The sequence below is a fragment of the Schistocerca cancellata genome, chromosome 1, assembly GCF_023864275.1.
Source record: "Schistocerca cancellata isolate TAMUIC-IGC-003103 chromosome 1, iqSchCanc2.1, whole genome shotgun sequence".
NCBI lineage: Eukaryota > Metazoa > Arthropoda > Insecta > Orthoptera > Acrididae > Schistocerca > Schistocerca cancellata.
Genome location: NC_064626.1, coordinates 156,798,213 through 157,086,570, shown reverse-complemented (window position 1 = coordinate 157,086,570; position 288,358 = coordinate 156,798,213). Strand labels below are relative to the sequence as shown.

At 42.4% G+C, this 288,358-nt stretch overlaps 1 protein-coding gene, 1 non-coding gene and 1 pseudogene across 3 annotated transcripts; 2 read left to right on the top strand and 1 right to left on the bottom strand.

The window, feature by feature from the left end:
- The first annotated feature begins 26,245 nt into the window (after positions 1-26,245).
- LOC126102574 (5S ribosomal RNA) lies at positions 26,246-26,363 on the top strand (annotated as a pseudogene).
- A 107,867-nt stretch (positions 26,364-134,230) lies between these two features.
- LOC126167576 (putative phospholipase B-like lamina ancestor) lies at positions 134,231-275,931 on the bottom strand. Of its 2 annotated transcripts, XM_049920487.1 has the most exons (10): positions 275,765-275,931; positions 211,577-211,746; positions 179,935-180,094; positions 177,167-177,316; positions 162,526-162,772; positions 151,046-151,146; positions 150,710-150,871; positions 144,717-144,969; positions 137,282-137,611; positions 134,231-134,861 (listed from the first exon to the last, which is right to left on the bottom strand). In XM_049920487.1, exons 3-10 carry the CDS (start codon positions 180,042-180,044, stop codon positions 134,334-134,336), a joined length of 1,881 nt encoding a protein of 626 aa, XP_049776444.1. In that variant the 5' UTR covers positions 180,045-180,094; positions 211,577-211,746; positions 275,765-275,931; the 3' UTR covers positions 134,231-134,333. The 2 variants fall into 2 exon arrangements, with proteins under 2 accessions (XP_049776444.1, XP_049776445.1); XM_049920488.1 differs by lacking the exons at positions 177,167-177,316; positions 179,935-180,094; positions 211,577-211,746; positions 275,765-275,931 and adding an exon at positions 171,913-172,019.
- An 8,128-nt stretch (positions 275,932-284,059) lies between these two features.
- LOC126095818 (U1 spliceosomal RNA) lies at positions 284,060-284,220 on the top strand. The gene has a single exon (XR_007521989.1). It is a non-coding gene; the product is annotated as a U1 spliceosomal RNA (small nuclear RNA).
- Positions 284,221-288,358: the final 4,138 nt, after the last annotated feature.

The following is a 288,358-nucleotide window of genomic DNA, read 5'->3' as shown; positions in this document are numbered from 1 at the left end:
CAAGTTTATATGCCAACTAGCTCTGAGAATGATGAAGAAATTGATGAAATGTATGATGAGATAAAATAAATTTTTCAGGTAGTGAGACGAAAATTTAATAGTCATGGGTGACTGGAATTCGAGAGTAGAAAAAGGGAGAGAAGGAAACATAGTAGGTGAATATGGATTGGGGCTAAGAAATGAAAGAGGAAGCCGTCTGGTAGAATTTTTCACAGAGCATAACTAAATCATAGCTAACACTTGGTTCAAGAATCATAAAAGAAGGTTGTATACATCGAAGAATCCTGGAGTTACTAGAAGGTATCAGATAGATTTTATATTGGTAAGACAGAGATTTAGGAACCTGCTTTTAAATTGTATGACATTTCCAGGGGCAGATGTGGACTCTGACCACAATCTATTGGTTATGAATTGTAGATTAAAACTGAAGAAACTGCAAAAAGGTGGGAATTTAAGGAGATGGGACCTGGATAAACTGACTAAACCAGAGGTTGTACAGAGTTTCAGGAAGAGCATAAGGGAACAACCGACAGGAATGGGGGAAAGAAATACAGAAGAAGAAGAATGGGTAGTTCTGAGGGATGAAGTAGTGAAGGCAGCGGAGGATAAAGTAGGTAAAAAGACGAGGGCTAGTAAAAATCCTTGGGTGACAGAAGAAATATTTAATTGATGAAAGGAGAAACTACAAAAACGCAGTAAATGAATCAGGCAAAAAGGAATACAAACGTCACAAAAATGAGCTCAAAAATGAGATCGACAGGAAGTGCAAAATGGCTAAGCAGGGATGGCTAGAGGACAAATGTAAGTATGTAGAGGCTTATCTCACGAGGGGTAAGATAGATACTGCCTACGGGAAAATTTAAGAGACCTTTGGAGAAAAGGGAGCCACTTGTATGAATGTCAAGAGCTCAGATGGAAACCCAGTTCTAAGCAAAGAAGGGGAAGCAGAAAGGTGGAAGGAGTATATAGAGGGTCTATACAAGGGCGATGTTCTTGAGGGCAATATTATGGACGTGGAAGAGGTCGTAGATGAAGATGAAATGGGAGATACGATACTGTGTGAAGAGTTTGACAGAGCACTGAAAGACCTAAGTCGAAACAAGACAACATTCCATTAGAACTACTGATAGCCTTGGGAGAGCCAGCCCTGACAAAACTCTTCCATCTGGTGAGCAAGATGTATGAGAATGGCGAAATACCCTCAGACTTCAAGAAGAATGTAATAATCCCAATCCCAAAGAAAGCAGGTGCTGACAGATGAGAAAATTACCGAACTATCAGTTTAATAAGTCACGGCTGCAAAATACTAACGCGAATTCTTTACAGATTAATGGAGAAACTGGTAGAAGCCGACCTCGGGGAAGATCAGTTTGGATTCCGTAGAAATATTGGAACACGTGAGGCAATACTGACCTTGCGGCATATCTTAGAAGAAAGATTAAGGAAAGGCAAACGTACGTTTCTAACATTTGTAGACTTAGAGAAAGCTTTTGACAATGTTGACTGGCATACTATCATTCAAATTCTAAAGGTGGCAGGGGTAAAATACAGGGACCTAAAGGCCATTTACAATTTGTACAGGAACCAGATGACAGTTATAAGAGTCGAGGGACATGAAAGGGAAGCAGTGGTTGGGAAGGGAGTGAGACAGGGTTGTAGCCTCTCCCCGATGTTATTTAGTCTGTATATTGAGCAAGCAATAAAGGAAACAAAAGAAAAATATAGAGTAGGTATTAAAATCCATGGAGAAGAAATAAAAACTTTGAGGTTCGCCGATGACATTGTAATTCTGTCAGAGACAGCAAAGGACTTTGAAGAGGAGCTGAACGGAATGGACAGTGTCTTGAAAGGAGGATATAAGATAAACGTCAACAAAAGCAAAACGAGGATAATGGAATGTAGTCGAATTAAGTCGGGTGATGTTGAGGGAATTAGATTAGGGAATGAGACACTTAAAGTAGTAAAGGAGTTTTGCTATTTGGTGTGCCAAATAACTGATGATGGTCGAAGTAGAGAGGATATAAAATGTAGATTGGCAATGGCAAGAAAAGCGTTTCTGAAGAAGAGAAATTTGTTAACGTCCAGTATAGATTTAAGTGTATTTGTATGGAGTGTAGCCATGTATGCAAGTAAAACATGGACGATAAATAGTTTGGACAAGAAGAGAATAGAAGCTTTCGAAATGTGGTGCTACAGAAGAATGCTGAAGATTAGATGGGTAGATCACATAACTAATGAGGAGGTATTGAATAGAATTGAGGAGAAGAGGAGTTTGTGGCACAACTTGACAAGAAGAAGGGACCGCTTGGCAGGACATGTTCTGAGGCATCAAGGGGTCACAAATTTAGCATTGGAGGGCAGCGTGGAGGGTTAAAATCGTAGAGGGAGACCAAGAGACGAATAGACTAAGCATATCCAGAAGGATGTAGGTTGTAGTAAGTACTGGGAGATGAAGAAGCTTGCACAGGATAGAGTAGCATGGAGAGCTGCATCAAACCAGTCTCAGGACTGAAGACCACAACAACAACAACAACATTTATAACCCTGTATTCACCTGTCCAGAAGTCTTGTTCCTCCTGCCACAGAACTTCACCAATTCTCCCACTATATCTAACTTTAACCTACCCATTCCCCTTTTTAAATTTTCTAACCTACGTGCCCGATTAAGGTATCTGACGTTCCACGCTCCGGTCCGAAGAACGCTAGTTTTGTTTCTTCTGATATCGACGTCTTCCTGAATAGTCCACGCCCAGAGATCGAATAGGAGACTATTTTACCTCTGGAATATTTTATCCATGAGGACGTCATCATCAATTATCTATACAGTAAAGCTGCATGCCCTCGGGAAAAATTACGTCTGTAGTTTCCCCTTGCTTTCAGACATTCGCAGTACCACAACAGCAATGCCGTTTTTGTTAATGTTCCAAAGCCAGATCAGTCAATCATCCAGACTGTTGCCCCTCTTCAGGAACCACATGTTTGTCTGGCCTCTCAACAGATACCCCTCCGATGTGGTTGCACCTATGGTACGGCTATCTGTATCGCTGAGGCACGCAAGCCTCCCCACCAACGGCAAGGCCCGTGGTTCATGAGGGGTTTTCTCAATATGTGGAAAGTATTTTCGAAATTGTAACAAGACTTTTTGTGAGTGGAATTTCGTTATTTACATAAAATCCATCAGCGATTCATCTTGGCCACTATATTACAACGCAGGTGAAGTACTGCAATATACTCTTTGTTGACGCAGTCATTCCAAAATAGAACTTTGTAATTAAACCGTTAAAATCCTGGTGTCAAAGAGTGAATTCTTCACATTTGTTGAATATATCGTCAAATAGGCTAACTGGCAAATCGACTCTTCAGATCGGATATCAGTTTTTTAAGGAAACATTTTATCACATTTTCACTTTAAAAAGACGCGTCATTAAGAGAGCACGTGATAATCAGCGTCCAAAAACAACTGAATGTGGGTAGCTGTCATCGCCTCCTACATTTTTTTGGAGAGACGGAAGTTCATTGCGGGTGCCTTTATTAAATTAACTACTTTTATAGCGCTGTTCAATGTTTCGTGTAAATCAGGAGTTATTTTTTTCTCTACCTGATTTTCTCTGTGTACTGTGCAATGTTACCAAATTAATTTAGTGTTAATTTCGCGAATACGAGGAATAAGACAGGTTTTTTCACCTGTCAGTATAGCAGCGCCTACGGTTGACAAACTTACACTCAAGTCTCACGATAAAATTTAAGTTAATCTTATAAAATTAGGCAAAACTTTAAACATATCCTCTCCCTTTCTATCTTCTGGTAATCGTTTGCGTCCAAGAATGTCAACAGCAATAGCATCTTCTTTAATGGCAGAACATGAAACATACCTACATTAGCCGCTCAGCATCATCAGGCGCACCCACCAATTTATCGTTGTGAATCGCAAATATTTTGTCCATTTTAATATTTTCTACTATTTGTTCAACAACATTTTCTTCGACATCGTGAATTCCACCCCCTAGGATAATGGAATGTAGTGGAATTAAGTCGGGTGATGCTGAGGGAATAAGATTAGGAAATGAGACACTTAAAGTAGTAAAGGAGTTTTGCTATTTGGGGAGCAAAATAACTGATGATGGTCGAAGTAGAGAGGATATAAAATGTAGACTGGCAATGGCAAGGAAAGCGTTTCTGTCTCGAAATGGCTCTGAGCACTATGGGACTTAACATCTTAGGTCATCACTCCCCCAGAACTTAGAACTACTTAAACCTAACTAACCTAAGGACATCACACAACACCCAGCCATCACGAGGCAGAGAAAATCCCTGACCCCGCCGGGAATCGAACCCGGGAACCCGGGCGTGGGAAGCGAGAACGCTACCGCACGACCACGAGATGCGGGCAAAGGCGTTTCTGAAGAAGAGAAGTTTGTTAACATCGAGTATAGATTTAAGTGTCAGGAAGTCGTTTCTGAAAGTATTTGTATGGAGTGTAGCCATGTATGGAAGTGAAACATGGACGATAAATAGTTTGGACAAGAAGAGAATAGAAGCTTTCGAAATGTGGTGCTACAGAAGAATGCTGAAGATTACATGGGTAGATCACATAACTAATGAGGAGGTATTGAATAGAATTGGGGAGAAGAGGAGTGTGTGGCACAACTTGACAAGAAGAAGGGACCGGTTGGTAGGACATATTCTGAGACATCAAGGGATCACAAATTTAGCATTGGAGGGCAGCATGGAGGGTAAAAATCGTAGAGGGAGACGGGTGAATTATTTAGTTTCACCTGAGTGCTTCGATAGCTAGGTTTTTGAATCTCTGTGTATTAATCTAATTTATTAGACACAGTTCCTGCATATTCGTCAGTGTACAGTAGAGTCTTTCTGTTTTTCATCGTCATACAGTTATCACTGCAGTGGTACTCACTGACAGTCCTTTTCCTCTCCCTCTCTCTCGCTCCGCTCCCTCAACCACAGACACACACACACGCACACACACACACACACACACGCACGCACGCACGCACGCATTCATTCTCCATCTCTCTATAAAACAGGTTCGTCTTCAGAATGACATTTCATGGCACAAAACAAGTCTCATAACATCCATATTATGCGGATACGCTAAGACGGCAGTTTCAGGTGGGGATATTGAACTACGAGTATTGTTGCGTAAGATACTGGTAGAGGCCGTGTCTGAATTACCTCGTTTTCGATACCGCCGACTTTAGAAAGGCATTGCGGGCTATCTACTACCGATTACTTTGCATACTCCTCTTTGCTTTCGATAATGCATAGCTCTTTGTTTTCATCTCTTGTTTTCAAATGACTAAGTAGACCAATCCAGATTCATCAGGGGGATAGAGTAAGACTCTAACAATACCAGAATGGATCAAAAATCCCTTTAACTACGTGTCAACTATACATTCACAGAAGTGCAGAACATCGGTGTGGCTGCCAGCCCTGCGAGAGGAAGTGGGGATTGTTGCTCCGAAGCTCACGGCCGATTGGCATGATATTTTGTCCGCACTTCTTCTTCTTCCTCATTAATCTTACGACTGGTTGTTAGCTCTCCACCTAGATCCATTACTAGTTAATTTCTTCATTTCTGCGTAATTAGAGACGTCTACATTCTGTACACCTTGTTTTAAAACTGACAGTCGTTATCGTCTTCTGTCTATCTTCCCTTGTAATGTTTCTTCAAAGCTCTTCGGGATCGTCCTCCTGACACTGTTCCCCCTGGAACATTTACAAGTAAACGGTTGTGTTAATTGCGTGACCGACCCACTCGTGTCTTCTCTGTTCTATTGTTCTTCTCAATGAACTTTTCTGCCATCTCTTTGCAGGACTTCTTGGTCGGTGGTTTTGTTTGTCCACTTTAACGCGCTTCAAGAGATTTCATTTCATTATTGCTGATTGTCCTTGATCCACAACCATACAGAGCTACGCTGCAAATTGTGATGTAATCAAGCTTGATATACAGTTTGAATCCTCCAATACGAAGAGTATCGACATTTTGGTTTGTAAGTGAAAAAGTTCATGTAAAACTATGTTTACAAAAAATGTCATATTTCATACATTGCTGTTTATGTTTTATGTAATTAGGACTATTTTTAAGTTTCAACATGAAAATATGTAAATTTATTGTCAGTAAGCCTTTTTAAATATATATCAGTTAATATCAATCATTTAAATTTCTTTGCCTGAAATGTAATCTTCATTGGTGCGAAGAGATTTGTAAGTAGTTAAGGTTTAAAAGTTGTTGGCTGCAAAATTTGTCAGCCAATCCACTGAAATGTTTCTAAATATGGAAGTTAAAATTATGAATACTTTTCATTTCGTAGTTAGCAATCCGACGAATATTTACAGTTCTTTCAAATTCTTCGTTCAGAAATTGTCCGAGGCCATCATACACCAGAAAAGAAGACACCAGGGCCAGCAACAGAATTAGCTAACTAATAAAGCATTAAATTGATTAATGCCTTTCATTATTAGTCAAAAATTACGAAATCCCAAGATGTGGATAAGTAACCACCTTCCTCTTCATTTTAATATTCATCTTCTTTCAACAAAGATTTTTCTTTTATTAATAACATTGCTTTTGTTACTCTAATTCTTTGTTTTATGCCTTCTTTCCTTCTTCTATCTTCAGTTATCTTCATTCCTAAATACACTACTGGCCATTAAAATTGCTACACCAAGAAGAAATGCAGATGATAAACCGGCATTCATTGGACAAATATATTACACAAGAACTGACATGTGATTACATTTTCACGCAATATTGGGTGCATAGATCCAGGGAAATCAGTACCCAGAACAACAATCTCTGGCCGTAAAAACGGCCATAGTGCGCCTGGACATTGAATCAATCAGAGCTTGGATGTCGTGTACAGGTACAGCTGCCCATGCAGCTTCAACACGATACCACAGTTCATCAAGAGTAGTGACTGGCGTATTGTGACGAACCAGCTTCTCGACCACCATTGACCAGACGTTTTCAATTGTTGATAGATCTGGAGAATGTGCTGGCCAGGGCAGCAATCGAACATTTTCTGTATCCAGAAAGACTCGTACACGACCTGTAACATGCGGTCGTGCATTATCCTGCTGAAATGTAGGGTTTCGCTCGGATCGAATGAAGGGTAGAGCCACGGGTCGTAACACATCTGAAATGTAATGTTGAAACGTCCCCTTTCAACAATTATACACGACTGTGCTTAAACTGACACACAATATTTTTTTAGCGCAACGCAATCTGACTTTCAAAAATCCCTACAAAAGAATGGCCCTGACTAACATTAAGCTATACCTTTCACAAATCACTTACCTCAGAAAAATCTTTGTCACTCGAACTACTGCAATACAGCGAGCGCCACTACTGCCAGCTAAATAAAAGATCCAAACTACTGAAGGCACTAACTACTGATAGGCATAGTTAGCAAACGAAAGATTTTTGTAGAGAACAAACATTGTATTTACCTTAATAGTCATAATATATATATCAGTTCATAACATCCATTCTTACAAATATCAAAACTCCGCCATTTCTCTCCCCACATCCACCACTGCTGGCGGCTCACCTCCAACTGCGCAACGCTACGCGCTGTTCACATCCAGCTGCCGCTGACCAACACTACAATGGCAGACAACAATGCAAACTAGCCACAGACTGCACGCACACAGCACAGCCAGTGATTTTCATACAGAGCGCTACGTAACATTGCCAATAAGAAAACATAAACAGCCTACTTACATAGCCCCCATGCTCCCCACAAAAAATTTTACAAATTGTTTTGGGCAGTGGCCAATAATGATTTGATAAAATTTTTCATAATTACAATAACAAAGATATCCAATGCACGCACTTATTAATACAATGTCGGTCAAAAGCTAAAATTTTCTCACAGTCCATAAAGACAGTCCAGATTGTTCATCACTGTAAAATTGCAGTGTTTTTCTCAAAGTCTGAGCAGTAAAAGACAATGCACACGGAAGTAGTGGATGTCCATGCAGTCTTGAAGAAGTAGTGTTGTCCTTCCAACGGAAAGACAGTGCTGACTCTTGACATGCTGACAGGTAATGGGCCACAACAGAGCAAACCCACAGCAGAGTCATTTGACGTTTTGAAGAATATTGGTAGGTAGGTCATCACAGAGCAGACCCACTGTAGTCCTGGTAGAGAATATGGTATTGGTGGCCCACCAGAGGCGCAGACCCACTGCAGTCCTTGTAGAAATAATGGTATTGGTAAGTCAGCTAAGGTGTAGACCCACTGTAGTCCTTGTAGAAATATGGTATAGGTGAGTCAGCAAAGGTGTAGACCCACTGTAGTCCTTGTAGAGATGGCCAGCAGCCATCTGTTGTGACTGTGCAGGTGCACAATCACCATTGAAGAGTCTTGCAGATAATATAGCAAGTCCATAACCACCACTTGTGCACTCACAAAGTTTTTGGAATTGTCCTTAGAACCAGCAATGCTGTTATCCAGTCCCTTGCTGAATAATTAACACACGTGCAAACACTAACAGTCCCAACTTCTCACATATTGTCCATATACTATGACCAACAGAAACGTGTGGAGTGAAATGTAACTTACAAGTTAATAATATGATAAACTGATCTCAATTACAATATTATAACATAAGAATACAATTACAAGGTACAAAACACATCATTAAAAACATAACAATACAGATAACATTTTTGGTACAGGCTTTACAAAAGAATCGAACTAACATATACATCAGTGTTACAGGAATTATGATAAAGTAAATACATAAAAGACCAGAATAACTTTTGAAACATCAACTTTACACATGAGCATTAAAACAAAACAGAATAAATAATGTCTAAACATCTTTACAAAGTAAATACCATATTATTAATGCCAATTATATTTGAGGATAACAGTATTCCTCATCATAGTGAATGTAACTTAGTATTAGAGGAAGAAAAAATTCTATGAAACTACACAGAGACAGGAAGAAAACAAATACACAAGGGTACACAAACACATAGTGGGATAACACAAAAGGAAAGGACAGGGTTTGTTTTCAGTGTAACATTTGGTACTGCAGTCCAACCCAAAACTTCATTCCATATATCGTCCCTCTTATTTCAACATTTGCTCCAGCCAAAAAAACATCCTATCCAAGTATGCTTTCTGTATTCTGTTCACATCCTCTTTCAAAAATAGTTTTTCTCCACTGTGCACTACTTTTTTGGCCAAACTATTTTCTTATAGTTTCTTAATGCATTTCTTCCCATTCATCATAGTTTCTTATATAGTCTACCCCCTCTTAAGCTAACTTAAATCTACTGAGCTCAGATATATATACTAAGGGACGAGGCAATGCAGCAGCATAAAACAATTAATACAAACAGCAATGACAAAAAATTCTAATTGGCAAAGCAAGCAGCAATATTACAACTAATATAAGGCAATGAGCAGCAAACAAGAAAAATAAATTAGTAGTAAAACTGGCTTAACAGCGTAATACAAAGTCAAATTCAGTAACATTATGCCTGGCAAATAGCAGCAGCAAATGCACTTATATCTAAATATGACAAAGCTCAAGCAGAAAAAATATTACAGTAAAAACAACAATGCAGATAAGGGAAATGTATATTCACATCTTAATGTCTATGTAATTAAAGTGGTGCACCACAAATTATTCTACAAAAGAAATTACCAAGTACTTGAAAAGAAAATTATATATGCAGTTATTGTTATCAGTCCCTTCTTATTGTTCTTTCCATTCCAAGAGCTCCTTTTTCGAAGAATGTGGATCATAAAATAATTATTTAATAGATCTGTTGACAGAAAGTGTTCACATTAGCAAATGCATCTAAGTTTATTTTATGAAACCAATGCTGCAACACAGCTGGAAAACAGATATCAAATGAAATAAGCAACTATGAAAGGCAAAGCATAAAAATATTATTCAATAGTCACGTGACATTTCATAAGTTTTCTCTCAACTCTCGTAGAAAGACACTTGTCATAATCAGGTGTGCAGATGTAAGTATCTTTCCAAGTAATGAGAGTGTCATATTTGCGATTCTTTCTCTAAAGGAATGTCAATGGCGAGGATAATGGCCTCTTTTTTTTTTCTCCACCTGCGCCTCTGAAAGGCACTAATGGCTTTTTTCCAGGAGTCTGTCGCGCAGCTGGGTGCCCACGACGCATTATGTGCAGGTTGTCACTTAACTTTCTTGTTGTTGTTGTGGTCTTCAGTCCTGAGACTGGTTTGATGCAGCTCTCCATGCTACTCTATCCTGTGCAAGCTTCTTCATCTCCCAGTACCTACTGCAACCTACATCCTTCTGAATCTGCTTAGTGTATTGATCTCTTGGTCTCCCTCTACGATTTTTACCCTCCACGCTGCCCTCCAATGCTAAATTTGTGATCCCTCGATGCCTCAGAATATGTCCTACCAACCGATCCCTTCTTCTAGTCAAGTTGTGCCACAAACTTCTCTTCTCCCCAATCCTATTCAATACCTCCTCATTAGTTACGTGATCTACCCACTTTATCTTCAGCATTCTTCTGTAGCACCACATTTCGAAAGCTTCTATTCTCTTCTTGTCCAAACTAGTTATCGTCCATGTCTCACTTCCATACATGGCTACACTCCATACAAATACTTTCAGAAACGACTTCCTGACACCTAAATCTATATTCGATGTTAACAAATTTCTCTTCTTCAGAAACGCTTTCCTTGCCATTGCCAGTCTACATTTTATATCCTCTCTACTTCGACCATCATCGGTTATTTTACTCCCTAAATAGCAAAACTCCTTTACTACTTTAAGTGTCTCATTTCCTAATCTAATTCCCTCAGCATCACCCGACTTAATTTGACTACATTCCATTATCCTCGTTTTGTTTTTGTTGATGTTCATCTTATATCCTCCTTTCAAGACACTGTCCATTCCGTTCAACTGCTCTTCCAAGTCCTTTGCTGTCTCTGACAGAATTACAATGTCATCGGCGAACCTCAAAGTTTTTACTTCTTCTCCATGAATTTTAATACCTACTCCGAATTTTTCTTTTGTTTCCTTTACTGCTTGCTCAATATACAGATTGAATAACATCGGGGAGAGGCTACAACCCTGTCTCACTCCTTTCCCAACCACTGCTTCCCTTTCATGCCCCTCGACTCTTATAACTGCCATCTGGTTTCTGTACAAATTGTAAATAGCCTTTCGCTCCCTGTATTTTACCCCTGCCACCTTCAGAATTTGAAAGAGAGTATTCCAGTCAACATTGTCAAAAGCTTTCTCTAAGTCTACAAATGCTAGAAATGTAGGTTTGCCTTTTCTTAATCTTTCTTCCAAGATAAGTCGTTAGGTCAGTATTGCCTCACGTGTTCCAACATTTCTACGGAATCCAAACTGATCTTCCCCGAGGTCAGCTTCTACCAGTTTTTCCATTCGTCTGTAAAGAATTCGCGTTAGTATTTTGCAGCTGTGACTTATTAAACTGATAGTTCGGTAACTTTCACATCTGTCAACACCTGCTTTCTTTGGGATTGGAATTATTATATTCTTCTTAAAGTCTGAGGGTATTTGGCCTGTCTCATACATCGTGCTCACCAGATGGTAGAGTTTTGTCATGACTGGCTCCCCCGAGGCCATCAGTAGTTCTAATGGAATGTTGTCTACTCCCGGGGCCTTGTTTTGTCTCAGGTCTTTCAGTGCTCTGTCAAACTCTTCACGCAGTATCTTATCTCCCATTTCATCTTCATCTACATCCTCTTCCATTTCCATAATATTGTCCTCAAGTACATCGCCCTTGTATAAACCCTCTATATACTCCTTCCACCTATCTGCTTTCCCTTCTTTGCTTAGAACTGGGTTGCCATCTGAGCTCTTGATATTCATACAAGTGGTTCTCTTCTCTCCAAAGGTCTCTTTAATTTTCCTGTAGGCAGTATCTATCTTACCCCTAGTGAGACAAGCCTCTACATCCTTACATTTGTCCTCTAGCCATCCCTGCTTAGCCATTTTGCACTTCCTGTCGATTTCATTTTTGAGACGTTTGTATTCCTTTTTGCCTGCTTCATTTACTGCATTTTTATATTTTCTCCTTTCATCAATTAAATTCAATATTTCTTCTGTTACCCAAGGATTTCTATTAGCCCGCGTCTTTTTACCTACTTGATCGTCTGCTGCCTTCACCACTTCATCCCTCAGAGCTACCCATTCTTCTTCTACTGTATTTCTTTCCCCCATTCCTGTCAATTGTTCCCTTATGCTCTCCCTGAAACTCTGTACAACCTCTGGTTCTTTCAGTTTATCCAGGTCCCATCTCCTTAAATTCCCACCTTTTTGCAGTTTCTTCAGTTTCAATCTGCAGTTCATAACCAATAGATTGTGGTCAGAATCTACATCTGCCCCTGGAAATGTCTTACAATTTAAAACCTGGTTCCTAAATCTCTGTCTTACCATTATATAATCTATCTGAAACCCGTCAGTATCTCCAGGCTTCTTCCATGTATACAGCCTCCTTTCATGGTTCTTGAACCAAGTGTTAGCTATGATTAAGTTATGCTCTGTGCAAAATTCTACCAGACGGCTTCCTCTTTCATTTCTTAGCCCCAATCCATATTCAGCTACTATGTTTCCTTCTCTCCCTTTTCCTACTGACGAATTCCAGTCACCCATCACTATTAAATTTTCGTCTCCCTTCACTACCTGAATAATTTCTTTTATCTCGTCATACATTTCATCTATTTCTTCATCATCTGCAGAGCTAGTTGGCATATAAACTTGTACTACTGTAGTAGGCATGGGCTTTGTGTCTATCTTGGCCACAATAATGCGTTCGCTATGCTGTTTGTAGTAGCTAACCCGCACTCCTATTTTTCTATTCATTATTAAACCTACTCCTGCATTACCCCTATTTGATTTTGTATTTATAACCCTGTAATCACCTGACCAAAAGTCTTGTTCCTCCTGCCACCGAACTTCACTAATTCCCACAATATCTAACTTTAACCTATCCATCTCCCTTTTTAAATTTTCTAACCTACCTGCCCGATTAAGTGATCTGACATTCCACGCTCCGATCCGTAGAACGCCAGTTTTCTTTCTCCTGATAACGACGTCCTCTTGAGTAGTCCCCGCCCGGAGATCCGAATGGGGGACTATTTTACCTCCGGAATATTTTACCCAAGAGGACGCCATCATCATTTAATCATACAGTAGAGCTGCATGTCCTCGGGAAAAATTACGGCTGTAGTTTCCCCTTGCTTTCAGCCGTTCGCAGTACCAGCACAGCAAGGCCGTTTTGGTTAATGTTACAAGGCCAGATCAGTCAATCATCCAGACTGTTGCCCCTGCAACTACTGAAAAGGCTGCTGCCCCTCTTCAGGAACCACATGTTTGTCTGGCCTCTCAACAGATACCCCTCCGTTGTGGTTGCACCTACGGTACGGCCATCTGTATCGCTGAGGCACGCAAGCCTCCCCACCAACGGCAAGGTCCATGGTTCATGGGGGGGTTAACTTTCTTACGGAAATATTTATGACAGCAGTTTCCACTACAGTGACAGTCTCATATAAAAATATTTCACTGGTCAAGAATTTGCGTTACAAATCTGTGGAAACAAAATCCTATTGATATAACAGTGTCCAAAAAATTTTCGTCTGCATTGTGATACATTCACGCATTTACATACATTTCATAACTCTTAAAGTTCGATTCTTGGTTTCCAACAACCTTATTCACAAACCAGAGTCCCTAACCACTACTCATTATTCCTTACCTTATTACACATATACATATTCATATTCATCAACACGTCTTCAATATTTCATCATAATAACTACATAGCATAATCAGATTCCTCATATAACATCAGCTTATTGATCATAAACGTACCTCAACAGCATAATACACATCGTCGTCGTAAAAATAACATCACAACACCTCAGTCAAATCTCGAAAACGTAGTAGCTTTCTGCAATAATTTCAAAACCTAGAGAAAATTCTCTGCTCAAGGCAAAAGTGTCATCTACCTCAAACGTACCTTAAAAATCCTTCTCCCTTACCAAATACATCATTCAAAGCTCTCATAGTATCACAATGGTTCCGAAAAATATGGAGGGTTCACACAGTACAGACAAAATACAGTTTCATAAGTGTGAAGTTATCCAGCTGCGTAATTGCGAAAACATGTGTCACTGATGTAGTAAAAAAAAAATGTTTATCTCTCAGTTAAATGATCAGATAGCTGTGTAATTCTGTTTTAGAGGAATATGGTAACGATGTGTAACGTTATATAAGCAAATACCATATTAGCTAGGGCTCCTTGTGCTTGCCAAACACATGGTACACAAAGTAGGCATGTACCCCCATGAGGATTAATGTAATTATACCCTCAGGTGTTACAGATTACAAGAATGGTATGAAATGTATTACGGAAAACCTTTGTATCATTGTACTTCAAATATCTTTAAAAATAAATGTTTTAAGTACAAAATTAATCACTCAAATACGTGTCCTGTAGCGCTAAATGTGCGTCTTGCTGTAAGATAATCTCTGTGGAAGTGTTGTAGTTATTGTCCTCCGAAAGCGAAGTTCTGCAGAAGTCAATGTACTTACCTCATGATACACAAAAGTGAAATGCTTTGCGTATAGATATCTTAGTTATTACGCTTATTGTTGTGATTAAGAAATTACTGTGCTGTAACGTATTGTTGTGTTACGGAAAAGGCTGTCTCATTGTAGCTATACCACAAAAGTTACTACTAAAACATGTTTTACTTTCCAGAATAATACAGAAAAACTGTGCAGATATGAAACAGATACACCGCAAAAGCAACATTGTAAATTGTCACACATTTGTAGCGTCGTGATATAATCTTGTAGCTGTCACATAAACTAGCCATTGTCTCATCTGGTATCTCACAGAAAGTACCTAAAATCCAGAATGTATTTTCAAGTAAACAAAAAGGTTGCATTAGAATCTCATTAGCAGTACTGGTAAATGTTCTAAGTATGTGAGCCTTATAGTCGTTACGTAATCGTGCAACTAACAAGCAAGAATGCACACACACAATAACACTGTGATGTCTGTTCACAATAGCAATGCATTCGTAATTTCTGTTTAAATAAGTTCTCTTGGTTCTTGAGTGGATATTTAACTTCAAAACATAGTTGCATGTTAACAGTTTCTAAGATTGAAAAAGAGTACTAGTAACGTGAAGTGAAAAATTTTATAGCAAAGATTAAGTTAAAAAGCAGATTATCTTTCAATAAACGGTTTTACATGTGAAATGTGGTTAAACCTTTACTCTTCCTAGTACGCAGAGGTTCAACTTGAACGGAATTATCATGCATCGGTGAGGAATGCTAAAATTTTTCTCAATGTTAGCGTCTATGTAATTTTTCCCTGAGCCAGCCGGCGCTGGTGGCTGCTTGCGGTGCGAGTCATTGTCTGCTATCTCTTTGTTGGCGTGCGTCGTTATTGGGATTAGGAGACCTAACTTACACAAATTCACGTTGTCGAAAGTGCCCTGCTCTGTTTGAGTCCCGCCAGTTCTGATGCAATTCAGGTCTGTCGTTACGATCATACCGTCTGTCGTCATGTCGGTAGATTCCATAGTTTCTTTCTTGTCGGTCACGTGGTGGAGAATTTCTCCCTGAATCGTAACTGCGCGCTGGACCGTTGCATGTAAAGTTATTCTGTCTCCCTTGATAATAATTATTTTGGTTCCCATATTGTCTGTTTCTGTGATTGTCTCTGTGATAGTCATTACCGCGGAGAGGTGATCTTTCCCTGTAATCATTACTACTCTGCCAACGGTTGTCATACGGGTGGTGTCTGTTTTGGTCACGATTTGTGTTGTGAGAATAGCCTTGTTGCGTCCAGTTATTATTTCTTTCATCGCGGAATTGCGACGGATGTGACCTGTAATTGTTGTGTTCCTTTTTTCGCGTTCCGCAATTGTCAGTGTCAATTTCTAATTCTTGTAACAGTCCCTGAAAAGCTTCAATGTCTTCTTTGCAACGTCCTGCAAAAATAATATGTCTCAAATGTTCAGGCAGTTTGATTAAGCAAATGCGGATGAGTTCTGAGGGGCTGTATGGGTTTGACAGGTACTGATTCTTGTGCAACATGTCTTCAAAATATTTCACAAGACTGGAAAATTCAGATTGTTCGAAATGTTTCATCATTATGATGCCATGTTTTACTCGGTCTTGTGTGGCTTGAGACCAATATGCTGAGAGGAAGGCATGGTAAAATTCTCCTTCACAGTGGCAATCGTGAATGACCGATCGCATTCTTACAGCTGGTTCATTCTCTAAGTAGCCACACATAAATTCTAATCTGTGCTCTAATGACCAGTTGGGAGGAAAACAATGAGAGAATTGCTGGAGCCACGCTTGTGGATGAATGTCGTTGGCATAATTCTTAAACGTTTTGAATTTACGTGTAGTAATGAACAGCTTATAGTCAAAATCATCATGTCGACGAGTCGCATATCGGTCATTGTTACGTCGTTTCGGCGGTTCCATTTCAAAATTCGGTGCGCCTTGCCAATTTCTTTCATAATTTCCGAAATGCGCTGTGTTATTATTTTGTGGCTGTTCCGTATTTCTATGTCCCTCTTCCCGTATTGGGGCGCGAGTGTCCTCTGAAATACGTAATTCTTGTATTACCTGTGTCAGCTGATCTTGTACTTCCCGGATTTCTCTTTGGTGTTGCGTATTTATTTGATTCTGATTTTGTTTGAATTTCCTAATTTGTTCGCACTCTTCTGTGTCATTAAAGACTACCGGTTTTGTGTCATTCAGATTATCATCTACCTTCGTAGATAAATTATTTAGCTGATCCGAAAGTTCAACTACTTTCTCTGATAATGAACTAATTTCCTCCATGTGTCTTTCTGAACCAATTTTCAGGGTATCCACTGTGTCCTTTAAGTTTTCCTGAGTTTTTGCAAGTTGCGTAACCGAATCGGTAGATGCAACTGAGTCAATTTTAGATCACCAGGTCTCATGATTTTCATGAACAATAGTTTGCAGATCTTTTATGGCTGCTTCGTGATTCTGTAATGCATTTTCATGCCGCGAAAAAATAGATTGGAAATGCTCACAAATTTGTGTTTTTACGTCATTACAGACCTTTTGACACTTCGATTCAATGTTATGTAACTCAGTAGTTAAATCTTCACGTGTTTGTTCAAGTGTGGTGTCTAACTTTTGAAGATTTTGTTCCATTGTGTCTAACTGTTGCTGTGTTTGTCTCTGGTGTTGTTCCATTGCGTCTAACTTTTGAAGATTTTTGTCCCATTTGTTTCTGATTTTGTTCAAGCGTTGTGTCTAACTTTTGTAGCCTTTGTCCCATTTGTTGCATTGTAATAACAGTGCACTGGTATCTGAAACATGTTCCTCAGTGCTTTTCGGCAGTGAATTTGCACCGGCAACATTCACATTTTGACAAGCGGAAAATGTGTCTTGACTCATTTGAGAAAACGGTGAGAACCCAAAACCTGAGTCTACAGTATTTGCAATATTGTGTTCTGTCATTCCCGATTCCTGAGGCGAGCTGTTGCCGACCGATTGATCGATAATGCTTCCCTGTTCACTACCTGTTTCACTGTCTACACCATTATTTGACGCCCGCTCCATTTCCCTATGCACAATTACCAAATTACTACTTTGAATATTTGTTAATTCATTACATGGTGGCGTTAACACACTGCTTTCGTCTTCACTGTTATTTCTCAGTTTACTTTGGAGCCTAGTATTACATTTTTCACACGCCATTATTGTCACAATATTTCACACGACAACACAGAAAAACACAATTTGAAGAGCAAAAATAAGAGAACACATTAACATAGAACTGAAAATAATATCTAGTTAATGGCAAGCGCAGCTGCGAAATACTTGGTGCAAATCTACATGCATGCCACAACTGTTTTACTGTGCAACAATGAAAAACCACTACTACCAAGGAAATTCTCTCTATAATTACGCGCTAGCAATAAACAAAATCTACACTAAATACACAAACTACAAGAAAAAATCAGAAGATTCCAGTGAGGTATCCTGGCAGGGTCGACATATGGAACATCCCCTTTCAACAATTATACACGACTGTGCTTAAACTGACACACAATATTTTTTTAGCGCAACGCAATCTGACTTTCAAAAATCCCTACAAAAGAATGGCCCTGACTAACATTAAGCTATACCTTTCACAAATCACTTACCTCAGAAAAATCTTTGTTACTCGAACTACTGCAATACAGCGAACGCCACTACTGCCAGCTAAATAAAAGATCCAAACTACTGAAGGCACTAACTACTGATAGGCATAGTTAGCAAACGAAAGATTTTTGTAGAGAACAAACATTGTATTTACCTTAATAGTCATAATATATATATCAGTTCATAACATCCATTCTTACAAATATCAAAACTCCGCCATTTCTCTCCCCACATCCACCACTGCTGGCGGCTCACCTCCAACTGCGCAACGCTACGCGCTGTTCACATCCAGCTGCCGCTGCCCAACACTACAATGGCAGACAACAATGCAAACTAGCCACAGACTGGACGCACACAGCACAGCAAGTGATTTTCATACAGAGCGCTACGTAACGTTGCCAATAAGAAAACATAAACAGCCTACTTACAACGTCCACTGTTCAAAGTGCCGTCAATGCGAACAAGAGGTGACCGAGACGTGTAACCAATGGCACCCCATACCATCACGCCGGGTGATACGCCAGTATGGCGATGATGAATACACGCTTCCAACGTGCGTTCACCCGATGTCGCCAAACACGGATGCGACCATCACGATGCTGTTAACAGAACTTGGATTCATCTGAAAAAATGACGTTTTGCCATTCGTGCACCCAGGTTCGTCGTTGAGTACACCATCGCAGGCGCTCCTGTCTGTGGTGCAGCGTCAAGGGTAACCGCAGCCATGCTCTCCGAGCTGATAGTCCATGCTGCTGCAAACGTCGTCGAACTGTTCGTGCAGATGGTTGTTGTCTTGCAAACGTCCCCACCTGTTGACTCAGGGGTCGAGACGTGGCTGCACGATCCGTTACAGCCATGCGGATAAGATGCCTGTCATCTCGACATCTAGTGATACGAGGCCGTTGGGATCCAGCACGGCGTTTGGTATTACCCTTCTGTACCCACCGATTCCATATTCTACTACCAGTCATTGGATCTCGATCAACCCCAGCAGCAATGTCGCGATACGATAAACCGCAATCGCGATAGGCTACAATCCGATCTTTATCAAAGTCGGAAACGTGGTGGTACACATTTCTCCTCCTTACACGAGTCATCACAACAACGTCTTACCAGGCAACACCGGTCAACTGCTGTTTGTGTATGAGAAATCGGTTGGAAACTTTTCTTATGTCAGCACGTTGTAGGTGTCGCCACCGGCGCCAACTTTGTATGAATGCTCTGAAAAGCTAATCGTTTGCGTATCACAGCATCTTCTTCCTGTCTGTTAAATTTTGCGTCTGTAGCATGTCATCTTCGTGGTGTAGCAATTTGAATGGCCAGTAGTGTACACTCCTGGAAATGGAAAAAAGAACACATTGACACCGGTGTGTCAGACCCACCATACTTGCTCCGGACACTGCGAGAGGTCTGTACAAGCAATGATCACACGCACGGCACAGCGGACACACCAGGAACCGCGGTGTTGGCCGTCGAATGGCGCTAGCTGCGCAGCATTTGTGCACCGCCGCCGTCAGTGTCAGCCAGTTTGCCGTGGCATACGGAGCTCCATCGCAATCTTTAACACTGGTAGCATGCCGCGACAGCGTGGACGTGAACCGTATGTGCAGTTGACGGACTTTGAGAGAGGGCGTATAGTGGGCATGCGGGAGGCCGGGTGGACGTACCGCCGAATTGCTCAACACGTGGGGCGTGAGGTCTCCACAGTACATCGATGTTGTCGCCAGTGGTCGGCGGAAGGTGCACGTGCCCGTCGACCTGGGACCGGACCGCAGCGACGCACGGATGCACGCCAAGACCGTAGGATCCTACGCAGTGCCGTAGGGGACCGCACCGCCACTTCCCAGCAAATTAGGGACACTGTTGCTCCTGGGGTATCGGCGAGGACCATTCGCAACCGTCTCCATGAAGCTGGGCTACGGTCCCGCACACCGTTAGGCCGTCTTCCGCTCACGCCCCAACATCGTGCAGCCCGCCTCCAGTGGTGTCGCGACAGGCGTGAATGGAGGGACGAATGGAGACGTGTCGTCTTCAGCGATGAGAGTCGCTTCTGCCTTGGTGCCAATGATGGTCGTATGCGTGTTTGGCGCCGTGCAGGTGAGCGCCACAATCAGGACTGCATACGACCGAGGCACACAGGGCCAACACCCGGCATCATGGTGTGGGGAGCGATCTCCTACACTGGCCGTACACCACTGTTGATCGTCGAGGGGACACTGAATAGTGCACGGTACATCCAAACCGTCATCGAACCCATCGTTCTACCATTCCTAGACCGGCAAGGGAACTTGCTGTTCCAACAGGACAATGCACGTCCGCACGTATCCCGTGCCACCCAACGTGCTCTAGAAGGTGTAAGTCAACTACCCTGGCCAGCAAGATCTCCGGATCTGTCCCCCATTGAGCATGTTTGGGACTGGATGAAGCGTCGTCTCACGCGGTCTGCACGTCCAGCACGAACGCTGGTCCAACTGAGGCGCCAGGTGGAAATGGCATGTCAAGCCGTTCCACAGGACTACATCCAGCATCTCTACGATCGTCTCCATGGGAGAATAGCAGCCTGCATTGCTGCGAAAGGTGGATATACACTGTACTAGTGCCGACATTGTGCATGCTCTGTTGCCTGCGTCTATGTGCCTGTGGTTCTGTCAGTGTGATCATGTGATGTATCTGACCCCAGGAATTGTCAATAAAGTTTCCCCTTCCTGGGACAATGAATTCACGGTGTTCTTATTTCAATTTCCAGGAGTGTATATTGCGGATAAACCACCTACATCTTCCAGGAAGTTTGGGTATGCAGACGATTGGGTCTTGGCAACATAACACAAGAACTTTGATGTCATGGAAACAACCTTGACATTTGACTTGAAGACGTTAAGTACATACTTTGGCAAATGGAGATTACAGCCAAATCCTACAAAAACGGAAACCACATGTTTCCATCTCAATAATAAATTAGCAAGCAAACAACTTGACGTTCTTCTCCGATCTAATGAGCATCCAAAGTACGATGGAGTCACTTTGGACAGAGCGCTCACTTATAAACTACATCTGGAAAATACTGCAGCCAAACTAAATATTAGGAATAATATTGTCCAGAAGCTGTGCGGCACTGCTTGGGGCTCCTCGGATGACACGCTACACTCGTGGGCACTCCGACTGGTCTATTCGGCCGCGGAGTACTTCGCTCCGGTCTGGATGAACAGTGTCCACACAAAAAGATCGACTTGCAGCTCAATAGCACAATGCGAATTGTCAGCGGAACCATGAGATCAACCTCAACACATTGGCTGCCAATTCTGAGCCACATGCCACCTACGGAGCTACGCCGGAAGAATGCTCTTCTCCGGGAAGATAACCGACAACGCCCAGCTCCTTATACACTGTGACATGCCTGACTTAGAAAGAAACAGACTTCGGTCTAGACCTCCTACAATGATAACAGCCAAGGAATTGCAAAGTATAAACTTTAATGCAATAAAGACCTGCAAGGAACAATGGCGAGAGGTGTGTCCTGGGTAGTCAAGCCCTCCCCTGCGTCACTGAGAGTCCGCCCGGATATGAACTGCCGCGTAAAATATGGTCATCCCTTAACAGAATACGCACAATTCACGGAAGATGTGCAAATACAAATGGGGAAAAACACCAACTCCCAACTGTCACTGCGGAGCCAATAGATAGACCATCCACCACTTCGTCCAAGAGTGCGACAGGAGAGCATACAATGGCAAGTTCAGTGATTTTCTGATGGCAGCAGACGCCGCAGAAGAGTCTATACATAATCTTGATGTTTGTATTTAATTGTATTGACCATATATAATCTTGATGTTTGTATTTAATTGTATTGCCCATTATCTGTATGTTTTATATTTGTTATATAGCATATTTTATTGTGTTTCTTATGCATGTCTTTGTTTAAACATTTGTAAGAAGCATAAAATGACGTGCACAGTAGTACGCTAAATAAATAAATCACGATAGTTTCCTTAAAGTCTTCTGGTATAATAGCAGTGATGGGTTTAGATTAGGGAATGAGACACTAAAAGCAATAGATGAGTTTTACTATTTGGCAGCAAAATAACTGATGGTGCCAAAAGCACACATAATAGAAAATGCAAGCACGCAAGAAAATATTTCTGAAAAACAGATGTGTTAACATCTAATATCGGTTTCAGTGTTATGAAGTCTTTTCTGAAGATATGTGTGTGAAAGTGAAATGTGGGTAACAAGCAGTTATGACAAGGAGAGAAGAGAAGCTTTTGAAATGTGGTGCTACAGAAATATGAAGATTAGATGGGTAGATGGAGTAACAAATGAGAAGGTAACGAATCGGACTGAAAGCAAAAGAATTAATGTACAATTTGATTAAAAGATGGGCTCAATTGACAGGATAAATGCTGAACTATAAAGGAATATATACTTTGGAAATAAGTATCGGGGGCTAAAATAGAAAAAGGAGACCGAGGTTTGAATACAGTATGCAGATTCAAATGGATGTAGGTTGCAATAATCATGCAGAGATCAAGAGGGTTGCACGAAACCGACTACCGTGGAGAGCCGCATCAAACCAATCTGCGGCCTGTAGACGACAACGACAACAACTTCTTATATATATATATATATATATATATATATATATATATATATATATATATATATTGGTTAAGACATGTATCAGGTGGTTTCTTTTTGGTCTAATGCTTTAACCATCTCATCTGGGATGTTACCAGTACTACTAACGCTCCTTTTTTCAGATCATTTAATGCGTTTTTGAATTCTTCTTTGTTAATTTCAGACCGTATTTTCGTTTGCCCTTTTTTGTTCTCCTTTTTTCTGTTTTCCTCAGCTGACCTGGCACGTAATATAACTCTTCAATATTTTGTTTTTAGCTGCTAGCTACCTGTTCCATGTCTCTTTTTTCTAGTTTCTATTAATGTCACCACATATAAATTTCAGCCATTCTCCTTGGTTTTTTTCTTCCCTATTAACTAAGTTCCTTAGTATACTGTATTCTAGTTCATTTTTTCCTTTACACTCTCTTGTACGTTCTTCTAGTTTCATCCTAATTTGATCAACTATAGGTTGCAGAGAATTTAAGGCTTCTCCTCTCTTTCACAACCTCATCAACCTTTCACTTCTTTTCTTCTCTATTCCTGGGAAATGTAATGTGTGGACCTCCTTTTTAGTGGTTTCTCTTCAAATGTTTTCATGATGTTGCCTTTGCTTCTGAATTACTTTTTGTTGTGGATCATCTCTTGTGTAATATCAGTTTCTTGTGCATCTCTTTTGATCTCTTCTTTGTTCTACTAATGCTATTGTTTGATCATTTATCCATGATTTCCTGGGCCCGTTTTGTAAGAGACCTGTTGTGAGCTTAACTGCTGCCTTAATTTCCTTTTTGTGAGTGTGTGTGCGTTTGTTGTTTAGCCTGCATTGTCTTTCAGTTATAATTTCTGTTGTTTTGTCTGGGACACAATATTTTCAATTTATCTTTTTCCCACCCCTTAGGTTTTACTTTAAATTTGAAAATTTATTTTTCGATTGTAGTTTGTATAGCATTTCAACTAAGTTATGGTCGCTGCATATAGCAGCTGCAGGATAAAGTTTTCTTTGTCTCATTTGGTTTTTCTTTGTTTGTTTCTGACCATAATGTAATCAGTTTTATAGTGTTCTGTGTCCCGTAGTTTTACCTACAAGCATACAACGATCCAAATCGATCATTTTCAGGCATCCGACGTCAAGTGGGGTCGCACTTTAACCTACCTCAAGTGTCGTTTAGCGTTGACAACAGAGATGTATAGGTTAGAAGTCGCTCGACCATCTTATTAACGCGCTACACTGTGCTAGATGAGCTGCTTTGGAACTCACAAATGATTCCTTCCGCTGATTTCATGTGGTATTTTTACAATTATCTCCGCAATGCCCGACGGTCTACACGAGGTCCACCTGGTCTTTGTCTAACTATGATTGTTCCTTCGCTTTTTCACCAAAATTATATTACCAGCAGACAACTTGGCCAGCTTTAGAAGGGGTGAAAATCGCTTATCGTTTAGCTGCACATGTGACATCCGATGACTGATACATATCTTAGGTCACTGAGGTCTCCTTAGCCACTCTTCCTGATGTTACTCCTTCTGTGATGACCACACAATACTCCTTGCCTCCTTTCATAAAGGTGGGTCGGCCTCTCGTGGCAGCTAGTAGTGAAGTGGACATTACAAAGTGCTGTCCGGATATTTTTGATCAGGCAGTGTACCTTCTGTCACACTTATAGCATCATCAGTAGGTTCTCATTTTACTGAAATTTGAAAATGGGAATGTTTTATTATAACATTTGTGCATTAAAATTAGGCTTAAGACATCATATTGTTAGCCAAGTAACGTTTGCTGAATTTTATACTGAGGGTAGACTTACGAAGTTTCACATGTTAAAGAATCATGAAGGTAAAACACGATTATTTCATCGCCCAGCCAAACATTTCCCATCACACACTACTACAAATTCTAGGACAAATTGTCATTCGCAACCGGCCGTTGTGGCCGAGCGGTTCCGGAACCGCGCTGCCGCTACGGTCGCAGGTTCGAATCCTGCCTCGGGCATGGATGTGTGTGATGTCCTTAGGTTAGTTAGGTTAAGTAGTTCTAAGTCTAGAGGACTGATGACCTCAGATGTTAAGTCCCGTAGTGCTTAGAGCCATTTGAACCATTTTGTCATTCGCAAAATTATCTTAAAACATCCTGTTTTCATATTTCAGTGAAGTAAGAAATCACTTATCATGTCACAAATGTGTTGAAACAGGTCTGAATGACGAAGTAACATACGAAGAATTTTGCATAACTGGGGCAACAGTAATTGGAAAAAAAGTAGAACTAGTTACGTAAAATCATTCGCTTCATTCGAAAAAATCTTACGTTTTGCGGAAATGAGATAAGTAGTCGACAGAGGATCCGAAAATTGAATTATGGCTTGTTGAGAATGCGACTGTAGCCGTGTTGGTCTTGGGTTCCTGAACCCGAGCAACATTCATTGCTGTCAAATTATTATAACGTTTTTCTCTCGCTCTCGGCCTAATGATGGCCTTCCGTGGCGCCTAGGGCCCTGGAGACGAGAACAGGAGGAGCCGCTTATAAATGATAATTCTCGCTAATGGCCGGCGCGCATTATGCCGCCGACGAAGAGCGTCCGAGAATTCCTCGAACACGGCACCGCGTCCTATTTACATTTCCACATATCGCTAACACGGAGATGGTCCGATAAAGTCGTCAGTGGAGGACCGGCAGTGTTCGCTTCATAAATATGCAAATCAGGGGCAGGGCTGGCGTCGGCGTTAACTTAACCGTTTCTACTACGTCTGGCTGGGGGGGGGGGGGGGGGGAAGGGGGATGGGTCATAATGGCACCTCGCCCCGGGCCCGGGAATCAATTTCGGCACTTTGTGTGGGGCGAGACCCAGGCAAGGCCGCGATGCGAGTCGTTGATACGGCGCCAGCTCCTGCCACCGAGACGAGACGGAAGTGAGGACAAAGCGGCAGTCACGATCGATGACACCAACTTTACCTGTGCGCTGCGTAGTTTGCCTCGGTAATCTGGGCGCCTACCAGAGTGCCGTGGCTAGTGATCGGAAGCTTGCAGTGGCACAAGGCTCGCATATGGCTCGAAACTTAAAACAGAACGCACACACAGTCTAATGGGCCGCGACAACCCGAATTACTCGACGTAACTGACTCGTCAGATAGGCCACGTCATTGCCAGATTAATTTGGCGCGCCGCATTTTTGCCGCGTGCCACGTCTGTGCTACTTACAGTTTACGGAAGGTTCTGGTTGTGCTATTGCCTGCCTGCCCAGGAAAATGATATACTAACCTGAGTTCGCTGTTCATTTTGTTAGCCTTGTGGGAAAATATCCATACTTACGATCACAGCAATGCTGAAGGCAGCAACATTGCAGCTCGAGATAAAGAGTGGCTAAGAACTGCACCTGAAAAATCAGACAGATACAGTAATTAAAATTATTTATTTGTGGAAGGGCAACGGCCTTGCCGCAGTGGATATACCGGTTCCCGTGAGATCACCGAAGTTAAGCGCTGTCGGGCGTGGTCGGCACTTGGATGGGTGACCATCCAGGACGCCATGCGCTGTTGCCATTTTTCGGAGTGCACTCAGCCTCGTGATGCCAATTGAAGAGCTACTCGACCGAATAGTAGCGGCTTCGGTCAAGAATACCATCTTACGACCGGGAGAGCAGTGTGCTGACCCCACGCTCCTCCTATCCGCATCCTCCACCGAGGATGACACGGCGGTCGGATGGTTCCGGTAGGCCACTCGTGGCCTAAAGACGGAGTGCTTTTTTTATTTGTGGAAGACACAAAAATGATAGGAATACACAATGTGCTTTCTTAATAGCAGATTTGCAAATCTTTTTACTGATTTAATGAATGTAATGTAATACCAGATCCTTGTTCTGCCAAAATAACGCTTCACCTGAGCTAACAAATAACTTTGTAGCATTGTTTGTATGTTTCTGGTGATTTCCTGAGTTCTCAATAACACGGTCTATACAGTGCTGCACAGATGTCTTAGAACTCCGGAGTTACCAACGGCGACCAACAGTTTATGTCCACATTTCTGGAGTTAGTGTTGGTAAATATTCACGCGACAAAGTTTTTAATTATGTATTAAATATTCCACTCTGTTTACCTTCTGCATAACTGCTAACCCATATTTACAGTCATTCATCCGTATAAAATTACCTAACACGCAAACAGCTTGAACAAGGACATTGATATTCTTCACGTCAAAATTTATTGAAGTATCTAACACCCGGAAGTTCGACACTAATGTACCAACGGAACATTTTATAAACCTTCTACTCCTAGATACTGTGTAATTAAATACGAGCCTTTCATAAGTTAATTGTCTCGAGGACTCTCTCTTATTATGTGTTTTTCGAAAAGAAAAGCTTCATACACAGCCAAATTTGACGTTTTTGTGTCGCAAAGGTGTAGGCCGCGGAAGCGGAACCTCGCCTCCAAACATTACTATACTGAAAGAACTTAACTTTTCATATTCTCTCATGACGGTTGCGCATAAGATAATCAATCTGCATCTGAAACAGGTATCAAGACAGTGAAAGGAAAACGTTCTGTAGTTATAAAATGCTGACCAGATTTAGATGGAGCTTAAACAGTGATGTGCTTTCCGTCGAAGCTACTAATGCAGTTCAGCATACTCCGGAGTTACCAATGGCGACCAGCAGTTTATGTCCACATTTCTTGAGTTAGTGTTGGTAAATATTCAGGCGACAAAGGTTTTAATTATGTATTAAATATTCCACTCTGTTTACCTTCTGTATAACTGTTAACCCATATTTAAAATTTTGTTGGCAATGTAAAAACACTCCTGCAGCTAGCAACATTTACTGTAATGTAAAATCTGTACTAGTAATATTTGTACTACAATACAATGTATCTCTTGCCAAAGCCCATGATATAGTTAACTGTAGCATGTATCGTATCCATATTCTTTGTACAAACATTCAGTATTTACTGTCTGTGAATCAGTGTAAAGCCAAGTGTAGCTAAATACTGTGTTTATTTATGTACGCAGCTTAATAATGTACGTCATAGGAAGAGATTTAATATGGATAACACAAGGCAGTGCACTGTAAGTACCTAAAACATAAAAAACTTTCGGCTTTGCAAGCGTTTCGTCACCGATTGCTAAATTTCCGTCATTTCCGCCAGCAACACTGATCTAGCTACACTTGGTCCACAACATAATGTTCTTGTAATACTTTCATCTGATGATGAGCCTGCAGTAGTTAGAAAATATGTTCATGGTTGAATAAATCGTAAAAAGCGACTGGTTGCATATTTATTTCCACATAAATCGCCGATTTTAAATCACAGTCGCGGTTCGTCATCCACAATGGATATACTGAAAAAAAGCTTCCAATTTTACTTTGATGTTTTAGTCACAATTCTCATAACAAATAAAAGGTGAGTGGTATACATATTCAACTTTTTAAACACCTGAAAAGCACCGCGTTCGTTGACATTAGTATGCTAGTAACAATGTACCCCATAATGACTTTTAGACTATTGTTGACTGATATAAAGCCATAACAGCTTCGTCGTCCGAAGAAGATATTTTGCCACATTACTAGCATCTAATCGCTCTATTGCCATCAAGCCAGTACACTACCACATAAAGGGTGTATAAAAACATGTGTCAGTAACTTTAGGGATTATTCTTCGAATTAAAGCATTATAACAATTTTTAAAACGGTCCGAAAATCCTTTGTTAGGAAGGTATGGCATAAAAACGACACATTGACGGAATACATTTACATGTGTGAAAGCATTTATTATTCACAGCACAAAATTATACATTTACCGAACACATTTACATTTACAAAAAATTGCTCGAAGCGACTGCCTCCTGCTTCCATACATCCCCTGAGCCTATGTTCCATACTTTTCCATATACTATGTAAAACTCCTGGCGTGTTCTGTGTTTGGTCAAAGCCATGACAATGGCTATGGGTTTTGAATACACCAAGGTTTTTAAATGTCGCCAAAGGAAAATGTATCTGAGATTCAAACCTGACGATTGGACAGGTCTTACACCACAGTTTATTCCCAAATTGTTCCGCAACCTGCTTTATAATACAGATCCTAATCGACTGTCAAGTAAAACCTCTAAATCCATGTGACTGCAAGCAGTATTCACTACTATCTGTAATTATTTCTATATCTCGTTTTCTCTGGTGCAATGAGAGAGTCTTGCAGTTAATAGCAACCTAGGGGTTTTAGCTGGCTCGCAAATCGGAAATTTCACTAAGGGGAACGGAATGGTCGTTGTTTTCTGTCAAAAGCCATTCTCTATGCTGATACAGAGCAGGAGACAGTCTGCTGTCACAGCTCAGAAAAGGGGTGAGTGAGGGCAGGCACTTGCTACAAAGCTGCAGCGTAAGACAAGTGAAAGGAATCATTTTTAGATAAGATAAGGATCTGAAAGACAGGAGAGAAAACGAAGCCACATAGTGCAGGAGCAGCCGTTAGGCCCAGTAGAGACAACTGGGATGTTTGTTCAAATTTTAGTTAGGGGTTCTTTGGCTGGCTTACAGTAATTATTTTGGTAATGGAGACGAGTTCCTGCGCATGCGTATGTAGTCATCTTTCGGTAGGCCATGATGGACAACACATCATACAGTGGGAGATATCTTCTGTCTTCTTCCCGGCACCAAGGGAGAAGTATACCTTATTGGTTAACGATGACAATATCCACAAGGGGAGGAAATTGTTATGCTCGTTTATTAAATTATCGTTGTTTGGAAATAGCAAGGTCCGCTACAGTTGGCTGTCAAGATTTCGACTCTAGCAGAAACAACCACATTTCGTCGAGAAAAGTTAGAGGACACCTACTTCAAGGAGACTGAAGAGGACACTTCTCCTTTGGCCGCAGCGGACGGTTCTTGTTCCAGAGCTCGAGGCAGTATGCTGGGTATTAGAGCCGCAGGGTGTGATTACTCTAATTTAGACCAGAATACAGAAGCTGAGCTCAACATAGAATTTTCAGCCAATACCGCATCCATCTTCCACCCTTGCACATCTCAAGACTGGTAACCATGGGCCATCATTGCAGCCACCGGCATAAGGCGAGTGGGAAGTCAGTTAGTTTACATCAGGGTTTCGTTTCACAGATCTAATTTTCACAGCCAGCTAGATGCAACCATCATGCAATTAGGCGAGACTATTGGTATACGTTAATGTTTCTCTGAAATTTTTCTTTAAATCATTATTTTTCTGCTGTCAATGGCCATTTTTGCGACACATTTTTATATCCCTGTTTTATATATCCATACACCTGTGCCAACCCATTGTCTACTTATCAAATATTTGTGGTCTTGATTCAGTGAGTAAATCATTTTTTATGTCTCATGACAATAAACCAGATTGTTATGGTGACCATTAGTTTCCTTTCATAGCCTGATGGATCATTAACAAAATGTCCAGGTGGGGGAGAGGGGGAGGTGCCCATGTTTTAGTGCTTAACTGAGCCACTCCCAGCAATATTCACTTAATAAGCTGACATTTGTTTTGTGACCTGGTTTCCTTTAAATTTACGTGATCTTAGAGACAGCTTTCCATCCCTCTAGGTCACCAGGGATAAGGCCTGTAGCATCTTACGGTACGCTAAATAGCTCAAGTGGGACCTCACATATCGTGCAATGAATCCCCCCTCGACCACTCTGCCTCTTTGGGAACTGGTTATCGAGATACTGCGAATTATCTCTGTAAAGAGTGGTGGAGCAACATCGTGGATAAACCATATTCATTGAATGATGTCTATAGGTACATCATCAAGTAAATGAAACAATTCACGACTAAGAAACTATAGATATCATCAGGTTACCTTCCATTCAGAAGGCTGTTGCACTCAGCGACTGTTCGTTAGTAGTACAGTAGTATTCAATGAATTGTGGATGAAGCCCGACCAACAGACGTTACATGCATTGATCAAAAATGATAGTGCATTGAGAATTGCTAGTTTCTAGCTGAAATCTAGATATGCCAACAAAATTTAAAAAGGACGACTGATAGCTGATATCTATTATTTACAACTGTAGATATGTTTGTCTAGTGACACGTTGCAGAAAGAAGTGTATGTCAGTGAGATGATCAAGAATTATTTCAACTGACTTTTTGAGGCCAAGCCTCTTTTTATGTCCATCTTGTCGCACGTGATGAGTGTTTTCATAAGCTCACACGCGACTGTTGTAATAATCGAAGACACCAGAACGAGAAAAGCCAGCTTCATCAGTGAATAAAGTACATAGTAAGAACTGCAGAAACACACCACATTCTTGTAACATGTTGACTAAAAATTATTCTTGGCTGAAAGTCTACATCATTTAATCCTTGCAGCCACTGAAGGTGATACTAGCATAGAAGATTTTCATGGATAATTTTCCAGATATTCAAACTTCTTTGTACTAGCTGATGGGGATTTTCAGCCATAGTTACCGACACTCCAAATTTGAGCACTGAGCTGTTGACCAATACTTGCACTACTGTAGCTGCCTATTAATTAGAGATTGCAATCATACCCACATATCTCAAAAAAGGGTCAATAATAGACAGCACATATCGATTTCTGGCTGGAATCTTGTTAAATGGCCCAAGGATGTCCAATAAATCATTTCAAAGGTTCTGTCACTTCTGGTAATCTCTACAAAAGTATTCACTTATGCATCATACCTGTCCATAGCACTAATTGTGCACTACTCCTCGCATATTTATCCGCATCTTCTTTTCTTGACTTCCACCAGTAGCATTTTCCTACTCACCTGTTCATTGTTCTGCAACCCACATTCCTGACAATACATGGTCATTCACTTCTTTCAGCACTTTACAGTCCGCCCCTGGTAGCTGAGTGGTCAGCGCGACGGAATGTCATTCCTAATGGCCCGGGTTTGATTCCCGACTGGGTCGGAGATTTTTCTCCGCTCAGGGACTGGGTCTTGTGTTGTCCTTATCATTATCACTTCATCCCCATCCCCAAAGTTGCGACTACTCGAACTTGCACCAGTCGAACGGTCTACCCGACGGAAGGCCCTAGTCACATGGTATTTCCATTTTTTAGCACTTTACAAATATTTTTTAGCTCCGCTTCCACTACTACCCACGGCCTCAACCTCATTGTCTTAGACAACAATCTGTCACACACAGTGAATTTCAGCTGCAACATATAGTGTTTAAATTCTGCATCATTCCACTGTGCTTCTTGCCACTGTGCAAATTGATGGCCTATTCTTTGTACCATTCTTACTTTCGTCTTGAACTATCTCCATTCCAATGTTTCTTAACAGGATTGAGTATGACCTCATACTCGAAATCGCTTAAACTTTCTGCCCAACCAGTCAGTCTATTAGAAAGTTCTTTAAGCCCCAACAACCAGTTAAGAGTTACATGATTAGTTATGTCTTTAAAATTCTTCACATACAAAAAATATTGGATGTACGTGATTCTGTGTATCACACTAACCATCTCTTTTTCTGTTGTGAAATAATTTCTCTCTGGTCTGCTCAACTGCCTAGAGGCATACACTATCGGATGTTCCTCTCTGTTTACTACTTGGCTGAGAACACACACTAAAGCTTGATTGGACATGTCAGTTGAGGAGATAAATTATTTCTCGTAGCCTGTAAAAATAAGTATTGGATTTGATGTCAACGCTCCCTTTAACTCCCTGAATACGTCTTGGCATTCCTTCCTCTTTTCCTTTTTCAACAGTTGTGTAAGTGGTCCCTCAACATCTATGAATCCTTTATGAATTATCTATAATAATTCCCTAACTGTAGGAAAGACTGTAACTCATTGGCTTCACTATGAATCAGAAACTCCCATGCTGCTTCAACCTCAGATCCATCTTAACCATTTCACTGCTAATAATAGGCCATAAATAAGTAACTTATTCCATTGAAATGTGACACTTTTCCATGCTTAACTTTAAATTTGTTACTCATAATCTTCTAAAAACTTCTTGCAGGTGTTATGTATGCTTTGTCATATCCTTAATACTGAACTTCATGTCAATGCTCTCTTCAATTCCTCGAATGTGTCTTTACATTCCTTCACCCATTTGAACTTTACAACTTTTTCAACAGTTGCATAAGTGTCCCACTACATCTGAGAATCCTTTTATGAGTTTTCTACACTAATTCCCTAGCCATAGGAGAGACTATAAGTCCTTGGCATTACCAGGAATTGGAAATTTCTGTACTGCCTGTATCAACATTGGATCTGCCTTAACCCCTTCACTGCTAATAAATGCCCAAAACTCATCAGCCGCGCGGAGTGGCCCCGCGGTTTGAGGCGCCATATCACGGATTGCGCAGCCCCTCCCGGCGGAGGTTCGAGTCCGCCCTCGGGCATGGGTGCGTATATTGTTCTTAGCATAAGTTAGTTTAAGTAGATTGTAAATCTAGGAACCGATGACCTCAGCAGTTTGGTCCCTTAGGAATTCACTCATACATTTAAAATACATCACATCTTCCTATGCAAAGTGAGATTTACCCTTGCTTAATGGTAAATTCACCGCTCGTAATCTTCTAAAAACTTTTCACAAACGTTGTGTATGCACTGCCATATACTTCGCAAAAACAGCTATATCATCTAGATGTACCATGCACTGGAGAGATGTCAGCCCCTTGGCACTCCATCCAGGAAACGCTGAAACGTTGCCAGAACGTTCTTTAACTCAAACAGCAGCGTCCAATATTGGTCCCAGGGAACAGAAAACGCTGTTTTGAGATTTTGTTCTAGACATACCTCTATCTGGTCATACCAGCTTCTCAGATCTAAGGTAAAGAAGTACTTGCGCTGCCCCAAATTGTCAGTAGTTTCAGTGATGTTCGGAATTGGATATGTATCATTGCAGTGGTACTGTTAAGATGTCTGTAGTCATAACATAATCTACATATTTTAATCCCATCCGGTGACTGCTGTGGTACAACCACCTTGGCTGCACTCCATGGACAACTGCTTCCCTCTATTACCCCTCAATGGATACTTCTAATATTGTTTATAAATATCATGGTATATCGTAAGGTCTATGATACACAGCGACTCGGTTCCTATAGGCATAAGATGCTGGGCTATATGTGTTGCTGGTAAAAGCCCTTGAGGAAAAAACAAATGCTCAAATTTCTCCATTTCCAATCTATTTGCTCCTCTAAGACTCTCCAACTTCCTACGCAATGCAGTTTTACCGGAAGTTTGCACATTGTGCTGGTGCACATCCCATCATCCAGGATTTCCAAATTAGCTACCAACGTTCCTTTTGTGAGCTCTACTCAATCGATACCAAAATTATCTGTATTCATGGGCACTACCTTTCCATCCAATTCCACCCACACGCATTAATCTTTCTCCTTACAAAGTAACATGATGTTTCTAATACATAATTTTCTGCTAGTGATTCTACGAAGCACAATGCATGAACAAGCCATACAGTTCCAACATTTACCAGACCAACTTCCCGGTGCCTTTCAGTACAATAACATGCAAATTAATCCGTAATGTTGTAGACTGCAGTTCAAGTGGTTTATCCTTTAAGACTAATGCTCCTTGCGTCCATACTTCACTGGCGTTCTGTCTCCCCTAGCTGGACTGTTGTCACTCTAAGTTCAATTATACGTTGCTAAGGTCCGCGACGTGTGCGTCAGATGCAGCTGCTGAAAACACATATTTAGATATGTAACTGAAGAGAACACGAATATAATCGGTACGGTGCCCCGGCTCTCGAGACTTTGGCCACATTGCTAACAGCTGCACGGCCTTCCCCAGCGTGGAAACCATGAGCTACGTCTGTACCATAGTACAGCTGTCTCTGAGTCCGTGGCAGAGCAGTGCGTCCGTGTGTAGCTGCGAGGAAATACTTACAAGGGAACCTCCCCATCGCACCCCCCTCAGATTTAGTTATAAGTTGGCACAGTGGAGAGGCCTTGAAAAACTGAACACACATCAATCGAGAAAACAGGAAGAAGTTGTGTGGAACTATGAAAAAAATAAGCAAAATATAGAAACTGATATGCAACATTAAGGATAGCGTGAGCTCAGGAGCACCGTGGTCCCGTGGTTAGCGTGAGCATCTGCGGAACGAGAGGTCCTTGGTTCAAGTCTTCCCTCGAGTGAAAAGTTTACTTTCTTTAATTTCGCAAAGCTATGATCTGTCCGTTCGTTCATTGACGTCTCTGTTCACTGTAATAAGTTTAGAGTCTGTGTTTTGCGACCGCACCGCAAAACCGTGCGATTAGTAGACGAAAGGACGTGCCTCTCCAATGGGAACCGAAAACATTTGATTGCAAGGTAATAGGTCAACCGATTCCTCCACAGGAAAACGCGTCTGATATATTCTATACGACACTGGTGACGGCATGTGCGTCACATTACAGGAATATGTTGTCGACCCACCTAACTTGTACACTTGGCGAACGGGGAAAAAGAATATTCTACCTTGCCCGATTTAGGTTTTCTTGTGGATGTGATAATCACTCGCAAAAAAGTGATGAAAACATAAGAGTTTGTCACATAAACTGCAACAAATGAATGCAAGTTTCACAGTAGCATAGTTTTCCCTGTGCTCTGTCAAAACATGTTTTCAACGTTTTAAAATTTTTCTGTGTGTATACCGTCAAATCCTGCATATGTCCAAGCAAATCTGAACATGTGCTGAAAATAAAAAATTAAATTTTTCACTCGAGGGAAGACTTGAACCAAGGACCTCTCGTTCCGCAGCTGCTCACGCTTACCATGAGATCACGGCGCTCCTGAGCTCGCACTATCCTTGATGTTGCATATCTTCCGCATGGACTACTCAGTTTGTATATTTTGCTTATTTTTTCCATAGTTCCTCACAACTTCTTCCTGTTTTCTTGGTTGATCTGTGTTCACTTTTTCAAGGCCTGTCCCTGTGCCAACTTATAACTAAATCTGAGGGGGGTGCGATGGGGAGGTTCCCTTGTTAGGTGACGCCAACGGTCGTAATTCGTGGCGCCTGCGGTGTGCAGAGGCGCCAGATGGTGGGCACAAAACAAGAGAGGAGGCTGTGGCCGTTATTCATGAGGACCAGCTCACAGCTCTCGGCTCCCGCGGTGTTGGTTGCCCTCTGGAGAACGACGCTAGTTTCCTCAGCTCGCCGCCCGTAGTAAAAACTTCATTATGGCCGACATGATGGGCGTGTATGTTGGAGGTGACCGCTAACAAGACTCCGAGTAAATGGCCGATTTTCCAGGCCGCCTTGTACACACGACAAGTAAACGACTGACTTGGTCGGCAAGTATTCTCATTGATTTTACTTTTAAATCTTTCAGTGTCTGTCTGCTAGTAAGTGAAACCGAGATAAGTACCATTATAGACCCAGGGAGCACGTATGTAGCCCTCCGCAGCTAAACAATGTGTGGCGCAGCGTACATAATGACCTCTCTCTCGTTTTCTCCTTTTTTTTCAAAAAGATTTTATTGATAGTAAGTGTACAATCTTTTACACAGTACAGACTTACTCACAGATAATTCGCAGATTAGGGTCTCTAGCGAAAACATATCCTAGAACAAAATTTAGCTGCATTAAATTTTCTACAAAAAGTTACTGTTTATTTTCTCTGTACGAATAATAGCTTGTGCATAAAGAGCGTCAGACTGTTAAAATCGTGCACATGGTATTTGAAGGCGTTGTGGGTTGCATAAAATACAGAGTTAGGGGCTGTGAATCATCCTCTGTAAGTTTTGTTATCACAGTTATTTTAGACATCTACTGTAAACTATGGTAAGAGACAGGATTGTTGTTTTGAAAAACGGCACAGTAGGGTTTCAATAAAATCTCTTAAATAAGACATTTCAAGTACAGGCAATGTAGTTTTTTTTTTTCTTCGTTTAAGTCAATGTCTTCAAATACATTTAGCCAGCCGCGGTGGCCGTGCGGTTCTAGGCACTACAGTCCGGAACCGTGACTGCTACGGTCGCAGGTACGAATCCTGCCTCGGGCATGTATGTGTGTGATGTCCTTAGGTTAGTTAGGTTTAAGTAGTTCTAAGTTCTAGGGGACTGATGACCTCAGATGTTGAGTCCCTTAGTGCTCAGAGCCATTTGACCCATTTTTTCAAATACATTTGTAGTAACGCCATATTTTTAAAATGCTAAATTCCATCTAGTATTTGATTCTTAAAAATTTGTCCGTGGATACTTAACAATGCTTACTTGCAAGCTGCCCGCCCCCGGTAGCTGAATGGTCAGCGTGACGGATTGTTAATCCTCTGGGCCCGGTGTCGATTCCCGGCTGGGTCGGGCAATTTTCCCCACCTAGGTACTGTCCTCACCATCATCCTATCATCCTCATCGACTGCAGGTCGCCGAAGAGGCGTCAAATTGGAAGACCGGCACCCGGCGAACGGCCTGCCCGACGGGAGGCCCTAGCCATACGATTAAATAAATAAACTTGCAAGCTGAGTGCACTTCACATGGGTTGGCGTTGACTTACTACTGTTTACTTGCTGCTAGAGTTAACGAAACGTTACTATGAAAGCTCCAAAAACACAAATTTAAAAGATCCGAATGGTTTCAGTGCCGGCCTGAGTGGCCGTGCGGTTCTAGGCGCTACTCTCTGGAACCGAGCGACCGCTACGGTCGCAGGTTCGAGTCCTGCCTCGGGCATGGATGTATGTGATGGACTTAGGTTAGTTAGGTTTAATTAGTTCTAAGTTCTAGGCGACTGATGACCTCAGAAGTTAAGTCGCATAGTGCTCAGAGCCATTTGAACCATTTTTGAGCCAATGGTTTCAGTTTTTTATACTACAATTTGCACTAACAGTATTTGCAGTATTAAAGTATAACAACCTCAAAAATTAATCTACTGTTCAGCGCAATATAACATTGATTTTAGCAAACGCATTACTACAGTGCGTTAACAATGTTACACATACTCCTTAAGAGCTCTGCCGTCACACTGTCACGTAAATTCACTATAACCATGGTAAGGGACACAACACCGTTTACTTATTTAAATAGACATCAGCAACAACTTTCGAAGCGTATTTCCGTTCAGTACGTATTCAGGATCCTTATCTGAGTCGTGGTCATCGACATCATTCTCAGATTCGTACTAATCGTCCTTGAAAATTACTTTCTTGGCACCAACAATGGTCACGTTACTACTACTGATGACAATGTTTTTTGCACTTACCACTTACCACTCTTTACATGCACACATCCTGCCAAGGTGCAATTAGCGAGAAGCTGAAAATAGAAGTAAAGCCATTTCTCGGTTTATTGTGGAACTATCAACTAATGTCAATGAAACACTTCGTTTTCCATGTTTTACACGCAATAACCCTTCTCTTCATAGGCTGTCCCTTACTGATTCCTCTTCTGTGCCAGCGTTTTCGTCTCAGAGTAGCACTTGCAAACTACATCCTCAATTATTTGCTAGATGTATTCCAATCCCTTTCTTTGACTACAGTTTTTGCCTCTCCTTCTAGTACCATGGAAGTCATTCCGTGAAGTCTTAACAGATGTCCTATCATCTTGCCCCTTCTTCTTGTCAGTGCTTCCCGTATATTCCTTTCTTCGCTGATTCTACGGAGAACCTGCTCATTCCTCACTTTATCGGAGCACATAATGTTCAACACACTTCTGTAACACCACATCGCAAATGCTTCGATTCTCTCCAGTTCCTGTTTTCCCACAGTCCACGTCTCATTACCGCACAATGCTGTGCTCCAAACGTACATTCTCAGGAATTTCTTTCTCAAATTAATACCGGCGTTTGATGTTATTACACTTCTTTGGCCAGGAATGCCTTTTTTGCCAGTGCTTTTGACGTCCTTCTTATTCCGTCCGTCATGAGTTATTTGTCTGTCTAGGTAGCAGAATTCCTTAACTTCGTCTACTTCGCGATCACCAATTTTGATGTTAAGTTTCTAGCTATTTTCATTTTTGCTACTTCTCATTACATTCGCCTTTCTTGAATTTACTCTCAGGATTATTATTATTATTATTATTCTACATCTACGTCTACATCTACATGGTTACTCTGCAATTCACATTTAAGTGCCTAGCAGAGGGTTCATCGAACCATTTTCATACTACTTCTCTACCATTCCACTCTCGAATGGCGCGTGGGAAAAAGGAACGCCTAAATCTTTCCGTTCGAGCTCTCTCTTATTATATTATAATGATCATTTCTCCCTACGTGGGTGGGTGTCAACAAAACATTTACGCATTCAGAAGAGTAAGTTGGTGATTGAAATTTCGTAAATATATCTCGCCGCAAAGAAAAACACGTTTGTTTCAGTGACTGCCACCCCAGCTCGCGTATCTTTTCAGTGACACTCTCACCCCTATTGCGCGATAACACGAAACCAGCTGCCCCTATCTGCACCTTCTCGATGTCCTCCATAAATCCCACCTGGTAAGGATCCCATACCGCGCAGCAATATTCCAGTAGAGGACAGACAAGTGTAACGTAGGCTGCCTCTTTAATGGGTTTGTCGCATCTTCTTTCTGCCAACAAAGCGAAGTCTTTGTTTCCCCTTCCCCACAATATTACGTAGGTGGTCTTTCCAATTTAAGTTGCTCGTAATTGTAATTCCTCTGTATTTAGTCGAATTGACAGCCCTTAGATTTGTGCGGTTTATCGTACACCCTAAATTTATCGGATTTCTTTTAGTACCCATGTGGATGACCTCGCACTTTTCTTTTAGTGCTAATTGCCACTTTTCGAACCATACAGAAATTCTCTCTAGATCATTTTTTAATTGGAATTGATCGTCTGATGATTTTACTAGACAGTAAATTACAGCGTCATCTGCAAACAATCTAAGGGGGCTGCTCACATTATCACCTAGATCATTTATATAAATCAGGAACAGCAGACGGCCTATGACACTACCGTCTATCACTACGAACTGTGACCTCTCTGAGAAGAAATCGCGAATCCAGTCACACCACAACTGAGACGATACTCCATATGCGCGCAATTTGATTAGTAGTCGCTTGTGAGGAACGGTATGAAAAGCCTTCTGGAAATCTAGGAATATGGAATCGATCTGAGATCCCTTGTCGACAGCACTCATTACTTCATGGGAATAAAGAGCTAGCTGTGTTGCACAAGAACGATATTTTCTGAATCCGTGTTGGTTATGTATCAATAAGTCATTTTCTTCAAGGTGATTCATAATGTTCGAGTACAGTATATGCTCCAAAATCCTACTGCAAATTGCAGTCAGTGATATGGGTCTGTAATTCAGTGGGTTACTCCTATTTCCTTTCTTGAATATTGGTGTGACCTGTGCTACTTTCCAGTCTTTAGGACTATTATTTATTATCATTGTTCGTGGGCTTACTTGTGAAGAAAGATTACTTGTAAATGTAATACATTTGTAAACACCTAGCGCAACTGCGCTATTGTCATGTATGCGTCTCTATCAGTTTCACGTGGGGTAGGTTTGGGCTAGGACCACGATAGTGCTGTAACGTCCGGGACAGGATTCGAAGACGTATTCATGACGGTCGGGACAGGGATCGAAAGTGGATCCACCACATCTCATAGCTGGGATAGCGTTTGCTGGGTGAATAGGGTTTGAGGTGAATCCACGTCCGGTACAGCGTCTGAAGGTGTATTCCGATAGGTCCAAGGTAGGCTCCGAAGTTGAATCCGCCTGCCATATGACTAGGGCGGCGCCTGAATATGGATTCACCAATGGTAGGTCCAGGGTAGAGTCTGGGGGCCACCCACGAAAAATCGACACGCATACGTACAGAAAAATAGCGCAGTTGCTCTAAGTATTTACACCTGCTCTATATCCACAAGCAAATTTAGAATACGTGGCCAGAAGTGACGTCATGATCACGTAGTAGAAGTGTCAGCATCTGGGATCTTTGGAGTAGCCTACACATAAAGGGAGCTTTGAAAGCAGGTCGCTGTGTAGCATAGTGGATGTCTCAGGGCGTTCGGGTGGTTTATCGGTAGGTTTAACTGTTTGCTTTGTCCGCCCCCGGTAGCTGAGTGATAGCCGGCACGGTAGCTCAGCGTGTTCGGTCAGAGGGCTGCCCTCTGTAATAAAAAAAAGAGTAAAGGAGTCAACGATTAACTTAAACGGATGTCTTGTGACGTCCGCCTAGACCAAACGAAACGAACAATACCGAAAAAAAGGTGGTCAGCGCAACAGAATGTCAATCCTAAGGGCCCGGGTTCGATTCCCGGCTGGGTCGGAGATTTTCTTCGCTGAGGAACTGGGTGTTGTGTTGTCCTAATCATCATCATTTCATCCCCATCGACGCGCAAGTCGCCGAAATGGCGTCAAATCGAAAGACTTGGCGAACGGTCTACCCGACGGAAGGCCCTAGTCACACGACAAGTTTTTATTTACTGTTTGTTTTCACGGTACTTGTATAATGTGGAGAATGGAGATACTCCCACATTCACCTCCTGAATCAGCATCGCTATGCAGTTCAACATGTGAAGTGTGGGAGATTAGGTTAGTCCACCCTAATTACAGAACATACAATGCAAGGCTGGCATCTTACAAAGGTTGGTCTGTAGCTATTAAGCAGAGTCCTGACAAAGTAAGTGAAGCTGAATTCTTTTGTACCTGTGACAGAAATGAAACCGTACGTTTTCCTTGTGGTGGAGGGCTGAAACATTGGGATGCAAAGAATAACCCATGGGCTGAACGTGCTGTGTGGTTTACCCAGTGATTGTTTGTGTTTCTTGCTATGGATAGGGATTTTGTGAATAATATCTGTCAGAAGAGAGATGCGGAAACTACTGCAAAGGTTGGAGCTAATATCAGACCTCCATCAAATCTTCTGAAAGTAGCAACACCATGTGGCTTTGAGAGTTTCTGGTAATGCTCACCTTTGTAAAATCTGCTTCCAGGAAGGAGTGGGAGTACTATTCTTTCACTGCAGATATACTGCGACTGGTATTAAATTTGGACCTGCCCTTTCCTCGCGTGCTGTTTCAGAGACCTGTTTTAGCTACAGCAAGAGCATTTTTAACGAAGGCAACAATGTTGTGAGACATACTATTATTTTATGATATACTTTTTATGCTTTGTTAATAAACATTATGAAGAATAAAGCATTATCGTTCAATTGAATCCTTTTCTTGTTTTTTCCTACATCAATCACACTTAGATCCGTTCTTAATGTGATAGCTATGATTGCACTGTGATCGTAACACCTCCTGATCTCTGTTGAAGAATCTTGACTTTTTTAGTGGAACTGACATACAATACTACCTTATGCAGTCTTCCACGGGGTCACAAAAATCATTTCCTCCACCAGAAGAGTACTGTTGTTAAGACCTGTAGTTCTAGAGTTCCATATGATGCGGTAACAAGTGCTTTGCGGTATGTACACCCCACTAAGCTGGTAGCTCCCAGATTCTGTACAGGGGCGTATTGCAGGGAGGAAAAGAAAATCTGAGTATTACCTGCAGCCATGCGTCAGATGTAATCAGAATTGCCAGTCGAAGGTGCTCGGTTTGCTGGGTGCAAGAACGATGTCATATATTAGTACTTTAATAGGAGGAAGCCCATGCATTCTAGAGATATTGTACCATATTCCATGGTGAGGAGCATTAGGAGAAACTGGCATGGTTGCAGTGGGAATGTAAAATATCCATCTAAAGCAGAGCTGGTTAACGTTAAAATGGACCATCAACCATTACTATTGCAATGACCTTCTGTAGCCTATGGAGTCTGATAATCAGAATGGATATGAGCGAGTACATAACGTACTTGGTTTTAAGCTCTGGTCTATAACTATGGAAATTGACTGTTCAAGTTTGATCCTGTCTAAATGCTAGCTATACGCAAGTAAATTTCGAAAATCAGTATGGGATCTAAATGCAATAGAAGACTGTGGTTTTAAGGTGACATTGGTTAATTATGGAAGGGAGTACCGCACACAGCATCACAGTATTTAAACAGTTTTGACAGTCGTTTGTAACATATCTTATATGCATCTCATTCCATTGCACAGCTAGATTACTGGGTATTTTTTTCTTCCGAAGCAAAATACGTTTCGAAATCATGAGGGGTTCTGTGTGGATGTACATGGCACAGAAAACTGTAGTTTTAATGGAACATTTTTTAATGATGGGAGGGAGTACAACACACAGCAGCGCTGTACTTAAACAGCCTTTACTTACGTTTGGAGACTATGCGAGAGTGTTTCGCAAATAATTGTTTTTGTGTGCTTTGAATTCTACATTTATTGAATTCAAAAGCTGTTTGGTTGGTATACCACACTGCATTGAACTTTCGTTGATCTTAGAGCGATTGAGTAACTGAAATGACTAAGGCGCTGCAGTCATGGACTGTGTGGCTGGTCCCGGCGGAGGTTCGAGTCCTCCCTCGGGCATGGGCGTGTGTGTTTGTCCTTTGGATAATTTAGGTTTAGTAGTGTGTAAGCTTAGGGACTGATGACCTTAGCAGTTAAGTCCCATACGATTTCACACACATTTGAACATTTTTGAACTGAAATCACAAACAGCACATCGCCATCTCAATGCACACGCTATCTTAAGCAAACAATACCACAGATCTACTCTCGCTCCACTGCAGTACATACCGCCTCCTGCAGACCACGAATGTGTATGACACTTTGATACTTTAGGAATACGATATATGATGCCTCTCGAGCCGTTGACTTTAACGTAGCAACACCAAGCACAATGGGTAATGATACACTAATACTGCTGCTGTCTGAGACGGGAATGTCAAGACGTAATGTATCGTACGTAACGGTGAACTACCCCTCGATATATATAAGTCAGTTTCTCCTACTGTATCTGAACGGGCCGCACCTTCGTACTTAACCATACATTCTCAACTTCCGCTATAACTTCGAGGTCATTGTCCATTGCTGTAGATCCGTTTGTGGTTAAATGATACATATTGGTGAACAGTGATGTCGATTCGACAACTCAGCCCTACACAATAGTAGTCCACCAGTCAAGTGAGCCCACATCTGTCTGCATTATGTGGCTGATCCGCAAATCAAAATCATCATGTGGATGCTGCTAGGATCGTATAGGTTGGCATACTCCATTCGAATATTTAACGGAAAAAAATCACTGGGAAAGATTATCTATTTCTCCTGGAAGCATAAGTGTGAATTAGGTTATGCACAGAAGTATATAGACTCATATTTTTTACTCTATCAGCGCGTGAGATTGGGATGGAAGGATAATCGACATTATACTGGTGCGATTTGTCCTCCACCATGCCCTGTACAGCTGATTGTGGCGTAATTGTTTTATATGTCGCATGTTCGCAGATGATGGAGTTGTCTGCAAGCAGACAGAAAGACCTGTGGTGGAGTTGGTGGTTGAACTGAACGTAGCTAAATCTCTCTCTTTCCAAGCATTTATCCCGACTTGCGGGGTCTGCTGTTATGGTTAACAGGATTTGGCGTGTTAATTTTAAGGGGTGGCCATATTCCCTTCCTGTCACCACCCCATACCTGCCCCCACCCCCTCCCAGGATGGAATGTGTGTACCCAAACTGTCTGCATGTAGAGTAAGCCATGAAATAGTGCGAACGTGTTTCAAATGTTTGCGAGTCTTGTAATTGAGGCGGAACGTGGGGACCAGCCCGATATTCACGTAGTGGGATGTGAAAAACCGCCTGAAAACCACATCCAGGCTGGCTGGCACACCGGCCCTTGTGGTTAGTCCGCCAGGCAGATTCGATCCGGGGCCAGCGCGCCTACCCGAGTCCAGGAAGCAGCGCGTTAGCGGTCTCGGTTACCCTGGCGGGTCTGAACGTAGCTAAATCTATTACACATTAATAGGACTACAAATCCCATACACTGTCATGATACCGATAACCGCAGAAAAATGCCTAGCAGTAAGCATCTGGAGAGAACTGAATAAGAATGCATTTGTTGGGGTCCGATTCATTTGCTGGAATCTTAAGAGAAGCAACCCAAACACTGAGGACTGGAAGGTCGGTGAGCTGCAGCAGAAGAGCACGTCAGGCTCAAATTCATTCTCATGGATTTTTAAGGCGGTGTAATCCACTCACTAAGAAGTGACAGTGTAGGAAGCGAGTGGCCAGAGTTCCTATCGGCATGCTGCCTGGAGACTGTGGCACTACACTTCGGATAGAGATGTGAGAGGTCCCAAGATAACTGTAGTTGCTGGAGGAAACATCGACATTGATTTTGTTTAGCTGGTACTTGTTGGTTCATTGGCTCTAGATATATAATAGTCGGATAAGCATGTAGGCACTGAGTTTGCATCGAAATAAATAATTACACCACTCATACGCGTACTAGATGCAGTGCTGTATCATGGTCAGTCCATTCCCGAAGAGCAAGTGGCGAAAAAATGAGCAATGCTATGATTAAACCCCAAATCTTTCCCTACTTTTCAGAGAATTGTGCGCGGAGGTAAGACGCTGTTACACCAATGTAAATTAGTCAGTGAACAGTGTGCGTGTTGGAAGCTTTGTATTACTGCTAGAATTTTATTGTGAAGGTATATCCTAATTGAAAACTGGTGATATACGAGGATTACCCAGAAAGTAATGCACCGCAATGTTTTTTTCAACAATTCTTTATTGAACATCATGAGAATTACACACACGAAGGAATGGTGTTTTATCTAAACACTCTATTCCACGTAATCCCCACCTGATCTACCGCCTTCCCTAGCGCGAAACAAGGGCGTGTACGCTCTGTCGGTACCAATCCTTGTTCTTGTGGGGGAGCCAGTGCTTCATTGTGTGAATCAAAATGTCTCCCACGAATGGCATCCTTTAATGGCCGAACCAAGTGAAGTCTGAAGGGGCTAGGTCAGGGCTGTAGGGTGGATGGGGCAACAGTGTCCAACCCAGCTTTGCGTTGTGTTCAGCAGTCAGACTGGTGTAGGGCCGACTGATATCATGTTGCTGCAAAACATCTCGTGGGCTGCTGTGGCGTCTAAGTCGCCGAAAGCGCGTATTGAGCTTCGTTAATGTGTTGACATATGCTTCTGAACTAATGGTACCGCCTCTTGGCATCACATCAATGAAGATCACACCTTCACAGTCTTAGAACACTGTGATCACGACCTTACCGGTGGAAGCAATTGCTGTGAATTTTTTCTTCTGTGTGGAGTGGGAATGGCGCCGTTCCATCGACTATCGTTTTGTTTCGGGCTCAAATGGTGAACCCAGGTTTCATCACCTGTGACAATCCGTGACATGAGGGCCTCCCCCTCATCTTCAAAACGTTACAGCAAATCAAGAAGAAAATATTTTTTCTGTGCGATTTGTGATCCACCGTTAGACACCGCAGGACCCATCTTGCACACACTTTTGAATATCCAAGAGTGCAGATAATTGCATCTACACCTCCTTTGATGATTGACAGATGTAGCGCCAAATGCCGAGTTGTAATGCGTCTGTCCTCGCGGATGACATCAGCTCGCTGCAACATTTCAGGTGTGACAGCCGTGGATGGTATTCCCGAGCCGCGCGGGGTAGCCGCACCGTCTCAGGCGCCTTGCAAGGCGGGAGGGGCCGCGCAATCCGTCACATGACGCCTCAAACCACGCGGCCACTCCGCGCGGCTTCTAGAAATCCAATCACGCTACGACAGCGCTGCTCCATTAGTTAGAAGGCTGTCTAACCCTTTGTCAGTCATTGACTTTGTAGAGATCTATCATAACGAGGAAAAAAATAGCACACTATCGTTCAGGGAGAAATTGACCACCATGCTGATGCTCACGACCAAATATTTTTTATGTTTGGTGCTGATTCTAGTCACTCTTGTCAATGACGCATAGAACGGTATCAGATATCGTCAGCTGTTTTGGATTCAATTGTTACATTTGTCTACATTCAGCACCAACGCCCACCAATCCTCAACCCTCTGGGAATCGCTATAGCTTACCGGGATCGCAACTCTGCTACAGTCACGAACCTTGATTCCGCAGCAGCATTATCGATTTCTTCGTTCCTTTTCCATTCATATGCATAATTATCGAGTAAAAATGAATATTTGAATGCCTCTGTATAATACCCTAATCACTTCAAGGGTCGCTATGCCAGATATATGTTTTTTAAGGACCAAGGAAGCTTTATGGCTGCACCTTCACTATACGAGTACTGCACCAAGAAAATAAGATACATCTGTAATTCATCATTATCGAATGATTGTCTATAAATATGACCCTGTGCGTGCCCTAGTCTCCTTCACCCTATTCCAATGGATATGAGACGGCATAATGGTGTCAGAGTCATCACTGACAGCATAATGTTTAATGAGAAATGCGAGGGTTGCCCAGAAAGTAATACACCGCAATTTTTTTTCTCAGCCGAAAACAATGCTACGAATGCGAAACGTTACGTATGCACGAGTTTAAATCTGCTGAGTGAGCGCGCCTAGTTTCCATCACTTGGGACAGATGGTGTAGCGGCACGACAGTTTCAAAATTGTGTCTGTAAGTGATGTACGTTTCAAGAACGTGCCGTCATTGAATTTCTCAAAAAAACGCTCGGAGCACTATGGGACTTAACATCGGAGGTCATCAGTCCCCTAGAACTTATAACTACTTAAACCTAACTAACCTAAGGAAATCACACACATCCATGCCCGAGGCAGGATTCGAACCTGCGACCGTAGCGGTCGCGCGGTTCCAGACTGAAGCGCCTAGAACCGCTAGGCCACACTGGCCGGCGAATTTCTCCATGCAGAGAAAGAAACTGTGGGGAATATTCACAAACGCTTGTGCAAAGTGTATGGAGCAGTTAGTCGCTGGGCACGGAGGCTGAGGCCGTCAGATGGCAGTTTGGCGGAGCTCCGCGATTTGCAGCGGTCGGAGAGAAACATTTTTGGAAATTTGTAGTAAGGTCTTATGGGACCAAACTGCTGAGGTCGTCGGTCCCTAAGCCTACACATACTTAAAACAACTTACGCTATGGACAACACACACACCCATGCCCGAGGGAGGACTCGAACGTCAGGCGGGGTGAGCCGAGCGAACCATGGCAATGCGCCTAGACTGCACGGCTACCCCACGCTGCGCAATTTGCAACATCTATACCTTCTTCTAACTGTATAGCGAAAAATTATGCTTCTTTCACGGCCTGCACCTCTTGATTTGTTATGTCTGCGGTCATATCATGGTTCAAATGGCTCTGAACACTATGGGGCTTAACATCTATGGTCATCAGTCCCCTATAACTTAGAACTACTAAAACCTAACTAAACTAAGGACATCACACAACACCCAGTCATCACGAGGCAGAGAAAATCCCTGACCCCGGGAATCGAACCCGGGAACGCGGGCGCGGGAAGCGAGAACGCTACTGCACGACCACGAGCTGCGGACAGGTCATATGATCAATTTGACGTTTCATAGTATTGTCAGAAAGCGAAAGTTTTTGTTTGCTTACTGGTCCACGGACAATACCAGCTGCTTTTAACAAACAGAGTTTGACAAGCGTTTCTCCGACAATATGACTCTTCTTAGCCCTTGCGACGAGTCGCGATAATTCACAGGAATCTATGATCGCTTTTTCAGAAGAATGAGCAATGGATTCAGTACTATCCAATTTCATACATTTGAAACTCGCACGTAGTGCAGCAGAAAAATCCATCGGCTTACCTTTTAAAGCGCTATCTTTAGTCCACAGACGCCGTTTGAAACGACAAGGGCCTATGGCATCATTGCTCAATACTTCATAAAAAATAACACATTATGGCTGGTCGATATCATTGTTTTGTACAGCAACAAAACTATATTTAATGTAAACATCTCTACATTTACGTTTCTTCGACAAACCTATGACAAAGTAAACAAAAAAAAAATTGCTTTACAAGTCAACAATTCACTTTCACATCACAAGTACGCACTACTAAACTGCTTGTTTGGTCGATAAGAAATGAACAACTCTGTTCAACTAAGACTCAAGCGCCAACGCTGCTTAGAAACAAAGCCACTACTGATAACAATTACTATCGAGGAACGTAGAATAAGATAGACATGCCAGATTGGGTGGGAAATTGAGGAGATGGGACCTGGATAAACTGAAAGAACCAGAGGTTGTAGAGAGGTTCAGGGCGATCATTAGGGAACGATTGACAAGAATGGGGGAAAGAAATACAGTAGAAGAAGAATGGGTAGCTTTGAGAGACGAAATAGTGAAGGTAGCAGAGGATCAAGTAGGTAAAAACACGAGCGCTAATAGAAATCCTTGGGTAACAGAAGAGATATAGAATTTAATTGATGAAGGGAGAAAATATAAAAATGCAGTAAATGAAGCAGGCAAAAAGGAATAGAAGCGTCTCAAAAACGAGATCGACAGGAAGTGCAAAATGGCTAATCCGGGATGACTGGAGGACAAATGAAAGGATGTAGAGGCGCATATCACTAGGGGTAAGATAGATACTGCCTACAGGAAAATTAAAGAGACCTTTGGAGAAAAGAGAACGACTTGCACGAATATCAATAGCTCAGATGGAAACAAAGTACTGAGCAAAGAAGGTAAAGCAGAAAGGTGGAAGGAGTATACAGAGGGTCTATACAAGGGCGATGTTCTTAAGGACAAAATTATAGAAACGGAAGAGAATGTAGATGAAGATGAAATAGGAGATATGATACTGCGTGAAGAGTTTGACAGAGCACTGAAAGACCTAAGTCGAAACAAGGCCCCGGGAGTAGACAACATCCCATTAGAACTAATGATAGCCTTGGGAGAGCCAGGCCTAACAAAACTCTATCATCTAGTGAGTAAGATGTATGAGACAGGCGAAATCCCCTCAGACTTCAAGAAGAATATAATAATTCCAATCCCAAGGAAAGCAGGTGTTGACAGATGTGAAAATTACCGAACAATCAGTTTAATAAGTCACGGCTGCAAAATACTAACAAGAATTCTTTACAAACGAATGGAAAAACTGGTAGAGGCCGACCTTGGGAAAGATCAGTTTGGATTCCGCAGAAATATGGGGACACGTGAGGCAATACTGACCCTACGACTTATCTTAGAAAATAGATTAAGGAAAGGCAAACCTACGTTTCTAGCATTTGTAGACTTAGAGAAAGCTTTTGACAATGTTGACTGGAATACTCTCTTTCAAATTCTGAAGGTGGCAGGGGTAAAATACAGGGAGCGAAAGGCTATTTACAATTTGTAAAGAAACCAGATGGCAGTTATAAGAGTCGAGGGGCATGAAAGGGAAGCAGTGGTTCTGAAGGGAGTGAGACAGGGTTGTAGCCTCTCCCCGATGTTATTCAATCTGTTTATTGAGCAAGCAGTAAAGGAAACAAAAGAAAAATTCGGAGTTGGTATTAAAATCCATGGAGAAGAAATAAAAACTTTGAGGTTCGCCGATGACATTGTAATTCTGTCAGAGACAGCAAAGGATCTGGAAGAGCAGTTGAACGGAATGGGCAGTGTCTTGAAAGGAGGATATAAGTTGAACATCAACAAAAGCAAAACGAGGATAATGGAATGTAGTCGAATTAAGTCGGGTAATGCTGAGAGAATTAGATTAGGAAATGAGACACTTAAAGTAGTAAAGGAATTTAGCTATTTGTCTAGCAAAATAACTGATGATGGTCGAAGTAGAGAGGATATAAAATGTAGACTGGCAATGGCAAGGAAAGCGTTTATGAAGAAGAGAAATTTGTTAACATCGAGTATAGATTTAAGTGTCAGGAAGTCGTTTCTGAAAGTATTTGTAAGGAGTGTAGCCATGTATGGAAGTGAAAAATGCACGATAAATAGTGTGGATAAGAAGAGAACAGAAGCTTTCGAAATGTGGTGCTACAGAAGAATGCTGAAGATTAGATGGGTAGATCACATTACTAATGAGGAGGTATTGAATTGAACTGGAGAGAAGAGAAATTGGTGGCCCAACTTGACTAGAAGAAGAGATCGGTTGGTCGGGCATATTATGAGGCATCAAGGGATCATCAATTTAGTATTGGAGGGCAGCGTGGAGGGTAAAAATCGTAGAGGGAGACCAAGAGATGAATACACTAAATAGATTCAGAAGGCTGTAGGTTGCAGTAGATACTGGGAGATGAAGAAGCTTGCACAGGATAGAGTAGCATGGAGAGCTACATCAATCCAGTCTCTGCACTGAAGACCACAACAACAACAAATCTTTCAGCAAATACGGAGCATAAAGAAGCCAGACGTTTCTGTTATTATCAACAGGGCTCGACCAAAATGTCTTGGATGTGGACACACCAAGTTGTTTACACACGTTCAGATTTTTTGTTCCCATGTCACATGCAACTGCTACGAAGTGGATTCCTGCTCTTCCAACTTCTTTTATGATATTTTGCATCAAATCACTAGGAATTGCAATATCAAAGTCATAAGACATCGGCTGCTTCCACTTTGAAAACAAGCTGCGAACCATGCCGAGTTGGACATTGTTGTACGGTCCGAGTACCACATCGTCGGATGAATCGTGACACGACCGTCAATGTTCATTTCGGTAAAGCCTAGGACACCAGTTGCCACTAATGACGCGAACAATTCTGACTTACTTTAATTAACTCCAAAACTGTTTTCAAAATACCTGGTTGGCATTTTAACTGTTTTGTACATTTGCGGAGTGTTGAGCTGCAAGGAAAAGTATAGTTCTTTCTCCTCAGATACATATATGCTTTAGGAGACAAAGCTCTCACAGTAAGAGCATTTGCAATGTCCTCTGAGCTCCACTTTACTTGCCTCCTCTTCTGTAACAAACAGTGAATTTGTCTTGGTGTGAAACACTGAAAAAGTATAGTTCTCACATTTGACGATACGTATTTATGCTTCTTAGTGTGAGACACATTACGTTTTATAGATGCAGCGTGCTTTTTAAGTTTTTCCCACAAACTAACCAATTCTTTCTTTAGTTCTTTGCTGGTCTTTAAGTGAAATTATCGGGCCAGAACAAAATTCTGTGTTGTTGATCTGACCAGCTTACTTTTCTTCGGAGACAGAATTTTCAACGTTGAGAGAGCTATTTTTTTCTACAGTTCTAGCATCACTTGTCTGGCAGTTGTCGTCATTTCCATAAGCTTTCGATACGCACCATAGAAACTAAAGTGAATAACCACAATGTTCTCTCTCTGTTACAACGCTATCGGTAACATTCGAGGTACTAGAACCTGCAACTTCAAATGTATTTCCGTGCCAGTTTGGTATTTTTTGAGATGGAACAGTATTATCCTCCAGCAGTTACCGTGAGGGTAAATCAAACAATTCATTCTGCAAGTCTCGTTTGTGATCACTTTCGCAAAAATGTTCAGAAAAAATTCTTGCATTTTTAACATTAATTTTGTCCTTTCGTTTATAAAAAGCAATCCAATTATGCTGTAGTTCAACATTTTTTGGAAAACGATGATAAATTACGCCTTCAGTCCTAACGTCCGCTATGGCTACATTCAGCAACTGCTCAATAATACATATTTGTAGACATTATTCCAAAAAATTCGCAAAACAAGCTGTTCCCGAGGACAGCGTCACTGCGGGCATGTCACGTGGTCCCATCCACTGTCACAACAGTGTCCTTAAATATTGGGACCGTGCACTTGTCCAGCAGTTGTCGTCATTTCCATAAGCTTTCGATACGTACAGTCGTGGACAAAACGAGCGAGACCCCTCGCCTTTTCGTTATGCTGATCCGCACGGCTTTAAAGTCTGCTACACAGCATAACCGGCAAGGCGACGAAGTGCTACCAACATACTATGCACAGGCGTGAAATTGACAAACTATCTGAACTTTTTTAGGCTGTTTTCAATAACTTGTAAGACTATATTAATGCTGATTAGTGTGTTAAATACAACACGTAAAAATAAGACAGAATGAAGGAAGAAACGCTAATTGGTATGAACTGTACCAATAATTATGAATTTCAACTTATCGAGATAACATAACTGTTTTAGTAAGACAAAGAACGCCGGATCGTTACGAATTAGCAAAATATTATCCGCTTTCGGCCGCGAAACGGTCTGTGTCAACGTTCAGACCAGTCATACTGGATTACCGTTGCTGACCTACCATGAAAGTGTGCAAATTTAGCAATGCGTGAAGATTCATAACAAAATTCAGTTAAAAATCATTCAGTGCCACACTTAAGTCAAATCCATTATTGACAGAAGCGGAAAAAGTAGGCAGTAACATGTATGAAATTCTACAATAGTGTCATATTGACATGCACAGGGCGGCAGTACAGAATAAAGGTAGCGATAAAACGTATTGGGGCCGCGAGAATGTCTTAAAATTGCTTTACTGATATTCTACCTGCCTCCATCGAGATTAGAACCGAAAACAAACCAGACCTTCCTTTCACTACGCTAGCAGACAACCCATGCAAACCTCTATTATTACCCCAGACATGAATAAGCCGGCAATTTCGCAATGAAAATGGTAAAATGAACTACTGATTCTGTTCCATAGAGCTTTCTGGGCTCAAAAACATGAATTTTCTTCCTTTATGTCACCGCTTATGTGATAATCATTCGGGATGTTTATCAAATTAACAAAATACTCTTATTAGAGGGTAAATTTAGTGGGATAATTCTGCACCACCTCAGGAAATAAACGGCTACATAGCTGCCAAACATATTCTACACTGTTTCTAATTCTCCACTAGACTCGCCACAGCCAGAAAACGTTCATTAGCTAAGTTTTTCTTAAGCTAGCTAGCAATGGGAATGTTGGCACTTCTAAAACGCGGTAGCATTAATACTGGGATGTGAACTACCACGTGTATAGGCAAATGGATTCTATTTGCATTCCTGTAAACATGATTTGGATCGAAAGCGTAGCTACGATTAATATGCTGATGTATCGACTGCAACTAGAACATTTCGAATAAAGATTAGTGGGTGTTATTTATGCAGCCCTCATCTTCAGTATCTGTCGTAGCTGTTTTCGTTGTTAGGATTTCGTCACCTAAACCGGTAAAAACGGAACCCTACAAGTCTCACTTTCTTGACCGTCTATCGGTCTACCCAAACATTAAAACCCGTTTACCTCCAGAACGGGTAGACATAATAAGCGGAAATGTATCGCAATTCTTGTGGTAACCGGTCCCTTGGTGGTGTAAAAAAGTGAGCTTCTATGTCAACGCAATCTAAAGATACGGCCGTTTATGAAAAAAAAATTTACGTGAAAGGTCAAAAAATGGCTCCAAGAACTATGCGACCAAACTGCTTACGTCATCAGTCCCTAGCCCTATAACTACTTAAACCAACCTAACTTAACACACATCCATGCCCGGGGAAGGATTCGAACTGACGGCGCAAGCAGACGTGCGATCCGCGATATGACGCCGTTGAAAGCACGGCTAACCCGCGCCGGAAATCTGTTAATATCATCTGATGTTGCTAACAAGTTATTTACTTCTGGTGAATGATTTTCTGCGCAGTTCATTTAAGATAGAATAACTAAAATATATTTGATGTTACGGAAGACGAAGGACGCCTAATTCATTTCCCTCTCTTTACTTATTATGTTACATTCGCAATCTGAGCATACGTATTATCCATAACCACACTTTAGCGCCACACAGATACGTGAATGAAACACATTGGAGTACAGTTTTAGACATAAAAACTGACCGCCGGCCGCCTGCCACAGAGACTAAGTCCGAGTCTATTCACTTAACGTAGCCAATAAAACTGACTGGCCATCTGCACAATCTGGCAACACTGTAAGATGCGGAAGCGTTAGGAGGAAGTGTTGTCTACTTCCGAGATGTTCTCGGATTGTGTGAGCCCGTGGTCTAGTGCTAGCCGGCACGGTAGCTCAGCGTGTTCGGTCAGAGAGCCGGTTGGCCTCTGTAATAAAAAAACTGAGTGGAAGGATCAACCACCGAACTTGAACAGGATGTCCTGCGACGTCCGCAACGACCAAACACAACGATCAATAATGAACAATAAGAAAAAAAAAGAAAAGAAAAAATGGTAATCGTCATGCATTCTAAGCTTATGGTCGCCTGTTCGTGTCCAACTATTTTTTTTACCACATTTCGGTCTAAAGTTATGATTCTGATTGAGCATCGAAGATAATTCGCTTAACATTCTACCCACCAGCAACGACAAGTATTCCAGAAACAATTCCGCAGGACAGCTCGTGGCTGCGCCGCGATCATAACAGCTTCCGTTCGAGCGTTTCCTCACACTGCAGCGGCTACCGGCCACCGGCCAGACGCCACCCGCCGCCTGAAATCCGGCGCCGCCCATGTGAACGCGGCGCCGCGTTGTCAGTGTATGTATCAACCGTCATTTTCGAATTTGAAGTTCTAGTTATCATCTTGCAGTTAAGCACTGGATTTTGCATACTTGAAAATCATGAACTACAGTTAAGCATTGTAAAATTGAGTCGCAAGTGGAAAAAGGTGTAACACCTGAAACACAACGTTTACTTTTGGTATAACAGAGGGGTGAATGCAGAGGAGGCAGCTAGAAAGATTTGAACTGTGTTTGGAGCGAGTGCTTTTGGTAAAAATACGCCAGAAAAAGATATTCGTGTTTCAACAAAGATCGTTCTGGCATGAATGATTTTCTACATTAAGGAAGTCTCGACTACTGATAGATGTGATAGATTACTATTTAACCATCATGCGATGTTTGCATTCAACAGGCAAAGTTCAGAAGTCTGGTGTAGGAGTACTGCATGCTCTAATTCGAAACAACAAAAATCAATGGAGTGACTATTATTGAACGCCATCAGGTCACTCATCGACCTTTCCTATGCAGTACTGTTACTGGTGACGTATTTTGTTGCCTTTATTGTCAACTTCCTAAGAAGAAATAAAGGCTGTGCCCCACCAAAAGACGTAAACTCGAGGAAAGAGTAACGTGAACATGATATTTTACATCTGATAATTCCAAAAGTGTGTTTTGGTCTACGAATTCTGCCCCCAGGGTGTGTGCAACACAGCTGGCATTTGTTGCCACAACTGAGACACCTTTCTTTCGCAGTGTAAGAAAATCGAGCAACAAAACTACATCACCTGTGCTACTGTATGATAAAGCACTATGTTGATTTGAGAAAGAAAACAATCCAGGAGATTGATAGAAAAGTCGTCTGTCAGGCACTTGTATTGATAGGGAAGTCCTCTCTCAAGCACTTCTCCCTCTCGTCATATATTTGTAAAATTTTACCTTTCCCGCTCTTGATCGATCAACCGTCAAGGCAATTCATTTCTAGACGGAAATACTCTTAAAACTACTCTGGTTTAATGACATCGTTAGAACCAGTATGTTTCTACAGGCGTAGAATTTGTAAACAACTTTAGCATTGTCAGATCGTTTTAGATATCGTGAAAGAAAATTCTGCTGCTGATTAATTTCTCTTTGATAATTACTGTTGCGTTTAGTAAACTAATGGAAAATGCAATTAAAATATTCACTGTACTAATACAAATTAAATTCAGCTTCCTACAGAAACATCACGACGGCAGTCTATCTTAATAAAGCTTTAAGTGTCTGTGAGACGATCGAACCTATTTTAACACGAATTAGTAGGATATTACCAACTTTTGACTTCGAAAAGATCTGTATTTATTTCATTTCCTGTACCATTCGCAAGTATTATGAAAATGTGACATTTCATAGGTAAAATTATGTATTCACAACAACAAAAAATATGTCGGCAGAAAACAAAAGTGGCATTACGAATTTGGCAGTACCGTAAGGTTTTCGCTCTGACACTAAGAGTTACTGAAAGTAGCAAGACGAATTTTGCTCGAGCGTTGTCTTACGATTCCCTTATTGAGTTTTTATCAGCCTGCTTGTAGCTGTGCTACAAAAGAATTAAAAATCTGGCTTTCAGCGAGTCGCGAATGGCGAACGAAAGCAGCTTGCACCTGTTAGCTAAGCATGTTACCTGGGAACTGGTTTTTTCCTAAACTGGGAAGACGTCCTTTTGTGGTTGAATTGTTGGCAAATGTCAGTCAGACGTGTGCCGTTGGTCTAAGTGTTACGGTGTGTTGAATTTGTGCCAATGATTTTTCTACAGGTTTCTTCTGTCCCAAATAGAGAGTTGAAGTATCCCACTAGTATTTTCACGTCATCCTGGTGAATTTTGCTCATAGTATTTTCGAGTGTGTTCCAAAATTTTTCGACATTTTCGGAGTTTTTCTTATTTTCGATGTTGGTGGGGACACGTGCATTGATGAGTGTATATTTTTTACTGTGGCTCTGAATGAGCATAGTCATAAGTCGCTTGTTGATGGGCCGGCCACGGTGGCCGAGCGGTTCTAGGCGCTTCAGTTCGGAACCGCGCGACTGCTACGGTCGATGGTTCGAATCCTGCCTCGGGCATGGAAGTGTGTGATGTCCTTAGGTTAAGTTAGGTTTAATTAGATCTAAGTTCCAGGGGACTGATGACTTCCGGTGTTATGTCCCATAGTGCTCAGAGTCATTTGAACCTTTTCATTGTTGATGGGTGTGATTTCTTTGACAGAGTTGATGATAGATCTGTGTTCGAGAAATGCAATGCCGAAGATTGGTACGCCTTTCGCTACCTTTTGTTGTATTTTGCTTTTGAAGACGCAATGGTTTCCCTAATGCAAGGTTTCATTGTCAGTTAGTCGTGGTTCTTGAAGAGCAAGGATGAGAATTTTTTGTCGGTGGATTTCTTTTGTGAGATTATTTAGTTTTCGTGTTTGGATCATTGTATCGATGTTTACTTTTAAATGTATGTTTCTTCCTTGTAGGCAAATTTACCAGAAATCTTCGATATTCTCTGCCGTGCTAACCTGGACTCCCCAGAATCCGAAAATCCAACTGCCGCCTGTCGACAGCCGGGTTGTGTACCACCTGGGGTAAAGTTGACTTTGCTTGCATAGTTCATGTTTGCTTGTGTTTCATTGGTTTGGCTTGGGTGATACGTGGACCGGACAGGACCAGAGGGTGTTGAAGCCTTTGAAAGCAAATATTTTCAGCCAAGCTCATTGAGCTAAGAGACGGTGACCAGAGTAGCGGTGAATTTCACTCAGACGTGTCTGGATTTTGGGTTCAACGGATTTGGTAGCCGTTCAGGATTGTGTTAGTATTTGGTTCACCCCTAGTATTTGATTTCCTCGGTACCACCCATATGGGGGAGGGTTTCCCCTATCCGCCACACGCGATTATTATTATTATTATTATTGTCATTATGTCATCAGCAAATCCGATATGGTGTATCTTCCCACCACTGAAATAGATGTGTATTGTTCGATTCAGTATTTCCATCACATAAATGTGGGTTATAATTACGTTACATTGCTGCTAGAAGACATATTTCTCACTTTTTCTTAGCCAGTTGCTACCTGTTACTCCATCATAGGAATTTATGTGCGCAGCATTGTTGCAATACAGACGTTCAAATTATCCGATTTCTGTAATTTCGTTTCGATACCAGATAGTTCTAATCGGATTCAGCTAGGCAGTCTTAATGTGGATATCTGACTACGACTCTCATCATGTGATAGACTGGGCAAATCACATTCTTAATCGGACTGTTGAATATAGATCACTTATCTCTGACAGGGCCTGAATTCTTAAACACTGTGGAAAATAATAATCCAATGTGCTTATTACAAATACGTTATTTAAATATAAATACATGGACTAACGAGATAATAGTTTATTTACAGGAGCAGAGCCCCATCCATCATAGCAGAGCAGTGCGTGATTGGTTTCAGGCCCAAGAGAGGATAAAGCTGTTGCCGTTTGTTCCACGATCACCAAACATCAACCAGATAGAGAATATGTGGGCAGAGGTAACAAGGCCATTGCCACGTGGATCTACAAAAGCAAGCGACCTTTGGACAAATATAGAAAACATATGTTGGGAAGTAAACCATCACGCTACACTGTCGACGACTTAATGAAATCAATTCCCTAAGCCTTCCAGAAATCTTACGTAATGATCGTGGGTGGGTTGGTTACTAAAAGTATAAAAAAATGTTCAAATGTGTGTGAAGTCTTATGGGACTCAACTGCTAAGGTCATCGGTACCTAAGCTTACACACTACTTAACCTAAATTATCCTAAGGACAAACACACACACTCATGCCCGAGGGAGGACTCGAACCTCCGCCGGGATCAGCCACGCAGCCCATGACTGCAGCACCCTAGACCGCTCGGCTAATCCCGCGCGGCTACTTAAAGTATACTCGTCCACAAAACCCATGTGGACAATTATCTGATAATCGGTCAAGATTTGCTTTGTAGCAGCTCTTTACCATACAAGACCATTTACTTTCAGGCTCCTCCTTACAATTCTTGCACTGCAAGGTAATTGAAAAAACTCATACACTCGACGCCAACTGAGGAACTGACTGGTGCATGTGTTGTTCAACACACAGTAGTTGTCAGCCTCACTAGAATCAATGACTGTGTGTCTGTGTGTGTGTGTGTGTGTGTGTGTGTGTGTGTGTGTGTTTTCGTGTTCATGCACAATCTGAATCAATACTATTAACATTAGAGAGACAACCAACAATAAATAATTCATCAAATATGACTGTAAAGTATTTTAATGCGATGGGAAGTTACTAACTGAATTTTCACCCAACCCACATCCTGCATATTACGTTAAGTAAGATGTATTAACTCCATAGTATCGTTAGCAGAGACAGTGCGCTCTTGTTGTCGAGGCTCGCGACAAGCGCAGCGATCAGCAGTGCCCAATGCCGCCGCGATTTGTTTATGTTGGCTGAGCGTGGACACTGCAGCAGACGCTTCGCCATAAACAGAAAGAAATCACCTTGTCTCTGACCGCAGTGAGCGGATATCACTGCCTGCGTGTTCTTATAGTAACCAACGTGAGACTCTACTCACAGGAGCCTTGGAGCAATTGCAATGGGTATCATGTCATTAGTCATCAGAATATTAACCAGTGATGAAATGTCCACTCTATATGAATCCCAAGAAAATAGGAACCTTCTCACAAAGGAATGTGAGGTGATATCAAAATTTATCCAACATACAAAAATTAACTGCAGGGCTTTCATGTATGCAGTAGTAGCACACAAGGAAATATTATGTCTTGGAAGCGTATATTTCATTTCCTCTTCTCATTTTAACGCCCTTCTTTTAGTATGAAGTGGGAAAATAAACACGAAAAGCTCAATTTCCTGAGAAGCATATAAGTCATTTCCTCTTCTCATATCATAACTTTTGTTTTAGTATGAGGTAAAAAAATAAACAGTTTAGGGTTCTGAAACATAATATGACACCAGATTCTTATCGTAGGCGCTATCGGAAACGCAAAAAGCAGGGAGCTGTCCATTGTTTTGTCCAAAAGTTGTTTCCTTTCATGCATTACTCACGTTAGGAGATTCTGATTTAAGGACTTGTGGGCATCAAGTTCTTCAGCAGAACAAGCCTTATGTTATTGTGCTAATTACGGTATGGGAAAAATGCAACAAAGACGAGTCCCCTGGAGCACATGTCTGTATTCAGCAATGACCGCCAGCTGCCACAACACTTCACAGAATCCTTGCGGCGGGCAACACAACTGTGCGTGCACTTCAGACTTCATTCAGTAAGACGTCAGGAGATGGATGGAAACGTCAAATTAACGTTTCTTTCCGAGTCGTATTCAACCCAGAATGAGGTGTTATTAAGGTAGTTGAACGTTCTAGCAATTACAATTATATAATTCCAATATGAGTATTCAGATAGCCAAAAGAACCCGTTAGTGCGAAACCATCTGGAACTGCATTAACATCAAACTGCAAGAACTTGAAACAATACGTGGACTCTTCTCTTCGCTAGGTGACCTATTACTGATATTTAGGATTCTCACCTGCCTAGGCGTAATGGAAACGGAACTTCAGAGGCGCTTTCCGCTGTTCTTGACAAACATGGGAAACTTGTAATCACTGCGAGTTACAACTGCGTGATGTTAATGGTTCAGGTTGTCAGTAGTTGTGGTGGTGTTATGCTGTCAAACTGCTTACGGCAACGTTAATGGTGGCGCACATAATTTAGCGCTGACTACCTACCTAAGTAAAGATAGTGTTGTGGCGTCGTCGCTTGTCTTTATTTGGCCTCAGCTTGAGTAATCCGATTTAACGAACACAGTACTACATTCGCGGGCTGCTAATGATACAGTATGACTACAGAGATCATCGTGCGGGTATTACATTAATTCTGCAATGAATTGCTTAAAAAATGTTACCCTCAGCTATGCAGCTGGAATGACTCATTACACAGGTACTCTATGTTGCACTTGGTTAAGTGATCAGTTCGCTGCAATCCTGCTTCTTCTATTTGTAAATGCTTGTATACGTCAAAAATGGTTCAAATGGTTCTGAGTGCTGTGGGACTTAACATCTGAGGTGGTCAGTCCGCTAGAACTTAGAACTACTTAAACCTAACTAACCTAAGGACATCAGACACATCCATATCGGAGACTGGAGTCAAACCTGAGACCGTAGCTCTCGCGCGGTTCCAGACTGTAGCGCCTAGAACCGCTCGGCCACCCTGGCCGGCATACTTGTATACTGACCATTCGTTATTTGACTAAATATGAACTACAATCTAATTCGCATGTATATGGCATGGGTTAGCTCCGGCACGAAGGTATGACTAAGGATTGGTTTCCGTTGGAGTCCCGTTATTTTGATGGCAAGACTAATGTTCGCAAATCACCTCTATTGCCTCAAAAACAATTGCATCTTAAATATCGAAGGACCGACGTCCGCACTGTCACAGCGCGTTGAAATACAGCAACGACAGCAGATGAAAATTTGTGACCGACTGAGCTTCGAACCTAGACCTGCTGCTTACTAGACAGACGTTCTGACCACTGCACTATTACTTTTTTTTAAAGTTTGAGAAGAATTTCAGCACCAGGTAGGCGGAGGCAAAGAGGGCAGGGGTCGAAAATCCGAGGCCTGGCCACAGTGCCTCCCCCATACCTGTCACTGAGCAGCTGCATTATTCGCATGTATTCCATGTTTGCACTCATATATTCCTTTAAATTGTTGAACAAAATTGAAGTAGTAATTAAGGTAAAATAAATTACAGATTGTCGCCTCCAATCGTGTGCGATCCTTGTGGAACATAACTTATAACAGTGAACAGGGTGACGGAAAAATAAATAACAAACATTCATTCAGAAATATATTCACAATTTAAGTTATTATGCACTGGGTGCATATGAAGTCTGTAAGGAAGCCATATATTTTTCAACAAATGGAAGAAGTTTCGGAGCCGGAGGGGGTTTGCCAAATTAGAACAGTTGTGATTTAAGAACCGACGTAAAAGAATATTCCAGGAATAAAAAAAAGTGAAAGAATAGTATTCTGCTTCTAATCAATAAAACTGTCCATCTCTTTGTAGCCCACATAAAGCAATAGATAAAAAATTTTTTAAAACATTCCTTATATTTGTTATTCTTCTTCAGCTTAAAATGTTCTTCTGCAATATAAAACATGCACTCTTCTAAGTTCTAAGTTTTGTTTATTACAACGTACAACACAAACTGTCCCAGAAGCCATGAATAACTGTTATTCTTTGCGGACGGGTAACATTTCCAGTCAGGTTTAAAGCTTCAGTTATCGGTACATGACTTTCTGCGGTTCTGTGGATAGTGCTAATTTCTTCCTAGAATAGAAAACTTTAGTTGAGCTGCGCTGACCCAAATAATTATACAGGAAGTTTCAGGAGGAATAATAAATATTGTAGGAGGTGGTAGTATAGACAAGTTGCAGAAAAAATGCCATATTACATGTGTCCAATTTTTATTTCGTACATACAGCTGGGTTCAATGCATTTATGTTTCGTATGTTGGTCCTTACAGGACCCAGTTGTCTACATTTCCTTGAAAATGACTTCCAGCGTTATTGGAAGAGGTTTATTTGGCTACAGGAATGCTTATGTTCCTCCAGCATGACGGGGCTCCTGCAAATTCTAGGCGTCAGGTGACACATTATCCAAACCTAACATTTTCTGGAAGATGGATCATTAGATATGGGTACTTTTCTTGGCCTTCAAGGTCCCTGGACGTTCTCTCTTTGGATTTTTGCCTGTGGGGATGGTTAAAGGCGAAGTCTACAAAGAAAAAGTAAACCCAAGAGCCGATTTGATCGTTCGGATTATGAATAGTGCAGCCCTCATAAAAGAACGCAAAGATGACCTCAGAAGATCTAGACGTGGTGTTATCAAGAGAAGTCAAATGTGCATTGAAGTTGGTGGGGAAATTTTTGAAAATCAACTGTGAACGTCCTCATTTGCCTTTGATTTGAGTTTGTTAGGGTTACGTACACTCTTTGCCATAAAACTCGACCGGCGGCCGGCCGCTTCAGAGGCTAAGTCCGCGCCGATCGCGACATGGGACAAAAAAACTGGCCAACTCGCTAATTCTCTAAGTCCGGTTATCTGCACAATCTGGCAACACTGTAGACTGCGGCACTTCCTGGAGGAAAACTTGTCCCAAGATAGAGAGACTCTTGGCTGATTACGGCTGTGGTCTAGCGGTAGCGTGCGTTGTTTCTGTTCATAATGTCAGTGGATCGAGAGCAGCTGGCATAAAATATTTTTATAGCATCTTCTGTCTGAATGCTGAAGACGTGAATGTAATGGTAGCGCAGATTCAATCTATTTCGCTTTATGACACACCGATATCAAAATTTTATCTAGTAACGATTTTGCGGCAGATTTCCTGCAGACTGTCCTCCTCTGGACGCCGTATGCGGCAAAGCTCCGGGATCCATTTGCTGGCTACTGGCAGCGGCCGTGGCGACAGCAGCGGCGCTGCACTCCCCCGTTCTTTATCGAAAGCGCCTGCTACCGCTCATCGCTTTTGATGATTTAAAACGCTTTATTATTAAATGTTGCTCCACAGAAAATTTCTACAATTTCCATTCACGCTCAAAAGCAACGGAGACAGACGCCCTGATTAGTAGGCGGGTAATCGGCAAGAGCTGAGTATGGCCCGAAATTAATTTTATAGACTGGGACGAAATTAAACCACCTCACTACATTCGATGCATTTATAAATGCTTCATACCTCGTTTCTTTTCCTTTCAAACTTAATTATTTGTGCAACTTTTGGTCAATGTTTGGATGTTTTCGTCAAGCCAGAGTGAGCGTCTGTGGTGTAAAGCGTATTACAGCTCTTGTTTCATTCCTTATGGTAAGTCTATGCGATAAACTGTGTGAATACCTTGCAATGCATGCTCTGTAGCAGTGCAGGCACACTGCACATTTGGAGTTCCATGTACGGGTTCATGAAGTATTTATTGTTGATCGGAAGTGATAGTTAAGGTCATCAGATTTCAACCAGAAAAATTTGTCGTTTTGAAGGTTTCAGAGAACGGAAAGGAATTGCTAACGCCGGTGTTAGAAAACGTCTACAGTTAAATGCTATTGCAAAAATTTAGAAGATGGGAACTATATTAATGAACAGGTGCACTTCATAAACAACCTTCCGACATGTTAGACCTATATGACGAACAAAGCTCAAATTTATATCGTTGACAGTCGGTTTGAATCTTTTCAGGGCCTATTTTACAGTGAAGCACCTTAGAATTTGCAAAGCAGAAATCCATGATATTAACTTAATTTACTAAGTCGAAATCGGACGAAGATTGATGTTTAAAGGCATTCTTCAGATTTCGCATAAGAAATTTTTACTAGCAGTTTGCAACTCCATTAATTAAAATGGAAAATAAAAGGTTGTAGTCAGCGGCTTCTACCGTGATTCGAACTTATAGTACAAGCACTGCAACGCACAAGGGAACCTCTGAGCTAACGACACACTGGCGGCCAGAGGCGGACTATAGTCACTGCGATGTTGCCTGAGCCTCAAAACGCAACCTTAAACACACAAACAGAGGAGGTGGAGATTACTGTTTTAACATCCCGTCGACCACGATGTCATTAGAGACGGAGCACAAGCTCGGATTAGGGAAGGATGGGGAAGGAAATCGGCCGTGCCCTTCCTAAGGAACCATCCCGGCATTTTCCTGAAGCGATTTAGGGAAATCATTGAAAACCTAAATCAGGATGGCCGGGCGCGGGATTGCACCGTCGTCCTCCCGAATGCACACACAAACAGGTGTTACTTATGTGAAGAACGCCGTTCTTGGAGTCCAGAAATTAAATATACTTTCTAATTGTGTCATCTTGCAGTGGATTATATCGTACGAGTCTTCGATGTGGAAAACGAATGTCAAGTGAATTTAGCGAGGTAACGCCGACCTACACCCGGAAGTAAATGCACTATCAGAGTGTTGACAAATACTTGCTACGACGCTGCCATTTCTCGGCTCTCTGACGAGGCAGCTCTTCAGCGAAATGCTTGCCGTGATTCTCCGATACGGTTCTTCAGAGTGGAGACGCGCGCGCACGTTTGGTTTTTATGCGGCGTTCTCCCCTGATGGTTTCTGACGTCGCCTTGTGGGCTATGTATACATATGAGACATTCAATTATCATTAATCCAGAATGATACAAGTTTCAGCTTCCGGCGTGGAAGAAGGCTGTTGACGCCGACATTATATCATTTCAACGTAGGGAAAGCAAAACGGATCATTCAATGTTTCTCATTCAACATAAAGCATGTGAGATAAATTTCCGTAACGTTCATAATCATCTAAAAATACAAACGAAGTAAAAATACACCGGAAGCTTATTCGAATTGAATATAATGTAAGATACCAAACGCTTTGCACCTCGATGTCGAATTTGTCCACTTGCAATCGTTTGCAGCATGCACATAGAATGTCATGATTACCACGAGAATGAAGAAATATGTTGGTAAGGATGGAAGCAAGAAGAGACGCAGTCAACAAATATTCTATTCCTCATGGCATTCATTTCATTTGACACGTAAGAAGAGGTAAAGCGGGAATTTACTTTCGTTAACACGAAAGATATGCCGCACATATTGATAACGAGGAAGTCTACGTCTTCATACGTTTCCTCCTTGAAATCTGTATGCTCTATTATATACTAAGTAGCCCGATCATTGTTTCAGTAATGTTACCCTCTTGTTTGACCCCGTAACGATGAACAGATTCCAAATGCATGTCTCTGCGTGAAAGTAGCTGTTCGAACCCTTCCTGGGTTGTTTTTTGTGTTTTATTGCTTGGAATTCCTGAAGCAGACCACTGTGCCTTCCCCCCTCCTGGGTTAGGTCTCAAAACTAAACCGCTTTGTATCCAATGGCATAATTTATTCATACAGCATCAGCATAAGACTCTTCCGAGTGAGAGAATGACAATAACAATCGTAACAAGAACAAGCAAATAATGAATGATGTTTATTCCAACGCAGAACGAGAATGGCTTTAAATATAAAAATCTATATCTATATCCATATCTATTGATCTTTGAGTTGGCACAATGCAAATATATTCTTAGCATTTAGTTACTGAATTTAGTTCTGGATGTTTGCAGAGAAAAGGAAAAGTCGGTACTTCTCGCTAGTGTAATATAATGTGAACACGACTCAAGCAGGTCCTCAAGCAGGCACTGCTGCATTCTGTTCCCTGACATTGCTCTGATGACGGTTAATGCAGATAGTTCCGATTATGAAATACAAAACGTATTGTAGGTTAGTTCCTAGGATAGTAACATTGAATTTGCGTTGTAGATGGCACATGAACGTGATGACTATCCATATTACTCATCAATATAAAAAGACAATATTTTGGGAATTTAGTAGGATTACTCAAAATGAATTCTGAAATTGGGTGACTGACCGCACAGGTGCTAAACGTCGTCAAGAGTATACGATGTCCTAATCGCATTAGGAATATGAAGATCGTCTTCGACAGCTCGCCACTTTCACATTGCTATCTCCACCCTACTCCAGACAGCTCTCGGTGGAGTTGCACTACGTTGCCGATGTTATGGAAGGCCTTCAAACCGACAAGAGACCACATATTGAAAAATACAAGCGAATTCTCTTGCAGCGTAAGCTTATTGTAACTAATCTAAAAATTATTGGAGTGGAACATTGTCCTATTCAAAAAAAGTAAAATGTTACACACTGTTGACGTCAAACGGACATTATCTATGTCCTGTCTTGTGTCCTACTCATCTATAATATCAAGTGTACTATGAAAATGATTATATATAATGGATTATAAGGTAGTGCATTGATACCAGATGGTGGGGGCCGGCCGATGTGGCCGTGGGGTTCTAGGCGCTTCAGTCTGGAACCGCGTGACCGCTACGGTCGCAGGTTCGAATCCTGCCTCGGGCATGGATGTGTGTGATGTCCTTAGGTTAGTTAGGTTTAAGTAGTACTAAGTTGTAGGGGACTGATGACCTTAGAAGTTAAGTCCCATAGTGCTCAGAGTCATTTGAACCATTTGAACTATTTAACACAAAATGACATTAAAAATTTAAGTTATTCACGAGCAGCTAGTTGAGAATATGTATGAACATTAAATGACACGACGAACCGTCTTGTTCTGCATATGGATTCAAACCCAGCTCATGCAGACTAAGCAAAGATTTCGTGACTGACGGAAACTAACAGTCATTCCTGATTAGGCATACAGAGAGTGATATACCACGATTTTAGACAGTATCAGTTAGCAAATATCAACTTTAAATTGCATAACGCAAACACTTTTAACAGACGTGAATTCCTACCCAGCATCTATTGTCCCCGTTAACGAACTACGAGAGATGTTAAATATTGCTTCTTCACAAGTAACTTACTTGAAATGCCGTGAGGTAAAGCTGTGTGTTGGACACGGATTCGAACCCGGAACCTAATCGGATTGCCATCGAAGCACAGTCAAATGTGACATATCGGAATTTCGCGGCAGTAACTAGATGTTTTAACTGAAATGACGAGACGAAACATTAATTTTTTCCTTCCCAGGACTCCAACCCGGCACCTATCGCTGTTATATTCTAGAGAAAACTAACAGTTAAATATGGGTTTGTTGCACCAGCAATGACATGTGAGCATGTTTGAACTGAAATAATATGACGAAGAGTTCAGCGCTCACTGGGAATAGAGCCCCACACATATCGTTGTTGACTACACACAAAGAGACGTCAGCTACCGAATTTTTCTCCACCAGCTGCTCAGAATAGCATCTTGAACTTACAGTCATCTCGCAAATAGTTCTGTGTCTCACTGGGAGTTAAAAACGTCGGATATCGTTAGTGTTGACAGCGAATGAAAATACATTAAAAATCAAAATTATTATCCACCAGCAGATAGGTGTTCTCATGCTAGAGCTTGATAATACATAATTAAATCTCTAGTGCCGGGCCAAGATTCGATCCCATTCACGCATAATATGTGAAGGTGTTGAGGAATCTGCAGTTTTGAACAAACAACAAATTGTAGTCGAGCTGCATTGCCACGAAGGGATCAAATGCCGCGTTAAGGGCGGTCTGAGTTGCATTCCCAGTTCAGAACCAATTTTATCGACATACAGAAGCCCAAATAAAAGATGGAATAAGTGTCCTGTGACCATACATAGCGTTTGTGTCGTCACTTGAAATAAATAACTAGTATAAGAAAGGTTACTGGTGATAGAGTTTCTACATGTCGCCACTCCAGACTTTATTGTGGTTCAACCTGCCGTCTACTTGGTAAAGAAGGAATATCATCTTTAATGTGAATTTTCAGACCACGCAGCCATTATATCTCCTTCACTTGGTGTAGCCAGGAGAGAATGGAATCTGTCTCTCCCTATCTAAAATCATTGACAGAAGTGGGAATCGAACCCAGACCATAGGTATAACAACCTACCATCCGTCCAACAGACCACGAAATCCTCTTCTCTGCGAGTCATTTTTCTATCGTAACGCAGTTGCGCCACACTGGATGAGAACTCTGACACACAGGCTCCCTGTAGTAATTTGCAGCATGTTCAGTAAATTCATTTACTTGGTTGACCGAATCACCATGAACTAGCTGCCTCGGCTACCCAGTGCATACATTCGACTATTTTGTAATCACAGAAATAAAATCACGTTACTGCCACCTACACACAACTGCCAACATTGTAGGATGCAGAAGTTTAAATAGGAAGTGTTCCTTTCCACTTGAGCTATTCTATTGCGCTATCTGTTACTAGAAAACGTCGTTCAGTCCAAAAGAAAAGCTGTAACTGTTTGTCTCTCAGAAGTCAAGACCTGGCCATATGCATAATCTCACAGTGCTGTGGAATGCAAACGTTCTGGAGGAATAGTTGCCGAGCTCTGGAGCTGTTGTAGCTACGTGTCAGCTTGTAGCATAGATAAGATGTCGCGACTTCGAATACATGCAGTGCTATATTTTTTAAAACGCAATTCTGCTCTCTACTGAAGTTATCAATCTAATGGAACTTTGAACATAATTCCCTTCACTTCTCAACCCAAAGTAGTCGCATGTGGAAAAAGGACTAACTACTGTGACATTTTGTTCTATTCAGGTTTAATAGACAGCAGGCAGCAGATGCATCTCGAAGATGTGCAGGGAGAGCGCATCGTGCCATAATATGTCAGAAAAGTATTTTCTACATTAGCCGTCGTGTGGTAGTGATATTTGATTCTTCTTCAAACTTTGATTGACAGCTTTAACTCAGAACAAATTTTCTACATGCATGTAATCAATAAACTGCATGTGCATTGTCAGACTGTCATAGGTAACATCAGAGAATTCGCATATATCGTTGATGATTAATTTCTCTCTCATATTTACTATTGTTTTAACAACACTAAAGGAAACCTTACGAAAATTGTGCACTGTATTATAAGAAATGAAATAAAACTAACCATGATAACCTTACGACGAAAGTATCTGTACACAAGCATGCCTCTATCGACACGAATTAATAAAATTCTACTCACTTAGATTTTGATTGGGTCTGTGTTTAATTGGTATGCTGTGTCATACTCAAGAGGTATGCAAATGTGGCATTTCATAAATATAGTTACGTATTCCTAGAAACCCAAAATTCGCTTGTCAGCAGCGGAAAGAGTCGTTACCTGTTGTGCAGCATTGTAAGTTTTTCAACATTGCACTATGAGCTGAAAGCATTTTCTTGCGATTTCCTTATTGATGTTTGATCTGACTGCTTGTAGCTCTTTCACAGAAGGGATAAAAACGTTTCAGTCAGTGAGACTGGACCTGCGAACCGTAACAGACGCTGTTTCACAGGTCAGCACGTTACCACAGAGCTGGCGAGGAGGTATGGGTCTCAGTTCCCTATTACGACGGCAATAGTAACTAGAACTCGTAAACCGCTATTTAAAGGTCGAGATTAGTTGCGATTTCCACCTGCAACGACTTTCCTGGGCTGAAAACCGTAAATTTTCAATCTTTTGTTACCCTTCAAGCTATAATGACTCAGATTATTCAATGGAAATGACAGGTAAAATCAAGTGAACTTTGAGGCTTAATTCCGTGCACACCAGGAAGTAACTCGTCGATCACAGAGTTGCCAAACATACGTTGCCTTGTTGCCAAATCTCAGTTACAGTACCAGCAGGAAGAAGACGAACCGATGTGATCCTACAGCGGTCTGGGAAGTGACCATAGCTGGTGTGTCCAAGTCGCGGCTGCTACGGCCTGGAATACGTAATGAGTCTGATTCGCTTTCTGTAACTAGGTTTAGGGACTGGAGCGTAGCTACTAATAATACTCAGAACTGACTGCAAACTGAGCATCATAAATCAGTAACTCTCATTATTGTTTTTATATTTCTTTCGTAAGTGCACTCAAAACTAAGAAAGTCATTCACAGGCGTTTTCGTGCCTCGCCGATAGTCGAGCACAACATACAAATAAAAATAAAAAAGAATGTGTGTGTGTGTGTGTGTGTGTGTGTGTGTGTGTGTGTGTGTGTGTGAGAGAGAGAGAGAGAGAGAGAGAGAGAGAGAGAGAGAGAGAGAGAGAAATAAAAAGCAATGAGAGAGAGTGTAAAAAATTGTTGTAAAGAAATTTAATAATGGTATTTAAAGAAATCTTTCATTAAAATGACATGTTCCACATCATTACGAAATGTCGTATTCATGATCTATGGAACAAGAGTTAATCTAATGTAATCTAATCTAATCTAATCACATCATATTGATGATTAGCCATGAAGAGTCATGAATTACCGAAAGTTTTGCCAATACCAGTAATCAAATCTAAACTTGAAAATAAAAGACGACAATTTTTGTAATAAACCGTGACTCCTATCAAGACCCTTTCATCCCTGTTATCTAACCACGAAAGATGTCTGATATACCTCTATTCTGAAGTAACAAAGTGTGCATGCATTTAAAGATGAAGTGCATGATGTGAAGTTCTGTGACGGAGATACGAACCCAACACGTAATCCGATTGTTAACTAAGAAAAATCAAATGTTACGTATCGGTTTTTCTTACGAGCCGCTAGGTGTCTGAATCTAAAATAAGGATACAAACTTTTGTGCATAAGCGACAATCGAACTGCACACCTACCGTGCATCCACAAATATAGCTTAAGTATCAGTTGCTTACTCATGAACAGTAAGATGTGTGCGTGTTTGACCAGAAATAACGACACCTGTTGCGATTGTTGGCAACACATGAACAGACATTGAAATTGCTCGTTAATTTTCACTAGCAGGTGGGTGTGCACTTGATAAAGCTAGAAATGAAATTATGAATATTTTTGTACTGGATCAGGTTTCAGACCCACATACTTACCTTTGGAGGAGACCTAGAGAAGATTGCAGTCTTGGGAAAAGGAACGAAATGACTGAACTATACTGTTCCGAGAGATTCAGATCCTCGAAAGAGGAGATACGAATTCGAATCACAGTCCAGCACCAAATTTTTAAACGTCTCTAGTTCAATCAAGTACAAGTAAAATAAGAGCCCTGTCCCTTTAAATGGCTATCGGTTCATCAAATAAAATAAAATTTTCTAATGTAAGTAAGCTTACTGGCGACTGTATTTCTTTTTACCATGACTTCCGCTGTGTCATTTCCCAACGTAAACCGGCTCTGCCCAGTTGGTAATGAAGGAACGTGATGTTTAAGGCGGATTCTGGATTATAACGTCTTTCTCTTGAGGTTACCAGAGGTAAAATAAATCTGTTTGTGCCTCTTAAAAGTAAATGCCTGAACCCACGCATTGCACCTGTGATAGCTCGTTCCACCAGACCATTGTGGCCACATTACCCAGCCCCAGGAGTGTGCTGTAACGGATGATGTGCTTAGCTTACAAAATTAGTCACCGTAGAAAAAATGCGAGTCTATTAAATGGTCAGGTAGAAGCAAGCTTCTGACGCAGAGATTCTGCTATTCTCATGTCAGCAGGATGTAAAGACTCTTCTAGGCATCATAGGCTGGATGTGAAGCCATTTTGATTTTTCACAAATTCAGCAAATTTCTTAGTTCGAGAAAATCCACTGTGAAGTGTGAAGTTGCCGGATAATTCGATTATTACTGTTATTATTAATATGATTTTATTCATACTGCTGCTGTAACACAAGTGCTTGAACATCATTTAGTGCCTTTTGGTCACTATAGAAGTAGTTTCCCAAGAACAGGTTCTTTCCCTGTCTACGGAATCCTTTTCATGTTAATATCAAACACCAGCAATTACTCGTAGATTACACTAAAACTAAAGTAATTGACGAAGACGTTACTTGGTAACAAAAACGCACTGCCTTTCTTCATTTACTTTCGCCTAGAAATGGCTATAGAGTACTGACAAACCAAAAGGCAAGAGATCTTACTGCCTTCCGATATACGTTGCTGTTAGTTCTTCGACATCATTTGGTCGACATGACCTGTTTCAAGTAGTGTATGACAGACAGTGTTTTAGAAAATCTATTGTTTCCCTTTGCAATAAACAGAAGTATTTTCATTCTAAGCTGTCCAAGTACAAAATTTTCGCAATATTAGTGCAAATTTAATATTCGCTTCTATAATGTATAAAAGTATTTCACAGTCGCAAAACTCGCATCCGAAACGTTGACCTTTCACTTAGTCGCTGACCATAAATTCTAGCTCAGAGTGACACCAGTTTAAATAACCTAATGTAGCGAAGACTGTTTGCCAGTGCTCTTTCTCACCGGAAAATACGCAATTGACTCATTTGGCTCCATAAGTACACTGTAACAGTAATTTCTGTGTGAAATTTGTCAGTAAGCTTTCGCCTTCCAACCGGCAAAATACGGAAGAGTACGGCCGGTAAACAATTCACAAACCACGATTTACTGCCGATAAGACGATTTCTTTAAACATTGTCGAAGCTGAGGGGATTTAGTTTCTGCTTAAATCGTCTTAAGCAGCAACGTTCACAGATATCTCAAATAGGAAAAAGCTGAATATCCAGGTACGAAGGTTGTAAAACAAACTTCCCACAGTTTGTGTCCGGTTGATCGTTTCGTCTGATAACACTGCTTAAGTATTTTGTCTAAGAGGTATCACAAGTAGTATCCCTGTAGCTGTGGGAATCATTGGTTGAAAACGAGTTTAACACCAATGGGTACAGTGCTGCTATATTTTCAAAATTATTATCAACCTAAGTCTGAGTTCATCCACAAACTGAGGCGTATTTATAATATTGAAGCTAGACTGTGTATCCTTGTCTTTCTTGAGCGGTCATTGGAAGGCGTTTACACACACGTATACAATACTATGAATACTTCGAACGCTATGGTTAACGTTGCTCTCATAAACAACTTTTTTTTTTAATTCTTCTGGGTCTTAAGCGTGCAATATGTGTTGTAGATACAGTCTCAGACCAAAAAATTGACCGCCGAGTCGTTCACGTAAGGTGGACAATACAGTCATGCTCCTCTCAGAATTCTATGTCTGGCAATTTGCTCGATCTAGCAACATGTAGACTGCGGCACTTCCCAGAGGAAGTCTTGACTCCAGTCTTAGTACATAACTCTTGACTACGACCGTAGTCTTGAGGTTAGACGCGAGACCAGCTAATATGATATTGTAGATTCGCTTGAATTACACTCATAGCTTCAGCACCGAGAGGAAAGGGGCGATAAAAATGTTGTCGATATGGGCTTTCGGTCGCCAGACGTCATATTAGCTGGTCTCGCGTTTTACCTCAAGACTACGGTCGTGTTCCATCAGCGGTACGAATAAAATGATATTAATAATAACAGTAATAATCGAATTATCCGGCAACTTCACACTTCACAGTGGATTTTCTCGAACTAAGAAATTTGCTGAATTTGTGAAAAATCAAAATGGCTTCACATCCAGCCTATGATGCCTAGAAGAGTCTTTACATCCTGCTGACATGAGAATAGCAGAATCTCTGCGTCAGAAGCTTGCTTCTACTTGACCATTTAATAGACTCGCATTTTTTCTACGGTGACTAATTTTGTAAGCTAAGCACATCATCCGTTACAGCACACTCCTGGGGCTGGGTAATGTGGCCACAATGGTCTGGTGGAACGAGCTATCACAGGTGCAATGCGTGGGTTCAGGCATTTACTTTTAAGAGGCACAAACAGATTTATTTTACCTCTGGTAACCTCAAGAGAAAGACGTTATAATCCAGAATCCGCCTTAAACATCACGTTCCTTCATTACCAACTGGGCAGAGCCGGTTTACGTTGGGAAATGACACAGCGGAAGTCATGGTAAAAAGAAATACAGTCGCCAGTAAGCTTACTTACATTAGAAAATTTTATTTTATTTGATGAACCGATAGCCATTTAAAGGGACAGGGCTCTTATTTTACTTGTACTTGATTGAACTAGAGACGTTTAAAAATTTGGTGCTGGACTGTGATTCGAATTCGTATCTCCTCTTTCGAGGATCTGAATCTCTCGGAACAGTATAGTTCAGTCATTTCGTTCCTTTTCCCAAGACTGCAATCTTCTCTAGGTCTCCTCCAAAGGTAAGTATGTGGGTCTGAAACCTGATCCAGTACAAAAATATTCATAATTTCATTTCTAGCTTTATCAAGTGCACACCCACCTGCTAGTGAAAATTAACGCGCAATTTCAATGTCTGTTCATGTGTTGCCAACAATCGCAACAGGTGTCGTTATTTCTGGTCAAACACGCACACATCTTACTGTTCATGAGTAAGCAACTGATACTTAAGCTATATTTGTGGATGCACGGTAGGTGTGCAGTTCGATTGTCGCTTAGGCACAAAAGTTTGTATCCTTATTTTAGATTCAGACACCTAGCGGCTCGTAAGAAAAACCGATACGTAACATTTGATTTTTCTTAGTTAACAATCGGATTACGTGTTGGGTTCGTATCTCCGTCACAGAACTTCACATCATGCACTTCATCTTTAAATGCATGCACACTTTGTTACTTCAGAATGGAGGTATATCAGACATCTTTCGTGGTTAGATAACAGGGATGAAAGGGTCTTGATAGGAGTCACGGTTTATTACAAAAATTATCGTCTTTTATTTTCAAGTTTAGATTTGATTACTGGTATTAGCAAAACTTTCGGTAATTCATGACTCTTCATGGCTAATCATCAATATGATGTGATTAGATTAGATTAGATTACATTAGATTAACTCTTGTTCCATAGATCATGAATACGACATTTCGTAATGATGTGGAACATGTCATTTTAATGAAAGATTTCTTTAAATACCATTATTAAATTTCTTTACAACAATTTTTTACACTCTCTCTCATTGCTTTTTATTTCTCTCTCTCTCTCTCTCTCTCTCTCTCTCTCTCTCTCTCTCTCTCACACACACACACACACACACACACACACACACACACACACACACACATTCTTTTTTATTTTTATTTGTATGTTGTGCTCGACTATCGGCGAGGCACGAAAACGCCTGTGAATGACTTTCTTAGTTTTGAGTGCACTTACGAAAGAAATATAAAAACAATAATGAGAGTTACTGATTTATGATGCTCAGTTTGCAGTCAGTTCTGAGTATTATTAGTAGCTACGCTCCAGTCCCTAAACCTAGTTACAGAAAGCGAATCAGACTCATTACGTATTCCAGGCCGTAGCAGCCGCGACTTGGACACACCAGCTATGGTCACTTCCCAGACCGCTGTAGGATCACATCGGTTCGTCTTCTTCCTGCTGGTACTGTAACTGAGATTTGGCAACAAGGCAACGTATGTTTGGCAACTCTGTGATCGACGAGTTACTTCCTGGTGTGCACGGAATTAAGCCTCAAAGTTCACTTGATTTTACCTGTCATTTCCATTGAATAATCTGAGTCATTATAGCTTGAAGGGTAACAAAAGATTGAAAATTTACGGTTTTCAGCCCAGGAAAGTCGTTGCAGGTGGAAATCGCAACTAATCTCGACCTTTAAATAGTGGTTTACGAGTTCTAGTTACTATTGCCGTCGTAATAGGGAACTGAGACCCATACCTCCTCGCCAGCTCTGTGGTAACGTGCTGACCTGTGAAACAGCGTCTGTTACGGTTCGCAGGTCCAGTCTCACTGACTGAAACGTTTTTATCCCTTCTGTGAAAGAGCTACAAGCAGTCAGATCAAACATCAATAAGGAAATCGCAAGAAAATGCTTTCAGCTCATAGTGCAATGTTGAAAAACTTACAATGCTGCACAACAGGTAACGACTCTTTCCGCTGCTGACAAGCGAATTTTGGGTTTCTAGGAATACGTAACTATATTTATGAAATGCCACATTTGCATACCTCTTGAGTATGACACAGCATACCAATTAAACACAGACCCAATCAAAATCTAAGTGAGTAGAATTTTATTAATTCGTGTCGATAGAGGCATGCTTGTGTACAGATACTTTCGTCGTAAGGTTATCATGGTTAGTTTTATTTCATTTCTTATAATACAGTGCACAATTTTCGTAAGGTTTCCTTTAGTGTTGTTAAAACAATAGTAAATATGAGAGAGAAATTAATCATCAACGATATATGCGAATTCTCTGATGTTACCTATGACAGTCTGACAATGCACATGCAGTTTATTGATTACATGCATGTAGAAAATTTGTTCTGAGTTAAAGCTGTCAATCAAAGTTTGAAGAAGAATCAAATATCACTACCACACGACGGCTAATGTAGAAAATACTTTTCTGACATATTATGGCACGATGCGCTCTCCCTGCACATCTTCGAGATGCATCTGCTGCCTGCTGTCTATTAAACCTGAATAGAACAAAATGTCACAGTAGTTAGTCCTTTTTCCACATGCGACTACTTTGGGTTGAGAAGTGAAGGGAATTATGTTCAAAGTTCCATTAGATTGATAACTTCAGTAGAGAGCAGAATTGCGTTTTAAAAAATATAGCACTGCATGTATTCGAAGTCGCGACATCTTATCTATGCTACAAGCTGACACGTAGCTACAACAGCTCCAGAGCTCGGCAACTATTCCTCCAGAACGTTTGCATTCCACAGCACTGTGAGATTATGCATATGGCCAGGTCTTGACTTCTGAGAGACAAACAGTTACAGCTTTTCTTTTGGACTGAACGACGTTTTCTAGTAACAGATAGCGCAATAGAATAGCTCAAGTGGAAAGGAACACTTCCTATTTAAACTTCTGCATCCTACAATGTTGGCAGTTGTGTGTAGGTGGCAGTAACGTGATTTTATTTCTGTGATTACAAAATAGTCGAATGTATGCACTGGGTAGCCGAGGCAGCTAGTTCATGGTGATTCGGTCAACCAAGTAAATGAATTTACTGAACATGCTGCAAATTACTACAGGGAGCCTGTGTGTCAGAGTTCTCATCCAGTGTGGCGCAACTGCGTTACGATAGAAAAATGACTCGCAGAGAAGAGGATTTCGTGGTCTGTTGGACGGATGGTAGGTTGTTATACCTATGGTCTGGGTTCGATTCCCACTTCTGTCAATGATTTTAGATAGGGAGAGACAGATTCCATTCTCTCCTGGCTACACCAAGTGAAGGAGATATAATGGCTGCGTGGTCTGAAAATTCACATTAAAGATGATATTCCTTCTTTACCAAGTAGACGGCAGGTTGAACCACAATAAAGTCTGGAGTGGCGACATGTAGAAACTCTATCACCAGTAACCTTTCTTATACTAGTTATTTATTTCAAGTGACGACACAAACGCTATGTATGGTCACAGGACACTTATTCCATCTTTTATTTGGGCTTCTGTATGTCGATAAAATTGGTTCTGAACTGGGAATGCAACTCAGACCGCCCTTAACGCGGCATTTGATCCCTTCGTGGCAATGCAGCTCGACTACAATTTGTTGTTTGTTCAAAACTGCAGATTCCTCAACACCTTCACATATTATGCGTGAATGGGATCGAATCTTGGCCCGGCACTAGAGATTTAATTATGTATTATCAAGCTCTAGCATGAGAACACCTATCTGCTGGTGGATAATAATTTTGATTTTTAATGTATTTTCATTCGCTGTCAACACTAACGATATCCGACGTTTTTAACTCCCAGTGAGACACAGAACTATTTGCGAGATGACTGTAAGTTCAAGATGCTATTCTGAGCAGCTGGTGGAGAAAAATTCGGTAGCTGACGTCTCTTTGTGTGTAGTCAACAACGATATGTGTGGGGCTCTATTCCCAGTGAGCGCTGAACTCTTCGTCATATTATTTCAGTTCAAACATGCTCACATGTCATTGCTGGTGCAACAAACCCATATTTAACTGTTAGTTTTCTCTAGAATATAACAGCGATAGGTGCCGGGTTGGAGTCCTGGGAAGGAAAAAATTAATGTTTCGTCTCGTCATTTCAGTTAAAACATCTAGTTACTGCCGCGAAATTCCGATATGTCACATTTGACTGTGCTTCGATGGCAATCCGATTAGGTTCCGGGTTCGAATCCGTGTCCAACACACAGCTTTACCTCACGGCATTTCAAGTAAGTTACTTGTGAAGAAGCAATATTTAACATCTCTCGTAGTTCGTTAACGGGGACAATAGATGCTGGGTAGGAATTCACGTCTGTTAAAAGTGTTTGCGTTATGCAATTTAAAGTTGATATTTGCTAACTGATACTGTCTAAAATCGTGGTATATCACTCTCTGTATGCCTAATCAGGAATGACTGTTAGTTTCCGTCAGTCACGAAATCTTTGCTTAGTCTGCATGAGCTGGGTTTGAATCCATATGCAGAACAAGACGGTTCGTCGTGTCATTTAATGTTCATACATATTCTCAACTAGCTGCTCGTGAATAACTTAAATTTTTAATGTCATTTTGTGTTAAATAGTTCAAATGGTTCAAATGACTCTGAGCACTATGGGACTTAACTTCTAAGGTCATCAGTCCCCTACAACTTAGTACTACTTAAACCTAACTAACCTAAGGACATCACACACATCCATGCCCGAGGCAGGATTCGAACCTGCGACCGTAGCGGTCACGCGGTTCCAGACTGAAGCGCCTAGAACCCCACGGCCACATCGGCCGGCCCCCACCATCTGGTATCAATGCACTACCTTATAATCCATTATATATAATCATTTTCATAGTACACTTGATATTATAGATGAGTAGGACACAAGACAGGACATAGATAATGTCCGTTTGACGTCAACAGTGTGTAACATTTTACTTTTTTTGAATAGGACAATGTTCCACTCCAATAATTTTTAGATTAGTTACAATAAGCTTACGCTGCAAGAGAATTCGCTTGTATTTTTCAATATGTGGTCTCTTGTCGGTTTGAAGGCCTTCCATAACATCGGCAACGTAGTGCAACTCCACCGAGAGCTGTCTGGAGTAGGGTGGAGATAGCAATGTGAAAGTGGCGAGCTGTCGAAGACGATCTTCATATTCCTAATGCGATTAGGACATCGTATACTCTTGACGACGTTTAGCACCTGTGCGGTCAGTCACCCAATTTCAGAATTCATTTTGAGTAATCCTACTAAGTTCCCAAAATATTGTCTTTTTATATTGATGAGTAATATGGATAGTCATCACGTTCATGTGCCATCTACAACGCAAATTCAATGTTACTATCCTAGGAACTAACCTACAATACGTTTTGTATTTCATAATCGGAACTATCTGCATTAACCGTCATCAGAGCAATGTCAGGGAACAGAATGCAGCAGTGCCTGCTTGAGGACCTGCTTGAGTCGTGTTCACATTATATTACACTAGCGAGAAGTACCGACTTTTCCTTTTCTCTGCAAACATCCAGAACTAAATTCAGTAACTAAATGCTAAGAATATATTTGCATTGTGCCAACTCAAAGATCAATAGATATGGATATAGATATAGATTTTTATATTTAAAGCCATTCTCGTTCTGCGTTGGAATAAACATCATTCATTATTTGCTTGTTCTTGTTACGATTGTTATTGTCATTCTCTCACTCGGAAGAGTCTTATGCTGATGCTGTATGAATAAATTATGCCATTGGATACAAAGCGGTTTAGTTTTGAGACCTAACCCACGAGGGGGGAAGGCACAGTGGTCTGCTTCAGGAATTCCAAGCAATAAAACACAAAAAACAACCCAGGAAGGGTTCGAACAGCTACTTTCACGCAGAGACATGCATTTGGAATCTGTTCATCGTTACGGGGTCAAACAAGAGGGTAACATTACTGAAACAATGATCGGGCTACTTAGTATATAATAGAGCATACAGATTTCAAGGAGGAAACGTATGAAGACGCAGACTTCCTCGTTATCAATATGTGCGGCATATCTTTCGTGTTAACGAAAGTAAATTCCCGCTTTACCTCTTCTTACGTGTCAAATGAAATGAATGCCATGAGGAATAGAATATTTGTTGACTGCGTCTCTTCTTGCTTCCATCCTTACCAACATATTTCTTCATTCTCGTGGTAATCATGACATTCTATGTGCATGCTGCAAACGATTGCAAGTGGACAAATTCGACATCGAGGTGCAAAGCGTTTGGTATCTTACATTATATTCAATTCGAATAAGCTTCCGGTGTATTTTTACTTCGTTTGTATTTTTAGATGATTATGAACGTTACGGAAATTTATCTCACATGCTTTATGTTGAATGAGAAACATTGAATGATCCGTTTTGCTTTCCCTACGTTGAAATGATATAATGTCGGCGTCAACAGCCTTCTTCCACGCCGGAATCTGAAACTTATATCATTCTGGATTAATGATAATTGAATGTCTCATATGTATACATAGCCCACAAGGCGACGTCAGAAACCATCAGGGGAGAACGCCGCATAAAAACCAAACGTGCGCGCGCGTCTCCACTCTGAAGAACCGTATCGGAGAATCACGGCAAGCATTTCGCTGAAGAGCTGCCTCGTCAGAGAGCCGAGAAATGGCAGCGTCGTAGCAAGTATTTGTCAACACTCTGATAGTGCATTTACTTCCGGGTGTAGGTCGGCGTTACCTCGCTAAATTCACTTGACATTCGTTTTCCACATCGAAGACTCGTACGATATAATCCACTGCAAGATGACACAATTAGAAAGTATATTTAATTTCTGGACTCCAAGAACGGCGTTCTTCACATAAGTAACACCTGTTTGTGTGTGCATTCGGGAGGACGACGGTGCAATCCCGCGCCCGGCCATCCTGATTTAGGTTTTCAATGATTTCCCTAAATCGCTTCAGGAAAATGCCGGGATGGTTCCTTAGGAAGGGCACGGCCGATTTCCTTCCCCATCCTTCCCTAATCCGAGCTTGTGCTCCGTCTCTAATGACATCGTGGTCGACGGGATGTTAAAACAGTAATCTCCACCTCCTCTGTTTGTGTGTTTAAGGTTGCGTTTTGAGGCTCAGGCAACATCGCAGTGACTATAGTCCGCCTCTGGCCGCCAGTGTGTCGTTAGCTCAGAGGTTCCCTTGTGCGTTGCAGTGCTTGTACTATAAGTTCGAATCACGGTAGAAGCCGCTGACTACAACCTTTTATTTTCCATTTTAATTAATGGAGTTGCAAACTGCTAGTAAAAATTTCTTATGCGAAATCTGAAGAATGCCTTTAACCATCAATCTTCGTCCGATTTCGACTTAGTAAATTAAGTTAATATCATGGATTTCTGCTTTGCAAATTCTACGGTGCTTCACTGTAAAATAGGCCCTGAAAAGATTCAAACCGACTGTCAACGATATAAATTTGAGCTTTGTTCGTCATATAGGTCTAACATGTCGGAAGGTTGTTTATGAAGTGCACCTGTTCATTAATATAGTTCCCATCTTCTAAATTTTTGCAATAGCATTTAACTGTAGACGTTTTCTAACACCGGCGTTAGCAATTCCTTTCCGTTCTCTGAAACCTTCAAAACGACAAATTTTTCTGGTTGAAATCTGATGACCTTAACTATCACTTCCGATCAACAATAAATACTTCATGAACCCGTACATGGAACTCCAAATGTGCAGTGTGCCTGCACTGCTACAGAGCATGCATTGCAAGGTATTCACACAGTTTATCGCATAGACTTACCATAAGGAATGAAACAAGAGCTGTAATACGCTTTACACCACAGACGCTCACTCTGGCTTGACGAAAACATCCAAACATTGACCAAAAGTTGCACAAATAATTAAGTTTGAAAGGAAAAGAAACGAGGTATGAAGCATTTATAAATGCATCGAATGTAGTGAGGTGGTTTAATTTCGTCCCAGTCTATAAAATTAATTTCGGGCCATACTCAGCTCTTGCCGATTACCCGCCTACTAGTCAGGGCGTCTGTCTCCGTTGCTTTTGAGCGTGAATGGAAATTGTAGAAATTTTCTGTGGAGCAACATTTAATAATAAAGCGTTTTAAATCATCAAAAGCGATGAGCGGTAGCAGGCGCTTTCGATAAAGAACGGGGGAGTGCAGCGCCGCTGCTGTTGCCACGGCCGCTGCCAGTAGCCAGCAAATGGATCCTGGAGCTTTGCCGCATACGGCGTCCAGAGGAGGACAGTCTGCAGGAAATCTGCCGCAAAATCGTTACTAGATAAAATTTTGATATCGGTGTGTCATAAAGCGAAATAGATTGAATCTGCGCTACCATTACATTCACGTCTTCAGCATTCAGACAGAAGAGGCTATAAAAATATTTTATGCCAGCTGCTCTCGATCCACTGACATTATGAACAGAAACAACGCACGCTACCGCTAGACCACAGCCGTAATCAGCCAAGAGTCTCTCTATCTTGGGACAAGTTTTCCTCCAGGAAGTGCCGCAGTCTACAGTGTTGCCAGATTGTGCAGATAACCGGACTTAGAGAATTAGCGAGTTGGCCAGTTTTTTTGTCCCATGTCGCGATCGGCGCGGACTTAGCCTCTGAAGCGGCCGGCCGCCGGTCGAGTTTTATGGCAAAGAGTGTACGTAACCCTAACAAACTCAAATCAAAGGCAAATGAGGACGTTCACAGTTGATTTTCAAAAATTTCCCCACCAACTTCAATGCACATTTGACTTCTCTTGATAACACCACGTCTAGATCTTCTGAGGTCGTCTTTGCGTTCTTTTATGAGGGCTGCACTATTCATAATCCGAACGATCAAATCGGCTCTTGGGTTTACTTTTTCTTTGTAGACTTCGCCTTTAACCATCCCCACAGGCAAAAATCCAAAGAGAGAACGTCCAGGGACCTTGAAGGCCAAGAAAAGTACCCATATCTAATGATCCATCTTCCAGAAAATGTTAGGTTTGGATAATGTGTCACCTGACGCCTAGAATTTGCAGGAGCCCCGTCATGCTGGAGGAACATAGGCATTCCTGTAGCCAAATAAACCTCTTCCAATAACGCTGGAAGTCATTTTCAAGGAAATGTAGACAACTGGGTCCTGTAAGGACCAACATACGAAACATAAATGCATTGAACCCAGCTGTATGTACGAAATAAAAATTGGACACATGTAATATGGCATTTTTTCTGCAACTTGTCTATACTACCACCTCCTACAATATTTATTATTCCTCCTGAAACTTCCTGTATAATTATTTGGGTCTCCGCGGCTCATCTAAAGTTTTCTATTCTAGGAAGAAATTAGCACTATCCACAGAACCGCAGAAAGTCATGTACCGATAACTGAAGCTTTAAACCTGACTGGAAATGTTACCCGTCCGCAAAGAATAACAGTTATTCGTGGCTTCTGGGACGTTTGTGTTGTACGTCGTAATAAACAAAACTTAGAACTTAGAAGAGTGCATGTTTTATATTGCAGAAGAACATTTTAAGCTGAAGAAGAATAACAAATATAAGGAATGTTTTAAAAAATTTTTATCTATTGCTTTATGTGGGCTACAAAGAGATGGACAGTTTTATTGATTAGAAGCAGAATACTATTCTTTCACTTTTTTTTATTCCTGGAATATTCTTTTACGTCGGTTCTTAAATCACAACTGTTCTAATTTGGCAAACCCCCTCCGGCTCCGAAACTTCTTCCATTTGTTGAAAAATATATGGCTTCCTTACAGACTTCATATGCATCCAGTGCATAATAACTTAAATTGTGAATATATTTCTGAATGAATGTTTGTTATTTATTTTTCCGTCACCCTGTTCACTGTTATAAGTTATGTTCCACAAGGATCGCACACGATTGGAGGCGACAATCTGTAATTTATTTTACCTTAATTACTACTTCAATTTTGTTCAACAATTTAAAGGAATATATGAGTGCAAACATGGAATACATGCGAATAATGCAGCTGCTCAGTGACAGGTATGGGGGAGGCACTGTGGCCAGGCCTCGGATTTTCGACCCCTGCCCTCTTTGCCTCCGCCTACCTGGTGCTGAAATTCTTCTCAAACTTTAAAAAAAAGTAATAGTGCAGTGGTCAGAACGTCTGTCTAGTAAGCAGCAGGTCTAGGTTCGAAGCTCAGTCGGTCACAAATTTTCATCTGCTGTCGTTGCTGTATTTCAACGCGCTGTGACAGTGCGGACGTCGGTCCTTCGATATTTAAGATGCAATTGTTTTTGAGGCAATAGAGGTGATTTGCGAACATTAGTCTTGCCATCAAAATAACGGGACTCCAACGGAAACCAATCCTTAGTCATACCTTCGTGCCGGAGCTAACCCATGCCATATACATGCGAATTAGATTGTAGTTCATATTTAGTCAAATAACGAATGGTCAGTATACAAGTATGCCGGCCAGGGTGGCCGAGCGGTTCTAGGCGCTACAGTCTGGAACCGCGCGAGAGCTACGGTCTCAGGTTCGACTCCAGTCTCCGATATGGATGTGTCTGATGTCCTTAGGTTAGTTAGGTTTAAGTAGTTCTAAGTTCTAGCGGACTGACCACCTCAGATGTTAAGTCCCACAGCACTCAGAACCATTTGAACCATTTTTGACGTATACAAGCATTTACAAATAGAAGAAGCAGGATTGCAGCGAACTGATCACTTAACCAAGTGCAACATAGAGTACCTGTGTAATGAGTCATTCCAGCTGCATAGCTGAGGGTAACATTTTTTAAGCAATTCATTGCAGAATTAATGTAATACCCGCACGATGATCTCTGTAGTCATACTGTATCATTAGCAGCCCGCGAATGTAGTACTATGTTCGTTAAATCGGATTACTCAAGCTGAGGCCAAATAAAGACAAGCGACGACGCCACAACACTATCTTTACTTAGGTAGGTAGTCAGCGCTAAATTATGTGCGCCACCATTAACGTTGCCGTAAGCAGTTTGACAGCATAACACCACCACAACTACTGACAACCTGAACCATTATCATCACGCAGTTGTAACTCGCAGTGATTACAAGTTTCTCATGTTTGTCAAGAACAGCGGAAAGCGCCTCTGCAGTTCCGTTTCCATTACGCCTAGGCAGGTGAGAATCCTAAATATCAGTAATAGGTCACCTAGTGAAGAGAAGAGTCCACGTATTGTCTCAAGTTCTTGCAGTTTGATGTTAATGCAGTTCCAGATGGTTTCGCACTAACGGGTTCTTTTGGCTATCTGAATACTCATATTGGAATTATATAATTGTAATTGCTAGAACGTTCAACTACCTTAATAACACCTCATTCTGGGTTGAATACGACTCGGAAAGAAACGTTAATTTGACGTTTCCATCCATCTCCTGACGTCTTACTGAATGAAGTCTGAAGTGCATGCACAGTTGTGTTGCCCGCCGCAAGGATTCTGTGAAGTGTTGTGGCAGCTGGCGGTCATTGCTGAATACAGACATGTGCTCCAGGGGAACTCGTCTTTGTTGCATTTTTTCCATACCGTAATTAGCACAATAACATAAGGCTTGTTCTGCTGAAGAACTTGATGCCCACAAGTCCTTAAATCAGAATCTCCTAACGTGAGTAATGCATGAAAGGAAACAACTTTTGGACAAAACAATGGACAGCTCCCTGCTTTTTGCGTTTCCGATAGCGCCTACGATAAGAATCTGGTGTCATATTATGTTTCAGAACCCTAAACTGTTTATTTTTTTACCTCATACTAAAACAAAAGTTATGATATGAGAAGAGGAAATGACTTATATGCTTCTCAGGAAATTGAGCTTTTCGTGTTTATTTTCCCACTTCATACTAAAAGAAGGGCGTTAAAATGAGAAGAGGAAATGAAATATACGCTTCCAAGACATAATATTTCCTTGTGTGCTACTACTGCATACATGAAAGCCCTGCAGTTAATTTTTGTATGTTGGATAAATTTTGATATCACCTCACATTCCTTTGTGAGAAGGTTCCTATTTTCTTGGGATTCATATAGAGTGGACATTTCATCACTGGTTAATATTCTGATGACTAATGACATGATACCCATTGCAATTGCTCCAAGGCTCCTGTGAGTAGAGTCTCACGTTGGTTACTATAAGAACACGCAGGCAGTGATATCCGCTCACTGCGGTCAGAGACAAGGTGATTTCTTTCTGTTTATGGCGAAGCGTCTGCTGCAGTGTCCACGCTCAGCCAACATAAACAAATCGCGGCGGCATTGGGCACTGCTGATCGCTGCGCTTGTCGCGAGCCTCGACAACAAGAGCGCACTGTCTCTGCTAACGATACTATGGAGTTAATACATCTTACTTAACGTAATATGCAGGATGTGGGTTGGGTGAAAATTCAGTTAGTAACTTCCCATCGCATTAAAATACTTTACAGTCATATTTGATGAATTATTTATTGTTGGTTGTCTCTCTAATGTTAATAGTATTGATTCAGATTGTGCATGAACACGAAAACACACACACACACACACACACACACACACACACACACACACACACACACACACACACAGTCATTGATTCTAGTGAGGCTGACAACTACTGTGTGTTGAACAACACATGCACCAGTCAGTTCCTCAGTTGGCGTCGAGTGTATGAGTTTTTTCAATTACCTTGCAGTGCAAGAATTGTAAGGAGGAGCCTGAAAGTAAATGGTCTTGTATGGTAAAGAGCTGCTACAAAGCAAATCTTGACCGATTATCAGATAATTGTCCACATGGGTTTTGTGGACGAGTATACTTTAAGTAGCCGCGCGGGATTAGCCGAGCGGTCTAGGGTGCTGCAGTCATGGGCTGCGTGGCTGATCCCGGCGGAGGTTCGAGTCCTCCCTCGGGCATGAGTGTGTGTGTTTGTCCTTAGGATAATTTAGGTTAAGTAGTGTGTAAGCTTAGGTACTGATGACCTTAGCAGTTGAGTCCCATAAGACTTCACACACATTTGAACATTTTTTTATACTTTTAGTAACCAACCCACCCACGATCATTACGTAAGATTTCTGGAAGGCTTAGGGAATTGATTTCATTAAGTCGTCGACAGTGTAGCGTGATGGTTTACTTCCCAACATATGTTTTCTATATTTGTCCAAAGGTCGCTTGCTTTTGTAGATCCACGTGGCAATGGCCTTGTTACCTCTGCCCACATATTCTCTATCTGGTTGATGTTTGGTGATCGTGGAACAAACGGCAACAGCTTTATCCTCTCTTGGGCCTGAAACCAATCACGCACTGCTCTGCTATGATGGATGGGGCTCTGCTCCTGTAAATAAACTATTATCTCGTTAGTCCATGTATTTATATTTAAATAACGTATTTGTAATAAGCACATTGGATTATTATTTTCCACAGTGTTTAAGAATTCAGGCCCTGTCAGAGATAAGTGATCTATATTCAACAGTCCGATTAAGAATGTGATTTGCCCAGTCTATCACATGATGAGAGTCGTAGTCAGATATCCACATTAAGACTGCCTAGCTGAATCCGATTAGAACTATCTGGTATCGAAACGAAATTACAGAAATCGGATAATTTGAACGTCTGTATTGCAACAATGCTGCGCACATAAATTCCTATGATGGAGTAACAGGTAGCAACTGGCTAAGAAAAAGTGAGAAATATGTCTTCTAGCAGCAATGTAACGTAATTATAACCCACATTTATGTGATGGAAATACTGAATCGAACAATACACATCTATTTCAGTGGTGGGAAGATACACCATATCGGATTTGCTGATGACATAATGACAATAATAATAATAATAATAATCGCGTGTGGCGGATAGGGGAAACCCTCCCCCATATGGGTGGTACCGAGGAAATCAAATACTAGGGGTGAACCAAATACTAACACAATCCTGAACGGCTACCAAATCCGTTGAACCCAAAATCCAGACACGTCTGAGTGAAATTCACCGCTACTCTGGTCACCGTCTCTTAGCTCAATGAGCTTGGCTGAAAATATTTGCTTTCAAAGGCTTCAACACCCTCTGGTCCTGTCCGGTCCACGTATCACCCAAGCCAAACCAATGAAACACAAGCAAACATGAACTATGCAAGCAAAGTCAACTTTACCCCAGGTGGTACACAACCCGGCTGTCGACAGGCGGCAGTTGGATTTTCGGATTCTGGGGAGTCCAGGTTAGCACGGCAGAGAATATCGAAGATTTCTGGTAAATTTGCCTACAAGGAAGAAACATACATTTAAAAGTAAACATCGATACAATGATCCAAACACGAAAACTAAATAATCTCACAAAAGAAATCCACCGACAAAAAATTCTCATCCTTGCTCTTCAAGAACCACGACTAACTGACAATGAAACCTTGCATTAGGGAAACCATTGCGTCTTCAAAAGCAAAATACAACAAAAGGTAGCGAAAGGCGTACCAATCTTCGGCATTGCATTTCTCGAACACAGATCTATCATCAACTCTGTCAAAGAAATCACACCCATCAACAATGAAAAGGTTCAAATGACTCTGAGCACTATGGGACATAACACCGGAAGTCATCAGTCCCCTGGAACTTAGATCTAATTAAACCTAACTTAACCTAAGGACATCACACACTTCCATGCCCGAGGCAGGATTCGAACCATCGACCGTAGCAGTCGCGCGGTTCCGAACTGAAGCGCCTAGAACCGCTCGGCCACCGTGGCCGGCCCATCAACAAGCGACTTATGACTATGCTCATTCAGAGCCACAGTAAAAAATATACACTCATCAATGCACGTGTCCCCACCAACATCGAAAATAAGAAAAACTCCGAAAATGTCGAAAAATTTTGGAACACACTCGAAAATACTATGAGCAAAATTCACCAGGATGACGTGAAAATACTAGTGGGATACTTCAACTCTCTATTTGGGACAGAAGAAACCTGTAGAAAAATCATTGGCACAAATTCAACACACCGTAACACTTAGACCAACGGCACACGTCTGACTGACATTTGCCAACAATTCAACCACAAAAGGACGTCTTCCCAGTTTAGGAAAAAACCAGTTCCCAGGTAACATGCTTAGCTAACAGGTGCAAGCTGCTTTCGTTCGCCATTCGCGACTCGCTGAAAGCCAGATTTTTAATTCTTTTGTAGCACAGCTACAAGCAGGCTGATAAAAACTCAATAAGGGAATCGTAAGACAACGCTCGAGCAAAATTCGTCTTGCTACTTTCAGTAACTCTTAGTGTCAGAGTGAAAACCTTACGGTACTGCCAAATTCATAATGCCACTTTTGTTTTCTGCCGACATATTTTTTGTTGTTGTGAATACATAATTTTACCTATGAAATGTCACATTTTCATAATACTTGCGAATGGTACAGGAAATGAAATAAATACAGATCTTTTCGAAGTCAAAAGTTGGTAATATCCTACTAATTCGTGTTAAAATAGGTTCGATCGTCTCACAGACACTTAATGCTTTATTAAGATAGACTGCCGTCGTGATGTTTCTGTAGGAAGCTGAATTTAATTTGTATTAGTACAGTGAATATTTTAATTGCATTTTCCATTAGTTTACTAAACGCAACAGTAATTATCAAAGAGAAATTAATCAGCAGCAGAATTTTCTTTCACGATATCTAAAACGATCTGACAATGCTAAAGTTGTTTACAAATTCTACGCCTGTAGAAACCTACTGGTTCTAACGATGTCATTAAACCAGAGTAGTTTTAGGAGTATTTCCGTCTAGAAATGAATTGCCTTGACGGTTGATCGATCAAGAGCGGGAAAGGTAAAATTTTACAAATATATGACGAGAGGGAGAAGTGCTTGAGAGAGGACTTCCCTATCAATACAAGTGCCTGACAGACGACTTTTCTATCAATCTCCTGGATTGTTTTCTTTCTCAAATCAACATAGTGCGTTATCATACAGTAGCACAGGTGATGTAGTTTTGTTGCTCGATTTTCTTACACTTCGACCGAAAGGAATGCTCGATGAGTGACCTGATGACGTTCAATAATAGTCACTCCGTTGATTTTTGTTGTTTCGAATTAGAGCATGCAGTACTCCTACACCAGGCTTCTGAACTTTGCCTGTTGAATGCAAATGTCGCATGATGGTTAAATGGTAATCTATCATATATATCAGTAGTCGAGACTTCCTTAATGTGGAAAATCATTCATGCCAGAACGATCTTTGTTGAAACACGAATATCTTTTTCTGGCGTATTTTTACCAAAAGCACTCGCTCTAAACATAGTTCAAATCTTTCTAGCTGCCTCCTCTGCATTCACCCCTCTGTTATACCAAAAATAAACGTTGTGTTTCAGGTGTTACACCTTTTTCCACTTGCGACTCAATTTTACAATGCTTAACTGTAGTTCATGATTTTCAAGTATGCAAAATCGAATGTTTAACTCCAAGATGATAACTAGAACTTCAAATTCGAAAATGACGGTTGATACATACACTGAAAGCGTGGCGCCGCGTTCACATGGGCGGCGCCGGATTTCAGGCGGCGGGTGGCGTCTGGCCGGTGGCCGGTAGCCGCTGCAGTGTGAGGAAACGCTCGAACGGAAGCTGTTATGATCGCGGCGCAGCCACGAGCTGTCCTGCGGAGTTGTTTCTGGAATACTTGTCATTGCTGGTGGGTAGAATGTTAAGCGAATTATCTTCGATGCTCAATCAGAATCATAACTTTAGACCGAAATGTGGAAAAAAAAAATTCTTGGACACGAACAGGAGACCATAAGCTTAGAATACATGACGATTACCATTTTTTCTTTTCTTTTTTTTTTATTGTTCATTATCGATCGTTGTGTTTGGTCATTGCGGACGTCGCAGGACATCCTGTTCAAGTTCGGTGGTTGATCCTTCCACTCAGTTTTTTTATTACAGAGGCCAACCGGCTCTCTGACCGAACACGCTGAGCTACCGTGCCGGCTAGCACTAGACCACGGGCTCACACAATCCGAGAACATCTCGGAAGTAGACAACACTTCCTCCTAACGCTTCCGCATCTTACAGTGTTGCCAGATTGTGCAGATGGCCAGTCAGTTTTATTGGCTACGTTAAGTGAATAGACTCGGACTTAGTCTCTGTGGCAGGCGGCCGGCGGTCAGTTTTTATGTCTAAAACTGTACTCCAATGTGTTTCATTCACGTATCTGTGTGGCGCTAAAGTGTGGTTATGGATAATACGTATGCTCAGATTGCGAATGTAACATAATAAGTAAAGAGAGGGAAATGAATTAGGCACCCTTCGTCTTCCGTAACATCAAATATATTTTAGTTATTCTATCTTAAATGAACTGCGCAGAAAATCATTCACCAGAAGTAAATAACTTGTTAGCAACATCAGATGATATTAACAGCTTTCCGGCGCGGGTTAGCCGTGCTTTCAACGGCGTCATAACGCGGATCGCACGTCTGCTTGCGCCGTCAGTTCGAATCCTTCCCCGGGCATGGATGTGTGTTAAGTTAGGTTGGTTTAAGTAGTTATAGGGCTAGGGACTGATGACGTAAGCAGTTTGGTCGCATAGTTCTTGGAGCCATTTTTTGACCTTTCACGTAAATTTTTTTCTCATAAACGGCCGTATCTTTAGATTGCGTTGACATAGAAGCTCACTTTTTTACACCACCAAGGGACCGGTTACCACAAGAAGTGCGATGCATTTCCGCTTATTATGTCTACCCGTTCTGGAGGTAAACGGGTTTTAAAGTTTGGGTAGACCGATAGACGGTCAAGAAAGTGAGACTTGTAGGGTTCCGTTTTTACCGGTTTAGGTGACGAAATCCTAACAACGAAAACAGCTACGACAGATACTGAAGATGAGGGCTGCATAAATAACACCCCCTACTCTTTATTCGTTATGTTCTAGTTGCAGTCGAAACATCAGCATATTAATCGTAGCTACGCTTTCGATCCAAATCACGTTTACAGGAATGCAAATAGAATCCATTTGCCTATACACGTGGTAGTTCACAACCCAGTATTAATGCTACCGCGTTTTAGAAGTGCCAACATTCCCATTGCTAGCTAGCTTAAGAAACACTGAGGCTAATGAACGTTTTGCGGCTGTGGCGAGTCTAGTGGAGAATTCGAAACTGTGTAGAATACGTTTGGCAGCTGTGGAACCGTTTATTTCCTGTGGTGGTGCAGAAATATCCTACTAAATATACTCTCTAATAACAGTATTTTGCTATTTCGATAAACATCCCGAATGGTTGTCACATAAGCGGTGACATAAAGGAAGAAAATTCATGTTTTTGAGTCCAGAAAGCTCTATGCAACAGAAACTGCAGATCAATATGCCATTTTCATTGCGAAATTGGTGGCTTATTCATGTCTGGGGTAATAATAGAGGTTTGCATGGGTTGTCTGCTAGCGTAGTGAAAGGAAGGTCTGGTTTGTTTTCGGTTCTAATCTCGATGGAGGCAGGTAGAATATCAGTAAAGCAATTTTAAGAAATTCTCGCGGCCCCAATACGTTTTATCGCTACCTTTATTCTGTACTGGCGCCCTGTGCATGTCAATATGACACTATTGTAGAATTTCATACATGTTACTGCCTACTTTTTCCGCTTCTGTCAATAATGGATTTGACTTAAGTGTGGCACTGAATGATTTTTAACTGAATTTCGTTATGAATCTTCACGCATTGTTAAATTTGCACACTTTCATGGTAGGTCAGCAACGGTAATCCAGTATGACTGGTCTGAACGTTGACACAGACCGTTTCGCGGCCGAAAGCGGATAATATTTTGCTAATTCGTAACGATCCGGCGTTCTTTGTCTTACTAAAACAATTATGTTATCTCGATAAGTTGAAATTCATTTTTATTGATACAGTTCATACCAATTAGCGTTTCTTCTTTCAGTTCTGTCTTATATTTACGTGTTGTATTTAACACACTAATCAGCATTAATATAGTCTTACAAATTATTGAAAACAGCCTAAAAAAGTTCAGATAGTTTGTCAATTTCACGCAAGTGCATAGTATGTTGGTAGCACTTCGTCGCCTTGCCTGTTATGCTGTGTAGCAGACTTTAAAGCCGTGCGGATCAGCATAACGAAAAGGCGAGGGGTCTCGCTCGTTTTGTCCACGACTGTACCATAGAAACTAAAGTGAATAACCTTGTCCGTTGTTTGGTTTTTCGATTCGGAGGGCTCCCTGAACTGTTTGTGCATGTTAACGATCACTTTCGCTGGAATCAGGACCTTTACTTTTGGTTAGCTGCTCACTCCGTCAATTCCGTTGTCATCGACTAACGGAACCATTTGTTCCACGGGTCTCTTCGTCAACTCCAGTGCAAGTGATCATAAGCTGTTTTCTACGTATGTCGAGCAGAATAGAGAAACGCTGATGAGAACATTCTCACCATGCACGTATTGAACTGTGAAGTATGGATACTAAGTTTCTGCAGTTGTGGCAGCAGCAGAAGCTGCAGCTGCAATAGCTACAGCAACTGTAGCAACAGCAAGAAAAGCAGTAGGAATTCCAACAGTATCAGCAGAATCTGCTGTTACAATTACTGCAAAACCAACAACAGTCAGCAACCGTAGCCTCTCCTACCTCTCCCACAACCTTTCGCTTCCTTCGACGAGGCTAACGACAGTTGGAAGACCCACGTAGGTCGTTTTGATCGACAATGTGAGTAAATTACTCATCCTTGATACCAGGATGTCTGCTAACAATAAATTGTGTGAAATGATGCATAAATTACACACACTGTCGGAATCCAGTAGTTTTATCTTTTCCAATGTTTGTGGTTTGCTAGTGAAATCACCAAACGTAAGTGGTCAACTAGCCTGAGTCAAATCAGTTTGGTAAGAAACATAAGCAAACGTAGGCAGCATAGACTGCTGGCGTAAAAGACTTAGCACGCAACTTTTCCTGTAAACAGTGTGGCACAAGGTATGTGGAATCATTATGTCTGACTCTTGACAAAGTCGTGCGAAGGCTTTAAAGCAGTGGTCTTCAAACTGTTTTGCTCTGCAGCCAACACTTACATTGTAGGACGGCACATCGGCAACATATGTACCGATATTATTGTTGACGAGCTAATTCCCGGTATACGCTCCAGTGCCTCTTTCGATGGTTTTTCAATTTACTTGAAGTAGATACACTTGTATACGTAGAAAAGATGTGGAAGAATAATTTCTTCATCAATGTGTTATATGTGAATATGTTTATTCCTCTGCTTTATGCTATACAATATTTTTGGTCTCTTCGCCTTGTACAAAAACAAATTTTTCTGCTGTCCCACTTGTGAGCATGCAACAACATATAATAAATTCCAATGCAGGCGATCGAGCAGTTCGTGAACCGTCAGATAAATTTCTTCCTGTGCGGTGGTCTTCTGATTCTGATGTTCATGACTGAGCAATCTGTCAACAATCTGAATCGGTGCTTGGTTGGCTATCTCCGCTCCCTTCAGAAGCACGTAATCGCTTTCTCTTTCTTTCCTAGATCGTAGGACTATCACCTGATGCGTGTTTCGGGGCATGATTATTTTCGCGGAGAAAGCAACAACAATTGTATTAAAGTTTCAGCTAAATCTTTGCTTAGACGTGAAAATTATTGTATAGGTTACTCTCTGTTGTTAACCTAGCTGTTACACAGGACTACAAACACGTGAGAGCTTACAGAAATCGCACCATACAGAAGATTAATTGTCGAGAATTGCAGCATTGTCTTTCCCGTAGCCCATTTTAGCGGAAAACCGGACCGAGACTCGAACTCGGGACCTTTGCCTTTCGCGGGCAAGTGCTCTACCAACTGAGCTACCCAAGCACGACTCACACAGTTTTAATCTGTCAGGAAGTTTCATATCAGCGCACACTCCGCTGCAGAGTGGAAATCTCATTCTAAAAACATCCCCCAGGCTGTGGCTAAGCCATGTCTCCGCAATATCCTTTCTTTCAGGAGTGCTAGTTCTGCAAGGTTCGCAGGAGGGCTTCTGTAAAGTTTTGGAAGGTAGGAGACGAGGTACTGGCGGAAGTAAAGCTGTGAGGACGCGGCGTGAGTCGTGCTTGGGTAGCTCAGTTGGTAGAGCACTTGCCTGCGAAGGCAAAGGTCCCGAGTTACAGTCTCGGTCCGGCACACAGTTTTAATCTGAAGTTTCATATCAGCGCACACTCCGCTGCAGAGTGAAAATCTCATTCTGTAACTGATTTGTTTGACTGATGGGGCTGCTAAGTGCTATACCACCTACTGTACTCCCATGACTTAAGCCCTTGTAAGTTCAACTCGATTTCTAAACTGAAGGAGACACTTCACGTCATCCGCTTCAGAACTGCTACAAATTCGTCGGGCAGTAGACCGCACCGCTCGAACTGTCAACACAACTGGCACTACTAAGAGTATCCTACGACTTCCGCATCGCTGGCAACGGGTTATACACAATGCTGATGACTACTTTGGAGGTCAGGAAAACTTTGAAACACGTATACTAAATCTTTGAAACACGTATCTATTTTGTACGAGTTGTAAAAAATAGCTCCCACTATTGAAGTTCCAACCCTCGTATTACTCTCTCTGTAAGCATTTTTGTTTGTTATTGAATAGGAAAACTACACTCTTAACCCTCCGTTAGTACCAAGGCAATCCAACAGTCAGAAGTCAGTAGTCCGTACCCCGAATCACCTATTTGTACACATTAAAATGCAATGAATTTTCTTATTGATACAAAATTGTTGTTTCCGATTATCCATGGGTTTAACAGGCGCTTGGAATATTCATTTTTTACTGGTAAAACTTGGTAAAGCATATCACAGGTGCAGCGCGGCTATGGATGATAGACGAAGGGGCGTGACTGCCGTGCGGCTCACTCCTCTAGAGGGAGGGGTCGGGGGGGGGGGGGGGGAGGGACACGCGTGAAAGGGGACACTGCTGGGGCGAGCGGTACCAACGCATTACGTTATTTAAAAAAGTAGGTATTCAAACAAGACAAATGTGTTAGTAGACGAACTGTCTGCTGGATACCCAGTATTTCCCGTGTACTCTGAGATTCATTTTCGTCGTAGATCATCAGCATGAATGTGAGCGCAGTAAGTGACCGCAGGCAATCCGACTACTGGAATACGTAGTGTACGAGATCAGTAGACGTACTCAAACTTGGCCGATCGTCGAACGTCGGTCCGTTTCGGGACACTTCGTGCCAACTGTCTTCTGTATAGGATTTCTCACAGCTTCAACGACATAGTAATCCCTGAGATGTAAAATCGACCTCCCGCACTTTCGCCTGCCATATTGAGTCACGAGCTGTGACGTAACCTGGCAGCTGCCTCTGGTTAGTTACAACAGTGTCGCTCAGTGTTTCTATTGAGACGTGCACGTGAGTTCGTGTAACGCGTTAGTTTGTGTGTATTTCTTGGCCTTCCAACTCGTTAAGCAGCTTGTTTTGCGAGTTTTTTTGGAATACTGTCTACAAATATGTAGTATTGAGCAGTTGCTGAATGTAGCAATAGCGGACGTTAGGACTGAAGGCGTAATTTATCATAGTTTTCCAAAAAAAATGTTGAACTACAGCATGAGTGGATTGCTTGTTAGAAACGAAAGGACAGAATTAATGTTTAAATTGCAAGAATTTTTTCTGAACATTTTTGTGAAAGTGATCACAAACGAGACTTGCAGAATGAACTGTTTGATCTACTCTCACGGTAATTGCTGGAGGATAATGCTGTTCCATCTCAAAAAGTACCAAACTGGCAAGGAAGTTGCTGGTCCTAGCACCTCGAATGTTACCGATAGCATTGTAACAGAGAGAGAACGTCGTGGTTATTCACTTTAGTTTCTATGGTGCGTATCGAAAGCTTATGGGAATGACGACAACTGCCGGACAAATGCACGGTCCCAGTATTTACGGACACTGTTGTGACAATGGGTCAGTGGATGGACCCACGTGACACGCCCGAAGTGACGCCGTCCTCGGGAACAAGTTGTGGTTGTGGCATGAAGCCTGAGAATCTCTGACCTTTCCGCCTTGTCGATACTCGAGCAGGACGAGAAATCAGAACCACTGTCCGATACTGTAACCCCCAATAGCACTGTCACGGGTTATCAATGGCGACGATTTACGGTTATGACCCAGAGACAAAGCAACAATCGTCCAGAGCTCTCCAAGACCCAGAAAAGTGAGACAGGTGAAGAGCATGATCTGGCCGAGCGGTTCTAGGCGCTACAGTCTGGAACCGCGCGACCGCTACGGTCGCAGGTTCGAATCCTGCCTCGGGCATGGATGTGTGTGATGTCCTTAGGTTAGTTAGGTTTAAGTAGTTCTAAGTTCTAGGGGACTGATGACCTCAGAAGTTAAGTCCCATAGTGCTCAGAGCCATTTGAACCATTTGAAGAGCATGATCATCGTTTTCTTTGATACCAAGGGAATTGCGCACAAAGGATTCGTCCCACCCAACTAAACAGTGAATTCCGCACAGTACTGTGACGTTTTGCGACGGCTCCGTGAAAACGTGCGGCGACGACGGCCTAAATTTTGGCGTCGAGGGAACTGGCTGCTGCATCGCGACAACGCGCCCTGTCGCACGTCCTTGTTCACCAGGACCTTTTTGGCAAAAAACATCATGGCAGTTGTATCCCACCTACCGTACTCGCCAGATTTGGCACCTTGCGACTTCGCGCTATTCCCAAAACTGAAACTCAAGTTGAAAGGCCGTCTAGAGAGGAGTCAAGAAGCATCGCTGGCGGTGATAAATACTCTCAAAGAACAATACTTCCAGAAAACGTTTGACCAGTGGCAGAAGCGCTGGGACCGGTGTACGTGCAGATGGGAACTACCTCGAGGGTGATGGTGACCATTACTTCAGACGCCGGCCGCGGTGGTCTAGCGGTTCTGGCGCTGCAGTCCGGAACCGCGGGACTGCTGCGGTCGCAGGTTCGAATCCTGCCTCGGGCATGGGTGTGTGTGGTGTCCTTAGGTTAGTTAGGTTTAAGTAGTTCTAAGTTCTAGGGGACTTATGACCGAAGATGTTGAGTCCCATAGTGCTCAGAGCCATTACTTCAGAGGTAAGGTTTTCAACAGACAGCAGCACCAGTCCTGAAAATTTTGAATAGCACCTCGTATAAGCGCATATCGCTTTCCCACGACTTTTGTCACCTCACTGTACTTGTCCTTCATTCATGTTGCAATTGTTCATCAAACTGTACTTTCACCGACACTCTTTTTTTGACACATTGACAAGAGGAGTTTACTGTTTGCACATGAGAAAAAGGGCACGCGTTGGAGGAATCCGCTCCAAGATGTGAAATGTCTGGTAATACGTAACGTTAACACGCTGAGCGCAGAGCCGATTTCACTGGGCTTTCCGTTGAGGCGAATGTCCCGCGTGCTGGCGACCACTTGAGAGCCGCGCGGGATTAGCCGAGCGGTCAGGGCGCTGCAGTCGTGGACTGTGCGGCTGGTCCCGGCTGGCTTGGGTGTGTGTCTTTGTCCTTAGGATAATTTAGGTTAAGTAGTGTGTAAGCTTAGGGACTGATGACCTTAGCAGTTAAGTCCCATAAGATTTCACACACATTCACTCCTTCGACCACTTGACCCCTTTCAAAAACCAATTATTGTTACTAAATATATCAATGGAAAACCCCTGTTGGCCGTTCCGATCAAATGAGTACATATAGCAGTCCACTGAGAACGACATTAAATTATATCGAAATTTAGCATTCCATCTTTTTTTGAACGCCCCTGCCGTGAATGCGTTATACGTATTCGAGGATGTGACTCAATCAGAATATTTCTGATACAGCTGGCATATGCGCTCACGTGGCATTCTCATGAGGGAACTCCAGTCGATGTCGGTTCAAAACGAAAGAAATTGTTCAAATGGCTCTGAGCAATTTGCGACTTAACATCTATGGTCATCAGTCCCCTATAACTTAGAACTACTTAAACCTAACTAACCTAAGGACATCACACACCACCCAGTCATCACGAGGCAGAGAAAATTCCTGACCCCACCGGGAATCGAACCCGGGAACCCGGGCGTGGGAAGCGCGAAGGTTCAAAAAGAAGTAAACAGCAGTTGGACGAAAAGGCACATAAAGTGCGTAGATACGGTTTTGGATCTTACAAGACAAACAAAAACATACTGACGCAGTGCAGCTAGAAAATTAAAAAAATGGTTCAAATGGCTCTGAGCACTATGGGACTCAATTGCTGAGGTCATTAGTCCCCTAGAACTCAGAACTAGTTAAACCTAACCAACCTATGGACATCACAAACATCCATGCCCGAGGCAGGATTCGAACCTGCAACCGTAGCGGTCTTGCGGTTCCAGACTGCAGCGCCTTTAACCGCACGGCCACTTCGGCCGGCTTAGAAATTTAACTAAACAGGTGGTGACCTTTTGTAATATGAGCAAATATAAACTTCAACTTGCCTTGAATGTTTTAATAAACTTTGTTAAAATTACAGTGTTTTTTAACCTTGACACTGCAGGTCTCATGCACTGATGCCATCCAAACGAGAAGTACTTTGCCGGCCCAGGGGATTGACGGCGTGCTTAACTCGTTATTCAGGTAAATGGCGGGCCATAGTCAAAACGCTCTTATACAGAGTCACTACAAAAGTTTTATTAAGTTATATTTTTCAATATTACTCGAAAGAATTAAATTTATCAGGAAGCATCTTCTACAATTCGTTTATAAACTGAAGTCCTCCGACTCCAAAACTGTTTTCAAAATACCTGGTTGGCATTTTAACTGTTTTGTACATTTGCGGAGTGTTGAGCTGCAAGGATAACTATAATTATTTCTCCTCAGATACATATATGCTTTAGGAGACAAAGCTCTCACAGTAAGAGCATTTGCAACGTCCTCTGAGCTCCACTTTACTTGCCTCCTCTTCTGTAACAAACAGTGAATTTGTCGTGGTGTGAAACACTGAAGAAGTATAGTTCTCACATTTGACGATACGTATTTATGCTTCTTAGTGTGAGACACATTACGTTTTATAGATGCAGCGTGCTTTTTAACTTTTTCCCTCAAACTAACCAATTCTTTCTTTAGTTCTTTGCTGGTCTTTAAGTGAAATTATCGGGTCAGAACAAAATTCTGTGTTGTTGATCTGACCACCTTACATTTCTTCGGAGACAGAATTTTCAACGTTGAGAGAGCTATTTTTTTCTACTGTTCTAGCATCACTTGTCCGGCAGTTGTCGTCATTTCCATAAGCTTTCGATACGCACCATAGAAACTAAAGTGAATAACCACAATTTTCTCTCTCTGTTACAACGCTATCGGTAACATTCGAAGTACTAGAACCTGCAACTTCAAATGTATTTCCCTGCCAGTTTGGTATTTTTTGAGATGGAACAGCATTATCCTCCAGCAGTTACCGTGAGGGTAAATCAAACAATTCATTCTGCAAGTCTCGTTTGTGATCACTTTCGCAAAAATGTTCAGAAAAAATTCTTGCATTTTTAAAATTAATTTTGTCCTTTCGTTTATAAGAAGCAATCCAATTACGCTGTAGTTCAACATTTTTTCGAAAACGATGATAAATTACGCCTTCAGTCCTATCGTCCGCTATGGCTTCATTCAGCAACTGCTCAATACTACATATTTGTAGACATTATTCCAAAAAATTCGCAAAACAAGCTGTTCCCGAGGACAGTGTCACTGCGGGCATGTCACGTGGTCCCATCCACTGTCACAACAGTGTCCGTAAATATTGGGACCGTGCACTTGTCCAGCAGTTGTCGTCATTCCCATAAGCTTTCGATACGCACCAAAGAAACTAAAGTGAATAACCTTGTCCGTTGTTTGGTTTTTCGATTCGGAGGGCTCCCTGAACTGTTTGTGCATGTTTACGATCACTTTCGCTGGAATCAGGACCTTTACTTTTGGTTAGCTGCTCACTCCGTCAATTCCGTTGTCATCGACTAACGGAATCATTTGTTCCACGGGTCTCTGCGTCAACTCCAGTGCAAGTGATCATAAGCTGTTTTCTACGTACGTCGAGCAGGATAGAGAAACGCTGATGAGAACCTTCTCACCATGCACGTATTGAACTGTGAAGTATGGATACTTTCTGCAGTTGTGGCAGCAGCAGAAGCTGCAGCTGCAATAGCTACAGCAACTGTAGCAACAGCAAGAAAAGCAGTAGGAATTCCAACAGTATCAGCAGAATCTGCTGTTACAATTACTGCAAAACCAACAACAGTCAGCAACCGTAGCCTCTCCTACCTCTCCCACAACCTTTCGCTTCCTTCGACGAGGCTAACGACAGTTGGAAGACCCACGTAGGTCGTTTTGATCGACAATGTGAGTAAATTACTCATCCTTGATACCAGGATGTCTGCTAACAATAAATTGTGTGAAATGATGCATTAATTACGCACACTGTCAGAATCCAGTAGTTTTATCTTTTCCAATGTTTGTGGTTTGCTAGTGAAATCAGCAAACGTAAGTGGTCAACTAGCCTGAGTTAAATCAGTTTAGTAAGAAACATAAGCAAACGTAGGCAGCATGGACTGCTGGCGTAAAAGACTTAGCACGCAACTTTTCCTGTAAACAGTGTGGCACAAGGTATGTGGAATCATTATGTCTGACTCTTGACAAAGTCGTGCGAAGGCTTTGAAGCAGTGGTCTTCAAACTGTTTTGCTCTGTAGCCAACACTTACATTGTAGGACGGCACTTCGGCAACATATGTACCAATATTATTGTTGACGAGCTATTTCCCGGCATACGCTCCAGTGCCTCTTTCGATGGTTTTTCAATTTATTTGAAGTAGATACACTTGTATACGTAGAAAAGATGTGGAAGAATAATTTCTTCATCAATGTGTTATATGTGTATATGTTTATTCCTCTGCTCTATGCTATACAATATTATTGGTCTCTTCGCCTTGTACAAAAACAAATTTTTCTGCTGTCCCACTTGTGAGCATGCAACAACATATAATAAATTCCAATGCAGGCGATCGAGCAGTTCGTGAACCGTCAGATAAATTTCTTCCTGTGCGGTGGTCTTCTGATTCTGATGTTCATGACTGAGCAATCATGAACAATCTGACTCGGTGCTTGGTTGGCGATCTCCGCTCCCTTCAGAAGCACGTAATGGCTTTCTCTTTCTGTCCTAGATCGTAGAACTATCACCTGATGCGTGTTTCGGGGCATGATTATTTTCGCGGAGAAAGCAACAACAATTGTATTAAAGTTTCAGCTAAATCTTTGCTTAGACATGAAAATTATTGTATAGGTTACTCTCTGTCGTTAACCTAGCTGTTACACAGGACTACAAACACGTGAGAGCTTACAGAAATCGCACCATCCTGAAGATTAATTGTCGAGAATTGCAGCATTGTCTTTCCCGTAGCCCATTTTAGCGGAAAACCGGACCGAGACTCGAACTCGGGATCTTTGCCTTTCGCGGGCAAGTGCTCTACCAACTGAGCTACCCAAGCACGACTCACACAGTTTTAATCTGTCAGGAAGTTTCATATCAGCGCACACTCCGCTGCAGAGTGAAAATCTCATTCCGGAAACATCCCCCAGGCTGTGGCTAAGCCATGCCTCCGCAATATCCTTTCTTTCAGGAGTGCTAGTTCTGCAAGGTTCGCAGGAGGGCTTCTGTAAAGTTTTGGAAGGTAGGAGACGAGGTACTGGCGGAAGTAAAGCTGTGAGGACGTGGCGTGAGTCGTGCTTGGGTAGCTCAGTTGGTAGAGCACTTGCCTGCGAAGGCAAAGGTCCCGAGTTACAGTCTCGATCCGGCACACAGTTTTAATCTGAAGTTTCACATCAGCGCACACTCCGCTACAGAGTGAAAATCTCATTCTGTAACTGATTTGTTTGACTGATGGGGCTGCTAAGTGCTATATCACCTACTCTACTCCCATGACTTAAGCCCTCGTAAGTTCAACTCGATTTCTAAACTGAAGGAGACACTTCACGTCATCCGCTTCAGAACTGCTACAAATTCGTCGGGCAGTAGACCGCACCGCTCGAACTGTCAACACAACTGGCACTGCTGAGAGTATCCTACGACTTCCGTATCGCTGGCAACGAGTTATATACAATGCTGGTGACTACTTTGGAGGTCAGGAAAACTTTGAAACACGTATAGTAAAACTTTGAAACACGTATCTATTTTGTACGAGTTGTAAAAAATAGCTCCCACTATTGAAGTTCCAACCCTCGTATTACTCTCTCTGTAAGCATTTTTGTTTGTTATTGAATAGGAAAACTACACTCTTAACCCTCCGTTAGTACCAAGGCAATCCAACAGTCAGAAGTCAGTAGTCCGTACCCCGAATCACCTATTTGTACACATTAAAATGCAATGAATTTTCTTATTGATACAAAATTGTTGTTTCCGATTATCCATGGGTTTAACAGGCGCTTGGAATATTCATTTTTTACTGGTAAAACTTGGTAAAGCATATCACAGGTGCAGCGCGGCTATGGATGATAGACGAAGGGGCGTGACTGCCGTGCGGCTCACTCCTCTAGAGGGAGGGGTCGGGGGGGGGGGGGGGAGGGACACGCGTGAAAGGGGACACTGCTGGGGCGAGCGGTACCAACGCATTACGTTATTTAAAAAAGTAGGTATTCAAACAAGACAAATGTGTTAGTAGACGAACTGTCTGCTGGATACCCAGTATTTCCCGTGTACTCTGAGATTCATTTTCGTCGTAGATCATCAGCATGAATGTGAGCGCAGTAAGTGACCGCAGGCAATCCGACTACTGGAATACGTAGTGTACGAGATCAGTAGACGTACTCAAACTTGGCCGATCGTCGAACGTCGGTCCGTTTCGGGACACTTCGTGCCAACTGTCTTCTGTATAGGATTTCTCACAGCTTCAACGACATAGTAATCCCTGAGATGTAAAATCGACCTCCCGCACTTTCGCCTGCCATATTGAGTCACGAGCTGTGACGTCACCTGGCAGCTGCCTCTGGTTAGTTACAACAGTGTCGCACAGTGTTTCTATTGAGACGTGCACGTGAGTTCGTGTAACGCGTTAGTTTGTGTGTATTTCTTGGCATTCCAACTCGTTTAGCAGCTTGTTTTGCGAGTTTTTTTGGAATACTGTCTACAAATATGTATATTGAGCAGTTGCTGAATGTAGCAATAGCGGACGTTAGGACTGAAGCCGTAATTTATCATCATTTTTCAAAAAAAATGTTGAACTACAGCGTAAGTGGATTGCTTGTTAGAAACGAAAGGACAGAATTAATGTTTAAAATGCAAGAATTTTTTCTGAACATTTTTGTGAAAGTGATCACAAACGAGACTTGCAGAATGAATTGTTTGATCTACCCTCACGGTAATTGCTGAAGGATAATGCTGTTACATCTCAAAAAGTACCAAACTGGCAAGGAAGTTGCTGGTCCTAGCACCTCGAATGTTACCGATAGCATTGTAACAGAGAGAGAACGTCGTGGTTATTCACTTTAGTTTCTATGGTGCGTATCGAAAGCTTATGGGAATGACGACAACTGTCGGACAAATGCACGGTCCCAGTATTTACGGACACTGTTGTGACAGTGGGTCAGTGGATGGACCCACGTGACACGCCCGAAGTGACGCCGTCCTCGGGAACAAGTTGTGGTTGTGGTATGAAGCCTGCGAATCTCTGACCTTTCCGCCTTATCGATACTCGAGCAGGGCGAGAAATCAGAACCACTGTCGGATACTGTAACCTCCAACAGCACTGTCACGGGTTATCATTGGCGACGATTTACGGTTATGGCCCAGAGACAAAGCAACAATCGTCCCAGTGGAAGAGCCAGGGCTCTCCAAGACCCAAAAAAGCGAGGCAGGTGAAGAGCACGTCCGCCGCTCGTGGTCTCGCGGTAGCGTTCTCGCTTCCCGAGCACGGGGTCCCGGGTTCGATTCCCGGCGGGGTCAGGGATTTTCACCTGCCTCGAGATGACTGGGTGTTTGTGTTGTCCTCATCATTTCATCATCATCCAGGAAAGTGGCGCAATTGGACTGAGAAAAGATTGGGTAATTGTACGGGCGCTGATAACCACGCTGTTGAGCGCCCCACAAACCAAACATCATCATCATCCCAGGTGAAGAGCATGATCTAGCCGAGCGGTTCTAGGCGCTACAGTCTGGAACCGCGCGACCGCTACGGTCGCAGGTTCGAATCCTGCCTCGGGCATGGATGTGTGTGATGTCATTAGGTTAGTTAGGTTTAAGTAGTTCTAAGTTGTAGGGGATGATGACCTCAGCAAGTTAAGTCCCATAGTGCTCAGAGCCATTTGAACCATTTGAAGAGCATGATCATCGTTTTCTTTGATACCAAGAGAATTGCGCACAAAGGATTCGTCCCACCCAACCAAACAGTGAATTCCGCATAGTACTGTGACGTTTTGCGACGGCTCCGTGAAAACGTGCGGCGACGACTGCCTAAACTTTGGCGTCAAGGAAACTGGCTGCTGCATCACGACAACGCGCCCTGTCACACGACCTTGTTCACCATGACCTTTTTGGCAAAAAACAACATGGCAGTTGTACCCCGCCTACCGTACTCGCCAGATTTGGCACCTTGCGACTTCGCGCTATTCCCAAAACTGAAACTCAAGTTGGAAGGCCATCGGTTCGACACTGTAGAGAGGATTCAAGAAGCATCGCTGGCGGTGATAAATACTCTCAAAGAACAATGCTTCCAGAAAACGTTTGACCAGTGGCAGAAGCGCTGGGACCGGTGTACGTGCAGATGGGAACTACTTCGAGGGTGATGGTGACCATTAGTTCAGAGGTAAGGTTTACAACAGACGGCAGCACCAGTCCCGAAAATTTTGAATAGCACCTCGTATATGCGCATATCGCTATCCTACGACTTTCGTCACCTCATTGTACTTGTCCTTCATTCATGTTGCAATTGTTCATCAAACTGTACTTTCACCGACACTCTTTTTTTGACACATTGACAAGAGCAGTTTACTGTTCGCACGTGAGAAAAACGGCTTGCGTTGGAGGAATCCGCTCCAAGATGTGAAATGTCTGGTAAGACGTAACGTTAACACTCTGAGCGCGGAGCCGATTTCACTGGGCTTTCCGTTGAGGCGAATGTCCCGCGTGCTGGCGACCACTTGAGAGCCGCGCGGGATTAGCCGAGCGGTCAGGGCGCTGCAGTCGTGGACTGTGCGGCTGGTCCCGGCTGGCATGGGTGTGTGTCTTTGTCCTTAGGATAATTTAGGTTAAGTAGTGTGTAAGCTTAGGGACTGATGACCTTAGCAGTTAAGTCCCATAAGATTTCACACACATTCACTCCTTCGACCACTTGACCCTTTTCAAAAACCAATTATTGTTACTAAATATATCAATGGAAAACCGCTGATGGCCGTTCCGATCAAATGAGTGCATTTAGCAGTCCACTGAGAACGACATTAAATTATATCGAAATTTAGCATTCCATCTTCTTTTGAACGCCCCTGCCGTGAATGCGTTATACGTATTCGAGGATGTGACTGGGCGGAAAATGTCAATCAGAATATTTCTGATACAGTTGGCATATGCGCTCACGTGGCATTCTCATGAAGGAACTCCAGTCGGTGTCGGTTCAAAAAGAAAAAAAAATGGTTCAAATGGCTCTGAGCACTATGGGACTTAACATCTATGGTCATCAGTCCCCTAGAACTTAGAACTACTTAAATCTAACTAACCTAAGGACATCACACAACACCCAGTCATCACGAGGCAGAGCAAATCCCTGACCCCGCCGGGAATCGAACCCGGGAACCCGGGCGTGGGAAGCGAGAAGGTTCAAAAAGAAGTAAACAGCAGTTGGACGAAAAGGCACATAAAGTGCGTAGATACGGTTTTGAACGTTACAAGACAAACAAAAACATACTGGCGCAGTGCAGCTAGAAAATTAACTAAACAGGTGGTCACCTTTTGTAATATGAGCAAATATAAACTTCAACTTGCCTTGAATGTTTTAACAAACTTTGTTAAAATTACAGTATTTGTTTTTTAACCTTGACACTGCAGGTCTCATGCACTGATGCCATCCAAACGAGAAGTACTTTGCCGGCCCAGGGGACTGACGGCATGCTTAACTCGTTATTCAGGTAAATGGCGGTCCATAGTCAAAACGCTCTTATACAGAGTCACTAAAAAGTTTTATTAAATTATGTTTTTCAATATTACACGAAAGAATTAAATTTATCAGGAAACATCTTCTACAATTCGTTTATAAACTGAAGTCCTCCGACGAATTTCGTGCTAATCTGAGGAACTAGTGTAGGGATTTTGATATGCTTTTCGCTGATAGATAGAGTTATTTACAAGGAAGGTTTGTGAATATAATATGTATACATTTTGTGCAAACTAGCTTATCTATGGTAGATTAGAATCATGTCCCGCTGAGAAAACTACTTCATTATCATTCAGTAGTGACTGGCAGAACTCGTTGGAATTGCGCGAACTTGCGTGGCCTGGTGCTGTTGCGAGCCAGAGGGTGCTTCATACCGATATTGTAGGGCGGAGGGTATCCCGTACTCATCTTACGTGGTGCACAGTGCTTCGAAATGATGCTGGGTGGCAGAGGGTGCTTCATACCGATGTTACGTCGCAGAGGGCGCTTTATACTGATGTTGCTGATGTAAGATGAACAGACAGAGTGCATCCTACACGTCACATAATACCCAAGATCTACAATAGCTCAAATGAAAATCGATGCACTGTTTACCTGTCCGCAACACGCACAATGGCAGAATCAGTTAATGCCGAATTTTCACCAGCTATCAGTAACCAGTCGTCTTGCTTGACATTGTTTCAACAGGAAGTTACACAAAGTGAGTAGTCTCGTGAATACATGGTAACCCATGTCCACCCAACCCATGGAAGTGCAAAAAATGAACACATAGCGTCAAGCCATCACCCAAGCGAAAGAGTTCCCAATGTTTAAAAGAAACAAGCAGAAGTGGAAGGGGCGCAGTTAAGAAGAAATACACTACTGGCCATCAAAATTGCTACACCAAGGAGAAATGCAGATGATAAACGGGTATTCATTGGACAAATATATTATACTAGAACTGACATGTGATTACATTTTCACGCAATTTGGGTGGATAGATCCTGAGAAATCAGTACCCAGAACAACCACCTCTGCCCGTAATAACGGCCTTGATATGCCTGGGCATTGAGTCAAACAGAGCATGGATGGCGTGTACAGACACAGCTGCCAATGGAGCTTCAACCGATACCACAGTTTATCAAGAGTAGTGACTGGCGTATTGTGACGAGCCAGTTGCTCGGCCACCATTGACCAGACGTTTTCAATTGGTGATGGATCTGGAGAATGTGTTGGCCAGGGAAACAGTTGAACATTTTCTGTATCCAGAAAGGCCCGTACAGGACCTGCAACATGCAGTCGTGCATTATCCTGCTGAAATGTAGGGTTTCGCGGGGATCGAATGAAGGGTAGAGCCACGGGTCGTAACACATCTGAAATGTAACGTCCACTGTTCAAAGTGCCGTCAATGCGAACAAGAGGTGACTGAGACGTGTAACCAATTGCACCCCATACCATCACGCCGGGTGATACGCCAGTATGGCGATGACGAATACACGCTTCCAATGTGCGTTCACCGCGATGTCGCCAAACGCGGATGCGACCATCATGACCTGGATTCATCCGAAAAAATGACGTTTTGCCATTCGTGCACCCAGGTTCGTCGTTGAGTACACCATCGCAGGCGCTCCTGTCTGTGATGCAGCGTCGAGGGTAACCGCAGCTATGGTCTCCGAGCTGATAGTCCACGCTGCTGCAAACGTCTTCGAACTGTTCGTGCAGATGGTTGTTGTCTTGCAAACGTTCCCATCTGTTGACTCAGGGATCGAGACGTGGTTGCACGATCCGTTACAGCTATGCGGATAAGATGCCTGTCATCTCGACTGCTAGTGATACGAGGCCGTTGGGATCCAGCACGGCGTTCCGTATTACCCTCCTGAACCCACCGATTCCATATTCTGCTAACAGTCATTGGATCTCAACCAACGCGAGCAGCAATGTCGCGATACGATAAATCGCAATCGCGATATGCTACAATTCGACCTTCATTAAAGTCGGAAACGTGGTGGTACGCATTTCTCCTCCTTACACGAGGCATCACAACAAAGTTTCGCCGCGCGGGATTAGCCGAGCGGTCTCGGGCGCTGCAGTCATGGACCTCCCGGTGGAGGTTCGAGTCCTCCCTCGGGCATCGGTGTGTTTGTTTGTCGTTAGGATAATTTAAGTTAAGTAGTGTGTAAGCTTAGGTCCTGATGACCTTAGCAGTTAAGTCCCATAAGATTTCACACGCATTTGAACATTTTTGAACAACAACGTTTCCCCAGGCAACGCCGGTCGACTGTTGTTTGTGTATGAGAAATCAGTTGGGAACTTTCCTCATGTCGACACGTTGTAGGTGTCGCCACCGGCGCCAACCTTGTGTGAATACTCTGAAAAGCTAATCATTTGCATATCACAGCATCTTTTTCCTGTCGGTTAAATTTCGCGTTGTGGTGTAGAAATTTTAATGGCCAGTAGTGTAGTATATAACAGGTGATGCGCAAACAGCAATGTCTCTCACAAAAAATTACGTTAATTAAAATTTGGAAAGATTGAAATATGCAATGATCACATGCAACTCAGGAGCAACAGGTAGTGAAACCAACTAATCACAGTGCCGCAGAACGTAATGATGGGGAACACAAATGCAAATAAGCCAATGGAAACAGCCAACAACAATGAGTCCACATCGGAATGTGGAGCAGAACCACGAAAAATGCCACGTCGAGGACGCACGAAAAGAGAGAGGAAGACTGCCTATTTGAACTCAGAGACCCAGGGAATGAAGTTTCGGAACCAAAATAGTCATCACTATGACGTAACCCCCAACGCCGCTTTGACACGAGAGCATTATGGAAAAATGCTTTTACCTCGTTGCCACTGTCGAATCAGATTGTGAGAGGTACTTGCTGCAATGAGCAGATGTCCCAGGAAGCCAAAAGAACAATGGAACTTATTACACAAGTACAATAGAAAAGAGCTTCCAAAGTAGTCTGTCCTGGTCTGATACGAGTTGACACTAAATGCAATGACAGTTTCTTGTCTGTAGTAGTCGCAGCGTTACGCTAACGTTAGCCTGGAAGCGTCTTTACGTAGGCCTAGTACGTATTGAGGCCCTCGCGAAGACTCTGCGTTTGGAACACGATATGCAAGGCTACAGGCTCCGATTAATGTGTGCTACTCTTCGCTGAATGAAACTCTGATTGTGAGACCGCCGCCTAGGTCGGCTCCCCTTGCCCAGAGAACCGTAGCTGTGACTCGCAATGTCGACTGATCGCCGAGCGCCTGGAAGGCCGCCTGGCGCAAGAATACCAGCAAATCGTGATAACGTCACGTGTTTCGCAAAGGCGAGCTAGGGACAGCGACATCAGAGTTGTATCCGGCGAATGTGGCACCACGAGATACCCCATGGCTGCTGTAGGGGGAGATGTGCTGCGGTTGAGTGGTACGCGCCTTCATGGTGCGGCAACCTGCGGCACTCGCCTGTGTGGCTGGTGACTGGATCGCAAGGCAGTTACAACATACTTCTTCCCTGCGGAGAAGATGGCGGAGCCATCTCACTATGTAGTCAGCAGCTGTGACGTAGGCGTCTTCCGCAAGAAACAGCAAAGCATAAGCATTTTTAAAATGCTTTTACCCTGGTAAAAGAACGCTCAATTTTTGCAACAGCCGTAGCTTTTGTTAGACACATCTGGACAGCTACAAGTACGTCACGGTACATCTACTCTATTATCTACCTGGTTACTCTGCAGTTCACACTTAAATGCCTGGCAGAGGGTTCATAGAACCATTTCATACTACTTCTCTACCATTCCACTCTCGAATGGCGCGTGGGAAAAAGGAACACATAAATCTTTCCATCCAAGCTCTGATTTCTCTTATTTTATTATGATAGGTGGGCGTCAACAAAATATTTACGCATTCGGAAGAGAAAGTTGGTGATTGAAATTTCGTAAATAGATATCGCCGCAAAGAAAACCGCCTTTATTTCGGTGACTGCCACCCCAACGTGCGTATCATATCAGTGACAATCTCACCCCTATTGCGCTACAACACGAAACGGGCTGCCCTTCTTTGCACTTTTTCGATGCCCTTCGTCAATCCTACCTGGTAAGGATCCCATACTGCACAGCAATATTCCAGCAGAGGACGGACAAGTGTCTCTATAGTGGGTCTGTCGCATCTTCTAAGTGTTCTGTCAACAAAGCGCAATCTTTGTTTCGTCTTCCCCACAATATTATCTATGTCGTCTTTCCAATTTAAGTTGCTCGTAATTGTAGTTCCTAGGTATTTTGCCGAGTTGACAGCCCTTAGATTTGTGCGATTTATCGTATACCCAAAACTTATCGGATATCTTTTAGTACCCATGTGGATGACCTCGCAGTTTTCTTTGTTTAGTGCTAATTGCACCATACAGAAATTCTCTCCAGATCATTTTGTAATTGGAATTGATCGTCTGATGATTTTACTAGACGGTAAATTACAGCATTAAATTAAGAGCATGTCGCATTGGCGTCCGCACTAAATTTCGAGCTTCCGTGAAACTTAGCCAGTCTTGGGGATTTTGCGTTCTTCTGAATTTGGCATGCTTTTTTCGTTGCTCTGCAACAGTGTTCTGACGTTTTTTGGGTAACTGGACATCAGCTCTGCTAAGACCTGTACATCAGACTTTTTTTATATTCACACTATAAAGTTCTTACCTGCACTAGCTGTACTGGAAACAGAAGGAAAATGTCATGAAAAAATGTCACTGAAAAACTAAAGCGCTACATTTCTATGATTTTCATCACATGCAGTAGATTTAAAAACGTTATATTGCCGCGTATGCGTCTATAACATACTTCATTCCTAAAAGCCAGATATTTAGTTGTGAATAAATGTTGTCGATCACTAAATAAAAAAATGTTACTTTAAGGCCAATCACGTATTTTGTCAGCGTCTCGGCCTTTCAAAGCTTGTCGACGTGCTTCTCTGCTGCTTTAATTAATTTGTACAGCAATTTACACTCGATGCCTCATCTTTCACAGATGCTGAAAGTATCGTCAAGTAGTTTGTCACGTTATCCTTTCATATGAGATATATCTGACAGAAACTGAACGTTATGTGGCAATGCGTAGACAACACTGGACTCGCATTCGGGAGGACGATAATTCAGATCACAGTCTGCGCATCCAGATCGCTTGAAGGAAAATTGCGTGTTGGTTCCTACGAATAGGATACGGCCGACTTCCTTATATATCCTTCCCCTACTCGAGTTTGCACTTCTGTAATGAGCATGTTAAACCCAAATCATCCATCTTCATTTCTGACAGCGCCATACGTAGGAAGTCATATACACTTGCAACACCCTTACTCTCAGCGTGTAAGGCCTTCAATGCTGTATTAATTTTTTCTAGCGTTTTATATTCAATGCGAAAAGGGCGACATTATGTTTTCAAGATTTATTGGTACACTTCATTCCCTACATTTCTTACTCTTACAAATTATGTTTGCTAGAGTCGTAAGAAAGTGAATGGGTCTCTTTTTAGTTGTGTAGATTGTTTTTTATCTCTTGCCTCAACGAATTGGATTTGATGTCTTTCGCGTTACCTTAGAAGTCACCACAAAACAAGTTTTTAAATATTACCACCGTCGCATTCTGTGACCAAAAAATTGTATGTTTTTTTTTCAACTATTTAGAAGTACAAAGATGTTTCTAGATTAGTCTCCTAGCCTCAGCAGCGTGCTGACTGAGTAATTTTGTATTGTAACTTGAGTTTTTTCTGCACACCATTGTGTACGGCACTTATGACGGAAGGTTCAAAATGGTTCAAATAGCTCTGAGCACTATGTGACTTAACTTTTGAGGTCATCAGTCCCCTAGAACTTAGAACTACTTAAACCTAACTAACTTAAGGACATCACACACATCCATGCCCGAGGCAGGATTCGAACCTGCGACCGTAGTGGTCGCACGGCTCCAGACTGAAGCGCCTAGAACCGCTCGGTCACATCGGCCGGCCTATGACGAAAGGTCTGTCATAGCCTTTTGGCCAGACATTTGCTCATATCTAGCCCCTTTTGCTCCATATATTCGATAAACTCTGTCTATGGTCTAATTCATAAATGGTTCAGATGGCTCTGAGCACTATGGGACTTAGCATCTGTGGTCATCAGTCCCCTAGAACTTAGAACTACTTAAACCTAACTAACCTAAGGACATCACACACATCCATGCCCGAGGCAAGATTCGAACCTGCGACCGTAGCGGTCACGCGGTTCCAGACTGAATCGCCTAGAACCGCACGGCCGGCCACACCGGCCGGCCTATGGTCTAATTCAGACCGATCTTTGACCAGGTAGAGGGGGTAAATAATTCATATGTCTTTACGTCAGAATGACATCCAAAATAGTCTTTCTTTATTTTACGACAGCGAAAGAATTCTCTTGACTGACCGATTTTATTAATTTTTTCCACTTGTCCTTCCACTTTTAATTTTTCCTCACTTTTTCCTTTTTTTTCCTTTCCGGAAGTACCTCGTTTTCCCAACCTAGTTACGCCCCTGCTATTGTCCATGGATTTGGAAATTTAAGCGGTGATTATTTTCCTGGTATTGTCTTAGAGTAAACAGCATATCGACACGCGCCGAATTCCTCAATAATATAGGGATCTCTGCAGCGGTCTACGCCGTTGCTTGGCATCAGTCTGAGACGACACGACTGGCGAACAACATGAATATTTCTGTCACCATACGTCAAAATCTTGAGAAACCCGTGATATGCAGTAAGAGCACGGAGCAACGATAGCTGTCAGAAGGTAAGCCGTTACCAAACATCCCCGTTCTACCAATCCGTGGTACCCAAGACACAGCTGCCAAACGGATTGCAGTTCTCTGCGGACGCATAATACAAATTCTGACAGTCATATATGTTGAATGAACTTGGACATATTCGAATCTGAAGTTATGTTCACGGTCATTAAGACTGTTTACCACGGTGTGTCTGAGGCAGTTTGTGTTTGAGAAACAAACATTTTATGAATCTTGTAGTTATAGGTAAATCGGGATGCTGCAAGTTATACATTCTCCTACAAAATTTCCGTGCCACGTACTTGTAATATTCGCTCGCATATATATCGTCGACAAGTAGTTTGTATAATCATGGTGTCTCCACATTTTTATAAGAATTTCGGGTCAATTCTAGTGTCCGGTTCCATTCGTCGGCTTTGAGCAATGATGTCATTCCTAAGGCAGAAGAGCCGCTACATAGGGGCAATCTTTGAAAGCATCTGATCATATTCATAAACAAACGAATGTAGCACACCATAAAGTTGCAAACACAGTTCACGTGATTAAATACTTAGTCACAAATTATACCGACAAGAATTAAAGTTAACGAAAATAAACAAGAATAGAAAAAGAGAAGTACACATGGCTGAAATCAATTATTGTCGTAGTTTATGTGAGCAAGAAAAGCACAGAGAACCTTTAAATCCAGTACAGTATAGTGCATGGTGAAGTCGTAATATTATGAATCAGTGTTAACTTTTAATACTAATTGTTAAATATAACGGGACAAGTACACAGGTAACGAAAATTGACAAAAAGTAGGGTCTAACAAATACTGCAATCGGTAACTGAAACTGATCTATATGGGTTAATTCTGCTAACAGCTTCAAACGATTCCACGATTCGTTATTTAGAACGTTTAAACAAGAGTGTGTACTAAAGTGTTGCAGGATTTATACCCATGGTATTACTATGTTCATTACTATGAAAAAGAGAAAAATTTGGAAGCTATACCTACAATATTTGTTTTTCGTAGTAGTTCTGAGACCAATACGAAATGTGGAAATCCTACAAAAACATGGCCCACAGTCCAAAATTATTAACCATCGAAAATTTGAAATCAGTAACTAAAATTAACCTCATATATACGTCAATTCTAGTTACCGATTCCATCCATTTGGTGATTCATTAATTAGATCGCTTTTTCAGCACGTGTGTGCACTAAAACGTAGGCTAATATGGTTTCTGCATTTGTATTTGCTCTAATTGCATTTGTTTGTTTCTGTTGTGAATCAAATACATGAATGTGCATATGATTTCATATTTATTAACAATTCATAGGAGACAGCCAGTCTGTTACTCTTAAAACAAAACTACAGTTACTTAAATCTCAAATACAGCAGCATATTTGTACCTCAGGTTCAGAATGAATATGATTACTTACAGAATTTTTAAAATTACCAGTTATCTTTAAGCAGTATTCCTCTTTTTGTCCATTTATACTATTTTCCGACGTTTCGTACGTCGAGTAAGAAGTAAAAACGTTAGCAATTTAAATCACAACTCAACAATACTCCAATTATTCCATATAACAGTTATGCTATCCTGTATATTCATGATTAAATTAAAGGCAAATATTCTTATTATGTTTTCATTGTGAAGACAACACTATTGTTTGAACCATATTTAAAATTTCTGCTTCACAACTCTTAAGAGATACGTAACTCAACGGTGATCGCTATATGACCTTAAGTATGTTCGCCTTGCTTGCGTTAGTTACGTCGCCTGTTCACAGATCACGCTTCGTCAACTGGTAGCAGCCTTCTCGGCCATGAATTGTCATACAACAAACAAGAAAAGAAATATACTTGATTTTTTAACAGATTTTTACTGCATTAAGTTGCTTTGTTGTGTGTCTGTCCGGTACAAATTTTGCCACTGATTTCAAACCAACGTCTCAATGAGATAGGTACTTGAAGGTTAGATGTCTCAGAAATGAATGACAATGCAGTATTAATTTGCTTTCGTGTTTGATGCGTGGCAGAGAGTACTTTGTGTACCACTGCTATTTCTCCGTTTTCCTGTTCCAGTTGCCAATGTTTCGCGGTAAGAACGATAGCTGGTAAGCCTCCGTGTGAACTAGATACTTTCTAATTTTTACCTTCTATGGATTTTTCGCAAGATACGCGTTGGAGGAAGCTATATATTAGTTGACTCAGGTGAAGGGAAGCTGAAATAAAGCAGAAATTTATCGTGTGTCCCTGTTTTAATCTCATCAAAAAGTTTGAAACCGATTAAAAATTTCACATACACAAGGTTTAAAAGCAGAAAATTTTTTAAATAAAGACTTTTTAATGCAACACATTTTTAAAAAGTACTAAAAATTATATAATAATTTCTCCTAGCCCCATACAGATTTCTAACACCACATAGATACTCGTGAAAATTTTTTCTTCTGAAGTTTTAATAGCTAATGATAATTGGGTAAGATAGATACTGCCTACAGAAAAATTAAAGAGACCTTTGGAGAAAAGAGAACCACTTGTATGAATATCAAGAGCTCAAATGGAAACCCAGTTCTAAGCAAAGAAGGGAAAGCAGAAAGGTGGATGGAGTATATAGAGGGTCTATATAAGGGCGGTGCACTTCAGGGCAAGTCGAAACAAAGCCCCGGGAGTAGACAACATTCCATTAGAACTACTGATTGCCTTGGGAGAGCCAGCCTTGACAAAACTCTACTATCTGGTGAGCAAGATGTGTGAGACAGGCGAAATACCCTCAGACTTCAAGAAGAATATAATAATTCCAATCCCAAAGAAGGCAGGTGTTGACAGGTCTGAAAATTACCGAACTATCAGTTTAATAAGTGATGACTGCAAAATACTAACACGAATTCTTTATAGACGAATGGAAAAACTGGTAGAAGCCGATCTCGGGGAAGTTCAGTTTGGCTTCCGTAGAAATGTTGGAACACGTGAGACAATACTGAACCTATGACTTATCATAGAAGATTGATTAACGAAACCTACGTTTCTAGCATTTGTAGACTTAGAGAAAGCTTTCGACAATGTTGACTGGAATACTCTCTTTCAAATAACGGACGATGGTCGAAGTAGAGAGGATATAAAATGTAGACTGGCAATGGCAAGCCGGCTGGGGTGACCGAGCGGTTCTAGGCGCTACAGTCTGGAACCGCGCGACCGCTACGGTCGCAGGTTCGAATCCTGCCTCGGGCATGGATGTGTGTGATGTACTTAGGTTAGTTAGGTTTGAACCAATGGCAAGGAAAGCGTTTCTGAAGAAGAGAAATAAGTTAACATCGAGTATAGATTTTAGTGTTAGGAAGTCGTTTCTGAAAGTACTTGTATGGAAGTGAAACGTGGACGATAAATACTTTAGACAAGAAAAGAATAGAAGCTTTCGAAACGTGGTGCTACAAAAGAATGCTGAAGATTAGATGGGTAGATCACATAACTAATGAGGAGGTATTGAATAGAATTCGGGAGGAGAGAAATTTGTGGCACAACTTGACTAGAAGAGGGGATTGGCTGGTAGGAAATGTTCTGAGGCATCAAGGGATCACAAATTTAGTATTGGAGGGCAGCGTGGAGGGTAAAAACCGTAGAGGGAGACCAAGAGATGAATACACTAAGCAGATTCAGAAGGATGTAGGTTGCAGTAGGTACTGGGAGATGAAGAAGCTAGCACAGGATAGAGCAACAGGAAGAGCTGCATAAAACCAGTCGCTGACTGAAGACCACAACAACAACAAAAATGATAATTGTTGTAAAACTTAAAATGATAAACGTGGGGCTCATGCGACAGATAACAGTTAAGTGTGTGGAGAGTAGCTGTCGTCAAGAAAAATCACACAGCAGTTGTTATCATCTGCAATGCAATAAAATTATTAGTGATTTAGGTGAACCATTCATGCAGCAATTATCTATTGCATGCGCCCCACGTTTTTTCTTTTAAATTTTACAAATATTATCATAGCTATCAAAAATTTAAAACCACAAATTTTCAGGGTTACCTGTATGCGGTCGGGAATCTCTGGCTGGGATAACCGAAGTATTGTCTCGGGGCCACCGAGGATGAGCCCAAAGAAATAAGGGAAAATACACGGAACAATTAAAGTAGAAAAATTAAGAAAAATCGATGTCAAGTGACATCTTTGTTTTAAAATAAAGCTGATTTTGGAAATTATTCTGACGTACAGAAATGCGAGTAATTTCCAAGAATGTTTGCCTATCGTAGCCGCGGGCTGCAAACGATAGATATCGATCGTGCGATTCTAAACCGATCACACGACTGTGGTGGCGGACCTTATGATAAATTATTTGTGAGATGCCATGAAAACCCAAACGATTTATGACGGTAGTGAGTGGGATGTCTGGTATCGTAGACGTTTCTTCGGCCGATTGCCTCACGTGGGAGAATCTAATTCCATGGTTATGAAATGTAGAAAAATTGTTCGAATTTTTGTCGGAAATGTGGCGCTCTACCCATATATTTTCGTGACATTGACAGAGCCTACCCATGTTAGGGGTAATGCTTCCCGCAGTATACACATCAAATGGACTTTTAGTCAATTTGACTGAAGTTATTGCGATACTGCAATCACTTTCAGAAAGCTAAACAGATATCATTTTTTTCCTTATTAATGTATTTCTGTTCCGGAGCTCTGACGTCGAGCTGTTGTAGCTACATTAAGTTACACGAATGACGGTGACAAGAATCCTGCACTGAAGGGCCAAAAGTCACATTACAGAATCGCTGGAGAGATTATTTCGTCTCACACACTGAGCTAGGATTTTTAATTTGTAACTGTAAATACATAAGCTGTAACAAAATGATGCTGACACGCTAGCAGTTGTAGAGAGTATCTTAAAGAGAAAACTACGGGTAGACAGCCACGCCCGGAAACGTTATCAAAGCTGTAGGGGCCAGCGCCATCTCTTTGGTAGAAAACGAGTTGTACGCTGCAGATTCCCACAATGGCCTGGTAGTATTTAACGTAATAGATGCAGGCAAACCCTTCCACACCTGCCGCCAACACCGCCGCTTGGGGTCAATCAGCGTAGAGTTTGATGCAGAAACGGTGAACTAGCAGCACGAGTTGGCCTCTGTAACTCCCATGCCACGTAAAGCGACCGAGAATTCTCTCTGGTGTAAACGGGAGCTTAACGCGGGCAGACACCGCCATGTTCGGTTTGCATTCACAGATGTTCGCTCGCGTTCTGGCCGTTGGTCTTCCAGCGAACCGTCCGACAAAGGACGTTCGCGTTTTCACCGTGTTGGTGATAGCAGCGCATAGAGGACAGAGAACCTTATATAGATATACGCTCTCTATGCTCCCTTTAAAAACTTTATGTGCATAGGTGGACTCAAGAAAGAGAGGGGGGGCAAATGGTCGATCGCCACCCACTCCCCCTAACAGCACAGGAACCAGTGCTGAAAATGATCAGGTCCAGCCTAAAAATGAAGTTCTTTATCGATTCTTCCAACAGACCTAAATGTCCTAAACCTCTTAGCTCAATTAAGTGATAATATGCAACAGTTTGAGATCACTGGATTTTTTTTTTTCCCCTTCGGCACCTCCCATCTCTACTCCTGGTGCCCATTCTTGATCCTCCGCTGCTTATACACTGATGAGCCGAAACATTATAACTACCTGGTTAATAGCTTGTTTGTCCGTCTTCGGAACGAAGTACATCACTGATTCTGCGTATAAGGGATTTGACTTGAATAAAACGATCTCGGTTTTCAAGCTGCATCAATTCGAATAAAATCCTCGAGCTTTCGATGGCTATCTCCGTCATCGTCGTCAGGAGTTCACTGACTGCCGGGGCTGCTACGGTTTCTCGCTTACATAGGCATGATGACATCATCAGCAGCCAATCAGATAGACCCAATGTGGCGCGCGCGCGTAAGTCGACCCGCGCAGCGAGCGGAGCTATTGCCCGTGGCAGCACCGGTGACGTCAGGTCGCGTCGCGCAACTGTCTTTCTTTCGATGTCCAACGCCCACCCCCATGCCCTGCTGAGTGTGTACCCCTGGTCTCTGTTGAAATTGTTGTTGTTTAAACGAGCCTCGGCCGCTTCCTTTATAGCGGAGTCCCAATATGTAGACGCATGAGCCAACACTTTTGTATATTCGAACTGTATTTAATGTCTGTTTTCTAGGCAATGCCCCGCTATGGCCGACTTGTCAAGCTCCCTTTGTTTTATATGGTGCTTATGCTCAGCACAACGCTCCTCAACCGTGCGAATTGTTTGTCCTATACACATGCTGCCACATTCACAGGTACACCATACACGCCGGACACTCGAAGAGCAATGTTGTCTTTAACAGGGCGCAACATATCTCATATCTTGGGAGCGGGCCGGAACACTGGTCTTAGCCCATGTTTCTGCAGCAGACGTCCTAACTAGCTGCTAGTTGCTCCACAGTATGGCAGGAATGCAGTCTGTTTGGCCTTTTCTACTGATTCACCAGGTGTCTTTCATCGGCTGCCCTTGAAAGCGTTTGCGATGTCTCTTCTGCTGTATCCATTTTCCCTGAAAGCACATTTTAAGTTCTGCAATTCAGACTGTAGGGGGTCGTCATCAGAGATAATCTTGGTTCTATGAACCAACGTGTTCAAGACCGCTTTCTTGTGTACAGGGTGGTGGAAACTAATTGGAGTTCAAGTACCGATCTGTGTGTGTTGGTTTCCGGTACACCGAATGACCAAGCTGGCCTCCTGCCTTCCGCTCAACCAAAACATCCAAGAATGGTAGCTTGCCGTGCTTCTCCATCTCGACAGTAAATTTTATGTTGGAATGGACGCCATTGATGTGGTCGACGAATTGCTGTAGTGTATCTTCACCGTGAGGCCAAATCAGGAAGGTGTCATCAACGTATCGTAGAAAGCAAGACGGCCGTAATGTCGCAGTTTGCAGAGCCTGCTCCTCAAACTGCCCCATGAAGAAATTTGCGACTGCTGGAGACAGTGGTGATCCCATGACTGTGCCATCCATCATCTCATAATATTCATCGCAGTACAAAAGGTACGTTGTCGTTTGGACGAGATTGAACAACTTAATGATTCCTGATGGAAAATGTTGGACCAAGAGATCCAGCGTATCTTGTATTGGCACCCTCGTAAAAAGTGACACAACGTCCAGGCTAACCATTAGGTCGTTTGTGCCGATTTTCATTCTTTTGAGTCTCTCAACAAATTTCTGCGAGTTGACAAGATGGTGTTCACAATGTCCCAATTTTGGTGCTAATAATCGTGCCAGATGTTTAGCAAAGTCTATGGGTGGGCGAACTGATTCCACTAACAATGGGCCTCAGAGGAACACTTTCCTCGTGTATCTTTGGTAATCCATAAAGCCTGGGAGGTCTGACGGCACGAGGCGTTAATTTAGTCACTACTTCATCCGGTAAACCAGAATCCTTTAATAACTTCTCTGTCTTTCTGACAATGGCCTGTGTGGGATCACGACTAAGCTTGTGGTACATGGCGTCTTGTAATAAACGTAGCATCTTCAGCTGGTAGTCTGCAGAGTTCAGAACCACGGTGGCATTCCCTTTGTCGGCTGGCAAGACAGCCAAGTCTTCATTCTCACGTAATTACCACAGGCAATAGCTCCACTAGCTGCCCGGGTCGACTTCCGCGCGCTCCACATAGGGTCTATCTGATTGGCTGCTGATGATGTCATCAGGTCTATATAAGCGAGAAACCGTAGCAGCCCTGGCAGTCCTGACGGATCGCCCAGAAGACAAACATACCATGAAGTCCTTATCTCTCACCAACTCAGACTTGGGAGGAGAAGCCGCAAGGCTGGACACTCCATACACACACGGGTTGAAGTCCACCCCCACTGAAGATCCGTGGCGAGAGCCCCAGCAGTCAGTGCAACTCCTGACGACGATGGCGGAGATGGTCATCGAAAGCTCGAGGATTTTATTCGAACTGACGCGGCTTGAAAACCGAGAACGGTTTATTCATGTATGCCGTCGCGGATGACTCCGAGGACACAGAGATCTGACAGTTTGTTGCTAGGTTTCTAGAGGTATGTGGCATTAGATGTCTACGCACGGGTCATGTAATTCACGCAAATAACAGGCCGCTGATTTGCGTAAGCAGTGATGGCGCCCGATAGCGACCCAGATGGGTTCCGTAGGATTCACATCAGGTGAGTTTGATCGCCGAGAAATCAACGTCATTTCAGTATAATGCTCCAGAAGCACGGTTCTGGCTCCGAGACATGGCCAATACTGCTTTATACTACTGAAAGACGACATCGCCGTCGGGGAAGACATCAATCATGAAGGGATGCAGTTGGTTCACAAGCTGTCAGCGTGTCTTTGATTATTACCACAGTTCCCACGCAAGTGCAGGAGAATGTCTCCCACAGCATAATACTGCTCCCAGCAGCCTGCGCCCTTGGCGTGCTGCACGTTACAAGCCACCGTTCACCTCGATGACGGCGTTTGTGGAAACGACCAGCAACCTAGAGTAGCAAAAATGTGATCCACTCGAAGAGCCGACAAGTTTCCGTTGATCAACGGTCGAATCCCGATGGTCCCGTGTCCACTGCAATCTTAATTGATGATATTGGATCAATATGAGCACATGTGGGGACGGTCTGCTGCGCAGCTCTATGTTGAACAATGTACGTTGAGTTGTTGTGCTGCAAAACACTTGTGTGTGCACCAGCATTGTGCTCTTTCAGTAGAGATGCCACAGATCACCATCTATCTTACCTTACAGAGCAGACAAGCCTCCTAACCCCATATTCTGTTTCGACAGGACTGCATTATAGGATTTTAGCGTCTGTTTTCTATCTTCCAGATGTAAGTTATACGAGGTGCATCCAAGTTCTAAGGCCTCCGATTTTTTTTCTAATTAACTACTCACCCGAAATCGATGAAACTGGCGTTACTTCTCGACGTAATCGCCCTGCAGAAGTACACATTTTTCACAACGCTGACGCCATGATTCCATGACAGCGGCGAAGGCTTCTTTAGGAGTCTGTTTTGACCACTGGAAAATCTGTGAGGCAATAGTAGCACGGCTGGTGAATGTGCGGCCACAGAGAGTGCCTTTCATTGTTGGAAAAAGCCAAAAGTCACTAGGAGCCAGGTCAGGTGAGTAGGGAGCATGAGGAATCACTTCAAAGTTGTTATCACGAAGAAACTGTTGCGTAACGTTAGCTCGATGTGTGGGTGCGTAGTCTTGGTGAAACAGCACACGCGCAGCCCTTCCCGGACGTTTTTGTTGCAGTGAAGAAAGGAATTTGTTCTTCAAAACATTTTCATAGGATGCACCTGTTACCGTAGTGCCCTTTGGAACGCAATGGGTAAGGATTACGCCCTCGCTGTCCCAGAACATGGACACCATCATTTTTTCAGCACTAGCGGTTACCCGAAATTTTTTTGGTGGCGGTGAATCTGTGTGCTTCCATTGAGCTGACTGGCGCTTTGTTTCTGGATTGAAAAATGGCCTCCACGTCTCATCCATTGTCACAACCGACGAAAAGAAAGTCCCATTCGTGCTGTCGTTGCGCGTCAACATTGCTTGGCAACATGCCACACGGGCAGCCGTGTGGTCGTCCGTCAGCATTCGTGGCACCCACCTGGATGACTCTTTTCGCGTTTTCAGGTCGTCATGCAGGATTGTATGCACAGAACCCACAGAAATGCCAACTCTGGAGGCAATCTGTTCAACAGTCATTCGGCGATCCCCCAAAACAATTCTCTCCACTTTCTCGATCATGTCGTCAGACCGGCTTGTGCGAGCCCGAGGTTGTTTCGGTTTGTCGTCACACGATGTTCTGCCTTCATTAAACTGTCGCACCCACGAACGCACTTTCAACACATCCATAACTGTCGATGAATTTCAATTGGTTTCACACCATGCAAATTCAGAAAACGAATGATTGCACGCTGTTCAAGTAAGGAAAACGTCGCCATTTTAAGTATTTAAAACAGTTCTCATTCTCGCTGCTGGCGGTAAAATTCCATCTGCCGTACAGTGCTGCCATTTCTGGGACGTATTGACAATGAACGCGGCCTCATTTTCAAACAATGCGCATGTTTCTATCTCTTTCCAGTCAGGAGAAAAAAAATCGGAGGCCTTAGAACTTGAATGCACCTCGTACGTCAGAGTGCGATCCAATTTCACTCACAAATATTTAGGCTTATCGTCATGCCTGATGCGTTGACCATTAACAGAAAGCTGTAGTTTTTTGTTTGTACCTCTATTGGTAAGTTGCATTATGGTACGGTCGTTTTGTTAGGGCTTGAATGTAGTTGTCGCTTGGAGTAGTAGATATTCAGTAGTTCCAGGTCTGCACTCAGTATTTTGTCAAGGTCATTAAAATTTTTACCTTCATATGCGAATACCAGGTCGTCCACTTATGCAAACTTACGTTATTTGGCGTCTGGCCTGCCAACAGTATATAGATTGAAAAGAATGAGTGCTATATAGTGCCGAAGCTTGCTGTGGGCTATTATTCAGAACCATGGTCTTGCTGTTCACATCAAGTAGTGAGACCTTGATTTTACCGTCTGTTAACATGTCTTTGAGTAACGTGTAAATCTGCCTGCGTTTGATAATTTAAGTAGCTTAAGCAGCATCCCCCCCCCCCCCCCCCAATCAGGCTGGTTTTCATCCTGTTTTGGAAGCCTTTCTCAATATAGGTTGTAAATGACATCACTTCATCGCAAAAATTGTTACCTGCTCGAAAACCCTCCTGATACGAGGGTTATTCGGAAAGTAAGGAACGATCGGTCGCGACTTGGAAAGCAAAGTGAAAATCCGATGAAGTTTTGCACAGGTGTGTTGGGCAGTGTCTCTAGTATGCCCTCGATCGCGTTACGTCGTTCTTTTTAGTTCTGAGAACACAGGGAGCACATAAAGATACCTACAACAATAGTGTCTCCCGCCAAGTACGAGGGCCTGGTGAGAAATTTCGCCTGAAGCTATGCATCCAACATTACATAACTGTCGTGCGTTTTCTTCTTCAAGCCAATTCTCAGCCGCATTCTGCAGGGGCAATGAAGATGCTCCTGCATCGTTTTCAATTGGAAATGTTAGATTACCCACAATACAGCCCATAATTGTCTCCCTCTGAGTTTCATCTCTGTTCACACGAACCTCTGGCTATGAAGACAACATTTCAGCACAGACAACGAGCTGTAGGCCAGCGTAGAGAATTGGCGGAAACACTGGCGTCTGCATTCTATAATGAGGGTATTGGAAAGTTGGTACAACGCTACGACAAACGTCTAAGTCGGATTGGCGACTATGGAGATGGGTAGCTGGAAGTTGTAGCTAACAGTAGCAAATAAAACAGTTTTGATTTTCACTGTGGTTTCCATTTCGCGCCCTATCGTTCCTTACCTTTCGAATAGGCCTCGTATGCAGGAAGGTTGGCTTTGATGTATGGAGTTAACCTAGACAGTAATATTCTAATAGTTTATAGGAGGAAAAGAGCAGGGATATCAGTCTGTTTTCGGGTCATCTCCAGTCTTTCCAGTTTTCAGCACTTTGGTGACTTTTTGCTTCTTCCCTGATCTTACGGAGTGCGCCCGTTCTGATATGCATGATGTGCAGAGTGTGGCAACCATCTTCTTCCTAAAACTCCCATTTCCTTCAAGACTTCTGGTAGGATTTCATAAGGTCTGGCCGTTTTTCCTGTCTTCATTAGCTTCAAGGCCCAGGTAATCTCTTCTGTTTCCATTTCTTTCATGTCCATGTTGGTTGGATTGTTAAGCAGCATATTGTTCAGTTGTTTAGAAATATTTCTTTTCAGCTGTCTTTAGTTGAATTTTGGAGGTCTGTTTCAGGAGAGTTACAATCTCAGATGGACCAGAACAAAGAGACAACCTGTCAGGCACCATAGCAACCCTCATTTTTGCAGCAGGCCCCAGCTCTTCCTACAGAAGTGCTTGAAACCTAGACTTTCCATTGCTTCCTCCCAGCTACTCCTGCATTCCTCTTTCATAGTATTAACCAATTGTTCTGCAGGCTCGTCTTCCCTGCTCTCCTTAAACTGTTCCATTAGTGTTTCACACCCTTTCATCCAGCAGGGGTTTAGTCCTTCCTAACTCTACTTGGAATAGCATTTGCGGCCGCTTTGTGTAGCAGTTCTGTGAATCTTTTGCAGTTCTTAGGTTTCAGCAGTATCCTGTTTGTCTTCCCGATGTAGGACTGATGTTTGTAGCTGTCAGATTTCCTCAGGTTCCAGTGTGGGATAGCAGAGGCTTTTTATAACTGGGAGTGATAGCTGATCTCTACAAGTACCAGGCAGTGCTGGCTCCCTATGACTGCCTTGACCACCATGAGGACTCCTCTTGTAGCTTGCATGGGTGTGCCTGTTGCCACACGTGTGAAAAAGGTTAGTTCAGTTGTTGACATTATGTCACACAACTTTAATTTGAAGGTCGCTGTATCCTCAGGGCCGAAAAGTCACTCGTGCTGGCGAAACGTCAGTAAAATCATCAAACGAACGTTGGCCGAAGAACCTGAGACAGAAGCAAATAGGCTGTTTGTCAGGTGTACTTCTGCTTGTCGGCCCATTCATTTAATCCAATACCTTCAGCTATGGACCTCAGATAGCCCCATCTGATGTGATGAGAGCTAAAATCACTGGCATGCACTGCTAAAAAACCTGCTGTTTCTGTGATGGAGCTTTGTAGACATTATAGAGTGTCAGCTCTCCCAGTTTTGTATCTACCACATCTTCTGTTGGCATCATTTTCATGTCTAAATTCCCTAGAAGTTCATTCTTCTCTAGGATAGCCATGTGCTTGTCATGACCAGTGCAGCCCACAATAGTAAATCCTGGCACTTTGAGTCAATTGACAATTCAATCATTCAAGAGTGTGACACTTTCTCTGGATAATTTTTTTCAGGGATTTCTCCCTTTACCCTCATACAACGTTCTATGTTAAAATGACATAGTTCATTCAGTCTCTTCAAAATGAAATTGCTTATGTGCTTGAGCCGTGGTAAAATTTGCTGTTTTGAAGAACGTGCCGCAGCCCGTAGTGTGAAGCAGTCGCCCTCCGTTTCTGGCTGTGGCGCCGCTGTGGCAATCGCAGCTTTGGTGTCTCCCTCTGGTGGGAAAGGTTGCCTGTTCACGTGCATTTAAGGGGCGCTATATGCTCGCCAGTGGCAGTTGGTCATTCGGAGTGAAGCTGGCTCAGTCTCGCGTCACCAGATGCTGGTCTGTCTCTCGTTCACATTTGTGCGGCAGTTAGTGTCTGTCTGTCGTTGGAGTGCTAGTATGTCTGTCCTTTGGATCAACTATAAAGCCAGAAAATGAGAGTCTTGCCACTCTGCCAGAGAACTCAGCTAGTGTTCACCCACTCGGGGCTGAGTTGCTGCATTTGAGTCTGCACGTTAGGCCGCCAGTCTGCTTGAGTTGCTCAGGCAAAGGACATTAGTGGTTGGATCGATCAGTTGGTTGGTTGTGCACCGAGACACAAGATGACTTGTCCGCCTTGAGCGTTGGCGCAAGTGAGTTCCCCACGAGTCCAGTGGGCTGCGCCGTATAGAGAGGTGTAGAGGTTTCGCAGTCGACATGAGAGCAATAGGAGTCAAACCATGACATCGGGCTGGCCAGTGCGAGCTGCGACGCTGTGAGACGGGAGATTGGCGCGCCTTCCTGCTTCCGTTGAAGCGGCTGGCAGTGGATGGTTTGGGAGAGCATTGGGGGTGCTGCACCAGGTCTTCACCAGAAACTGCAGTTTATTAGAAGTTAAGTGATTGGAGATATGTTGTTTCATTTACTTGTTAAATTCTATTTGTTTTCTTGGTGAGGTCACCAGCCGCTTTGTTTTGGGGTCGTCCCACCATTCTTCTCCGTTTGCCCACCCGCGGGAAGGTGGTTATTTATGAATTGGGTGGTGCGTTTTTCCCTTGTGGAGTAGGGGCGGGTTAGAGCAATCTGCGGTTCAGGTTGTTCAGTAATCCCCCTGTCAATCTGTCATATGTTAACAGCTGCCTCTGTCATGTTTGTTGGATTCGGTGTTAACAAATTTATTGCGTAAGGTGTAAAGGCCAAATTCCTGAAATATGTTTTTATCTTGCCTGTCAGCTTGAGAGACGGTGTAATGTAGAGCATGTTTGCACATTTTATGTAAGACTGCATTTTATGGATTTTTATTTAAATGGTCATTTAATATATAAAGTTGCCACCCTTCCACCATAAGAGTTTTCTTTTTAAAAACAAGTTGCACTTTCGGTGGCAAGTAATTTTTTTAATGTGAATGTTTTGTACCATTTCCATCCCTCCTAGGGGTGCATAGTTTAGGTGTTTGTGTGAGGTGTTAAAATTTTTAGTTTAAAGTATTCTGGTGTGTTGCAGATTTGCACCAGTGTAGTCTTTCAGAGGTTGTTGTGAGCGGTTGTGACTACGGCCGTGTTAAAAGGGAGTGGCAAGGTTCTCAGCCCGAAAGCTCATACCGTCAAAAAAAAAAAAAAAATGTTATTTCTGCCTCTGAATAAATTGTAACTTGATATTTAGAGGGTGCTTTCTGATTATAATTTTTATATCTGTGTTTTTAAAAAAAGAAAAAGTTTTTAGGAATAAAATTTCCATTTGTTGAAAGAAATTTGTTACCCACTGGCAACTACTTCCACACTCACATAGTGTGATTAAATGTGTTAATGTTCTTGATGAATCGCTAGTAAATAAAGTAAATTCTTTAAGAAAAGATTTTGAAATTAAGTCCACGGCTCAGTGCTCCATTTGCCTTTGTATGGTCCAGGAAGCATTAGTGCATCCAGTCACCATAGTTGTGTAGACTTTTCACTGTTGAGCCTTGTTACTGTGTTACCTTGGGTACACCATCTAGGAGGTCATCTGCACATCGATTTCATGAAGACAGTGAATTCATTAGATATTTCCACCAGGTGAGAATGGAGTGAATAAGCCTAAGCTATGTATTTATTTTAATTAAAAACAAACAGCACAGTAAATTTTATTGAAAGTGACCAAGGATGAATGTATATCTATTATGCTGATTAAAAATAAAAATATGTGAAAGGCCTGCTCATTTTTTTAAGATATAGCTAAAAATTATGAAAAATAATGAAAGATGGAATCAACAACTTCAGTTGAACTCAAGTAGATAGAGTGATACCAGAGACAAAAATCCTAAATGAAATTATGCTACATGCCTAACAAAAATTCACCTAAATAATTAATAACTTTAATTGAGCTAGATTGCTTAAGTAGGGAGAACAATACCAGAAAAGTAAATTCTAAAAGAAATCACACAACACACCTGATGAAATTTCGTAAAAAACCGAGATTATAAAAATGGCTGCAGCAATTTAAGCCATCCTCTGAGGTTTCTGCCTAATACACCCAGAAAAATCATGCCACATTCAGAAAAGACAGAGAAATATTTATGAGAAGCAAGACAATAAGTATGATTGCTACTCATATTACTTGCAGCAGCTTATCCTGTGCTGTTAGGTTCTTGCCTAACCACACACTAGGAAACTGTGACGCCTTCCAGATAAACAATATAATTTACCCCAGTTTATAAGTTGCCTCAGACCATATTTGATGACAGGCCACTTACATCCTTCCTGTTGCTGAATCAGGATGACCATTAGTGTTGGGTAGTGATGCTGGAGGTTCTGCATTCCCATATATTGCAACTCCTGCATCAGTCACTCAGATGAATCTATGGAATGAAGAATCTTGCCTGCCGGTATGTGTATTGGCCATATGTAGATGAGGATATTGTGTGAGTGGTTCAAAAACGTCAGGGTCATCAGTCACAGCAACCAGCATTGCCCCAAACCTGTCAGCCATGGATTGGGAGCATGCAAATTTTTTAGGCCCATTACAAGGGGCCATGTGGTTGATTTTGATAGATATTTTTTTCTCATTTCCCACACATAATACAAATGCAATGGACCACAATGGTAAATACCACTAAGGCAACTATTTTTCCTACTGAAGGAGGCTCATGAACTCATGTCACAGATAACAGTCCACAGTTTACTTCCACGAGTTTTCAGCAGTTTGCAACCATAACAGAATTAGGCAGGTTACCACTCCTCCATCTCAGCCTGTGTCTAATGGCATAGAAAACATTTTGTGAGAATGTTAAGACACAGATGGAGAAAATCTTGATATCCACCCCTACTGATTCTGCACTGACCTTTTTATCCTCATACTAGGCAACACCACTCCATGATCAAAGCCCAGCAGAAACTTTTGTACAGATACTGTCATCATACCTTGCTAGATTTGTTGCAGCCTTAATCAGCTCAAGAAGAAGACACAGAAATGAACACCGTCACTTTTGATACATAGTGGATTTATTGGTTATGTTTCTTTGAATGATGTTAAACACAACATAGATGCATTAATCTGAAATACACAGCACAAAATCTACCACACTGTGCTACATTGCAGGTTTTAAGGAATTTTTGCACATGCGCAACTAGTGTGACGTAATTACCTTGCAGGTCGAATACATATGGATTTGACAAAAAAATGTGCACAGTGCATATTGTGTGCAGCTAGCCCCAACCACTCAGCTACAAGTTTACATCAATGCCACCAGATGGTAGTACATTGCAGCAGACTTTATCCCCATTCACTCGACATAAATCCTGCTATATGGTAGCACACTTCTCATGTATAGTAAAATTAGATCAGACATCAGTTCACATGTTGAAGTCGTACTGATAGAAAAAACTATTTGGTAGGATTCTGAATGAGATAAAATATCATACAGTAATCGATTTGAGGCAGTGAGAAACATAAAGCACATCATTGTCAATTGTGATGCTGTAGCAATTACTCGTGCAACTGATATCTGTTGATCGTGTGGTAGGTCATGTTTATATGCGCTGCAGACCCACATTATACATATGAACATTCACAAAAAGCTGTCTCACTGGTTTCTCTGATATCCACTTAAATCTGGAATTGAAGACAGTGTGCAGCTGGCCATTACGGTCCTCAACATCTCATCTGCATTCTAGTCAAGTGACCATGTTGGTAGACAGTACTACTTGAATTTAATCATTTCCACGAATGGCAGTTTGTGTTTGGAGTTGGTTGTTTACTGTGCAGGAATTGACTTTTGTGTGCAGTGTAAACATGAGCCGCCACTGGTGGCCACACCCTGGCACACTAGTCTTGCCCACTCCAGGTCCAGATCTGCCACACCAGTCTTGCCTGTCTTGCCTGCTCTGAGGCCCTATGGGGCACAATTATGTACAAGAAAGAATGTACTCAGTGTTTCCACACTTGCCACCAAGCTCTTATTCTATAAGATATCATGAAGTTCAATACTGGTAGGGCTACAGGCTGATTAACATTAATGAACTGTGGTAGCCCCATGTTACCACATCAAGATGAGACACAGTAGTTCATCTTGTTATGATTCAACTGACCTGCACCTGCTGGTATGGGCTCAGCTGCCAGCTGATGGCACGATCAAACAGCAACAGTGGTATCACTTTGAGATCTGCATGTGCAGGCACTGGAGAGAGCCATCTTATGAATCAGATTAGCCCAGAACAGAGGGCTCTCTCTTCCTCATTCTGTTATAGTTCATTCATATGCTTACTTCACTATGCTCTCAGGGAATTTGTTTGGACTCATCCCTAGCTAAGTATATGGACTTGTATGGGAATTATGGTCAGCATTCTCATTAAAGTGATATGGACATTCTATGACTACTTATTTGTGCATGATATTAAACAAGTGGCAATGAATATGGTTCATTATTCACGTTTTTCAATGAAGCTGCAGTGTCAATAGGTGCATCCTTGTAGGTTATTAGGTTATTGCACACAGTTAACTGTGGCAGCAGCTGGAAAGCCAGAATCAGTTGGAAATGCAACAGCATGAGCACATAGCCATGTTGGATAGAGTATTCACAGGCCTATTAAAGAGGCTCCAAAACTTGATGGCCTGTATGCCACCTTTCCCCACCTATAGCGAAGCTGCTGGAGACTGAAAATCATATGAGAAATGCCTATAACAACACTTCATGGACTTCAAGATAACAAATGCTGTTTCTCTTAAAGCTCTCTTTCTGTCATAGATATCTCCTCAACTGTACCTCTTGTTAGGCAAATTAGCCCCCTTCAGGATCCTGTGTCTTTGTCATTTGATTAAATGTATCATTTACCGACTTCATATTATTGCAAACATATTTAGATGATTTTTAGGAGAGTTGAATTTCATCAGAGCAGGAAACAACCTCATCAATATTAACAGGTCTGGGCTGCAGCATTGCAAGGCTTACCAGGTCGGGTTGACAGAGGAGATAGAGAAGATCCAAAGAAGAGCAGCGCATTTTGTCACAGGGTTATTTGGTATGCGTGATAGCATTACAGATATGTTTAGCAAACTCAAGTGGCAGACTCCGCAAGAGAGGCACTCTGCATCACGGTGTAGCTTGCTGTCCAGGTTTCGAGAGGGTGTGTTTCTGGATGAGGTATCGAATATATTGCTTCTCACTACTTATACCTCCCGAGGAGAACAGGAATGTAAAATTAGAGAGATTCAAGTGCACACAGAGGCTTTCCGGCAGTCGTTCTTCCCGCGAACCATACGCGACTGGAACAGGTAAGGGAGGTAAAGACAGTGGCATGTGAAGTGCCCTCCACCACACACTGTTGGGTGGCTTGCGGAGTATAAATGTGGATATATATGTAGATGAAGCATTACTGCTTAATCTAAGGAATCTTATGCAGACAAATTGGTTTGTGAAGCTATCATTAGGCCAGCCCCCAACAAAAAGGCATGCCAATGGCCACTGAAATTTGAAAACCTCTTCTTAGGAGAAGTACTTAAGATTGCTCAACCATTTGAAGTTTCCTGGTCCACAGGCCATCAGTTAGATTCCTGGGCTGACATGGCAGCTGTTAACTTAGACAATGGTACGCACACACATTCCAGCACCCCTTTGCAGGTGAAGTCATGACAATACAGCATGCCAGACCATCGTGCTCCACACAGACATAGACGCTGTGGAAAAACCTGTATGAGCCTCTGCTTTCCTGTCCATCTTGTTTTTTTTTCAGGACCAACCAGTCTGCCTCAATGTTGGGCTTCTTGCTATCACTGCCAAAACAAACAACAAACGTTTTGCAACCGTACATAAACTCCTGCTGTGACTTGAACCACTGAGCTACGGGCATTAATATTGTTAGCTATGTGTGTGACAATCTCTTAACTGTTTCTAACAAACTGTTCATTGATGCATATATCAATGGTATTCCCCTTTGATTGCAAGTGGATACAGGTGCAGCGGCTGAACTCTAGCACTTACCTGTGCATCAGTTCTTCTTTGTTGTCTGTTACTTTGCACCATTTTGTCAATTATAGCTAGCAACAAATTCTTATCCTTAGGCAGTTTACAGCAGAGTGGGTACAAGGCAGTGCTGTGTTCATTGACATTTCTTGTAGTGGACTGAACCTTTATGGAAAATCTGTTTGGTTTTAACAACGTTCGGATTCATGGTAACCCATTCAGTACATTTAATGTCAGATCCAAGCCCCATGAAGAACTGGATGGCCTGTGTGAGGAATTTTCCATCCTTTTTTTTTCTGGGCCAGGCAAGGCCACAGATTACGTGCCACATACCACCCTCAAACCCAATGCACAGACTTTTTCTTTTTTTTCACGTCCAACCTATGCACTTGACACTTTGTCATCAAGTAAAACAACTATTAGATAGGCTGACAGTATTGGGGGTGTCATGCAACCCATACCATCTAAAAATGGGCTACGCCAATAATGATTATTAAGAAAATAATGGGCAAGCCCCACATTTGTGGTGGTTTCAGTGAGACAGTTAATTCGCAGTCTGTCCAAACTTCACAGTAGCTCTCCTGCAGACCTGTCAGGAGTGCTAGTTCTGCAAGGTCTGCAAGAGAGCTTCTGTGAAGTTTGGAAGTAGGAGACAAGGTACTGGTAGAATTGAAGTTGTAAGGATGGGCCGTGGGTTGTGCTTGGTTAGCTCAGATAATAGAACACTTGCCCGCAAAAGGCTAAGGTACCGAGTTTGAGTGTCCAGCATACAGTTTTAAACTGCCATAAACTTTCATATCCCCACACAATGCACTGCAGAGTGAAAATATCATTCTTGCTACATGTACTTATTTGTACATGTTACTATATAAACAACTAAATGTTTGTTATGGAATCCAAAATAAAAGTCTTTCTGTAGAGTTGTAAAAAATCCAGTTTTATTCAGTAATAATGGAAGACAGATTTTTAGAATAATCACAAAAAGATAAAAAAAGATATTAGAAAGATACTCTTTAATCTGGCTTCTCAGGGGCAACTGTATAATTTCCATGTTGGTGCCAGGACCATTCTGAGACAAAAATGTTGAAATTCCAAACATCTGGTTGCCCCAGGTGAGATAAATTCACGAAAGAACTAGAAGACCATTTGTAAGGAAAGACAGGATATTTGTGATTATCAACATCATCTTGAGGCACATCATTGCTTTCATCATTACTTTCTGCACTTATATTTGCATTCATACTGAATGGGGGACCAGCAATGGCATATACTTGAACTGATGTATTTGGCGCCCAGGTGGAAACCTTTGTATCAATCACTCCAAGTGGCAGCTTGGGATCGAGTTGTATGTCACCTCTTGGTGCTATCATTGACTGTTCATCTTCAGATAATAAGGTGTCGTTGTAGTAATAATTTCTCATCAGATACATTATTGCTGCTACATCCGTTGCTCTCTTCTGATCTTCTTTGAAAGACCTTGCTAGTGACGACTGTTCTAGTGTCTGTTTCATGTCGGCACAATGACTTGCATCACAGATGTCCTGAAAAAGTAAGAACATATTACAAGAAAAGGATTACTACATTGACATAACCCACAATGATAGCAGTAGCAGTGAGAGAGTTGTGGGATCATATGACCATCAATATTTACTTAGTAGTAAAATTTTGTATGATGTTAGTCCCTGACAGGGACAAATTTATGACATTCCTTAAAGAGGTCTCTGCAAAATGTACAGTTATCTGCATTGCACTTCATTCTTTCTGCTGGATACATGCTTTATTTTATTCGCATTGCCCTTCAAGATGATTCCATAAGAAAACAAGACGTGAAAATATGGTAAATAAGCCAACTTCCTTGTGAAGACAATGAGAGATACAACTAAGAGCAAAACATGCTTAACTGAGTTTCTTGATAAATTTTTGAATATACTATGATTCCATTTTAGTTTTTTATCTAGCTAGACCTCAGTTCACTTTCCACACTGTGCTTCGTTTAGGGTATGTCTAATAATGTGTACTTTTAGTGCTAGCATGTCAGTTTTGCTTTTTTGCTTAGCATAATATGATTCTTTGTGAGATTGTGATATATAGTTACTGTATGCTCTAAAACCAGTTGTGAGCCTGCTTGATTGTCATCTGAACTCTTATCTGGTAAGGTTGAGATTGAAAATGACACCTACACTTAACTAATATTCAAGCTAGATGTGTGTGTGTGTGTGTGTGTGTGTGTGTGTGTGTGTGTGTGTGTGTTAGTGAAAGAGCAGTAGCTTTACGGTTAGTTACACCATTTGTGCACTTGTGTGTGTCCCTGTGTGAAATCAATGAGCTGTGGGTAAGTGGTTGCCTTCTCTCATTTGTATTCATTATAAAGGACAATAGGGTGTTTTAATATCAAGAAGATAATTTTGTATATGGATTTCTGAAAAAAAATGCAGAGCATTTGTGTGCTTCAGTTTTGCTAGAATCAACTAATGAAGAGATTATGACAGTTTTAAAACTTGTTTTTTTGCAAGAGAGAGAGGACAAATAAAATGTGATTCAGTTGTGCATGGATACCAAAACTGAAAAATAAACTGTCACTATCAAAAAGCAGTACCTTGCAAGAGAAAGTTAGAGAGGAGATTACAAGATTTTACACAACACAGGAAGCCGTTCAGAGAAGCCTCGAACCACTAAATGGAGATGGTGTATGATGGATTGGATTGATTTGGGGGAAGAGATCAAACAGCACGGTCATCACTCTCATCGGATTAAGGATGAGGAAGGAAGGCGACTGTGCCCTGTCAAAGGAACCATCCCGGCATTTGCCTGAACCAATTTAGGGAAATCACGCAAAACCTAAATCAGGATGGCCGGACGTGGGATTGAACCCTCATCCTCCTGAATGCGAGTCCAGTGTGTTAACACTGCTCGGTGGTGTATGATGGCAAAGAAATGTAAAGGCTTTCTTTATAAACCTTTCCATGTTCTCCACATAAGACATCATTTTGCAGGGGCTGCTGGTTAATTTGTAAGAGAAAGACAAGGGAATAAAAACTCTTTTGACTCTGTTAATACCACACGCATCAAAACTGTATGCCGTTTAATCAAATCTCCAGTTGAATGAGTCCTTTATTTTTTTTTTTTTAATCCATATACAGTAACTTCAGTCTCTTCCTCATGGTTGCCTCCCCTTGGCAGTCCCCTCCCAGAGACCAGAATGGAGGACTAATCTGATATTTATCACCAAAAGAAAATATCATCATGATACTTTTTCAATTACAGGCCATATTTCCCATTGGAACGCAACAGGTATCTTTAATGCAGTGGTTTTCATTGCCTACTGCATCTTCAGGTCATTGATCATTGCTTATTCTTCCACTTTAGAGGCAAGTTTCCTACCTGAAGGGCATGGGTGAACCCTGAATCCATATACACTCCTCACTCTCTTTTGACGAGGCCATTCTCAGACAGATGGTGACTCATAATGAAAGTCATCAGCTACCGTTGCTGAAATGTGTACAATAATTTAGTCAATGGCTGGGATTGACCATGGGACACATTAATTTGAGAAAGAAATTCCTAAGAATGTATATCAACAGGGGAACAGTGTAAATACCTAAGATGTGATGTTACAGAAAATACTGACAATATAATAAATGAGGATGCTGTCTACAAGAGTGGGTGAGGAACACCATATATGAGAAACACTAACTAGAAAAAGGTACACGGCAGTTAGACATGGATTAAGATAACAGAGAATTACTTCCACGATACAGAGGAAAAATTGTAAAGGAAGACCAAGTCTGGAATAAATCCTGCAAATAACTGAGGAATTTTGATTTAAATGCTATAGTCAGATGAAGAAGTTGCCAAAGGATGGAGGAAGTAGTGGCAAATAACATAAACACTGCCCCCCCCCCCAAAAAAAAGAACACTCAGGTTTCTTACAAAAGATAGGAGCGTATAATAGACTCCTTACCTGGTGGTAAGGTACACCTCTCAGTGAGGCCCAAAACCCTTCAGCAATCAGTTGGTGAGAGACATCTGAAGCCCGAGTGAGACCAGGCAGCTGCTCCACAACACACAGTAGACCATGCAGGTGGTGCTTCTGGTGGCGGCTCTTTTGACTGCCACGACGCCTCCTCGGCACCCTGTTGGATTCACGGGGTGGCTTCCCCACTTTCCCTGTGTCTAGCACGACCCATTGCCTATTGCCTGTGCCACTGTTAGACTCTGCCAAATGGTGGACCCACTGGCGAGCATGTTGTGCCAACCTGTTTGCAGTCATGACTCTTGGACCAGACAGAACCTGAAACAGTGTCACAATCTAGAAAAATAATAAAGAATAGTACAAACATTTGCTACAACACATTATATGTAGCATACCTACACTGTGCCTTACTTAGAGCATTGCTCACTAGAACTAAATATATAGAAGCCACTTGTCATTTCAGTGTTTGAATTAAAATAATTTCTGTCATACAAAAGGAACATCTGTCCATCATCTACATCTACATCTACATCTACATTTATACTCCGCAAGCCACCCAACGGTGTGTGGCGGAGGGCACTTTACGTGCCACTGTCATTACCTCCCTTTCCTGTTCCAGTCGCGTATGGTTCGCGGGAAGAACGACTGTCTGAAAGCCTCTGTGCGCGCTCTAATCTCTCTAATTTTACATTCGTGATCTCCTCGGGAGGTATAAGTAGGGGGAAGCAATATATTCGATACCTCATCCAGAAACGCACCCTCTCGAAACCTGGCGAGCAAGCTACACCGCGATGCAGAGCGCCTCTCTTGCAGAGTCTGCCACTTGAGTTTGTTAAACATCTCCGTAACGCTATCACGGTTACCAAATAACCCTGTGACGAAACACGCCGCTCTTCTTTGGATCTTCTCTATCTCCTCTGTCAACCCGATCTGGTACGGATCCCACACTGATGAGCAATACTCAAGTATAGGTCGAACGAGTGTTTTGTAAGCCACCTCCTTTGTTGATGGACTACATTTTCTAAGGACTCTCCCAATGAATCTCAACCTGGTACCCGCCTTACCAACAATTAATTTTATATGATCATTCCACTTCAAATCGTTCCGCACGCATACTCCCAGATATTTTACAGACGTAACTGCTACCAGTGTTTGTTCCGCTATCATATAATCATACAATAAAGGATCCTTCTTTCTATGTATTCGCAATACATTACATTTGTCTATGTTAAGGGTCAGTTGCCACTCCCTGCACCAAGTGCCTATCCGCTGCAGATCTTCCTGCATTTCGCTACAATTTTCTAATGCTGCAACTTCTCTGTATACTACAGCATCATCCGCGAAAAGCCGCATGGAACTTCCGATACTATCTACTAGGTCATTTATATATATTGTGAAAAGCAATGGTCCCATAACACTCCCCTGTGGCACGCCAGACGTTACTTTAATGTCTGTAGACGTCTCTCCGTTGATAACAACATGCTGTGTTCTGTTTGCTAAAAACTCTTCAATCCAGCCACACAGCTGGTCTGATATTCCGTAGGCTCTTACTTTGTTTATCAGGCGACAGTGCGGAACTGTATCGAACGCCTTCCGGAAGTCAAGAAAAATAGCATCTACCTGGGAGCCTGTATCTAATATTTTCTGGGCCTCATGAACAAATAAAGCGAGTTGGGTCTCACACGATCGCTGTTTCCGGAATCCATGTTGATTCCTACATAGTAGATTCTGAGTTTCCAAAAACGACATGATACTCGAGCAAAACACATGTTCTAAAATTCTACAACAGATCGACGTCAGAGATATAGGTCTATAGTTTTGCGCATCTGCTCGACGACCCTTCTTGAAGACTGGGACTACCTGTGCTCTTTTCCAATCATTTGGAACCTTCTGTTCCTCTAGAGACTTGCGGTACACGGCTGTTAGAAGGGGGGCAAGTTCTTTCGCATACTCTGTGTAGAATCGAATTGGTATCCCGTCAGGTCCAGTGGACTTTCCTCTGTTGAGTGATTCCAGTTGCTTTTCTATTCCTTGGACACTTATTTCGATGTCAGCCATTTTTTCGTTTGTGCGAGGATTTAGAGAAGGAACTGCAGTGCAGTCTTCCTCTGTGAAACAGCTTTGGAAAAAGGTGTTTAGTATTTCAGCTTTACGCGTGTCATCCTCTGTTTCAATGCCATCATCATCCCGGAGTGTCTGGACATGATGTTTCGAGCCACTTACTGATTTAACGTAAGACCAGAACTTCCTAGGATTTTCTGTCAAGGCGGTACCTAGTATTTTACTTTCGAATTCACTGAACGCTTCACGCATAGCCCTCCTTACGCTAACTTTGACATCATTTAGCTTCTGTTTGTCTGAGAGGTTTTGGCTGCGTTTAAACTTGGAGTGAAGCTCTCTTTGCTTTCGCAGTAGTTTCCTAACTTTGTTGTTGTACCACGGTGGGTTTTTCCCGTCCCTCACAGTTTTACTCGGCACGTACCTGTCTAAAACGCATTTTACGATTGCCTTGAAGTTTTTCCATAAACACTCAACATTGTCAGTGTCGGAACAGAAATTTTCGTTTTGATCTGTTAGGTAGTCTGAAATCTGCCTTCTATTACTCTTGCTAAACAGATAAACCTTCCTCCCTTTTTTTATATTCCTATTAACTTCCATATTCAGGGATGCTGCAACGGCCTTATGATCACTGATTCCCTGTTCTGCACTTACAGAGTCGAAAAGTTCGGGTCTGTTTGTTATCAGTAGGTCCAAAATGTTATCTCCACGAGTCGGTTCTCTGTTTAATTGCTCGAGGTAATTTTCGGATAGTGCACTCAGTATAATGTCACTCGATGCTCTGTCCCTACCACCCGTCCTAAACATCTGAGTGTCCCAGTCTATATCTGGTAAATTGAAATCTCCACCTAAGACCATAACATGCTGAGAAAATTTATGTGAAATGTATTCCAGATTTTCTCTCAGTTGTTCTGCCACTAATGCTGCTGAGTCGGGGGGTCGGTAAAAGGAGCCAATTATTAACCTAGCTCGGTTGTTGAGTGTAACCTCCACCCATAATAATTCACAGGAACTATCCACTTCTACTACACTACAGGATAAACTACTACTAACAGCGACGAACACTCCACCACCGGTTGCATGCAATCTATCCTTTCTAAACACCATCTGTGCCTTTGTAAAAATTTCGGCAGAATTTATCTCTGGCTTCAGCCAGCTTTCTGTACCTATAACGATTTCAGCTTCGGTTCTTTCTATCAGCGCTTGAAGTTCCGGTACTTTACCAATGCAGCTTCGACAGTTTACAATTACAATACCGATTGCTGCTTGGTCCCCGCATGTCCTGACTTTGCCCCGCACCCGTTGAGGCTGTTGCCCTTTCTGCACTTGCCCGAGGCCATCTAACCTAAAAAACCGCCCAGCCCACGCCACACAACCCCTGCTACCCGTGTAGCCGCTTGTTGCGTGTAGTGGACTCCTGACCTATCCAGCGGAACCCGAAACCCCACCACCCTATGGCGCAAGTCGAGGAATCTGCAGCCCACACGGTCGCAGAACCGTCTCAGCCTCTGATTCAGACCCTCCACTCGGCTCTGTACCAAAGGTCCGCAGTCAGTCCTGTCGACGATGCTGCAGATGGTGAGCTCTGCTTTCATCCCGCTAGCGAGACTGGCAGTCTTCACCAAATCAGATAGCCGCCGGAAGCCAGAGAGGATTTCCTCCGATCCATAGCGACACACATCATTGGTGCCGACATGAGCGACCACCTGCAGATGGGTGCACCCTGTACCCTTCATGGCATCCGGAAGGACCCTTTCCACATCTGGAATGACTCCCCCCGGTATGCACTTTGGTTTTCTTCCCCTCCCTTGCTGCCATATCCCTAAGGGGCCCCATTACGCGCCTGACGTTGGAGCTCCCAACTACCAGTAAGCCCACCCTCTGCGACTGCCCGGATCTTGCAGACTGAGGGGCAACCTCTGGAACAGGACAAGCAGCCATGTCAGGCCGAAGATCAGTATCAGCCTGAGACAGAGCCTGAAACCGGTTCGTCAGACAAATTGGAGAGGCCTTCCGTTCAGCCCTCCGGAATGTCTTTCGCCCCCTGCCACACCTTGAGACGACCTTCCACTCTACCACAGGTGAGGGATCAGCCTCAATGCGGGCAGTATCCCGGGCAACCACAGTCGTAGTCCGATCGGGGGATGCGTGGGACGAGCTGGCTGTCCCCGACAAACCCCCATCCGGACCCCCACAGTGATTCCCATTGGCAACAGCTTCAAGCTGTGTGACCGAAGCCAACACTGCCTGAAGCTGGGAGCGAAGGGGTGCCAACTCAGCCTGCATCCGAACACAGCAGTTGCAGTCCCTATCCATGCTAAAAACTGTTGTGCAAAGAACGTCTGAACTAATCTATAGAGAGCGCAAACAAAACAACACAAAATTTAAACGGTTATTAAAATACAAGATTGCTTAGTAAATGCAGTAATGCTGGTACTTGCGTACTGCTGACACACTGCTCGGCGGCGGAAGGAGACTACGCGATTTTACACTATTCGGGTACTAAAACGCGATGCTACAACTCTCAAATACTATAATACGCCCGAAATTTATGAATTAAACAATGCAAGTACCAAAAACACGCAAAGAAATTAAGAATTAAACTATGTAACAAATGAGTGAGCTAGGAGTATACGACTTGCTGCTGCAGCTGCTTATCCAACGGCGGCAGGGAGCACACTGACTGACCAACCGACACTGGCCGTTCAAAACAAAAACAGATGACAGACGACTACGCGAATTTACACTATTCAGGTACTAAAACGCGATGCTACAACTCTCAAATACTATAATACGCCCGAAATTTATGAATTAAACAATGCAAGTACCAAAAACACGCAAAGAAATTAAGAATTAAACTATGTAAGAAATGAGTTAGCTAGGAGTATACGACTTGCTGCTGCAGCTGCTTATCCAACGGCGGCAGGGAGCACACTGACTGTGACCAAACGACACTGGCCGTTCAAAACAAAAACAGATGACAGACGACTACGCGAATTTACACTATTCAGGTACTAAAACGCGATGCTACAACTCTCAAATACTATAATACGCCCGAAATTTATGAATTAAACAATGCAAGTACCAAAAACACGCAAAGAAATTAAGAATTAAACTATGTAAGAAATGAGTTAGCTAGGAGTATACGACTTGCTGCTGCAGCTGATTATCCAACGGCAGCAGGGAGCACACTGACTGACCAACCGACACTGGCCGTTCAAAACAAAAACAGATGACAGACGACTACGCGAATTTACACTATTCGGGTACTAAAACGCGATGCTACAACTCTCAAATACTATAATACGCCCGAAATTTATGAATTAAACAATGCAAGTACCAAAAACACGCAAAGAAATTAAGAATTAAACTATGTAAGAAATGAGTTAGCTAGGAGTATACAACTTGCTGCTGCAGCTGCTTATCCAACGGCGGCAGGGAGCATATACTAGTGAAGCAGTAACAACAGGACAAAGATTTCTGATGTAAAGTAATGCAGGTTATGTATTTTATATTTTTAGTTTTAAGTTGAATGCTGAGAGCAAAGTACTGATATCTGCCTGTTATTTTGATTTTTTATGAAATTAGTGATATGCAGCACCAGCACAGTCTGGTGCCGTTAACTTAACCGAGTGGTGACATCAGACATAGCAGTTTGGGATGTTGAGACAGAGGCTGCGCACATGGATAATGATGCCTATCAACTACTGTATACAGCTATGGTGGACCAATTTCTCTAAGCCTTCTATGCAGAGATGAATCATTATATAACATTAATACTTGTTTCACAGATCATGACTACAACATTTTAAAATGATACGGAGGTGTCAGTTTAACATAAGATTTCTTTACATGGCATGATTAAAATCTTTTCCTTTTTTTTACAGTTACTCTGTTGTATCTAAAAATTCATCTATTGAGTGGAAGGAGTTGTCGTTCAGAAATTATTTTAGTTTGTTTTTAAGTGCTGATTAGCTGTCTATCTGACATTTAATGCTTAACTGACCGACCAAAGATTTTTGTGGGAACATATTTCACCCCTTTCTGTGACGAAGTCGGGTTTAACCCTGAAGAGTGAAGATCATCATTTCTTCTAGTGTCGTAGCTATGCACTTTGCTATTATTTTTGAATTGAGATGGGTTATTGATAATAAATTTCATAAGTGAATATATGTATTGTGAGGGCACTGTGAATATCCCTAGTTCCTTAAATAAAAGTCTGCAAGATGATCTTGAGTGGGCTCCAGCTGTTATTCTGTTTACATACTTTTGTGCAATGAACACTTTTTCTCTTAATGATGAATTACCCCAAAATGGATAACTTCTGATGTTTATCATCTTTGGTTGCTTGGTGACACTATTGTTTACAGAGAGAGGGGGGGGGGGGGAGAGAGAGAGAGAGAGAGAGAGAGAGAGAGAGAGGGGGGGGGGGGATGAGACACAGAGGGGAGGGGGGGTGGAGGAAGAGAGAGTTTGTGTTATCTTTCTGAACCTGCTCTGAAAAGCGATGTTTTAAATTCCCATGCACAACACTTAATTGCTGCAGTTTCACCCTGAAAACGACAGTGCTCCTGTCAAAATATCAGCAAATGTCAATTATGTTACCCAGCTGCATTCCTATATGTTATTTGAAAATAATAATAGAAGTTGATGAAATGAATTACTTTTGTGCCACAGTTGGGACTTGAACCCAGGTCTCTTTGCTAACTAGGCAGATGTGCTAGCTGTTACACCACCACAGCAATATAGCTAACACAGCACCATAGACTACCCTAGTCCAAAGCTCTCCCTAACACGAACTTCAGTTCACATCTGCAGCTTATTTTCCCCTCCTTAGGTCATGACCCTGAAATAACTAATAATTGAATAAGAAGATTGGAGTGAGTTTCCAGAACGAATCTTCTGCTCTTTTGCAAATTGTGTACCATTTTAAAACTTCCTGTTAGGTTAAAACTACATGATAAAATTCCTCGAAGTGTTACAACTTCTTGACAGGTTAAAACTACTTGTTACGTTAAAACTTCTTGATGGGTTAAAACTTCTCAACAGATTAAAACTTCTTGACAAGTGACAACTTCTCAACATGTTAAAACCGTGTGCTGTAAGGAGGTTTTTTAAAGTTCATTTCCTTTTTCAGAGCCATGTGTTTCTTTTCTGGAAGCTCAAGGACAAAATGTAAGATTCTAAAAATTGAAACTTTGGCATGACATCTGATTACACTGATTTGTCATATAACTTTTTTTAATCAGCATCTACCCCTTCACAAACATAAATTTAAAATAAAATATCATTTACTTTCTGGAACAACAACATTACTTATATGAAAGTATATGAACACTGAAGAAAAATATTTTTACTACTTTACCTGCTGTTGTGGTTTAGATTTTCTCCACAAAGCTCTGTTATAGTTGTTAATTGGAATGCTTGCTATTTTCAGCTGATGATTCTTCCCCTGAGGTGACATACCAGAGATTACATAAAAGTCATCCTGAGAATGGATTGAGCCAGGATAAGATGAAAATTCTATCACTTGGCCAGGTACTACATCAGATACTTCATCAGGTGCCTCATGATAATTTAATTCATATCGCTTAAGAAGTCGTAGCATTGATTGGTACCTAAAAAACAACAACAGAAAAAACTGTCAACTCTTTACAGTGCAAGGTGTCTATAATGTTGAAGCTATATGCAGATGTGGTAGTGGGTTGAGGTACTGTGACAGTTCACAACAAAAAATTATTATATTATAACCTTATGCAGCTGAGTCTCTCTGCAAGACAGAACTGTGGAGATGGAACAAAGTATATAGAGACACTGTTATAAATCATTGTGTAAGCCATTGTATAAATACTGACAAAAACATTATTAATGTAAAATGGAAGAGGTCTGCAAGAAATGGGAAAAAGAGGAAAAAATATTGTGACAGTAACGGAATGTTTTGTATAAAATATAAAAATCAAAGACACCAAATTGAAATAAAGAGGTTATATGCTCAAAAGTGTATCAAAAAGAATAAATAGTCAAAAGAAAAAGCAAACAGGATACAAGAGAGAAGCAAAAAAAATATTCTGTTTCCTTAACCTGTTATCAAATGCTTACACATGAAGTACACATAATTCTAAACTTATCACAGCTTAATTGCAGTTTATTTTACTAATTTACTAAGTTCAAATTGGTTGTCATGAGCACAAACAGCACTAAGTAGTGTAGTGGCATATATATTACATTTCTATGCAGTTCTTTATTGACTAAAGAAGGGAATGGAATAAATATGGATTGCACAGGAGCCAAAGAGAAATGACTCAAGGAGAAATATGAAGAAATTGAAAAAGAAATGGTAGTTGGAAGGAATGATTCAGCATATAGAAAAGTTAAAACAAACTTCAGTGAAATTACATGGCGTATTCACACTAATGTGACCACTGGCTATGTTCAGCATCAATGTGCAATAACCACTAACAGACAGCAAGTTATAGCACTAGCAGTGGATTGCATGTAAAGCATGTTGGAGGGTACTCATAACAGTGCAGCTGTCATAATGCGGAAATAGAGCACTTTATCTGACATCCAAAAGGGGATGAACATTGACTTTCAGGCCAAGGGTGTTAGTATTTCCAAACCAGCTAATTTTGTAAACTTTTCACATGCTGCTGTGGTTGAATTGTACCATGCGGAGCAAAATGGCACAATCCAAAACTGGCACCGAGGCAACTGTAGTGCACAAACTGTAGAGTAGGACATAGATGACAGGGCTGAATGACAGTTGCAGAGATGTATACAGGCAAATACACACATCAAAAAAAGTTTTGCATCGCCCCGGTTCCCAGAACTACTGAAGATAGACGTTGACTGTGGATATTTTATCACAGACACAGTCCCTTTGACTGTTCAGAGGTGTCACTCAACCCGCCCAAACATGTAAACAACCATGCATGAGCAGCGCCTATTAGACAGAGGGGGTCCGACAGCCAATCAGTTCCAGTCATTCCACCAGCAAGGAGATACACAGCTCATGTTGTCTGTAATTCAGCCATACCTAGACGGACAAGACCACAGTTCGATCACATTCACATTGTTACTTTGTGCCAGGATGGGCTCTCAACAAGGGAAGTGTGAACCAAAGCGATGTTGTTCAGACATGGAGAAGATACAGAGAGACAGGAACTGTCGATGACATGCCTCGCTCAGGCCACCGAAAGGCTACTACTGCAGTGGATGACCGCTACCTACAGATTATAGCTCAGAGGAACCCTGACAGCATTGCCACTATGTTGAATAATGCTTTTCATGCAGCCACAGGACGTGTTACAACTCAAACTGTGCACAATAGGCTGAATGATGCGCAACTTCACTCCCGACGTCCATGCCAATGTCCACCTTTGCAACCATGCCACCATGCAGGATGATACAGATGAGCCCAACAACATGCCGAATGGGTCGTTAAGTATTGGCATCCAGTTATCTTCACCAATTAGTGTTGCATATGCCTTAACCAGACAACTGCTGGAGACGTGTTTGGAGGCAATCCGGTCAGGCTGAACACCTTAGACACACTATCCAGTAAGTGCAGCAAGGTGGAGGTTCCCTGATGTTTTGGGGTGGTATTATGTGTGGCCAACGTACACAGCTGGTGGTCATGGAAGGCACCGTATCAGCTGTACAGTACATGAATGCCATCCTCCGACCAAGAGTTCAACCATGTTGACAGCATATTGGTGAGGCATACGTCTTCATGGACAACAATTCGGGGCCCCATCATGCACATCTTGTGAATAACTTCCTTCAGGTTAATGCCATCACTTGACTTGAGTGGCCAGCAAGTTCTCCAGACATGAACTCTATCGAACATGCCTGGGATAGATTGAAAAGAGCTGGATGCTTGGGCCTAATGCCGACACAGCCAGTTCACATGGATTAAGGAGACATAGTTGCTGATATGGCTATCGGAGTGCTGTTCACACATGTGCTCCCATGCCGAAATTGCTCCCACTATGCTGGATTGCCTATGATTCTCAAGTGTTAATTTTACCTTTTGGTGCCTCTGTGTGAGATTATCTGAGGGCCATATTGAACTTACTTTAAAATTCATTTTGATTGAAACGTGGTCAATGTCTGCTTATCTTGTCATTTGGAACTGAAATTAATTGTGTAATATGTTCTAGGCCTCCACATGTATTACTGATCATTGTTGTTGAAGCTGAGTCTTATTTTTACTGGAAGCTGTTGCTTCTGTGATTGGTGTAATGACTACAATGTTACCTATGACCTTGGTAAGCAAATACTAGCAGCCCAGTGAACTTTGGCTCATTTGCATAATTAAGTTCCATAACTTTGGCGAGATTTTGGCCCTTTCAAAAAACAATTAATATTTATTCTTCTAAATACAATTACTATTGTAGTTGTTTGGGTGTTAGCCCTCAAGATTTGCCTGTTACCTTTTAAGTCACTTAAGTTAATGACCTGTGATTTCTTGGTTATTACATTATCTTGTTGTGATATTTTATTTTATTGTAAGATTAACCAGTTAATTCTCTTAGTAACTCTTATTGTAATATTCTTGTTGTAATACAAAAGTTTTGGTTGGGCATGGGACCATGCTCATGTTGAATTTCTTGTCTTAGTTTCAGCATTTTCATATGTTCTATGATAATCATGTATGAATTATATGTCAGCTTTTTGCTCTTGGCTTTCTGAGCTGTTCATACTGTTTGGAGATGCTGCCCAGGGGTGTTATCTGTAACCCACAATTCATCAGGCATAGCCTGTCCCCATCAGCTGTGTATGTGCATGCCAGCAGTGCACTGTTTCCCATTTCACCATAGCCTCTGAGACATTGCGGCCTCCTGGCTTGATGTGGCATCCCTCATAAGTTGAATTTCTATCTTGTAGCTATCAGGTATTAATTTAATTACAAGTGCCCATTATTCTTAACCATCTTACTCAGACCTGGCCAGCCGTACCTGCCCCTTCCATGCTTTCCCTGTCTGAAATTTGGTTTTAACATAATGGTTTTTAATATTGGTGTAATACTCAATTTGTTAAATGGTATTTTATTATTTTTCTATGTAGTGCCTTGATTATTATCTCTGATTGATCATATATTGGATATTTGTGTTGGCAGTTGTATCTGTGATCGTTGCATAAAATATCAGTACTTAACAGGCCTCAGCTTGTCGGATACCAGAGTTGTGTAATTTTATGTTATTACATTTCTTGTAAGTTATATTCAGTAATGTCAAGCGCCCTCTTTGGCCAGCCAAATGTTGGAATTGTTATCTTTAGCATCGTTGCTGTCACTGTTTGCCCAGCATCAAGCATATTTTTGGATTATATTTGATTGTACTACATGCTTGTTAGTCCTTCCTAAGTTAGTGCATTTTATTCATTTAAATTAAATAATTAATCATCAATTGGTTTAACTGAAGAAATTTTGGAGTAACTGCCTGAATCATTTATTTTTATTAGTGTTTTTGGTATCTGTGTAATAAAGGACTGTTGGACTTTCGTAAAGTAACAAATGACTTGTGATAAATGGCTTGCATCTTTTTCGTGCCTGTTTAGTTGTTTCCTTATTCTGGGGCATCCACTGACATTTCAGGTCCAAAGCCAGGATTATTGTTCAAAATGTTTTCAAACTTTTCTTTATGTTTTATTGGGAATACCTCTGGCAATGAGAAGTTCACTAAACTAATTTTATTAATTATCTGAATAGGTTCATTCAGTGCCAAACCTTGACTTTCAAGCTTTTTAATACTCACAAGTACATGGGAATAATGAGTACTAATCACAATATTTTTTGTTTAAATACTGGAATCATTTAATACTTCCTTGCACTGACAAACTACAAATCCTCTGCACTATTGGAGTCATTCACTATGCCTCTGATGGCCTCAAAATGTTCACTGGAAAACAACCCGGCTTTGACACAAATTCCCCAACAAGTTACCACTGGTTCAAGAGGTAAAGGCACATTTCATAGGTTTTCTTTGTAGGACTTGATGTGAGCAGGAATTTTAAGAATTGCTTTCTTTGCGGATGAAATCAATTTATTTATATTCCCAAATATTGACTGTGCTTTTCAGCAAGGCAGTATACTCTGCTAGAAAAGCACATCACATGAATCAAATTGGGATAAAATACTTGGAGGGCTTTTTTTGCTTTGATTATATAGGCATCAGCATCTGAGAGAAACACAAACATCCTTTCGTCTGCAGAAAATTCTGGAAATATTATTCTAATACCCTCATTCATGAATCTGGCGATCATAGAATGATTTTTCTTTTCAAATTCTTTGCATGCCACTAAATAGGAAGAAGAAGGCTCTTGTTTTAATGCACCAATAATTAAATTTCCAATGTAACAGCCCCAAGTGTTGGCAGTTTTGTCAACTGAAATCCAAAAAATGTTGTCCTTGAGTTCATTGCGAATTTTTTCCTGAACGTGTGGATAAGTTGTTGGTTTGTAATTTTATTGCAATGCTGATTCATCAGATATATTTTGATTTAAGCAATATTTGCAAAGGGAACCTTTGAGGATATGGTTTGTAAGTCTGTCAACAGGAATATTGCCTGCAATGAATGCCTCACTTAGATCCATGTCATAGCGATGCTACTTGCTGCTGTCAAAAAAAAATTTTTATGGGTCTTTCTTTTGCATTCCTTTAATATAAAGACTTGTCTTGATATGCTAGTCTATTTGCATGACACATTTTTCTCACAAACTCCACAATATAAACCATTTCCACCATGTGTAAATGTTCCAGGATAGTCAGCTATCCACGAAACGAACATTTCTTTTTCCAGGCAGCATGGTGCACAACACATTACACACTACACATAAACACATTAAACTTCATACAAATAGAAAGAAAGCTAAATTGAAACAGTGGATGTGTGACTAACAACTTGTGTAATTTAATTGTTAGTGATGTTTATAGTATGACAGAGGAGGGAATTAAGTGGGGCTGCAGGCAGCAGGTGCATTGGCTCTGCCTGCCTGATCCTGTCCAGTAATCAGCTGACTAGCCAGCAGTTTCTCAGTTAGCGATCGCACACAGTTGCAGATCACGCTTACTCTGTGAGATATCAAACCAAGATGAGGCTAAATTTTTAAAATGTTATTAACATAAAGCAAAAATATGCAGCATCACTAGTTTTCAGTTCAAATATGCAATAACCAGTGTAAGGGAGCCGAACATGCAAATACATATGCAACATGCAAATGCATATAATCGAGTCTGTGGTAAATACAAATCATAATTGAAGATTGTTTCGTGTGCTGTAAAATAGCTCTTAATAGGACTATTTTATTGGAAATATATGACAAAATAATCCATAAAAATAACTCATAAGTTCTTACATTCCTCCAGCATTGTGAGCCATGAAAATTTCTTGAGTATCATGCAAATGTTTCACAAGAATGGATGAGAAATTTGCAGCAGTGAAGAGCCCCAATGAAGGTTCAAGAGTACTGGAGTGTCTCCTTTCCAGATCAATAATGTCAGTTACTGCATTCATCCAACTGTAACACAAAGTTTGGTACTGAATTTCAGTTCTCTGAACTGGAGAGGACCAGCTACAAGAGCATAAAATACCTTCTCATTTATATTTCTTGAACTTACTAACACAGAAACTGAAGAAAAAAATAATGTGGTTTCATTTCTACTGATATTTAGCAATTATTTCTGTATCTTACATGAAGTCCAAGTGCGGAATATCCAATTCCAGCCTGCTTCTTTCTACTCCTTGCCTCCATCCAACTTCAAGGCCATCTAGTTGCAAGTAGAACAAATGTACCTGAAAATATTGAGTAATAAGCACGTATTCCAGAAACATTAGATAAGTAATAGCAGTGTAAGCTAAATTTGATTAACTGTAAATTTACTCATTGAGTTGGAGGTTTCACAGACTTGTGATTACTTTAGATACGTCTTGTGAGGACAGACTGTTCCACAAACAGTAGAAATTTCCAATTACTTTGAAAAGTGCATAATATCAACAAATGCTGCAAATAAAGTACCACATCCACCACAAACAGAAAAATTGATAATCATGAACATGAAATCTACTGTAGAAGAGAAGTTTTGAACAAGGTTCATCCTTTCTTAACAAGAGGCTGTGACTGACAATCTTCTTCATATCAATATTATCATGAATCTGTGGTTTTGCCTTGTTTCTTTTCCTACTTATCTTTCAGTGAACACACTGTGTATTTCAAGGCAGACACTTCAATAAAAAGGGAATGGGGTTTCTCATAGTACTAAGAAGCTGTTTATTATGACACTTTTTTCCCCTCAAGTTGTGTTCTTACATAGTTATATGCTTCATCACAATTAATTAAACCATTTGGTATGGACAAAAGACAAGCAGTTTATAATAGATTTAAATTGAGATGCATTGATTTCTGACAAAAAAGGAGATAGAAAATGAGATAGCTGCTACTAATTTGTGTACATATGAAAAACATTCAATTAGTGGTAGTCGCCTTCAGAGTAGAACTCATTTGAATCTTCTGATGTCTGCTTTCCTTCATTTCACTGCTCAAAATGCTCTCTCATATTTTTTTCTGTGAGGTTCCACAGGAACGTCACCATTTTAGTCATCCAGGGCAGTGCAAGAACACATTTGTAATAAACTGTTTACCCAGTGCCACTGGGTTGATCAATTTTAATGCAACTTGTCATGGCACAAGAACATAATTAAAACAGCCAGAACAGAATTGATCTCCAAAGTCCTTATTGGAGCCAGCTGCAGCAACCAGGATCTAGATATTGTGAATGGTCTTCTGTATGGTCATGCAGGCTGATCCTTATATTCTGGTTGTGTCATTACATCATCTTCACTGTGATGAGCACCAAAGTTAACCCCTCCCATCAAAGCTTAACAACCATCAAATGGATCTTCAGTTTCCTGGAATCTCCCATCGTCAATCTGCACCTATGAAATGTAATAGCGTTTCATACAGAGAACATGGGTGATGTGTCTGTGCTCTTTGCCTTCTTCATGATGGGTCATAATTCTCAACTTCATATGTGATGTCAAACAAGCGATGACTGATGTGATGTGTGCCAAAGTAGTGCTTTGGCAACTTTCTGATAGTCCCACTTTATGTACAGGCACAAAAATTCAAACCAAGTCTCCCAGCCTGTATCTCACTGGCCAGTTCATAGCATATAGTGCTCTCAGCCTTCCTCCCAGGCTTCCAGGGTCTGTAGTGAAAGAGCTACCTTGCTTCTTCCATCTTACAGATTAGGTGTTTCATTTAGTCATCTACAGTGTATTCCATATCATTTTGGCCTCAGAATCATAGAGCAGAAAGAACAGTGTGAAGCCTGCAGTGTCTTGCTTTGCTGTGTTGTATGCGAATGTCACAACAGGCAGTATAGTATCCCAATCTTCTGTTTGAGACCAGTGTACATCAAGAGCATATCTGCCAACATTTTAGGCGGTTGTCATCCTGTGGGAGATGTCACAACGCGAATGTGAGGCACATAGTAGTTGAGGTAGTCGGTGCAGACTATTATCCATCAATTCCCATTTGTGGACTTTGGAAACCTCTCCAAGAGGTCAACACCATTTCAGTCGAATAGCATTGTTGCATTGGGGGAGTGGGGGGGGGGGGGGGGATATATGATGTCTCAGAGGTAGTTGCAATAATCCATTATTCTGTCATTGGCATTCATTACAGTGGCTGACCTAGTGTCTAATAGATCAGTAGAGATGCGGCCACTGATACCTGTTTTCACTGATCAGGTGACCAGATATTGGAGTGTTGTGGAAATACATCGGGATTGCTGGCTGCAGGTGAGCTGGGATAACAGGCAACCATTTCCACCCCACCGGATCGTATACAATGTCCCATTTATTAACTATAATCCTCCTTTGGTTGTTTCCTCATTCTTAACGGCTTCTACAGTTTTAAGCAATGCTAGATCTTCCCTGTGTCCAACAGCAGTGTCATTTAATGAAGCAATTTCAGATTTCATTCATGCTGCTGTGTTCTGTCAAAGGATTCCTTGAAAGGCTGTCAGTGTATTTGTGTTTTCATCCATTTTTGTAGACCACTGTGACATCATACTGCTGAAGCCTCAGTGCCTGTCTCATCAGTTAATACCACATACCCTTCAGGCTAATCAGCTAGCATAGAAAATCGTGATCCATCAAAACAATGAATGGGTTGACAAATAAACACAGCCACAACTTTTTGATTTCCCTAACAACTGCAAGGCACACTTTCTTGGTAGTAGAGTAGTTCTTCTTGGAATTTGAGAGTACTCCAAAAGCATAAACTATGATCTTTTCAGCATAGTCCTGGATTTGTTCTAGAACTCCTGCTATCCTAAATCCTCTAGCATCTATGTGAAGTTCTCTCTCTCAGCATTCTCATCACATAATGCTAGAACCGGTGAAGATGTTAGCATCTCCTTGAGGGCAAGGAAAGATCTTCCTTGTGCCTTCGTGTCTCCCTGCAGTAGAAGTTGCAAGGGACGTGCCTTGACACAGAAGTCTTTTATGAATCACCAATAGGTTGAGCACATTCCAAAAAACTTCTCACATCAAGAATGAAACTGTTCCTATTTTCCCTGCATCACCATTTATTACATGCCCCAAGATTTTTATTTCTTGGGATTTGAAGACGCACTTTTTCAGATTCAGGAGACCTTCAGTCTGGACACACTACAATATGGTTGTGAGTCAGATTAAAGTGTCAAAGCAGATTGTCCATCCCACATTCGAAAATGGCTGGAGTGCTATATAATCCAAACGGCATATCTTTAAACTCATGGAGGCCATCAGTACTTCAGAAGGCAATCTTTCCCCAGTCAGCTAGTCAACCTAAATTTGACAGCAGCCTGTCTGCACATCCATAATCGAGAAGTACTTTTGCTCCTTTCAAGCATTCCAGGATGTCATTAATGCATGGTAATGATTAGACATCTTTCTTCATGATTTTGTTCAGTCATCACTAGTCAGTACAGAAATGCCATGCGATGTCCTTCTTCGCAAGAACCACTGAAGAGGACCAACGTCTCTCTCAAGATTCAATGATATCATTTAGCAGTACCTTCTCAATTTCCTCTGCAATTATCTGTCATTAAACTGGTGACTATATGAGTGCTGGATAATTGGTGGATGATGACAATGTTGATATGGCATTTTATCATTGGCTGCTTTATCTGTCTTCTCTTCACTCTGGATTTGAAAGCATCCAAAAATTGACACAGAGTGGCTATTACTCACAGATGTTGTACCTCATCCAGGCCAGAAGCTATTGGCATTTCAATATCAGGTTCATCCCCTGCCTTATAAATAGTGGTAGTGGAGCCTGATTCTTTGTTGATGACAGTAAGTCACTCTTCCTCAACTGGTTTAGGTGTCTAATCTTCAGAGATTAGTTGGGGCTGCTCATGACAATTGGTGATCCAATGTTCTCCTTAATCACCCACAATGATTATTAATATTGCTGGCATGTATATTTCTTTTGTGAGCCTGAATAGCTTGTTCCAACTAACACTAGCTCTACAGTTTAATTTGCTTCTGGCAATTGGAACTTGTCTCATTGATGATAGTGGAGTAATTGTGTCTTCAATATTAAAGGACCATCCAAACCAGTCATTGTTATGGACGCTGTTGAAATTACGTTCAGCAATCTGGAGCTCTGATCTTCCACAATTAATGTTTGCTTGTGATGGCTGCAAGCCATGTTCCTGTTGGCCAGACATATTTCCCACTTGTGACATTCCACACAATCACTTTAATATAACAGAACACACTACTCTTCAGATGGTGACCACAGGCATTTGTCATTACTGAAATAGAGGCTTCTGAGTCAATTTGTACCTGGGTTGGTTGGCCATTAGTGATAAGATCAATGAGATTTCCTGCCATTTTGGTAACTGTTGTTCATGGGAGATTTTCAGGCATGGTAGCCTCACCTCCACAGGTGGTCACCTTGCTTAGTTCACCTGAATTCGGCGGCTATGCAAGCAGCTGGTACCACTGTATGGTGATGGGAAACTGCTACAGTATTTTGGGGAGTGCTCTCCTACAGGATATGGCAATGATCTGTCACCGACAAGTGGATTATTATCACCTGCATTTGAGTTGCATGAATAGGATTGATGTCTTGCGGCATAATAGTCAGTGAATGGTCATCTTCTTTCTCTGCAGTAGCGCATAATATGTACAGGGCATTCACAGTGAAAACAGTGTTGTGTTTCCTCTATCCTCCAAAGGTCTATTCTTCTGTGGGCCATTGTATGTGGTGGAGGAGTTGGTTGTATGTATGTTGGTAACATGCTAGGTTGTTGATTGAAGACTGCAGTATAAGACTGAAATGGCTGATTTCATTATTCATGCCACATTCTACTGGTGGTGGGGACTGGTGCCACGGACTGGTACACCTCTCCTTCAACATTCTGTTACCTCTTGATGTATCAGGTCAAAATTTGAGGCTGCTACCACTTGTGGTCTAGAGATAGCGTCTGACTACTAATCAAAATGTCCTGGGCCATCTGTTCAAACTCCGACACTGTTTAAATTTTGAATAAAAAACATCAGCAATGGTGAATGAAGACTTCCAACACAAGAAGTCACCCTTCTTCTGCCAATAGTGTTGTCAAAGAGGACAGAGGAGCAGACAGAGGTGCAGGGCACTCTCTTGCCACTGGGTTGGAAAACTTCCCCTAAAATATGGAAGAATCAGCAATGATCAACAGAATGAGGACTCAGAAGGCAATGGAAACCACTGCATTAAAGACACAATGTGTATTTACAGGACATGTGGCCTGTAATTGAAAAAAAATGTATCATAATGATCTCACCAGTGGAAAAAGATTCCAGATCAGTCCCCCATTCATACCTCTTCGATGGGACTGGAAAAAGGGAGGTGACCATGAGAGCAGCCAACAACAGGATAACATACTATGCTTCAGAACATGGGATGTCAGAAGTCTGAATGTAGTAGGAAACATAGAAAATCAGGAAATGGCAATGCAAAAGCTCAAGCTAGATGTAATGGGGGTCACTGAAGTAAAATGGGAAGGAGATAAGGATTTTTGGTCAGATGAATATAGGGTAATGTCAATACCAGCAGAAAATGCTTTAATAGGGGTATGATTCATTATGTATGTGGAGGTAGGGAAAAGTGTGAACTACTGTGTACAATTAAGTTATAGGGTTGTTCTCATCATATTTGACAGAAAAACAGTCTTGGCAATGACAGTTCAGATATACATGGCAATGTCACAAGCAGCATATGGAGAGGTGGAGAAAATATATGAGAATACTAAATGCATAATTCAGTGTCTAAAGGGAGACAAAAATCTAATAGCCTAGGGGGTTGGAATGAGGTTGTAGGGGAAGGAATAGAAGAAAGGGTTATAAGAGAATATGGGCTTGACAGTAGGAATGACAGAGGAAAAAGAGTAATTGAGTTCTGAAATAAATTTCAGACAGTAATAATGTACATTCTGTTGAAGAATTACCAGTTGAGGAGGTATTCTTGGAAAAGACCAGGAGCCATGTCAAGGCTCCAGTTGGATTACATCACGGTCAGACAGGGGTTCCAAAATCAGATACAGTATTGGATAGCATACCCAGGTATAGATACAGACCTACATCAGAACTCAGCAAAGGTGAAAAGTAGACTGTAATTTAAGAGAATCATCCAAAAGAATCAATGTGAAGGAAGCAGGATACAGAAGTACTGAAGAATGATAAGACACATTTGAAGTTCACTAAGGATGTGGATTCTGCAATAAGAAACACCAGAGTAGGCAGCTCAGTTGAAGAGGACTGAACATCTCATTAAAATGGCAATACCAGATGAGAGACAGACAAACATAGATACAAGGAAGGTAACTGCAAAGAAACCTTGGGTAACAGTTGAAATAGTTCAATTGATTGACAAAAGAAGGAAGTACAAAAATTTTCTGGAGAAGACAGGAACAAAAATCCCTTAAGAATGAAATAAATAGCAAATGCAGGGCAACCAAGGTCAATGGCTGCAGGAAACGTGTGAAGTTATCAAAAAAGTAATGATCCTTAGAGAATTGATTCAGTGTACAGAAAGTCAATACAACATTTGGTGAAATTAAAAGCAAGGGTGGTAACATTAAGATTTCAAGGTTAATTCCACTGTTAAATGCAGAAGAGAGAGCAGGAAGGTGGAAAGAGTGCATTGAAGCCCTCTATAAGAGGGAGGAATTGTCTGAAGACGTGTCAGAAGAAGAAATTGGAGTCGATAGGGATGACAAAGGGGATCCAGTATTAAGAGTCAGAATTTAAAAAAAGTTTGAGGACTCATCAAATAAGGCAGAAGGGACAAGTAACATTCCATGAGAATTTCTAAAAGTATTGGGTGAAGTGGCAACCAAACGACTATTCAAGTTGGTGTGTAGAATCTGTGACACTGATGATGTACTATCATACTTGCGTAAAAATATCATCCACACAATTCTAAAGATAGTAAGTGTGAAACTATCTCACAGTCAACTTAACAGCTCACACATTCAAGCTGCTGACAGAATAATATACAGAAGAATGGAAAAGAAAATTGAGGATCACTTACATGGCGACCAGTTCGGCTTTAGGAAAGATAAAGGCCTGGAGAGAAGTTCTCTTGTTGCACTTAATAATGGAAACAAGGTTGAAGGAAAATCAAGAGATGCTCATAGCATTTTTAATCTAGAAAAAACATTCAACAATCTAAAATGGTGCAAGATGTTAGAAATTCTGAGAAAAATAGGATTAAGCTGTAGAGTCAGATGGGTAATATACAATCTGTACAAGAACCAAGAGGGAACAATAAGACTGTAAGACAAAGAATGAAGTGCTTAGATTAAAAAGCATGTAAGACAGGGATGCAGACGTTCATCCTTTCTATTCAATCTATACATTGGAGAAACAATGACAGAAATGAAAGAAAGATTCAAGAGAAGGATTAAAAATTCAGAATGAAAGGATATCAATGATAAGATGCATTAATGACATTGCAATCATCTGTGAATGTGAAGAAGAATTACAGGATTTGTTGGTGGGATCTTTTATCTTTTCTCTTACTATGTGGTGTATGACAGAAGTGATCTCATGGTGATCTTCCACAACCACCGGAGGGACCATATTTGGCATTCAGTCTTACCTCTTTCGTCCATCTCTCTCTCTCTCTCTCTCTCTCTCTCTCTCTCTCTCTCTCTCTCTCTCTCTTCCCCTGTTGCATTTCCTCAGTTCATGGCACCATTTGATGAAACCCTCTATCATCATGACATCACTTACCAGAAGGGCTTGGTACATGTCCTCTGCAATTCCTTTCATCAGGTTTTAGATTTTGCCTGCCTCTGTCATGTTAGGATTCACAATCATTCTGTATGTACAAAATTGTCAGTTTTCCATGATTTAGGCTTGTTTTTCAATTGTTTTTCAACCAAACAGACTTACTGCTGGTTGTCACAACATATTTTCTTCAGTTTGCTTGGAATTTCTACCTGCTATTGGGCTTCTCTTGTTGTTCTTGAACCACTGCTGGCTGTGTCATCCAAGTAAAAGTACATAGTTGCCATACACATCCTGACATTCCACCTGCTATATTTGGTGACTCGGGGAACCCCTTTCAGCCATTTTGTCTGATCATGACTGGCATCTACAGAAAATGCAGATGGAAAGTGATGTGCAACTGACTTGCTGCTGTTTTGGAATCCATCTGTTTCCTAAATATACAGATATTAGGAACAATATACTGCTTGTATTCAGGTTCCTTCTCATGTAGTTAATGGCTTTTACATTGCATAATTGTAGACAGGGTGATGTAGATGTTTTAAAGTACCCAAAATCCTTACCATACAATGTCACACCTAAACCACAATCAAGCCCAAATCCCAAGACAGGGTCATCAGTGAATTTCAACATTTATCACTGAAAGCATGTTTATTACTGACACCAATGCACAGTCAGAACAGAACTAACATCCCACAGATTTGTTTAAACAAACACTGTATATTCCACAAGACTGTTATTTATACAGATACTGAATGTCCTAGCTATACAAACATATAGTATTTCTCTAACCTTCCAGATATGACAAAATTGAAATTACAAGTAACTGATATGTGAGTGAAGGTTTCAAACTACATTCCAATGTCTCACAATGACACCATGAATGCCTATATCTTCAACCTCTGTCAACTACAAAAGTTGCATAATCTGTCATTCTCCCTGCAAGTTTTGTAGTTTTCCAGGTCTCTTCCTTTCTGATTAGCTCATACAGAAGATACTAGTGTCATTGAAAATTCAATATTCTGAGCTACAATTCTAGGGTTTATTGTGATAGTGGGTATTACAAGATAGAAACAACAAACAAAAATGAGTACAGGCACACACATAACAGTAGTTGACTGATGCACATATACACGTATAACACAACAGAGAACTGCAATAGTTACTTTTGCCATAAGACAAATTACTGGCTTGGAGAACATAGAAATCGCCAAGTTACTTCGTTCACCAAGTCCTGTGGTATAAAATGCAGGGTAACTTCTCATTTAGGCTAAATATATCTATTGCACAAATGAAAGTAACTTGTCTTCAAGCTACCATGCTTTTCCAATTGAGGCATAAACACTCACACATGTAAACATATATCTGGTATTGGACACCAAGGAGGTTGAATGCCCCACCAGAGAGATGGACATAGATGACTGTTAGAGTGAACCCTGGCTGTACAGTGCTGTGTTTGCATGGTGAGAGTGCCACTGTCTCACACCATGTGAAGTTCACATGTGTACATTGAAATGTAACTACCAAGTCATGAGCTACATTATGAAATACCAGATCCATATCAGAGTAGGCAATAGACTTTCCAGTTGCACTGTATGAGGCCTACGACTATATGAATACTCAATACACCAGTATGTTTACCTGCATCTTGTGTTCATGCCCTCATTCTCATTCATATTAAAAGTTTTCTAATATCATTTAAAGTAATTTAATGACTTGTAGACAGTGAAGTCGACCACCTCAATCCATAGACTAAATCATAGAAATGTAAAAATCAAAACTTTGAGAGTAAACATGTTTTAGTGCTATCTATTTATTCATTTTAATGTCAATCCAGTTACTTAATATAATCTTCTAGTTAAAATTTTCATTATAGAACTTTATAGAAAATAATGTAAAACAAGATAGGTGCTCATCAATATGTAAACAGATCAAGTATTTATGACTTCATAAGCAAAAATGTAGAGAATGATAGAAATATTACCAAAACATTACTAGAAGGAAAAATGATTTGCACTTAAATGTACCAGTAATTAATCTAATTTTGGCATAGAAAAGCTAATTTTGGCATAGGTACAAAATTCTTTTACTAACTGCTCATAAAAACAAAATATCTGACTCACAGCAAAAGTGTTTCTGAATGTAGATTTCAGTTGTTTTGCCGTAAGAACTGCTATACCATAGAGGTAACTCTTGAGCTGATATAAGTAGCCCATTGCAGACATGTAAATGGCCAGCTTCTAGCCAGGTAGTCATATAAATATATATTTTTTAAATGATTAATGGAAAATCTCATATTACGATGTGAAACAAATACTAACAAAGAGATAGAAGGGCTGGCTAGTACTTGCCTCAGCTCAGTACAGCCGATAGATTCACAAAACAGAACTGGAAATTTACATTCCTAGCTTCCAGAACTTTGTTCCTTCATCAGGGAGGAGAGAGGGGAAAAAAGGGAAGAAGGGAAAGTGGATTCAGTCACTCACAACCCAGGTTCTGAAGCAACAGGGAAAGGTAAACAGGGAGGGTAGCAAGGATAGAGGCATGGTTGTCAGCTGCTACCCTCCCTGTTTACATTTCCCTGTTGCTTCTAACCTGGGTTATGAGTGACTGAATCCACTTTCCCTTCTTCCCTTTTTTCCCCTCTCTCCTCCCTGATGAAGGAACAAAGTTCTGGAAGCTAGGAATGTAAATTTCCTGTTCTGTTTTGTGAATCTATCAGCTGTACTGAGCTGAGGTAAGTACTGGCCAGCCCCTCTATCTCTTTGTTAGTATATATATTTTAATGATCTCTGCAAACTTTTTTTCAATTGACATATTCCATATAACTATATTTATTGTAAACATGAGCTTTGGAACATGGAATTAATTAAATAACTTACTTGTCTTCAAGCTATCATACTTTTCCCATTGAGGCATAAACTCTCGCATATTTTAATGATCTCTGCAAACTTTTTTCAATTGACATGTTCCAAATACCTATATTTATTGTAAACATGAGCCTTGAAACATGGAATTAACTAAATAACTTACTTTTCTTCAAGGTACCATACTTTTCCCATTGAGGCATAAACTCTCGCACACGTAAACATATATCTGGTATTGGACACCGAGGAGGTTGAATGCCCCACCAGAGAGATGGACTTAGGTGACCGTTAGAGGGAACCCTGGCTGCACAGTGCTGTGCTTGCATGGTGAGAGTGCCACTGTCTCACACCATGTGAATACAGCGGCCAATGGTGTTCCACGCGGCTGGTGTATAGGCAGCCGCCCAGCGCACAGCTCATCGGTTCAGTGTTTGTGCTTGACATGTCAAATCTGTCTTCACTGCACTAGGACGGCTTGATAATTACCTTGCTTGTCATCTACTTGCTCTCTTCGGTCATGTCTTGGATTTGTCTCTCTGCAGCTTTTGATCTTGCCATTACTGTTGTGGCAAACGCCTAGCTTAGTGCCTCACTGTTGTCTAGGTTATTTGTCCTTGTCCTGGTCTCTTGTTTCTCCACAGTCTGTGTTGCATTTCACTCTTCTGCAGGTGGCTCTCCCGCCTGGTGGCATCCTCCATTTCTCCATTTCTTCCAGAGCTCCGAAGTTTGCACCCATATCTGGCTACCCACAGATATAGCAAAACAGACACCCAAATGCAACCGCTCACAACCATATGGTTGAATGTGTATGGTTGTGCATGTGTGATAGAGTTTGTATTTTAGCTGGGAAAAAAAGCTAGGGAAATTATCTGTAGTGCTGCACATATGTACAGCCCTGCAGAAGTCAGCCACAGGTGAGTGGCTGCCTGTCTTCATTTTTGATTATTCTATTTTATTTTATTTTTTTGTGAGAGTAGCTACTTTTATCACATATTATATGGTCTGCAAGTGCATCCTAGAGTAAAGTAAAACATACCTGGTACCAGAAAGGACTGGTGGCTTTATTCTCAGCAGCTTTCTCTCGGGTCCAATGCTCATTTTCCTCCAGGACAGAGTGGATCTCTTTACAAAGGTGTTGACGGTTTTGGCACACATTCTGCACAGTGTTGATCCAGTGCCAATAAATCATCTGCCATGTGAGACTGCCCTCCAGAAGGCCTGCGGCAAAAGCCTGAATCCAGTCAGGTGAACCACTGTGGGTCTGAATCTCCAGTTTGGCCCACCTGTAATGGTAATCACAAAAGATGATCTAATGTGGTAAAAGAAATTGATGAATCATATAAACTACTTTTACTCAGCTTAGCATGCATCTTTTCAATTTCCCATGAGGGCTACATGCTAAGTTAAATCCTGGAAAAATGCTGATGCTTCACAGAATTAGAAAATTGGGGCTTAGAAAATGGAGGCAAAACACAGGAAAAACTACAGAGGATCAACACTTGAAGCAGAGTGCAGTAATAATTTAAATCTACATCCATACTCTGCAAACCACTGAGCTGCATGGCAGAGGGTACTTCCCATGGTACCACACTGGGGCTGTAGTATATTGGCAGATTCCTCACTTAATACTGGTTCTTGAAACTTCATAAGTCGGCTTTTTCAGGATAGTTGGTATGTATCTTTAAGTGCCCACGCATTTAAGTTTTTAGTAGTAGTAGTAGTAGTAGTAGTAGTAGTAGAGGAGTTTTTTGGGCGCACGACTAAGTTTTTAAGCAGTTCAGAGACACACTCCCATGGGCCAAAGAAACCACTGACCATTCATGGTGTCCTTCTTTGTATATGTTCAATGTCCCTCATTAGTACTATCTGTTTTCAGTTCCATACACTTGAGCAATATTCTATGTTGAGCAAATGTTTTGGGCAATCTCCTTTGTCAACTGATTGCATTTTGCCAAGAGCCTACTGATGAACCAAAGTCTGACATCTGCTTTACATACAACTGAACCTTCAAGATCACTCCCACTTCATATTAACACAAAATTTTATACCCAAACATATGTATAAGTTGACCGATTTCAGTTATGAGTCACTTGTTTTACAGTCATAGGAACTATTTTTTTGAGAAGCATGTCATTTTATTATCTGAACATTTGAAGCAAGTTTCCAATCTTTGCACCACTTTGGAATCTTATCAAGAGTTGACTGAATATGTGTGCAACAAAGGGCAGTAGTTCTTCAACTGTAGTTAACTACTTCATCTGTGAAAGCCTAAGGTTATTATTGACATTGTCTACCAGGTCACTGACATACACATGAACAGTGCGGGTTGCAACATACTTTCCTGGAGCTCACTTAAAGTCACTTCCACAGCTGTCTGATTTTCCCAACAACAAACATGCTGCACCCTCCCTACCAAGAAATCCTCAGTCTATTCACAATTTTTTTTATACCCTATATGATCATACTTATGCCAACAAGTGAAGATGTGGTATTAATACAAGTGCTTTTTAGGAAATCAAGAAATACTGCATAAACCTGACTGTCTTGATCCATGGCTTTGGTGTGTAATGTGAGAAAAGCACAAGTTCGATTTTACATGATGGATGTTTCCAGAATACATCCCGTTTGGCATTGGGAGGGTCATTACATTCAAGCCACATTATTATATTTGAGGTCAGAATACATTCCAAGATTCTACAACAGATAGACATCAATAATATCAGGAGATGGTTTTGTGGATTGTTTCTGCTACCCTTCATGCTGATGGATGTGACTTGTGATTTTTTCAGCTACTGGGTACTATTTTTTGTTTGTGGGATCTACAGCATATTACAGTCAAAAGATGGGCTAACTCACACACAAATATTGAGAAGGATCTGTTAGGGATTCCACCAAGCCTTGGGGCTTTGTTGAATTTTAATGATTTTCGTTGCTTTCAATGTTTCTGACATTAATATCTATATCACTCATCTTTGTAGTGGTGCAAGAATTCAGCTGGAGCTGTTCTCCTGGATCTCCCTTTGTAAAGAAACATTTGAAAATGGTATCCATCATTTCTGTTTTTGCTTTACTACCCACAATTCCACTTCCTGTGTCATTTGTGGGTGTCTTTGGTGCTAGAGACAGCCTTTTGATATGTCCAGAATATCTTTTTATTTTGTGAGAGGTCTTTTGATACAATTCTGCTGCATTGGTAGGCAATGAAGGCTTAACACATTGTGCTCCTGTGCAGCACTTACTGTTTCTTTAGTTGTTTCTTTATAGTGACATATGTCACATGGGTCTCTTCCAACATGATTTGTTCTCCAAGACATATACTTATCAAGTGAGAGGTCAATCTGCTTCTAAATTCCAGCCACAGTTCTTCTACCTGTTCATACTCACAGTTAAAGGTTTTGAGTTCTTGAATAAAAACTTTTCAGTTTTATAGTTACCTCTAAGTTGTTTGCATTTTAAGGTTTCAACAAAGTTCTCTGTTGTCATTGTCAGCAGTAAACTAACATACTAATAGTCCTTGTGGTATTTTTGCATGCAGTTGGGTGTACTATATCATGGAGGTACCACAAATTGCAGAACATTACTGTATATTATGTCAATGTCTTAAGGAGGAACATTAGTAGCAATACTGATTCCATTAGATGGTAGAAAACATAACTTATTTCTCTATCGCCTTTTAGCATCGAGTACCTGTTTCCATGCACCACTAAGGGTGTAAGCAATATCCAAATTAAATTAGTTGTTGTACATTTTGATCTCAATGGCTTTTTTGTTTCAGAGTCCCAACAGGCAGATGCAACAGATAAAATTTCTGTTTCATCAAATGTAATCATATGTTTGTTAGGCTGTGTTTGGCAATAGCAGATTTGTCTAAATAACAATATTGCATGAGGTGCTGGTATTCTGTGAAGTATTCTGAAACTGTACATATGTAATTGTCACCGCATTCACAATGAATTTTATAAAGTAATGAAACACTAACACCAGAAGCATTTTTATTTTCTTGGGTGGTTGGAAAATGAATTGAATACCTTGTTTTCCTAGGACTCTACCTATTTTATTTGCTGTATTCCAAAGGATGGAAAGAATACCATAGCGTGATTATCTTGAGATGATTATTTCCATGTTTTCATTCCTTAGAGCTGGCTAATGGAGTATATTGTGCACTGCATACATTCTTCCCGAACACCCTTTTCGGGTATCTGATCTCAGAATCCTAGTGGTCCTTGTCAGAAACAGTTTGAGCTCATTCTATCAGCATATTTGTCAGCTTACACACAAATAGATTGGTATGTGTTGGCTTTTGGTGAACAGAGTCCTGAACTATCCATCTGATTTCCATTCACATCTAAAATTGTTACTTTCCTTTCTCAGTGAAATTGATATTAATGTGCATACTAGTCATATGTACAATCAATTATCAAATTGATGAACCATATTTCTAGGAAACCACCTGTGCTTGGAACCACATGCTTGGTGGAATTAACTTATGGACACTACCCTCCACAACACATTATTACCTTATTGGGAATAAAAGGTGTTTATGACATTCTGTACAGTACTACCAACATTTTGAATAATTTCCAGAAAGGGAACCAAAAGCAAAATCTTGAATAACATGATAACAACTGATAAAGTAAATACACGTAAAATTATTGGTGTGAAAAGAGACAGAAAGTATAAGCAATTTTGTGTTGTACCTGCAAGTGTGTGTCATATTACCTCAGAACCAACTTTAAATATATGAAAATTCAGGTTTAACAGCCAAAAATCTTTCAACCTGAAGGACTTAATCAGCTTTCTTTTAAGTGCTTGCAACTGATCTTCGAGTATGAGACATAGCAAGTTGGAAACTACTTTGTCTGTTACATTTTCTACTGCTATGAATAATTATTTTTTTCACTCTTTCGCTCTACACTAATATGGCTGCACACATAATATGTAAGGGAAAGAAGGTTCTGCAGCGAGGATGGGAAAAGTGGCCACTGCTTATTTGATGTCTTCAACAGTGCTGCTTCGTACTGAAAAGTGGCAAAATAAGCTGTAATCAACACTATTAGTGTTGTCATTGTCGTTGACAAAGGAAACTTTCCCTGTTATCTTTCTGTGAAAACATTTAGTTTTAGAGTTGTTTGACGTAAGGTAAGTCACTCATACTGCTTTAGCTGCCTCACTTTTATGTAGAGCAATAAGTCTTTGTAATATCACAGTTCACGCAATGCCTTTTGACTTACAAATATAAGTCACTGTCATTTCCTTCTGTTGTATTGTTTCACCTGGGAGCCACTGAAACAGACATGATTGGAAAAACTGGCCACACTACATGCCGGGAAAAGTGGCCTAGGTGAGCGCTTTCTCCGACAGATGGCCATTATTCCTGACAATTCATATTCAATCTGTTTGTTCCAATGAGAATTAGTAACTGCCATGTTATATGCAATGTATAACAATTGAAATTAAAACATTAGAAATCATTTCACACACAAAAGTAATGTCCATTATACAGTTCTTCTGCAATGGTTTGCAAGAGCTTCAAGATGCCAAGAAAATACATCCAGAAAACAGAGCAACAAACATGAAACCCTGCTGCAATGCAAAAAGGTAACTGAAGCAGTAAAGAATGATAACATGTCTTTTTCATCAGCAGAAAAACAATTCAATGTTCTAGGAAATATGCTAAATGAAGAGTTCTACAGAAAAATAGAGGTGCAGTTGGCAGTAAAAATATTTTTGGCAGCTTAAGGGCAGTGCTCAGTGAAGAACAGGAGCAAGAAATCCTTAATTACATATTTTGAAACAGAAATGCAGTGTTAAGGAATTACCTGCGGAGATTGGCATTCCAGTTGTCAGAGCACACACACTGAATAAAGAGTTTGAAATACTAGGCAAAGACTGGGAGGATAAGATGTAGGAGCTGTAAACTCTGGGCTCATGACCTGTGCGCTGGATGGGAAGAGGACAATAATAACTTTACGAGCGAATTTTGTATATGACTTAATATTGTTTCTGAGCAGATAAATTGTCAATGAATTCAAATGAAATAGCAATCCATAATTTTCTTTTTATTTGTATTATTGTTCTACAAATAATAATCAGTGGTGAAATAAAAACTATAAGCCTACTCATTTCTTAAAACTAAACAATATATTTGGAAATGATGGCAAAGGTCTGGCCACTTTAACCCATTAGGTAGGGAAAGTAGCCACTATGTAAGTATTAAAAAAAAGTTTATATATCCTATAAAATATACTCTTATCTTAGCTGTCAATATTTGGTGTAGATTCGAGTTGTATATGCCACAAGCTTCAGCTAATGCCCATGGTTTCATGAAAATTCATTTTCACTTAGAGTGGCCACTTTACCCCACCTTCTCCTAATATGTAATATGTTCAACAATATGTCAAATTATTTATGTGCTATTTCATTTAAATTTGTAGTTATATTATTTATACTTATCTTCCTGATTATATTGAGGCAATTAGTTTTAATGGAAGCCCAAGTAATTAAAAGTTATGGATAGTTAATGTTACATTAATATCATCTAATGGGAAAACATTTTAAGCCAATGGGCAGCAGAGACACTTTTGTTACCACTCATTACAAAGCAGACATTCCCAAGTTTCCACAAAAATATTTTAAATTGTCTAAAATTAACTTACGAAATAAAAGAATCTTCAACGCATTAACATTCAACAACTGTTATTTGCTGGACTGTATAGTTAATTTTGTTGTCTGTACAGCAAGTTATTTTGTGTGTACTGTTCCTTTCATATTTTTATTACTACACATTATGCCACTATGAGAGTCAACAAATACTGTGCCCGAAGAAAGATTGGATTGGATCTCTTCCAAAGGAAAGAGGTAGAGGTGTGCATCTCTTTGTATAAGCTGATCTGTAACCTGGAACTGGCCATCAATAACACTATAGTGCCAATAAAGTGGAAAAAGCCACTTTGAAGTTTAACTATTGTCTATGCCGACATAACTGTATCACAAGTGGAGTCCACATTCCATCCTAATTTAATTTGTCCACAATTTCTCTAAGTCAGTTGACCAGACTAGCATGACAGTTTCTCAGAACAAGACCAATTTCATTCCTTATTAAAATATAAAAGTGAAAATGTTTGTCACATATTAGTTTATTAAAATTCATGACTGGTTTTGCTCTGCAGCTATCATCAGATCCAAGATGTACAGCAGTGAGAAGCAGGCATGTAGGCACCTACTTGTTGCTGTACTCATTGGATCTGACAACGGCTGCAAATCAGAACTTTTCATGAAATTTAAAAAACTAATATGTGACAAAGACAATGATTTCTATAATTTAATACTTTACAAAGATCGCTGGTTTCCACTGCAGGTCAAAAAGAGTTCATATCTCTTATTTCCTCATTTTTGTGAGAAATTAGCTTGGTATTTAACAATAACCTTTATTTATTTTGTAATAACTTTTAAAGTAACCAAGCATAAAATAATTATCCATTCCCTAACAACTTCTGAAGGCAGACAGTTCATTGAGAAGAAATGTCAAGGTGCAGAAGGGCACAATTAAGAGACACTTACATAAAGCTTTTAACCATAGCCTGAAAGAGAGACACACACCATTCACAAATACGAGCAAGCACACCTCATGCACACATGATCACAAAGTCAAGCATCTGAGGCCAGAATGCAACTATCACATGGGACATAAGCAGCAATCTGGAGGGGGCGAGGAAGTGGAAGGGTTAGTAATGTATGGGTGGGGAGATAGATTAATGCTGTCTGGTGGAGTATGCTGGGAATAGACTGTCAACAGGCACAGTGTCAGGAAGTTGTGGGGCAGGGAGGTGGGGTAAAGAGGAGCAAGACAGGTGAGGAGTGAGGAAAGATGGGCAGCTGCGTTGGCTGAGGGCTGGAGTTTCCATTTAAAAGAAAAATATGTATATTTAGTTGCTCAGTATTTCTTCTGTTGAATTACATAATATATTTTGAAGAAAATAATTTTGGGTGTTAGGCTGCATCATAAAAAACTAACTACTAAATTTCCAATGTTTTCACTGACTTGTTGCTCTTCTCTTCAGGGTGGTTAAGTGCGCTATCTGCCCTGCCCTGAACAGCAGGTGAGTCAAAACATCAGCAGTTTATTTGCTTTAGTGCATTATATGATGTGGCCTAATACTCAAAATTATTTTATTCAAAATGACTCTGACCTTGGAAGCCTACGAAATTAAATCTAACATACACTCCTGGAAATTGAAATAAGAACACCGTGAATTCATTGTCCCAGGAAGGGGAAACTTTATTGACACATTCCTGGGGTCAGATACATCACATGATCACACTGACAGAACCACAGGCACATAGACACAGGCAACAGAGCATGCACAATGTCGGCACTAGTACAGTGTATATCCACCTTTCGCAGCAATGCAGGCTGCTATTCTCCCATGGAGACGATCGTAGAGATGCTGGATGTAGTCCTGTGGAACGGCTTGCCATGCCATTTCCACCTGGCGCCTCAGTTGGACCAGCGTTCGTGCTGGACGTGCAGACCGCGTGAGACGACGCTTCATCCAGTTCCAAACATGCTCAATGGGGGACAGATCCAGAGATCTTGCTGGCCAGGGTAGTTGACTTACACCTTCTAGAGCACGTTGGGTGGCACGGGATACATGCGGACGTGCATTGTCCTGTTGGAACAGCAAGTTCCCTTGCCGGTCTAGGAATGGTAGAACGATGTTTTCGATGACGGTTTGGATGTACCGTGCACTATTCAGTGTCCCCTCGACGATCACCAGTGGTGTACGGCCAGTGTAGGAGATCGCTCCCCACACCATGATGCCGGGTGTTGGCCCTGTGTGCCTCGGTCGTATGCAGTCCTGATTGTGGCGCTCACCTGCATGGCGCCAAACACGCATACGACCATCATTGGCACCAAGGCAGAAGCGACTCTCATCGCTGAAGACGACACGTCTCCATTCGTCCCTCCATTCACGCCTGTCGCGACACCACTGGAGGCGGGCTGCACGATGTTGGGGAGTGAGCGGAAGACGGCCTAACGGTGTGCGGGACCGTAGCCCAGCTTCATGGAGACGGTTGCGAATGGTCCTCGCCGATACCCCAGGAGCAACAGTGTCCCTAATTTGCTGGGAAGTGGCGGTGCGGTCCCCTACGGCACTGCGTAGGATCCTACGGTCTTGGCGTGCATCCGTGTGTCGCTGCGGTCCGGTCCCAGGTCGACGGGCATGTGCACCTTCCGCCGACCACTGGCGACAACATCGATGTACTGTGGAGACCTCATGCCCCACGTGTTGAGCAATTCGGCGGTACGTCCACCCGGCCTCCCGCATGCCCACTATACGCCCTCGCTCAAAGTCCGTCAACTGCACATACGGTTCACATCCACGCTGTCGCGGCATGCTACCAGTGTTAAAGACTGCGATGGAGCTCCGTATGCCACGGCAAACTGGCTGACACTGACGGCGGCGGTGCACAAATGCTGCGCAGCTAGCGCCATTCGACGGCCAACGCCGCGGTTCCTGGTGTGTCCGCTGTGCCCTGCGTGTGATCATTGCTTGTACAGCCCTCTCGCAGTGTCCGGAGCAAGTATGGTGGGTCTGACACACCGGTGTCAATGTGTTCTTTTTTCCATTTCCAGGAGTGTATTCTTCTGAATTTTAAATATAAATCTTAGTATATATAGATTAATATTTGTGATGGCAGTAAGATATTTCAGCTGCCTTTTACATCATCACCTATTTAACATTACCACAATTTAAAAAATGAGCAAATGTTATATAAATGTCATTCAGTATCAATGTTTAATTCACAATTAAAGACTGCATAATGTAAAAAATATGTATGAAAATAGCAGTAAAATCATGGCAGCAAGCAGAAATTTTACATGTCAGATTTTTAAATAATGTTCAGTAAGCTTAGAAAGCAAGATAGGGATGGAAATAACAAAATTTTATTTCAGTCATCAGCCAAACTATAGGCAAAATTCTCAAAGGAGCTGTACAATCACAGGCAAAAGCCAGGAATTTAATCCAGATGTTAATAAAGTCTACCAAATATGGCTACACTCATCAAAAGATGAAATATGTTTTTATTAACACTAAAGCACTCTAATTATATTTTGACAATTTGTTTTTATGAATGATGCTAGAATACATATTCATCTTTTGATTTTCTTTTGGCTTTAATGGCATCTGAAATTCTGATCAGAGTTGGCCAGATAGATAAATAAGGAGTGTGCACCAAGGATCAAACAAATTTTGCTATTAAAACTTGAAGGATGCTCTGAGTGCCTCATGAAAAATTCTAGAACCAAATAAGAAGTGTGAACATGTAAAATAAAATTTAAAAAAAACAGAACAGAAGAATAACATGGAATAAGAAAGGATGCAAATGGTCTCCTAACTCACTATTAAGGGAAAAATACCTTCCAACAGGAGACAAAGTTCTTCATTTTCAATCTTGAAACATCCAGTGTCACCACATCATTTCAAAAAGATATTCCAATTCCAACCAACTTTTCATCGTCGGAGGACTTGCTGTCTGGTGATACAAGGTATGCAGTGAATAGAGAAGAGTTCAGTAAACAGATAAACATGAGAATAATGATTACAGATATGTAAACATATAGTGGAAAAGGAGGATAATCACAGAAATATTTCTATTCTTACATCTAAAAGCATCAGTCTTTTTTTATATATATAAGTACAGGAAAAAGCTTGAAGAAATCCTAAGTGGCTTCTAGTTGTCCAAGAAGTTTTAAATTTAAAAATCAGTGCAATGGAAAAGGAAAATTTAAATTGTAAGATAATATGAGACACTGAAGTAGTACAGAGCATTCATTTACGATGCATGTGGCATCTCTGGCACTGTCCAGGAACAGATATGCCCATAGATATGCTCAGGTTATTGCATGACACTCTGGCCTCTTTCTTGGACAGTGTTGCAGCTGGTGAAAGGCTTTCAAGCATTATTAATAGTGTGATTGAATATACATTGTTTTCCTTTTGTCGTGTGTGCAGTTTCCATTTACTATGATATACAAAAAGGATCAATGTTGTTTCATGTATTGAACTATTCTAGAAAAGAATCATATTGACTTGGGTTCACACAAAATTTCCCAGTATACATTTTCGCAATGATCTGACATAGATTAGTAAAGAAATTGGAGAAAAATTCAAACCAAAACCTTACAAACTTACAGTAGAACATCAGCTGACCTAATTAGATATTGTTGCTCAATGTCAGTACTTACTACAACTGGCTATTGTAATCTGTACATGATGAGGAGATTTGTCCAGAAGTACTCTTTTTTTCTGATGGTACAAGGCTGCAGTTATTATGGCATGTAAACTTGCAGTCAATGGATGTTGGATTTCTAAAATTTCTAATCAGTTACATAAAGAGCCTCTAAATAATTTGAAAACAGGAGTATGATGTGCATTTAGTGCAACACTAATTATTGTAACAATCTTTTCCCATTGAAACAACTTCTGATATGTATATGCAAAATATATTGCAACCCTTATTCAGAGAACAAAAGCTAATCATTTTTCAGAGAACAAAAGCTTAATGATAATACCGATGTTTATTTCACACAGGACAATGGTCAATGTAAAAGCACATACCATTATCGAATCTCTGACAGTAGAACGAGGTGTTTCTGATGGTAGAATAAATCTCCAGACCTAAATTCACGTGTTTTTTTTTTTTTTTTTTTTTTTTTTTTTTTTTTTTTTTTTTTTTTTTTTTTGGCAGATGTTAACAGATAATGTGCATGTAAAAACTTTGAACAGTCATAAGATAATATTTGGCTTATGATTTAAAGGAATTCAGTAGCCAAAATTCAATGAATATTCGACAATATGTTCAGAAGGTGTCAAGCTGCTGTTTCTACTGAGGGACTTCATTTTGTGCAACTGCTGAAATAAGAGAAGTATAATATAGTCTCAATGTGTCTTAGTTTATGGTCATCTCAGGGAAGACGTACCAAGCCATCATGCTGCAGTGACAAGTGCACATTCCATATGGACTGTGGGCATATGCTTGGGTTGTATATGAGACACCTTGTACTTTGAGACATTATAAATTATAGAAAAAAGACATCACACTAAGACTGAATAAAAATGGAAGCAACAATGATAAAGACAGTAAATTATTCAAAACAAATAAAAGTTTGTTTATTCAACCATGAAACAAAGTCCTCCAATAATGCTTTCATAGATTTTCAATGTTAATAATTATCATAATTTTGTTAGAGTCAGAAAGGGACAGCTGGATGACTAGAACTTATTTTCAGTATACACAACTGTTAGTACAATTGATAAACACACACAGAAGTAGAGATAGTAATCCTAGCTTTTGAACAACAGGTTCTTTCTTTAGGGGAAGAAAATGAAAGCACTGTGGGAGGATCCGGAGGAGGGGCAGGCTGTTCAGAACCCAGCTTAAGAAGGATGAACCTTGTATGAGGATGAACCGAACTAAGGCAAAGAGAAAAGAAAGCTTCCACACAAATGCCTTATCAGATTACCCATATCATTCTGGTGATCCTTATTTTCCTTCAACTTCTTTACAAACATATTTTCAAATGTTAACACAGCACATCAAGCGTGCTATAGATTATATGCAAACATGGAGAGAGCAGTACAACTTGTAACAAAAAAATGGCTCGGAGCACTATGTGACTTAACTTCTGAGGTCATCAGTCACCTAGAACTTAGAACTAATTAAACCTAACTAACCTAAGGACATCACACACATCCATGCCCGAGGCAGGATTCGAACCTGCGACCGTAGTGGTTGCTCGGCTCCAGACTGTAGCGCCTAGAACCACACGGCCACTCCGGCCGGCCCAACTTGTAACAGGTAATCACCATTAACATAATGGAATATTGGGACATGAACAATGAAAATGTAAGAAAAAGCTGGGATGAGCACAACAGTGCATTTTCAAATGAAAAGCTCTGTTTCATTAAGATGGCAATTGCTTTTTTTTATTTTGACAGAAGAAACTTGTTTCTTGAATACTAAGAGATGCATTAAAATATTCCTAGACCCAAGAAAAGTACCACATTGAGCCTTTGTTGCTGATATACAAGTGTGTGATGGATATACTTCCTTATCTTTATTGCACAACGGAGTTGTTCTTTCAGTCTAGCTGACCAACTTAAGACTGACAAAGTAAGTTCTGTTTATCATGACCATGAGGGCATGATACTGACATACTTTTTGACAGTAAACATTTCTGTAATGTCAGTGAAGTTTTCACAACAGCTTCCACTGATAAAATCAACTTGGTGCATTAACATTTAGTCAGCAACACTTGTTGCAGATCTCCATTGGCTATTTCTGTCCTAGCTTACCACATATGGAATTTGAGTTTCTTTCCCAACACAAAAAAAAATTGCTAACAATCTTAATTACAAGAGAAATCTTGTTTTCCAGTACGAACAGCTAAAAATATACACAATTTCTTTTATCTGTGGCATAAATTACCTGTTAAAAGATAACACTCAGCACTCCAGGTAGATCTTTCACTCTGTAGCATCAACACTTTTAAAACTTTCTTATAGATGAAAACTGTTCACTAGAACCTTGCCTTTTCTGGCCAGTCCTTTTACCGACTGAGGTATCTTGAGATGACTTATGATTAATCCGCATAGCTTCAATTCTGCTAGTAACTCTCTCATACTTTCTAAACTTCACAGAAGCTCTCCTGAATACCTTGTAAGATTAGTGTTTCTAGAAGAAAGGATATTGTGGAAAATGGCTTAGCCACAGTTATCGGGTTGTTTCTGGAATAAGTGTTTAATTCTTTTAGTGAAGTGTGTGCTCCTTTCAAATATCTTGAAACATTGAAACTGTGTACCAGACCAAGACTTAAATCTATAACCTTTGGAAAGGATGGGTTGCATTTTAAAAAAATGATCCAGAGGCTGTACAATGAAAGTGATTAAGGGATCATAATTCCATTGCCTGCAGAAGAAAGTGTGGTCTATACAAGAGTGCTGAAACCCAAAGCTCACCACTAGAGGGATGCAGGTGCATACACACATGGTGTCAGAGCAAGCATGTACACACATCAAACATCCACTGCACTCAGTAGTGCATAAAACAGAGAAATTGAGACAGCAAAAGAAGAACAAAGGGCTGTAGTGCATTTCCTTATAGTGGAACAAGGTGAGGGATAGAATTTCATTGAAAAATGGCACAAGTATACAGAGACCATCACATGTATGATGCAGTACTGACAATCACTCTGACCTCTGGCATAATTGCTGCCACCATAACTCACCGTTCTTCAATAATGAGGCCATCCACTTGCTGGACAATAGTATTTGTAGTGCAGTGTGTTATTCCAGATCATATATCATTGGTCAACAACATCTGTCCTTTCTTGAATTGCTTGTGCTACACCATTACCACTGCAACAGACATGTAGTGTGCTATCCAAAGTCTTGTGCCATTCTTCATTGAATTTTCATCCCCTGCACTCCTTCAGCTGTAAGGAAACCCACTACATCTCTTTTTACTCTTCCTTTGAATCCCCTATTTCTCTGTTTTCAGCATTTCTGAGAGCAGTGGATAGTCAACATTTCTTGAAGGGATCACACCTTCTTCTATAAGCAGTGGCATTACAATCTCTTCATTGATTTTAATTTTACAGCCATCTTTTGGTTTCTTTTTGAATACACCTTATAGAAGAGAGATACTGGAAGAACTGAAGCCTTGAAGATGAGTCATTAGTTATACCTGTACCTGTATAGTTTGTAAGAACAATGACCACAAATGGCAAGGTTCAAGTTTCATTTGGGCACACAGTTTTAATCTGTCAAGAAGTTCACACTGAAATTCCAGAATGAGAATTTCCACTCTGCAGCGGAGTGTGCACTGACATGAAACTTCCTGGCAGATTAAAACTGTGTGCCAGACTAAGACTCGAACTCAGGACCTTTGCCTTTCACGGGCAAGTGCTCTACCAACTGAGCTACCCAAGCACAACTCACGACCTGCCCTCACAGCTTCAATTCTCCCAGTACCTCATCTCCTACCTTCCAAACTTCACAGAAACTCTTCTGCGAACCTTGCGGAACTAGCACTCCTGGAAGAAAGGATACTGTCGATACATGGCTTAGCCACAGCCTGGGGGATGTTTCGAGAATGAGATTTTCACTCTGCAGTGGAGCACTTGCCAGTGAAAGGCAAAGGTCCCGAGTTCGAGTCTTGGTCTGGCACACAGTTTTAACCAGCCAGGAAGTTTCATATCAGTGCAAACTCCACTGCAGAGTGAAAATCTTATTCTGGAAACATCCCCCAGGCTGTGGCTAAGCCATGTCTCCGCAATATCCCTTCTTCCAGGAGTGCCAGTTCTGCGATGTTTGCAGAAGAGCTTCTGTGGAGTTTGGAAAGTAGAAGATGAGGTACTGACAGAATTGAAGCTGTGAGGACGAGTCATGAGTCGTGCTTGGGTAGTTCAGTTGGTAGAGCACACGCCCGTGAAAGGCAAAGGTCCCGAGTTCTAGTCTCAGTCCAACACACAGTTTTAATCTGCCAGGAAGTTTCACGCTGAAATTGTCTAGCAATGACAGTGCCATTCACATTGGTTATGCTCTGAAACGCTCAGTCACGGTACGATGCATTCAGTTCTCATCATATATGATAACAATAAATAAACTCACCCATCAAAGTTCAGGTCAGGTCTGTAGTATGCTCTCGCAACACCTTGTGGTATCTCTTGTGGATCGTTGCCCTGACCCCAGAATTCTATGTTGAAACCTGTGCTCTCCACCCAAGTGACCGTTGCTGCATAGTTGCCATCCTCTGCCTTTCTGTGTAACACAAAAAGCACTTTTAGAATCGTTGAAAGAACAGACAAGTATGCTGGGCATGTGTGATTATGTTACTTTACTGACAGATGCTACAAATCTTTGACATTATAACAAAGGTATCTAATTCCATTACTTTGGATACTAATGACCGATAAAGTGTTTCTAAACAAAAATGTGCAGTCTACATTGCACACCACTTTTGCTCGAATCAGTTGGTTGCTGCTGCTCATTTCTCCTCTCGATACAATGTGGTTAGTAAAAATGAATCACTTGACAGTAAAAAATAGCATTATCATGATCAAAACTTACTACAAATATGGGAGAAGTCCTTTAGAAGTACTTCACAAATTGTGGACAACTTTCAATCAGTGAAACATTCCCAATTCATTGGCAATATGTTAAGTAAACAAAAAGCTGATGTTATGACACCAAAGAGGCATCGTACTGGCCTGTCTGCTGAAAATGTTACCTCAGCAGATGAGGGTATGGCCCAAATTCTCTGAGCAATCAATAACAAGAACTGAACATTTTGAGGGGCACCATGCAGCAAATTCTGACAAAGAATCTTCATCTAGATTATTACAAGGTTCAACTGATGCAAAAACTGCTGTCAGTGAACCACTTGCAATAGAATGAATACTTCGATTAGGTGTTGGAAAGCTAAAAGTGGATGACAATTATGCAAGGAATGCCATCTTTAATGATGTAACTGTATGGATTAAAATAGATTGCTACTCATCACATAAAGATGTTGAGGAACAGATAGGCACCTTTAAAAGTAGACTGCAGGAAAATGTCAGCTTTCAGACAAAGTTCTTAATCAGATGAGAGACTAACGTGCACACACATTCATACACACAACTCTCACACACAAGTACCCACTGTTGTCATGGGTTGTCCAGAGACAACAATGGCTATGTGAACTTTGTGTTCATGAAAGTGTGTGTCTCCCATTTGATGAAAGACTTTGTCTGAAAGCTGATATTTGCCAAATGCCTATACTTTTAAAAGCACCTATCTGCCACTCGACACCTGCTCTGTGCAGTTAGTAACTGTCTGTTCTAATACATATTGTAACTCCATTCCAAATTTTCTATCTTTAATGATGTGGTGCATTTCAAACTGGATAGCTATACCAGCAAGCATAACTGTCAAATCATTCACTAAGAGAATCCTCTGTTAACATTTCAACAACTGGTGCATACACAACAAGCCACTGCTTGTGAGATTTGGGTAAGTGGTCTAATTGGGCCTTACTTTTTCAAGAATGCCACAGGTAAAGCAGTGACAATGAAAGACATACACAATCACAACATGTTATATGAGTTTATTTGGCTTCAATTGAAAAAGGACATTGAAGACAAGTGGCTGCAGCAAGATGGTGTACCTGTTGCACTGCAAGCAAGTCACTTGCATTGTCGCAAGAGAAATTTCTGGGCCATATCATTTCACACATGCAGATCATCAATGCCCGCCAAGATCTTGTGACATGATGCCTTGTGACTATTTTCTGTGGGGATACGCGAAGCCACATGTTTGTGCGCACAAACTGAAAATGATTGCTGATCTGAATGGCCAAATTGAGCCCATTACTACAGAAATTGACCATAAATGTGAGAAAATGGCATACCTCTTGTAAGAAGATTTTGTCAGAGTTATGTTGAGGACTTGTCCAATATTTCTTTCCACAAATAATCCTGTAGTATATTGAGGAGTTTAAAATAATAATATTTCAACTTTTCGAGTACCATAAATAGTGTGTTTTATTCAAAAATTAAACTGTGCATTTTGCATTCTTATTGGAACACCCTTTACATTTACCCATTTCTTTCTCTTTATTGTTAGGTACTAATTACATCAGCAGACAGGAACCAAAAACACTGATCTAGAAGTACCTTAATATTCACTGATAGGATCTACTGAAGAAATTAAATAGTAGTGTAATAGTGATAAGATTCAGAAGAAATTGTCATTATCTATGTAATTGTTAAGAAACCAAAATTGTATACAGTACATAGAATATTTTACTTGGTTTGAAGTCACATTTAAATAATTATTTGTGACAGAGGTGGCATTATAAGATCATTATTGTCAGAGAAATGAAACACACACACTCAGTGACAAGTATTGTAGCCAACAGAAAAAAGACAGGAATGTCAGGAGAGAGATGGTGGGACAGAATGAAAGAAGTTGTGGACAATTGGCAACAGACAGTTTAAAATGTGAAGGAAGTGCACTACACAAAACATTTACATGAGAAGTATTGAATGCTGTAAAACATCTGAATGGGGAAAAATTTAATATCTCAGTTCTGATACTGTTCATTGTAAGCATAAATACATAGTGTTAACTGTTGTTCATCTGTCCCGTTTGCATAATTTGTGTGTCACGTTGTTTTACCAAAACAAGTCTTGGACTAGCTTTGACCAGTGTAATCTACAATACTGGAAAGCAGAAAAAATTTTACAAGCTATGTGGAGATGATATTTCATACTGAAACTATCTCTTGATTTCTACAGCACAACACTAAGAATCATTTAACATTCTATGTAGTAGTCCTGTCTAGCACATGTTTATGTAATAGTCATTTACTTCTGACAAATAGAATGTTCTCTTACACTTCAATCTCTCCAAGGATCAGAATTATTACTCCTAGGAGAACCACTGCCACAAGGATCAACTTGCTCATCCTGGTTTGGAACCAGGATGCACCCACCACCTTCAGCATGGCTGGCTGTTGTGTAGACAGTAATGATGATGCAATTGATGTTTTGTAATCTGAAACAAATACAAAACATGTGATACAATCACAAAAACAATGGACGACGGAAGAGGGAAAAATCTGAGTAAGTGTTACACAACATACTTACAAAGGTCTGTTTTACTTTGATTCAAACCGAACAGGTAAACAAATTCACTGTCACGAAGGACGGCAGGTTGAATTTAGCCATACATTTCTAATATTGGAAGATATAGTTTTGTTTCAGTTACAGTGATGTTTCCAATGAAGGTGTGCTTTAGAATAGTGAGATAAACTAACCCCACAGCGAGAATTTTTAAATATTTACGTAAGATACAACAGTTAGTCAAAATCTGCTGAAAATACATAGATGAAGTTGAAACAAACACACATCTTTATTTTGGAAATCCATATAAGGAAGGGTTAAATGAATGAAAAACATGAAAATGTATCTCTCTACATCAGGATTTAATGAGCATCTGCTTCATTTCCTTCAAATTATGTGCACATCTTGTATTTTTTGATCAAATTCTTCAGTTATCTCTACTACTCTGTAATATTTGCTTTAACTCCATGCAGATAGGAACAATGACGAACCTACTGCAGTGTGAATGACTTGGGACTGTAATAACAAAGCTATTTAAAAAGCATAAACGTCTTTATTGACTGATGAACAATTACCGTATGTCATGGCATGTTCTGTTCTCAAATGAAATGTACAATATTCTGAAATACATGTAACCTCACCATCCATTTGTGGCTATACATTCTACAAAGTACCAGTAATAAAACTTTCCCACTCACGTGTGGATAGTGAGAATATGCCCCAAAGGACACAACGAATTTGTGGTGAGAAACATCTTCCCATCACTCCTTAATGCCTTTTACACTGCACTATGTTTGCCACACTTAGGCAACTTTTTTTTTCTGCTGTACTATTCATTTAAAGTTATTTTTCTGGTACACATAGGCTGTCTGCTGCTAGCATGATAGTGTTGAGTTCCACTTTTTTTTCACTTCCATATTATACGTAATACAGTAAATACGTGCTTCTGAAATATTTTCCACTCATGTCTAAAACTTTTTATAAGGGAGGGGGACCTAAAACTGTTACCGTACCATATTTTCCCGTTGTAAATATAAATAAAATTCTGTCAAAAGTATTTCAAAACCATTTCTTCATACAGAAAAGTAATCCCTACATTGCTCTAGAATGACAGTTTTAAGTAAAAAAAGATACCTGGAGGGGTGGCGGGAATAAACCAATGTCGAATATGTTTGAGCAGCGTATTTAATTCAAGTTAAAGGAAGGAAAATTGCAGTAACGTCTCACCGACGATAAGAATATTTATTATTCAGTCATATTTTAATAATATTTCAAAGTGATTTGCAACTTGTTTTAGATGTTCCGAAACGTAAAATTGTGCACTTCACAAAACCGCATGGAGATTTAAACTGCCGTCGTCCTCGGTGGTTAAGAATTGGCAACTATTACATTTCACAATATATTTTGCGTATCAGAAAATAATTTTGACTTAGTATTAGAATACTTGGAAAAAAATTATAAGTAAAATAACGCGCAGGGTTAAAAAAAGGTGTCTTCTTGCAGAAGGTGCTACTTCAGAAACGTTGATTACGCATTCCTAATTTCGCCTGAATTCTATACATGTACTTTCGTTATTTGAAACAAAATGGTAAAGAACACTTAGATGTGTAACAGGGACGTCTGTATGCGATAGGCGCAGGCGATTTTTCTGGGCGGCGCTGCTGCTTTTAAACGTTGTTACAAGTACTACATACACATTCAGTCAAATATCAAATTGCTAACACTCCTACAAAAACCGCGATATTTTTTTTATTTTTTAGTTACGCGTTAAAGTGCCGGAACCTGCAGAAAATTTTTGTGTAAATGTTTTCGACGATGGAATCTCTGGAGAGCACACGAAGCAGCAATCGACCAGAGATATAGCAGAACTGCTATGCTACCCGTACTTTTAACGGTAAGAGTGCCCTTAGAATCTCATTGCCGCTGATATCTTCTTAAACGTCCCTCGCCACTCTTGACTTCTATACCCCACGGCCACTGACAAGGTGACCATTGTTGAGCGACTTACCGCTGGTTCGTCGATCCGCCGACAGACCGCGCCGTAGTAGCGCCGGCGCCTCTTCCATGGTGGTGAGCAATTCTGGCGGTGCCCACCTCGCAATATGTGAATCCTATATTTAGCCAGCTTTCGCGATCCTTGGAAGCAAGCAGTGAGCTGCCGTTGCGAACTTTCTGGCCTCTAGTTCCGGCGCCAGAGGGAAGATCCTCTGCCCGCCACAGTCCAAAAATAGACAGCCCTTGCTAACCCGTGTTCCATTTGACGGACTGTTTTGATTAAAGGGGCGCGCCCGCGCACGTATTCACCTGGCCTTCGTCCGAAATCGGAAGTGACGACTTGACTGTTTACTGCTTCTAATAAAATTATCAATTGCTAGCCACGCGGGTACATACAGCGGAAGAAGTTTTCTCACACGAACGAGACCGACCGAACTTCGTTGGATGCAATAGAAGATGGAACAACGAGCACTGACAATTCTGTCAAATAGGAAGCCCCTTGACGCACTGACCTTAAAGAAGTTTGCCGACTGACTCAAAGGTAGACCATTCCCATACACGTGCCAAACTAGAACTGTAGTGGGAGGCACATCTCAGACGCTGCGAAGGGCACAAATGTAATTAGAGCCACATGCAAGAGATCCGCCTGTTGACGGATTAGCTCCCGTTGTCTTCCTAATGAACGTCGGCACGTTGCACATACGTAACTGGTGTCATGTCAGCTGTGGAATTTTACCCCGTTTCTTGAGGGTGTAGCAGCAGTAAACAGCCAATGTAGACGGATCACTACAGCATGGAAGGGCACTGAGAACTCCATCACTACACCATAGATTACTAAACCCTCGTAAAATTTACGATTGCAGTTGGTACCAATTTGCGGTTCCCGCAATCTGGTATTGTCAGTATAGGGTGTAAAACATGACATTTTGTACTTATTTTGTATGTGGCGTAACATTAGTGAACTGATAACTGTAATTAACTAGTGCGTGAACTATAAATTATGACCTTCCTTTGACTAAAATATGGAATAATACAATTTACGATAGTTTAGTAAACAACCTTTTCTCCTCTTTAGTGTTCTAGCGTTAAAGTGAAAACGGACTTTTCTAGGAACAACGCGATTTTTATTGCAACAAACAATTTCTCGTTGAATGGCCCTGCAAATGTGATTGTTCGATGTACCTTCGTAGGCACCGTGCCATCTCGGCTCTTAACGAATAGCAACTCGTGTAAACAGGAACCATTTCATCAGGGGGAGTTTATCACCTAAGGTACTGTGTTAACTTCAGACAACTTCCCGTGCTATATTTTAGTTCGACAATGTGACGACAAATGCTCAAGTTTTCTCCGAAGAACAACCGGTACCATTGTTTCTTCAACTTACACGTCTATCCGACATGTCTGGTAAATGATTGTTCGGAAACTTACTGTTAACGGTCCTCTACAATGCACTGTTGATATATGGTGGACTCGCGAACAAACTGTGTGGGAGAAGACAGAACGTATACCGCTCTGAAACCCTGTTATTCGGTACGAAGTTCTCCTCGCTATTCTGAAGAGGAACGACCTCGCAACACTAATCTAATGAAAACCAGATGCCGGGCTGAGATTCACTAGAAGAATCTTAGGGAATTTAATGTACCCACAAAAAAGATGACTTACAAAACCCTCATTCGGACGGTTTTGAATATTTCTAGTCCGTCTGGGGTCCTTACCAGACAAGGCGGTCGAGAAGATCTAAAGAAGAGTGACGAATTTCGTTACAGATTCGTTTAAGAAGCGCGAAAACGTTACGGAGATAAATACTTAACTCCAGAGGTAGGCAATACAAAACAGACGATGCTCGATAAATACGTCGACATGTTCTCTGTTTAAGAAGCGCGAAAACGTTACGGAGATAAATACTTAACTCCAGAGGTAGGCAATACAAAACAGACGATGCTCGATAAATACGTCGACATGTTCTCTCCACAAATCACCCATACATGTTAGGCAGAGGGTGCACAAAGTACTTCCAGACTGTTTCTCTACCGTTCCACTATCGATTAAACTTGACAAAAATTAGCACCTAAATCTTTCCAGGCGAACTCTGTTTTCTCTTATTTTATTGCGATGGTGTTTCTCCCTACGCAGGAAGGAGTCCGCAAAATAAAAATTTGGAAATTTGTGGTAATGTACTATGGGACCAAACTGCTGAGGATCGCAAAATATTTTCGTATTTTGAGGAGAAAGCTGGAGATCGAAATTTCGTGAAAAGACCTCGCCACAACGAAAAACACCCTTTTTTCAGTACATCATTCATCATGTCCGTGACTCTCCTGTTTCATGGTAATACAATGACATGGTCCCCGCCATTGAAATTTTTCGATGTCCTCCGTCAATCCTATCTTATACAAATCCTATATGGTGCAGCAATACGCCAAAAGAGGACGGATAACAGTAGTGTAGGCAGTCTCTTTAGTAGCTTTGTTGCATCTTCCAAGTATTCTGCCAATAAAACAGTCTTCGCACAAATTTTCTGTGAAATGGTTCCAATTTAAGTTGTTCGTAATTTAATCCCGAGGTATTAATCGAATCGACAACTTTAAATTTGTATGATTTATCGTGTAATCGAAATTTAACGTTTTTATTTTTTTTAAGTACTAACTGCAGAGAGATGGCAGAGTAGGGCGAGAAGATTCAGGCAATGAATTACTTACGAGGGGCGTTTGAAAAGTCTGTGCAAAAATAAAAGCTACTTACGTGTATGGGGTAAACCTTTTTTTAATTTTTCGACAAAGTCTCCTCTTAGACTTATACACTTCATCCAACGCTGTTCTAATTTGTTGATCCTTTCCGAATTATAGGAATTGTCCAAGTCTGCAACATAGCTATGAGTTGCTGCAAAAACCATCTCGTTTGAATAAAATTGTCCCACCAGCCATTTCTTGAAATTGGGTAACAAATAGTAGTCCGGTCCAATAGCCGGCGTTGTTCTTGCAGCTCGGTTTTCAGACGGCCCAGTAACGATGAATAATATGCACCTCTAATAGTTTTACCCTTCTCCAGATGGTTGATGAGGATTATCCCTTGCGAATCTCGAAAGACAGTCGCCATAACCTTTCCGGCCGAAGGACTGGTCCTCGCCTTTTTTGGTGCAGATTCTCCCTTGGTAACCCATTGTTTAGATTGTTGTTTGGTCTCAGGAGTATAGTAATGTATCCATGTTTCATCCACAGTGACGAAACGACGCTTAAAGTCCTGCGGATTCTTCCTGAACAGCTGAAACCATCCTCGCAACACTTCACACGATTCCGTTTTTGGTCAAGCGTGAGCAACTGCGGAACCCATCTTACAGACAGCTCTCTCATGTTCAAATGTTTATGCAAAATATTATGTACCCGTTCATTCTAGATGACCACAGCACTAGCAGTCTCACGCACCTTAACTCTTCTGTCATCCATCACCATATGATGGATTTTATCAATGATTTCTGGAGTCACTACCTGTGGGCGTCCTGTGGCCATTCCGAAAATTTTGAAACCACTTATAAACTGTTCTAATCGGAGGTGCAGAGTCACCGTAATGTTTACCAAGCTTCTCTCTAGTCTCCTGAGGCGTTTTGCCTTTCATAAAGTAATGTTTAATCACCACACGAAATTCTTCTTCGTCCATTTTTTGACAGTCACTCGACTTCCTTGATTCACAGGAATGCCAAACACAAAGAAATAGACCAATATGGCTGAAACTCGGTGTGCGTTTTTTCCAAGATGCTACTGACTAAACATGACTTCGATACGCGCCAGTGGTGCCATCTGTCGGACCTTGCACGGACTTTTCAAACGCCCCTCGTACTCCCATTGGTTCTTGCGAAATGACGGCGATGGAAAAATGAGAGATATTAGAACTCATACGGAGTCTAAAGAACAGTTATTCTTCCCGAGCAGAATCAACAAATGCGACAGGAAAAGAGTCGCAATTGGAATCGGTCAGCTCACCAACCCTGGAAGTAACAATCTACAGAGGTATGAAATGGAATGATCACATAACCTCAGTATTGGGTAAATCTGGTGGCTCACTTCGGTTCGTTTGCAGGCTACATGAAAAATGCAGTAAGTACGCAAAACAGATTGCTGGCGAAACACTCGAGTGACCATCCCAGAATATTGCTGAAGTGTGTGGGACCCTGGCAAAATCGAATAACTTGGAATATGGACCATACACTCTGTCTAGTCACATTAATGCGACCACATGTTAAAAGCCTGAATAATCACCTTTTGCAGTGCGGACCGCTACCAGACGAGCAGAAACAAGAGTCAGGTGAGGTTCTGGAAGGTACTGGTAGGGATGTGGAGGCATGCTGACTTCAGTGCCATGATCAGCTGCGCTAGGTTCTCCTTTGAGGATCCATGGCCCGAACAGTCCGATCATGGTGATAGCACAGATTCTCAAATGGGTTTAAATCTGGAGATTGTTGGGACTGGGGAGTACGGTAATGTCATCCTGGTGCTCGTCAGACCACACAGGTACACTGCTACTGTGGGGTACATTGCATTATCCTGTTGGTAGATGCTATCGTACCGAGGAAAAACGAATTAGGTATAGGAGTGGACATGGTCCCAAAGGATAGAAGCATACTTCTGTTGATCCACTGTGCGGAACCAGAATGATGAGCTAACCCAGGAAATGCCCTCCGGCCTGGACCCTTCTGGCGATTGTTACAGGGTGTTTGCTTTCAGTCCAATGGAGCAGAAAACGTGAGTGTTCTGAGAAGGCCACCTGTCGCTTTTCTGTGGACGTGCATTTGCGGTACTGGCGTGCAAAATCCAACCTTCGTGACCGATGGAGAGCAGTCAGCACTCTTGTCATTTAGAGCCCGTGGTGTACCACAGTTGCCTCGACGCCGGTATTGGATAGCGCCATTTTCCCATGCATGATATACCTTAACCATGGGAGTATGCAAACAGTTTACAAACTAAGCCGTTTTGGAAATGCTTCCATCTTTGGCCCGAAAGCCAATGGCCTTGAGCTTTTCGACGTCGGATAAATCGCTCCGATCCTGTGTTACATCGACTGCAGTGTTTTCCGCGTCCTCCCGGCCCGCTTTGTGTACCCTCCAGCTACTAGTGCTGCCACCTGTCGTCTATTCTATCTATCTATCGCTTGCGCCTTTGTCCCGCACTTTGCGCGGAGTTGGCGTGGTTAAATCGGATTTGGCATGTTAATGTGAAGGGGTGGCCAGATGCCCTTCCTGACGCCACCCCTTACCCCCTGGGACGGAGTGAAGGTCTGCATCTAGTGTAAATCATGGAAAAGTGCAGATGTGTTTTAAATGTCTGTGAGCCGTGTAACTGAGGCGGGACGTGGGAACCAGCCCAGTATTCACCTAGTGGGATGTGGAAAACTGCCCAAAAACCACATCCAGGCCCTCATCGTTAATCCGGCCCGGGCCTGGCGCCCTCGGCTAACCTGGTGTGCTGCCACCTGCCTTCTGTGAAAGGTTATTGCTCGTTGACATAGAGCGTATGTGGTGGTCACTGGACAGTGTATAAAGAAAGGTATCTTTGGCCAGTGGGAGAGCATCATGCAGATAACTGAAAAATCTGCACTGACAGACACTTGAAGAAAAACGCCAACTATCGCGAGAATGCTTACTCACAAATTTTCAAGAACATCATTAAGTGAGGAATCAGGGAATATATGACAGCCCCGAGATGAGGCCAACTGCAGCGCACACAGAGGCGTTTAAGCTATAATTCTTCCCGCATTCCATACGTGATTGGAACGGTCAAAATTCCTAATAAGTGGTACAATGAGAAGTACCCTCATCCACGCACATCTGAGTAATCTGTAGCCGTTGGTGGATAGAGGGGGGAAGTGATTGTGACAGCAAAAGTACCCTCTGCCACAGAGCGGAAGGCGGCTTGCGGACTATAGACGTAGATGTGACAGCCCAGTGTGAATGCGGCGCCTGCCTAGCGTACCTGGAATAAACGCACTGCGCTGCTACGCTGTCACCTATGCGTTTTGTAGCCCACCCGAACGGTGCGCGTGACAGAGGCTATCTTTAAATAACAGGGCAGCACTGTTTACGAGACAGCTGGTCACGGACGCGGCTACCTCAAGGCGACATCTAAAGACCTCGGGCAGGTAGCTGGGCCGCCGGTTGGCAACGCTGCTGCTTGGCTGGCCTTTCCTCCACACTCCTTGAACCTGACTGTTAAAATCGCCATTCCTGTTATTTCTTGTAATAAACGTACAAATCAAACAAGGATTGACATATTTTGACACTCTCAGTTTCAAGATACGACGGTCACTCTAAAACAAATGCACACTATTTTTGTAAAAATACAGTTTTCACTCTGCATGTGTGAAAGTTTTACAGTGTGTAGACACATCCTTCCTGCTTGTTTCAAACTTAGTTCAACCTGTTCCCGTGAGTGGCGCCGTCACAGCATGTCTTCAAGATGGCTGCTACACCTGACGTTCGTCAGAAGCAACGTGCTGTCATAGAATTCCTGTGCTGTGAAAATGAGACAGTGGGAAACATCCACAAGAGGTTGAGAAAGGTGTATGGAGATGCTGCTGTCGATCGCACTACAGTTAGTCGGTGGGAAAGCAGGTTACGTGATAAAGGGCACGGCAATATTGAGGATTGTCCTCGCAGCGGCAGGCATCGTACTGCACACACTCCAGACAATGTGCAGAGAGTTAACGAACTGGTGACTGCTGACAGATGCATCACAGTGAACGAATTGTCACGCTACGTTGGGATAGGGGAAGGAAGTGTTTGCAGAATTCTGAAAGTGTTGACGTTAAAAAAGGTTTGCACCAGGTGGGTTCCCAGGATGTTGACAGTGGCTCACGAAGAAACAAGAAAAACAGTATGCAGCGAACTTTTGGAACAGTACGACAATGGTGAAGATGAATTTCTTGGAAGAATTGTGACAGGTGATGAAACATGGCTCCATCATTTTTCACCAGATACGAAGAGGCAATCAGTGCAGTGGCATCATGCAAATTCACACAAGGAAAAAAAAAAATTCAAAACCACACCTTCTGCTGGAAAAGTTATGGCTACGGTGTTTTTCAATTCCAAAGGACTCTTGCTTGTGGACATCATGCCAAGTGGAACCACCATAAATTCTGATGCAAATGTGACGACACTAAAGAAACTTCGAGTTCGACTGAGTCTTATTCGACTTCATCGGCAAAAGCAGGATGTTTTGCTGTTGCACGTCAATGCACGGCCTCATGTCAGTCAAAAAACCAAGGAAGCGATCACAAAACTCGGATGGACAACACTGAAACACCCGTCTTACAGTCCTGACCTGGCTCCGTGTGACATCATCTCTTTGGGAAACTGAGAGACTCTCTTCGTGGAACAAGGTTTGAAGATGATGACTCCCTTCTGCACGCTGCCAAACATTGGCTTCAACAGGTCGGTCCAGAATTTTACCGTGCTGGTATACAGGCGCTGGTTCCAAGATGGCGTAAGGCAGTTGAGAGGGACGGAAATTATGTGAAGAAATTAAAATATTGTTCCTAAAGGATGTATCTACACACTGTAGAACTTTCAAACATGTAGAATAAAAGACGGATTAAAAAAATAGTGTGCATTTCTTTTAGAGTGACCCTCGTACATAAAAAGAAATATTAAATTAAGTAGGCAAAAAAAGTAAAACTTAGTCCATCCACCGTTCGCTGCTTTTATCGAAAAGTAATAAGTTATTGAATACTACAAAAAAATCACCAGTAGTCTCCTATTGATTGTAATTTTTTGAAAATCTGCTCAAAAATCATGTTGTAATCTGGGATCATACCACTATTTGGGCATTACGAAAAGTCAGTGCTAAAGGGTGAAAACTGACGTTGAAGAGCTCTGTTTTTCGCTTTAATTTGTCCGTTTTAAAGGGGTACAAGCGGATGAAGGCATATTATGTAGACACAGGTAGCAGATCTGCTACTTTGTTTTTTTTATTGTTGTTCAGTTTTTAATTTATTACTTTTACTATAATTTCCTTCCTTATTTTATTATTTCACAGAGATGGCGGACAAATCTTTAATCTTTTAAAGCAAATGAAGCATTGTATTTCATTGCTATTTAACTTCGTAAAAATATTTCCACGCTAGGGTTGGTGCCATACTGCAATACAACGGATGTCCGGCGACGACAGCGAGAAACTACCATCTTCATGTAGTTAAGGCTAACCGGCCATTGACCTTCTTCTGTGTAGATGTACACGTATTGCCCGAACTCTTACGGGACTCGGTAAGATTGTCTGCCGCGTGTAATGAGTGTAATGGGCAGGGGCACTACGAATGTAGTGTGTGGACATTAAGATGGGAATGTGGATCTCACAGGGAGCGTGCAAGGGATAAGTCCCTGCAGGCGAACTATCCTCTGTGCCCTCGGTGGCTCGGATGGAGCCGGCACGGTAGCTCAGCGTGTTCGGTCAGATGGTTAGCTACTACCCTCTGTAACAAATAAAACTGAGTGAACGGTTCAACGAAGAACCTAAATGGGTGCCATCGGACGTCCGGCCCGAACAAATTCAAAGAACAGTATGGAACAAAATGATATAAAAAAGATGGATAGAGCGTCTGCCATGTAAGCAGGAGATCCCGGGTTCGAGTCCCGGTTGGGGCACACATTTTCCACTGTCCCCGTTGGTGTATATCAACGCCTGTCGACAGCGTAGGGTCTTGATTTGATTATCATTTCACCGTATAGATCAGGTCGGGCCAAGTCTTGCAGACAGCACGCACCTTAAGCCACGACACGTGGCAACAGGGACGTTACTGTCTCAGCAATACTGTCCCAGTTCTTATGCTATGTATTTGTTGCTCGTTTCTGCCGGCACTGTTATTAAAACAGCACTGATCGCTTTTCCAATATTCTACAATAGCGCAACATTTCAAACCGGTGCAAATTTTACGAATAAATATTACTCCGTTTTTCAAAAGGTTTATTTAAAAATGAAAAATTTTAGCGGTGCTACTGTGGCTGGTTGATATTTCGATTTTTTACTTGATTGTCAGTAAAAAATGTAAAAAAAGTTACAACTGAGACCAAACAAATACCAAAAAAATACCAGTTATCCAGAACTAAAATACCGATATCGGTTTTAACAGGTCAGTTTTCCCTATCCCTACAACAGACATGAGCTCGAATGGCACCACGAATCCAATGCCGTCATACTGGTAAGTCCCAATCGCACAGACTGCGGTTGTGGGCTCCATGCTTTCAGTCACTATGTTTACATGGGGGTTCCAAAAACCCGATTTCGTGAACCGATTTCCCAATACCGCCTTTAGTTGGTCATATAAACACTCATATATCGATTCCGGAAATGCGCTTCTATACTCCGATTAAAGCCACTTTGTGGCTGACGTTTCAGAGAGTCAAGTGGTAGGGGCCAGCCTCCATCCAATCATAGTTCTTTCTCGAGCGCCACGTGCTCGTTTTGTGGCCTATTTTGTATGTATATGCGGATCCTTGTCCATAGTGGCTGGATACACGTCGGCAACGCTGCCCCCTGTCACTATAATCTGTCAAATACAAAGGAATTTTAATCCGAGTGTAGATGCCGGATTTCCACCTCCATAATCGACTTTCGCTCCCAAGTAATTGCACAACTATTTTTGAAAAGCTCTAGGATTGCCGAGTTACGTCTTATCTCCAAAAAACTTTCGGCTAATCTGGACGGAGGGGCGTTTTTTGCAGCGAAGGAGAAGTAGGAATATTAAAACAGTGTGGATAAAAATCCTACGTCAAGATCGCTAATTTTATTTACTGATTATCAGTTTCGGCTCGTTGATGAGCCATTCTCAGAGCTATCTAAAATGTTATTCAGTGTGTGACATTTATTACGCATCGCCGTATTCTTGGAGCTAAGTCGCCGTAAAATGATAAATCGTAGTTGGTTATGTAAATTGACTGCTACGATATTTTATATTTCTGAAACCGGTAATCAATAAAGACAATCTGTAATTTAGATGCAGGATTTTTATCCACACATTTTAAATCAACAGATCGCGTATCGCCCCATTGACAATGTCACGCGAGAGAGTAACACAGGAATGTTAGAGTGAGCATGAAATTGTGTATATCTAATGTGTAATTGAAGAGAAACAGCCACTGTGCTGACTAAATAAGAAACCGAAACAGCTCATTACTAGACACCCTATTTGACCGATCTAGCAAAACTGTTTCAGGCCGTAACATGTAATCACGACAACGAAGAATTGAGTTTTCGTCTTCCGGAAGGTGAGTCGGATATAAACGTTTGTGCGAAGCGCAACGGCTGCGTACGAGCTTTGTCAGAGTTGACTTTTTTCTAGATTTGTGTCCTCTTATCAGAAAACTGTTTTGTAGCCTGCTAATATTTGTTATTCGGTACGTTTCAGACACATCCACAAGACGAACATACGAAATTGTAGTGACTGTGTTGTGAAGAACTACGATGTAATGTTCCTTCGGACATCCATGAGGCGACTGCAGCTGCTATGAAAGACATGAAATGTTTTCGCAGTTGCGAATATGAACCACCTCCACCTGTGCAATGAAAAGACGACAATGATCATTTGCGCCGGCGTATGGAAGTTTGGGTATGCCCAGGATTCGCGCTCGGATAACCAAAGCGCTTACCGCCAACGCCCACGTGAAGCGGGAAATACGAGTTCCGATTCCTGGTCCGACTCAAATTTTCATTGTCATTCTATTGTGCAGCTGGAGGTGGTTCATATTCACAACTGCGAATGCATTTCATGACATCCTCGGTACTCTACAGGGTAGATTTGGCTGCCACAAAAAATGTGTTGTGCATGTTACCGGGTGTCAGCTTCGCAGATCTTGGGCTCTGAAAACAAACTGAAAACAGTAAGTGTATTTAGAATGAGATCTGTGTTGGTTGGGTACTTTTCTGGAACGGACCTAACTTTCAGTTTTGCAGAAACAGCTGGTGAGCAAGTGTCTATTAGGCGTTCAGGAACAAGAACCTCTTACATGACTTAAACATCTGTTCTACTCGGGGGTAGTCCAATCCTTTATTAAAATTTGCTAATGGGTGCCATAAATGTGTAGCAGTTGTTGCTAATAGTAATGAGTTCACTGAAAGACAGATGGTTCAAAAAGCGCCTAGAACCGCTCGGCCACACCGGCCGGCACGGCGGCTTCCATCACCACCAGCGACGTACGTCAGCTCCACACAATGCCATCCCAAAACAGCAGGGAATCTGCATCTTGCTGCACTCGCTGAACAGAGTGTCTAAGGCGTTCAGCCTGACCCAGTTGCCTCCAAACACGTCACCGACGATTGTCTGGTTGAAGACATATGCGACACTCATCGGTGAAGAGAACGTAATGTCAATCCTGAGTAGTCCATTCGGCATGTTGTTGGGTCCATCTGTACCGCGCTGCATGGTGTCGTGATTGGAAAGATGGACTTCGCTATGGACGTCGGGAGTGAAGTTGCGCACAGTTTGAGTCGTAACACGACGTCCAGTGGTTGCACGAAAAGCATTATTCAACATGGTGGCGTTGCTGTCAGGGTTCCTCCGAGACATAATCCTTAGGTAGCGGTCATCCACTGCAGTACTAGCCTTTGGGCGGCCCGAGCGAGGCATGTCATCGACAGTATCTGTCTCTCTGTATCTCCTACATATCCGAACAACATCGCTCTGGTTCACTCCGAGACGCCTGGATACTTCCCTTGTTGAGAGCCCTTCCTGGCACAAAGTAACAATGCGGATGTGGTCTGACCGCGGTATTGACCGTCTAGGCATGGTTGAACTACAGACAACACGAGCCGTGTACCTCCTTCCTGGTGGAATGACTGGAACTGATCGGCTGGCGGACTCCCTCCGTCTAATAGGCGCTGCTCATGCATCTTTGGGCGGGTTTAATGACATCTGTGAACAGTCAAAGGGACTGTGTCTGTGATAGAATATCCACAGTCAACGTCTATCTTCAGGAGTTCTGGGAACTTTGATGATGCAAAACTTTTTTTGATGTACGTTTTACAATGTTTCGGCTACTGAAATCATGGGATATCAAAAAATGGTTCAAATGGCTCTGAGCACTATGGGACTAAACTGCTGTGATCATCAGTCCCCTAGAACTTAGAACTACTTAAACCTAACTAACCTAAGGACATCACACACACCCATGCCCGAGGCAGGATTCGAACCTGCGACCGTAGCAGCAGCGCGGCTCCGAACTGGAGCGCCTAGAACCGCACGGCCACCGCGGCCAGCTGGACATCAAAAACCTTATAAATTATAACAGAAGGTTCTTTGCCAAGAATAGGCATAGTACTGACACAGAATCATCTTTTATAAGTTACAAGCCTTTTAATATCCTATGATGACAACTTCGTAATAAATGAATAAATTTTAATAAGCGATCTAGACGGTTTCTTTCATAAAACAGCTAAGACCGGTCACCCCAGATATAACCAGAACGAGTATATAAAAAATCTGACAAAAAAACTGAAGCGCCCAGAAGACATGGTCGGATCTCAACGTAACACACTACACGTGCGCACTATGGGCAAGTACGGAAATAATTAGGGCTCAGTTTTCTGTGTCAGATAGGACGGGCATCAGAGTGTATTAGTGTCGTTCGTGTTTAATGCTGTTATCAGGCTGGGTGCGGTATATAAGGGGCGTCAACAGCGTCAGATATTGACTGATCACTGTGAAGCGCCCGGGGCTGCCACGTACTCGCATGCAACAGCGTTATCAAAAGGGGCCTCATTGTGGGTCTCCATTTGACCGGCTGGTCGAATTGTGCGATATCCAAATTTGTGGACATGCAGACGTGATAGTGTCTCGATGTTAGACTGCATGGGAACGTGAGTACCGGCCTACTCGTCCTCAAAGTTCGGGTCGACCACATCCGACGACTACAACTGGGGATCGCTGTACTGTACGCCAAGCACATCGTAGCCCCTTTAAGTCTGCACCTGTCATGACAACTAATGGGCTCCCTGCAACATTCTGTGTCTCCCACACCACTGGCTGGAGACGGTTATAGCAGCAGCTGCACTGGGGAACTGTGGAGTGCTGATGAATGGCGTCGCACTGTGTCCAGCGATGCATGGCGGTTGAGCACTACTCTGGTCGACCGTCGTCAGTGAGTGTGAGGGCGAGGTTCTATTCTATCATGTTTTCCATAGGTACAGTTGTGTTATTCCTGGCGTCTTAGTGCGTGGAGCCATCAGGATGACTTCAGACCGTGGCTGGTAGTGACTGAGGGGATCTGACAGCACCACGGTACGTCACGGACGTCTAGCCTTCACATGTGTTAGCTCTACCGAGCGAGGTGGCGAAGTGGTTAGCACACTGGACTCTCATTCGAGAGGACGACAGTTCAAACTGGCGTCCGGCTATCGCGATTGAAGTTTTCCGCGACTTTCCTATATCGCTTCAGGCAAATGCCGGGATGGTTACTTTGAAAAGCTGCGACCAACTTCCTTCTCCAACCCGATGGGACCGATGACCTCGCTATTTGGTTCCCTCCCCCAAATGAATCAATCAACCATGTGTTACCTCTCACGCGACAATATCGCGGTGCCATTTCTCGACACAACAGCACTAGTCAACACATGGCACGTGTCTCCATGAACTGCCTGTGTGAAATTGGCCAGCAAGATCCCCGGGTTTGTCTCATATAGAACATGTGTGGAACCAGCTCAGACGTCACCTCCGTCCCAGTATTAGTAACCCAGATACCGAGGACCGGTTACACCTGTTTTGGGCAGATTGCCTCAGTAGAAGATGCAACGGCTTTATATCATTCTTCACAACCCAATCAGTGCATGCGTCCAGGACAGAGGAAGTGCAACGCCATACTGATGAGTGGGCGCATGCTGCAAAATTCTTTGGAAATATGTAAACTGAAGGGGGAGAGGGGAAGAAAGGAGAGGAAACGGAGATCACTGCTGTCAGCTGCATCGGGACATTACGCGGAATCAGCGGCGGCGAGTGAAAATATGTACCGGACCGGGGTTCGAACCCAGGATCTCCTGCTTATTAGTCCGGTGCAGTAACCACTGCGCCATGCGGATCCCGGGTTCGAATCCCGGTCTGGCACATATTTTCACTCGTCGCCGCCCATTCCGCGCAATGTCCCCATGCAGCTGACAGCAGTGATCCCCTTCCATTTCTTTTTTCCCCTCTGTCCCTTCAATATAAATATAATGTATCACCGCTGCGGATTCTGCGTAGTGTCACCACACATTTATATTCTTTGGAAATATTCCTAGCTTTTGTTATTACTGAATTAACATCACAGACCCTCTCAACCTGTGAAGTTTCGTTTCGTTTCCTCCTGCACTTTTGGATGCTTCACATTTTTTTGTCAGGCAGCATATACTGAGGTGTGCCACGTTATAGCGAACAATGTGACCAATTCACTATCGTACAAAAGTAAATTTTAGCGTTTACAGCTAACGAATTATGACACCAACTATGTTTCTTTTTTAAAAAACAGACGGCATTGAAACAGACGGCATTGAAAAGAATCTTTGAAGAGGGCTCAGTGGCATAGCGAAATTGATCAAACAGTAAAATAGTAACAGCACCGCAAACCACTTTCCCTCTGTTAGCAGAAGAGATCGTATAAACGTTTGCCCTAGTGTAAGACACGTAACTCAGGCACGTTTCGTGCACTTGTCTGCGCACATGAACCCTATCGGTCTGTGCTCTGCTGTTGTGGCGGTAAGACCACTTGCTCGTGAACCTATTCAGACTTTCTCAAACGTATACGAGGTGCGGTTATATGCGGAAAAGTTACTTGATAGTACCAAGCTCCTCTTATGATTTGCCTTTTAAAAACACTGTAAAAGAAGAATAAACATGCAAACGAAAATGAACAGAATTAGAGAAATGTAGCTAAGATTTTAGCTCTGTTAACACACATTTTACACGTGTCACTTTTTAGATTTTTCTTTTATTTTCACATTTCGCTCCATTAACAGCTTCATAGTAATGACTTCCAAAACTGTCTACTGCTCTCCCAGTGGGGCCTTTCAAAACCCGCGTGGCTGAGAAGTGAATAAAATTCAGTATTCGTCTGTGAACGTTTGTGGTGTGTGTTTTTCAAGAACTGTCCCTGTTTCTTGAAGCGACTATAGATAGTCACACGCATCAACAATGCCTAAGAGATTTTCCGCTGCAGTTATTGGAAGGCGTACAACTGCACATGTACCAACATGGCGGGTGTCCCTCCAATACTGCGCAGATAACTGATCTTATTGGCAGAACATCTGAAGATCGTTTGTGTGGTGTATGGGTTGTTCGGCCGGCAGACCTGCAACACCTCTCACACCTGTTGCATGCGAGCGGAAGGTATTACACCAGTAGACGACAAAACTGCACACTGGGTAGGACAGCAGGCGGCAGAGCGAGCGTCGCTAGAAGTCTCCGGCCCTGCACACCTGTTTGATTCCATAGGCCACTTGAGGCAAGTACTTCCTATAGTATCTCTACGTTGCCTGGGTATTTAGTGCCGCGCAACCCCATTCCAAGCGATATGCACTCCCAGTTAACTATGTACGCCTTGTAGCATCCTTCCTCCACCACCGTCATACGTATGTCACAATCAACCGTGTCTTTCACTCCGCTGCGGGTGTGCCTCAAGGCTCTGCCCTTTCACCCCTCTTTTACACCCCGTGCACTGCAGACATTTCCAAACCGCCATGACCAACGTACTTCCTGCAACGTACTGACGACACCGCTTACTCACCACATCTTTCAACTCTCCCCTGCCTCCCTCCGACGCCACCTGAATCTCCTGATCGAGTGGTATAATACGTGTAAACTTCAGGTAAATCCTTACAAGAGCCAAGCCTCCATCTTTGAACTCACCACTAGGCGTTTCCGTCGTCCGTATTTCCATCTCTCCATCTACAACCAACCCATCTCTCTGACTAACGCAGTAAAGTATTCAGGACTAACACTTGACAGAAAAGTGACATGGAATACACACCTTCTTACCATCCAGCACAACGCCCGAAACCGACTAAAACTGCTAGCAGGCCGCACCTGGGGTCTACATCATTTTACCATTACCTACATAACCCTCATCCGCCCCATCCTAACCCACACCAACGTTGCCGTATTTCTGCCTCGCCTTAATTCTATAATTTCCTTGAAGCCCTCGAAAGACATGCACTCCGTCTCACCTTCCACATCCATTTACCTAACCCCCAACTCGCATCTTGTACCAACTCATTCATTTCCCACACATTCCTCTCTTCCTAGAGCCGCCGGCCGGAGTGGCCGTGCGGTTCTAGGCGCTGCAGTCTGGAACGGAGCGACCGCTACGGTCGCAGGTTCGAATCCTGCCTCGGGCATGTATGTGTGTGATGTCCTTAGGTTAGTTAGGTTTAATTAGTTCTAAGTTCTAGGCGACTGATGACATCAGAAGTTGAGTCACATAGTGCTCAGAGCCATTTGAACCATTTCTTCTTAGAGCACCTGCGGATCCGATTCATTAATCGCAAAACCCAGTCCCAGCACTCAATTTCCCACGCACTAGTAATCAATCCAAGTATCCTGCCACGCCGCTAAATCCATATTCCATCTTCCATGCACCTTCATGACTTACCCATCGTCTTCCGCCGGAATTTCGACCACTTCCCACTCCCAACACTGAAATCCGTCCCGAGATATGCCTCTGTGTCCAACCCTTATCACAACCTCCACCTCACACCATCCTTTCACTTTCCTCTCCCCCCTTCATCCACCTTTCTGACTTCTAGTCGCTGCCTGCTGTTCTACAGTGCCCCATAGTCGCACTCTTCATTGCACCCTCATCGCGACAATTATTTTCATGTATCACCAACCGTCACCGTTACACTATGACATCGATCACATTCATCGTAACCACGTTTTAACTATAACAGAAAATCGTCAAACGAGTTTTAGAATCCATAAATATTTTCCAGCTATCGTATTTTAAAAACCTGCATTACTGTCATTTGTCTTTAGGTAAAAATCTTAAATATCTTTCACCAATGTGTTTTTTACATAATCATTTGTTGCTGTCAACTTTTTATATGTTTTAACCGCCTTTTAAATACAGTTTATGTAATGTTTGGCTGAAGAGCGGTTTCCGTCGGCTGCCAGCCCGTCCCCTTTTTGGGGAGTTGAAATAACAACAAAGAAAAAAATTCCAAGCTAGTCTGCCGACGAGTTCTGGGCCAGACGCCGGCTGTAAGGGCAGTGCTTCTACCAGACTCTCGATCGGAACCCTCGCTGCATACGATGCCGTACCGCACTACCCACCGCCGACCGAGGGAGCAGCCAGTGTCTGCCTACATTCACCGTCACTAGGACTTTGCCTCTGCGTCGGAGACGACCAGGGACTTGGTATGAACCGTCAGCCTTCACTGCGTCACTTTGTTCTGCTTCCGAGGAAATGACAAACTACCTGTTGGTTTCTGTCTCGGGTTCTTCGGCCGACGTCTGTTTGATAATTTTTCTGACGTTTCGCCAGCACGAGTGGCTGGCATTGTCGCAGTTTCACCGTCCAGTGCTGACGGTGGATTGGAACCTACATCTACATCTACCTTTATACTGCGCAAGCCACCCAACGGTGTGTGGCAGAGGGCACATTACGTGCCACCGTCATTACCTCCCTTTCCTGTTCCAGTCGCGTATGGTTCGCGGCAAGAACGACTGCCGGAATGCCTCCGTGCGCGCTCGAATCTCTCTAATTTTACATTCGTGATCTCCTCGGGAGGTATAAGTAGGGGGAAGCAATATATTCGATACCTCATCCAGAAACGCACTCTCTCGAAACCTGGACAGCAAGCTGCACCGCGATGCAGAGCGCCTCTCTTGCAGAGGCTGCCACTTGAGTTTGCTAAACATCTCCGTAACGCTATCACGCTTACCAAATAATCCTGTGACGAAACGCGCCGCTCTTCTTTGGATCTTCTCTATCTCCTCTGTCAACCCGACCTGGTACGTATCCCACACTGATGAGCAAGACTCAAGTATAGGTCGACCGAGTGTTTTGTAAGCCACCTCCTTTGTTGATGGACTACATTTTCTAGGGACTCCCCCAATGAATCTCAACCTGGCACCTGCCTTACCACAATTAATTTTATATGATCATTCGACTTCAAATCGTTCCGCACGCATACTCCCAGATATTTTACAGAAGTAACTGTTACCAGTGTTTGTTCCGCTATCATATAATCATACAATAAAGGATCCTTCTTTCTATGTATTCGCAATACATTACATTTGTCTATGTTAAGGGTCAGTTGCCACTCTCTGCACCAGGTGCTTATCCGCTGCAGATCTTCCTGCATTTCGCTGCAATTTTCTAATGCTGCAACTTATCTGTATACTACAGCACCATCCGCGAATAAGCGTGGACGCAAATGTACCTGGAGGGTCAAAGTCCATGGGCCTTTTCGAAGTCATTTCCGTTGCGGTTGTGCCCTTGTCCTTGCGACGGACGCTCGCTGCAGCACGGGAATCCAGGATCCGTTCACTTTAGACTTTTTTCTTTCTTGTTGAAGCTATTGTCACGTTTGTGTATTCCTATAGCTTTTCCGAACAAGCGGGTGTAATAGCTCTTCTCTACAGCAAGAACTTTCGTGTCGGCGAATTTCACTACGTGGTTCGTCTCACACTGAACGTTTTCCGCCACGACCGATTTCACCACCTGTCCCAACCTGCAATGCCGCTTACGTTAGGGGACGCTAGTGTTGATTGATTGTCCAGTTACGCCAACATAAACTTTTCCATATGTACACGCCATAGAATCAAACACACGGCGAAGTGAACATCGAAAAAAGAAATGTCGGGTACGGCCCTTCTGCCCCACATTTCCAGAGTGACGGAGAGAATCGGCCCATTTTGCGCAAACACGGCGTAAAGTCTATTTATAAACCGAACAAGGAAGATCAAAGAGTGTCTCAGATAGGCAAAGGAGAAAAGGGACCCGTGCGGTGACAGGGAATGTACAAAATACCATGTACATGTGGAATAGTCTACGTTGGAATGACTGGAAGATCAATCAGCACCAGGATCACCGAACATAAGCGGCTTTTGCAGGTTGGGGCAGGTAGAGAAATCGGCCGTGGCGGAATAAGCGCTGTGTCATACGCATCACTAGTGAAATTCGCCCACGCGGAAGTTCTTGTTGTAGAGAAAAGATATTACACCAGCTTGTTCAGGGAAGCTACATAAATACACAAATATGACAATGGCTTCAACAAGAAAGCAGAAAGCCTGAAGGAGAACGGATCTTGGATTCCTGTGTTGCGGAGAACAGCCGTTGCAGGTAGCAAGAAGAGAAACACAACGAAAATGACCATGAAAAAGCCCTTGCTCGTTGAGGCGCCACATACGTACACTCTGCAGCCGCGGTAAATTGCTAACACAGTCTATTATAATCATCAAAAATAAAATTATTTATTTAGTCAGTGAAGTAAGATTTACAACGTCAAGTAATGAACACTACGAGAAAAAATGACAAAGCGGTAAGCTGCAGTCTATCGACAGCAATGGAGGATGAAGCTCTGACAATGCCAGTCACTCGTGCCCGCGAAATGTCGGACAGTTCATTAAACAAACGTCGGACGAAGAACCCGAGACAGATGTCAAGAGGTAGTTTGGCAACAAGAGGCCACGAAAACCTTAACAATTTTGTTCCGAGGTAATATTAACTTTGTCTGTTTCATTACAACGTGCTTCAGCCTAATTTCAGACTTGTGTAAATTCAGTTCTAATCACAATCTATTGTAGTGATTAACTTTTCTCCAAGTGAAGAATAATATGGTCTATGTAGACTTAGAGAAAGCTTTTGACAATGTTGACTGGAATACTCTCTTTCAAATTCTAAAGCTGGCAGGGGTAAAATACAGGGAGCGAAAGGCTATTTACAATTTGTACAGAAACCAGATGGCAGTTATAAGAATCGAGGGACATGAAAGGGAAGCAGTGGTTGGGAAGGGAGTAAGACACGATTGTAGCCTCTCCCCGATGTTATTCAATCTGTATATTGAGCAAGCAGTAAAGGAAACAAAAGAAAAATTCGGAGTAGGTATTAAAATCCATGGAGAAGAAATAAAAACTTTGAGGTTCGCCGATGACATTGTAATTCTGTCAGAGACAGCAAACGACCTGGAAGAGCAGTTGAACGAAATGGATGGTGTCTTGAAAGGAGGATATAAGATGAACATCAACAAAAGCAAAACAAGGATAATGGAATGTAGTCGAATTAAATCGGGTGATGTTGAGGGTATTAGATTAGGAAATGAGACACTTAAAGTAGTAAAGGAGTTTTGCTATTTGGGGAGCAAAATAACTGATGATGGTCGAAGTAGAGAGGATATAAAATGTAGACTGGCAATGGCAAGGAAAGCGTTTCTGAAGAAGACAAATTTGTTAACATCGAGTATAGATTTAAGTGTCAGGAAGTCGTTTCTGAAAGTATTTGTATGGAGTGTAGCCATGTATGGAAGTGAAACATGGACGATAAATTGTTTGGACAAGAAGAGAATAGAAGCTTTCGAAATGTGGTGCTACAGAAGAATGCTGAAGATTAGATGGGTAGATCACGTAACTAATGAGGAGGTACTGAATAGGATTGGGGAGAAGAGGAGTTTGTGGCACAACTTGACCAGAAGAAGGGATCGGTTGGTAGGACACGTTCTGAGGCATCAAGGGATCACCAATTTAGTATTGGAGGGCAGCGTGGAGGGTAAAAATCGTAGGGGGAGACCAAGAGATGAATACACTAAGCAGATTCAGAAGGATATAGGTTGCAGTAGGTACTGGGAGATGAAGAAGCTTGCACAGGTTAGAGTAGCATGGAGAGCTGCATCAAACCAGTCTCAGGACTGAAGACCACAACAACTACAACATGTACTTTTCAATAAAACTGTCCTACATTATTTATCTGGGCTGTGTTCTCAGTACATATCAAATGGCGCAAAACGTATCGGTTGGATCGGTCATCAGGGGAAAAACGAAATAGCGTGGACGCTCGCTACACTTAACTCTTCCGGACTTCGATTATGCTGAAAATTAAACCGGGATGTCTACAAGGAAACATAAACGAATCCCAAAGTTGTGAAATGCTGTACAACACGGGTCTGTGCTGCAATACGTCCAGATGAAATTCAATGTCCAGTACTGTCTATTCGAAACTGCTTTAATACACTGCCGGAAAAAAATGCAACACCCTCGGCAACTGTGATCGGTGGCATCAGGGTTGATATGTGCACACTGGGGAGCTGTGGAGTTAGTGACTCAGTAGTCATAGTCATTGGGGATCAGCTGGCGCTCAGCAGGCTTCTCTGGTACTGTTTTTAGGGACGAATAGTGCTTGTAGCGTTCATTCTAGATTACAGCCACGCCGTACTGACGAGTACGTACAGCTTCTGCCATTTGGGCAGGATCATATTGTGGACCTACAGGAAGCGGGATGGACGTATGGACAAACTGCTTCACATGTTGGGCACATTGTATCGATGGAGCGTCACTGCTTTCCACAGTGGTCTGTGGAACATTCACACATCTGTAGACCAGGTTCTGAACGTCCGCGTAAAGATCGACGAGTTGTGCGAGCGGCAATGGCAGACTGAACATCATCCATGGACGAAATCTGGGCACGTCACGGACCATCTGGAACCGTCTGCTTGCAGCAGAATTAAGATCACGTGTGCCACTGGCCAAGCTAGCACTGACCACTGGAATGGCGCTCTGTTGTCTTCAGTGATGAGAGTAGGTTCTGTCTCCGTGAGAGTGCCTGCCTATTCCAGAGTGCCTTCACCCACGACACACAGCTTCACGGTGTGGGGGAGGGGGGCATCAGTGCAACTCAAGGTCACATTTGTTGTTCCTGCAGGGTAAAGTAACAAGTGCCCTCTACACTGCAGAGACTGTTATTCCCGTGCTGTTGTGCCATTTCTTCGACAGTATGGTGAAGTACTTTTTCAGCTGGGCAATGCACGTCCACATACCGTTGTTGTGTACAACAACTTCCCTTGCCAGCAGGCGCACCAGATCTTTCGCCAACTGAACACGTGTGAGACATGGTGAAGCGGGAGCTTACTACTTCTCCAGGGCCTGCATGGACTATTGTCGAAATGCAAGAAATGGAGCAAGATGCCTGGTAAATCCATCACAGCATGTCGTTCGGCACCTTTATGAATATACGCCTGCATTGCCTCCAAAGGGGGAGGGGGGGTGCAATGTATATTGATGCGTCTGTTCAGACACCCTTTACTCTGACGTATGTTTCACTTGGTCTGAATTTGATATCAGACATACCTACGTCTTAGTTGTCAATAAAATTTCCTTGAGGATGCATTTTTTTCTGGTAGTGTAGCATGTATCACTGACCAATGTCGACATTTTGTACACTTGAAATTATAGCCATATAATGACCCTATGAGTCATGTGTTTTTTTTAAACACTATGATAGATGTTTACATTTGCTACTACGATATGGAAGATGTTTATGGGACATAATTTCCGGATAATGGGACAGCGGTTTGTGGCGATCATATCTTCTTACTAATTGATCAAGATGCGCACAGTTTTTACGTCGATGAAATCCTCCTCCGAGGTTTTTTGCGATGCCACGGAAAAAAATAGCTCGACTACAAAATCGGTTTCATAACTGGGCACCTACAAACGTTAAAAATTACTTCCGCGCACCAGAACATTCGCAATATTTCTGGAATTACTTAGCGAAAATAGCTCCTCGGTGTGTGTACTCTCGTTCAGGATCATTTGGAGTGGGCTGGCTTATTGCATCAACCACAATGTCGACATGGAGGAGCTTAATAAATTGAGCTTATTTCTAAGTAAAAAAGGCTGTAAAATACAGGCGTTACATTCCAGCAGAATAAAGCAAAGCCCACGAGATTGTCAAGATGTCTGTGTTCAAGTATCCGACGTCATTCTCGGAATGTTCTTAGCGTTTCGTTTGAAATTATGGATAATTCAGTCTATTATAATCATCATAAATAAAACTATTCATTTAGTTAGTGAAGTAAGATTTACAAAGTTAAGAAACGAACACTACGAAAAACAATCATTTTAAGCGATAACGAAGGAAGCTGAGAGTCCCAAGATAATTCTTGGCCAACCGCTATCCTTTGTCAGGCCAACAACAAACAACTTAAAGCAGGCGGTACACATCGTTATCTTTGTCTCTTGTGCGCAGAATCTCTGTTTATCCTTTGGCGACTGATACTAAGAAATTATAGGTACTGTACGCCGTGGCCATTCGAATCACAAATATCTTTATGATACCAACTTGATACTAGAGATCAATGTTTCATAAATAAATTTCACTTCTATTTAAAGATACTACTAAGAATTTCTACATTCTTAAGAAGAACAGGAAAAAGCAAAAGACCTGCCTAGGCACAGACTGATGACAGAGCCCTAATGAAAGTGAGCCATATCAAACACTTCAGCTAACACACAGAACAACAGTATCAGTTTCTGAAATGTCTGTAAACAGGCAGATCGTAATTAGTACCGCAAATGGATACCGCAAACTGACACGGACGAAAGTATACGATAATAGAAGCAAAAAAGTTCCAACAAACATAGGCCCGCAATCCAGCTGTTATATGTGTGGTTATGAGCCGACACTGACTTCTCTATGAAATATGGTCCTAGTTAGTATAAATTTACTTGAAATGTAAACTTTCCGATTAACTCCCATGTAACTGGGCTCAAATTTCACCTACGGCCAACTTAGCAACAAATGCAGTACTGCTTCAGCAGGTTATATGTTACGTTTCCCGTACATTCGTACTTTCTTTTTTTTTAAGTAGGTGTCATCCTTTTATTGTGACACAGCACTGTACACGTCTCCGCTATGAGTTACGAATATTATTTCAAACATTCCTGGATAGTTCCTTAGATCTTGACAAAATTGCTCTAGTTCTGCAACCCTTCCAGATAGCTATATGTGTTAAAGCGCCACGGAGAGTCCGCCCGGAGGGTTAATAACGAGAGTCGATGAGCCAGCCAGCCTGGATGCGGTTTTTAGGCGGTTTCCCACATACCACTAAGCGGGTACCGGTCTCGTATCTTAGTCCCGTCTGAGTTACGAAGTCTAGAAAACTTTCGCTCACTTTCCCACGAATAATACTCCTCACAGATATTTGGGGTAAACATGCTCCATTCCATAGAGGGAGAAGGGAGGAAGTTGGGTTAACAAGGTGGTGACAAGGAGGGCATCTGGCCACCCTTTAAATTAACCATGCCAAATCCGTTAATAACCAACCAAGAAAGAGAAGAAAAAAGGAATTGCTCCAGTTCTTCAACCATATCAACGGGAGTGCTGTACAATACACAGTGCCAGATCAGCCACGTTGCAACAGTTAGCAAATGCTACGGGCCCCCCTTGCCCCCCGGTATGGGCGCCCTTGGTTATGTATGAGTGCTATTCTGCCTACAGTCTAACTCTAATGAAAAGAGGGTAGCGTCCAAATCTACAATGAGTGGTAACAGTTATAGCTTACTTCTAAAAGTGAGCGTTGGCTACACTGTACATCATGTGTCGTCAAGTTGACAACACCGCAAATTACGAGGGAATTCCCCAATGTTGTCCGAGCTACCCGTAATAATCCGATCAATTACTATAGGGTTCTATGGATTACCAATAAGAAAGTAATTAATGGATACCGTATTTATTTTTGTAAGTCTGCTATTACAGTCGTTCATTCTTCCTACAGTGCGTTTTCTTTTCTTATACTACTTTTGATACCAGCTGTCTAGAGTAAACGTTACTTTCTTGTTGGTGGACTATTTCTGTGTAACACGTTGTAGTTTTGCGGTTCCTGCGTTTGTTTTATGTCTTTGTTTCTTTGCCGGTCGCTGCGGACTAGTGGAAAGCAATACTACCGTTTAACAACAGTAGGAATAAGAGAGTGAAATATAAATTTTTCAAGAGATTGCGAAATTTGTAGAGACAAAAACTGAAAGCACTGAAGAATAAAGTAAGCTTACTTGTTTCGTTTATATATGCTACCAAGGTAAAAAAGTAAGTTCTATGTGCAACGTATTAGTTAACTGTGTTTCATCTGATAATAAAATGTTATCGTTATAATTCATTTACTTTCGCAAAGTTTATTTGGCAGTGAGACACCAAGGGTGGGATCGATATTTTGGATTGGGTCCCAGGTCCCACACCATGCAGCCATCTACTGTGGTGGATCATCGTTCGTGAAAATGTGTTCTTGTGAGACACTAAACCATTAAAAAAAATGAGTTTAACCAGCGGCTCTGCATCGTATTAGCTAAGGCTCGTAACCTGAAGGTCGCGTGTTCAGTACTTACAGAGCGGTAATTTTTATAAAAATTCTTATCAAAATAATTGTGGTCTTTGTTTTGATTCGTTTAATTTGATTGTAAATACTGTTCTTTTCTTAAATTTTTGTTCCTTGACTGCCTCATTTCTACCACTGTATTAACTTTACTATTTCGCACAAATTTAATGAAGTGAATTTGCATAAAAATATGATTAAAGTAGGGTAGAGTTTACATTTTCTCATTGTGCGAAAAGAAATGATGTCTTAAATGTTTGTACGACCATAACCATCCAAGAAAATGTACATATCGTTTAGAAACTTAAGAAAAGTGTGTTTTATTTTATATCTCGAACATCGAGTCCTACAGCAAACCATGGACATCATCTTAACAACTGCTACGGGCCCCGCATTGGCTTAATCCGGCAGTGGTTGTACGCTTCACTTTTAATGTGACACCAGACAGAACAACACAGAGATTGAGGTCATATGGTCTTAGAAGCCAAGGTACAGACACTACTCGACCTAGACATCTCGGACCATATCGGCGCGTTGGACGTCGTTTAACATCACCAGCAACATGGGAAGGGGGCCAACATGTATGAAGCACAGTCCCGAATGTGCCAAATGGTAAGGTAGACCACGAATGTGAGCTATGAGCCAAATAGATGGGGACTTAATTGAAAACTTTACATTTTAAATACATTGTACTACCTTGGACAATATTTCATACTGCAGTCGGTGGAACCAAACAATCGTAATTATATCGCCAACCGCTCGTTTGTGGATCCAGGTTCGCTGGAAAGTTTTTGTTTATACTATCGGATAGTTTCACCAGTCTAAGTTTTCGCTACGGGCTTGCATATGACCCTCTGGATTTGATGGACGAGCAGAGCTATCTGCGTTTTGTAAGAACTTTGCTTTCGCGATACGAATTTTAGTTCTCCTAATTTTTACAATCGGTGAGCATAGAATAAGTTCCATAATTTTACTACATACTGACGTCAACGATATAATTCAGTCATGGTAATGCCGTGTGGCTAGGGCCTCCCGTCGTGTAGACTGTTCGCCTGGTGCAAGTCTTTCGAGTTGACGCCACTTCGGCGACTTGCGTGTCGATGGGGATGAAACGATGATGATAAGGACAACACAACACCCAGTCCCTGAGCGGAGAAAATCTCCGACCCAGCCGGGAATCGAAACCGGCCCGTAGGTATGACATTCCGTCGCGCTGACCACTGAGCTACCAGGGGCGAACATATAATTCAGTCAGACGACTTTCTTGAAAACGGGAATGATGTGGTTTGTTTTTCAAGTTACTTGTCAACCTTCGTTGCTCCAGCGACCTACGATCACACGTACAGGGGGTGGACGAAAATATAGAAACACCGAGAACACAACATGACGGCGCTCAAAACAGCTTCCAGTCGTCTCGGAATAGATATATACTGGTCCCGTGCGATTTTCAGGGGGATCTTGTAATATTTACCCTGCAAAACAGTGGCAAGTTGAGGTAACGATTATGGGTATGGGTAGTAATAACGCACCCTTCTCTCCAAAGTAGATCATAAAGGCTCAATAACACTGAGATGTGTTGACTGCCATGGCCAGGGGATATGCGACGCTTGATCCTCTTGCTCACAACACCAGTCCTGGACGATGTGACCTGCGTGAACAAGGGCCCAATCTTCTTGGTGCATAGCATCACCAATGCGAAATAAACATTATACCACGGGAGAAATCACATCAGCCAAAACGGAAACACAGTCCCTCGGCAGTAATGCGTCGCTATGGCTGCGTCTGTATGGCTGCCCAGTCCATCGCCGACCCACGTCATGTTTCACTCCTGGGACTAAAACTCTGCCAGAAGTTTGAAACTGCGTGAAAGACTAATCTGGCCAAATGACGTTCTTCCATTGCTCCATAGTACAAGTTTTATGGCTTCGGTACGACGTTTTCTTGTCACACGAATTTGCATCAGTGACGAGTCGTTTTAGAATTTCAGCTTGCCCTCCAGTTCGCTGCTTATTGAGCTCTCTTAGTGTTGTTTTGGTGTTGACACGGTTCGCGAGTGCGACATTCAGTTCTGTAGTGAATTTTCCAGCTCTCGTCCTCTTATGCTTCGTCAAAATCCTCTTCAATAACCGTCTATCGCGATCACTCAACACACGCTTTCGTACGCGTTGTGACCTAGCGGGTGACGTTTTTTCGCTTTGCTGTATTCGATACGATACCTCTTAAAACACCAAACACTTCGATTTCCATGGTTACGGAAGCACCTACCGTTTGAGCACAAACAATTTTCCCACGTTAGAATCACTTAGCTCTGACATAATGCACTCACAACTTCACAGAGCACTGTTCTGACACTTGTAACGTATTGAGGACATTGCACAGGTGTCATGCGTAGTCAAAGATAACAGCGCGACCTGCATCCTAGGCTGGGACCCGCGTTTACCTTCAAACACGCATTCCTCGTGGAGTGTCAATATTTTTCTCCAAGCCCTGTAGCTACGAGGGGCGTTTGAAAACCTCCGTGCAAAAATAAAAACTATTTACGTGTTTGGGGTATACCTTTGTTATTTTTCTACATAGTCTCCTTTTAGACTTATACACTTAGTCCAACGCTGTTCTGAATAACAGGAATTGTCCAAGTCAGCAAAATAATAGCTATTAGTTGCTGCAATCACCTCCTCGTTTGAATAAAATCTTTGTCCCGCCAGCCATTTCCTCACATTGGGGAACAAATAGTAGTCTGAGGGAGCCAACTCTGGAGATTAGGGGGGATGTGAAACGAGTTGGAATCCTATTTTGCGACCACCACTGCTGAGGTGTGTGCTGGTGCATTATCGTGATGGAAAAGGACTTTTTTGCGGTCCAATCGGCAACGTTTTTCTTGCAGCTCGGTTTTCAAACGGTCCAATAACGATAAATAATATGCACCTGTAATAGATTTACCGGTTTCCAGACAGTCGATGAGGATTATCCCTTGCGAATCACAAAAGACCGTCGCCATAACCTTTCCGGCCGAAGGAATGGTCTTCGCCTTTTTTGGTGCAGATTCTCCCTTGGTAACACATTGTTTAGATTGTTCCTTGGTCTCAGGAGTGTAGTAATGTATCCATGTTTCATCCACAGTGACGAAATGACGCTTAAATTCCTGCGCATTCTTCCTGAACAGTTGCAAACCATCCTTGTAACACTTCACACGATTCTGTTTTTGGTCAAGTGTGAGCAATCGCGGAACCCATCTTGCGGATAGCTTTCTCACGTCCAAATGTTATGTACCCGTTCATTCGAGATACCCACAGCACTAGCAGTCTCATGCACCTTAACTCTCCAGTCATCCATCACCATATCATGGATTTTATCAATGATTTCTGGATTCGTAACCTCCACAGGGCGTCCAGAACGTTCAGCACCACTTGTGCCCATATGGCCACTCCGAAAACTTTTAAACCACTTATAAACTGTTCTAATCGAAGTTGCAGAGTCACAGTAATGTTTATCGCGCTTCTCTTTAGTCTCCTGAGGCGTTTTGCCTTTCATAAAGCAATGTTTAATCACTACACAAAATTCTTTTTCGTCCATTTTTTGACAATCACTCGACTTCCTTGATTCACACGATTGCCAAACACAAAGAAACATACCAATATGTCTGAAACTTGATGTGCGTTCTTTCCAAAGATGCCACTAACTAAACATGACCTCGATACGCGCCGGTGGTGCAACCTCTCGGACTTTGCACGGACTTTTCAAACTCCCCTCGTACACGCCTAGACAAAAGTGAGAGCTAAAGGAACAGTAGCTTTTGAAATGCTGTTGGCACAAACTTAAGAATGATCGAAACACAATTTAATGCAGAACGCCACCTGAAGATGGATGAAAACCAACACTGCGTCTTGGAATAAATAAAGCATAAAAAAGAGGCTGTATAGTCATTTAACTGCACAGTAACTCTAGCTGTATCCAGCTGAAACCAAACGAGTCACTTCTGTCGGTGCCAATCCAGCCTCTTGCGCCGGGTCAAAACAATTAACAGGATCACGTTACGCCATCACGAAGTCTGCACCACACACGCTGCAATGAGAACAGCAAACACGTTTCGCGCTGTGAAGCGGTTTGGTACTTACCGGAAGAAGAGGAAGAAGATTTTGGCCAGAAGAGAGGAAGCCCCAAGAAGATGTGTCGTCCAGGAACGCTGGGTTCATATACGGCGCTATAGTGTCCTCACCCCATCGAACAGGTTGAGTAGCTGCGCTCCCAACAGGTAAACGTTTACGTGCGGAGTCTCAGCAGGCACCTGGAACCCGGGGCATAAATCAGTTAGCGCCGCTAGGCAAACACCCCTCCAGCCAAGGACTCCCCATCTTTATGGCCGGCACAAGCGCGGCGCTTATATATCACCCGCTTGCTGCGCTGCATCTAAAAATAAAAAGAAATACAACGTATTTTTTATATTTTCAATTTTTGAAACTTCCCCATCAGACTGTTGCTAGAACTAAGCGTATGCCCCAACAAAATTCGTCAGTGGGACGCGCGGTTTCTTTCTGACGTCATGTTCCATTGGCAACAATATATTATGTACACGATCGCGCCAGAGCTGTATCCTAATATTTCTGACTCGGCTAGCAAATTTAAGGACTATGGTTCAATGCACCCGTGTTTTTCTTGGTGGTGTACATACCCGATTTCAACAGAGATATCTTTTCAGAACACACACTGAGCAAAGATGTAAAAGTAGTACCGTATCCGGTGCAACGTAGAAACAACAGACGCTTGCTTACTACTCCACATGCCTACTTTTTAAGTCTGCATGCCTTTCAGTACACCTTGCAATTCTTCCATTCGTACAGGCATTCGGTTATAGTTTTTAGTAGATCCCATAATAAAAGAATAATACTGTATTAACAAAAACTATGAATTACTTCTTAGTGCTATTGTGATTACGCCAGCTAAATTCACCAATAATGGGCTACGCTGACAGCTGATGTCTGTTACACTAACGATATGCAAATTTTTATCTTCAAATTAGCTTCCAAACCGAAGCACACTATTCTTACTGTTATTAGTTTTATTATTGCCGTTATTACTATTTCTTAGCCGTGAATATGTTCAAAAACATATTTATCGGTGCCCATTCAGAAATAATGTCACAAATTTGGTTAAAACGCTTTCAGAATGAAAAAAACTACTGTCGGGTTAGCAATTTATTTTGCCACGTCAACTGTTGTAACGCTTTTCAGCAGACTGTGCTACATAATTGTAAGTACATGGTACTATGTGGCAGATAACCTGAAACATGTTGCACCGTTTAGTTCTGTCTTATAGAATCTATTGATGGCAGTATGCCGAAACTCGTTAAAACAGTTGATATATATATATATATATATATATATATATATATATATATATATATATTACTGTATCAAGACGCATCTATGTATGTACATATGTTCCACATCTCATTCTACACCACTGCACTGATTTTAACCTATCTTGATACACACATCACTAACTGTCTTGAAAGAATCGCTGTGGGGGTAAGAGCCAACTCTTTTCCAAAGGGGTGGGGGTGAAAAAGTAGTGTAGCCCGGTTCAGTCCGACATGTGGAAAATTGTCCTGTAGTTTTTAACACGGAAAGAATAAACTGTAAGAAACACAATGTCAAAATTTTAGCTGCTAAGACACACTGCAAAGATTGTTTTTAATGTTGAAAATTGCAAAATGCATGGCTCGCCAGGCGACGGGAGAGGTGTGCATCCCTGGCTTAGCTGTGGCAGATGGCGCATGAGCAACGCGGCTCGGATGTGTGTGATGTCCTTAGGTTAGTTAGGTTTAAGTAGTTCTATGTTCTAGGGGACTGATGACCTCAGATGTTAAGTCCTATAGTGCTCAGAGCCATTTGAACCATTTGTTGCTGTTGTTGTGGTCTTCAGTCCTGAGACTGGTTTGATTCAGCTCTCCATGCTACTCTATCCTGTGCAAGCTTCTTCATCTCCCAATACCTACTGCAACCTGCATCCTTCTGAATCTGCTTAGTTTATTCATCTCTTGGTCTCCCCCTACGATTTTTACCTGCCACGCTGCCCTCCAATACTAAATTGGTGATCCCTTGATGCCTCAGAACATGTCCTACCAACCGATCCCTTCTTCTAGTCAAGTTGTGCCACAAACTCCTCTTCTCCCCAATTCTGTTCAATACGTCCTCATTAGTTATGTGATCTACGCATCTAATCTTCAGCATACTTCTGTAGCACCACATTTCGAAAGCTTCTATTCTCTACTTGTCCAAATTATTTATCGTCCATGTTTCACTTCCATACATGGCTACACTCCATACCAATACTTCCAGAAACGACTTCCTTACACTTATCTATACTCGATGTTAACAAATTTTTCTTCTTCAGAAACGCTTTCCTTGCCATTGCCAGTCTACATTTTGTATCCTCTCTACTTCGACCATCATCAGTTATTTTGCTCCCCAAACAGCAAAACTTCTTTACTAATTTAAGTGTCTCATTTCCTAATCTAATTCCGTCAGCAAAACCCAATTTAATTCGACTACATTCCATTATCCTCATTTTGCTTTTGTTGATGTTCATCTTATATCCTCCCTTCCAGACACTCTCCATTCCGTTCAACTGCTCTTCCAAGTCTTTTGCTGTCTCTGACAGAATTACAATGTCATCGGCGAACCTCAAAGTTTTTATTTCTTCTCCCTGGATTTTAATACCTACTCCGAATTGTTCCTTTTTTTCCTTTACTGCTTGCTCAGTATATACATTGAATAACATCGGGGAGAGGCTACAACTCTGTCTCACTCCCTTCCCAACTACGGCTTCCCTTTCATGTCCCTCGACTCTTATAACTGCCATCTGGTTTCTGTACAAATTGTAAATAGCCTTTAGCTCCCTGTATTTTACCCCTGCCACCTTCAGAATTAGAAAGAGTGTATTCCAATCAATGTTGTCAAAAGCTTTCTCTAAGTCTACAAATGCTAGAAATGTAGGTTTTCCTTTGCTTAATCTATCTTCTAAGATAAGTCGTAGGGTCAGTATTGCCTCACGTGTTCCAACATTTCTACGGAATCCAAACTGATCTTCCCCGAGGTCGGCTTCTACCAGTTTTTCCATTCGTCCGTAAAGAATTCGCGTTAGTATTTTGCAGCTGTGACTTATTAAACTGATAGTTCGGTAATTTTCACATCTGTCAACACCTGCTTTCTTTGGGATTGGAATTATTATATTCTTCTTGAAGTCTGAGGGTATTTCGCCTGTCTCATACATCTTGCTCACCAGGTGCTAGAGTTTTGTCAGGACTGGCTCTCCCAAGGCTTTCAGTAGTTCTAATGGAATGTTGCCTACTCCTGGGGCCTGGTTTCGACTCAGGTCTTTCAGTGCTCTGTCAAACTCTTCACGCAGTATCATACGTCCCATTTCACCTTCATCTACACCCTCTTCCATTTCCATAATATTGTCATCAAGTACAACGCCCTCGTATAGACCCTCTACATACTCCTTCCACCTTTCTGCTTTCCCTTCTTTTCTTACAAGGGAACCTTCCCATCGCACCCCGCTCAGATTTAGTTATAAGTTGGCACAGTGCATAGGCCTTGAAAAACTGAACACAGATCAATCGAGAAAACAGGAAGAAGTTGTGTGGAACTATGAAAAAAATATATATACAAACTGAGTAGTTCATGGGCAAGATTGGGAACATCAAGGAGAATGTGAGTTCCGGAGCGCCGTGGTCCCGTGGTTAGCCTGAGCAGCTGCGGAAAGAGAGGTCCTTGGTTCACGTCTTCCGTCGAGTGAAAAGCACAGTTTTTCATGTAATCAATTTCGCTCTCCAAAATTCCAGTACATGTTCAGATTTGCTTGGACATATGCGGGATTTGACAGTTTGCACACGGAAAAATTTGAAAACGTTAAAAACATATGTTTTGACAGAGCAGATTGAAAACTGTGCTACTGTGAAACTGTTGCATTCATTTGTTGCAGTTTATGTGACAAACTCTTATGTTTTCATCACCTTTTTGGGAGTGATTATCACATCCACAAGAAAACCTAAATCGGGCAAGGTAGAAGAATCTTTTTACACATTCGCCAAGTGTACAAGTTAGGTGGGTCGACAACATATTCCTGTCATGTGACGCACATGCTATACCAGTGTCGTATAGAATATATCAGACGTGTGTTCCTGTGGAGGAATCGGTTGACCTATGACCTTACGATCAAATGTTTTCGGTTCCTATTGGAGAGGCACGTCCTTTCGTCTACTAATCGCACGGTTTTGCGGTGCGGTCACAAAACACAGACACTAAACTTATTACAGTGAACAGAGACGTCAGTGAACGAACGGACAGATCATAACTTTGCGAAAATAACCTTTTCACTCGAGGGAAGACTTGAACCAAGGACCTCTCGTTCCGCAGCTGCTCACGCTAACCACGGGACCGCGGCGCTCCTGAGCTCACACTATCTTTGATGTTGCCAATGTTTCGCATGGACTACTCAGTTTGTATATTTTGCTTATTTTTTTGATAGTTCCATACAACTTCTTCCTGTTTTCTCGATTGATCTGTGTTCAGTTTTTCAAGGCCTATCCACTGTGCCAACTTATAACTAAATCTGAGGGGGGTGCGATAGGGAGGTTCGCTTGTTAGAACTGGATTTCCATCTGAGCTCTTGATATTAATACAAGTGGCACTCTTTTCTCTCTCTCTTTAATTTTCATGTAGGCACTATCTATCTTACCCGTAGTGAGATAAGCCTCTACATCCTTACATTTGTCATCTAGCCATCCCTGCTTATCCATTTTGCGCTTCCTGTCGATCTCATATTTGAGACGTTTGTATTCCTTTTTGCCTGCTTCCTTTACTGCATTTTTATATTTTCTCCATTCATCAATTAAATTCAATATTTCTTGTGTTACCCAAGGATTTCTACTAGCCCTCGTATTTTTACCTCCTTGATCCTCTGCTACCCCCTAGGAGCGCTGATCGGTGGCAAGCGAAGTATACTCGTAGACGCAGGCCAATCCCCATCTGCGGGAGGTCACGGTCGGAATGAAACGCTAAGTAAAAGTAGTTGACACTTAGCAAGCGAGTAGAGCGAGGTAGGTCAGGGCGGAGAAAGTGAGGAGGCCTGGGCGCGAAGTAGGGTACGCACACGGCGGTAGCGCTGGCCCGTGTTTAGTGCCGGACGCGTCGGCACTCGCACAGGCTGCCAGAACCAGGTCACTGGGGAACTCTGCGCTGGCCTCTGCCAACAACTCTCAGCGGCCTCGCCAGGAGGCACCGGCCCGTGTTCCTCTCCCACCTTGCCGCTCCAAACGCTATTATTCTTTTTCTTGTGGAAAGAAAGAGTCACACAGCACTGTTGGCTGGGGGGCCACGAGAGGTAGTTCAGCCACCCGAGCCCATAGGGTTTTCTTCCTCCGTGCGCAGTTACCCATTTCCTTGCGATGTTTAGAGTTGTTTCAATTGTATCTTTAACCCTTAACTACAGGGTTATTACAAATGATTGAAGCGATTTCACAGCTCTACAATAACTTTATTATTTGAGATATTTTCACAATGCCTTGCACACACATACAAAAACTCAAAAAGTTTTTTTAGGCATTCACAAATGTTCGATATGTGCCTCTTTAGTGATTCGGCAGACATCAAGCCGATAATCAAGTTCCTCCCACACTCGGCGCAGCATGTCCCCATCAATGAGTTCGAAAGCATCGTTGATGCGAGCTCGCAGTTCTGGCACGTTTCTAGGTAGAGGAGGTTTAAACACTGAATCTTTCACATAACCCCACAGAAAGAAATCGCTTGGGGTTAAGTCGGGAGAGCGTGGAGGCCATGACATGAATTGCTGATCATGATCTCCACCACGACCGATCCATCGGTTTTCCAATCTCCTGTTTCAGAAATGCCGAACATTATGATGGAAGTGCGGTGGAGCACCATCCTGTTGAAAGATGGAGTCTGCGCTGTCGGTCTCCAGTTGTGGCATGAGCCCATTTTCCAGCATGTCCAGATACACGTGTCCTGTAACGTTTTTTTCGCAGAAGAAAAAGGGGCTGTAAAATTTAAACCGTGAGGTTGCACAAAACACGTTAACTTTTGGTGAATTGCGAATTTGCTGCAAGAATGCGTGAGGATTCTCTACCGCCCAGATTCGCACATTGTGTCTGTTCACTTCACCATTAAGAAAAAATGTTGCTTCATCACTGAAAACAAGTTTCGCACTGAACGCATCGTCTTCCATGAGCTGTTGCAACCGCGCCGAAAATTCAAAGCGTTTGACTGTCATCGGGTGTCAGGGCTTGTAGCAATTGTAAACGGTAAGGCTTCTGCTTTAGCCTTTTCCGTAAGATTTTCCAAACCGTCGGCTGTGGTACGTTTAGCTCCCTGCTTGCTTTATTCGTCGACTTCCGCGGGCTACGTGTGAAACTTGCCCGCACGCGTTCAACCGTTTCTTCGCTCACTGCAGGCCGACCCGTTGATTTCCCCTTACAGAGGCATCCAGAAGCTTTAAACTGCGCATACCATCGCCGTATGGAGTTAGCAGTTGGTGGATCTTTGTTGAACTTCGTGCTGAAGTGTCGTTGCACTGTTATGACTGACTGATGTGAGTGCATTCAAGCACGACATACGCTTTCTCGGATCCTGTCGCCATTTTGACTCACTGCGCTCTCGAGCGCTCTGGCGGCAGAAACCTGAAGTACGGCTTCAGCCGAACAAAACTTTATGAGTTTTTCTACGTATCTGTAGTGTGTCGTGACCATATATCAACGAATGGAGCTACAATGAATTTATGAAATCACTTCAATCATTTGTAATAGCCCTGTATATCCGCTAAGTAATCAATTACCTCGCGTGTCATTCTTTTGTCTACAATTCCGTTCCTATAACACCGTTGCCACTCCGCCTCTACGTAATCTTAGTACCGACTATACTTTTGAATTTCGCAGGCGCGTGCTAGCCGACGATGATTATTTCAGTAGTTACGTACCAAATGGGTTCAAAATCTGCCCCGCGAAGCTATAAACGTTACTTTTCTTATATGTCATCACAAATCATTTTCAATTGAAACTTCCTAGCAGATTAAAACTGTGTGCCGGACCGAGACTCGAACTCGGGACCTCTGCCTTTCGCAGGCAAGTGCTCCACCATCTGAGCTACCCAAGCACGATTCACGCCCCGTCCTCACAGCTTTACTTCTGCCAGTACCTCGTCTCCTACCTTCCAAACTTTACAGAAGCTGTCCTGCGAACCTTGCAGAACTAGCACTCCTGAAAGAAAGCATATTGCGGAGGCATGGCTTAGCCACAGCCTGGGGGATGTTTCCAGAATGAGATTTTCACTCTGCAGCGGCAGAAGTGAAACTGTGAGGACCGGGCGTGAGTTGTGCTTGGGTAGCTCAGATAGTAGAGCACTTGCCCGCGAAAGGCAAAGGTTCCGAGTTCGAGTCTCGGTCCAGCACACAGTTTTAATCTGCCAGGAAGTTTGATATCATCGCACACTTCGCTGCAGAGTGAAAATCTCATTCTGGCATTTTCAATTGTTTTACTTCGAATGGGGCGACGTTTGAAAGATGATCAAATTGTGGAGTAGTCGTTAACTAGTAAAGACTGCCGACTCGTTGGATACACCATATTGTTTTCAAGATGCAGCCGAGTTTAGTAACAGTGATACAGAAATATCTGATCAAGAAAATATCAATTAGAGGACGATGAAGAAGCAGGAAAAGAGAATGTTCGCGATGTAAACAAAGAAGTACTAAGACAATATGGTTAGTTTCACGGAAAAAAATGTTATAAATGAGAATAGCAAGATGGTGCATCGATATTTTGCAAAAAAATTAAAAAAAAGAAAAACACACACGTCGTGGCATCGATCAAAGCAAATATTTAAGAGGGAAAAATGAGTTTGAAAAATTTTTCTTGTGATTTCCAGACTGCAATGGACAAAGCCTTTTGGAAAATTTGTGAAAATGATAGCAAGACAGACGAATCTGCAGGTACAATTCCAAACGGGACTGAGTCAGCCAGAAAAATTGAAGGTGTCACGATGCCACGCCGTAAACACACAGAAACTGCCAAAACATGATACAAAGGTCAAAAACACAAGTTCAAAATGCATTCCATTGACAAGAAGGTACGCCTTGATTGTCACGAACGAAAATAAGTGCTTGGTTGATTTGTTCGTGTACCTGCTGTCACTGCTTTTGTTCAAAACCATTGTTTAACTTATTCTTTGCAGCTTACTTAACAGATCATTATTTCATCTCAAAACATGTTTCTGAACATTGTTGAAGTAGAATTTCTTTGTTTTTTCAGTTAATTTAAAAAATTCTGTTTAAAGAGTCCAATGTTAATGTAAGAGCGTTAATTGTTGGTAATATTATGTTTTCTTTTTTAATCCGCCGATGCATAACAATGGTCTTTTACAGCCAACAACCTCTCATTTTATCCATAAATTGTCTTAAAATCAGTTTATTTTAGTTGATATCCTCTGTAGTCGTCGGAAAGACAATTCACTTTCTTCAAAAAATATACTATTTGCTGCAAAATAAGTTAATTATTTTCTTTTATTAATTTTGTAAGTCTACACGTGTAATGCATCAAAGGGATCTTTTAGAAGCATTACAAAACAAGCTGTCTTTCGAACAGTTTATTTGTCATTGATCTGAATGGCACATTAAAGTAGCAAGTTTGTGATAACTATCGGTTCCGCCAAGTAATACCCTTTTTTGATATGCTTAGAAGTACTGTAAAAGCTAAAACTGACTATTTTTTTTTGAAGGTATGTCTCAATGCCAGAATAGTTTTACATGAGCGTAAGGGTAATTTCATTAACAGGATAACTACGTAAGTTATTTCTATTCTTTACTTAGAACATGCATAGCATACTAGCTGTAAGTGACAAAAGAATATCATTTGAAGCCAGCACAAGTGATCGAATTGTTCAGTCAATTAATATTGAATGGCTTGAAGATTAAACTCTTTTTGATTAGGGCGATAGCAATGATGCAGACATTGATGGCCCAAAGAATAATGAACTCGCATCTTCTAGCTTCGAAAGTGAAGCAAGCAGTGAAGAATTAAATGAGTCAGACAACAGAACTGTTAATTTCCTTGTCAGTCATGATGGAACCCAACAGAGTGAGTCACTGCCTCCAATGAGCAGAATACAATTATACAATATCACGCCAATTTCTTCTGGTCGAGTAAAAGGTAGTGTAACAAAACAGAAGGGAATTTCCACTAGAAATGAAAGCTTCTACGTTCAGCGTAATTTTATCATCTTTTAGATTTGAAAGACAATTTGACAGGTCTATGACGTTATGTGGCCAAATGTTCTCTGCGCCACAACACCAATGTAGACAACGTAAAAACAAGTCACAACGTAGACAACGCAAAAACAAGTGAGAGAAAGTTTTATTCCAGAGTGAATGTAAATCACAAGTTCATCCTCTTGACCAGAAATTACGTACATGCGTTGAAATAGACAGTCAAGAAGATGGAATTTTGTCTTATGGACAAGCGTATTAGTTGCAGTACCAATAAATGTCTCGGATTCTCTTCACAGCAACTTCCTCTGCATATGGAGACAAATCGGATGAAAGGAAATTTTTTCTCATATGGAGACGAGAATCAGCAACCCGCACTTCCAAGAGCCACGGCACGGCTCGCCAACAGACGAAGATCGCGGAAACTGGAGATCACCCAAGAGAATATGCTTCGTGTGCACACATCAGTTAAGCAGAAAAGTGCTCAAAAATTCCGCAAATGCACACAAAATATATGAAAAGGAACTAGTCAAATTATTTTTGAAGGTTGTTATTTTTAATAAGCAAATTTTAGATAGCATGTTTTATGTTAATATATAACTGTGTTAATATCGCTGACAGCGTTCTGCGCCCTCGGCAAGAATTTCTGCGGTTGGACGAATTGGCAGTTAGCGAGTGTATAGGGAAGTCTGTGGACATGATATTCTTAGTGGAAACTCTGTGTTGGTAGGACATGCATTATAAAGTGAGATTAAATGATATGTTTAAAAGAAAATACGCAAGGAAATGTATGATGATGGATGTTCGGTTGATAATGTTTGGGCAGTGGAATTATTGACAACTGTATAATTTTTAGAACTGGATGTCACATGAATAAGGTAAAATTTTCTACATACATTGTTTGCTCTTCAACAAAATCTTTCTTTCGCTAACCATATGCCTCCTAGTAGTTGAGTCTATAGCAGTTAGAATCTTTTTATTTAGCTGGCTATAGTTGCTACTTACTGTAATTGCTGTAGTTCGTGTTATGAAGACTTCCTGTGAGGTGAGTGACTTATGAAAAAGAATGAGGTTTGCACTGTTGGGATTCGTGACTGAACTGAGTTTAGGCAATTAATGGAGTGGGAGGTAGTTTCATATTTCTTTAGTTTCATATTTTTTTGATTTGTTTTATTGTTAGCATTTCTTGTAATTCAGGGTTATTCTTTTGTATTAATTATTGGAAGTCATATTGTCAATGTATAGCAGTCAGATTGCGTTGGGCTTGTATATTGTGGGTAATAAGTGAATAGGTTACGTTTGAGTTGTCTTTGTCAGGGAAAATTCTGTAGGTCAGTGTTTAATAAAAAATAATTAAAGAGGTAGTTTCAAAATTTTCTGGTGCCGATCAGTAAAACTGAGAGTTGGTTATTCAATCTTAAGAAAATTATAACGTAATTTGTATAAATGCATTTCATATTATACTAAAATAATGGTCACAGTATCATAATAAATACTTTCTTATCCATTCCGTGTCGCAAACCCAGTCAAAATTTGATAATACTTTCAATACAAATGTTTTGTGTGTGTTTTAAGGTAGGGGTCTTATAGATCCCTCTCATACATTTTTGCGAGTTCTGTCACTCATGCATCGAAGGGTTAATAAAGATTGATTTTCATAAATAAAAGTCATTATTTTATTGTTTGTATAACAACAGTTTAATGAAACATACAAGTAAATAAGTTTCAGATGGTTTCTGTTTTGCGGGTCGAAAAATACCCCATGAAGTTACTAACGTCAGTCTAAATACCGTGTAGTTAAGGCTTAACTTGCGAATGACGGTCACGTATGAGGCCCGCGACGTTTATACACCTGAGCATGCGTGTAACACTGCCTGAGGTACGTAGCCGACTTCACGAAAATAGATAGCTACATTTTTCTGCAGCTCCGAAGTGACTGATGTAGGGCTTATCCACACACACACACACACACACACACACACACACACACACACACACACACACAAATAGCGTGCTCTCGTGCGTTGGAGATGGAGCCTGCGTTTACGTTCGTATACGCTGGGTATAAAGTAGTAAATGAATTTTGCTATTTGGGGAGCAAAATAACTGATGATGGTCGAAGTAGAGAGGATATAAAATGAGGACTGGCAGTGGCAAGGAAAGAGTTTCTGAAGAAGAGAAATTTGTTAACATCGAGTATAGATTTAAGTGTCAGGAAGTCGTTTCTGAAAGTATTTGTATGGAGTGTAGCCATGTATGGAAGTGAAACGTGGACGATAAATTGTTTGGACAAGAAGAGAATAGAAGCTTTCGAAATGTGGTGCTACAGAAGAATGCTGAAGATTAGATGGGTAGATCACATAACTAATGAGGAGGTATTGAATTGAATTGGAGAGAAGAGAAATTTGTGGCACAACTTGATTAGAAGAAGGGATCGGTTGGTAGGGCATATTCTGAGGCATCAAGGGAACACCATTTTAGTATTGGAGGGCAGCGCTGAGGGTAAAAATCGTAGAGGGAGACCAAGAGATGAATACACTAAACAGATTCAGAAGGGGATGTAGGTTGCAGTAGGTACTGGAAGATGAAGAGCTTGCACAGGATAGAGCAGCATGGAGAGCTGCATCAAACCAGTCTCTGTACTGAAGACCACAAGAACAACAATGCTGGGTAATGGACTTAGTCGAATTAGGTCCCACGATGCAAAGGAATCAGGTTACGAAATCAGACGTCGAAAGTAGTAGAAACGTTTTAACATTTGGGAAGTAAAGTGTGAAGCCGATCGAAGTAGAAAGCGGTGCATTGTAATTTGGAAAAGGTAAGAAAAAGTTTGTGAATAAAAGACTTTTTTTAAAGTTTGATATAAATTTAACTGTCAGGGAGTCGTTACTGAAGAAACTTTTCTGGATTGTAGGCCTGTAAGGTAATGACACGTGCCGGTCGGAGTGGCCGAGCGGTTCTAGGCGCTACAGTCAGAAACCGCGCTGCTGCTACGGTCGCAGGTTCGAATCCAGCTTCGAGCATGGATGTGTGTGATGTCCTTAGGTTAGTTAGGTCTAAGTAGTTCTAAGTTCTAGGGGACTGATGACCTCAGATGTTGAGTCCTTTAGTGCTCAGAGCCATTTGAACCATTTAATGACACGTAGACGATAAACATTTCTGACAAGAAGGGAACAGAAGCTTTAGAAATGTGATGCTAAAGAAGAATGATTTTAAGTAGATGGGTAGATCGAGTAACTAATGAAGACGCGATGTGTCGAACTGCGAAGGACAGTGATGCACAGTATGTCACAACTTGAGTAAAAGAGGGGATACGTAGCTGGAAAACATCCTGAGGTATCAAGGAATAGTTAATGGCAGTTGAGGGAACTAGGGGACTGATGGCTATGATAGCGTGCCGTCCGTTTCCTTAGGACGATTGTACATGTGTGTGTGGGGGGGGGGGGAGGGAGCTCTTTTATGGAAGGAGTGTGGCGCCTGGGAGGTACTACAGCAGTGATGTCGAGACGGCCGCGCGACGCCGACACGTGGGGCGAGAGTGCAGCTGATAAAGAGTAGCGCTTGGGTGCACGTGTCTGTCTGCGCGCGCGCGTGTGTGTGTGTGTGTGTGTGTGTGTGTGTGTGTGTGTGCGCGCAGACTGCAGGCGGCTGTCGCCACCGCCGCTGCCACAGCGGTCCGCGCGCTGAGCTCAGGTTATCCTAATCGTCTACCGTCTGAGCTCCGCACCGTCTGTCCCGTGAAGCGGCTTCAGCTGTTGTCTCGGTTTGAGCTATACTGTCGAGTGAAGTTTCACATTCGGAGGACCGGGTTTGAAAAACCCGCCCACAATCTGATATAGGTTTTCCGTGCTTCCCATAAATAGCTTAATGCAAATACCGGGACGATTTGAAAAGAACGTGGAAAATTTCCTTCTGCATCTACATACATACTCCGCAGTCCACCATACGGTGCGTGGCGGAGGGTACCTCGCACCACAACTAGCATCTTCTCTCCCTGTTCCACTCCCAAATAGAACGAGGGAAAAATGACTGCATATATGCCTCTGTACGAGCCCTAATCCCTCTTATCTTATCTTTGTGGTCCTTCCGCGAAATATAAGTTGGCGGCTGTCAACTTGTACTGCAGTCAGCCTCAAATGCTGGTTCTCTAAATTTCCTCAGTAGCGATTCACGAAAATAACGCCTTCTTTCCTCCAGAGACTCCCACCCGACTTCCTGAAGCATTTCCGTAACACTCGCGTGATGATGAAATCTACCAGTAACAAATCTAGCAGCCCACCTCTGAATTGCTTCTATGTCCTCCCTCAATCCGACCTGATAGGGATCCCAAACGCTAGCAGTACTCAAGAATAGGTCGTATTAGTGTTTTATAAGCGGTCTCCTTTACAGATGAACCACATCTTCTCAAAATTCTACCAATGAACCGAAGACGACTATCCGCCTTCGCCACAACTGCCATTACATGCTTGTCTCACTTCATATCGCTCTGCAAAGTTACGCCAAAATATGTAATCGATGTGACTATGTCAAACGCTACACTACTAAAGGAGTATTCAAACATTACGGGATTCTTTTTCCCATTCATCTGCATTTATTTACATTTATCTATATTTAGAGTTGGCTGCCATTCTTTACACCAATCACAAATCCTGTCCAAGTCATCTTGCATCCTCCTACAGTCACTCAACGACGACACCTTCCCGTACACCACAGAATCATCAGAAACAGCCGCACATTGCTATCCACCCTATCCAAAAGATCATTTATGTAGATAGAAAACAACAGCGGACCTACCACACTTCCCTGGGGCACTCCAGATGATACCCTCACCTCCGATGAACACTCACCATCGAGCACAACGTACTGGATGGCCGAACGGTTCTAGGCGCTACAGTCTGGAACCGCTTGACAGCTACGGTCGCAGGTTCTAAACCTACCTCGGGCACGGATGTGTGTGATGTCCTTAGGTTAGTTAGGTTTAAGTAGTTCTAAGTTCTAGGGGACTGATGACGTCAGAAGTTAAGTCCCATAGTGCTCAGACCTATTTGAACCATCTATTACTTAAGAAGTCTTCGAGCCACTCACATGTTTGGGAACCAATCCCATATGCTCGTACCTTAGTTAGGAGTCTGCAGTGGGGCACCGAGTCAAACGCTTTCCGGAAGTCAAGGAATATGGCATCCGTCTGATACCCTTCATCCATGGTTCGCAAGATATCATGTGAAAAAAGGGAGAGTTGCGTTACGCAGGAGCGATGCTTTCTAAAGCCGTGCTGATGCATGGATAGCAACTTCTCTGTCTCAAGGAAATTCATTATATTCGAACTGAGAATATGTTCGAGAATCCTGAACAAACCGTTTCACAAGTGGGCATTTCGCGTTGCAATTAGTTTCGTTTCATTACGTTTTCGATGTCTGACACAGGTCAGTGACCAGAGCAACAATATTCGTGCAACCGTATTTAATTTGCGCGAGCTGGACGAGTTTATTAATTTGATCCAAGTAAAAAGAGGAAACTGAAAACTTTCAAAGTGCCACATCTAACATTTCTAAGGAGAATGAAAAAACTATGCATCTCTCATTGTACATAACTGATTTGTACCTAAAAGAATTGAGAAGATATTCTGATACAACAGAATTATGCTGCTCACCGCATCATCGCAAAAAAATGAAGCAAAATAGAAAATAAATACATCCTAAGTGCCATACCAGAAAACTGGCTGTTTCTATGAGCCATAATAAAATTTTTACGAGGTGATTCTTGCAGAAAAGAAAACACCACCGTTTCAAACTGGTAATTTCTTATTCAAAAGGCTGCTCACGTTCATATTACATTTATTGTTGTTTACATTATTTGTTGAAAAAACAGTCAACAGCACATGCAATTTAAAAGTGAACAGGCGTTTGAAGATTAATCTGTTGCTGCCGAACAGCTAACAGCGGTATTTGTGTAAATAAAAAATATGATTAGCCTTTATTATTCTCTCCAAGAATCAACGTGTATCACGTACACAGCCACGGTCTCAAGTATGTCAGTTTTCGACAGAATAGCAGGAAGTTTTAGTTCCAAGTGCCAGTAATACTGAGACAGTGTGTTTCATTTCTAATAACACACAAGCTGAAGTACAATAATTGTTCTTTAACTAGTAGAACAGTCAACAAAAACCAATTTTCATATCTTTTAAACTTTGGACCCCCACAGAGAAACACAGCTTGACATTGTGCCATCTACTAACGCATTTCTCCACGGCTTGGCGCCTGGATCAAGTCTACGCCATGGAACAGAGTACCGACAACACAATAGCATTGAAAACGCATTTTATATAAAAAAAAACACTTGCAGCGTTTTCCATTTGCCCTCCTGAAGTGTTGATTTGACTCACACGCGGTCAAAACATGTCACTGACGCAAATGACGTCAACGTTGGTGAGCATTTTCTGCAGTCCCCGAGGACGGATTTCTTGAGGAAAATTTCATTTCAAAGTAAAAGCTTGAGCTGAATAAAGCCTTCATGAAGAGCGTTGGGCCGCGCTGGGTAGCCGAGCGGTGAGGGACGCCTTGTCACGGTTCGCGCGGCTTCCCCCGTCGGAGGTTCGAGTCCTCCCTCGGGCATGGGTGTGTGTGTTGTCCTTAGTTTAAGTTAGATTAAGTAGTGTGTAGGCTTATGGACCCATGACTTAAGCAGTTTGGTCGCTTAAGACCTTACCACAATTTCCAAAGAGCGTTAGACAGTGCTGAAAAAAATAAACGATAGTAAAAATGGCGTATGTTTATTATTAAAACAAAAGTCGATGGTTCGATCCTCAGTCGGGATAGGATGTTTCCAGACCTTCCTTCAGAGCAGAGAACGCTGCCGACAAGGAATATAGGGAGTAATTGTAGTGGGGAGAGGGGGGCTGACGAGAATGCTCTGCACAGAATGTAAGGTGGACCATTAGCTGTCTTTTGAATTTGGAAAAAACTTAATTCGTCTGTTATTTTGAGGAATATTCGGCTTCATCATATAAAAAAATGGTTTAGAGAACTTGGCAGTGCCATGTGATGGTACAGAGAGAATTTTACTTTGTTGAGAAGGAGTATTTCTGGAGTGCTGTTCAGGTAGTAGAGTAAGAGATGAAGACACGTAAGAGGGAGTGCAATGGTAGAGAAGACGATAGAGCAAACATATAGTAGGATAGTCCCCATGCTTTTCGGCACGTAGCCATGATAATTGTTCGTAGACTGATGCGACATGGCTGAAAAAGAGTACGTTACTAGTGTATCGTACACAAGAATTTATCGCCAGTTCCTTCCTGCTTGAGCTTTCGTACTAAAGTCCTTGGAGACTGACATCATCATTGTCAAGCGCGCGTAGTATTAAGTGTTGCTACGAGTTTCTTTCTAAGCTGGAAAGGATATAATTTTTATATTCTTCTCTACGACGCTGACACCTTCCTAAGATAGCAATTGTGGGTTCAGTCCAGTCTAAATGAGGGTCAAGATTATCCCGAGTTCGAGTCTCGGTCGGGCACACAGTTTTAATCTGCCAGGAAGTTTCATATCAGCGCACACTCCGCTGCAGAGTGGAAATCTCATTCTGGAAATATCCCCAAGTTGTTTGCAGAATAATAAACGGTTATTTTCTTGCCGTTTAGGGTCAATGGTGGAAGAGATTCTCTGAACTGAGGGGTAATAAGTATTGTGAGCGACTAAAATGGCTTGCGTTAGAGATGGGTCAAGTTTCAAGCCTAAGCTCTGCGCCCACACTTGTAGGGCAAGTAAATCGGGATTTACAATTTGGATAGCTATACACGTGTTCGGTGGACTTGCACTTAGATATAACTGAGGTAATATCTACAGTGGGAGAGTACTTGACAAACCATTCATGTATGAGAAGAATAATGAGACGATGCTTGCGCGACATCTGATACATTCCTCCATTGTGACCTTTCTGTTCCACTCATTACACACTGTTGGCGATATATAAGATGTGAGTGGAACCACTGTACAGCAATAGAACAAAAAATTTGACTTATGAGTCTAGCAAGTAGAATGTCAAAGTCGACTGTGTCGAAAGCTTTGTTGAAATTCAAAAAGCACACAATGGTCACCTGTTGTTTATCCTTAGCTTGTTTCAGTTCGGCAGTCATCCTGCTGCGATTTTGCCGGAAACCGGATTGGTATTCATCTGAAAGGTTATTTGATGTTAAATGATTTGTAAACCGTTAGTGATCTACGTATTGTAAAGCCTTGAATAATCCTGGTAGAATGCTGATGAACCTGTAGTCGGAAGGACGTTTGGCAGATGCCTTCTTGGTTAATGGTTTTATGAGTTCCTGCTGTTATAAAGATGCTGAAAATCAAAGAACAGTTCGAAATGTCGGTTACTTTGAGCACTAGAGGGTCACGAGGAGACTGATCATTTGCACTTTCATGTTATCGTGCCTTGCAGCTGCAAAACGATTTAGCGCAGTTGACTTCTGGACCTTGTTAGGGCTTACTACCTGCAGAAAAAGTTTTCGTTCGTACCAACCGCTGATACTTTAAGGAAATCGATGATCTGCACCATTGTATACTGGTCAAGTAAGTATATCGGCGCGACGAATTACTCATTTACATCTTCAATAAGAACTAGCGGTTACGCTGCCTATTCATACACCTCGTAGATTAGGGAACGATGGTTATATTCATCTGAGATGGTTATATTCAAAAATACCATCTCGGTATATGAGTTAAGCGATTTTAAGGGAATCACATAAACGTTAAATTAGATGGCCGGATTAAAGGCAATCGTGGCACTTACAGAGCCAAGGCCAGTATGTAACCACTGCACCCACACTCCGAGATGTTCCTATTTGCAGCAAAGGTAGCGCAGAGTCACCGGTAAGTCGCAAACTATATTGGAAGGAACAACAGTGTTTAAGGCCTCGCCGATGACGGTGTCATTAGCTGCTAATTCGGAAAGTGCACTACTGGCCATTAAAATTGCTACACCAAGAAGAAATGCAGATGATAAACGGGTATTCATTGGACAAATATATTATACTAGAACTGACAGGTGATTACATTTTCACGCAATTTGGGTGCATAGATCCTGAGAAATCAGTACCCAGAACAACAAACTCTGGCCGTAATAACGGCCTTGATACGCCTGGGCATTGAGTCAAACAAGAGTTTGGATGGCGTGTACAGGTACAGCTGCCGATGCAGCTTCAACACGATACCACAGTTCATCAAGAGTAGTGACTGGCGTATTGTGACGAGCCAGTTGCTTGGTCACCATCGACCAGACGTTTTCAATTGGTGATAGATCTGGAGAATTTGCTGGCAAGGGCAGCAGTCGAACATTTTCTGTATCCAGAAAGGCCCGTACAGGACCTGTAACATGCGGCTGTGCATTATCCTGCTGAAGTGTAGGGTTTCGTAGGGATCGAATGAAGCGTAGAGCCACGGGTCGTAACACAACTGAAATGTAACGTTCACTGTTCAAAGTGCCGTCAGTGCGAACAAGAGGTGACAGAGACGTGTAACCAATGGCACCCCATACCATCACGCCGGGTGATACGCCAGTATGGCGATGACGAATACGCGCTTCCAATGAGCGTTCACCGCGATGTCGCCAAACACGGATGCGACCATCATGATGCTGTAAACAGAACCTGGATTCACCCGAAAAAAATGACGTTTTGCCATTCGTGTACCCAGGTTCGTCGTTGAGAACACCATCGCAGCCGCTCCTGCCTATGATGTAGCGTCAAAGGTAACCGCAACTATGGTCTCCGAGCTGATAGCCCATGCTTTTGCAGATGGTTGTTGTCTTGCAAACGTCCCCATCTGTTGACTCAGGGACCGAGACGTGGCTGCACGATCCGTTACAGCCATGCGGATAAGATGCCAGTCATCTCGACTGCTAGTGATACGAGGCCGTTGGGGTCCAGCACAGCGTTCCGTATTACCCTCCTGAACCCACGAATTCCATATTCTGCTAACAGTCATTGGGTCTCGACCAACGTGAGCAGCAATGTCGCGATACCATAAACCGCAATCGCGATAGGCTACAATCCGATCTGTATCCTCCTTACATGAGGCATCATAACAACGTTTCACCAGGCAACTGCTGTTTGTGTACGAGAAATCGGTTGGAAACATTCCTCGTGTCAGCACGTTGTAGGTGTCGCCACCGGCGCCAACCTTGTGTGAATGCTTTAAAAAGCTAATCATTTGTATATCACAGCATCTCCTTCCTGTCGGATAAATTTCGCGTCTGTGGCACGTGATCTTCGTGGTGTAGCAATTTTAATGGCCAGTGGTGTACAAAGACGAGAACAAAATTGGACCTGTCCTTTTCAAAGGTACAGTGGTGGCATTCTCCTTACCCGATTTTAGAAAACAACGGAAACCTGAATCTGGATGGTTGGACAAGGTATTTGAACCCCGGAGGTATTGAATGCATCTTGAATCTTAACACTGCGCCATCTCGCTCGATAAGAATTTACCGATAATCATGTTGTACTCACCAAAACAACTGCAGTTTATCCTTCCTTCTACCGCTCTCTACCCAAGCATCTGACGGAAAGACCATGCAAAAAGTAAACTCTTTTAGGTAATTAGGAAGTTCGGTGAAATAAAAATGGAAACAGTATGGAAGAAATAAGAGACAGAATATGTAGGGTAAAAGAGCTTTCGATAACGTAAAATGTTTGTTGACTCCATAAAGAATCTCTATAGAATGAAGAAAGAAATTCTAAAGTCTTTTTCTGCAGTATAGTATAAATGCGAATGAAGGGCAGTCAAAACGAAAGAGGAAAAATGCGTTAACAGTCCTCAAATGAACTTGCGAAGAAAAAAATTTACTAGTGAAATTGAATAACAGAACTGCGACTGAAGAAGTACAGGATGGTTATAATCAAAGTATATGAGCCACTGTCGATGGAAAACTGTTTAGCGTATGGATACCAAACTTTATAGGAGCGATGTTCAGACTAGACGCTGCGCTGTCAGCAGTGTTAGTGTAATGACTCACCGTTAGGCGCCGGTATTGGTATGCTGACGTAGGGTTGTAGCAAATGTCAGTGTGCGTTAGCTTTGCAGACAGTCAACGCCAGTCTAGAGGTGAGCAGGACTTTACTCGTTAGCTATTTTTTCAAAACAACAGTAACATGGCTACTGCTCTTCGCGAGTAACGACGCATTAAACGAATACGGAGAGGTCCTCTTTCCGTACCGGGGTTTAAGAACATAACTGCGAAGTTCTAATTCTTCTGGGGGACGCCGACGGGCACTTGCGCCGTACACTGTTGCAGTTACTACTGCCATGACAGAATGCTGCACGCAATGTGTGATCTTGAAGCAGTGCACGAACTGTGTCACGACAGCTGGACATTGCGTGGTCCGTCATTCAAAAAGTGCTGCGAACAGCTCTGAAATGGTATCTCTAGGGCGGTTCCTGGCTGTCGTGGATGCAAATGGTCGTCACAGTGAACAAGGTTTGTTACCCGCGACTTAAACGTGGTACGCAGTTAACAAACGTTACCGTCTCACGTGGAAATTAAAGTGTTTTTTTTTCAGTGGTTTATTCGTTATTTCTCTTCCGAAAGTTCTTACAAATGTTTCCACAAAGTTTCATTGTCCTACGATCACTCGGTTTTCGTGGAGGGATCTCTCAAGTAGCGAAGGTTTATTATAACCACCCAGTATTTATAAGAATAGAAGAAACACAAGCCAAACTAGTGCGAAGGATAAGAATAATGATAGCATCTTGGCTGGGACACACACAGCGAAGAAATTGCCTCCATTCGGCAATGAAGAGTCGAAGGAAAGATTGCAGGGAGAACAGGGAGAGGACGAAGATGACTCGTGATTATGGGTGCCATTAAAAATAAGACGATGTTAGCGGCAGATTAAGGAAGAGGCATAGAAGAGAGGAAAGTACAGAGCGTCTAATCACTGCCTCTCTGAAGACAGATATACCAAAGAAGAAGACCCTTGTGGACAGCGCTGACGTTCTAGAGAAATGGTTTTAAAATTGCCCTATTCGTTTATTATTTGTGCTTGGTGAGTGACTTCGGTTAGACAACCTTCTTGAGGGTAGATTGTCCGCAGTGACGTGGTAGTTACCAGACTCGATGAATACGTCTACACTCACACACTGCAAATCACTGTGAAGTGCATGGCAGAGGGTACTTCTCATTTTGTCAGGTATTGGGCCTCCTCCACGCTCCATTCACGTATGGAGAGCGAGATGAATGCTTGTTTAAATGCTTTTATGCGCACTGTAACTAATCTAATCTTGTCCTCACGATCCCCATGGGAGCGATACGTAGGCGGGTTGTACGTAGTAGACGGCCGCTGTGGCCGGGCGGTTCTAGGTGCTTCAGTCCGAAACCGCGCTGCAGCTACGGTCGCAGGTTCGAATCCTGCCTCGGGCATGGATGTGTGTGATGTCCTTAGGTCAGTTAGGTTTAAGTAGTTCTAAGTATAGGGGACTCATGACCTCAGATGTTAAGTCCCATAGTGCTTAGAGCCATTTGCACCATTCGTACGTAGTATCTTCCTTGAGTCATTACAAGCTGTTTCTTGAAACTTTGTAGGTAGGCGTTCGGTAGATAGTTTACGTCTATTTTCTTCAAGACTCTGCCAGTTCTGTCTCTTCTGCATCTCTGTGACACTCTCCCGCGGGTCAAACAAACGAAACACTCATACAGCCTTGCTCTGTATACGTTCACTATCCCCTGTTAGTCATATTTGGTACGGGTCCCACACACTTGAGCAATATTCTAGAATTGGTTGCGAGAGTGATTTGTAAGCTATCTCCTTTGTAGACTGATTGCACTTCCCCAGTATTCGGCCAACAGACCGAAAGACTTCGGTCCCTGCTTTACCCACGATGGAGCCTATGTGATCGTTCCATTATCATATCTCTACAAAGTGTTACACCCAGGTATTTCTATGAGCTGGCAGACTCACTGACATTATAGTCATAGCATACTACGTTTTTTCCGTTTTGTGAAGTGCACAGTTCTGCAAGTTGCCGATCTTTGCACCACTTTGAAGTCGTATCAAGATCGGAGTAAACATTTGTCGACCATTTTCCTGACAGTACTTAGAGAACTGCATCACTTGTAATAAATCTGACATTACTATTAGTACTGTCTGCAGAGTCGTTAACATACGATATAAACAGCAAGGGTCCCAACACAATTCCCTGGAGCACACCTGAATTTCAGCATTTCTCGGTGACTCTCTATCGAAGATAAAATGGTGCGCCAACCCTACCTAAATGTCTCAAATGGCTCTGAGCAGTATGGGACTTAACATCTGAGGTCATCAGTCCCCTAGAACTTAGAACTACTTAAACCTAACTAGCCTAAGGATATCACACACATCCATGCCCGAGGTTGGATTCGAGCCTGCGACCGTAGCGGTCGCGCAGTTCCAGAGTGAGGCGCCTAGAACCGCTCGCCCACAGCGGCCGGCGCCCTCCCTACCAAAAACTCAATCCTGTCACAAATTTCACTTGATACCTCACATGATCGTACTTTTGACAAGCATGCGTGTGGTACTTTGTCAAATGCGTTATCGAAATCGGGAAACATTGCACCTACCTTGGTCCATGTCTTTCAGGATGTCGTATCACACATGATCGAAGTTTTCGGAATCCGTTGTAGTTGGCGTGGAAGTCATTCTGTTCGAGATACCTCACTACGTAATATCTTATACTACGTATCAGTCAACAGTACAAAATAAACATCACTCACCGTAGTTCCTTAGGTGCTATTTCCAAAGTTATCTTTTTACAACCCATGGTTTTCTTCGGCGGTACCTCAGCAAGCTAGCATTGATGCAAAGGGCCTCCCACTAGGTAATTGCGTTAGGGGAAAAGCCTGTGCACCACTAAGAAATGTCACAATGAGCGACAGAAAATAACCGTGAGAGCTAAGAAAAGCTTTACGTCACAGTCTTCTGATGGATAAAGTGCGCTCTTCCGCAGACCACTCTCACTCTGTCACCCTGTTTCCTTTATTCTTTGCACTTCAGGTAATTACTCGTCACGACGATGACATGCATTTCAGCATGGGAGGCCAAATAAAAAAAATAACAGCACATCGTTGGCAATTAATAACGAGATTTTCTGAATTTTTTTCTCCTTCAGGTCACGGCACGTAAGACTAATAGAAATCCGGAACGTGAATGATGGACAGACATTCATACATGCTTACATATTCTCCTGTTTCCAGTGATGTCATTCCCTTTGGTCATTCCGTTTATTAGTACAACTGTGCCATTTTGTGTAAACGATATCTTCATATTCGATAATCATTTTTCAGTGCAGGGAACCCAAAAGTGTGTAAATTAAGGAAATTATGGCGTTTCTTTAATTTCGGAAACGTATTACAATAAAAGAAAGGAAACATGTTGAAAACAGATAGCAACACGTAATGTGTTCCAGTCAAAAATGGTAAAGAAGCTTTTTTAATCGTCAAACATGTGACTATTATCAATGAAAACGAATGAACCTTTAAAATAAATCGTTACGTACGTGTATCACATGCTACCTAACCATCTTTGTTCAACTCGTCTCTAGCAGTTGCTGGTTGGTTCGTGCGTTTTACGCACTCACTTAACACGGTGCCTAACGCTCTCGCGATCACGTGTTGTGACTAACGTGGTAAAAATAGCATACATGCAAGCACTGATACAATAAGATATTAGATAAAAGCTAATATTCTCCTTCCCAGCGTCACACATTCGTTTACACAGTCAGGTGCAAGTCAAGCACCGACAACTACACAAAACCTGCAATTTCTCATACAGACATTGTTTTACAACATACTTTTAAAAGTCGACTGCAGATCAAAAGACTAACACAGTAAGTTAAGAAAATGTCACTGGCTGATCACAGAGGAAATAAATGGATGATATATTTCAAGCTTAGTACTGACGTACTCAGAGGTCAATAATAAAAATAAAAGCTCTATTTAATAATTTCGGTAGGTTAGGCGCTACACCGATTTTTAAACATGTACCGCATTCGTCTCAACGTTGCGCTAAGTAGAGGAATCAAGTGTCAATTAACCAGTAGCTGCCTTCTTGTCGAGAAACAAAGCATACCCAGCTAAAAGGAGGTGTAGAATGATCTACATACCACAGGAACTGTGTACTGGCGAATCTTCACAGCGAACATTGACGAATTTTCTCCCACAACCTCCCCCAGTTCTACTGTGCGAAGTTGTTTGTCAAGAAGCTTATCGTCCGTACTGTTGTTTGAACAACAGTTTCTCGTACTTACGCCTCCACGTCGATAAATTTCTGCCAATTAAGAAGACGCCTGTAGCAAAACTTTTGTCTGTACGTTCACTCGGCTTCAAAACACTAGATTCTGCTGCACCGTACAGTACATGAATGTCTAAGTTCTTGTGACGAGCAATGCTCCATCTTCAGCAACCAGCCTTGAACTGCAAAAGGTGGTACAGCCCCACTGTACTCTGGACACGTAGGAGGAATATGTATTGTTTCCAAGACAGCGCTATCACCGTCGATTCCTAAGCTGTTGTTCGTCATGAAACTTAAACTATTTACAAATACATGCCTCACATGTAGTGGTTATCGAATTTCTATTGTTTAGATCAGTGGGGGTAATTACTACCTGAGGGGTAAAGTGAACTTTTTTGTAGAGCAGAAATCAAAAGGACTCGATTGTGTCTCACTAAGTATTTTAAAAAAGCGTTACTATTATCATAAATATTGTAAGACTAATACTGATTACAAAAGATTGATAATTACTTTTTAAAAAATATTATCTTTAATGCGCTTTGTACCGTGCATGGGCCGCGCGGAATAACCGCGCGGTCTGGGGCGTCTTGTCACGGTCCGCGCGGCTCCCCCCGTCGGAGGTTCGAGTTCGATTACGTAGTGTGTAAGCTTAGGAACCGATGACCTAAGCAGTTTGGTCCCATAAGACCTAACCACAAATTTCCTAATTTTTCTTCTTCTTTTGGTCCGTACTACCTCCACCCAAAATAGGGAAAGCAAAGAGGGTACAGGAAAAGAAATTTATTTCAAAGTATCGAAGGTCAATTGCTCATAGCTCTTAAGGTACCGGTATGCATTGTAAAGCCTATGTTTACTAGGCATTTTTTCTTCTCAGTATATGAGGGATCCATTACTGTAGTATTGCCTTCGAGTTTTGAAACAGCTTGTATCATGAATGAGATTTTCACTCAGCAGCGGAGTGTGCGCTGATAAGAAACTTCCTAGCAGATTAAAACTGTGTGCCGGACCGAGACTCGAACTCGGGACCTTTGACTTTCGCGGGCAAGTGCTCTACCATCTGAGCTACCCAAGCACGACTCACGACCCGTCCTCACAGCTTCAGTTCTGCTAGTACCTCGTCTCCTACCTTCCAAACTTCACAGAAGCTCTTCTGCGAAGAGCCTGTATCATGGTTACCACAGTGCCGTACATATTATTACTATTATTCGTGGCAGTGGCCAGACACAAAGCGTTAACTGAAGTCTTTCAATTTCTACCACTTTAGAAGCAAGGAGTGTAGCAACCAAATAATTTATAAACTGTAAGTACAGTGCACCCATTTTAAATTGGTTGATTTTAAATGTGATGCGGGTTGCAGACGGCGCAACTGTCGCTGGGGCCAGGTGTGATGTAGAGGAGGCATGTTTTGCATCAGATGTTTACCCTGACTGTGGATAGTTAGCTTCTATTCTGAGAAGCAAAGCAGTAGTAGGTAACATTCACGATGCAACGAGAATTGCTGCATTATTCATTATACCAGCCACAAACACTAATCGAACAAACGCACGGAAGAAAAAAATGGTTCAAATGGCTCTGAGCACTATGGGACTTAACATCTATGGTCATCAGTCCCCTAGAACTTAGAACTAGTTAAACCTAACTAACCTAAGGACACCACACAACACCCAGTCATCACGAGGCAGAGAAAATCCCTGACCCCGCCGTGAATCGAACCCGGGAACCCGGGCGTGGGAAGCGAGACCGCTACCACACGACCACGAGCTTTGGACGCGCACGGAAGAGAAACGTGGCATTCGAGATTTATAGATCTGAAAGCAGACGTTTGACTACGATAGCAACGAAACGAGAAACAAGAACTGAATGGACTTGGAGCATGACTTACGATGTGCACTGGCGGAGTACAGCCCAAATGTAGAAATGTTGTCAGAAATAAGCAGAAACCAATTGTCATTAGTTACTGATTTAAGACACTGTGGCGACAAAAGTCACGGGATACCTGCTAATGTCGTGTCGAACTTCCTTTTGCCCGGCGTAGTACAGCAACTCGACGTGGCATGGACTGAGCAAGTCGTTGGAAGTTCCCTGCAGAAATATTGAGCTATGCTGCCTCTACAGCCATCCGTAAATGTGTGAGTGTTGCCGGTGCAGGATGTTGTGCAGGAATTGACTTCTCGATTATGTCCCATGAATTTTCATGAGATACCTGTAGGACGATCTGAGTTGCCAAATCATTCACTCGAACTGTTCAGAATGTTCTTCAGACCAATACCGAACAATTGTGGTCCAGCGAGATGACATCGCTGTTTGAGAACATGAAGTCCATGAATGGCTGTAAATGGTCTCCAAATAGCCGAACGTAATAATTTCCAGTCAATGATCTGTTCAGTTGTACCAGAGGACCCAGTTCATTCCATGTAAACACAGCCCACACCATTTTGGAACCACCACTAGCTTGCACAGTGTCTTGTTGACAACTAGGGCCCTTGGCTTCGTGCTGTCTGCGCCACACTCTAAGCCTACCGTCACCTCTTATCCGTCGAAATCGGGACTCGTCTGACCAGGCCATGATTTTCCAGTCGTCTAGGGACCAACCGATACGGTCATGAGCTCATGAGAGGCTCTGAAGACGATGTCGTGCTGATACCAAAGGCACTCACGTCGGTCGTCTGCCAAATTTTGCCGCGTTGTCCTAAAGAATACGTTTGTCGTATGTCCCACACAGATTTCTGGGCTTATTTCATGTAGTCTTGCTTGTCTGTTAGCACTGACACTGCTGCTCTCGGCTGTTAAGTCTTCCTTGTCCGCGGCGAGAGGTAATGCCTGAAACTTGGTTTTCTCGGCACAGTCTTGACACACTGAGAATTTCGGAATATTGAATTCGCTTTCGATTTCCGAATTGGAATGTTCCATGCGTCTAGTTCCAGCTACAATTTTGCGTACACAGTCTGTTAATTGCCATCGTGCAACAACATCACTTCGGAAACTTGTTGCCTCGGATTTTAGGGAGAGGATTTTAATGTGCTGCTGGGTGACTGGCTCACCCAGGCTTTAGGTAAGAGGTCCGCCAGTCACGATTACCTACTTGTTTCACTTCGATTTGTGTTCTCTTTTCCTTGTGTTTCCTTTCCTCTTTTAGTGCGTTTCTTCTCCTCTTGTTTTGCCTCTGTATGTGAGGATTTGGAACTGCGTCAGGTCTGTGTCTTTTAGCCGTTCTCCTTGTTCGGTGTCCGTCTTCGTCCCTTCACTGCATGTCTTCCTGTTTCTATGCGTTTGGGCGCTGATGACCACGCTGTTTAGCGCCCGAAAACCTCAACCACACACACACACACACACACACACGGAAACCTTTACACATAATCACCCGAGTACAAACGACTACACTGGACTCGCATTCGGGGGGACGACGGTTCAATCCCGCGTCCGGCCAGCCTGATTTAGGTTTTCCGTGATTTCCCTAAATCACTCCAGGCAAATGCCGGGATGGTTCCTCTGAAAGGGCACGGACGACTTCCTTCCCAATCCTTCCCTAATCCGATGAGACCGATGACCGCGCTGTCTGGTCTCCTTCCCCAAACCAACCAACCAACAAATGACTACTCCGCCAACGCACTGCCCTTCTATACCTTGTGTATGTGATACTACGGAAATCTGTATGTGTTGATATCGCTATCCCATGACTTATCACGTCAGTGTAAAACACTTGCAAACAGTAAATATTTGTCCTTAGTCATTTAAAAACAAAAATCTTCAAAGAAAATTGATTTTCATTCTAAAGTTGAGTTAAGGGAGCTAATATTAGTGATACGTTGGTGATGGATGGTGGGGGGGGGGGCGAAGGAAGTGGCAAGAAGGGGAGGGAGGGACACTTAAAAGCCGATTGCACTGAGGGGTAATTTTCTCAGACAGGTTGGAAACCACTGCCGGCCGGGGTGGCCGAGCGGTTCTAGGCGCTACAGTCTGGAACCGCGCGACCGCTACCGTCGCAGGTTCCGTCATGTAATACTAAGCACCCATTTCAGCCATGCTGCCAATCGACTATTTTGTGCTGGGACATCATGCTAAAAACACAACAGTGAGCTGCTTAATTCGGCTTACAGTTGGTTCTGTAAATTACAAGCCTGGGAATGACCAAGCAAAATGGAGTCCCCTCGGCCACGAGTTCAGCTAGGAGATACTTGCAGCCTACAGCTAATGTGGCTAGTGACAACTTGAAACACGATACGCAACGGAGACGTCTCACTAAGGCCCAGTTGAATAAAATGGTTCTGAGCCTGTGTCCTCAAGAGAACAAGATCGCCCTAGAGATTCTGAACAGTTTAATCGACGATATACAAATGCTGGATGGTCTTCACAGCCCTCGGGGATTCGGACTTTCCTCTGTAGATCGTTTTTCATCTGTTTCTCAGCCCTTACAATCGCATTACGTTTTAGATTTGTCAACCCTGGAAAATGCACAAAGTGCTCCTGTGGATAACAGTTAATTTGGCGGTTGTGACAAAATTATTATATCGCTCTTGACAACCTTGACGGTTCTTATCGTCCTCCTATGAATATTTCTGCGCGCCTACATTTACTGACGGCACTGTTCTAAAATGTAACACGATTTTCTGCGAGTTCCCGCGAAACGGTTAGAAGTTACGAGGCAAACTTTGCGTACACTGTTGATACCTTTCAGTAAAATTTGTTCTAAGTTTTGATGAGCAAATGCATAATGCTCGCGTATTTATTAAACGAACGCTTTGTGACGTTCCTCCTGTTTTGGATTTTTGCGATTGCTAAAACCCGGCAGATAGCAGAAGTAATCCGCTGCCTTAAGCTGCTCTGCAGAATACGATGGCAGTGAAAAGGAAGCTGGTTCGCACAAAAGTAGCGGTCACGAGTGGACCATATGGTGCGATAGTGAATCATGGCAGTAGGAAGAAGTACGCTAGCCTCAAGGGCGAATCTTCCTTGGCAGCTAATGCGTATGGGAACCACAAGTGTCCTGCAGCGGAACTCAGACTTTTCTTTACTAAATGTTAGTTATTAAAGTCCACTTTTGACGTAGCATTTACCGGAAGGAGTCTACGGTTAATCACGGCTTTAATATCATAATATCGCTATGCAGTAAAGTAGTTAATTCAGTACACAAATGAACATTGTTAAAGTACCAGATGTATGAAGAGCTACGAAGTTTTACGGTGCAAAGAAGATATGCGCGAATCTCGTCGTCGGCGATAACATGTAGTCGGAGTCTGTTCTTACGTGATGGTCGGTTTACCGTGCTCTCGAAATTCATTAACTTTTTGAGATGAATCATTTCTAACTATTAAATTGTTTCTGTTTTATGCTATTTGCTAATAAACGCATTGTAACGGCATGGTTCAAATGGCTCTAAGCACTATGGGACTTGACATCTGAGGTGATAAGTCCCCTAGACGTAGAACTACTTAAACCTAACTAACCTAAGGACATCACACATATCCATGTCCGAGGCAGGATTGGAACCTGCGACCGTAGCAGCAGCGCGGTTCCGGACTGAAGCGCCTAGAACCGCTCGGCCATATCGGCCGGATGTAACGGCATGCCGTGACTTACTTCAAGTAAATCATGTATCCACCATGTCCACTTATAATTATATGTAGCCTGCTTACACCTGCTGAAGAATCCAATGCGCTACAAGAACTGCTTCGAGGGACATCATCTCCGAGAGATTCAGAGAAAACAGGTAGGAGGCAATCCTACGCGCCATAACATTAATATAATGGTCGAAAGGATTCGCTTAATTAGTGCAGTTTCGGGTGGGAAGGCATGACCAGTTGTGTTATACATCACCTCTTCCATTTTCTATGGAATCGTGACTAAACTTAGAAACTTCTACATCTGTTTAGTACAGCGAGAGGACTTTGCACTGTGGCGAAACGTGCAGCTCTTCGTTGGGTCTTTTCAATCCCTACTATGAATCGTACTGCTAAGGGTAGAGCAATAATCAAGAATCAGTGGAACGGGTGTTTTGTAAGACACTTATTTCGTCGACCAATTACTGTCCCTTAGGATCCTTCCAGTGAATCTCAGCCTGGTACCAGCTTCCCCCTCCCTCCTTTCAACTAGATTCATGTCGTTATTCTTCTTTATGTCGCCGTATTTTACGAAGAGGTAGTACGGAGGATGAAACAAATCTCTCCTACTGTCCGCCGACCGGAGTGGCCCAGTGGTTCTAGGCGCTACGGTCTGGAACCGCGCGACCGCTACGGTCGCAGGTTCGAATCCTGCCTCGGGCATGGATGTGTGTGATGTCCTTAGGTTTACGTAGTTCTAAGTTCTAGGGGACTGATAACCCCAGAAGTTAAGTTCCATAGTGCTCAGAGCCATTTGAACCATTTCCTACTGTCTTCTACTGAAGGCTCTTCGATTTCCATATTTTTGGAGGAGGTAGTACGAACCATACATGAAAAAATTGTGTAGTAAACATGGGCTCTACAATGCATACCATAAGAGCTATAAGAACTTGCTCAGTAGAAGAAACGTGTTTCATAGCAGCGAAGATGAAGTGCTCATAATTCTCACGGTATGCGTTTTACAGCCCATGCTCACTGGACATTTTCTTCTTGTTTTGGTCCATCTTACTACCTCTCAAAAAAATGGAAAGCAAGTAGAAGAGATTTGTTTCACAGTATCGAAGATTAAGTCCTCATAGCTCATTTTAGAGCACATGTCGAATAGTCTTTTTTTGCCTCGAATGATCGTTCCTATTACAGCCCTGATTACTGATGATTCCTCCAGGACACCCTGTGTACTGCAGCATTCTGTAGTTTCATCTGCAGCTTGGCAGAAATTTTGACGATGAGTGAGTCATGAAATCCACTTATGAACGATGTTAACGTCAGCACACGTGACGCAACAGGCAGGCAACGTCACTGTGACGATATGGCCCGATATCTCAGTCCCCTTTTACTCGGGGGCGTATCTCCGATTGTGAGTGACACAACGTCGTATCACGCACTGAAACAAACCCGATAAGTAAGTACAGCAGTCACGAACGTAATTCCGCAGTCCGTGCGCACACAACGCCACTTTGCCACATACCAGCGCGCGCTCGAGTATTTGACGGTTTCCTGCAACAGGTGACTCACACCCACGGTACGCTGCCCACGAGCGCTGCATGGAAGACACGTGCATCACGACTACTTCCGGACTACCGCTGAGTTCATGGCTGCGACAAGAACGCCGATAATATGAATCGTACTGTGTATTGCAGGAGACCAGGTGAATCAGCGGACACCAGTATGCCAAACATGCCAAAAATTCATCACACCGGAGATGTCATGCTAATACCGTATAATAGAGACTCCTACTATTAACGTGTCCCAAGAGGAATCGTTAAAATTCTTGGATATTAAAGGAAAGTTCATTTGAAGTTAAAAAACTTCATACGGACATACGCCCTATTCCGAATGGTTTCCGAAACAGAATATATTTCATGCACATGTATTTTTGAGCTAGTAGCGTACACGTATTTGTCTTACCCGCCCAACCTCTTTGACGCTTTATCCTAGCCCAAGTTACCTTGTTACTTTCAGTCTCTTTGCTCTGCATACATTTCTGTCATTAAACTAGCCGCCAGCTGAACGTGTAGTCGTCATGGTGTGTTGTGAGTGAAGTAGTTCGAGAGACTGGGAGTGTATCAGAGAGAAACTTCGGTTTGTACACGCGATGGCTAAAATTCCACACAACGGCACTAACGAAGATTGTGTTGTTTTGTCCACAAAAGACGTGTAGCTTTAAGTGCTGGTGTTAGGAATAGCCTTTTGTGAGGTACCTGGCGCCAGGTGGTCCCCTTCGAAGCGTTCGTCCAAAAATTGGTTGATATGAAGCAGCAGTCATTAACAGGGGCTGTTTTTATCCGATTGGATACCTTTTGTCTCTGACAAGACACGCACTTCTCCGCTCCCTGACGATTAAGGCTTTTTTATGACCACTGTTCTGTCGCCGTTTTACTTGACTGAGTTGCACACCATTCTTGCACACAAGTTGGACAGTTGATGTCGATATATCATCGAACTTGGCAACGACATTCACGATGTGGTCATGAGCACGTCCAAATACGATATCGTAGCTCATTTCTACCATTCTGTCACAAATCCATGTTGATCCATCTCACTGCGTTACAACCGATCACTTCACTGCTGAGCGTCACAAAACCGCCGAAAACCAGTTCTACACTACCTATAGCGCTTCAAAGCGACAAGTGCGCTCCTTTAACAAGGGCGAGATTTATGTACCGCGGATGACCCAATGAATCTGTGAGCACTGTCCTGCAAAGTGGTTTTTTGATGTAATGAACGAGGGTGTAACGTCCCGTCGATATCTAGATCACTGGGAATGGAGGAAGCGTTCAGATGAACAAGTGTGGGGGAGGAAATCGGACGTCGCCTGGTTGAAACGACGATCCTGGCACTCGTTTGAAGTGACTTAAATGGAATTATTGTAAACCTAATGGATACGTAGTAACAAATGAAAAGTTGTACCAAGCCAGATTAGAAATCGGGTACCATGTTTTTCGCAAAGATTTACCTTAAACCGTTGGGCCAATGACGCAAATGCGCCCGCCCCCACACCCTTCCTTCTTCCCGAATTTTGTGTAATACTAATTGCTGCTTAGCCTGTTCATTCGTTTACTGAGATCAATACAACATTATACGCAAGTAATAGGTGCATATGTCAAATCTTTTTTTGAATGATGGTATTCAAAACATGAAAACAACATACAGTCCAAAGTCGCATGGATAGAACAACAACGCAATTCCTTTTTCACTGTTTCATTGCCGACCAAAACAAAGCCATAACAAACAAACAAAAACAGACGGAAAAATACTCTTTACCTTTTCGTTGCGTTGGTACACTTGGCATAACGCGTGGGCTGCCTTGCAGATCTTATGACAGTGTTAGTCAACACAGTCCAGCACGAGTCTCCTTTCCCCATCCGCACATCTCCACTGCCTTTTCATTCTGTGGTTTCCAATCCTTTCCCTCTTTTTTTTCTTCTCCTTCCTCCTCCTCTTTCACCCATACTCCTACTATTAGGTCAACCGCCCCTTCTCCTAATTTCGTTTTGTCCTTCCTGATTTGCTTCACTTGTTGCAAAACTAAGGTCTCACGAAGAAGCGCAGCCAGCCGCTGTGGCCGAGCGGTTCTAGGCGCTTCAGTCCGGAACCGCACTGCTGCTACGGCCACAGGTTCGAATCCAGTCTCGGGCATGGATGTGTGTGATGTTCTTAGGTTAGTTAGGTTTAAGTAGTTCTAAGTCTAGGGGCTGATGACCTCAGATGTTAAGACCCATAGTGCTTAGAGCCATTCAAGTGGTATACTCACAAGTAAAGAAAAACACGAAGAAGCTACCACGGCAAGCATCACGGCTGCCCTTGCATTAGGCTATCTGAACACATCCCCAGCCCTGACTCAAACCTTCATTGTCAATGATTGTCTTTTATGTGACCCGCCACGAATTCCTCTTCCATGTAAAGTGCCAACTAGTTCGTCCCAGGGTAGTACTTGCAATCTATGTCCTCGATTATTTCCTGTATGTATTCCTATATCTTCCTTTATAGTTTTTACCCTCTACAGCTCCCTCCAGTACCATGGAAGTTATTCCAAGATATCTTGACAAATGTCCTATCTTCTGTCATATCATACTGTCTCTTCTTCTTGTCACTGTTTCCCATATATTCCTTTCCTCTCCGATTATACACGGAATATTTCAAAATGTGTGTCTCTGCAGCAGCCGCATTGTTTGATGGCCAAACAAGGTGGGAACAGTTCTTGTTGCCAACGGAAACATCGATATTAACCGCAGAGTTGCATATCGTTCATCAACTTGTTCCTTACATAGTCGACTTACAAGTCGAAGCCCTTGACATGTGACTCGACGAATGCCGTAGTCTGTTACAAGAGCAACCGAAGGAAAAATTGTAAATGCCATGGCACATGTTGGTATTAGGGGCAACTAACGTGCAGACCGACTGGTGGAAATGGTACAGCATTTATTTCCCACATAACCTTACCATACAGTGACTTCCATAATAGACTCGCCAACCAAACAAAAAGTGAATGGAAAACTTAGTGGACATCTCTAACATTGAAGCCGCGTGGTATTGGGCGATTCAGCAACAGATTCCACGCAACGCCACGCCTTTCTCACCTTAGCGCTCACATGAAATGAAATGATTTACTATTAACAGACTAAAAGCAGGTGACATTAATATTAATAAAACGAAACATCTGTTAAAATTAATTCCTTTTGCAGGCTAAGATACCTGCCTTATTGACAGTCCCAGAGCTATTACACTCTACAATATTTTAAAAATTGAGGATTATTTTCTCTTAGAGTAGCTCTTAGTACCATGAATAGTTCCGTTGCTAAATACATTTCATCCGTGTTTGTAAAAGGGAAGTTTAAGATGTCAAGAAATTTCCTTATGTTTCATTACGTATTGGATTTTAAGTTATAATTGTGTTGTTTTCCTTGTGATGTTGCAGTCAGACTAATGCGCTCTTAGATTGATTATTCCGCGCAATTACATTTTATATTTTGTAATGAAATCTGTAAATAACAATTCCGAACCTGTGTCAATGTCGGACAAAGGCACAAGATTAAGAAACAAGTCAGACCAATGTATTGTTTTTATAATTATGTGTCAAACTTCCCGTTTGTATGTAAAGAATGACACTGCTGGAAAAACTCTAACACTATTTGACTTTCAAACAGCTGAGCAAAACTGAACGTACTGAGACATTTCTCTCTTTACGTATTCTGATCATCACTAAACTGACACACAATATTTTTAGCGCAACGCAATCTGACTTTCAATAATCCCTACAAAAGAATGGCCCTGACTAACAATAACCTATTCCTTTCATGAATCACTTACCTCACATAAGTCTTCGTTACTCGAACTACTGAAATACAGCGAGCGCCAATACTGCCAGCTAAATAAAAGATTCTAACTACTGAAGGCACTAATTACCGATAGGCATAGTTAGCAAATGAAAGTTTCGATAGGGAACCTTAATAGTGTTAAAAAGTCATTATATATATATATATATATATATATATATATATATATATATATATATATATATATATATATATAATCACTTCATGACATCCAAATTTCCTTTTTCTGGCAGACACACGTTCAGATCGTCCGCTCATAGTAACATCTCAAAACTCGGGCATCTCTCTCCCCACATCCACCACTGCTGGCGGCTCACCTCCAACTGCCCAACGCTACGCGCTGTCCACATCCAACTGCCCAACACTACACAAGCGAATATTCCAACAATGAGTCCAACCAGTCACATACTGCAAACAGCGCAGTCAGCAATTTCATACAGAGCACTACGTGGCGTTACCAACACAAAACCTGAACAGCCTACTTACATGTGAGACAATTGTGGCTGGTGAGATGATCTTTGCTCGAAACCAATAAAATAAGAATTAATCTTGTTTCATCGAGGTATCACGCTTCTCGAAAGTACAGGAGTGCACTCGCCTGTGTTTGAGATATCGTCAGAAGCCGTTCTGTGCGTCCTTCCACAGAGCCGGCGCAGCGTCACGGAGACAGCCTCCAGCTGCTGGACAAGGCCTCAGCGGAGGCGGCCCGCCGTGGCCTTCTTCCGGCCCACATCAGCTGACCGGATCGGCACAGCCGTTCTGGCCGGTGGGAGAAATTTCCTGTGAGATCATAACCTATTCCTGTCAACAGGCCACGTCAAGGACTAGTAAATGCAGGGTGTTGACTGTTATATGTATAAGGGGGGATCAGAACGTTCGGATTGAGGGTGTTTCTGCAGCGTGTATACAACGTAGCGCGACTCCGATGCGGATACACACTACTGTCCATTAAAATTGCTACACCAAGAAGAAATGCAGATGATAAATGGGTAATCATTGGACAAATATATCATTGTAGAACTGACATCTAATTACATTTTCACACAATTTGGGTGCATAGATCCTGAGAAAACAGTACCTAGAACAACCACCTCTGGCCGTAATAACGGCCTTGATACGCCTGGGCATTGAGTCAAACAGAGCTTGGATGGCGTGTACAGGTACAGCTGCCCATGCAGCTTCAACACGATACCAAAGTTCATCCAGAGTAGTGACTGGCGTATTGTGACGAGCCAGTTGCTCGGCCACCATTGACGAGACGTTCTCAATTCGTGAGAGATCTGGAGAAAGTGCTGGTCAGAGCAGCAGTCGAACATTTTCTGTATCCATAAAGGCCCGTACAGGACTTGCAACATGCTGTCGTGCATTATCCTGAAGAAATGTAGGGTTTCGCAGGGATCGAATGAAGGGTAGAGCCACGGGTCGTAACACATCTGAAATGCAATGCGAACAAGAGGTGAGCCAGAAGTGTAACCAATGGCACCCCATACCATCACGCCGGGTAATACGCCAGTACAGCGATGACGAATACACGCTTCCAATGAGCGTTCACCGCGATGTCGCCAAACACGGATGCGACCATCATGATGCTGTAAACAGAACCTGGATTCATCCGAAAAAATGACGTTTTGCCATTCGTGCACCCAGGTTCGTCGTTGATTACACCATCGCAGGCGCTCCTGTCTGTGATGCAGCGTCAAAGGTAACCTCAGCCGTGGTCTCCGAGCTGATAGTCCATGCTGCTGCAAACGTCGTCGAACTGTTCGTGCAGATGATTGTTGTCTTGCAAACGTCCCCATCTGTTGACTCAGGGATGGAGACGTGGCTGCACGATCCGTTACAGCCATGCGGGTAAGATGCCTGTCATCTCGACTGCTAGTGATTCGAGGCCGTTTGGATGCAGCACGGCGTTCCCTATAACCCTCCTGAACACACCGATTGCATATTCTGCTAACAGTCATTGGATCTCGACCAACGAGAGCAGCAATGTCGCGATACGATAAACCGCATTCGCGATAGGCTACAATCCGACCTTTATCAAAGTCGGTAACGTGATGGTACGTATTTCTCCTCCTTACATGAGGCATCACAACGTTTCACCAGGCAACGGCGGTCAACTGCTGTTTGTGTATGAGAAATCGGTTGGAAACTTTCCTCGTGTCAGCAAGTTGTAGGTGTCGCCACCGGCACCAAACTTGTGTGAATGCTCTGAAAAGCTAATCATTTGCATATCACAGCATCTTCTTTCTGTCGGTTAAATTTCGCGTCCGTAGCACGTCATCTTCGTGGTGTAGCAATTTTAATGGCCAGTAGTGTATAAGGGGCGATCAAAAGGTTCGGATTTGAGGGTGTTGCTGCAGCATGTATGCAACGTAGCGCGACTCCGATGCCGGTATACAAGCACCGACGTGAAGGCAAGGGATCAGTGTGGCATTCGTGTCTTTCCGAGGTGCTTACGGTGAATGCGGAAATGTAAACTGTAACGACGTTATTACCTAATGTGTCCAAACAGGACCAAAGTGCTGTTACCTTTTTTTTGGCTGCTGAAAGACGTACACCGGTAGATATCTATCACAGAACGAAGAATATGTGTGTGGTAGCACGTTTGTCGAAAACCACCGTAGTGGAATGGTGCACCGAGCTCCGTCCTGGTCGCGATTCGACGCAAGACGCCGGTCGAGAGGCCAGCCTCAACTGGGAGACTCAAGTGGGAAACACTCGAGCACTTGCCCTGTAGTCCTGGTATCTCCCAATGCGAATATCACGCCTTCGGTCACTTAAAAAACGCCTGGAAGGATTGACGATTCCTGTCGGACGAGGATCTGCAGCTGGTACTTACCAAATTCTTCACACACCAGGACATTCTGTTTCACGAAATGAGCGTCTTCAACCTGCATCATCGGTGGGGCAGCTATGCTCACGGTAATTTTGCCTGGATGGCATACCGATTCTGGACTGTACGACCTTCGCACAGAATATTCTTATACAAACGAAAGGGGCTAGTAGAGAACAATGAGACGAGTAAATAATTCTAAGAAATTTAGGTCTTCAAACCAATGGTTTGCACAAACAACGTATTACGACCGAGTACATGAACACGTTATAACAGAATCCCCGAGGGTCTAGACTGCAGATATTCAATTGAGAGCCAGTATACAACAGCAAGTGATCGACACGGTCACCGTTCTTGCTAAGCAGACTTCAGCACGTCCCCTCATCGATGATCGTACCCAGTTCAGAAATCCCAGCCGTGTTCTGATTGCATTGGCAACCATGCACAATTCGTTCCCGGATTTCTTCGGCACTATCAAAAGGACTGGAATACACTAAAGCTTTTAAGTATCCCCACACAAGAAAATCCAACGGGATCAAGTCGGGGAACCTGGGAGGCCATGGCACTGGCGAGTCACGACAGAAATTGCTGTCGAAGTTTCGTGCTACATGTTCCCGACGTGCTGAAGCGGCCTTATGGAACAGTTGCAATGTTTTTGTCCTCAAGCGTATATCTGCAGTCTGGATCCTTGGGGGCGCTGTGTTCATATACTCACTCGTATCGGGAAATTGCTTTCCGCACCTATGTTTATAGGGATTATTTGCCTGCTTCATTGTCATTTAGTCGTCCATTTCGATTATAGTTACACTGTGTGATACAAGTATCCGGACACTCCCAAAAACATACGTTTTTCATATTAGGTGTATTGTGCTGCCACCTACTGCCAGGTACTCCATATCAGCGACCTCAGTAGTCATTAGACATCGTGAGAATAGAAAAGCGCGCTTCGCGGAACTCACGGACTTCGAACGTGGTCAGGTGATTGGGTGTCACTTGTGTCATACGTCTGTACGCGAGATTTCCGCACTCCTAACCTTCCCTAGGACCACTGTTTCCGATATGATAGTGAAGTGGAAACTTGAAGGGACACGTACAGCACAAAAGCGTACAGGCCGAGCTCGTCGGTTGACTGACAGAGATCGTCGACGGTTGAAGACGGTCGTAATGCGTAATACGCAGACATCTGTCCAGACCATCAAATAGGAATTCCAAACTGCATCCGGATCTACTGCACGTACTACGCAAGTCAGGCGTGAGATGAGAAAACTTGGATTTCATGGTCGAGAGCCTGCTCATAAGCCACACATCACGCCGGTAAATGCCAAACGACGCCTCGCTTGGTGTAAAGAGCGTAAACATTGGACGATTGAACAGTGGAAAAATGTTGTATGGAGTGACGAATCACGGTATACAGTGTGGCGATCCGATGGCAGAGTGTGGATACGGCGAATGCCCGGTGAACATTTTCTACCAGGGTGTATAGTGCCAACAGTAACATTCGGAAGCGGTGCTATTATGGTGTGGTCGTGTTTTTCATGGAGTGGGCTTGCACTCCTTGTTTTGCGTGGCACTATCACAACATAGGCCTACAATGATGTTTTAAGCACCTTCTTGCTTCCCGCAGTTGAAGAGCAATTTTGGGATGGCGATTGCATCTTACAACGCGATCGAGCACCTGCTCATAATGCACGGCCTGTGGCAGAGTGGTTACACGACAATAACACCCATGTAACGACCTGAATCGTATAGAACACCTTTGGGATGTTTTGGAACGCCGACTTAGTGCCAGGCCTCACCGACCGACATTGATACCTCTCCTCAGTGCAGCACACCGTGAAGAATGGGCTGCCATTCACCAAGAAACCTTGCAGCACCTGACTGAACGTATGCCTGCGAGAGTGCAAGCTGTCACCAAGGCTAAGGGTGAGTCAACAGGTTATTGATTTCCAGCATTACCGTTGGAGGGCGCCACGAACTTGTCATTTTCAGCCAGGTGTCCGGATACTTTTGATCACATAGTGTATAACAGTCGAACACCGTGTCCAGTCCAGAGGTTTTCGCTAAGTTACATTGTGCTCCATGGAAATTTTCTGACTCAGGCAGCTTTTAACGTTCGCAGCAGCCGATTTATGACAACACCAATGTCTTTTAAGAAAACTGTATGCGACTTCTGTGGCATTCGAAGAGGACTTCAACGACATAACACGTATGGACTTGATCAGGCAGTAACAAGATGCCATTCTGCTGTTAGAGCAAGAGGCTCCACCAACATCTCCACGGTGTACCGAACGTAAGCAAACACGTAACTGAGGTGTAGTTATTTCGTATGAAATGCTCAAAATGTTGGCCTTCAGTACTAATACCTGCTGTGATGTTATTCCAGGCTGACAATATTTCACGTTGAATCTCACCCAGAAGTATCTCAGCACAGGCACGTGTTGTGCGCCATTTCATGTCTTTGGGAGTCGTCGTGGTTTGTTTGCAGACTTCTTGTATTATTTTTCCTCGTTGTTAAAAGTTCAGAAGGGTGGAGTATGATGAGCGTGCTGTCCATTTTGTGTTTCCCGTATCACCTATCCAGTGAGACGTCTCCCAATAACTGTGATAGCATATTTGTCAGGAATTGTAGTTGGTTGTGGCTGTTTCGAGTTGCATCAGTGTAACGGGAACCGATGGTGCGATATTCTCAACCAGAGTGGATTTTCAGTTGTCAAGTAGAGCATGTTGGGAAGATTAATTAAGCCACAGTTTCTTGACGAAATCACTTTTCATTCGCTGTCCATGGCGCAAGTTAATGGTTTGTTTTGAACATTTCTTGAATGTCGACGATGTCCATTTTGTGAAGTGTAATACATACACCCCATAAAGCATAGAAGGTTGATCTCTGCGCGTCCCGGACACTCCTTTTCTGTCGCCCTCCTGGTGCATATTGTCATTCATATTTTTCCTGTAATAATTGTTTACACAACATTTTAATATGAGCCTTATTGAAGACTGAACTTGCGACCTCGTAGTCAAGAGCTTCCTTGTTAGCAATTTTCGTAGACGCCATACGCAAAACTGTAACGATTTGTAAAGTCATTTGCATGATGCTGCTGTTGGAATAATATGAAGGATTAAATATTTTGGAATGTAGTGTTCGTAGAACATATCTTAGAATGACCACCCTCGCACATTCCAGCTGCCTCGAAGTGATCTGTGGAATATGTGTTACTGTTCTAAAGTGTTAGCTTCATTTCCACCATCAGTTGCTACCCTTTTTCTTTAGGTACTTTTACTCTTCATAATTCTCGTTTATTGATTTTTTTTATAATGTGTCCAAAGGCAAATCATGAGGACTTGGCCGGATAAGGATACTTTTCAGCAAACAGCCGCACAGCTATTCTAACGGTTTTGCGACATTCGCCATAAATGAAAATCACTCGTCTTTTTCTTCGACTGTCGGATACGTTGTGAAAATCTGATCTGCTTCATGAGCACGTTGCCTGATTGCCACAACAGCAGAGTACGGACTGATGAGCTTTAGGCTCAAAAGTAATCACATGAATCGTACCTGAGTTATTTGTTTGTTTACATTTGGTAAAATAGGGCACACATTTCTGCTATCTCATCTCGTGGCGCCGGGAGACTGGTTTGGGGCGTTGTTATCTCTATTTTATCAAGTTCAACACACGTTAAGTCGTTGAAGTTCTATCCAGAGGCTCTTTCCACTGCCACAGAAGAACGTATTTAGTTCCACAAACAACAACAAAAGTCTGTGTTTAATTCTTGGGTGAATTCCAGTCTCGTATTTCTTCCAATAAATGTCGGTCTGCTATCTGCTTTTCTTACAACTAATCTCTCGCAATCTTTCCTCTTTAGGACGTGTACCTGAAAAGGACCAGTCCAAAGTACGCATATTTGCTACAGATGACAGCTCTGATTCCTGGGCCTATTGTCAGTGTGCACCATGGTACATGCAAGATCATGTTTTGTGAACATGTAAATGTGTTATTCGAAACCAGGTCTTTGCTGCTGCTTACAAGATGTTCAATATACAAGGCGTTCGAAACTTCCAGTTACAAACTCCTAGAAGTTGTAGAGGAGAGTGAGTGTACAATATTTTGAATAGGAAGCCATGTCCGGAAACGTACCGCTTCCGTTGTACGATGATTTCAGTTCAGATGTATAACGCGTCCACATCTGCTGAAGGAAAGAGAAATGCCTCAAGAGCTGCTTGCTTGTCCCTGGTACGCAATAGGGTAGTCAGGATGACGTGTATTACGTCAGACGGTTGCCTGATGTTAATTAACGCCTGTCTTGGTACGAGACTCCTGTGGAGAGAGATTACTAGAAGTCACCGCCTTGGGTTCAAAATGACTCAAATGGCTCTGAGCACTATGGGACTTAACGTCTGAGGTCCTCAGTCCCCTAGAATTTAGAACTACTTAAACTTAACTAACTCAAGGACATCACACACATCCATGCCCGAGGCAGGATTCGAACCTGCGACCGTAGCGTACCAGATTGTAGCGCCTAGAACCGCTCGGTCACCTCGGCCGGCCATAGAGTGGGGTACTGAAATTGCAACACTAGGTATGAAAATAAATGACAAATTTTATTTATTGTGTGTATGTCCTTAGGTTAGTTAGGTTTAATTAGTTCTAAGTTCTAGGGGACTGATGACCTCAGAAGTTAAGTCCCATAGTGCTCAGAGCCATTAGAACCATTTTTTGTCCATCTCTTTCTACATTTCCTACGGATCGTTCTTCGACAGTACTCTCATGTACATAACATCGTCTACGAACTATCTTTTACTTCTGACGATCCTATCTAGTACTTCGTTTAACCCTTCGGTGGGCGCGCCTGCAGCAGATAGCCGCAATATTTATTTTTCTGTTAGTATCACAGATAGCGTTACAGTTGTGTCCACGTCAAGAAACCTATTTGTTGTTCTCAACGGATGTCACCACATACTACACTTGTGCTATTCATGTTTTCGGCAGTTTGGTCGCTATTGTTGTTTGAAACGTGAGTGTTGCCTTTGCGATGTGTTTGCCGCTACGCACCTTGTGATGTAAGTATTTTCTATACTTGTTTTCTTTCGCCTCAAGGCAATCTTTCTTTTATATTAGTATATAATGAATATTCGAATCGACTCAAAGTTCCTATATGCAATTGTCCTTACTCTTTACAGTCTTGGATATTGATTTGCTGCAATATATTACTTTTACAAAAACATGTGTTTCATTAGGTCTCATAAAAGCGTGGAAATGGAGAAAAAGAAGGCATTTGACAGACACCGTCTAATTGTACGTCCTGACGACTATGAGAAAGTACTGCGAGAATTGTCAGAAGAAGAATTACAAGAATTGTCAGATTCATGTGAATATGAGCCGGAAGAGGAAGTTATTGAAGAAGGCAACCACAGCAGTGACTCCGAAGAATCAACAGAGCAGACAGATGACCACCTGGTTGAAGAGGGGAGACAACAACCAGAGGATTACCGATTTTACGTAGGAAAAGATAAAAAAAACTATCTGAATAAGTCAACCGCTTCCTTCTCCTAAAACCAAGGCGAAGAACATCGTAAAAGTTTTGCCAGGTCCAAAAGCAAGTGTTGAGATTACGGAAAAAGAAATTGATGCATTTTACCTATTTATTACTGATGGGATGATTATTTTTCCTTAGGTTAAAAATGTAAAACCAATTGCGGTGCAAAAGCCGTAAAGCGCCCACTCATGGAAGTATGAAAGCCTAGCCCACCGAAGGGTTAATGTTTGAAACATAAATGTGATCAGTAACCGTAATTAATTGCAATGTCACAAATTTCCAGCCAACCAGTTGCAAATAGAATTTAAAATTCTTTAACTAGTTTTCAACGCCAACTAGGGGCGCCTTCTTCAGAAAAAAACTGTTACCTTACCTAGCATTATCACAGGAAGGTACATTAATAGCAGGTAGGCATTAGAACAAACACTTAATTTTTACAAATTAAATTGGATAAAAATTTCCACATGTGGTTAAACGGAAATTTGAGCTACATCGCTCTAGTGGAGACATTAAAACCACAGTTGAAACATTTTCCTCCTGAATACATAACAGGTATGGTGAAAATTTTAAAACAATATATAAATATGCCACTAAGGGCACTACAGCGGTATAGGACACGAGTGAGTAACAGCGACTGCGCGAGCGGGCCGTAGCAAATGACGACGTGAACATGATACAGCTCGCGCCATCTAGCAGCAGAATTTACAAAGGTTTAACAACATCTATATGAAATTAACATAATAGTGATTGACAAATAACAGGATATAAATCATAAAAGCAAGGGAGAGGAAGACAGTATTTAAGGGCCTAACACGGAAACGGATAACCACCATTAGCTATCAGACATCTTTAAACCATTGAAAAAGATTTTCATTACGCCATCATTCAGAGAAAAATGTTTGAAGATCTGTAACTCTTTCAAAATGTTTAGTCTAAAACCTTTTCTTTCACAGTGCAAAATTCCGTTGTCATGAATTTCCATAGGTTTGTGGCCTGTGATCAACAAGTGGTCGACAAAGGTTGAGTTATGAATGTTAGAACCGAAACTTCCTGACAGATTAAAACTGTGTGGCGGACCAAGACTCGAACTCGAGACCTTTGCCTTTCGCGGGCAAGTGCTCTCCTGCGAACCGTGCAGAACTGGGTTCGTAGGAGAGCTTCTGTAAAGTCTGGAAGGTAGGAGACGAGGTACTGGCAGATGTAAAGTTGTGAAGAGGGGCCGCGAGTCGTGCTTGGGTAGCTCAAATGGTAGAGCACTTGCCGGCGAAAGGCAATGGTCCCGAGTTCGAATCTCGATCCGGCACACAGTTTTAATCTGCCAGGAAGTTTCATATCAGCCCACACTCCGCTGCAGAGTGAAAATCTCATTCTGGAATGTTAGATCCATTATCCCCTAAAAGATGCTCCTTGTATCTAGCAGAGAAAGCACGACCTGTTTGGCCAATGTAATAGGCTTTACATGCGTCACAACTGATTTTATAGATTCCTGAGTTGTGGAGGGGAGTACTTCGTTTAAGTACATAAAGAACAGCAGAAGTCATACTAGGCTCCTTTCTGGCACACCCAACGTTACTTTTGTTTCTGTTCAACACTTGCCGATCAGGACAATGTACTGGTTCATGTTAGTCAGCAAACTTCGAGACGATCGCGTACGGTATCTGGCACAGTGTCGAACGCCATTTCGAAATCTAGGAAAACGAAACTAGTCTGTGATACTACACACAACGACAATTTGATGTAGAGGTGTAGATGTTGGAACGTCATTTCCTCCAGAGCGGTTGGTACTTCCGTGGTGTTAAAAATGCTGGTAGACTAGTGGATGTTCAACGGGCAGCGCAGCTCTACGAAAGCCTGCCGCAGCCACGTGCTACAAGCGTGGCGCTTCTGTCGTGCGGGAGTTGCGTCACGCGGCGCCCGGCTGTGCAACCCGCGAAAACACGGCGGCGGGCAGGCGCCGGGCATGTGCGCGCGCGCGCTCTGCTTTTCCGGGAACTCGCGGCGACACCGCTGCCACTGCCTGCCGACCCGCGCTCCAGGACGCTCGGCTCACCATTACCGACTGACAGCCTACCCTACAGGGTGTTACAAAAAGCTACGGCCAAACTTTCAGGAAACATTCCTCACACACAAATAAAGAAAAGATGTTATGTGGACATGTGTCCGGAAACGCTTACTTTCCATGTTAGAGCTCATTTTAGTTTCGTCAGTATGTACTGTACTTCCTCGATTCACCGCCAGTTGGCCCAATTGAAGGAAGGTAATGTTGACTTAGGTGTTTGTGTTGACATCTGTGAACGTTTGGGCAGGCATTGTTGGTGATGTCTTGATTGGCTCCACCTACGCTCAATGGAGCACGTTATCATGATTTCATACGGGATACTCTACCTGTGCTGCTAGAACATGTGCCTTTACAAGTACCACACAACATGTGGTTCATGCACGATGGAGCTCCTGCACATTTCAGTCCAAGTGTTCGTACGCGTCTCAACACATTCTGTGGTCGATGGATTGGTAGAGGCGGACCAATTCCATGGCCTCCACGCTCTCCTGATCTCAACCCTCTTTACTTTCATTTATGGGGGCATTTGAAAGCTCTTGTCTACGCAACCCCGGTACCAAATGTAGAGACTCTTCGTGATCGTCCTGTGGACGGCTGTCATACAATACGCCATTCTCCAGGGCTGCATCAGCGCAGCAGGGATTCCATGCGCCGGAGGGTGGATGCATGTATCCTCGCTAACGGAGGACATTTTGAACATTTCCTGTAACAAAGTGTTTGAAGTCACGCTGGTACGTTCTGTTGCTGTGTGTTTCCATTCCATGAGCTCAAACATGGAAGGTAAGCGTTTCCGGACACATGTCCACATAACATATTTTCTATCTTTGTGTGTGAGGAATGTTTCCTGAAAGTTTGGCCGTACTTTTTTGTAATACCCTGTAGAATCCGCGCAGGATACCGGACCAATTAAAGCCCGAAGCGCTGGGCAAGTTTCGTTTGTTCGGAAGGGGAGATCGACATACTTTGCTTCCTTTCGGCTGGTCTGCGACGACAAAATCGAGGCGCACTCCCTGCATTCTTTCTCAAACGATTTTACAGAAATTATTCCGTTAAAAAAAACACATTTTCGCGTTGCTTATAGCTTTAATATGTCAGCTTCACGATGATGTGCCCACCATTTCGATAGTGGTAATAGTTACTGTGATATTTGCATGTAAGACGTTTCACGAAACTCGAAAAAGTTTGCAATGAAAATTGGGCGTCGCAATAATTTTGCGTTTGGTGCTCAAATGGTTCAAATGGCTCTAAGCATTACGGGGCGTCATCAGTCCCCTAGACTTAGAACTACTTACGCCTAACTAACCTAAGGACAACACACACAACCATGCCCGAGGCAGGATTCGAACCTGCGACCACAGCAGCATCGCGGTTCCGGACTGAAACGTCTAGAACCGCTCAGCCGGCGCGTTTGGTGCATATTACGTAATATGTTAATGCGTATGAAATTTAGCTAACATATTTAATTTTTCTTCAGACCTGGCTGGAGGTCTTTCTCGGTCATCAATCTCTAGAAAATTGATCTGATTTAGCACATTCATTTGCGATCGCGTGCGCCAGCAGAATGAAATATACACACCATCCCTCATATTTCATAAACGGTATGAGATATCGAAATGAAATTTTGGCAAATGATAGCATCCAAAAAGTGCCGTATGGTTATTATACAAAACTTCATTATCTACCGTGTTATTCCAATAACTACAGACTTTTCCGATGAAGGAATGAAATTTTAAGCGCCATCAATGGCTGGTGAAACGAGATAGGCTATGCGTTTTGGAACAACATATGTGAAGACATTACACTTTTATTTTTGCGCTAAGGAAGTGGTTCTTTTTTTTTTCATAAGCTATTCACCTCACTTTACCTCTCTTCCTCATTTAATAGCCGGCCACTGTCGCCGAGCGGTTCCACGCACTTCAGTCCGGAACCGCGCTGCTGCTACGGTCGCAGGTTCGAATCCTGCCTCGGGCATGAATGTGTGTGATGTCGTTAGGTTAGTTAGGTCTAAGTAGTTCTAAGTCTAGGAGACTGATGACCTCAGATGTTAAGTTCAAATGTTTCAAATGGATCTGAACACTACGGGACTTAACTTCTGAGGTCATCAGTCCCCTAGAACTTAGAACTACTTAAACCTAACTAACCTAAGGACCTCACACACATCCATGCCCGAGGCAAGATTCGAACCTGCGACCGTAGCGGTCGCGCGGTTTCAGACTGAAGCGCCTAGAACCGCTCGGCCACAGCGGCCGGCAGATGTTAAGTCCCATAGTGCTTAGAGCCATACGAATCTCATTTAATAAACTGTAATAAACCACTCTTTCAGAATTCTTTCGCAATTGATGTCTTCACAACACGTTAGTGAGGTGACACTTTGTAAAATCCGCTGTGTTTTAACATGGCAACAACAGAAATGTGTAGATTTCACTAAAATTCGCTACTCATGACACTTCTCTGAAAGCTACAAATCGTTAACAAGCCAGCTGACAGTAAGTCGCAGCTTTTGTTGCACTTTCAGTGAAATTCTTTTTATATAGTAACCAAAGCAGCCGGCCACTGTGGCCGAGCGCTTCTAGGCGCTTCAGTCCAGAACCGCGCTGCTGCTACGGTCGCAGATTCGAATCCTGCCTCGGGCATGGCTGTGTTTGATGTCCTTAGGTCAGTTAGGTTTAAGTAGTTCTAAGTCTAGGGGACTGATGACCTCAGATGTTAAGCCTCATAGTGCTTAGAGCCATTTGAACCATTTTTTAACCAAAACAGAGGTGTCAGATCTTTTTGAATGGTCACCACGGATGGGTGAGCGTGGAGGGGCTCCACTTAATATTTACAAATAATATGAGTGCAGACTTCATTTTGGAACGACCCTTCCCCTCCAGCACTCAGCATTTCCCCTACAGTGCTTGCCTCCGACTTCCACCACCACCCACTGCTCTTCCCACAAGAGCACTGCCGACTGTGCATCTGCGGGCCAGGTATTCTGTGCGCAGTCTACCCGCAGGGCATTCTCGCTGTTTCTGCCACTACACTGCTGGAGGCAGCGAGGAAGGCACTCCTTTTTCCACCTTATAAAGCGACAGTCACCGCTGTCAACAGAGCAGAATTGCACAATCACTTTGCACTGAAGCTCCCATCGGCACACACAGCAGCAGCTGCCCGTTGAGGAAGTAAGAACCGCACTTATCGGGCTACGATAAGCTGATGCGGCAACTGTGTGGAGTGACGTCACAGCAGCGAGACTGACACATTTTGGGGATGTACGGCTGAGAGAGCTACAGCTTGTCAGGAACGCCAGTGACCACCTGAAAATGATGCATCTGACGCTTTGACACGAAGCTACAGTTTACTAACTTGTATCTTGGATTCTGCATACCTGCAGCAGTTTCGTCAGTTTAGCCTACGGTTCAGTGCTATCACAGAACGACGTTAGTTCCGTTGTTCGAGACGTTATACCATGTTCGTGAGAATAAATTACCTGATCAAAAGTACCCAGACACCTATTAGGACATTAATAAATGGTGTATCCGTCCTTCCCCTTTGTAACAGCTTCAGCTCTCCTAGCGACACTTTCAGTGAGGTCTCTGAATGTGTGTGGGGGAATGGTAGCCCATTCTGACTCAAGAGCCGAAGCCAGAGAAGGTAGTGACCTGGAGCGAAGTCGTATCCATCCCAGAGGTTCTCTGCTGGATTCAGATTGGGACTCTGGACAGGCCACTCCATTTGAAAAATGTTATCCGGCCGCGGTGACCGAGCGGTTCTAGGCGCTTCAGTCCGGAACCGCGCTGCTGCTACGGTCGCAGGTTCGAATTCTGCCTGGGGCATGGATGTGTGTGATGTCCCAAGGTTAGTTAGGTTTCAGCAGTTCTAAATTCTAGAGGACTGATGATCTCAGATGTTAAGTCCCATAGTGCTCAGAGCCATTTGAACCATTTGAGGAATGTTATTATCCCCGAAGCGTTGCCTGCAGACGCTGCATTTTGACTGAGTGCAGTCATGCTCGTACAAACAATCACTGTCTCCTAAATGTTCCTCTACTGTACGCAGAAAAATGCTGTGAAATGAGTTCATATGCTTCCACATTTACCATTTTCTTAAGCACAATAAGGAGACCACACTCTAAACACCACACCGCTACACCACCTCCTCAGTGCTTCACTGTTGACGCTACATATGACAATACGTCTCTCCCTCCCTCTCCTACCTCTTCCCCCATGTTCACTGCTGCCGCTGCTCACAGCTTAAATCTACCAGCTTGTAACTATTCTACTTTTCACAAACGCATAGTAGCTGTATTACTTTTCTCCATTATACTATTATTATTTCCATTATTTGTGTCATACCTAGCAATCCATCAGATTACGACAGGGTATAGCATGACTCATTATTCCACTCGTTTCCGGTCAACTGTCCAGTGGCGTTCTCATTGGACACCTCGAGTGACGCTAAGCATTTGAAACGTCCCCTTAGAAAAATTATACACGACTGTGCTTAACCTGACACACAATATTTTTTAGCGCAACGCAATCTGACTTTCAAAAATCCCTACAAAGGAATGGCCCTGAGTAACATTAAACTATACCTTTCAAAAATCACTTACCTCACAAAAATCTTCATTACTCGAACTACTGCAATACAGCGAGCACCACTACTGCCAGCTAAATAAAAGATACAAACTACGGAAGGCACTAACTACTGATAGTCTTAGCAAATGAAAGATTCTAATAGAGAACAAACAATGTATTTACCTCAAGATTCATAATATATACAGCAGTTCATGACATTTTTCAAAACTCCGCCATCTCTCTCCCCACATCCACCACTGCTGGCGGCTCACCTCCAACTGCGCAACGCTAGGCGCTGTTCACATCCAGCTATAGCAGTTCATGACAACAATGGTAGACAACAATGCAAACTAGCCACAGACTGCACACAGCACAGCCAGTGATTTTCATACAGAGAGCGCTACGTGGCGGCGGCGTTACCAATCTAAGAACCTAAACAGCCTACTTACATAAAGAAAACATAAACAGCCTACTTACACATTGACATCAGAAATGTGTGTGTTATGAGGACCTGCTCTACCACTCGCATGCTTCTTTTTATCCCCTGCGCAAAGTAATTATCTTAGCTGATCTGCTAGTAGCACTTTAAAAGTCATGAGTGATTTCTTCCGCTCATTTCATGCGATTTTTGCAACCACTCTCCCGCAATGCTCCACGGTCCCTGATGCACTTGTTACTCAGGTGACATCCAATGACTAGTCCGCATTCGAAATAACAGAGCGCTCTCTCTCTCTCGCTCTCTCTCTCTCTCTCTCTCTCTCTCTCTCTCTCTATATATATATATATATATATATATATATATATATATATATGGCAGGTTACTAATACACAGCGTCACTGGTTCAGATCCGGTCCAACTGTCTCGGTGGACAAGTAAGAGGAGACTCAAAGCAACGGCTGAATAACAGCCGAGCATAGCACTTTGAAGGTGTGGCGGTGGAACTTTAAGTTCCGTGTCACCCCCCGACGATGGAAGGACAGAGGAGGGGTGCAGCAATGCGCCAACTCTATGGTCAAGGAGAAAATTGGCTGGACGTGAACAGGCCACTGCTAGTGACTGTACGAAACGGGCTGAAAAACATGGTCGTATGGGGCCTATCGTTAGTCATAGCCCGAATCAGAGTCCTCCAGGATGGTCAGCGGAACGGGGTGTCGGTGTCAGCGCCGTGGAACTGTGGTGCCGATGGTTTGGAGTCCAGCGACCGTCTCACGGAGGGCGTCCACTTTACTGTATAGTTGGCGAGCCTTACGGCGAATGGTCGTCTTGAGAAGGGCCGTATTTGTGTCCTCATGCAGAGTGACAATCCTGGTGAGCGGAGGGGCGTGAAGACTCCACCTGAGAACTTTATTCTGTAGGCGCTGGAGCGTCAGCATCCGGGACTTACTAATCGTGGCACACGCAGAGGAACCATACGTTAGAGAGGGCAGGACATCGGAGTGATACAGCCGGAGCTTGGTATCTAAATTCAGCTCTCGGCTGGAGAAGAGCGGGTACAAGGCCTTTGTCAACTTTAACCCTTTATGGGTGACGTATTCTGCGTGGCCGTGGAAGAAAAGTTTCTTATCCAACCAGACCCCGAGATACTTGGTAGCTTGGGCCCACGGGACACGGACGCCCCCGATTGAGATGTTGTTTCCGAGTATAGGGGACCGTTTAGTGAAATACACAGCCATGATTTTGGCGGCCTCTACATAATACGCCCCGCATCCTTTTATACTGGTGGGCTCACCTCCCGTGACATCTAGTGGTCAGTTCTGCATTACATACTGGGCTCCAGTTACTTTTGATCATTATTAACTGTGGCCATGTTGGCAAACTTTACGAATCATGACTGTGTAGAATAATTACCTCCATTTTCTACTGCCACTCACATTTATTTCGTTTGTGATTAACACGCTCAAACACGTTTCAAGCATGTTTTGTTCATCATCATGCGTTTACATAACAGAGCATATCAAATGCAAAACCATCGTATGCGTTACTATAAATGTGACGTATTTCACATTCGATCTGACTATCAAGAAGAAATTCTGTTTGACTTCTAACATAATTTCACCACTACAAACATCGTTAGCTCATGAGAAAGTATCATTCAGAAAATTACGCGTCCTAATGACAACTCCTCCCCCTCCCCATTCGCCCGTAAACTTCTCTTCTGACATTTATCACAGGCGTCTATGTAGCTTGAATTATTTGTTTTTTAATCGAGGAGACAGCCAGTATATACAGAATCTATCTCGTGCACCATTTCTTCGTTCTTTACAAGTACCGACATGCCCAAAACCTTATTGAGTTCTTTGCAATAGTAAAATTAACACCTTTAGGTCCTCTCTTTCATCTAACGAAGCATTGTTTATACTTTAGGTTACATTCACTGCGATGCACATGTTAAAAGTTTAATAATTTTTTCATAATGCGGGGCCACACTCATAATATATTTCTTTAAAGTCATTACCGCCATTAGACTTTTGTTTATTTGCAGTGTTTTAAGTGTTATACAGTACCTAAGACAGTATGCCATCTTAGGCACTGTATAACACTTAAAACACTTGATAATGGCACTTTGAAGCCGAAATCATGATTGTGTAAGTGTAAATGTAACACTGCAAATAAACAACAGTCTAATGGCGGCACTGACTTTAAAGAAAGATTTTAAAAGAATTCTTATATCTAATATGGAATTCAAGGCTTGGAAACATGGCTAGGTATGATACAAATACTGGAAACAGTAATAGTACACTGGACAAAGAAATACATTTACTACACGTTTTTGAAAAGCAGAATAATAAAGATAAATTACAAGCTGGTAGATATCAGCTGTAAACAGCGGCAGCAATGGACGTGGGGAAGGGGTAGGACACGGAGGGAGAAAGAGGAATGTGACAAGTGATGAGGAGAGGGACGTGACTGACTGGGAAACGAAAAGAGCGGCAATAGTAACAGTAGGAAGATGTCACTATTTGCTTCACTGTTTGAACGAGAGAAATGGTCATGTGTGTTAAGTTGCTAGGAGAAAGTTCTTCAGGTTTGCCTTAAATTAGCTACGCACCCCTGCTTCGCACGGGAAGCACTAAGTATCGCCAGTTATCAGTTTTAATAATCACATAAGTGATCCAGTACTTCCCTATATGATACATCTACGATTCGTGTGTCAAAAGACGCCTTTTCGACAGCATCTATGAATGCAGCTGCTGAAATTCGTCCAAGTTCATAACATGTACCCGATGGCCAAAATGTTTAAAACACGGCGGTTTAGTAGCAGAATACGAACTGCCTCTCCCTTTGTGTTCAAGGGGATATCTCGTATTTGATAGACCATTGTCACGTTGCAGTTGTTTGTAGCCCAAAGCATGATCTCTATAGTATTCTCTTGACCCTCTTTACAACAAAAAAGAAACATATAGTGTGGGAAAATTACACGTACTGAAAAAGGGCACTTCATCGTATTTCAACGTTTTTGTTTTGTTACAGCTTGCCATCAATTTCAGAGAACGTAAAAATGAAATCGTTCCCCAAACTCAGCGCTTTAATACATACTTTGCGAACGTTATTGTTCACGGAACGAATGCCCAGCTACGGAACCAAACCGAACAGTCTAATTTCAAAACACTCAACAGAGTAAGTACAAAAAGAGTGCCACGAATAAAATTTAACTTGACAATTTTCTTTGTTACCAAGCAGCATGAAAAATGTCGTGCATAATGATTTGTGAAAAGCGACAAGAGCGCAAGATGAATTTACGCATAGAAACGAATAAATCTGAATCTGAACTATAACTGGATAAGCGCGCCCATAGTTTTTACTGTGACAACGGCTGATGCTGTTCATTTAAAAGCAAAACGCAGCTGGTAGCAAAACGACTACTAAACTCGAGTACCAGTCCTTATTTAAACACGTTTGTGTTGTATAGTAGCTTGTCATGACTTGAGAATCAGTCTGTAGACACAAACAAGTACTTTTTTTCTCAATTGTATAAAAATATTTCTAGTAATAATTAGTTTTAAAATGTAGGTATATTTTACCTACATCGCAGGTTTCACATTTCTTATTTACGGAACACAAAAATCTGTTTTTGAAGGAGGAAGAGACCACAAACGCATCAACCTTCGGAAGATTTCCACTATCAGCCTTCACGAGATTCCTTTCCACTGTTACTTAATGTATTATGACGATACGAAGGTAAGGACAACACAACACCCAGCCCCCGAGCGGAAAAAACAGAAACAAGTGTTTTCGATGAAGTGATCAAATCTTGCAATTTAATGATTTACTCTTTAATGACAAAAAAACAGATATTTTTGAGAATAGTGACCGAAAATACTATTTTCATTTAAAATCGCTCAAAATAATAACAATACCAACCATATTTTTAACATAGTAAAGTAGCCTGTTCAGCGGCAGAGGGCTGCAAATATATAGACATGAAGAATAAAGGTATAGAATGTTAACACGTTTGTTTTATTTAAATAACTGTAAGGGTTTTCAAATAAAAACTTCGGAGGCATTGCTTTTCAGCACACTCTCGTAGTAACAGACTGTGGGAACCAATAATAACAGAGTTTATTAACGACCAAAATTCATAGTGGATGTTTCAGGAAGGTCATAGGGTAAATTCTCCACATTGTTGAGAGCTGAAAAAAATAGGGATTGTGTCAACCAAACATTTCAGAACATCTACACTTATCTGCTCCAAAAAAGATATACTTACAAACACTTCAAACAATATTGGGAAGGCAGTAATTAGCGCCTTATTAATTAATCCTTTGTTTCTTATTTTCTTCCGAACAGTGAAAATTATTTTCGTTGTTAAATAGATCTGACTTCTTCACTGTTGAAAAAATTTTCATTCTAATGTTTATCTATTTACGATCTTATTTATGAATAGTGTAGGCATTTCCTTTGTCCAGGTATTGTAAAAGGTAAATACCTTTTTGATTTGCTCGTTCAACCTTTACAGCTCGTCACGAATACAAAGCAAACAACAAAATACAGACGAAGAAGACACAAAAACACTAAATCCAATACTGCACCAGGAGCGAGCCCAACGAGAATAGGTTGTTCGCCGACGACGCCATAGTCACCTATTTCTGAGCCTAAGCAGTCTGCAGGATATTAGTTATTTTAAAACTCCACACTCGGCACAGTCAACTGATCACTGACGTCACTATCCCAATCATGGCGTGGTTGATTGCTGATTTATATGCGTGCATGTGACTCCATTTACCTGATGATAGCATGTGCGTTGTTCAGTGGCGGATACACGCGTCCGCATCATCGTATTTTATACGTTTCTGTCTGACACACAGACAGCTAACACATACCTACGAGTAAAGTCTTGACCATTCCAGTGATCTCGATACGTTATTTTGCCAGGCATTTGTTCGAGAAAAGTCGCGAATATTCTACTGTTTTCTTGCGCAGAGAAACTTCGATACGTAGCGCTATAAATACGGACTATTCGCCGAATAGGAAGTTAGTTTACATTCAGAAGCAGAAATATTAAGACTGAGGAATGAGTAAGTAAAACGTCCTCTTTGGAGCAAGTGCAAGTGTGAAGATTACTCAAGAGTGGCAGTGATCAGTTGATTGTGAAGTATTAATAATAGTAATGCACGGTAATTTCTCAGTAAAAATATTGTTAAGAGCCACGTAACAATATTTTTACTAATTAGTAATGACGTGATTGTTTTTTATTACGGTGAAAGTAAAGGTAGCTCAAGATACCTTTAGCGCCCCCTCCTTGAGGTTTTTCTGTATCCGGCGTCGTTGTGTTTGCCGGTCACCGGAACAGTTCAGGCCGATAGAATGGATCCGGCGTCTTCCTATTAATGCCGCACTACGCGCCTTTTCAGCGTCATTAGAACAGTGAAACAAACATCGCGAGTCTGAAAGTGAAGTCTGCAACGCAACAATGGCAAGACCGAATTATTCCATTCAACAACATATTTATTTACGATTCGTATGTGCTTACAGAATCCGCTAATATTGCCCGGAGGTTATTCTAACCGAAGTTTCCAAGTGATAGAAATCCTAGTCGTGATGCAGTTCACAAATTAATGAAGAAATTTCTTGAAAGGTCATGACAAGAAACGTTAAGTGACGACGTACAGTGCACACAGAAGATCATCACTACGACACTGCATACCGTCTGGAAAATACCCCTAAAAAGTCACACCTTTCGCAGCATTCGCAAACTTTTTATACGTCTGTAAAAAGAGCTGCTGAGGCCCCGTAAAAAAACAGTAGTGCACGAACTTAAACATGGTGGTCTCACGCACAGTGTTAGGTTTCGGGAATGGGTTCTATTTACACAGGTATATTAATTCCCAATGGCCGAGCGGTTTTAGGCGCTTCAGTCTGAAACCGCGCTGCTGCTACGGTCGCAGGTTCGAATCCTGCCTCGGGCATGGATGTGTGTGATGTCCTTAGGTTAGGTTTAAGTAGTTCCAAGTCTAGGAGACTCATGACGTCAGATGTTAAGTCCCATAAGGCTTGGAGCCATTTGAACAACTAATTAACAAAACTGTCGATATGGGACGCCGATAGACCTATTCTGCTTCATGAGGACACGCTTCGAGATCACAAAATGGGGGTGTGATGCGCAGTTAGTAGTGACCGAATAATAGGCCCAATATACACTACTGGCCATTAAAATTGCTACACCAAGAAGAAATGCAGATGATAAACGGGTATTCATTGGACACATATATTATACTAGAACTGACGTGTGATTACATTTTCACGCAATTTGGGTTCTTAGATCCTGAGAAATCAGTACGCAGAACAACCACCTCTGGACGTAATAACGGCCTTGATACGCCTGGGCATTGAGTCAAATAGAGCTTGGATGGCGTGTGCAGGTACAGCTGCCCATGCATCTTCAACACGATACCACAGTTCATCAAGACTAGTGACTGGCGTATTGTGACGAGCCAGTTGCTCGGCCACCATTGACCAGACGTTTTCAATTGGTGAGAGATTAGGAGAGATCAGGAGAATGTGCTGGCCAGAGCAGCAGTCGAACATTTTTTGTATCCAGAAAGGCCCGTACAGGACCTGCAACATGCGGTCGTGCATTATCCTACTGAAATGTAGGGTTTCGCAGGGATCGAATGAAGTGTAGAGCCACGGGTCGTAACACATCTGCAACGTAACGTCCAGTGTTCAAAGTGCCGTCAATGCGAACTAGAGGTGACCGTGACGTATAACCAATGGCACCCTATACCATCACGCCGGGTGATACGCCAGTATGGCGATGACGAATACACACTTCCAATGTGCGTTCACCGCGACGTCGCCAAACACGGATGCGACCATCATGGTGCTGTAAACAGAACCTGGATTCGTCCGAAAAATTGACGTTTTGCCATTCGTGTACCCAGGTGCGTAGTTGAGTACACCATCGCAGCCGCTCCTGTCTGTGATGCAGCGTCAAGGGTAACCGCAGCCATGGTATCCGAGCTGATAGTCCATGCTTCTGCAAACGTCGTCGAACTGTTCGTGCAGATGGTTGTTGTCTTGCAAACGTCCCCATCTGTTGACTCAGCGATCGAGACGTGGCTGCACGATCCGTTACAGCCATGCGGATACGACGCTTGTCATCTCGACTGCTAGTGATACGAGGCCGTTGGGATCTAGCACGGCGTTCCGTATTACCCTCCTGAAGCCACCGATTCCATATTCTGCTAACAGTCATTGGATCTCGACCGATGCGAGCAGCAATGTCGCGATACGATAAACCGCAATCGCGATACGGTACAATCCACCCTTTATCAAAGTCAGAAACGTGATTGTACGCATTTCTCCTCCTTACACGAGGCATCACGACAACGTTCCACCAGGCAACGCCGGTCAATTGCTGTTTGTGTATGAAAAATCGGTTGGAAACTTTCCTCATGTCAGCACGTTGTAGGTGTCGCCACCGGCGCCAACCTTGTGTGAATGCTCTGAAAAGCTAATCATTTGCATAGCCTGTCGGTTAAATTTCGCGTCTGTAGTACGTCGTCTTCGTGGTGTAGCAATTTTAATGTCCAGTAGTGTAACAGTAGTGCACGAACTTAAACATGGTGATCTCACGTACAGGGTTAGGTTTCGTGAATGGGTTTTGAAACAAGTGCGTTACAGTGAAATCAATCATTACCTCATTCTGTTTTCAGAAGATGCTTGGTTCTATTTACACAGGTACGTTAATTCCCAAAACTGTCAACATGGGGCGCCGACAGACCTATTCTGCTTCATGAGGAACCGCTTCACGATCATCAACAGGATTCGGCAAGGACTCATGCAGCCAACGTTTCTTTGCACGCAATTAACGATGACAGAACCATTAATTCAATTTCTCAAGGATAATTATATCTTGTGATGGCTGGCAGTTCCAGCATCTCCTTGCATGACATGGGTGCGTACAAAATTTATTTGGATGTATTTTAAATTTAGTCCTGCGGTAGCAGACAGGCGACACGGCATCTGATCACCAAGCAACGAAGGGCTCGTTGGTCGCCTACTAATACACAGTGCTTGCTGTCATCGGATGAATGAAACACCGTTATTTCGACCAAATTGCCGCTCGTGTACACCGTCAAAAAAAAGTTCAAATTTGTGTGAAACCTAATGGGACTTAACTGCTAAGGTCATCAGTCCCTAAGCTTACACACTACTTAACTTAATTCTGATTTCAGGACAAACACACACACACACACACACACACACACACACACCCATGCCCGAGGGAGGAGTCGAACCTCCGCCGGGACCAGCCGCACACTTGTAAAACGTCGCTTGTTCGGAATCAGATATGTCGACGTGGAGAACTGACAGAATGGGAGTATGAGTAGCAGTGTACTCAGTCTGCCGTAGTTCAATACAGAAGAGAGCTAGGGCAGGGGCTCCCCGCGTACGCTACACGGGGCAACGCAATCGGCTTCCTTGGCTCACAGCTAGCTCGGGTTTGCTGACCGCCCCCACGCATGCAACAGGTGGTGCGCCGCAACCTGCAGCAGCTGTTGCCTTGGCAACGCGTTCTGTGCCAGGCAGCGCGAGCTGCGTGAACACGCGCCGCGTGCGTGCGCCTTGCGCCACAGCTGAGCGCCTCCAGGCAGCCAAAACGCGGGCACGTGCAACAGAGCGAGGGCCCCGGAAATTGCCTCACGTGGAACCCGCATAAACGCTGCTATCGCGGCCGGCGCGCGCAATGCCACACACGCTTCGCGCAATAACTGCCGTGAATCTGCGTCAGCACACAATTGGAACAAACGCAAAACGCCAGCGCCGGCTTCTTTTTATGCTTTGGAATGTGCGTCAAAAGGATTTATACACTCAAAACGTGTATGGTCTGTTTACAAACGTTCCTGCGTAAACCTAACGAGCAAAAAACAATCCTATGTGGATGAAGTAGGCGTAGAATGAACAATAATTGGACAGGAACCGTTATACAGAAATACAGCCTTTGATACAGATAACTCATTGGTATACCAAGCCAACGGTGTGAAGTGAAGTTTGTACACAACCGTAGCACATGTAACATTTAATTAGGATCGGCTTAAAGAAATGTCTACGTCTTATGAGACTGACTGAGGCTGGCTTTATACACGCCAAGACGAAGAAGACATTATCGGTATTATATGAGTGTCCCGAGAAGAAAGATGTGGCAAATCGAACACAAAAGCAATTCAATGCTATAGGTTAAAAAGCTCCCCACTGTACTGTGGACGACAAACAACAAAATTTATGAATCACAAGCTGCGACATCGTCGCGAAAAAACAGTGACCCGTATATGTAATAAGTTTCTTTAATTTACGTTTATGGTCACAATCTTTTTTGTTTAACAGATTACCGGTTTCGGTCTTTAATGACCATCAGATCTGATGATGGTTACCGTTTTCGGTCTTTAATAACCATCAGATCTGATGACGGTCATTAAAAATCGAAACCGGTAATCTTTTAAACAAAAAAGATTGTGACCATAGACGTAAATTAAAGAAACTTCGAGTTTATGAATTTCTGTACACCGTTACAATAAGTTTGCTAGGTTCTATATAATCGGGCAATTGGAAATGTAGATTCTTACGAGCAGGTTGTGTTTTAATTGTGTAATCAGCGCTAGGAAGACATTTTAAACCAGGAATGAGCCGATTCGTGCAGAACGAGGACATACCATTACAGCAGGAGGGAGAACAACCGAAACGGATAAAGACATCGGCTTTAGGAGTGACTCAAAAGCGAATGGACATGCACATCATAGCGCACGCGTACAGAGAATTCTACTACTGTTATGGAATCATACTACTAATTTCGTAAATTCTGTAACTATGACCGTATTACCGCGATACTAAAGGTCATAATAAACACAGTTAAAAAAACATTCATTTGCGCCTTGTAAGAAGCACATGAATAGACTTTCATTAACTTTTTAGTTAAATTATTCACGTCCCTCTCTTTCCGATATGCATAAACTGCACAGGAGAATGTGTCTCCTTCCATCACGCTAAAGGACCAGGTCGAGGCGTGGTAAATACCGGATAACGCGAGATGGACTTGAGCCGTGTACTTCCTTCAGTAAACAAATAGGTACAGGTAATATACATCATCTCCGACAGGAAAAAGTAAAAACAGGAACTGAAGATCACCAGAGAAGTGCTTGGATGCAAAAGGGTGCGAGGCAGCGATGGAGTCTTTCTTTCCTGCTCAACCTGTGCATCGAAGTGACAACGAAGAAAATGAACAGACGATTCAGAAACTGGATTAAAATGCAGGGCCAAGGCATATCATTGGCAAGATTTTGTGTTAACATTACTATTCGCAGTGAAATTGAGGAAGCATTAGAGGGTCAGTTGAATAGAAGGGAAACAAACAAAGTGTCAAGTAGCAACGAAAAGTGATTTTCGACAACCTTAAAATTAATATTGGGGGTTACGCCACAGCCAAAGTGAACGAATTCTATTACCTTGAAAGCAAAGTAAAGGGTGAAGAGTAAAATAAGGAGTACACCAGAAGCAGACTACCGCGGACAAAGAGTTCATCTATTGCCAAAGAAGTGAGGTAGTATCAAACACAGGGCCTAATCGAAGGAAAATATTTATGATAATGAACGTTTAGGGCTTAGCATTGGATGGGAATCAGTGTGGCAAAACGAAAAATAATGGAGTAGAAGCTTCTGAGATGGTTGTCGTGGGACTCATAAAAATTAAGTGGATTAATGAGATTATAAATGACAGTCTCTGCAGAACCGTTGACGAAAGGATTTTGTGGGGAACACTAAAGAGAGGAACGGACAAAATGATAGGACGGCGAAAAACCATTGTAATAGAGGCTGTCGTAGTGGGCAAAAATTGTATGGGAAGACAGAGATTGTAACATATAGAGGAAATAATTGTAGACGCTGAAAGTGCTGCTCTGAGATGAAGCGATGCTCACAGGAAAGAAAAATGTGGCGGGACCAACAAAAATAGTCAGAAGACAGAAAAAAAGAAGGATATATTCGCACTTGGCAAACAATGCTTCATCATAAGTTACTGACCTTCCACTGCTCCAGATAAGTACACATATCAGTACAGGAAACGTGCTTCGTTGTGTTTTGCATAGGGGACATCACGTGGTCTGGGAAATAACTGATAACGCTAGACAGACTTTATCTATGTATTTCCTTCCGCATCTAGCTCAGTATGTCCGGACAAGTACCTGTCTCCAAAACCTAGACACCAGTATTAAAAATAATAATAATAATAATGATATACTGAGTTATTATACCCTCAGCAATATTATGTTGACGTGTCAGCACTGAAAACACTTTTGCATAGTTAGCACATATTACGAAATCATAATAAACAATGCAATCAGCTTTTTTATGGATGCTAAAGAATCTGGAAGAGGTTGAGATGCACATCCGAAAGGCACAAAACGCCCTACAGCAGCCACTGTTCGAGGGTACTGAGGAAGCGACGTAGTGAAGATATTGGCCACCCAGTCAGGTTCGAATCCACGTCCTGCCATCCCAGTTAAGATTGTGGTTTTTCTAAACCGCTTAAGAAAATTGCAGGACAGATGCCTCTAAAAAGTACACAACCGATTCCCTTGAGTCCTTGCCCATTCCAAAGTTGTAGTCGCTCTCCTTCGACTATGTTTTCGACGGAGCGTCCAGTTCCAGTCTTTCCTTATTCAGAATGTGCAGAACCCATATCTAGTTGAAGCACTAGTGGATAAATCCAGAATTTAAAAAAATTGATAGCACGGATGCGACATATTTTCCATTCGGCGCAGTGCCAAAACAAGAAAATGAAACTAAGAATAGTAATGGGCACTAAGAATGATATGTGTTGACCAGACAGACGGTTCTCGGCAGTGTTCAATTAGCGATTTCTACAGGAAAACCTAGGAGTAGCTTATAACTCCGTACATATCCATCGTGCGAAGTTTGTGAGCCGTAGACCACATGAAGAATGCTTCTAGCGAAATTAGTCATTCGTAACTGGCATTTTATGAAGTGTTAATGCAATGCACAATAAAATTTACTCTAGTCATTCGCTTAACAACGATTTCAAGGGTATGGGTGAATAAAAGAAATTTTGAGCTTTATATAATCTCAGTTTGGGGAAGTTACTACCAAACTTTCTGGTAAGTATTACGGTTAAATGCTGTCAAAAGGAACTCTGAGGAATCTAATCTCCTTTAGTGGTCCCCTGACAAGAAAGCAGAAACGTCCACAAACAGCTAAGAAGTGACTGGTGTGCCGCAGGCGAATGAGACGGACCTTTACTGTTCCTGCTGTACACTAATAACTTATAGTTTATTATTAGCTATAATATCAGATTGTCCCAGATAATGCAGTTATCAGTGACGAAATTCTATCCAGTAAGAACTGGAGTAATATCCAGTTGCACCTCGACAAACTATCACTCTGATGTCAAAGCCAGAAACTTGTTCTCATTGCAGGAAAATACGTTATGTACTTCACGAAGCGTGAAAGCATGGTGTCCTTTAAGTACAAGATTAATGAGTGACAACTAGAATCGGGCGTGTCATGCAAATATTTGGGAGCAACAGTTTGTGGAGGCATGAAATGCAGCGCCACACAATCTCATTTCTACGTAGATAAACCAAACGGACGGTTAATTTTCATTGGTAGAGCACTTTTAAGCAGCAGTTTGTATGTTGCAAATGATGTTGCATACAAAACTCTTCTCCATCCAATTGGACCTGCATCAAGCCGGCTTTACGGGTAACACGGACGGTATACAAAGAACGGAGCTCTAAATGGCCAAATGCTCGCTTGACTGGCGAGAGAGTGCAACAGAAATGTCGACAGATCTTACTGTCGATATATTGCGTGGTGACCTGCTTAGAAATCTTCAACAAACGCCTTCAAGGGCAGGAACCACAAAAATTCTTCAGCTCAAAAATGGTTCAAATGGCTCTGAGCACTATGGGACTTAACATCTGAGGTCATCAGTCCCCTAGAACTTAGAACTACTTTAACCTAACTAACCTAAGGACATCAAACACATCCATGCCCGAGGCAGGATTCGAACCTGCGACCGTAGCGGTCGCGCGCTTCCAAACTGAAGCGACTAGAACCGCTCAGCCACCCCAGCCGGCTCTTCAGCTCCCTAAGAGATCAATCAGTTAGGTATACAGCAGCTGGCACAAAGCAATAAGTGCAGTCTTCTTGCCGTGCTCCATACTTGAACCCTTACATAGTAATAAATAAAGTACCCTCTGCCACACGGTTCACAGCGTATAGTCTTGGAATGTCTGGTCGGGTCCCTTTTCCCCGTGCTTGTACTCTGAGGGGGCCGGCAATGGGCAGAGCTAAGAGTTTGGGAGCAGAGCGGACAAGATGAGATCGGGCGGACAACAGCCTAGGCTCACCTTGTCATCGAGGTCGTAGTGTACAGGCGCTGCGCTGTCGTGGTAACGGCGACTACATTCCTCACGGTCGCGACTGTCGAGGACTTGAAACCGCTCCGATTAGTCCCAAGCCCGGTGGCTCGCTGGTGCGTGCTGCTGGCTGTCCGCTGGCGGAATGGGCGCCCAGTGGCTGCGCGCACGCGAGGCGGCTGGCCCAGCCGGAATGCCCATCACGTGACCGTCTGGGGCGGCGGGGTGGGGGTAGGCAGCCGTTCCACTCGTCTGGACGCCACACACCCGCTCTGGCACGTGGTCCCTTCCGTCTCGTTTCTCAGAAGTGACGCTGACCGACAAGGGCAGCGTACAAAGAAAAGAAAAGGTGCGTTTGGTCTCGACTGTGTGGTAGGCCAGGAGCTCAGAATGGCAACGCAAGTAGGGTTGCCAGGCGAACGACTTTAGCCGGACATTTTTACGGCCGTGTCCAGCCAAATACAGAGGGGTCCAAAAAAATGTATCCACTGTTTAAAAGCCCATTAACTTGCAAACTAATTGACGGAGGGAGTTGTCTCTTTTTTGGTGAAAGTGTAGCTTAAAGTCCAACGTAAAGATATCGATGTAGGTGTTCTAAATGGTCACCATTAACATCCACACACAAACGATGCCGCCGAACTGCAGCACGAACTACTGACTGCAACGTGTTCAGTTGGACATTTGCACATGAATGTACGGTGGAGTCTCGAAGTTCATCCAATGTGCGTTGCTTTTGTCGATAAACCACGTCCTTTAGTGTTCCCCACAGGTAAAAGTCCAGAGGAGTTAGGTCTGGGGAACAGGATGGATACTCCCCACCATGTTATAGTTCTGGGTGGAGATTTTAATTTGCCGGATATAGACTGGGAGACTCGAACGTTCATAACGGGTGGCAGGGACAAAGAATCCAGTGAAATATTTTTAAGTGCTTTATGTGAAAACTACTTTGAGCAGTTAAACAGAGAACCGACTCGTAGCGATAATATATTAGACCTTCTGGTGACAAACAGACCCGAACTATTTGAGACAGTGAACGCAGAACAGGGAATCAGCGATCATAAAGCGGTTACTGCATCGATGATTTCAGCCATAAATAGAAATGTTAAAAAAGGTAGGAAGTTTTTTCTGTTTAGCAAAAGTGACAAAAAGCAGATTTCAGAGTACCTGACGGCTCAACACAAAAGTTTTGTTTTAAGTACAGATAGTGTTGAGGATCAGTGGACAAAGTTCAAAACCATCGTACAATGCATTAGATGAGTATGTGCCAAGCAAGATCGTAAGAGATGGAAAAGAGCCATCGTGGTACAACAACCGCTTTAGAAAACTGCTGCGGAAGCAAAGGGAACTTCACAGCAAACATAAACATAGCCAATGCCTTGCAGACAAACAAAAATTACGCGAAGCGAAATGTAATATGAGGAGGGCCATGCGAGAGGCGTTCAATGAATTCGAAAGTAAAGTTCTATGCACTGACTTGGCAGAAAATTCTAAGAAATTTTGGTCTTATGTCAAAGCGGTAGGTGGATCAAAACAAAATGTCCAGACACTCTGTGACCAAAATGGTACTGAAACAGAGGATGACAGACTAAAGGCCGAAATACTAAATGTATTTTTCCAAAGCCGTTTCACAGAGGACGACTGCACTGTAGTTCCTTCCCTAGATTGTCGCACAGATGACAAAATGGTAGATATCGAAATAGACGACAGAGGGATAGCGAAACAACTAAAATCGCTCAAAAGAGGAAAGGCCGCTGGACCTGATGGGATACCAGTTCGATTTTACACAGAGTACGCGAAGGAACTTGCCCCCCTTCTTGCAGCGGTGTACCGTAGGTCTCTCGAAGAGCGTTAGCGTTCCAGAGGATTGGAAAAGGGCACAGGTCATCCCCGTTTTCAAGAAGGGACGTCGAACAGATGTGCAGAATTATAGACCTATATCTCTAACGTCGATCAGTTGTAGAATTTTGGAACACCTATTATGTTCGAATATAATGACTTTTCTCGAAACTAGAAATCTACTCTGCAGGAATCAGCATGGGTTTCGAAAAAGACGATCGTGTGAAACCCAGCTCGCGCTATTCGTCCACGAGACTCAGAGGGCCATAGACACGGGTTCCCAGGTAGATGCCGGGTTTCTTGACTTCCGCAAAGCGTTCGATACAGTTCCCCACAGTCGTTTAATGAACGAAGTAAGAGCATATGGACTATTAGACAAATTATGTGATTAGATTGAGGAGTTCCTAGATAACAGAACGCAGCATGTCATTCTCAATGGAGAGAAGTCTTCCGAAGTAAGAGTGATTTCAGGTGTGCCGCAGGGGAGTGTCGTAGTGGTATATCGAGAGGTTTTAACAATGGAAAATTGTACTGAAATGCTGGAGGATCTGCAGCGAATTGACGCATGGTGCAGGGAATGGCAATTGAATCTCAATGTATACAAGTGTAATGTACTGCGAATACATAGAAATAAAGATACCATATCATTTAGCTACAATATAGCAGGTCAGCAACTGGTAGCAGTTAATTCCATAAATTATCTGGGAGTACGCATTAGGAGTGATTTAAAATGGAATGATCATATAAAGTTGATCGTCGGTAAAGCAGATGCCAGACAGATTCATTGGAAGAATCCTAAGGAAATGCAATCCGAAAACAAAGGAAGTAGGTTACAGTACGCTTGTTCGCCCACTGCTTGAATACTGCTCAGCAGTGTGGGATCCGTACCAGATAGGGTTGATAGAAGAGATCGAGAAGATCCAACGGAGAGCAGCGCGCTTCGTTACAGGATCATTTAGTAATCGCGAAAGCGATACGGAGATGATAGATAAACTCTAGTGGAAGACTCCGCAGGAGAGACGCTCAGTAGCTCGGTACGGGCTTTTGTTGAATTTTCGAGAACATACCTTCACCGAGGAGTCAAGCAGTATATTGCTCCCTCCTACGTATATCTCGCGAAGAGACCATGAGGATAAAATGACAGAGATTAGAGCCCACACAGAGGCATACCGACAATCCTTCTTTCCACGAACAATACGAGACTGGAACAGAAGGGAGGATCGATAGAGGTACTCAAGGTACCCTCCGCCACACACCGTCAGGTGGCTTGCGGAGTATGGATGTAGATGTACGTAAAATGGATGTCTGAAGCTTCTGAAGGTACACCTCACCGTAACTGTGCCATCAAATAAGAATGGCCCAATCAAGCCCCGGTAAGACAACCCACACCACACATTTACTCCTGGTAAATTCACGGCTTTGTCTACATGGACGTTCGGATTTTCGGCGACCCAGTAGATGCAATTGTGGCGATTTACTGTACCATCGAGTTTGAACTGTGCCTCATCATACCACACAATCGTCTTTGCAAACTCTTCATCGTTGCGCACCATGTTAGTAAACCACTCGCAGTACTCCATTCTACGATCTGGGTCGTCCTCGTCCATTGCGTGTAGCAATCGTGGGATGTAGCACTTCCACTTTGCTGTCTTCAAAATTCGCCTAACACTTGAGCGACTCACTCCAGTTTCACAGGCACACTGTCTCCCAGACATCTGTGGTGAGCGAGTGAATTGTTGTAACACACGACGGGAGTTAGCTGCACTTGTTACTGTTACAGGTGGTCCAGATCGTTGTTTGTGTACATCTTTAACACAGCCTTCGGCTTCAGATTTGTCTCGAATGCGACGAATCGTTAAACTTGTCGGTGGCTCTGTTTGATACTCATTTCGCCATTGCCGTTGAACCTCATTAATGTTTTCGTACTTAAAATACCACTTCAAAACTGACTTCCTTTCATCGAATGTAAGCCTTGCGCTAGCCATGTTTACTGGAGTAACTAGGTGCAACTAAGAACAAAACACTATCTGGCGACTGTCATCTGACAAAACAAATCAACGAAATACAACGCTTGTGTGGCGATTGCCGGAACTAAAACTATTACACTACCAAAGATGAGACAACTCCGTCAGTTAGGTTGCCAGTTATGGACTTTTAAACAGTGGATACATTTTTTTGGACCCATCTGTATATACCAGTCTGGCATGTCCGGATTTTGTTATGGTTTTTAGCGATAAAGCGGAGAACTCACAACTGTGGCTCACTCAAGCTAATGACCTAATAGCGAGGAAGAAGTGCAAGGAGATATACCATAAGGTCATATAGACGTACCAACCAATGTTGTTGTTGTGTCTGTGTCCTATGTTTTTCTTTCTAGATCGAACGAGCGTTAACATAATATGAAGTCACAACCACGCTATGGACAGGGCAAGCGAGGCAAATTAAAATGCGCCGATGAGCCAATGCCAAAAGAGGCGGAAGAATTTAGAGCAAACAGGAATAATATGTACATAATTGCCAAAGACTGCTTAAAATCCTGGGTATGTAAATTTAGCACCCAATCAAAGCTCTGTCAGTGGATGACATTAGCCTATGCTCCGACATTTGAACATGCAGTAGAGGCTACCGCTATTTTGTCTGGAAATAACGTGAAGTTCGACAACAGTAGCCGGCCGCTGTGGAAGAGCGGTTCTAGGCGCTTCAGTCCGGAACCGGCTGCTGCTACGTTCGCAGGTTCGAATCCTGCCTCGGACATGGATGTGTGTGATGTCCTTAGGTTAGTTAGGTTTAAGTAGTTCTAAGTCTAGGGGACTGATGACCTCAGATGTTAAGTCCCATAGAGCTTACAGCCATTTGAACCATTCTTTTTTTTTTTTTTTTTTTTTTTTGACAACAGTAAATTAATTTGATCAGCTGCATAAATTCGCGAAATCCATGCAAAAAAAGACGACTCGCAATTATTGAAATTGGCAGAACATTACTTTGCGTATCCAGACCCTAGTTCCAACGTCGTGAGGAAGTTTTCTTTCTTAAACGCCCATCCGACAAAGGAACACAATAAAGTGCAAACCAAAGCAGTCACATAGATGACGATGTTCTTGTGTAATTTAAAATTATCCTGTCAAGAATTCCACGAAATTATTTCCAAGAAATATAACGTTCTTGATAAAGTGGCTTTATAAACGAAAAATGTTAAATGTTACCTACATATTATCGTTCTTTCGTTATGTCTAACTGGAATGAAGAAAGTTATTGAATACCTTTTGCTTTTCTGCCTGCGAACAATAATTAACTGTTTAATGAAAAACTTTGCGTTTATTTTGGTATAAGATGGTCTTGGGAAAAAGACTGAGCAATTAATAAGACTGAGTGCTTGATTGTTATCACTATTGCCAAATTATCACGCTGCGTAATGACTGTTTATTTTAGTGTAATCACGTTTCAATTTCATGTCGCAAAACCTGATTGTAATTGATCATTAATAAACGTTTGAAAGTACTCAACTACAAACATTTCTGTTTAAAACAGGTAGTCCGGCATTTAGGACGAAATGTCCGCTTAAATACATACAAAAAAAAGTTTTGCGTCACCCCTGTTCCCAGAGCTCCTGAAGATAGACATTAGCTGTGGATATTCTATCACAGACACAGTTCCTTTGACTGTTCAGAGATGTCACTAAACCGCCCAAAAATGTAAACAACCATGCATGAGCAGCGCCTATTAGACGAGGGGGTCCGAAGGCCGATCAGTTCCAGTCATTTCACCAGGAAGGAGGTACACGGCTCGTGGTGTCTATAGAGATGATGATGTTTGTTTGTGGGGCGCTCAACAGCGTGGTTATCTGCGCCCGTACAATTACCCAATCTTTGCTCAGTCCAATTGCACCACTTTCCTGGATGATGATGAAATGATGAGGACAACACAAACACCCAGTCATCTCGAGGCAGGTGAAAATCCCAGACCCCGCCGGAAATCGAACCCGGGACCCCGTGCCCGGGAAGCGAGAACGCTACCGCGAGACCACGAGCGGCGGACCGTGGTGTCTATAGTTCAACCATGCCTACACAGTCAATACTGCGGTTCGATAGCGTCCGCATTGTTACTTTGTGCCAGGAAGGGCTTTCAACAAGGGAAGTGTCCAGGCGTCTCGGAGCGAACCAAAGCGATGTTGTTCGGACATGCAGGAGATGCAGAGAGACACGAACTGTCGATGACATGCCTCACTCAGGTCGCCCAAAGGGTACTACTGTAGTGAATGACCGCTACCTACGGATTATGGCTCGGAGGAACTCTGACAGCAACGCCACCATGTTGAATAATGGTTTTTGTGCAGCCACTGGACGTCGTGTTACGACTGTGTGCAATAGGCTGCATGATGTGCAACTTCACTCCCGACGTCCATGGCGAGGTCCATCTTTGCAACCATGACACCATGCAGCGCGGTACAGATGGGCCCAACAACATGCTGAATGGACCGCTCAGGATTGGCATCACGTTCTCTTCACCGATCAGTGTCGCATATGCATTCAACCAGAAAATCGTCGGAGACGTGTTTGGAGATAACCCGGTCAGGCTGAACGCCTTAGAAACACTGTCCAGCGAGTGCAGCAAGGTGGAGGTTCCCATGGAAGGCGCCGTAACAGCTGTACGATACGTCAATGCTATCCTCCGACAGATAGTGCAACGATATCACCAGCATATTGGCAAGGCGTTCTTCTTCATGGATGACAATTCATGCCCCCCATCGTGCACATCTTATGAAAGACTTCCTTCAGGATAACGACATAGCTCGACTAGAGTGCCCAGCATGTTCTCCAGACATGAACAGTATCGAACATGCCTGGGATAGATTGAAAAGGACTGTTTATGGACGACGTGACTCACCAACCACAATGAGGGATCTACGCCCAATCGCCGTTGAGGAGTGGGACAATGTGGACCAACAGTGCCTTGATGAACTTGTGGGTAGTATGCCACGACGAATACAGGCATGCGTCAATGCAAGAGGACGCGCTACTGGGTATTAGAGGTACCGGTGTGTACAGCAATCTGGACCACCACCTCTGAAGGTCTCGCTGTATGACGGTACAACATGCGATGTGTGGTTTTCATGAGCAATAAAAAGATCGGAAATGTTTATGTCGATCTCTATTCCAATTTTCTGTGCAGGTTCCGGAACTCTCGGAACCAGGGTGGTGCAAAACTTTATTTGATGTGTGTATAACATTTGTAAGTAGGCTGTTTATGTTTTCTTATTGGCGACGTTACTTTATGGCGACGTTACGTAGCGCTGTGTATGAAAATCACTGGCTGTGCTGTGTGCAGTCTGTGGCTAGTTTGCATTGTTGTCTGCCATTGTAGTGTTGGGCAGCTGGATGTTGGCAGCGCTGGCGTTGCGCAGTTGGAGGTGGGCCGCCGGCGGTGGTGGATGTGGGGAGAGAGATGGCGGAGTTTTGAAATTTGTAAGACTGGATATGAACTGCTATGTATATTATGATTTTTCAACACTATTAAGGTAAATGCATTGTTTGTTCTCTATCAAAACCTTTCATTTGCTAACTATGCCTATCAGTGGTTGGTGCCTTCAGTAGTTTGAATCTTTTATTTAGCTGGCAGTGGTGGCACTCGCTGTATTGCAGTGGTTCGAGTAACGAGGATTTTTGGTGAGGTGAGTGATTTGTGAAAGGTGTAGGTTAATGTTAGTCAGGGCCATTCTTTTGTAGGGATTTTTGAAAGTCAGATTGTGTTGCGCTAAAAATATTGTGTGTCAGTTTAAGCACAGTCATGTATAATTTTTCTAAGGGGACGTTTCACATTGAGTCTAGCTTTTCTGTTTTTGGACCTAGGAACATTCAATAAAAGCGACTGGTTTACATGAGCATGTCAAATGGTTCAAATGGCTCTGAGCACCACCATGGGACTTAACGTCTGAGGTCATCAGTCCCATAGAACTTACAACTACTTAAACCTAACTAACCTAAGGACATGACACAGATCCATGCCCGAGGCAGGATTCGAACCTGCGACTGTAGAAAATTCAAATGTGTGTGAAATCTTATGGGACTTAACTGCTAAGGTCATCAGTCCCTAAGCTTACACACTACTTAACCTAAATTATCCTAAGGACAAACACACACATCCATGCCCGAGGGAGGACTCGAACCTCCGCCGGGACCAGCCGCACAGTCCATGACTGCAGCGCCCTAGACCGCTCGGCTAATCCCTCGCGGCATGATGAGCATGTCATTCAACGAATATTCCTACAGTGGATCAACGTTCAGAACCACCCATACTGACGACACCACTTACCGACATAATAAAATGAGTGAAGGAAATTATCGTTTAATGACATAAAGGCAGTGACTGTTATACTTCAAGAATCCTCGGTAGCACCGGGTCATTTTTGCTTCGTCGCCACAAATACGTTGTATGCCTCCGTTGCTCAGTGGTATGCTTACCTGGCGTAGGAGACACCGTAAGCATGAAGGGGCTTCCTGTAGGGTGATGCTCCCCCAGTGCACTAAGACGAGCTAACCTCTGGGATTACTCCATCGGCGAGTAACTCGGGCACATAATTTTTGGTAGTCGGAGTGTGTTTGCGCTAGCCCGGTGCAATAAATAAATAAATAAAAAGTGGTTAGCGTGTCTAGCTGCTATGCATTCCTGGCACTGCTGAGGACTTTTCGCTGGTGGGAAGACTGAAACGGTCTGCACTGAGTCTCGTGGTACCAACTGAGGAGCTACCTGAGTGAGATATAGCGGCCCCAAGGTCTGCAAAGCTGACAAGCCCGGGAGAGCTGTGTGCCGATCCGACGCCTCTCCATGCCGCATCCAGTGGCGCCATGGCAGAGGATGACACGGTGGTCGGTCGGTCCCGCTTGGTCCATTAGGTCCAGAGGTGTGTTGGACAGGCTGATTCAGCTGAATGTTTGGTGTACCCTAGCTCTCAGCAAAATTATGGTTTGCAACATTTTGACATTCTAACAACAAAGCTTCTACCAACAACTGTGTATGTGAAGTACGTTTCAGGTAATTCATTGAACCTCACAAAACAAATCTATCTCACTGTTTGCAATATAACAGCTGCAATATTGACTTATTGCATTTTGTATGGTACTCTTCTTTCTCTCAATACCGGTAGGCTTCTTTAAAACAACTCTTCTTACCTCGATTAAGAAACAAATTCTTTTGTCACGTTAGAAGTGAGTAGGATGACCAGAAAGCGTAACACGTGTTTCCTATGTGCTCACCGATGTTTCTTTCGTTTTGAAACAAACCGGACGACCGCTAGGCTCAAGACGCACGAGCTGAGCATTTAACTAAAATAATCTCTTATTAGAGATCTCTAACAGAGTTCCAATTTGGAGCAGATGAAATTATGATTTAGAACTGGCAAATATTCTGCAGCCAAGATCGCTTGGTACTTTTATTTTATGTCACAATAACCGGTTTCGAGAGAATCTTGCTGTCATCATGGGCTATTCTTAAAATTCTTACTAACATGCTTACAAGCCACCAATACAATGAGGACACTTTCGAGTCGTAGGAAACGCCATCACGTTCCTTGTCGAACACGTAAAAAGGAACATAGAAAATATCCATTGCACCAACTGCGTGCCCGAAGTGGAGGTGAAGAAATAAAAAATGCAGTCGTTCACCTAAATGCAATAGCGAGAAAGTTTCCCGCTTGTCGAAAATTCCTTAACGTCACTGAGTAGTGTATTTTCGTAAACTCATGGAGAGGCATGTGCGAACCGATTCCTCTCCACTAGCGATGATAATTTTCATGGGACACTGCTCGCCGTTAAAATTGCATCAAAAACAATGATGAATAACGGAATTTTATTTTTTGTGAGTGTGCAGTAGAGTAGAGATTAAATTTGTAAGTTACTGATTAATGAAAACCATCTCAACTGTCTTATTACACATTTATTGTGTTAGACCGGCATTTTTTTTTTTCTTTGAACATCTTCAGGTTGCCGAGTTGCGCTGAAGTGGAAACATAAATGGTCTTTTCGTACGTAATGTGAAAGACAAAATCCAGGAACACTACACGCAGCATCCCGTGTCTGCTCGCTATACTTCCGCCAAGCGGCCGGCAGTAAGTTTACCATCAGTTTTCTCGGATTTGGTCTTGAATATTACATTCGACAACCAGACTATTTATGCCTTGACTTCAGTGCAACTCGGCAGCCTTAAGACGTTCAAAGAAACAAAACCGATCGTAACACAACAAATGTGTAATAATGTAGCTGTGGTGCTTTCATTAATCAACATCACTTTCAGCTATGGACTCAACGTGATGAAAAAACTGGTAAGCAATTTGCGGATATAACATGGTGCGAAAGTCAGTACACAGAATTCCCATCTGTGACAGCAACAGCTGCTGCGAATCGAATGAGCTGGGATGACAGATGCGGATATGCCGCTCCATGCTGCTTCAGCTATCGGAGCTCTTCAAGGGGCTGGAGACTGGTAGCGTGGCAGTCTCTCGACTACCCTTCACCAGATGTTCTCGGCAGGTGAGAGATGTGGAGTACATGTTGGCCAGGACAACAGTCGAACGAACTCTGTAACGAAGTAGGTTACGACAGCACAGGAAACTTGTGGTCTTGCGTAATCTGGTTGAAAGATAACGTCACGGAAAACTCGAAACAGGGCTCTGCTGAGACGTTAACACGTCCCAAATGCAACGCTTGCCGTCCAGATCACCGGACATAAGAACCAGAGGCGATTATTTTGTGCACCCAGTGACACTCTATACCAACAGTAGTCACAGTGCTGACACTCCGTGGTGCTCCACGTGTCTTCGCGCTGTCTGTTTGGACAAAAAGTCTACTTCCTCCGTCAATGCATGTGACGTGGCCTTACAAACCTGCACGGTCGGGCGCACATTCCGTTCGTCCTCTCGGGTCGAAGTCGCGCTTGGCCACTAAGATCCTACAAGACGTTGAGTATGGCTCTCAAGGGCGTACCCTGGATCTGAACTAGGGGAGGGAAGGGGGGGGGGGAGGCAGGTCATACTAGTCTCAGGAAACAAGGACTCGAGACAACATACAGCACCTCTTCTTAAATAAAACAGTAAACGAGTGAAAAAACTGCTTTTAATAAACATTTTAAATACAAGAATGCACTTGTACAATCCGAGAAAACGTGCAGCATTTCTTATTAAATAAAACAGTAAACTAGTAAAAGACTGCGAATATCTTCTAGGGGGGGGCAGTTGCCCCCCCCCCTCCTGCCCCTCGCTGGGTACGCCCATGATGGCTCTCCTGAACCCAGAGATTCCATATTCTCCTGACAGGCGTGGAATCCCGATCAATGCGAGCAGCGAAATCACGGAACGTAAACCACAGTTTCAATAGACCACGATCCCACTGCAATCGTATTCCGTTACATGCTGTTTAACGTGGCTCTTATTTTTCAAATTTCGTTTCTTCTTTGTCCAACCCTCCCCCCCCCTCCCCTCTTATTTACTTCCCATTGCACGAAAAAGTAATTTTTGGGTAATTTTGGTTCCAAAGGCCAAGGAAAAGGCATGTGCCTATGTCCCAAATTTGAAAAAAAAAGCGAAAAATCACGTACAAATCTCATCTACTTTTTATTTCAAAGATATTACGCTAAATAGCTGATTAGCTAATTACTTTCAATTTCATTATTAAATTTGTTATGTTATCTCTAATAATCGAATGCATAACACAATACTACAACCTTTGTACGCATAGTACGCTCAGACAAAGAAAAACAATTTGTCCACGTGCATGTGGGACTTGCGCGCTGACGGTTCCGTGCAAACTCACTTATGTGTAGACATGTATTTTGCGCCAATGGGAAGTACGCTATAGGTTTTGATGCGTGAGGCTTCCAGTATCAAGGTATGTGACATAGTGGCTTTTGACTGAACAGACTTAGAAGCTTACAATTTTTACCCTGCCAAGGAACAGTAGATCCTAATAATTGATCTAAATTTGAACCTGATGCGTCTACACGTTCTTGTGAAAAAGAATTCTTCACAGTCGGGCAGACAGAAAGACCGACAACAAAGCAATCCTATAAGGGTTCCGCTTTCACAGACTGAGGCACGTAACCCTAAAAAATAACACACAACAAAGGAATTACCAGAATGTGATGGAAATCGGGAGATGTGATGTACATGTGCTGACAAACAAATGATTACAATTCCAGAAAAGAATCTTGATTTGTTCAACAGAAACAGCTTCACAAATTGAGAAACTCAACAGCGCGGCCGGCCGGAGTGGCCGTGCGGTTCTGGGCGCTACAGTCTGGAACCGAGCGACCGCTACGATCGCAGGTTCGAATCCTGCCTCGGGCATGGATGTGTGTGATGTCCTTAGGTTAGTTAGGTTTAATTAGTTCTAAGTTCTAGGCGACTGATGACCTCAGAAGTTAGGTCGCTTAGTGCTCAGAGCCATTTGAACCATTTAAGACGCTGCACGAAACTCGAAAAAATTTTGCATTGAAAATTTGGCGTCGCAATGATTTTGCGTTTGGTACTCAAATGGTTCAAATGGCTCTAAGCGCGTTGGCCCGCTTCTTGCCCTAACGCAAACACTTATGTGGCTTGGCACTGAACGGTACAGTTCCCGAATGTCCTCCCGGGGGTATCGTGCCATATTCTGTCCAATTGGCGCATTGGATTGCAAAAATCCCAAGATGTTGGAGGGCCCTTCCCATAACGCTCCATAATCTTTCAATTGGGGACAGATCCGGCGACCTTACTGGCCACAG

What these genes read in the sequence shown, in the direction of transcription:
- LOC126167576 (XM_049920487.1), bottom strand. Translation starts at nt 180,044, where the DNA reads ATGCTGAAGGTGGTGGGTGCATCCTGGTTCCAAACCAGGATGAGCAAG. An exon ending in CCAGTCCTTTCTGGTACCAG is followed by an intron (nt 151,147 to 162,525) that starts GTATGTTTTACT and finishes CAATATTTTCAG; the next exon opens with GTACATTTGTTCTACTTGCA. An exon ending in ATTCCGCACTTGGACTTCAT is followed by an intron (nt 150,872 to 151,045) that starts GTAAGATACAGA and finishes TTTGTGTTACAG; the next exon opens with TTGGATGAATGCAGTAACTG.